General features: G+C 44.4%; 6 protein-coding genes, 1 long non-coding RNA gene and 1 pseudogene across 11 annotated transcripts; 4 read left to right on the top strand and 4 right to left on the bottom strand.

Moving 5' to 3' along the window:
- Positions 1-20,831: 20,831 nt before the first annotated feature.
- LOC119050434 (60S ribosomal protein L36-like) lies at positions 20,832-21,944 on the top strand (annotated as a pseudogene).
- An 8,503-nt stretch (positions 21,945-30,447) lies between these two features.
- KIF3C (kinesin family member 3C) lies at positions 30,448-79,440 on the bottom strand. 3 transcript variants are annotated; one of them, XM_053667081.1, is made up of 9 exons: positions 79,423-79,440; positions 65,585-67,674; positions 49,040-49,141; positions 48,252-48,374; positions 47,024-47,142; positions 46,448-46,564; positions 33,336-33,444; positions 32,994-33,166; positions 30,448-32,812 (listed from the first exon to the last, which is right to left on the bottom strand). In XM_053667081.1, exons 2-9 carry the CDS (start codon positions 67,112-67,114, stop codon positions 32,716-32,718), a joined length of 2,370 nt encoding a protein of 789 aa, XP_053523056.1. In that variant the 5' UTR covers positions 67,115-67,674; positions 79,423-79,440; the 3' UTR covers positions 30,448-32,715. The 3 variants fall into 3 exon arrangements, with proteins under 3 accessions (XP_053523056.1, XP_053523057.1, XP_037002612.2); XM_053667082.1 differs by lacking the exon at positions 79,423-79,440 and having other exon boundaries at positions 65,585-67,435; positions 67,593-67,912; XM_037146717.2 differs by lacking the exon at positions 79,423-79,440 and adding an exon at positions 67,869-67,900.
- Positions 79,441-98,002: 18,562 nt separating this feature from the next.
- Positions 98,003-104,259, bottom strand: LOC128627692 (uncharacterized). 2 transcript variants are annotated; one of them, XR_008391980.1, is made up of 4 exons: positions 103,902-104,259; positions 103,239-103,491; positions 101,400-101,483; positions 98,003-99,460 (listed from the first exon to the last, which is right to left on the bottom strand). It is a non-coding gene; the product is annotated as an uncharacterized LOC128627692 (long non-coding RNA). The 2 variants fall into 2 exon arrangements; XR_008391979.1 differs by lacking the exon at positions 103,902-104,259 and having other exon boundaries at positions 103,239-103,814.
- A 26-nt stretch (positions 104,260-104,285) lies between these two features.
- RAB10 (RAB10, member RAS oncogene family) lies at positions 104,286-163,560 on the top strand. The gene is made up of 6 exons (XM_037146716.2): positions 104,286-104,949; positions 147,803-147,863; positions 153,788-153,926; positions 157,166-157,255; positions 158,354-158,455; positions 160,994-163,560. Exons 1-6 carry the CDS (start codon positions 104,823-104,825, stop codon positions 161,075-161,077), a joined length of 603 nt encoding a protein of 200 aa, XP_037002611.1. The 5' UTR covers positions 104,286-104,822; the 3' UTR covers positions 161,078-163,560.
- Positions 163,561-183,949: 20,389 nt separating this feature from the next.
- GAREM2 (GRB2 associated regulator of MAPK1 subtype 2) lies at positions 183,950-197,539 on the top strand. 2 transcript variants are annotated; one of them, XM_037146770.2, is made up of 6 exons: positions 183,950-184,195; positions 187,049-187,189; positions 191,560-191,690; positions 192,461-193,489; positions 194,395-194,564; positions 195,104-197,539. In XM_037146770.2, the coding sequence occupies exons 1-6, from the start codon at positions 184,084-184,086 to the stop codon at positions 196,128-196,130; spliced, it is 2,610 nt and encodes an 869-aa protein (XP_037002665.2). In that variant the 5' UTR covers positions 183,950-184,083; the 3' UTR covers positions 196,131-197,539. The 2 variants fall into 2 exon arrangements, with proteins under 2 accessions (XP_037002665.2, XP_037002666.2); XM_037146771.2 differs by lacking the exon at positions 183,950-184,195 and having other exon boundaries at positions 187,062-187,211.
- Positions 197,540-198,629: 1,090 nt separating this feature from the next.
- HADHA (hydroxyacyl-CoA dehydrogenase trifunctional multienzyme complex subunit alpha) lies at positions 198,630-235,734 on the bottom strand. The gene is made up of 20 exons (XM_037146712.2): positions 235,573-235,734; positions 228,777-228,818; positions 228,613-228,683; positions 225,986-226,119; positions 223,721-223,859; positions 222,422-222,541; positions 221,120-221,222; positions 217,033-217,155; positions 216,482-216,600; positions 214,307-214,363; positions 212,508-212,617; positions 209,357-209,491; positions 207,032-207,203; positions 203,729-203,815; positions 202,115-202,255; positions 201,627-201,695; positions 200,685-200,880; positions 199,869-199,983; positions 199,221-199,366; positions 198,630-199,134 (listed from the first exon to the last, which is right to left on the bottom strand). Exons 1-20 carry the CDS (start codon positions 235,640-235,642, stop codon positions 198,989-198,991), a joined length of 2,295 nt encoding a protein of 764 aa, XP_037002607.1. The 5' UTR covers positions 235,643-235,734; the 3' UTR covers positions 198,630-198,988.
- Positions 235,735-235,960: 226 nt separating this feature from the next.
- On the top strand, positions 235,961-272,018 carry HADHB (hydroxyacyl-CoA dehydrogenase trifunctional multienzyme complex subunit beta). The gene is made up of 16 exons (XM_037146713.2): positions 235,961-236,046; positions 239,017-239,091; positions 239,201-239,245; positions 243,957-244,056; positions 247,723-247,767; positions 251,314-251,413; positions 254,819-254,906; positions 255,899-256,086; positions 256,398-256,578; positions 257,594-257,715; positions 261,612-261,691; positions 261,771-261,818; positions 267,536-267,623; positions 267,975-268,049; positions 268,775-268,939; positions 271,453-272,018. Exons 2-16 carry the CDS (start codon positions 239,025-239,027, stop codon positions 271,486-271,488), a joined length of 1,428 nt encoding a protein of 475 aa, XP_037002608.1. The 5' UTR covers positions 235,961-236,046; positions 239,017-239,024; the 3' UTR covers positions 271,489-272,018.
- A 4,317-nt stretch (positions 272,019-276,335) lies between these two features.
- Positions 276,336-286,461, bottom strand: ADGRF3 (adhesion G protein-coupled receptor F3). Its single transcript, XM_053666811.1, has 14 exons — positions 286,378-286,461; positions 285,353-285,410; positions 284,841-284,981; positions 284,208-284,384; positions 283,520-283,759; positions 282,635-282,844; positions 281,801-281,944; positions 281,437-281,633; positions 280,850-281,029; positions 278,612-279,994; positions 278,135-278,176; positions 277,990-278,052; positions 277,475-277,533; positions 276,336-276,439 (listed from the first exon to the last, which is right to left on the bottom strand). The coding sequence occupies exons 1-14, from the start codon at positions 286,459-286,461 to the stop codon at positions 276,418-276,420; spliced, it is 3,000 nt and encodes a 999-aa protein (XP_053522786.1). The 3' UTR covers positions 276,336-276,417.
- Positions 286,462-287,429: the final 968 nt, after the last annotated feature.

Consider the following 287,429-nt stretch of genomic DNA (forward strand, 5'->3'; position numbering starts at 1 on the left):
GTTTCAGAAGTTCATGGACTCCCTAAAATTATGGACACTATTTTATGTGTGTTAATCGTTAAAGTTTTTTGAGAAGAGGATTCAAAACTTTCCCTCAATTTTTCAAAAGGGGCCTGTTAACACTAAAAAGAAAAGTCTTAATAGAGAGTTTGGGGGGCCACCTAATATTTCTCTTGAAGTAATTGTCACAAATTCCTTTAGTATCTCATAGCATTATCCATCTCTCTCTAATGAGTAGGGTTATAGTCAGTTCAAGAAACCCCTCTCCATTTCCAGCTGTTGACTGGGGCTTGCCATCAGCCCTGTTCCCTGGACAGTCCACCTCATCTTGTCTTCATACCCTGCTAGGCCAGCTACTCCCACTGTCTTACATTCATGCACTCTACAGTGATATTTTGGTCATAGCCTGACCACATATCTAACAGTGGTTCCATATGATTTTAGTGGAGCTGAAACATTTCTATCACCTAGTGACATGGTAGTTTTCCTAATACCGTAGCACCATGCATTGCTCAAGTGTTTGTGGTGATGCTGGCGTAAGCAAACCTACTGCACGGGCAGTCTTATAGAAGTATAACACAATTATGTATGGTACCTAATACTTGATAATGATAAGAAAAGAATGATACTTACTGGTTTATGTATTTATTACACTATACTTTTTATCATTAATTTAGTGTACTCTTTCTATTAAGGAAGAAAAAAGTTTGCCCTGGCCAGTGAGGCTCAGTTGGTTGGAATGTTGTCCAGTACACCAAAAGGTTGGGGGTTCGATTTTCTGTCAGGGCACATATGTTGTTGTGGGTTCAATCCCCTGTTGGGTCACATGTGGGAGGCAATGGATTGATGTTTCTCACATCAATGTTTTTCTCCCTCTCCTTCCCTTCCTCTTCCTCTCTGGCTAAGATCAATAAACATTTTTTTTTTCAGTTTGCTGTAAACAGTATGCCCTGTTACACTGGCAGCAGCCTCGTACATCTCATGATTACTGCCTATTGATTGCATCATTTTCTCTTGTGCATGATTTAATTTCATGTAGTTTTGTACAATGACATCCTACATAGACTCAGAACCTAGGAGCAATAGGCTACACCACATAGCCTAGGTGTGTAGTAGACTTGTACCAACTAGGTTTGTGTGTGTCTGTAATGTTCACTTAACGATGAAATCACCTAATAATGCATTTCTCAGAATGATTCCGTGACCTTAAGTGGCAAATAACTACATTTCTGGAACTCTATCCTGATTTTAATTTCTTTTTTTTAAGAGTCTGATTTTCATCCTTACCTGAGGACACGATTATTGATTTTAGAGCAAGGGGAAGGTAGGGAGAGAAACATCCATGTGAGAAGGAAACACTCACCAGTTGCCTCTCACATGTGCTGACTGGGGACTGAACCTGTCACCAAAGCATGTGCCCTGACTGGGAATCAAACCATGACTCTTCAATTTACCAGACAACACTCCAACCAACTGAGTGGCCAGGGCCTCAATTTTAATCTCAAGGGTAGGGACTATGGTATTGCAGTTTCTAGTTTTTTGTTTTGTTTTTTTTTAAATATGCATGTTTTTTTTTTAAGATTTTATTTATTTATCTTTAGAGGAGAAGGGAAGGAGAGAAACATCAATGTATGGTTGCCTTTCGTGCATCCCCTGCTGGGAACTGGCCTGCAGGGAACTGGCCTGCAGGGCACTGGCCTGCAACTCCGGTATGTGCCCTGACTGGGAATCGAACCTCGATTGTCTATTTCGCAGGCCTGTGCTCAATCCACTGAGTTACACCAACCAGGTCTAGTTTTTAAGTTTCCACAGATCTGGATACTTTATTGTTATTAAATTATAATTCCCCAGAGAGTATTTTTGTTCCAGTGTTTATTAATTCAATTTGTTATGCTTATTTGCATCTCGTGCATCATTCCCACTATAGTTTTAAATGTCCCTAAACGTTCTGTCTCTACTGCTATTCTATTCAAGCCCATCCTTCAAAGGATGCCAGATCTTTCTTAAAATCCCACTTACCCCTACTATGACACCCTCCATAGTTCCTAATTAAGTCAGACTTTCTTAGCCCTACTTCTACTTTAGCCTCCTCATTTGGTTAATAACACTGATCTGAGCATCATATAAAAATTAGTGCCCACCAAGTACAGTCTCACCTTGCCTGTCTTCAGCTGCAAAGTTTACCCATAAACTTGCTAGTACAACCTCCTCCTTACCGTAGGTTAATCTCCCTTGAGTTCACTACCTGCCACACTGTATACAAGACCCCATCCCCTCTTGCCTTTTTTAAAAAATTGCTCCTTAAGCTATCCCTATTTTTTCATTATTTTCTAATTCTGACTCCCCTCCCCCCCACAAGCATTCTCAAGATCCTTCCAGCTTAAATAAAGAAATCTCTTTACCATACTACCCTACCAAATTATTTTTCTCCTGTCTTTGCTCATAAATATCTTGAAAGTGTAACCTATACTTACAGTCTGCATTTGCACAGTGTCTACCCACTCTTCTGCCCTTCTTTTTTTTTAAGGTTTTTATTTATTTACTTTTAGAGAGAGGGGAAGGGAAAGAGAAAGGGAGAGAAATATCAATATGTGGTTGCCTCTCATGCACCCCCGACTGGGGACCTGGCCCGCAACCCAGTCCTGTGCCCTGACTGGGAATCGAACCAACAACCCTTTGTTTTGCAGGCTGGCATTCAATCCCTTGAGCCACACCAGCCTAGGTTCTTCTGCCCTTCTAAGTGTAACAGTACTTTCCTCTACATTAAGAAATAGCAGCACTGACTAAGAAAAAGAATCTGTGTTTGGATAGCAGAAGCGGGAGGCAGTGAGTATCGTTGGCACTCCAGGTCAGCTGCAGTGGTGGAGTCCGTATTTTGTCTGTTTAGAAGCTTCTCTTAGAAACAGAAGCCCACAAGAACCTAGAAGACCTGCACTGAGCACTTATACAAGTAAGTGATGCCAGGGATACAAAAAGGGGACTGTAGAGGACACTGCCATTCACTTGCCCTGTGCCTCCTTGGGACTGAAGAATTCAGTCCCCCAGCTGGTGTGAGTGTTCCCTGGAAGCTTCCTCAGCTGAATAGAGACATTCCGCCCAAAGTCACTTCTCAAGACAGCTGGTATTCAATGACTGGTTGAGGCAAGGTGTTAAAGGCCTGGCCACCCCATCCCAACTCAGCACAGCCCAGCTTCAGAGCTCCCACGGAATTGAGTGCAGCATTTGCCAAAACTGCATCAGAGCCTGACTCCTCCTTCGCCCGATTCTACTGCCTCCACTTCCCCGCAGGTGTGGATCCTGAGGGCACTCTAATAAACTTCCTGCGTGCTAACCTCCAGCTCACAGCCCGCTTCCTGGAGCCCTGCTCTGCAACAGTGCTGGCGTATACATATAAAAATTCTAGAAGGGTACACAAGAAGTCATTAAAAGGGATCTGAGAGTATGAGACTGGTGGTTGGGGATTATGGGAAGAAGATTTTTGTTTATTTTTTAATAAGAAATATTAATCATGATTGTTAGTAAGAGCTAACAGTTTTTAAAGAGAGGGGGTTATTTTACTCCTTTTCTTCCTAGATTCGCTCTGCTGCCACTTGGGAAGCAATCTAAAATTTATTGAATGAAATTGATTTATCCAATGGGGAAAAGTACGCTTACGCTATAGCACCCTGCTAAAACATCACACTATACCCCAGAAATAAAATGAACAAATACAGACAATTCACAAGAGGAAATTCATAAGATAATAAACATTTAAAAACAATACCTACTTCATGAGAATCAGTGAAATCTAAATTAAAATATAATTAACCACTAAAAGAATTTATTTAAGCCCTGGCTGGCATAGCTCAGTGGATTGAGCACGGGCCTGCGAACCACACAATTGCGGTTCGATTCCCAGTCAGGGCACATGCCTGGGTTGCAGGCCGGTTCCCTGCAGGTCAGTTCCCAGCAGGGGATGCACGAAAGGCAACCACACATTGCTGTTTCTCTCCTCCTCTCCTTCCCTTCCTCTCTCAAAGATAAATAAATAAAATAAAATAAAATAAAAAGAATTTATTTAAGAATCCTAATTAAACATGTTGGTATAAAGATTAAAAAGTTTTGCCCTGGCTGGTGTGGCTCAATGGACTGAGCACCAGCCTGTGAACTGACAGGTCGCTGGTTCGATTTCTGGTCAGGACACAAGCCTGGGTAGTGTGCAAGGTCCCCAGTTGGGAGCACGTGACAGACAAGGGATCAACGTTTTTTCCATTTCTTTCTGCCTCCCTTCCCCATCGGTAAAAAAAAAGAAGAAAAATAGCATCTGCTCCGATCTTTATTTTCTTCCTACTACTAACTGTGAGCTTAGATTGTTCTTCCTTTTCTAGTACTTTTTTTTAAAGATTTTACTTATTTTTAGAGAGAGAGGGGAAGAGAGGGAGAAACAGAGGGAGGGAAACATCATCGTGAGAAAGAAACAGGGATCACTTGCTTCTTGCATGTGCCCACAACCCAGGCTGTGCCCTGACCCGGAATCAAATCTGCAACCTTTTGCTTTATGGGACAATGCTCAACCAACTGCACCATGCTGGTCAGGGCTCTAATTCTTTCAGGTATAAAGTCAGGTTGTCTATTTGAGAGATTCCTTTTTTCTTAATGTGGGAGTTTATTGCTATAAACTTCTCTCTTAGAACTGCTTTGCTGTATCTCATAGGCCTTGATATGCTGTATTTGTATTTTCATTTATCTCAAGATATATTTTGATTTCTCATTGATTTCCTTGACCCATTGGTTGTTCAGGAACATGTTGTTTAATCTCTGCATATTTGTAAATTGTCCAATTTTTTGTAATCGATTTCTGTTATTATATCATCATAACTAAAAAAGATGCTTGATAGGATTTCAAAATTCTTAAATTTATTAAGGCTTGTGTGGCCTAGCATAGGAGCTATCCTAGAGAATATTCCATGTGTGCTTGAGAAGAATGTGTGATCTGATGCTATTGGGTGGAAGGTTCTGTAAACGTCTTTTAAGTCTATGTGGCCTAAGTGTCACTTAAGTCCAATGTTTCTTTATTGATTTTCTGTCTAGGTGATCTATCTATTGTTGCAAGTAGGATAGTGAAGTCCCCTACTATTATTGTATTGGTGTCTGTTTCTCCCTTCATACCTATTAATATTTGCTTCATATATTTGGGAACTTCTATGTTGAGTACATAAATATTTACAAATGTTGTATTCTCTTGATGAATTGATCCCTTTATCATTATATAATGACCTATTTGTCTCTTGTTACAGTCTGTGGCTTAAAGTCTACTTTGTGTGATGTAGGTATAGCTACTCCTACTTTCTTTTGGTTTCCATTTTCATGGAATATCTTTTTCCATCTCTCTACTTTCAGTCTACGTGTGCCCTTAAAGCTAAAGTGAGTTTCTTTGTTTGTTTGTTTGTTTGTTTGTTTGTTTTCTATTCAGCCACTCTGTATCTTTGGATTAGAGAAGAGGGAAAACATTTTTTGTAAGTTACTTCTATTCATATATTAAAAAGATACTCAAGTACTCTTTATGTTTATGCTATGTTTCAGTTTGGGGCTAGATCAGGTAAATAATGCAGATAGTAATCAGAATGTATTACCATTAACTTAAATAAATACCCCAGTTTAATTAAATGGATTAATTTAGTGTACTTTAACCATGAACCAAATACTGAGGACCAGAAAGGAATGCAAGACTACAAAGAGGGAGAATACGTTCATTATTATATTTGTAGTGCCCAGAATAGCAGGTCAGTTTCTTCAAAGGAAGAAACTGACACTTCCTTGTCAGAGGAAGTGCTCAATACATTTTTATTGCATTAAGAAATAGATAAATAAGACATAATCCCTACTCCCGACTAGCTCATATTAAAGTAAGAAAGAGCTATTAAGAAAGTAAATGCCATGCAATCATAAACGTGTGCGCAAGATCCTGAAGTGACCTAGAGGAAAGGTGATAAACCCTGTGGGGATTAGTGCTGGGAGGGTGTCTGGCGAAGCGCCAGGGAGGAGCCTTTTAGATTAAGGTTTAGAATGACAGCCAATGTAGAAAGTGGTCGAGCAGGGAGAATAAATGAAATTAGAAGCAGGGATCAGCTAGGAGGGCTTCACAGTATGTCCTCAAGTTTTAGTTCCGGGCTCCTAACCTGGAGTCCAGGCAAGGGTTCCGTTAGCTTAGACAAAATAACATTTTAATTTTTCACTAACTTTAAACTGATTGGTCACCTATGACTGTCACTAACAGAAATCACAAATATTTTTATATTATATTGCAGTTAAGATGTCTGGAACTAGTCGTACATTGATCACAACTCCACAATTTCAGTATTTCAGACCTGCCACCAGGTCTTGTTATTTGGTGCATTAATAATGAAGCACACGTATCGCTATGTCACAGATTCATGTTTTAATAAGCTGATTGCTCTATCTCAATATAAATGTCTTTGCAACCTCATGTATTTTATTACACATGGAAATATTTTGAGAAGGGATCCACAGCCTTCAACAAACTGACAAAGGAATTCATAGCAAAAACACACAAAAAAAAACCAAAAAACAAATAAGCAAACACAAAACAGGTGGTAGGGTGGTTAAGAACCTTCCTCAGACTGAGATCAGGAAATGAAATCCTGGTTTCAGCACATGGCATGTGATTTCAGACAAACTTAAAAATATCTTTCTTGGCCTCCATTTTCTCATGTGAAAAACAGGTGTGACACTGATAGTATCTTCATAAGTTTGTTGTAAAGATAACAAATACACATAAAGAACTTAAAATAATGTCAGGTATACAATCAATATTTACTAAGTCATAATATTATAACCTATCTAGACCTTGGTTTCTGAAGAAAATCCAACAAATAATCTCCTAGATCCAGCATCCCTTGAAAAATCTAATCTATTTGTGAAGATTTTCCTAAATGCTAATTAAGGCAACAGCCAAAGAGATCTCCTTTTCTCTACTTCGGAGGATCACTGAAAATGTCAGCATGAGGTTCTCCTTTTCTCCAAAGAACTAACAAGGCAACTTCCTAAGAATTAAGGCCAGTTTAGACTTGACGGACCCCTCTCTCCTGGAAAATATCCTATTCCAGGTCCATTAATGCATGAATCTGGATGCTACTGACAGGCAGGAACTAGCTCACTTCATGGCCAGAAAGGGAAAACCAGAGCCGACTTAAGCTGGACTGGACTGCAGGCGGTCAGAGACTCGGAGATGTAGGAAGCAGGAAGGAAAGCAAAGGAATTGGAGGCCAGCCAGGAGCAAGCCCGGGAGTTGCGGGCTGCGTGCTCCTTGGTTACCACTGGCTTTGTCCAGCCAGATGTCCTCAGCATCTCCTTGGTTTTCTGCCTGAGGAATCTGACTATTCATTCTGAAGTTGTCTTAAATTCCACTTACCCAAACCCTCCTCAGAGACCAAATACATTTAAAAAATGTTCACCCTAGCAAGAGATTTTTACATTGATGAGGATACAACCTTGACCTAAAATAATTTAAGTTCAAGTCCCAATTTAGTTATTTACTACCTGGGTGAACTGAAGCAATTTATTTAGATTGTCTAATTTTCAGTTTCCTCATCTACCAAAAATTGGGAAAATGTACTCAACGAAAATTCACTGAGCCCACCATGTGATGGGCTCGGATTTGGGTGTTGAGAAGACAGAAGTAAACCAGATAGGAAAGGCCCTGCCGTCCTGGAGCTTTAGTCAAGAGGAGAGAGGAGAGAAACAAATAGACAGTATCAGATGTTGATAAATGCTTGAAAGACAATAAAACACGTTGATGTGTAAGAGAGTGACCAAGTGGGAGCATCTTTAGAGCCTCTCTGAGAATTTGACATGCAAGCTGAAACAGAAGACAAAAAAGACAAGAAGGAACTAGCCCCGTGAAGACAGGGGTGTGGAGCATTCTGATGAAAGGGAATGGGAATTTCAGAGGCCCTCAGGCCGAGGAAAGAGTTTGGTGTTAGTGGAATATGAAGAGGAATGGGGGGGTGGGATCCAGGAAGAGGTGGGACAGGAGAGCAGGACTGGGGGGTGGAGCCAGGTGTGGGACATTGGAGGGAAGCACAGAATGTGTGAAATAGTCGTTGCGCAGGACAGGGAGCGAACAGACTGGGGAAGGGTAGTGGGACTGCTTGGCAACGCTGAGACTCTTTTTGAGATGTGTGGTCATGAATTTAAACTAGAACTGGTTGGCATAGTGGATGTTGTGCTGAGGAGGATTACATAAAATGAAAGGCAGTTTTCAGGACATAGTAGAGGATCAGAAAAGGTAAATAGCTGTCATAAAAGGGAGGAAACAAAGATGAGGAAAACTAAAAAAAAAAACCACACACACATTTATTTTTGTCTCATTTACCATCCATTAGAGAGGTAAATAATATACAGTGAATTCTGATCTTCGGTTTAAGACTAAGATTTTCTTCTAAATTAAGTCTTTTTGCAACTGGATATTTTAAACCTGAGTGTTTTTGCATGCCAAATACAAAACACTGTGATTTTTAGTCTTACAGTCTTAATAAACTGGAAGTAAATTTATTTGGTCGGTCCCTTGTAGAACCACTTCCTTATATTTCAAATACAGGAACATAGCTCATCTTGGTATATACACAAAATTTGCTTCTCTTTATCTTTTTGAGTGTTCAGACAAAAGAAAGATTCCTCCTGGTAACCTTCTGAGATGTTTTCAAATGTTAACTCACCACGCTTGGTACCTGAGAACAACTCTGCAGCGGGGATCCACATCCATCGACTTTCAATATAAACTCCCCGCAGTGCTGACATGGAGATAATCACACCGGAGATTTCCTGTAATTTTATCTCACCAACGAGATCTTTTTTTGACAAACCCCTTTGTTCAGACTTCTTAAAGTTTAGAAGCCCTGATGTGGAAAAAGCCCTGATACTGATAAGCAGAAACGCTGAATGAACCACTTTTGAACAGAACAGGATCTGGAGTTGGAGGGGGAGCTTGGGGGCAGTGGCTAGGAGACAGGTAGGTTGCTGAGAAGGGAAAATGTCAACACAATGGATAGGAACCTAATGAGAAGTCCAGCAAAGAATAATAAGCGAGCTCGCCCGCTAGGAGACAGGGGGCATTGGAGAGGAATCTGAGAGCAAGCAAAATGTGGCATTCTAGGCTTGCAGTCTGACAGCAGGCTGTGAGAACTCCAGCTCTCATACAGCTGGAGAAGTTGAAAAGAACAAGCTCTCTGAGAGCCTCACTTCTGTGTTCTACAAATTTCTCCCTTAGGTGGTAGTATCTCCCAGAAGCACCATCTACTCCAATGTTCTTGGTTCCTCAAAGAAACCTTCTCCTACACACCCCCCACCCTCATTCCGCATGTGTTTACAAGGTGGAGAAAAAGAGGTCTGAGGTTGCAGCAAACGTGGCTGGCTTCTGACATACCCACTCAGCACTTCGTGTTCCTGCGTATGCTGAGGCTCCTTCCTGCATGCCGCTGGGACCCTCTGACAGGAGTTTTCCCTAATCACTAGATCTGTCTTGACTCATGAACAGGGTAGACCAGAAAAGCCAAGGTCTTAATGCCCCCTAGGAGCAACTGTCAAACAAGGATTGACTGCAGTTGGTATAGAAATATATATATTTCAGGGACTTCCGCCAAGATGGAGGCATAGGTGGATGTGCCATGCCTTCTCACACAACCAAGATTAGAGAAAACTAAATATTAGCAACAGAAAACACAGCCAGAACACGGAAAATTGAACTTTTCGGAAGTCCGTTAACAACAAATTCTTCAGCCTGACCGGTAAGGGGCGAAACCAGCGGCTGGCAGAGCAGGGTTGCACAGGAGGACTCGGCCAGACACACTCAGGCCCGCGGAATCCAGGCGCAGGGTCAGACCTAGTGAGCGACCCAGCGAGCAACCAGGCGAGCGACCGTGGGGGAGGCAGCTGGGCCCGGGGCTGTGTGTTGACTGAGGTCGCGCATTTGTGCGCGGGTGGACAGGCGAGGGAGTGGGCGGTTGGACCGGGCCGGCAGGTCCCCACGGCAAGCGGCAGTGGAGGGCGCCGCCATTTCCCTGCTCTGACCCCACCTCCACATACAGCGTCATAACCCAGCGACTCTGAGTGGCCCGGCCCCGGTGAACCACCTAAGGCGCTAATCCTCACCCAGCTATGAGAAACAGCAGAGGGGGTCGCCATTTCCCCACTCTGACCACGCCCCCACATACAACGTCACAACCCAGCGACCTGGGAATCCAAGGCGTCACACTTAAAGGGCCCGAACAGACCAAGAACGGCGCAGGAGGATCTCAGGGCCCCAGAGCCAATAGATCTAAGCGATGAAGAAATAGCAAAACTCACAGACGCACAGTTTAAAACATTGGTGATCAGGATCCTCACAGAACTGGTTGATTATAGCCACAAATTAGACAAATATATGAAGGCGAAACTAATTGAAATGAATGGAATTGCACAGGACACCAATAGCAATGAAAAGGAAACTGGGACTCAAATCAATGGAGTGGACCAGAAGAAAGCAAATAATGGCCAAACAGAAAAGAGTCAAGAAGCAAGAATTCAAAGAAATGAGGAGAGTCTTAGGAACCTCCAGGACATCTTTAAACGCTCCAACATCCGAATTATAGGGGTACCAGAAGGGGAAAGGCACAGCCACCAGTGGAAAACTTATTTGAACAAATAATAAAGGAGAATTTCCCCAATCTGGCAAAGGAAATAGACTTCCAGGAAATCCAGGAAGCTCAGAGAGTCCCAAAGAAGTTGGACCCAAGAAGGAACACACCAAGGCACATCGTAATTACATTAGCCAAGATGAAAATGAAGGAGAGAATCCTAGAAGCAGCAAGAGCTAAGGGGACAGTCACCTACAAAGGAGTCCCCATCAGACTGTCAGGGGATTTCTCAAAAGAGACCTTACAGGCAAGAAGGGGCTGGAAAGAGGTATTCCAAGTCATGAAATCTAAAGACCTACAACCAAGATTGCTCTATCCAGCAAAACTTTCATTTAGAACGGAAGGACAGATAAGGTGCTTCTCAGATAAGATCAAATTCAAGGAGTTCATCATCACCAAGTCCTTATTATATGAAATGTTAAAGGGACTTATCTAAGAAAAAGAAGTTAAAGAAACATGAACAGTGAAAGGACAACAAACTCACAGTTATTAACAACCACACCTAAAAGGAAAGCAAACTAAAAGGACAGCTAGATCAGGAGTGGAAACATAGAAATGAAGATCTCAAGGAGGGTTAGCAACAGGGAGTGGGAGGAGGAGAAGGGGGGAGAAGGTACAGAAAATAAGTAGCATAGACAGTAGATAGAAAATAGATGGGGGGCAAGAATAGCATGGGAAATATAGAATCTAAAGGACTTGAGACACATGGTCATAAACTAAAGGGGGGTAATGGTGGGGATGAGGGGTAGGGTGGAGGGGAATAAAGGGGGAATAGAAAAACTGTAACAGCATAATCAATAAAAAAAAAGACAAAAAAAAAAGAATTATTTGGCCAAAGTGTCAGTGCCACCTAAATATTTCACAAACCACCTTTGACATCTTTGATCAGTTACAGTATATTCTCCATACACTGTATATATCTTTTTTAAAAATATTTCCATTGTCTTTTTGGCTTTCTTAAAATAATAAAGCATAATACACCAAAAAAAAAAGAAATATATATATTTCAGTAGCTTATTGCTATAAAACGAACTACTCCCAAACCAGTGGCCTAAGACAATTTGTTATGTCTAATGATTCTGTGGGTGGGCTGGGTGGTTCCTCTTCTGGTTCTGCCTGCAGAACTATATTCGACTGCAGAGTTAACTGGGCTGAAAGGTCCAAGCTGGCATCACTTACATGGCTTGCAATTTACCTTGGCTGCTGGTTTGAGACGCTTTGGTATTCCTCCACATTGGCCCTCTTTCCTTTACTGGGCTAGACCAGCTTCCGTACTCAGTCGACTTATCAGCATATGAAGAGGCCAAAGGCAGAAGGTGCAAGGTGTCTCAAGGCCCAGTCTCTGAAGCTGGCACAATATCACTTATGCCATTTTTATTAGTCAAAGCAAATCACAAAATCATCTCAGATTCAAAGGGCAATGGCTATAGACCATGGTGTTCCTAGGAACAAAATAGATAGGTAGACAATAAGGGTATTGCTTGACTTTTATACTAAAAAAAAAAAAAAAAAGATCAAGAATGAATGAAAGACACAGACACACTCTAGGGTGAGCCCCCTTCTGCCACCAGTCACACTCTTTTATAATTCTCCTTGAGAACCCATGCCTTCCTAATTGCCAATAGGTTACATCATTTAAAGAACTTTATCTCGCTTTGGCTGGTATGGCTCAGTGGGTTGGGCATCATCCAGAAAACCAAAAGGTCGCTGGTTCGATTCCTGGGCAGGGCATATGCTTGGGTTGTGGCCAGGTCCCTGGTTGGAGACAAGTGGGAGGCAACTGATGGGCATTTCTCTCCATCTCTTTCTCCCTCTCTTCCCTTCTCTCTAAAAGTAAATAAGTGAAATCTTTTAAAAATAAATGAAATAGCCCCATCTTAGTCAACTGAACTGAGAGATCTTCCTGCTGGCCTGCTGGCCTTGAAGAAGCAAGCTGCTAAAAAGCAAACAGCCTCTGAGAGAGAAGACCATGTACCAAGAGCAGCCAGTCCCTTTGTCCTATGACAGCAAGGAACCGAGTTCGACCAGTAATCATGTCAACTTGGAAGAGCACACCAAACTCCAGAGAGGAGCTCCATCCAGAAGGGAGTTCCGGAAAGTGACATAGCCCAGGTGACACCTTGATTACTGCCTTGTGAAACCTCAAGTGGACGGTCCAGCTAAGCCATGCCTGAACTTCTGGCCCATGGAAAATGTAAGAAAATAAAATAGATTTTGTTTTAAGCTGCTAAGTTTGCTGTAATTTGTTATGCGGCCATATACAGCTACCATGAGTGAGTAGAAAGCTGAGGTCGGCCCCTAGGATGGAAAAATCACAGCCCTCCCCCAGTTTTCAGACCTGAGCCAGCTCTCACCCCATCAATTGAAAGAGATGCCGAGTCCCCTTGAGGAAGGAACCCAAAATGCTGTGATAAGCCCATACAGTTGCAACTCCCTGAATCCTCTCACAAAAGGATTTATGGCCATTTACCAGAAAAACTGAACAACGAGGGAAAGAGCATCCAGATTTCTCAAGACCTCTGAGTTGACAGTGATACCAAGTGACTCAAAACACCTGCCTGGCTCCCTATGGGAGGAGCCACTGGATTGGAGCACTTGGCTCTCAGGCGAAGGCTCAGTAACCTCAAGGATGGAGGCCCGATCCTCCTCAGAGATGGAGGCAAGCAACCAAGACCAGAGAAAAGGTTGACTGAGGACGAGGAGGATCCAGAATGAATAGCAGAAGAGAGAAATGATAAATATCTTTACAGCCGAGAGTGAGCAATCATTCGCAACAGGACTGAGCCTGGTTCTACCTCAATTAGTTTTTATTTTTGATATTGTCACTGGCTCCCACCTTGAAGAGTGACTGCCAAAGGGACTTCGTGTGGGATACAGGTAGATCGCAGAGGAACAAAGTGCATTGGCAACCTGCACCTGGGCACGGGCCTCTCCCCGCCCTGCTGCCTCTTCCCACCAACACCTGCAGCCTGGTGCCTGCTGGCTTTCTCTGGCCACAGGTGTGTATTTAGCCCACACTTGCGGCCAGCTGAGATTGCCAGGGTGTTAGTGCACTCAGCTCTCAAGTAGGAACTGAAAGGACTCCCTGCTTCTCTGGGGACAGCTCTGGAGCAGGTTCTGCACAGTCTCCCAGAGGTCCCTATGGGACTGAGCCCTGTGTCGTTTGTTAATGCCTCTGCCCAGCCTCTCCTCTGTGTTTCCTTCCTCATTTCCAAGACTTAAAGTCTTAGGGAAGAGCTTTTATTCTGGGAGTTAAAAAGTTTGAATTCAAGCCCCCATAGCTATAAAATCTAGGGGGAAACAAAAAGAGTATTACCTGCTGATATAGTAGCTGTTCCTCATGAGAACTGGGTGAGAAAAGGAAAATCAAAATGCTTTGTTAACTTCAACATGCCATGTAAGTTTAAGATGTCACTAACACTACATTATTAATAATAATTGTAATTGATCGACGCACAACTATTTCCCCTCCTGTAAATTTTAATGCCAAAGAAATACTCTCTAATAGTAATATTTGTAGTTTCTGTGTTGCTTAAGGAAGTGGTTTTAAGAGAAAGAGTGTACGAGTATTGTGAGGCCCTGCAAATTAGCCAAAAGAGGGTCATCTATTCTCCTATAAAATAGTTCAGCCCTGCTCTGACCAGTGTGGCTCAGTGGATTGGGCATCCTTCCCGCAGACCAAACCATCACTGGTTCAATTCCCAGTCAGGGCATGTGCCTGGGTTGTGGGTTCAGTCCCCAGTTGGGGCACAGGAGAGGCAACTGATTGATGGCTCCCTCTCTTTCTCTCTCCATTCCCCTCTCTCTAAAAATTAATAAATACAATCTTTAAAAAAATAAGATAAAATAAAATCATTCGGCTCTGCTCGGGTATTTCAGTTTTCCACTGAGACTCCTTTCAGAGGGGAGCCGTGAACATGGTACATCATAGGCCCAAGAGTCAGGGACAAGGAGCCTCTGGTCCTGCTCTGCGAGGTTCTCCAAGGAGCTTTCCCTCCCTTAGGGACAGTGTCCTAGCTACACCCACGTGTGGAGGTTCCCTAGGGGTCCTGCTTGCCTGCTGAGTTCAGTCCTGGTAAAAAAAGAAAGGCAGACCCTGAGGGGGCCCACCTTTCTGGCCCTCCGTGAGTCCAGGGTTCCAGTGCCCTGGGGCTCCAGCAGAGCCCTGGCCACTTCTGTCTCATCTTTCAGGCTGGCCTTCAGCAGGAGGCCCTGGAAATAACCTGCAGGGTAGCTCCTGGGCAGAGCCATCAGCAAGGGCGCCTCTTGCCACCCTGGCTTCAAACCGTGGGTAACACAGTGTCTTTGGGAAGCAGGACTCAGTCTAGGAAAAGCATCAGTGGCTCAGCATTTTCCTCTAGTTTGTGTCTGTGAGTGGTGTGGTGATCACGTTTACTGACATGTTTAAAGAATGCAAGAAAAAAGCACAAATATTTGGTGAGTGCTTATGAAACAGTAGCTACTATGCTCCGCGGTGTTTCTCTCTCAGCTTATTATTAAAAATTCCAAACACATGCAGAAATATAAATAATAGTATAATGAGATCCCATTTATCCATCACTCACTTTCAACACACCCTTTCCCTTCCTTCCTTCCTTCCTTCCTTCCTTCCTTCCTTCCTTCCTTCCTTCCTTCCTTCCTTCCTTCCTTCCTTCCTTCCTTCTTTCCTTCCTTCCTTCCTTCCTTCCTTCCTTCCTTCCTTCCTTCCTTCCTTCCTTCCTTCCTTCCTTCCTTCCTTCCTTCCTTCTTCCTTCCTTTCTTTCTTTCTTTCTTTCTTTCTTTCTTTCTTTCTTTCTTTCTTTCTTTCTTTCTTTCTTTCTTTCTTTCTTTCTTTCTTTCTTTCTTTCTTTCGAGTGGGGAAGCAGGGAAGGAAGAGAGGGAGAGAAACACCAGTGTGAGAGAGAAACATCAATCTATGGGTTGCCTCTCGTACACACCCCTACTAGGGACAGAACCCACAACCCACAACCCAAGCACGTACCCTTACCAGCAATTGAACCAGTGACTTTTTGCTTTGTGGGACAACACCCAACCGAGCCGCACCGGTCAGGGCCCCAAATTGTTTCGAAGCGAATTCTAGATATAACTTCATCCAGAAGTAATATTCCACTATGTATCTCCAAAAGATAAGTACTCTTTTACAATACAACCACAAATCATTAGCACACCATAAAAATTAACGATACTCCTTAATATCAAAAAGCCAGCTACTATGCAAATTTCTCTGTGTTTGTGTGTATATATATTAATTTTGAACTGATCCAGTCACCTCTCTTCACTATTTTTGAACCCTTCACTGCCCTTTTTCCTCCCTGTGCTTCACACGTGTTGCCTCCTGTGCCCACATTGCCCTCTCTTGCCTAACGAGCGAGACGCGGCCTTCCAGATCTGTTCAGAGAGCGCCTGCTCCGGCAGTCCTCCCCTTGTGACACTCAGCGGTTGGCCCTCACCGCAGCACGGGCACCTGCCCTGTGTACGCACGCCTGTCTCTCCTCCGGACTGGGAGCTCCTCGAAGACACGCGTTTTGTTCTCCTAGTCTTTGTAACCGTGGTAACAGGCACGGAGCCTGGCCCGTGGCATTTGCTTCAAGGCAGCCTGTTATTTCTAGAGAGGGATTCCCAAGACCTCGCCATTAGTCTTGGTGTTGATCTAACCTTTTCTAAAGTTCAATGTCTTTTGCAATGGGTTTTTCTTTTTTTGCTCCTTGATCTGGGTTGGGGGTTGACCTGTGTTTTTAACTTGAAAGTTTTCAGAAACCATTGGAGTCAGGATTTTCTTTTTTAAGATTCCAGGATTGATATACAGTCATCCCCCCTTATCTGTGGGGGATACATTCCAAGACCCCAGTGGATGCCTGAAACCAAGAAGAGAGCCTAACCCTGTGTATACAATGTGTTTTCCTGTATATACACACACAACTTTTCACTCAAAGGGAGTTCTTTGTATATCCAAATTGCAGCGTCTCTAATCCTGTGCTTTGGGACCATTATTAAGGAAAATAGCCCTGGCTGGTGTAGCTCAGTGGATTGAGTGTGGGCCTGCGAACCAAAGGGTCGCAGGTTCGATTCCCAGTCAGGGCACATGCCTGGGTTGCAGGCCAGGTCCCCAGTAGGGAACACATGAGAGGCAACCACACACTGATGTTTCTCTTCCACTCTTTCTCCTTCCCGTCCCCTCTCTATAAAAATAAATAAATAAAATATTTTTGGAAAAATAAGGGTTGCCTGAACACAAACACCGCAATAGGGTGACCTATCAGATGACCAACAGAGATGCTACACTGGACAAAAAGATGATTCACAGCCCTGGTTGGTGTAGCTCAGTGGACTGAGCGCAGGCCTGCGAACCAAAAGATCGTGGTTCAATTCCCTGTCCTGTCACATGCTTGGGTTACAGGCCAGTTCCCAGCAGGGGCCAGTTCCCAGCAGGAAATGCACCAGAAGCAACCATACATTGATATTTCTCTCCTTCTCTCCTTCCCTTCCCTTCTAAAGGTAAATAAATAAAATAAAAATATATTTAAAAAAAAGATGATTCACATCTCAGGCCTGACAGCACGAGATGACATGGCATTCCATCATGCTCCTTGGAACGCCATGTCATTTAAAACTGATGAATTGCTTATTTCTCGAACTTCCATGCAATATTTTTGCACTGTGGTTGACTGTGAGTAACTGAAACCACAATAAGCAGAACCGTCGATAAGGGGGCACGACTGTACGGCAGAAAGACTGAGGGAAGAGAAAGCCACCTTGTCCATCAGCAGCCTGCTCTGGGATTAATGCAGTAGTAGCCGTACAGAATCTAAAAGAAAAGCATATTATCCTTGCCCTCTAATTGCATGCAATCTAAAACCTTCTGGTTCTCTGAGAAGGGCCTTGCAACACTCTCACAGTTTCCAAATTATAATTAATAACAGTTGGAACCACAGTTTTCAAGTGTTTCTTTAACCTCAGGACCCCTTCAGGTTTATCTAGCCTGCAACGTGTTACTCATCTCACGGCTCCCGGGAGCGGCGGTGAGCAGAGAGCAGGAGCCCAGTTCTCTGGGGCTCTCTGCCGACTCTCCCACTCGGCCCCCGAGGCACAGAACCCAGCGCATCGGATCAGTCTATCCACACTCAATAACTGTTTGTCGAGTGCCTACTACGTGTTTGGTCTTCACAGCACTATGCTGAACCAGACAGATGGACTTCCATTTACTTGGATTTACATTCTGGGGGGGACGAGGGAGAAAAGCAGTAGTCATTGCAAGCAGGTGGTTCTCAAACTTGCATTTTCATCAGAATCACCTGGAGGGTCTGTTAAACTACAGATCTGTGTGTCCCACCCCCCCATGTCTGTTTCAGTAGGTCTAGAGGAGGGTCTGAGAATATACAGTTCTAACTACATTCCCTGGCGATGCTCGAGCTGCTGGTCCCAGGACCATGCTGAGAACCAGTAATGGCGACAGTGAAGTAAATCAGTCACCTTCAGATAATGGCCAGTGCTGGGCTTCTAGAAAACAAAGAAGGGTAATGGAGTCAAAGTTACCTGAGTGAGCAGCCACTTCATTTTTTAATTTACCATATTAGTATTTTTTAAAATCTTCCCCTGAAGTCCTGGCTGGTTCAGCAGGTGGAGTGTCGCACTGTGAACTAAAAGGTCTCCGGTTCGATTCCCAGTCAGGGCACGTGCCTGGATTGCAGGCCAGGTCCCCAGTAGGGGGAGCATGAGAGGCAACCACACACCGATGTTTCTCTCTCACTCTTTCTCCTTCCCTTCCCCTCTCTCTAAAAATAAATTTAAAAAATATTTTTAAAAATCCTCACCCAAGCATACATTCACTGATTTTAGAGAGAGAGGACAGGAGGGACAGAGAGAGAAAAAAACATCAGTGTGAGAAACATCTATCAGTTGCCTCTCATACCTGCCTGAACTGGGGATTGAACCTGCAACCTTTTGGTCTGTGGTCCGATCTATGCTCCAACCAACTGAGCTAGTTGGCCAGGGATAGCAGCCACTTGGCCAGGGATAGCAGCCATTTTAGACTGAGTGACCTGGGAAAGCCTAACTGGGAGGATAACATTTGATTTCAGACAGGAATGATCAAAAACAGCGAGTCACCTAAAAGCCCGGGGGATGGGCATTCCAAGAAAAGGACTTAGCAAGTGCAAAGGCCCTGAGCAGGGAACAAGCACAGCCTATCAAGGAACAAAATAAGATGTTAAAAGTGCCAGTGTAACTGAACAGCATTTTGAAGGGAAAAAAGTGATACAAGACTGTCACAGAATCAGTCGGTAAACAGATCATGTAGGTGTCCTGTAGGCCAATAAAAAAATGTTCAAGGTCAGCTTTTAAAGGGCAATGCAATGCCATTGGAGGGTTTTAAGCAGGGGACTCTTACGTAATCGTATTTTAATACATTTTAAATATAATGCCTTTGCTATGAAATATCTCTTTGGCTGTTGGGTGGAGAATGTACCATGAGGGGCAGGAGGGAAGGAGCAGGAAAAGACAGAAGCCAGGAGGCCGAGGTGCTGGCAGCAGCCTGGGCCAGGCATGGTGGGGGAGGGGAAGTAGCAGTGCAAAGGGTGATAATGGCAAGCTATGCAGGGGTGAGGACTTGTTGATGGGGTGACACTTGGTATAATGCCTTGCCACTTGTGAGTCTTCAGCAAATAAGGCATTAAATAAGTGAATGAATGAAGCTCCCTTCCTGTCTGAAGTGATGTGATTATAATCCACAATTCACCGATGAAACCAAGAATGCTGTCAATGATCATTCCAAAACTGGATTCCATTTTTCAGTTGGTAGTGGGTTTTGCATAGGTGTGTGAGTTGAATTTTAGCTCTCCTTTTTAAATATTTCACTGCCATGCTACCCCCTCTTTCTCAGAATTGTTTTCCATTTGGAAAGCAAATTGAGTGGGGAGGAGCCGGGAGCTCCCAAATCCCCCTGGGAGATGTAAGCAGCTGGTCCCAGGGCTCTGGTTGCTGGGAGAGGCTGGGAGTGAGGAATGACTCTTCCCTGTTGCACTAAGGGCCAAAATCCATTTATTCCTTTCCGTTGTTTTCGTTGAACTGTTTTATCATGCTTCTTACTGCATCCCATCCTGTTGGAACAAAATGCCATCAAAATATGGCTTTGATTTGACCAGGGGAAAGGGCCACGAGCACTGTGAGTTGTCCGTAGTGTGACACACGACAGCCCAGATCTCTGCAGGAACAAGCCTCGCTATCATACCGTTCCACCAACGCCGCTTATTAGGTCCGGAAGAGAACGTCCGAGGCACAAGTCACTCCTCAAGTTCTGGCCAAAGCTTTAGAATTCCTTGGCTCTCCATTGTTTTAGCATCAAGTTTCAAAAGTTAAACACACGATTGTAAAAGCAGAAAACCTGTTTTTCTTTGCAGAGTTGACACTGGAATTCTTGCACCAGTCAGAAGGATTCGAGGGTCCCCTCTAACTTCCGTGAGCTTCCAGGTCCCAGCAGGGCCAGAGAGCGCTGCCTGAGCGCAAAGCGCTTCCTGCCGCGTCCCTGCGCACCTCCCACCACGCAGTGCCGTTGGGCCCCTCCTTTCTGAACACGCACTGCGTTTTCCAGATGGCATCCCTGGGCGGCCCTCTCACGTCCTTATCTCTTTTCTGCAAACCCATTTCCTCTCTCTCCCTCTCTCACATGTATTTTAACCAGCCAAATACAAAACCAGCTCAACTGCAGAAATGAAGTTGGTTGTTTGTATGTTTAAATATTATTTTATGTTCTTCAGTCTTCATTTGAAATGTAGATAGGTAAACTATATTATCATATTTTCTCAAAAATAAAAGTATTCTGTTTTTTTTTTTTTTACTACATTTTCCCACCCTGTGGGCCTCTGGCCCTGGAAGAGAGAGGGACAGAGGTGGGGAGCAAAGGCAGAGGGGAGAAAGGAAGGCCACATGCACTTAAATTTCTTTCTGTGACAGCAGTTTCATTGCTTCATCTTTAAATGGAGATGCCTTTCATCAGCGACACTCCAGGGCTGGCACTGGCGTGGGAAAGGGGAAGGCACAGACTGGACCTCACATGTGACCATTTGCTACAATTTTTAAAAAATGACTCTCTGTGTGGACATGGGGGACTCCAGAAACTGTCATCTTATCCTCCGCAGGGACCCAGTGCATGGCTGCGGAAGGATGCACGTGTTCAAAAGCATCTTTGAAAGAGAGGCCAGCTACACAGAACACATTCTGCACGGTACCTGATGTGTATGTAGCACAGGTGTGTACACCTGTGTGTGTGCACATCTGAGTGCATGCACATGCATGGGCATGCACATGCCCCTGCATCTCAGCAGCAACACTCTGCAAATGCTTGGCCTTCCATGAGCACTGCCTGTGCACAGGCACAGTCCCAGGGTGGGCTGGGCAACTCTTCACTACCCATCCTTAATAAGCCCCTGAAATACATAAATCAATGTATTTAAATTATTTATGTACCTATTGTTCAATTTCCTGCATGTGTGTGCATATGTTTATCTATTTACTTCAAATTTTCTGACTTGGCATGTATTAATCTTATAAATAAAAAAAGCATTACATTAAAAATGTTTCTATCATTGTACTTGCCCACGTAGGGTCTCTATCAGGAGGAGAGACGTCTTTGGGGAGGGAGTTGGGCAGTGAAGTGGTACCAAGGGGAGGGCAGAAAAGGCAGGGTGAGGGACCTGAGGGGGAAGTGCAAGGTCGCATTCTGCCTTAATCACTGAGATGAAACCTCTGCCCTACCCCTGCGGGGACTGAGATAGGTTTACTACGAAGCTGAAGCCGCCGAAGATTAACCCCCAAGGTGCCCTGCATGCAGGACCCAGTGAAGGGCCTGGACAATGTATTCATATGGTCATAGGCTTATAAAATTCTACAAGGAGCAGCCACTGAGGAGTAGCAGCCCTGGCTCTGTGCTACTCCATGGCCCTGGACCTTAACAAGGGCCACACGGTGACCAAGAACGTGAGCAAGCTGAGGCACAGTCCCCCTGCCACAGGTACCTCAGCGAACACTCTGAGTTTGTGTGGGACAGGATCTGAGAGGCGTGTGGCTTTGCCGTGCACCGTGGAGCTGCTCAAGGTCTCTAAGGACAAGAGGGCCCTGAAATTCATCAAGAAAAGGGTGGGGACACATATCCTTGCCAAGAAGAAGAGAGAAGAGCTGAGTAATGTCCTTGGAGCCATGAGGAAAGCAGAAGCCAAGAAGGATGGAGCCCCATCCCCTCTGCGTGTAATAAAACCTATTCAGGAAAAAAAAATCTAAAAGAAAGATAGCGTCACCGCAATCACTTAAGACCACTGTCTCTTTCCACTCCTACTTCCCTCACACCCTTGTGGCATGGCTGCAGGCATTTTCTGAGATCCAGCTAAAGGGACATTGAGTTGGGGACATATGTAGTAGGATCTATTTACATGGTTCCCAGTCACTTGCATGTATAGATAAGTTATTGCTAAGATGACCTAGTGTAGGAATGAAGGGATACTCCTGCCAGCAATACTCCTGTCACAGACTCTGCTAACTCATCTACTCTGGTGGGAAAATGTGAAGGTGCAAGGTCAGAGGTCATAAATTAATAACCAAGAGTCTTCCAGCACCTGACACCAGTCATCAGCAGGTAGTGAGGGAGAGACAAGGTCTGAAATTTTCAGAGCCAAAAGCTAGTCTGGAAAATCCATCCAGTTACCAGACACAGAAGACAATATACACGGAGTATTTGTTTTTCATCAATGCCTGATCAAAATGGAAGTGATCTCCCATCAGGAATGTACATGATTTGGTGCATATAGTCATAAACACACATAATTTTGCCCCTTCTTGATGGAAATTGTACAAAGGAGAATTTATCAGAAATCTTGTGTTTACAGGCACCATCTTGTAAGCAGTCCTCAAAGAGTTGGTATGTATGTTCTATGTTTTCTGCATCCTCACAAATACTGACATATGAAGATCATATAAGAAATGTATAGCCCTGACCGGCGTGGCTCAGTCGGTTGAGTGTCATCCCACAAAGCCAAAGGGCCCTAGTTCAATCCCAGTCAGGGTACATGCCTGGGTTGCGGGCCAGGCACCCAGCTGGCGGCATGAGAAGAGCAACCAATAGAAGTTTCTCTCTTTCTTTTCCCTTATCTCTAAAAACGAATAAATAAAATCTTTATTAAAAATGCATAATAAGCCATTATGATTAAGACACTGTCAATAACTGGTTAATAAGCATTATTATGTCAAATAGTATTTAAGATTACGTACTGCACACACAAAAATTTAACCAGAATTCTAAAAATTTATGTGACGTTACCAATAATGACTTGAAGCGAAAGAAACTTTTCTAAACTCTTTTTTTTAAAAAATATTTTCTTTATTTATTTTTCGAGAGAGGGGAAGGGAAGGAGAAAGAGTGGGAGAGAAACATCAATGTGTGGTTGCCTCTCATGCGTCCCCTGCTGGGAACTGGCCTGCAACCCAGGCATATGCCCTGACTGGGAATCGAACCGCGATACTCTGGTTCGCAGGCCCGCGCTCAATCCACTGAGCTACGCCAGCCAGGGCTCTAAACTCTTAATAATAAAAAAGTTTTAAGTCAATCACATTACAAGAAGGATTGAATTATTTTTCTATTTTTTGGCTGGAAAATATTACAAAACCGTTGTCACTTGTAGAGGTTTCTGAAAAGTATACAGTCGGAAATTACAGGGCAGAAAGTTTCAGAGAGGTTTGTCAGGCATCTAAATAATACAAATATTATAATATGTTATAAATTCTGTGATGCGGTATTTGTTAGATTTTTTTAATGTTTTAAATTAAAACTTTGGGGGGGGTTAGAGAGTGGGGAAAGGAGAGAGAAAGAGAGAGCGAGAAACATGTACTGGTTGCCCAGGTCAAGGCTTTTTGTCAGCTTTTAAATTGTGTAATTTGCTGTGATCGATTTTCTCATTCGAAACAACCACTCACTTTTATGCCTAATTTTGTTTAATAATTCCATTCTTTTTCTTAGCAAGAGCCCTCCTTTCTCTCCCCCAAATGGTATAAGGCCCAAGTCCTGCAGACCCTGGCCCTGTGGCCGCTGGCGGACACTCCTGGGCTCTGCAGAGGCCATTATGAAGGGCCCAAAGGGAGCATTCACAGGGCTCACCTTCTGAACAGAAGCAGGACCATACCTGCGGTTTACCACAGTAAAACCCCTGCTTATTAGCCAGCCAGAATAAAGACAGATTCCCCCTTGAAGGCAGGTAGACAGAGTTCTAGCCAATGGGATTACGCGACTTCCAGATTCTTGTAAAGGAGCGGGGCACACTTCTACTCCTTTTCTCCCTTTGCGCTGACGGGAGTACAGATGTGCTGATGGGCATCTGGGCCGTGTGAACAGGGACGGCACTCGGAAGACTTTGAAATAACAGTATGGTAGGAGCGTCAGTCTCTAACTCCACGGGGCACCGGTAGCAGCCCCCAAAGCAGCCCTGGTCCACTTATACCCATATTGGTATGGGAGAGAGCAATAAAACTTCTATCCAGATCAACTCCCAATTCTTTCGGATCTCCGTTAGGCAGCTGATCTTACATTCTAACTGATACCATCATGATAATAATAACTCTTTGCATGTACAGGGCTCTTCATTCTTTGTAAAATTCTATAGTCTCTCTCTCTTTTTTAAAAAGATTTTATTCATTTACTTTTGACCTTTTCTATGAGGAACCTGAGGCCAGGGATCTGAAAGCCTTATCTAGGGGTGTACAGGAGAGGGTCCCTAACACGGCCAGCTCCCTGCGAGGACAAGCGACTTTTTGATTGGTTAAGTCCCCAGAGCAGGGGCAGTTCACATCCTTTCTTTTTTTATCCTCCTGCACTTTTCTAAATTTGCTCAGCACACAGAGAAGATTATAAAATAGGAGAGGATTCCTGCTTCAAATGTAATGCGTCTCCCTCCTCTCTTCCCCTTTCTCCCTCCCTTTCCTAGTAATTCAGAAGCCATTAGGCATAGCTGTGCAGAGCAGGGGCCTGGCAGAGGTCAGTGCCCTTTTGAGCAGGGCACCTGTGCAGGCTGGCGGCCCCATGTGGGTCAAGACATCAGCCATGTACTGGGGAACTGGGCAAGTAAGTGAATGCATGGAAGTTAGTGAGAGCCAAGCTTCTCAGCTGTCAGAGAAAGGGGATGTAATATGAAAACAGGGACACCGGGATGAACCCTGAGATTTTGGGTTGGAACTGGAGGAAGCAGTATGAACTCGTGGTTAGAAAGGTAGAGGGAACAGGAACTTGTATAAAGGACACATGGACAACAACTAAGGGGGGTGGAAATGGGAGGGAGGTGGGGAGTATGGGGGGTGGGCTGGAATGGGAGTAAAAGACAGAAAACTGTACTTGAACAACAATTAAATTTTTAAAATTATATAAAAAATAAAATAAAAAGAAAGAGGGAAAGTACATATACTTATAAAGTGTGTATGAATGAACACGTATGTGCACACTATACATATTCATTCTAAGCTCCATCCAATGAGAGAGCCTGGGAGTAGAGGCAGCCATTAGCAATAAGCACACCACTGACTGCTACAAGGAACCAGGACTCCCTGGGTGGGCCTGTAACATCTTTTTGTGCCATAAAGTGAGGAAGTGCTCAGAGAACAATGGGAACATTTCAAAAGGACTCAGAAGCCAGCTTGAAGGCACAGCCACTAACCAAATCTGGGATATTTGAGAATCAATAATAATATGGGGTTCCATCGTGTAATGGTCAGCACTCTGGACTCTGAGAATCAATAATAATAATAATAATAATAATAATAATAATAATAATATAACCCATTGAATCAAATAGGAATCTATGAGTTTACACTAATGTAAACAAACAAGTTGAAGAGAAAGCAGTTTCTCACAAGTTAATATCAACTAATAAATGTAGAAGAAATAATAAAATTAAAAGCCACCATTCAGCAATCATATAGCAGTAATTAACTCAAGCAGGAAACATTAATAAATATTCAAGCCGGCGGCTGAAATAAGAGTGGATATTTACATAGTTTCATGGTATCCTCTCCCACCCACAATGAAACCTGGCAGGCACCACCTTAATAAATAATCAAAGTCCACACAACCGGTAATGGGACAAAGCGATGTCATCGTGCTCCATGGGAACAGGGATACAGTATTGATGGGACACAGTGAGGAGACACAGAGCCACTTCTGTGCACCGCCTGACTCTAGCCACGAGGAGACTTCAGAGAAGGCTGAATCGAGGGACAGTCCACAAATTAACTGCCCGGTAATATTAATGAATGTCAAGGACACAAAGGTCAAGAATGGGCTGAGGAATTCTTCTAGACAGAAGACTAGAGAGACACGACAACTAAGCACAACACACAAACCTGGGTTGGGTCCTTTTGCTATAAATGTCATTTTTTGGGACAGTTGGCAAAACTTGAACAGGATCTCTTGGCCTATGGGAGCTCTTAGTACAATTATAGTACCTCTTCTGTGAATTTAAGATTATTTCAAAATTAAAGTAAACACACAACAAAAAACCTCAGCAGTGTGTCTGACTAGTAAATCCTTATGCCTTCCAGGCCCATCTTTGCCTGACAACCATTTGTGTGGCTTTGGGAAATCACTTTCCTTTTTCTGGGTTATCTTTTCCTTATTTCAAGTGGGAGCTTTGGATGTGGCAGAATAATCCCTCTGGTTTTCTAGCCCAAGCAAGTTAGCCCCCTGTGCCCTCCCTCCATCCAGTTGTGAAGAAGGGGCAGGTGCTAAGCACAGGGGTCCCCGGGACTCCGTGCCCTCAGCGGCTTTGCACCCTCTGCCCCTGCCATCCTTGAGCACAGTCCTGGGATCTCCACAGGCAGGTGGTCCCAGTGCTGGTGAATGTTGAAGAGGAGGCCCACTGGAATCATGACCCAGAATCCTAAGCAGCTGGAACCAAGATTCTCAGATGTTAGAGAGTGGTTCATCCGAATCACCTAGAGGTGCTTATTTCAAACGCAGATTCCTGGCAAGCCCTCCAACACTGGCTTAAAAGTCTGGCACTGTTATAAGTCCCTAAGTGGACAGACCAAGCTGTCTCAGAAGCACAAATCCCAACAGGAACTTGGAGCTCCTTGTGTCTCTACCCCATTAACCTTTATAGGCTGTGCTTGTTGCCTCAGGGTTGAAATGTGAGTGCTGCTCCCAGAACAGGCCCGACTCAATCTTTCCCACAAAGTTTGCATTTGTTTCCCCTCTCCTGGCATCCTCTTCCACCAGATATGGGCATGGTCCCCTTCCTTACCTCCTCCAGGAATTTGCTCACCTTCCTAGTCTGGGCCTTAAAACTGCCACCTCCCCCCTCCCATAGTCCGTGGAACTCCCTGTCTCCCTTCTCTGCTTCATCTTTCTTGTCCACACTTACTGCCATCTGATACGCAATATGTTTTTCTTGTGTAACATCTTTCTCCTCCCCCAAGAACGTAAGCACTGTGAGGATACGGACTTCTGTTGTTCTGTGCACTGATGCAACTCCAGCACTTGAAACAATACTTGGAATATGTGCACAGCAGGTGCGAAATAATTTTTGCTCGGTGAAAGAATGTACTTCCAGAAGGTGCATTTGATCTACACAGGAAGAAGAAAGAGGAAGAAGAGAGATGGGTGATGTCTAAATCAGGAAAGCAAAAAATCAATTCCCAGAAATCCCGGAACTTCCAGCCAAGATGGGAGCATAGGTAAACACACTGTGCCTCCTTGCACAACCAAAAGAAGGACAACAACAAATTTAAAAATAAAAACAACCAGAACTGACAGAAAATTGAACTCTATGGATGTCTGCCAACCAAGGAGTGAAAGAAGAAATATCCATCCAGACAGGTAGGAGGGGCGGAGATGGGGCTGTAGGACAGAGAGGACTCTCAGCAGAGCGGCGGCTGGCAGACCCAGCGAGGCACCGGATTGTGGACCGGACAGTCCCACACTTGTGTGCAGATGAACTGGGATGAACAACTGGGGAGCAAGACAGACTGTGCAACTCAGGGTCACAGCACGGGAAAATAAAGCCTCAAAACCTCTGACTGAAAAAACCTGTGAGGGTCGTGGTGTCAGGAGAAACTCCTAGCCTCACAGGAGAGTTAGTTGGAGAAACCCACAGAGTCCTAGAATGTACACAACCCACCCACACGGGAATCAGCACCAGCAGGACCCAGTTTGTTTGTGGGTAGTGGGGGAAGTGACTGAAAGCCAGCCTGGAGGGAGTCTGGGGGTGTGCAGGGCAGAGGGGAATAAAGGAGGGAAAATGGGACAACCGTATTAGCATAATCAATAAAATATATTAAAGAAAAAAAGAGATCCCTAGCCAACTTTCATTTACATCTCCTTAGCCAAAACCATGCACACGGCCACCCACTGCTGCAAGGGAGTCTGGAAAGATGAGTATTTCTAGTTGTGTGCACCTCCCCCCTTAAACAACATTACTTTATAAGTAAGACAGAAGGGAAAAATGAATATTGGAAAGGCAACATGCAGTGTCCACCACCTGGATCTATCCTGATGAGGTAGCAGTGCTGGGAACACTGTCTGAGGGTGATGACGCTGATGCAGGTGAACTGCTGTAAGAAAAGTGGCTGGAATAAGGGTACGAGCTATCCTGGGTGTGGATATACTGGGCATAGACGTCTGTTTGGTTGACTGTCCAGCTCACACTCCCTACACCCTGCCACCCTCATCATCTTTTTTTAAAATTGATTTTAGAGAGAGGGAGAGGGAGACAGAAACATTGATTTGTTGTTCCACTTATTTATGCATTCATTGGTTGATTCTTGCATGTGCCCTGACCAAAGATTGAATCTGCAACCTTGGTGTATTGGGACAATTCTCTCAGCAACTGAGCTAACTGGCCAAGGCCCCTTGCCATCTCTGAGAAATATCTTTATTTGCACCCCTGCCCAGATATATACATGGTTACAGCAGTAGGACTCTTGGAGGCCTTATTCATATTTCATGTTCCCACCACCTGACCCAAACCATTGAATCAGAATCACATGACCATGAATTTGGCACTAAGATGGAGATTCTAAGTCTCTCTGGATGACTGGATCATGTAAACAGAGAGCTGCTGGCAGGCATGTCGTCTGTGTCATGAACTGGAGCAGCTGAGGAAAGAACATGCACGCCACACAGAAAGAAGTGTGGCAAGACAGAGGGGCTCTTTGTGGTGTCTGAGTCCCTGGTAGTGGGCATTCCTGAGTCCTGGTTCTGTTCTTACCCTTGGGGTCCAGTGTATGCTTCTCGTTCTTCTTTTGTTCGGGCGAGCTTAAGCAAACCTTTAGTCATGGCTAAAGAATTCTAACAGACACACCCCGGCTCTAGGCATCTAAAAACAGAAGGAAGTATGTCTGGAGGTCAGGTACCCAGTGTTGGAGGAAGAAGTGAAACATAGCAGCTTCTTTATCAACAGCCCACAAAGGATGGGGCTAGGGGAGAGTTCTTCTGGCCGTTTGCCGAGGTCTAGGAAGCCACTCTTGTCAGCCCCACAAGTGAGCCCACTGCTACTGGGAGGAGTGAGTGCTTTTGAAATGGCCTCTAGGTCAAGGGTCTGAAAATTTGGTTTTACTGCCAAGCCCTCTGCCCATCTGTCCCCGGCTCCCACTTCTTGTAAAACATGTAGGGTGCTATCAGTTTTCCTGAGGTACAGCTGGGCTGGCCAGATAACCCGGCACAGGGCAGAAGGCAGTATGGGTTGTAGAGTCTGGAACTCCACATTCATTACTAATCTTTAGCCAAGGCACAGGCATACCTACTTTTACTGTGTTTTATTGTGCTTCCTAGGTGTTGTATTTTTTTTACCCAAAGGCGAGACCCTCTGTGAGCAAAAAGATTACAATGCGCTTTATTTCAGTCACCTGGAACTGCACCTGCACTATCTCTGAAGTATGCCTACAGTTAATTTTCCCGAATCTCACCCATAAACCAATGGCAGTAACTCCCACCTGGGAAGACAAAATGAGCCTGCGTGTGTAGATCCCCGAACACAACAAAGGGCAAATCCCTCAGACAGCAGAGCCATTCCCGCCCTGGCACCCAGTTGGAAGACAGGGCTGGTGTCTGGCATGGAGGCGGGGAGCCCCTCCTGGAAAACCACCGGCGCCAAAACAATGGTTCACTGCTGGGTGTTGTGCATCAGCCTCGGCTCCGTGCTCTCCCAGGAGTCATTGGCTTTGTGTTGGTTTTTTAGCAGAAGCTACTTTTCATTTCCTACAAGACCTCCCCCGCTATAGGGGGCCAATTGCTAGAACCCAGGGAGAGGGAAATAGAGACCCCCTGGAAAGAGATGAAAGGGGAAGCTAGATTTCAAGTTACTTTAATTCAACACCCACCACGTGGTTTAGACCCATTATTGGCTGTTTTAGCCTCTCTTGGCTGACAAATGGAGGTGCAGACGGGCAGAGCTGCCAAACGCTATTGACGGCTCATCCGGACAGCATCTAGGCAGTTCTAAAATCTGCTAACAGCTCCGAATTAGCTGGGCAGAGACGGCTACCAGAACACGAGCAGCTGCTGTCATAGCTGGCACAGACTTCATTCACACTGGAGCCTGGGACCTGCCCCTCAGCCCTGCTGGGCAGACGGGTCCCTTCATTAAGCAGCCGAGGAGCTGGTAACTGCCCCTTAGGCTCCCCATGCTACTGACCCCACACTGGAAAAACAAGGAAGAGAGAGAAGGGAGAAAATGAAAGAGGGAGTAAAAGTAGTAAGAAACAAAGGGAAGAGAAGGCAGGCAACCAACCGTGTGACGATACTCATTCCTTTATTATCGACTGTGTTAATCTGAACAGGGCCGGGGCCTGCAGGCTGCTGGCAGCACAGAGCTGCAGGTGCATTTCAGCTCAACACACAGGCCTCATCCTAAGCCAAGAAGACAGGGGGCAATGTTTTACATATATATATTTATATATTACATATGTAATATAAGGGCCACCGCATTGTTAGCTGCTGTCCTAAGTAAAGACCATAGCAACAGACGTGGAAATTTGGTCCAATTGAGGCCCTTACTTTGTTAACCAAATGTCTGCTACATCAAAAGGAAAAGGAGAGAGAGAGAAACAGAGAGACTGAGATCCAGCCACCCCAGTAGCCCTGTTCCCAGCATATCTTACACTGAGTGTAGAGTGTCCCCTGTGGATTAAACACACAGACACGCACATACACACACACATACACGAAACCGCAGGCGGGAGCTCCTTCTCTGACCACACCTCGGGCCCAGCTCTCAGACCAGGGGTGGTGAAGTTGGGTGGATTGTGCTGTAAGACTGTGACAGTCACGTGACCAGACATTGCAGAGTTAATGTGTCCAAGTGGTGAAGGGGGGGGGGGGTGACACGTGCTGTTTCATCCACAAACGTGAAAGAGGTCACTGGGAGAGGCTGCTCAATGCAGGCCTGGATGTCCCCGGGCCACCTGGGGCATTTCTACATATGACTTTGTCCCAGCCTCAGCAGGATCTAGTATCTAAATTCTGAGTCTCAAATAATCCCTTGGGCTCTGATAGAAAACGTTATTTCCTTGATGGACAGCAGCAAACAACAACTGAGTTGCCCGACCATCTAGTCTAGTAATTACAGCAGAAATGACAGCATCATTGATTTAAACCCAACCATAGCTTGGTCCTCAGGGCAGAACTGGAAAGGTGTAAAAGGGTTAATTTCCTAATGGAAAGAGAATAATTGCCAGCACCCAACATCAAATTTCAGGCAAAGCAGTCAGTTTTATGCTTTCATCCCAGTGACCAACTTCCTCATATCCTAGGAACTGGAGACTCCCACTACAAGGGCATTTTAAAATCCTGAACCAATGGTGTTCTCTGATGATTACTTCTTTACCCCTCCACCAAAATGCACACTGAAAAAGTAAGTCAATGAAAATTAATCTCTTTTCTTTTTTTGGTAGAAATTTACTTATCACTTAAGATACCTGGAGACATCTCGGGATGCCACAAAGGGAGATGAAGAGTACTTCCCTGGGGCCCAGTTTGCACAATGCTGAAGAAGTTAGTTTTCAACAAAATAGTGCCCAACAAATGTGATTCAGAAACGGGGGGAACAGGTAAAGTTGGCCGATTGCGCCTGGGTCTCCATCTCCTGCGCTTACATGAGGGGGAAGCAACAGGTTCCCATGCCTTTGCTGAGCCAGGGGGACAAGGACATCGATTCCCCGGCACTATGAACTGGGATCGGGGCGGCTGCGGGGAAGACATCTGAAGCAGGCAGGAGCAGCATCTCAGACTCAGGGAGTAGGCTGGACCACTCGCCCACTAAAGTTACTTCTAGGAGGCGCACAGAAACGAAGGGCACTGGAGGGACTTCTCCTGATGGCTGTCACGTTGTCTCACGACTTCCACTTCCTGCAGGTCCTGAGGAAGAGGCAACTGGTCGGTTGGCAAGTCCCACCCCAGGCTTGGGAAAGTGGGCAGGAAGCAGAGATCCGAAGCCATGGATTCTTGGCAAAGCTGAAGGGGGGCTGTGTGGGTGAGGTCTTTTAAGTCCTTGAAAAGGAGCCGGAGAAGCCGACCAGGGTTGTCTGAGGCCCAGAAAGTGCTGGGAGCACTGTCGGGACATCTCCTGTCCTCCGGGGACGCCCAGAATTTTTCTAGTCCCAGAAAGTGCTTCGGAGCTGCTCACATCAGCACAGGAGGAGATGGAGGATGTGGAGACAGGTCGAAGAAGTCCTCTCTTCTCAGGCACTGGCCACCCTCCTTTCTGGGGGCAGCTGACAGCGAGGAGCTTGAAGTCTGACTGGGGATCTCCAGTCAGCAGGAAAGGAGGCTACGCAGTCACTGGGCAGGCTCAGCCGAGGGCCTCTCCCCCACACTAACTGAGCTCCGCGAATAAATAACATTAATTAAATAAAGGAGGCTAAGAAGAGCGAGCAGAGGCACGGTCTGCCAGCTCGCACCCCCTCACACACACGAACACGCACATGCGCACACACACGCGCACCAAGCGGCGGATGAGATGATCCAGAGCTGGCTTCCCATCCCGGGAGTCGGCCAGACCGGCAGCCAGACTGAAGGTTGTCACTCGTGGTCTAGCACTGTCACAGGGCGTAGAGCAGCGGAGGCCAGTGAGGCATGTGTGGTGGTGGAGGGTGGAGGCCGCTGAGGACTCTGGCACCTGCGCGGGGTGGGGACGAGGTGGGTGATAGGGAAAGCTGGGAACTTGCAGGAAAGCGAGCACTGAGGACTGGCCACCCCCACGCCCTGTTGCTGTGGAAACGCCTCTGCCACCGCCCGCCTCCCATCCTGAGCCCCGCCCCCACCCTGAGCCCCGCCCTCTCTGACCCCACGGTACTGACCAGGATCGGGACTTCCGGACTTTCGAGGTGGAAGGTCTTTCTAAAAAGCTGTCCAGCCGCATGAGCCTCTCCATGTGCAGAGCTCGGGGATCTTGTTCTTGGTCGTGAGAAAATTCCATTTCAAAGACAGCGGGAGGGGACACATCCAACTCCAAAAACATTATGTTTTCAGCCTGTGGTAGGAGGATCATGCCAGACCTGAGTACTGGTCCAGTACCTTCCAGGCCCTCAGTAAATATTGGGGGGAGCAGGGACGATAAGGTAGGGAGAGGAAGCAAAGGCTGTAAGCATCCCCCCCCTTGGGATCTCTCCCCTCCCCACTTCCACTGCCCAGCTTCTTACCCTGTACCTGGGGTGGGACCCCATTGCCATGGCAACCCGAGCATACTGGCTGATAGGCCTCTTGTAGCCCACTGCGGACGTGGGCCGCTTCTTCATTTGGCTGTTATTGCTGCGGGGAAGAGGCTGCGTTAGGATGGGCTTCCTTCAGACACAAAGGGGAGATGCTATCCTGAGGAAGTCAGTATTACTTGTGTAGACAGGAGGCCCTGAAGACTGCAGGCTCTGGAATTTTCTCTTTGCTCTAACACAAGCTGACAACTCAAACTAATAGAAGGAGGCACACGTTTCTTCAATTATTTTCCCAGTAGAAAAGGGATGACTGAGGATTGGAATGAAAAAAGCAAATTCAATCTTACTTTAGTTTTCAGATTCATGTACTAATTTCACATACCACACAAAACCACTGATGGTTAGTGGTTCTGCTTTTCATTTTCCTCCACAGGACTTAGCACAACGAGATGACTAAAAACTCAGGATTGAAATGCAAGGGTCCCGAAATAACCAAAACGATCTCGGAAAAGAGCAAGATGGAGGACTCACATTCCCCAGTTTGAAAACTCACGACAAAGCCGGAGGGGCAGCAAGGCCGTGTGCTTCCGGCACATGGACAGAGAAGTCTATCAGTGGACTAGAACCGAGAGTCTAGAACAAACTGCCATATTCCCCGGAACTGATTGTAAGGGCACCAAGACCATTTAATGGAGAAAAAAAAAACAGTCTCTTCACCAAAAGACAGAGGGACAGGTGGACATGCGCAGGCAAAAAAAATAAAACTGAAACCCTACCTTGCACCAAATATAAAAATTAAGCCCAAATGGATCATAGATGTAAATGTAAAGCTCTATCTTACAAAACTCTGAATAAAACATAGTAGTACAAAGAACACACAGGAAGGACCCATGGACATGGACAACGGTCAGGGGACTGACTACAGAAATGGGGGCGGACTGGGTGGAGGCAGATGAAGGGGGAAAAAGTGGGATAACTGTAACAGCATAAAAAATAAAATATTTTTTAAATTAAACACAGTAGTAAAATTTTATGATCTTAGATTATGTAATGGTTTCTTAGCTATAACATCAAAAGCTCAAGCAACTAAAGAAAAAGATAAATAGGACTTCATGAAAACTAAAAACTTTTGTGCTTCAAAGGACATCATAAAGAAAGTGAAAAGATAATCTACAAAATGAGAGAAAATATTTGCAAATCACATATCTGATAAGGGACTTTTATTCAGAATCTACAGATAACTTTTACAAATCAACAACAAAAAAGACAAATGACCCAATTTAAAAAAGGACAAAGCGCTGGCCAGTGTGGCTTGGTGGGTTGGGCGTGTCCAGCAAACTGAAAGATTGCCCCTTTGATCCCCGGTAGGGTTACATTCCCAGGCTGGGCGGGGGTCGGTCCCAGTCGGGTACCTGCAAGAGGCAACTGATCAATGTGTCTGTCTCACATCGATATTTCTCTCCATTGCTGTCTCCCTCTCTTCCCCTCTCTCTGGAATCAGTAAAAGAAACAAATAAATAAAAACGAACAAAAAATTTGAATAGCCATTTCTCCAAAGAAGATATACAGTGGCCAATAAGCACATAAAAAGATGCTGAACATCATTAGTCATTAGAAAGATGCAAATCAGAACCACTTCACACCCACTAAAATGACTGTAATCAAAGAAGACGTACAATAATACACGCTGGTGAGGATGTAGAGAAATTGGAACCCTCATTGTTAGGAGGAATGTAAAATGGTGCAGCTGCGTTGGAAAACAGTTTGGCAGTTACTCAAAAAGTTAAACATAGCCCTGGCTGCCATGGCTCAGTGGATTGAACACGGTTCTGCAAACCACAGGGTCACCGGTTCCATTCCCACGCAGGGCATGTGCCTGGGTACGTGTGAGAGGCAACCACGCATTGATATTTCTCTCCCTCTCTTTCTCCCTCTCTTCCCTCTCTCTCAAAATGAATGAATAAAATCGTTTAAAAAGAAAGTTAAACACAGAGTGACCATAAAAACCAGCACTTCCACTTCTAGGTATTTATTCAAAAGAATTTATAACATGTCCCCACACAAAATCTGTACACAAGTATTCACAGCAGCATTATTCATGATAGCCAAAACCCAAATGCCCAGCAACCGATGAATGAGAAAACAAACACAGCATACTCACAGGGTGGAGTGTTACTCAGCAGTACAAAGGGGTGAAGTACTGGAACAGCTGCCATATGAATGAACCTTGAAGACGCTGTGCTAAGTGAGAGAATCCAGACACCAAAGACTACGTATTGTATGATTCCATTTATATAAAATGTCCATAACACGCAAATCCATACAGACAGAAAGCATACTGGAGGTTGCCCAGGGCTGGGGCACTGGGAGAACGAGGAGTGACTGGGGAGTGACTGCCAGTGGGGACAGGTTTCCTTTTGGAGTGATTATGAGTGATTTTAAAAATTATCTTTATGCCTTTCTACAATATCTAAATGTTTTACAATGAATATGTATAACTTTATACCTAATGAATTATTTCAAACATTAAGAAAAGTATAGAAAGTTATATATATATCTGTATGTCTACCATCCAGTTTTGTCAAATCTTTTTTTGAAAATTGATTTGAGAGAGAAACATTGATTTATTGTCCTACTTATTTATGCACTCATTGGCTTATTCTCTCATGTGCCCTGACCGAAGATCGAGTCTGCAGCCTTGGTGAACTGGGATGACACTCTAACCAACTGAGCCACCCGGCCAAGACTCAACTTTGTCAAATCTTAACATTTTGTTATACTTACACCAAATGAAAACTGGGACAACTAACTGTAATAGAATAACAATAAAATACTTTTTAAAAAAGAAATAAAATATAGACATAGTTTTGTTTTCTTCCCCAGAGTTAATCATTCTTCTTGAGTTTGGTGCTTATCAATGTCATGCAAGTTTTTTTGTAACACTTTATTTGTTTTTAGAGAGCTAGGAAGGGAGGGAGAAAGAGAGGGAAAGAAACGTTAATGTGCAAAAGATACATCAACCAGAGGACTTCCGCCAAGATGGAGGCATAGGTGGATGTGCCGTGCCTTCTCACACAACCAAGATTAGAGAAAACTAAATATTAGCAACAGAAAACACAGCCAGAACACAGAAAATTGAACTTTTCGGAAGTCCGTTAACAACAAATTCTTCAGCCTGACCGGTAAGGGGCGAAACCAGCGGCTGGCGGAGCAGGGTTGCACAGGAAAACTCGGTCAGACGGGCTCAGGTGCGGAATCCAGGCGCAGGGTTGGACCCAGTGAGCAACCGCGGGAGCAACCAGGCGAGCGACCGCGGGGGAGACAGCCGGGCCGGGGCTGCGTGTTAACTGAGGTCGCGCATTTGTGCGCGGGTGGACAGGCGAGGGAGTGGGCGATTGGACCGGGCCGGCAGGTCCCCACGGCAAGTGGCAGTGGAGGGCGCCGCCATTTCCCTGCTCTGACCCCACCTCCACATACAGCGTCATAACCCAGCGACTCTGAGCGGCCCGGCCCAGGTGAACCACCTAAGGCACTGCTCCTCCGCACCCAGCTGTGAGAAATGGCAGAGGGGGTCGCCATTTCCCCGCTCGGGCCACGCCCCCACATACAGCGTCACAACCCAGCAACCTGGGAATCCAAGGCACCACTTCTTAAAGGGCCCGAACAGACCAAGAATGGCGCAGGAGGATCTCAGAGCCCCAGAAATAAATCTAAGCGATGAAGAAATAGCAAATCTCACAGACGCACAGTTTAAAACATTGGTTATCAAGATCCTCACAGAACTGGTTGATTATACGGACAAATTAGACAAATATATGAAGGCGAAACTAATTGAAATGAATGGAATTGCACAGGACACCAATAGCAATGAAAAGGAAACTGGGACTCAAATCAATGGAGTGGACCAGAAGAAAGCAAATTATGGCCAAACAGAAAAGAGTCAAGAAGCAAGAATTCAAAGAAATGAGGAGAGTCTTAGGAACCTCCAGGACATCTTTAAACGCTCCAACATCCGAATTATAGGGGTACCAGAAGGGGGAAAGGCACAGCCACCAGTGGAAAACTTATTTGAACAAATAATAAAGGAGAATTTCCCCAATCTGGCAAAGGAAATAGACTTCCAGGAAATCCAGGAAGCTCAGAGAGTCCCAAAGAAGTTGGACCCAAGAAGGAACACACCAAGGCACATCGTAATTACATTAGCCAAGATAAAAATGAAGGAGAGAATCCTAGAAGCAGCAAGAGCTAAGGGGACAGTCACCTACAAAGGAGTCCCCATCAGACTGTCAGCTGATTTCTCAAAAGAGACCTTACAGGCAAGAAGGGGCTGGAAAGAGGTATTCCAAGTCATGAAATCTAAAGACCTACAACCAAGATTGCTCTATCCAGCAAAACTTTCATTTAAAATGGAAGGACAGATAAGGTGCTTCTCAGATAAGATCAAATTCAAGGAGTTCATCATCACCAAGCCCTTATTATATGAAATGTTAAAGGGACTTATCTAAGAAAAAGAAGTTAAAGAAACATGAACAGTGAAAGGACAACAAACTCACAGTTATTAACAACCACACCTAAAACGAAAGCAAACTAAAAGGACAGCTAGATCAGGAGTGGAAACATAGAAATGAAGATCTCAAGGAGGGTTAGCAACAGGGGAGTGGGAGGAGGAGAAGGGGGGAGAAGGTACAGAAAATAAGTAGCATAGACAGTAGATAGAAAATAGATGGGGGGGGCAAGAATAGCATGGGAAATATAGAATCTAAAGGACTTGAGACACATGGTCATAAACTAAAGGGGGGGTGATGGTGGGGATGGGGGGTAGGGTGGAGGGGAATAAAGGGGGAATAGAACAACTGTAACAGCATAATCAATAAAAAATTAAAAAAAAAAAAAGATGACACTCAAAAAAAAAAAAAAGATACATCAACCAATTGCTTTTCTCACACTTCCAACTGGGGACCTGGCCTGCAACCCGGCATGTGCCCTGACTGGGAATTGAAACTGTGACCTTTTGGTTTCCAGGCCAGCACTCAGTCCGCTGAGCCACACCAGCCAGGACTAGATTACTAAAGTTTAACTATATATTGAGTGTTTTAAGGTTTTAATACAGCAACATACATACACACATATATACATCACATGTATATACACACACATATATATATATAATATATATATTCTCTTCTTGATGGATATCTAGGTTGATTCCCCCCTCCCCCCATTAAACACAGTGCTGTTGTGAACATTCTGTACAGGTATCTTTAAGTACATACTCAACAGTTACCCCGGAGTACATACCCAGGAAAGGAAGGTCGGTTGTGTGGTATGTGCATTTCGACTTTACTAGATATTGCCAAAGGGCTTTTCAAAGTGGTTCCCACTGCCAGTGAGAGTTTCCACTGCCCAGTATCCTGGCCAACTCATGGTATGTCAGCCTTTTCACTTCCAGCAATTTGATGTGTGACATGTTATTTTTATTATTAAAAACAAACAACAAAAAAAGATAGAATAAAAAAGTTATTTCCTTTAAGAAAAGAAATAATCCAGGTTTGGGAGGAAGACAGCCCGGGCGCGAATGCCGACCCTGAGAGCCCTGTGACCTGGGGAAGGGGCGCCCCTCCCGCCTCAGCTGCCTCAGCCCAGTCCTCCAGAATGGCCTGGAGGAGATAGCATAAACACCAGGCACACCACCGCTGCGGGGGTGATTTATTCGCAATGCCACTTGCTCATTTCAAGCAGGGATACAAATGAGCAATAAAAGATGCCAAAAGGCAGACAGTTAGGAGACAGAAGAGGAGATGAAACAGGCCAGTGATTCAGACAGGACGCTCTGTCCTTGACGAGCAGAACAGGCCGTGCAGGGGCCTGGGGGACCAGGCCTGCCTTCTGCAGGGGAGAGAATCAAGAACATTCTTGTAGTTTGTTTTATCAAGGGTAAAAAAGAGTGCTGGGCCCACTTGGGGTCCCTGCTGACTCCTCTTTACAGGTGAAGACAGGAAAGGATGAGGCTGTGGAAGCCCCACCTCTTGGGCCCGGGAGGCTGTATTGTGGAGAAGGCCACCTCCGAGACAGCTGAGGGCAGGGGGAGGTTTAGGAGAATAGTTAACTTATTGTTTATGAGGGGAGCCAACATATCCCATTTGAATTTGACAACAACCTCCTGAGGTATGGACAGAGCAGGATACCATGCTGCCTTTTGTGTTCAAGGTCATCCAATTAGGAAGAGATTTGGAACTGAACCTTTGCAGATACTCTTTTTAGGGTGCTGTCCTGTCTCTGAGGAGGACGTGCGAACCGGCCTGGGGCTGAAGTGCGTCTTGAGGGCCACAGGCTCTGGGAACAAGACAGAAGGACAGGGCTGGGCGAGTAGAGCAGTGGATCAGTGTGAACTGGCAGCCTGACCCAACAAAGATGCCAGGGCTATTCTGGGTGGCATGGGGGGAGGGGAGGGGAGTCTGTAATTGGAACAGCACACTCCCCATCTACTCCCTCTTCTGCCCCAGGCCTACTTTCTGAGACCGAATTCTCAGTAGTGAGCAGGCTGTGGCTGAGAGCCCGGGGAGGAGGCCTGGCTGCATGTATCTGCCCCTCCCTACAGCGACCTCGAGCAACAGTCAGCGTGCACTTAGTAGGCCCTAAGAGCTCTCCTGGGACTCTCCCTCCAGATGGCTGCTATCACTGTTTGGTTTGTTTTTTTCCCCTTAATATTAAAAAGTCACTCTTGGCTCCAGCTCGGGGGGCTGACTCCCTTCTCATAACCAGCTCTGTCCAATCACCCCCTTTCCTCTCCTGTTCTGAAAACAGGGCACCCAGCGGCCCAGAGTGTGTTTTCCTCCCAGGTCCTGCACGTGCACCTGCCTCAGCACCTCAGACCTTTCCCCCTGCACCCAGGTTCCCCCACCCCCCATCAGCCATCCCCTTGCAGCGCTCCCCTCCCTGCAGGTCTGAACACTCACCCTTCTCATTTCCCTTCACGACACTGCCCCTCCTCCCGCCCAGGGCAGCTGATGTGCCTCCCAGCTTCTCACAGGCCCATGAATAAATCTAGGGACCAAGTTACTGAGGTCAAATTTGTCTCTATAATGAAACCAGTGAAACTTTCTATCCGGATTCTATTTACAGCCAGGAATGCTCTCTCGTTAAACTTGGAGGTAGCCTGAATAGAAAATTAAAAGGAAAAACAAAAAACAACAAGCTAAACTGCCTTTCTAGGGCACTTTTAAGGATGAAGGCCGACTGGTTTCTCTGGCGTCCCCATAATTGTCATATTGGTTTACCGGTGTGATGCGACCACTTATCAATCACCTCTTCTGTGCCAGGTGTAGGCTCGGAGTCTCACACACACAGCCTCAACCCAAACAGTCCTGCGGGATACACATGTTACCCCAACTTTACAGATGAAGAAACTTGGGTTCAGAGAGGTTGGGAAACCTTCTCAAGGCCAGCAGTAAGGGGCAGAGCAGGGACCAGAATTCAGGGTGTTCTAAATCCAAATTCCAGTCTCTTTCGATCACTCCATGATGCCGGTGAAAGGCACCCGGGGCGGCCGGGCCGCACAGCCAAAGGGCTGGCATTGCAGATAGGATGCTGGGAGCTACATGTAAACCGTGGGCTACAGAACCTTAGAAGATAACTTCGTGTACACACAATTAAAAGTAAAAAGTCATACTTGAAAAATAATTATTGCTAGAGCAGGTGAAAAAATATTTTTTCAAAGTAACATGAAGGCAAAATTGTTCATGATTACGGAAGGCACCTCACCCACCTGAAGTTACCCTGCACCAGCAAGAGGCCACATAGAGATGGAGAGAAAACAGAGAAAGGGAGGGACTTCCAAAATCGGTGGGTATGGGTGTGTTTAGAGCTGCTTGGCAACAGCCCCTTGTTTTAGCAACAGGCCGGGGAGAGTGTGGGGGGCAGACACTTGCTGCTAGAGGAGAAATACACTTTTCCAACAAGAGTTCTCTAAAGGGACAGCGTGACAACAGGTACTAACTTCAAGGCCCTGACTAGTTAAATGTGCTTTGGGAAGAAAGTTTCTCAGCCCTGATTAAGTTATACTGCCAATGGTGGGACCCGAGGCTGAGGGCAGGCACCTCCCCTTCCGGGGAGGCAGCTAGTTCTGCTGCTTGACCCCACGGTTCCCCCACCCACAGGGGGAAGCCGCACCCAACGATGGCCCCACCCCCAGGCTTCCTCTGTGACAGGAGGGAATGGGGCAAATGATCTCAGAGACCGGGCCAGCCTCTCTTGCACCATGAAGCTACCCTCTGGCTCTCTGAGCTGAGTCAGAGCCGCAATGGGAATTCCAACTGTGAGAGAACTGTTTTCACTTTATTTTAACTACCAACTGCTACTTTTAAAAAAGTAATTAAAATTTTTGTTTCATATAAAATCTTCCTAGGTCTATTTTTTCTTGTGCATTTTTTTGGTGATTTTAATAGAAGCTCTGAGATAAATATTATTTATTGTGGTTGTCAGTCACAGCAAATGGTCAGTCACATTAAAAAAGAAAAAATGCACAGCAGTGAGTCACAACTGCATGGAGCTGATCACCTGGTGTTTGTTCATAAGTCTTTTGGGAGTAATTTATATATTAGAGTGTTTTTCTTAGAGAAATCTATAATAACTGTTTATACCACTTGTGTTTGAGTGTGGTAGAGAACACTGATACGTCCGAACTGCCTTAATACCTTTACCCTTACCAGCTCTATTTGATACTTTCTGTACAGAATACATGCTCTGTGTGTATTCTGAGCAGGTCCAAACATATAAAATAGCATGGTCAAGTTGTGAATATACTTAATCATGATTTTTAAAAACTTATAAATATATTTCTATCTTTACATGTCCAACATGAAATGTTTAGGGGGCACAGTCCTTTGGGACGCAGCTAGAAGTACCACGAACACAGACCCGCAAACGCAGGCTGGGAGCAACTCCGGACAATACCCGAAACCTGATTCTTCCCAAGGAGTCACAGAGGAGAAAACACTACAGAGGGAGCTAAAGTAAGAAGCGTTTGAGGAGTAAAGAGAGTTTTCTGGTTTTCCCGTGGCAAAGAAAACACTCCCTGCCTCTTTCCTTGTGTTACCTTCCTCCAGCAAGAAGGACGGTGGCGGGGTCAGAGGAGAGGAAGGGTGGTGGGGAGGGGCACTGCAGACGCGCATCCGTGTCTGGTCCGACCTGTTGCCGGTGGGTTCTCTGAGATGCACGTACAAGCATAGGTTCACCTCTAAAGCAGAAGGGAGGGGCTGGAGAAGGCAACCGTCACACCATGAACAAAGATATCTGTCCATTTTGGGTCTAGTCTACCTATTATTTAAAATGTGCTATTTTAAGATAGCTGTTTTACTTTAAAAAATCTGTGAATAGTTTTTCAGCGTACGCAAACCATTTTACTTTTGCAAAAAAGGAAGTTATTTAAAAGGTTATTTAACTTAAAAGTTATTTGAGTTCTTTACAAGAGAGTAAGCTTTAAAAAAAAACAGAAATAAAGAATGGAAATTTTTAATCATCAAGCAGAAAGCTCAGCTTCAGGAAAAGCACCCGTCATGCTTTCAAGTTGGGACTGTGTGCCTGAGGTGGCCAAGCCAAAACCACAGGGGCCACATTTTGAGAAGCGAATAAACTCTGAAGCACGAAACTACAAAACTCAAATCATGATCCCTTCTCAGCTCCAGAATAAAGGACTAAAGAGGCATGATAAATGCAATGCGTCACCTCAAGTGGGTGGGCAGGGAGGCGGGGGACAGGCACCGCCACGCAGGGTATTACTGGTTCTGGCGAAAGCGGAATATTGCCCACATAATACAGCAGTGCTGTCAATACACATTTCCAGAATTTGATGATTGTACTGTGGTTATGTAAGATAATGTCCCCATTGTTAGGAAACACAAGTAAGGGGCCAGGACATCTTCAACTTAATCTCAAATGGTGGGGTTGGGGGGATGGGGAATTAAAGCAAGAGGTGGCAAAATATGAATCAGTGAATTTTTCATGAAGGGTATATGCAAATGCTTGGTATTATTCTCGAAATTCTTATTTTTCAAAATAAAAACTTTAAAAACGCATGCCTTCTCAGATTCTCTCTCACTCCATATCCAACCAATATAAAGAAATTCCGGGACTTCCGCCAAGATGGAGGTTTAAGGTGGATGTGCCATGCCTCCTCACACAACCAAGTTTAGGGACAACTAAATATTAGCATCAGAAAACACAACCAGAACACGGAAAACTGAACTTTTCGGAAGTCCGCTAACAACAAATTCTTCGGCCCGACCGGTAAGGGGCGAAACCAGCGTCGGGTGAGGAGTTACAAAGGAGGGCTCGATCGACCCGGGTGCGGAATCCAGACACGCGAATCCAGTCACACGGGTTCCAAACCCAGGATTGGACCTAGTGAGCGACCGAGCGGCCCACCGGGTGAGCGACTACGGAGGAGTCAGTGGGGAGGCGCTGGCAGCGAGTTGACTGTGGTTGCCTGGTTGCGAGCGGGCGAGGGAGTGAGCGCTTGGACCCACGGCGGCGCCATTTCCCGCTCTGACCACGCCCCCACATACAGCGTCACAACCCAGCGACCTGGGAATCCAAGGTGCCGCTCCTCCCACTTAAAGGGCCAGAACAGACCAAAAATGTCGCAGGGAGACCTCAAAGCCCCAGAGATAAATCTAAGTGACGAAGAAATAGCAAATCTCTCAGACGCACAGTTTAAAACACTGGTCATCAGCTTCCTCACAGATCTGGTGGACTATAGCCACAAATTAGAGAAACATATGAAGGCTAAATTAAGGGAAATGAATGGAATTCCACAGGAAAACCATAGAGATGAAAAAAAAACTGGGACTCAAATCAATGGAGTGGACCAGAAGGAAGAAGAAAAAAATCATCAAACAGAAAGGAATGAAGAAATAAGAATTCAGAAAAATGAGGAGAAGCTTAGGAACCTCCAGGACATCTATAAACGCTCCAATATCCGAATTATAGGGGTACCAGAAGGGGGAAAGACACAACCACCAGTGGAAAAACTATTTGAACAAATAATAAAAGAAAATTTCCCCAATCTGGCAAAGGAAATAGACTTCCAAGAAATCCAAGAAGCCCAGAGAGTACCAAAAAGTTGGACTCAAGAAGAAACACACCAAGGCATATCATAATTACATTAGCCAAAATTAAAATGAAGGAAAGAATCCTGGAAGCAGCAAGAGCTAAGGGGACAATCACCTACAAAGGAGTCCCCATCAGGCTGTCAGCAGATTTCTCAAAAGAGACCTTACAGGCAAGAAGGGGCTGGAAAGAAATATTCCAAGTCATGAAATCTAAAGACCTACAACCAAGATTGCTCTATCCAGCAAAACTTTCATTTAGAAGGGAAGGACAGATAAGGTGCTTCTCAGATAAGACCAAATTCAAGGAGTTCATCATCACCAAGCCCTTATTATATGAAATGTTAAAGGGACTTATCGAAGAAAAAGAAGTTAAAGAAACATGAACACTGAAAGGACAACAAACTCACAGTTATTAACAACCACACCTAAAACGAAAGCAAACTAAAAGGACAGCTAGATCAGGAGTGGAAACATAGAAATGAAGATCTCAAGTAGGGTTAGCAACAGGGGAGTGGGAGGAGGAGACGGGGGGAGAAGGTACAGAAAACAAGTAGCATAGACAGTAGATAGAAAATAGATGGGGGGGCAAGAATAGTATGGGAAATATAGAACCTAAAGGACTTGAGACACATGGACATAAACTAAAGGGGGGTAATGGTGGGGTTGGGGGGGCAGGGTGGAGGGGAATGAAGGGGGAATAGAACAACTGTAACAGCATAATCAATTAAAAAAAAATAAATAAATTTATTTAAAAAAAAAAAAAAAAAAAAAAAAAAGAAATTCCTCCACCTGGAAACTTGAAGCTATAAGGAACGTTTCTAAGCAGAAGCCTCACTAGCATTTCCTTCCAGCAGAGGGCGCTAGAGTAGTAATTTTAAAACTACTTGGCTTCCTTGCTGGAAGCCTCACCTGGAAGCTTTAAAAAAAAATTGGTCTTGAGATCCTCCGAAAATCCTTTAAATTAGACTCTTTGAAGCCCAACTTACAGGTGATTCTAGCTTCAGCCAGGGTGGAGAATCTCTGCTGTAGATGCTGCATTACTGTGGGCTCCACTTAGATTGGATAGGTGGATTTTAAGTCCAAAGTGACACCATTGAAAAGTCTTCTGCTCGTGAACTTGCCACTTACAAACGTGCTTGGTGTCACCGTGGGTAGGACCAGCCTTTCAGAAGGTAGATGAAGCAGGCATCTGATGCCCAGTGAGAAGCTATAGACCTACACAGCTAGCTTCCCACCTCAGTTTTGGGGAGATTCTTACCCTATCCTGCCATGAATATTTCTAGGATTGAGAGAGCAAAGAATCTCTGGAAAAGTGCATTGGTATTCAGCCTCCTAAATGCCTTTATATACAGATTTTCAATTAAGGGACCATGGTCCAGCTGAGTGAGGAGGCAGTCACTCTGTTGGGTTTGAATGTGTGGCTTTGTTCTTCATGGCCACCAGTAGAGGGAGCTGCACACCCAGCCAACGGACGCAAACAGTACCTAAGGGCTGGGATGTGGAAACAGGTGGAAATGCTGAATCACAGAGCTGGGTGAGGCTTTAAAGATGAGACACACCTCTATCTCCTGATCTACTTACTTCTCTGTATTCCCCACCAGACTTGGGTGCTGACCGTGTTTCATTGACCTTCTGTCTGCAGAGTCCCCCACAGTGCCCAACAAACAGTAATGCAAATGCTAACTATTGTTGCTGCTCTTGGCACCAGACGAATGAATATTCATTAGACTGGCCAAATGTTGGCCTTCGCTGGGATTGCCAAGGGGCTGCAGTGCCCTTCCTCCCCACTTCAGGCTCCTTGTGGGGTATTTTCTGCACCCCAGGCCACCGAGAGAGACACTTTGTTTTCATCAGAACACCCCTCCTCCATGAAGACCCCTATGTTAGGTCCTGAGACTCCACCTTCCAACCCTGTTCCCCTGACCCCTCCCTGGTCCATAAAAGCCTTGGTCTGCCCACAGGCCCCTGGCCCAGGTGACTGGGTGCGGGACTTACACTCCGGCTGGTACCAGTGGCTGGAACTTCCACTGCTCCTCCTCACAGTCCAGGAAAAGCCGGTTCATGATCTTGTTCTTCTCCTCAGGGGGGATGAAGTTCTCGATAATTAGGTACCTGGAGTGGGAATGAGGCAGAGACAGGGAATTGGGGAGAGAGGCCCCACAGGAATATGTGAAGTCAAAGGATCAGAAGGAAAAAGCAAAGAGGCAGATGGAACACAGATGGAAAAAAACAAAGTTGGGGGAGGGGATCCCAATAGAAATAACAGACTTGAAAATCACTTCTTCTAATGCAAAGACTGGGCTCGGGGCTGCAGGGGTTCCTTTAGGCCAGCCCCCAGCATGCACTTCGGGGCATTGGTCAAAAGCAGACTGAGGAGGGAGGGAGGAAACAGGAGGTAGAAGAAACTCTAGACCCTTTCCCTCATCCCTCCACAAGTTAACCCGAAGGCCCACGAACTCCTGGGTGGCAGCTGGAATGAGGCCTTCAGGAAGGAGAAGATCGAGTTAGGGAGAAGCCTGGGGCCCGAGGGACAGCCATGAGGACCAAGGAGGGGAAGAGCAGGGAGCCTACTTGAGCTTGAGTTCCCGAGTCTGCTCATTCTGTGCCTCCTCCAGGTCCTGCCGCACACGGATGTACTCGTCATGCTGGTCCTGGATCTCCGCCTTCACCGCCTGCAGCTTGGCGTAGAGCTGAATGGGGACAGGTGCAGCTCAGAGGCCACCCAGCTCGGGCCCTGAGGGCCGTAGGCTCAAGGTCCACCAGCTCAGCCCGGGACGAAGCCAGCACGGGGTCTGAATCTCCATCCCGCTACCCCACCACGAGGCAGGACAGCTTATTCAAAGGCTGTTCTGGCCCTCCTCCACTGTGGTCTGTTCCCCGCCCCTCCCAGCTGCTGTCGGCAGTGTGGAATGTTCAAACTCGAAGAGACTCTGGGGACCTTTTGGTCCAACACCCTCTTTTTATAGGGTGAGGAACCTCAGGCACAGGTTTGTTCAAGGTTACACATGACTCGGTAATAGAAGAGCCAGAATCGGCGCCCAAGTACAGGGCTGCTAGTCCAGGGCTCAGGGAGAGGATGGACTTGGAGGCTGAACCCACCCCACTCCTGCCTCTGCAGCAGCTCTCCAAAGTGGGGGTGTGGGGGGCAGCACCCACCCTGCTGTCCCACTCCTAACCACAGGGGTGTGTCCCTGGAAACTGCCACTGTGACTAGGCCTCTGTCTGGCCCACCCTGGGGCAGCCCCTAAGAGCTCTCCAGGTTCTTCCCAGAATCCAGGCTGAAACTTGCTGCTTCCTGCCCTTGACCCTCATGTACACACCTTTCCCTGGCCATGGACTTTGCAGGCCTCCGGTGGCCAGATATTCTCATCCCTCCATATGCCCTCCTCAAGGGTCCCGTGTTTCCTTCCTGGAGCCCCACCAGGCTCAAGTCTCCTCAGGCTTCCTCGCCATTCCCCTGGCCCTGCTCCAGGCTGGGCCATCTGAACTATGACTCACTGCTGTGAAGGGGGAAGTTACCCAGGACCACGGGGACGACAACCTTGGAGACAGGAAGTGATGGTGTGGCATTCCCAGCCTAACAGGCCCGGGGTGGAAGTCCAGGAGCAAAGGCTCCGCCCCACCCCAGCAGACCCTTGCCTTCCCCGCACCTCGCCCCAGCAGCCCAGGCAATGTGACTGGGGTTCAGCAGTTCGAGGCAAGTGGGAAGAGGCCCTGAAACACACCCCTGGGCAGGTGACTGTCTTGGGCAGAGGCTGCCAGGCCTCACACCTCGCCCCATGCTGCTGTGGCATCTCACCTTCTTGAGCTTCTTGGTTTTGACCTCCACCTCCTGCTGCAGGGACGTGTAGGTGCCCCGGAGCTCCATGGTCTCCTCATCTCGGAGCATCATCTCCTGCTGCATCTCCCGCTCACGGCGTTTCTAGGCCGGTGCAGGGCACAGGGGCTCAGAGCCGCAGCCCACGGCGGGGAGGCCGAGGGAGCTCAGGGACGGGCTCGCTCGGCCTCTCACGGGGCCTGGCTTCGCTGCGGCTGCAGCCGCCAGGAGGGAGGAGGGGGCGTCCCATGGCCTCCACCTGTCGTTCCCACCCCGTCCTCAGTGGAGCCTCCCTGAGCTTTCTTCTCAGCTCACACAGCCGTGCCTCTGCCAGGCATGGCTCATGTGGACGGAGACCCCAGCCCTAGCCGCTGGCACATTCCAGAGGTGCCACCTACACACAGGGGTGTCCATCATGTGGTCTCCCCAGGCAGTATTACAGAGGACTGGTGAGACCAAACTGGTTGTAATGACTCAGGACAGCCATAAGCTGGCAAAGAACTCGCGCCCTTGTGGGAGGCCCTGGAATTCCTACCGGGTGCAGCGGAGGCCGACGTGGTAGAGAGCCCCACTTTCTCTCACCCACCAGCTAGCGGGACCCCTACCAGAGACAGGCCCCGGGCTGGCAGGCCCATGGAACCCAGGGCTGCACATCTTAGGGTCTCAGCACTGTCCCAGGGATCCTGACTCTCTGAGGGCTTTCGGCCCAGTGCCCCTCGGACGTGACCTTCAGGCCATGTGCCCCCAGGGACCTGAAGCCCCAGCCCTACCTGCTCAGCAATCTCCTGCCTCTTCAGTTCCAACATCTTTTGCTGCTCGTTGGTGTGATCCATGATGTTCCTGCCCCCGATGAGCAGCTTGCTCTCCATGGCCTGGGGACACAGAGAGGTTTGGAGACAGGTTATTTGAAGCGCCTCAGGGTCCCCAAGTTGAGGTGTTACTTCCCTGATGGGGGCTCCACAAGAATGAGATTTTACCTCCAGCCTCTTGGGCCCCAGCACAAGGCTCTTACTGTTGGCAGGGCCACTGGGTGAGAAAAAGACAAGGGGGTCCCTCGGGGAAGGTAGGGCACCCGGTCTCTTTGCTTCGGATCCAGATGGAAGGCGGTTCACCAAGCCTGGAAGGGTGTGCAGATGGCGACCTAACCCTGACAGTCAGCACCCAGCTGGCGTCCGGGCCAGGGAGCCTGGAGGGAGTCGCCGGGCAGCCCAGCCTTCGGCTAACTGTTGCCGGAATCAGGAAGGGGGCCTCCACATGAGCACCGGGAGAGTCGAACTGTGGGCTGATGTGGAAAGCAGAGGAAAAGCCAAGAGGAGAAGACTCTGCGACACCAAGAGGCACACGGGGCCCCAGCAGCACACAAGCTTTGGAGAGGGCCCAACAGACTCGGGTTCCACCCACTGACCACAAAGCCTTGGCCCAGGGACCCCCTTCAGTTCTCACATCTGAAACGTTGGACCTGACTGTGAACCGGGGTGCCTAGCAAACATTTGCTGAGCAGTATTTGCCAGGGACTGAACTAGGCCCTTAACAGACATTATCTCTGCCCTCACCCTAAGAGAGAGGCACTGTTACCCTCTTTAACGAAGGAAGGAATTGGAGGAACTAGCCTGAGGGCATGCAGGTAGTTGGCAAACCCGCTGTCCCCGGGCTCTGTGGAAGCTCCTAGCCTGTGTTCACCCCAGACATTCCCTAGATACCTGCTGCATCAGAAGCTTCAATGATTACAGACTTGTGTGTAAGCTGTGTGCATCATGACTACACCAAATGCATTTACACTGCCGCTCCTCACAGGGGGTGCTGCTCCAGGGCACCCCAGCTGTCCTCCGAATTCATCCCAGGCCTCCTGGGAGGGCGAAATCACCTTGAGCCACCAGGAGAAATTGGCTGCCTCTGCAGTGGAATTTTTCCCAGTGGAACCTGCTGACCTGCCCTAAGGCTCTCAAAGCAGGGACCCCTGTGCCACCCGTGAAAGCCTCATCACTAGGGACAGAGGAGAACAGGGGTTAAAGGTTGCTTTGGGGAGGTCAGAAGGTGGAGTATGTGAAGGTGCCAGAGGGCACTGAGTAAAACTGGGTCAGTCAGAGCAGCCCCAGGACCCCTTGGAGGCCAAGGAGAGAGCTGCTGCAGAGAAGGGCGCCCTCCAGTGTCCCCCTGTCCTCACTGCCATGCCACAGCCACCTGCCACACCTACCTCCCCCCACCAACCCTGACCTTGCTCGGGTTAAAATGTCTAACAGTTCACCCCACCACACACCACAGACCTGAACTCATCCTTGACTCTTCCTTTCCCCTCAAGATTGGCACTTGCACCACCCTTAAGTGAGAAACTCCTTACACTTTGTGTGCTGGGCGCCTTACCTACCGCACCCTGGTGCCCACCCCACATCTCACGCACCCCCGGCCACTGGTTAAATCCCATCAAGTCTGTCTTCCTGGTGTGGCTCACACCACTCCAACCTTTTCATCTGCATGATACCTGCTGACTTAATGAGACCCTCGGGACTCACCTAAATCAGTCGTGATCTCCTCACTGCCTCAGTTTCCCCTTCCATCCATCTTTACATGACACTCAGAAGGATCCACCAAAAATGCAACTCTGAGCGTGCCGCCTCTCCTGCAAACTGTTTAAGGGGCCCCGCTCCTTACAGGATAACCCCCCAAGTCTGCGGCAGTTACAGGCCCTGGGCTGCCCCAGCCTCCCCTCCCCCATGGTGCACCCTCCCCTCCCTCCACTGTGTGCCCTGCACTCCAGCTCCACCACGGGAACCCCAGCGCCCCGTGCGCTCTTCCTTTTCACAACACTGGCCTTCTCTTCCCACCCCACGTGCACCTGGAGAGCCGCTCCTTCTCCTGCAAGACACAGCTTGAGCTTTTCTCTGACTCCCTCCCACCTGCACATCTCCTCCTCTGGGCCTCCTCAACAACCAGGACACTTCCTGAGTGTTCCGCCACGACGCCCCGTCATTGGTTCACACTCTGCCTCCCCTGTGAGCTTCTTCAGGGCAGGAATCATGTCTGACTCGGGTCTCAGTGTCAGGGCTCAGCACAGCGCTAGGCACATAGCAAGTGCTCATCCACGTCTGATGAACTAAAAATAATCCTTGGGGCTGACCCAGATGGGGGTGCTGGGTCCCTTCTCTGGGCTCCCTCATCCCAACGTTTCCTCCTTCAAGGGACCGACCCACACTCACTGTTGCACGACGAAAGGGAGAGCAGCAGGGTCTGGGCACCTGGGACACCTGGTGGGAGGCGCAGGCTGGGTGTGACGAGGGAGAAGGAGAAAAGCCAGCAGCTCTCTCGTACACGAGGAAGCCACCTAGTGCTCTGGGCCACGGATGATGGTCCCTCTTAACTATAGGGAATGGAATCTTGAGGGACCACCGCACTCTGGGACATACTTGTCCACTCCAACCCTGAGTCCCTGCACTTTCCTTGGCATTTTATGTAACTCCTGTTCTTCACCCTTTGCTACCTAATAAAAACACACCAGTTCTCTAACTGGGTTACGTATGAGAATCACCAGGGAGCCTTTAAAACTCCCAAACGCCAGGCCCAACTCATCACCCTGGGCCTCTCCACTCCTGGCTGTGAGAACTGCCAGGCCAGGCACTCTAGAGAAGACCCAAGAAAGGAAGACACAGGCAATGACAGGAGATGTCCTGTTTTTCCCGCCTGATTTAAAGACTGGGGACAAGAGCGGAGTGAGAAGCACAGGACAAGGAACCAAGAAAAAGAAAGCCATTGTTTTCTTGGTACCTACAACATGCTGGGTTTTTCACATCCAATTCTGTTAACAACCCATTAAGCAGTGGGTCTCAAACTTCTATGTTTATTAGAGTCATCTTTCAAAAGGCTAGCGCCCAGGCTATAGCCCGCTGCCAGGTAAACTGGAACGGGGATGGGGGTAGGTGGTGAGGTCCAAGCATCGGTGATTCTGAAAGATTCCCAGGTGACTTCAGTGCACAGTCAAAGCTGAGAATTGCTGCCTCTGGAGGTCTCCTGAATCAGCATCACTTGGGAGCTTGTTAAAATGCAGAATATCAGGCCCTACCAGACCCAGTGAATCAGAAACTGCCTTGTAACGAGATCCTAGGTAACTTGAGGGGTCATATTATTAGCACCATCATTCTTCCAATGAGAGCTCCTACCTAACCAATGAGGTTGAGTAAATCATCCAAGGTCACATCATGGCCATTAAATATAAATGGAGAATCCAGACCCAGGCTGGCCTGGCTCCAAAGCCCATGCTCTTTCTACTGCAGACAATGTGTTCAGTGCTTCGGGAAGCAGAAAAGCAGAACTTGCTGGGGCCTGGGGTGGAGCAGGGGTGGGGGGGCACGTTTCCAGCAAGAGAAGATCATATCTGACTAATCTCCAAGGTCATCACAGTACACGGAGAAGCCAGGGGCTAGACCTTTAGAGGTTAAAGTGCTTCTGGCAAAGCTCTTTGTTAGAGGTTATTCAAAGTCACAGGGCATGTGAGGAGCCAGAGAAAGGGAAGTACTTTCTCATAACAGAAAAGTGGATTAGCCAAAGGAAACAGAAATGAACAGGCCTCCGTGGAGATGGAAAACAGCTCAAATGTTAAATGCTGGGGCTGATATCCGTTTGAAAGCGTGTGCTGGTCAAACACCCAACCTCAGAGACGCGCCCAAATCCTCCTGAAGGTGGTCAGGCACAGGAGGACTTCTCGGCTGTGTGAGTCGACACAGACGGGAGAGGGGCTTCAGTGTAGTCCGACACTTGGGGACACCTACTCCTAGCTCCACTCCTTAAATGATAGCTATGAGTGATTGGTTATAAGCCAAAAGGGGTGGGAGCATTGAGGAGAGAGTCCAGGTCTGTTGTTCCCTCAAGACACCGGCTTAATACGCTGCCACAGCTGAAAAAGCCAACAGCGTCTGGCCGGCCACCATCATGAAGGCTGTTTAGAAACAAAACAGAAATCATTCTACCCTAACAGAAAACCATGATATGTAGCCGAATCTGGAGTCCTGCACACGGGCCTCTCCCTGCATCTCTGGGGACACGAAGGAGGGAGAAGATCCAGAGTGAGGCAGCTAAAACCAGAGAAGAGCTATTCTAAGAGACCTTAAAAAATAGGCCTCTTTTCCACTCTGCAAAGACAAAGGAAGGTTAAGAGAATAGGCCTGGAAACTCTACAGTCAAAACAGGTGTGAAAAGCGAAGACCCAGACTTTTCCAATCAGTCCTGCAGCAGAGTACGAGCTTCTGTCCTAGGTTTTGGGGTGAATAAAGAAAAGTTCTATCCTGTACAGAAGGTAATAAGTTTATGGGACCTGATATCTCAGGAGCATGGAATTCAATACATAATAGTTTAGTGAGGAATTCTAGGGACATGTTTTTAACCTTTTATTGTTTTCCTCTCCTTTCAGAAAAAAAATTGCACTAACATCAAAACGATCATTGAAATAATGAAAAGAGACTTCATATTTCCTTACCTAGCTAATTAGCTTCCATTATTTCCCCTGTTTTTTCTAGATTTTCTATATGCATGCATCATTTTTTCATATCTATAGACATGGTATAAATAGAAGCTTATGTCCTGCTATTTACACTTTATCGAATATCTCAGGCATTGTCTGTTCCTCCCATAATGTTTACAAGTTTAATGACTGCATACTATTTAGAGTGGATAACTTATGGTATATTTAATTCCATTATACGATTATTATTGGTTGTTTATAATATTTTCTGTAAACACCTTTGTGCATATAATATTTTGCTTTTTTAGATGACTTTCTTGGCAGAAAATTTCAAGAGTGGATAAAGAGTTACAAACATTCTGGGTATCTTAGAAGATACTGTCCAGTAACCTTTCTAGTGGTTTATGCCACTTGAACAACTGCCAACAATGATAATGGAACCGCTTTTATTAGAATATCATATGCATGAAGTGTTCTTGTTATTTTTAAAATCATCCATAATAACACATTTAAAATTGAGCTTCTCCATTTATTTTATATTCCCCATACCTTTGAGGTCTTGTGGAAGTCTGACCTCCCCTTTCACAAAAATTCCCTTTTATACTTTGGGGGTGATTTTTCAGTGAGGCAGTAGACCTCTGATTCAAAACCATTGTTTCTTCCACCTCCCCCTTCTCTAGCTACCCACACATAGTCCCACACTCTCCTGAGTCAGAATTCTGCCTGACAACGTCCAAATGGGCTCGAGAACTGGGCAGCCAACCCATTTGGACGTTAGGAGGCAGAGGCAGAATCTGAGCTGCTAAGCAGGCCCCGAACTTGATGCAGCAGCCAAGATGACCAGGCCCCCAAGTCCCAATGGTCCTCTTACCCCCATCCCCATGACACGGTTCCCAGGGCTGGGCTGTGTGGGTTCTTGCTAATCCATCTTCATTAGGGTCCACCTTCATTATGGACCTTCTTCTTGGATCTAGAACACTTTGGAGTCTTTCCAGCTGAGCCTGGCTACACGAAGAGGGTTCCTGGATGCTGCCTGACCGCCCGTTATCACCCCATCCTGCCTGTCTGTTGTCCCCGTGCTCCCCTCCTGCCCCGCCAGAACCCAGCACAGACGTGGTCTGAATGACCACTGAATTTGCCTTTTCGGTTACTTGCCAAGTCCTGCCCACCTGCCCAGCCCACGTTATCAGCCAGGCCTGCCAAACAGACCCTGCATTGTGCTAGAAGAGGGGCTGGCCCTGGCACAAGTCTGTGGGTGGGCCTCAGTCCAGGTGCAAGGTCTCGGCCCTCTAGCCCCTAGTCTCAACTCATGATGCTGGCTTTACCCCCACGCTCTGAAATATGTCATGCACAAGCTTCAGTTCTTTGCTTTGAAATGGGGTTTTGTTTTTGTTTTTTGCTTTTGCTTTTTATTTTTCCCATCTCTCTAAGGATACCATCGCCTCCTTTTCTTCAAGGGTTCTCTGCCCTTAACTATTACCTATGGAGGGCAGGGAGGGACAGGAGTGCCTCAAACACCCAGGCCCACTTCAGGCTGGGGGTACTAAGCAGAAGGCCAGGAATATGGGGTTTCTAGTCCCTAGAAAAGGTCCTCTGGAGCTCTGAGCTGCACTGAGCTTTGTGCTCTCTCTCAGAGCAAAGACGTACAGGTGGGTGGAGCCTGTGGACGGGACTAGGTTTGGCTCTTCAATAAGTTCAATATACCTGAAAGGCCTGCAGAGGCTGTGGGGTGGGAGAGACAGGCTGCGAGGGCCAGGACACCATGGTCTGATTCTGGAGAAAGGGATACAAATCACAGGGTACCTAAGGTGAAAAACATCCACCCCAACCCCCTTGGCTTTACACATGAGGAAACTGAGGCTCAGAGATGGAGTCCTCTAAGCCTGGAGTTCATTCATAATCAAGGAATCTTTAACAGCATGTGCTCCTTTATTGACTATGTACTTTCTAGATAATTTCTTAATTTGATTAGTCTTGATTCTAGGTGTTAGAGGCAGGTCGGCTGCTATGACAACAGCCGAGATCACCATAGGGACCATGTCCACGTGCAGACAGAGCTTGGGATATTCAGAGGCCCACCTTTTCCTATTTCAGGAGCAACCGGAGTATATATAAAATCAGAAGGTAGAGAAAGAAGGCCCCAGTACTCATTAAGTGCTGATGTAGAAACCAGAACACAGACAGCCAGGCCCAGCCAGCCACTCTGCTGAGAAGATACCATCAAGTATAATTTTACAAGGACAGAGAAGCCACACAAGCTTTGCCCTGCCACTGCCAGCTATCCTATGACATTTTGCAGGAGACTGGACTCTCAGATGCAACTTGCCATGTGCTGGAGCTGGGCTAGGTGACTTTTACATTAATCATCCTGTTTAATCGTCCCAAGAACCTTGTGAGATAACGAGTATGATCCCCACTTGACATAAAAGAAAACTCAGGCTCAGACAGGTGGAGTGACTTGCTCAAGGTCACGGTGCCAGTAAACAGCAGAAGTGACATTTGAACAGCAGCCTCCTAATTTCAAGTCCAGTGTGCTTTTCCCTCTTCCACAGGTTTCAGCAGGAAGGCACCTTGGAGAGAAGCAGCATTTGGTGTTTGCACCTCTGCCAACTAAGGTCCCACCAGGAAAGCTCGAAGCCCCTTTGCTTTCTCTTCCAGGCAGGGCTGCTAAGGAGGCTTCTGCCTGTGTGAGGCCCTTCCACCACGTGCCTGGGGGGAGGCCACCAGTGTCATCAGCACCCCTCAGAGAAGCTGAAACCTGGAATGCTCATTCGAAGGGCCACCTCACAAGTTCCATGCTGAAATGACACAAAGAGCGCTGGGCAAAGCAGCCTGAGTCCTGGTCACACCCTGCCACCCTGTCTGCTACAAAATCTAAGGCTTCAGCCTCTGGACTTCAGTTTTCTCATCTGTACTGTGGGGAGAATCCCCACTGCCTTGCAGGCTTTGGGTGAGAATGGTGAGCTGGGTAACAGTTGTGAACATGCTTGGTAAATGATAAAGTAATCAAATATCAGTGGCTACTTGCTGTTTCAGTATCTGATTGACAATTACCCACCAGTTATCACAAAGAGCAAAACAAAACAATGAGCACAACAGCCTTTTAGGAAACTCAGCTACTCTACCATCACAGTCCTATTTCTCCTTTGGTGACTCCCTGGATGTAGATCTTGAGAAGCCAGCGGTAAGGGAAGAAGATTAAAGAGGCAATGGTGAAGGGAAGAATAGCATTACTTTTGGTGATTCTCTTACACAAATCAGGAAACTAAGCCTGAGTTTCCTGCCTTGGGCCTCCTTCAACAACTCAAAATACAACATCGATGACTGGCCTTTTGAATGGCAGGATTATCTCATCAAGAAGAGAGAACAATTGGATATCAGCAAATATACGGGTTGCAGAGGGAGGTAAGCTGGACTCTACTCCAGCTTCATACTAGACGGGCAGAGTATGGATGCCCGGAGTGCCTCAGTCCACCTTGGAGAAGAGCAGGAAGCAAAAAGCCAGCCCATCTACTTCATGGAGAAAGCATGAGCACCTCAGCTCTGATCCTGACCTTCATCTCTCTCCCCTAATCCCCTCGCTTTGCAGTGTTCTAGAGCGTTTCTGTTCAGCATCAGAGATGCAAGTCCAGCCAGACGTTACAAGGTCAGAACTGGACGAGACATAAGGATCCAGAAAGTGCGGACTCAGCATTTTACAGGGTCCAGAGGGCTTAGGTGGGTAGTCCTGGGTCATACAGCCTCCGGCTCCCAGGCAAAACTTGGTTATTCCTCCAGGCCTCAATGCTCCTCATTCAGACGTTTGTCTAATCCTGGGTTCCTGACTCACTGCTTCTAAGATGAATTGGCAAATGGTATGGAAAGCAAGGAAACATCTCTTGATTATTTTTCTCAGTCCCTGGGAGGGGCACTGACTTGTCCAAGGTCACAGAATTACCAATAACTGGGCATCAATGAGTATCATTATTGGCCCTGGTTCTCCCTCAATTATTCATCACCTTTAAGCCAATCTTCTAATCAGGTATTAACACATTTATTTTTAAATTTTTTTTACTAATTTATTGATTTTTAGAGAAAGAGAGGAAGAGAGAGAGAGAGAAACATCAATTTTTTTCTCCACTTAGTTGTGCATTCCTTGGTTGATGGTCACCTGTGCCAACACATTTGTTCCTATAAGTTTTCTCCCTTAAAAATTTTAGATTAGGCCCTGGCTGGTGTAGCTCAGTGGATTGAGTGCGGGCCTGTGAGCCGGAGTATCCCGGTTCGATTCCCGGCGGGGGCGCATGCCTGGGTTGCAGGCCAGTTTCCAACGGGGGACACACAAGAGGCAGCCATGCATTGTTTCTCTCCCTCTCTCCTTCCCTTCCCCTCTAAAGATGGATGAATACAATCTTTAAAAAAATTTAGATTAGTTATTATTTAATTAACAAAGTAATTTATGCTTGCTGTAAAAAAAAAGAAAGCAATAAAGGTTAAAAAAGGCATAAGTAAAAAATAAAAGTACCCCTGGCTATTGAAATCCTTAGAGATAACCACTGGTAGTGAGTTCTCATGATTCTTTCTAGAAACCTGAATTTAAACACAAAGTTTACTCTACTGATCCATGTTCTTGGCCCTGGGTACTCAGAAAGATTTGTTGATTACAGGAGCAGTGCTCAGCAGAGGTCAGAGGCTGGGGTTTGCATCATACGGAAAGACAGGTGCGTTGAGCACCTCGGCAGACAAGAGCTCCCGCTGGGGCTTATTAGCCAGGCATGTGGCGTAAATGCTTCCTTTCTGAGCTGGCATTACCGTGTGGAGGTTAAGATCAGGGGCTTTGAAGTCAGGCAGACACAGGCTCCTATTCTGGCCTTAACACTTCCTAGGCCTGTGACTGTGGGTTGTCTCTTCCTCAACGTGCCTCAGTGTCCTCATCTGTCATGTGGAGATCAAAATAGTACTACTTCATGGTACTATTGTGAGGACTGAATAAAGCAATGCACAGAACAGAGCAGGGTGCTTGGCATTCAGCATGCACTTCAGAGATGGTAGCTAGCATTATTATTACCACTGTTAATATTATTCTGCTGGCCCACCTCGAGGAGAAAGCCTCAGTTACCTAGTGCTACTGAAATGATTCAACCCAGGGCCTGGTCCTCCTCCGCTGAGTACACCTGGTGGAAAGGGAAACAACTAGAGAGTAACTCTTCAGCCTGCCCAGCAGTTAATGCCAGATATGACTCCAGATATTAAAAATTCTAGATACACCAAGCACAAGTGCAGGTGCCCTAATGCTATGAGCACAGGTTCTGCGCAGGGCTGCAGGATCTGTGAGAAGGGGAGTCATTTTCCTACCCACCCAGACAGGCTACCTGGTCCAGCAGCTCTCAGAAGTGCCCCAGACTGGCCAGGCGCAGCAGGCTGGCAGGGGTGGCCTTCTTTAGTTGAATCCAGGCCCTTCCTCCCAGTCCTCAGTGCCCAATGAGAACATTATTACAGCCGCTTCATCTAATCTTGTGCTGTCTGGGGGCTGAAAATGACTGAGGGCAATATGATAACACACTCCTGCAGCCAACACACACCAAGAGAAAACCAACGCTGGACCAAAAGGCCTGTGGAGCCTCCACATAACGTGAAGCCCAGAACCTTCATGGAAATGTATTAGTTTTATATACTTCTTGCCAGTCAAATCTTTACAAAATGCCCCCAGCTTAAGACAATTCTGTTAACTGATCACACTGCCAGCAATAGGGAGGAGTGTAAGTCACTGCTTCCATCCATGCCAAGAGGCCATGGACTTTGACCTAGACCCCAGACCCAGCTTGGCGCATTGGTGGTCACTTGTTGTCACAAGGCTTTTCTCAAGGATTATGGATGACTCAGATGGACTACGGGTGCACACAACCCCTTGATCACTCAGCCCCATAAACCTCAGTGTCTGGCATAGGGCTGGTGTCCTTGGGGACATGAAAATAGGACAAGACCAGCTTTGGGAAATCCGATGCTCCCTATATTACTGAGGAGTCTCTGGAAACTGGGTACAGTCCTATTTGGAGGCTAACATCAAGATCAGGACGGTGGGCTGGAGTATTTAACGCTCCCTTCCACAGTACGCTCTCTCCCAAACGGGGTTTCTTCTCCCTGGAAACCTTACTGTGTGCCCTTTTCCCCTCTCTCTCCTTTCTCCCTGACTCTATGACTCCACCCCTCTCTCCCCTCTTCACTGGCTCCCTCTATTTCTTTTCTGTCTTTCCCCTCATTTCCCTCTCTTCTCCACATTGTCTTTCTCGAACTGGCCATACAGAAAGCCGAAAATGTATCTTTTATTATTGGTTGAATTACATACATTAAAATTTAAGCCCTCCAATTTTAATTTTCAAAAATATAAAACGTTATATGTTTTACTCTAGAAAATGTTACTTAACAACTGCGGACCTGGAGGAGGAGGGAACCCTGACGATCAGCAGTTCGTCTGAAGGCTTTTCTGGCACGTGAAGCCCTTCGGCGCGCCCGCGACGTTCAGTTCCTCCCTGAGCCCTGACAGGGATGGGAGTCCACTGCCTATAGAGACAGCCCAGTTCTAACTGTTAAGAAGTCTCCTTTTTTAAACTCAGATTTTGTTTATTTTGAGAGGGTAAGGAGGGAGAAAAAGAGGGGGAGAAACATCGACTGGTTGCCTCTAGCGTGTCCCCAACTGGGGACCTGGCCCACAACCTGGACCATGTGCCCTGTCTGGGAATCAAACCAGTGACCTTTCGGTTTGCAGACCAGTGCTCAATCCACTGAGCCACACCAGCCAAGAATAAAAGTTCTCCTTTATACTGAGCTGAATCTACTCCCATAATTCTCTGATTACCAGGACAACCTGGGATAAAAACAGTACGATCAGCAGAAGGGCAGCGAGGCACATGCTAGATTCAAAGGACAGGGGCAGACGAGCTGCCTGTGAGGGTTCCTGGTGGAGCAGCTCACCGGGGCAGGGAGACTGAAGAGATATATTGCAGTCAGACTCTGGCGAGCCTTGGATGCCAGGCTAAAATGTGGGAAGGTGGCCAAGTGAAAACGTCCTTTAGGCAGTTAGAAATGACACTAATAAACAGTCATTACTTACTGAACACTTATATGCCAGGAACTATGCAAAGTGCTTTAATGCCAGTTATCTAATTTGATCTCCCAACAGCACTATCACATAAGTACTAGTATTAGCCCATTTTATAGATGAAGAAACTGAGCTCTCAGAACCAGTGAGTCACTACATCCAGGCCTGCCTGACTCTGAATACACCATTCTACAAAATAAGGTCAGCAGAGAGACCAGAACAGGAGACCTCAATTTGAGTCATTTCCATATAGGGAGAGAAGGTTAAGAACAGAGGGCCGTAGGTCTCATTCAAGCCCTCTTCTTGTAAAGATGAGCTCCCAATCTCTGTTTCCAGTCTTGCACTTGATCCTGAACTCCACGGATACATTGTCAGCTGCCCACTGGATTTTGTCACCTTAAATTCAACACGTCCACACCAGCTTCTTGTCACCACCTTCCCAGCAACCAGTTTCCGATTTTATATTCCTAACTCCTTAAGCATAATAGAGGATCGAATCTTGTGTCAAACCAAGTTGGGCTTAACTGGAAGTGCAAACCATGCAAACCCTGAGGCAGGCCTTGGACCAGCTGCTGAACCGTAATGGGTTGCAGTTTTCTCATCTATGAAATGGAAACAGTAACAAGATCTTTCTGGGAAGGCAGGCGCTTGTGTAGACTAAAGAGACAGTCTGTATATAACATAGAGCACAGTGCTGAGCACCTAGCAAGTGTTAGGTAAATGGGGTTATTATTGTTATTGCTGCTGTTCCTCAGGTTTAAAACTCCCTCTTTCACACATACCTAACTCATACTGACAGGTGGGAGGAAGGAGAGGGACCCACAAGGAGATAATGAAAAACCAACTTGGCTGGTGCTCCTGGCAGTGAGCTCGTCCCTCTGACTCCCGGGGCTTCAGGATCTCCCTTCCACACCCACCACGGAGAGCTGGGCTGTAGCCCAGGATCCCCTGCTCTTCTCCCTCCAGACCTCCTTCTGGGGATCAACGAGCAATGTTTTTTCCCCTCTCCCGCTCCCTTTAGTTAGAGCCCGCATTTCGTGTCGTCTGCAGCCCTTGTCTACCCCAAACACCCTCCTTTCCCTTAAAGTATCTAAAGTCAAAGTTTTAGAAATCTACTAGTCCAAGCCCTCAAAATATGGAGTTTAAAATTAAGTCATTTAAAAAAACATTCTTGCATAATTAAATTTGAGTGAAGTACGCCTTCTCCCAACCAATCTGCACGCATTCACCGGTCTTCGTTGCTGTTCGTGCACTGTGCAGACCTCTGGGTTCTCGCTGTGCAGAGCCAGTCTCAGCGTGGGTCTGTCTGGGCCTTTACCCGTCCCTCCCCCACAGGCCCAGCAGGTTATCCAGCCCCTCTGTGAGTATGGGTGGCTAACGATTAAAGATAAACAGGGCACTGGTCGAGATCACAAACCCTCACACATCTGCACTCCCTAACCTCCCCTGAGGCCCACGGTAAAGATGAAAGGAGACTCTAAGGAGATAGGGATGGTGTTTGTATAGGGGAGGGGAGAACAAAGGGAAAGGGGAGCCTGGAGGTGGCAGGCAGGAAAAGCAGGTGAGACAGAAGAGGCAGACGTTAGATGAGTCAAAGAGAGTGAATGAGGGCACTGGGTCGCATCAGCTCAGGCTTAGCTGCCCCCAGAGGGTAGTGTGAACTAAAAAGAGAAAAAGGGGAGACGAGAAGGGGAGTTGATGCCATCACTCAGAAAGTGGGAACCCGAGTGTGTTGCAGATGGTCGGCAAAAGCTCAGCTCGTTTCCAGGAAGGACCCAAGCTCTCACCTTCTGATCTGCTGTTGCCTCTGCCTCCTCAATCTTTCTTGCCTGGCTCTGCTCCCAGGGCAGCAGGGCGACAGCAAGCCGCCAGGATGGCAGAGGAAGGAAGGAGCTAACAACAAAGATGTCAGTCTTGGAGACCACTGGACCCCTGCTTGGCAGACAGAAGCCACCGTGGCTGCTAATACCCTCCATTTATTTGGTGCTCTCAGCATATTTCAAATGCCCCCACACGAATGATCTCACTCAGTCTTCAGCACAGCCTTGCGAGATAGGCAGGCTGGGATTATCTCCAACGTGTTCCTCCCTTCTTTACCCTGTGGATCTCTCAAGAGCCCTCAAATTGTTTCCTCCATAGAAACATCCAACTTAGGGGCTATAAAGAGGTCCTCGTCAGGGCTCCATTCTGGGCTTGCTTGCTGCTGTCTGTCCTGGGCTGGGTCTAATGAGAAGTCACAGGATACGGAATCCTTCCACTTCTGGAATTTCCCAGGCACCCCTCCCCCTTTGCTTACATCTGAAAGCCTGGCACACAGTGACCAGTTCACCCACTCCCCAGTGAGCTATGTCAGATTTCTCCTCATGAGGCGAGTGGAAACCTCGGGCCTAGAGAGGCAAAAGCCTTTGCCCTGAGTCACAGAGTGAGCAAACATGGCGGGTTCCATGATGACTTGGAAAGAACACAGGTCCAGGAAAATCAGAAAGCCTGGGTTCCGATCCTGGCTCCGCCCCTTATCAGTCAGTCACCAAACAGCCACTTAACATTTCCAGCCTTGGTTTTCATTAACTGTCAAATGAAAATACTCCTCACCTCTTGGAGTTGCTGGGAGGATTGTAAGAGATCAAGATGTCAAAGTGTAATATAAAATGAATTACTCTGATTATCAAGTAGCATAGGTAACATCAGGCCTGTGACGTAACAGAAAGAGGCTGGGCCAAACACAGAGTCCAGGCTCTCCTGAACTCACCAGTGTGGCCTGGGCGAGTCCTGGCCTCCGTTTTCCAAGGCCCCTGCCAGCTGTAAGATGTGGTTCTGAGGGCACTGCCTCTGGTGCAAGAATTCTTGTGTCTGCCCCCTGATCTCTTGGCTGTCCTGTTAACTGGGCCCCACATTGCCTTACATCAGAGACTCTTACTGAGGGAGCCAGTCAGTTGCCAACAGTGGGAGATCCCACTGGAGCCTTTGCTCCATACCCTCTTCCCATTTCCTCAGGGCTGAAGTGAGCTTCTATACTCTCTTAGCCTCAGTTGCTCCCCAGTCTTAAGGATAGGGTGGGGGCGGGGAGAGCAAGGAGTGTGGCAGGGGGTTGTTCTTGCTAGAGAAATCAAGGACAGAGTGCCCCTGTAAGATTTCCCAGTGGAGAGCACCAGTCGGCCTGGATTCCCCTCCTCCTGGGGAGAACTGAATCTAGCTGACCCGCCTTTAACATCCTGCTCCTCCCGGGATGGCCCCAAATGTGCCAGACCACGATCCTTCCTTTGAGTAAGCAGCTCAGCACAACCCCTGCTGAGCTCACAGAGGTGAAATAAATACACTAAATGTGCAGGGCGCGAGTCCCTGCAGCAGCAGCACATCCCCACAACACAGACAATGGCATCCAGCTTATCAGTCACCCTTCTGGAGGCTACAGCTCTCCCCTTCTAGGCTGGGCTTCCTTGCTTCCAGCCCACACTGCTGAGAAGGAATGAGAAATAGCACTGTTTTTTCTCCCCAGGAAGTGATCAGCTCATGGGTCCCTGTGCCCTTCCTCCAACCCCCAGTACTGAGGGCTCCAGGGACCAAAAAATGCCAGGCTCACTGAGTTATGGCATCTGCAGTGCTAAAATGTAGCAGGTCTGTGGCTGGCCAGGCAGGAACCTCTGTAGTTTAGCCCCCGCCTTAGGTCTGGAGGCTGCCATGAAGGGGAACAGCTCAGGAAGCATACTGAGGCCTGGTAACTCCCAGGAAACGGGGAATTGGCTCTTATTAAGATGAGGCCTTGGTGTAGGGCCAGTTGGTTTGCTTCTCAAATTAATACAGGTCAAAGAATTACCAGGTTGGAAAAGCCTCAGAAATCACCCAGGCTGACCCTCTATTTTATAAAAAGAGAAACTGAGGCTTGAGGACACGAGGACGTCACTTGCACAGAGCCTCTCAGAGCCACAGAATAGCTTGGCCTAGAGTCCGGGGCTACAGTGTAGAGCCCAGAGCTCTTTCCACTCTGTGCCATCCCCCAAGTCTCCTTCCTAATGATACTGTGTAATGGGGCCTGCCCCGTGTGGACCCATGGAGCTCATTCATAAGGAGCAGAATCCATTCATGGTCCTGCCTTGCCATCCAAGAACTGGAAGAGCTTGAGGCCCAAGAGTTCTCACTAAGCTCTGCCACTTCATGGAATGGTACCTTAGTTAGGCCCCTTCTCTGAGCCTTAGTTCCTCGATGACAAAATGGGGATTTAAGAACCATTTCCCCAGATGGCTACTGCAAGGATCAAATGAGATCATGTGTGTGAGGCATTTAATAAACTGTGAAGCGCTATTCAAATGTCAGAGACTGTTAAAATGGGGTGAGTTTTGAAGGTGCCGTAGAGGAAGGAGGTCAAAGGTGAGGGGCCATGCAAAAGTGAGAACCCATGACCAAATGAGTCCGAGGACCTGCCTGGCCATGCCATGGACTTTGGGGCCACCAGCAGACTGACATGCAGCTGGTCAGACCACACCAAACTCATTAGCTTGAGAGACTGCCTCCCTGCTTTGGGGTGTGTGTGTGTGTGTGTGTGTGTGTGTGTGTGCATGTGTGTGTGTGTGTGTGTGTGTGTGTTGTGTATGTCTGCCCTCCTAGAGGCTCTTGCCAGGCTACCCTAGAATTTGCCTGGCTTTTCCAGGGCAGCATTTGGCAGGAGGGCACTGTAGGTGCTGGGGAAGGACACCTTGCTTCAGGCCAGCTCACAGTCCCACAAAGAAAAGCCTGCCAGCCCAGATTCCTCTGGGGGTGTCTGGATGCGCCTGCTTCCTCTGGGGCCCTTACCTTGTACTTGGCTGCAAGCAACTCTGTGGCCTGCTGCTCACGCCGCAGATCTTCCAGCATCTTCTCCTTCTCTTCCAGCAGCTTCTGCTTCTCCTCGCTCACCAGACTGCGGTCATCCTGGATGGCTGCCTTCTCCTCCTCCAGCCGCTCCTTCTGCTCCTGCAGGTAATTCTCCATGTTCTTGTCCAAGGCCGACTCCAGGATGGGCTGGGGTGGACGGTGGTTGTTGTTGTTGTCATCCTCCTCTTCGGCCACCCAGGCCTCGATCACTGGCCCCTCAGGGTACCCGGCGGGGGCTGACACAGCCTTCTTCCTGCGGCTGCTCTTCCTCCGGAGCCGCTTCCCCAGCATCCCCTTCTTCTCCAGCTGGGCCTTCAGGCGGGCGATCTCCTCCTGGAATTCCCGCAGCAGTGTGTCCTTAGGGTCCTCGTTCACCCGGGGCTTGTTCTTGATGTTTTTGGCCCGGTTGGCAAAGCGCAAGGTAGAGAGGCTCTCATCATAGCTGTGAGAAGCTGGCCCCAGAGTAGCCACCATAATGGTCTTGGCATTCCCCCCGAGAGAGTCCTGGAGCAGCCGGGTCAGCTTGGAGTCCCGGTAGGGAATATGGGTGCTTCTGTTGCCTGCCAGAGCAGCGATCACATTACCCAGGGCAGACAGCGAGAGGTTGATTTTGGAGGCTTCCTTGGGCCTTTCTCCACCACCACCACCACCGCCACCACTGCCTGTGGACTGTGTGGCAGCCCCTCCAGCTGTGTTGGGGCTCGCCTTATTCTGCCTCTCGCTACCAGCCAGGTCCACCAGGTTGAGCTTGCCCACACGGATGTGGTCTTGGCCATCGGAGCCACGCTCACTGCACTCCACGGTGATGACGAAGATGGCATGGGAGCGGGAGCTGACCTCATTCATGTGTGTGCTGCCCACTGCCCGGGTCTGGTTCCCTAGGTTCATCACGTGCTCAATCTCCTTGACATTCTTGGTGACAAAAGAGGAGAGGTCCTTGATGTAGACACCTGTCTCTGGGTTTTCCTTCAGCTCCAGCCTCTTGCCGGGCTCCTTGGAGAGCAGGTCTCGAATCTCCTCCTGGTAGATCTCCAGGTAGGAGGCCCGGACCAGGTACTGCTGGTTCTGGGAGCGAGAGATGTGGGTGAAGATGTGCTCAAAGGCGTTAGGGATGACCCCACGCAGCTCGGGCTCCACCCAGGTCCCTTGCATGGTGTAGGTCTTGCCAGTGCCTGTCTGGCCATAGGCAAACACGGTGCCATTGAAACCCTGAAGCACCGAGTCTACCAGGGGCCTCACGGTTTCATCATACAAGTCTGCCTGCTTGGAGCTGGCATCATACACGGCATCAAAGGTGAAGGTCTTGGGCAGCTCCCCCAAGGCAGCGCGGGGGTTCCGCAAGGTCACTTGGCCCAGTTTCACGTCCATGGTTAGGATTTGCTCGTGACCAGCAGCCTCCTCTTTCCGGCTGAGGGGGCGGCAGCGGGCCACCACCTTCAGGGCCTCGCTGGCCTTGGTTTTACTGGCCATCTTGCTCCTGTCCTCCCTGCCCCACAGCCCCCACCGTAGCCTAGGCGGTCCTGCAGTCCTCCCTAGGTAGGAATCAGCGGGGCCAGCCCAGCCCCCAGGCGCCGCTCTTCAATCCCGCATGCAGCCTCCTAGGGTGGGGATGCTGGGAGGTGGCCCACCGCTGCTGCAGTCCGGGGCCTCCTCCGCCCTCTGGTCCTCGCTGCTCCGAGTGGGTACGGAAAATTAAGCAGAATCGCCAGACAGCCGCGGGAGCCGTGCCGGCTGAACAGCAGTGCCCGGAGCCCGCCCCATGCTGGGGCAGAAGAGCCTGGCCGTAAACAGCTATGGCAACAATGAGATAAAGGAAGAGGAAAATGGGATGGGGTGGGCGGCAGAGCTGTCTTCTCCACCTCCTCCTCCTCCTCCCCTAGGGATCCATGGCGGGGCAGCAGGTCCTGGGCGGCCGCGGGTCTCGGCCCTTCTGAGGGCAGAGGCTCACCTAGAGTCCTCCTCCCCAGCTGGGGGATCATTCATTGCAGCCAGCGCTGCTGCTGATGCTTCTGCCTCCGCCTTCCCGGCCGCTGCCAGAGAATGAGAGAAAAACAGAAGGGGATGGGGCGGAGCAGCTGCGAGACTGCTATCACCGCGGCGCTGCGGCCCCAGCCAAGCCTGGCTGGGGTGGGGCAATGGGCGGGGCCGCGGGGCGGTAGACGGGAGCCCGGCGCGGCCAGTGCGGCCAGTGCGCGGGGGACAGGGATGCACCGCCAAGCCGCACCTTGCAGACCCCTCCAGAATGACAGGCTCCAGTTGCGGACTCAGGTCTTGCACCCACAGGGCGGCGCAGCGCAGCCAACACCCTCGTCACTCCACTGGGCCTGGGCATGCTGGGAGTTGTAGTCCCGCCTTTGTTAACCCGGATCTGGCAGGTTGCTGCTGCCGTCTTCAGTCCAGGAGGCCCCGCCCTCGCTGGCATGCAACCCTCAGAGTGACTGCTGAAGTTTCCGCCAACTTGATGGGCTACCCACACCTGTTTCCTTCACAGCCACTGTCCTCCGTCTCTCCAATGCTCCCGCCCCTCTGTCTGCAGGTATATGTCACCCATCCCCTTCAGGGTGGTCTCCACGTACCCTAATTCCTAGTCCTCTCCTCTCCCTACTCTGGTGTATTTCTTCTTTGCTCTTCTCTTCTCATGGATCCACCTTCCAACTGACTTTCTCCTCACCTCCTGTCTGCACAAGCACCCCTTTATCTCCATCAGCCTTCTATATTGTAGAAAAGGCTCTCCATCTTCTTCCCTAACTTCCCGGCCTTGCCTCCAGCTACTCTCCTACGGAGAGTCTGTTACAGATATTCATTCCTTCAAACTGCGCTTGCTAAACCCCAGGCGCCATTCTAGGAGCTGGACCTTCCTGTCCTCAAGGAGCTCACTTTCTAGGAACCGCGTTTTGTTTCCTTAACTGGCTGTGCTGCGTTGCATCTTTGTTCCTTTGCCCAGAGGACGCTGTCACCCTTCTGTACTTGGTGCCCTGCCACTTGGGCAGTTTAAGCACCTCCTCTGTGAAGCCTTCACCGACCAATGTCTTTTCCATAGCAGAGACACATAATTTGCATAAAACAAAACTTGGATTCCAGTTCTAGTTCAGACCTCCATCCAACTGTGTGACTCTGAGCAGTCACTTACCTTGCCTCAGCCTTAGTTTTCTGTTTTAAAAAATCGGAAAGGGCAATAAATAATATATGCTTCTGGAAGTAGTTGTGAGCCTCAAGTGAAAAAATGAATCATAAAACATTGCACCAATGAGAAGACTTATTTTTAAGCAAGCCCTTAATGATGCACATGGCCTTGGATTGCCTGATAGTTCCTGCTTCCCTGAACGTCCTGGATAGGCCAGGCCAGGTCAGTGTTTCTCTTTGAGGTCACCATATTCTTTTCCTCTAGCATACAATTCAAGTGTTCCTTAAGTCCAAGGACCAAACCAGTATCCAACCCATGTTCCACTCTGCAGAAGGGAGGTGAATCTGTGGACGGGGCCCTGGTTGTCCTCACCCTTTATGTGAGAGGGAGGAGGTGCTGTTATCTTCACAGACACCAGAGGAGTCTGTCCAAACATTCTCAATCATGTTATCCTCTAGAGGGCCTATCCATTTAGTTCTTCCACTCCACAGAAAGTGTCTTCTTAATTGTTCCCCATCTTCAAGTCCCTGGGGCCTGAATGCCAGCCCAACTGGAAGCCAAGGCTTAGCTCAGCTCTGTAATTCCTTGGCCTTCCTCAGCTCTCTCTTGATCAAGCTCAACTGCTTGTGATTAACTTGGCTTCTGGACCAGTTAGCGGGTGGAGTTTGGGCTTTGTAGACTAACCTGTCTTGGCCAGGGTAACCTGATTTCTGGATGGGCAATTTAGCTCTTGATGTATTTTCTTGTTGCACTTGGCTTTGGTTTTTGGACCACCTTTTCTCTGCTTTGACTAACCCGCCTGACTCTACAGTGAGGGATTAAATGGACCCCAGCCCTGTTCTCTCCACCAATGCCACCACCTGGCAGGGCACTTGCTCAGATCCTCCCATCTGGGAGGGACACTGGATTCCCATTTCTTACAAGATGTGTAACCCTGGGTAAATCATTAAACTTCTGAACAGCTACTTTCTCAGTGGGAAAAGGAGAATAAGAATGCTTTGCAGACTCATGGGGTTCACATGAGTATTAAGTGAGATAATGTATGTGAAAACCCCCAGGGCATAAAAGACATTCAAGAAATTGTAGTTTTCCTTCCTTTTGTCCTTGCATTTGGGTTGTTCACATTATTTGTCTCCCTTTTCAGCATTGTCTTCAGCCATACTTCCTCCCTATATCCTCTTAAACATTCAAGTTTCCATCCATTCTGGTTTGCTTAAGGTCCTCCAAACACATGGTTGATTTTCATGTCTTCATACCTTTGCTCATGCTGCTCCTTGGCTGGAAATGCCCTTCTAACTTTGTTCCTGTCTACGGAGCTTCACCTTTTACTAATTCCACAACTCAATCTTATATGGCTTCTGCTCCTATGGCTCAACAGAGATTTCCCTTACCAAGGACATCAGTGAACTCCATGGCCCATTCTAGTGGGCCCCTTTTAATGGGAGCCTTTGAGTCTCATTGCGCCTGTACTTTTCTGGGTTTCTTTGTACATCTACTAGGAGTTCGGTTGCTCAATTTCAGTCTCCCTAACTGGTTAATGTCACTCCACCCCTACATTAAATGTTGGCGTTTACTAAGGCTAGGTCCTAAGCCCTATTTTTCTTCAAATGCCACCATCTGGCAATCACTATAACTTATGGTTCCAATTATTGTCTAAATGATTCCTATATTTATATCTCCAATCCAGACTTCTCTGGGTTCCAAATTTTATATCCAATTCTCTAATGGACGTGGCCACTTGGATAGCTCTTGTCTATATGAAATTCTACTTGTTCAACTGAATTCATCACCTTCCCATCCAAACCTGGTCCTCTAGGAATGGTCCTTAGCTCTGTAAAGGACTCTTTCCCCACTTTCAGTATATCCATTCAAACACCAAATCTATCGGCCTCTCCTCCACTTTCAATATCATGATCCAAGCCACTATCTTCTCTGGCCTGAGCTCCCACAATAGGTCTTCCCAGGTGTGCTCTTGTCTCCACCCATCTATTCTCTATAATCTTTTAATAGTACATGATTGATTGCATCACTCCATGCTTAAGACCTTTTGATGCTTCTCACTGTTCTTAAGGTAAAGTCCAAATCATTAATGTAGCCCCCAAGGCCCTACATGATCTGGTACCTGCCCTTGTCTCCTTGTTCTTTGGGCTCTCGCTACAACAGCCTTCTGTAGCTCCCTTCCAGCTTCCTAACAAAGGGCCCTTCCACATTCTGTTTCTGCTGCAGACGACATTTATCCGAACCATCTTTGCCTAGACACCTGCTCTTCATCCTCCAGCTCTCAGCTTGAATGTCACTTCCTAAGGGCACCTTTTTTGTTTTTTCCACCTAATTTATGTCCCTTTGTCCTATGTTCTCATGGTTCCCTCTATTTCTTTCATAGAAGTTAGCATAATTATAATTAAGTTGATATTCACCCACATTCTTCATTGTTCTTTGAAGACATTCAGTTTTGTAGACTAGCCACAATGACTAGTCCAGTTCCTGGCAAATAATATGTGCTCAATCACTATTTTTATAAATAAATGAAATAAAAGCCCCTTGCGAACATCACTTCTTCTGGGAACCCTTCTTTGACTCCCGTGAGTCTACCTGCTAACTAACTTTCCTTTCTTCACGATCCTATTGCTCATTGTTTAAGTAGTCTTACAGTACTCCTCACAGTGGACCTGTACTATGGTTACCTGAGAATGTCTCTCTCTCCATAATGTATAGCCTCCTGAAGACAGGAGTCTCATTTATCTAGCAGAGCACCAAATGCACTTTAGGTAATCAATATCAGTTGCTAAGCAAATGAATGAATGTTCCAAGACCTTCCAGGCAAGAAAATGGGAAGGTAAAATAAAGAAGTAACTAACAAATTCTTGCACAATATTTGTACAGTGCTTTACAGTTAATAGCGTATTATCATGTATTCACTTGATTTTCACATCAACCCCAGGAAAAGGGAAATATTAATATTCCCTCATTGTAAAGAGGACTCCAAGCTTCAGGCTAATTAAACAACTGAGGAAGGAAACCCAGCCACCAAGTGGCATAGTCAATCTTGACCCCAACCCTGCCACCATTCAGGGGGTCTTTCCCCTAAATCATGGGGAGAGCTCACCATGGAGAGGGCAGAACAGTTGCTTCTGAGTCCTGGTTTGAATGAGTTTCACTGGAGTCCAGACTCATCTTTGGCTTGGAAGGAGTAAGAAGCTTCCTCTGCTGTTTTTACTTTGACAATGACATTTTTTCCCGGGGACTTCTACAACAGCCCCTTCTTCCAGTATGTTCCCAGCAACAGTCAGGGTGTGATTACACCAAGAAGACAAAGTTAGCTCCTTAGTGATCCTGGGGCCTGCAAATTTTCAGGTGCAAGTAATTCAGCATTGGGATTTACCTTGTAAAACCAAGTTCTGCCAGCAGGGGGAGACATGAGTACGTAACAGAATCACGGGACGAGATCCAAGCTTCTGGGCTCTCTCAATCACTGTGACATTATCCAATTCAAGAAACCCCCAGTCGTGCCCAAGTCTACATTACTAATAGCTCCTCTTTTCCCCCAACAGCTTATCTCCCCCTTTCTTTGCTGTAAAATTTTTGCTGAATGGGATTTGAGTCAACTCCCCATCTCCTCCCTGAAAAAATCTGAGTATCAGACACGCACTGTCCTAGGTAGCTTTACTGAGCACCTAACAGGTGGGTACAGATGTTTTTGTAACCTTCACATTAACTCATGTGGTAGCACTGAAACTCAAGCCTAATGGCTCCAACTCCAAAGCCTGTGTTCTTTCCACCACTCTATATGGGCCCCAAGGGTTAGCTTTCCATCTGTCCCCTAGCTGGACTAACCACCTTCTTTAAACACTTCCCTGCTTCTAGCCTCAAGGGTCTCTTCCCTTCTTTACTTCCCTTGGCAATTAGCATTTGCTTTTTTTTTTTTAAATGGCATTATCATATCCACCTGTGAAATATTGTCTCCCCAATTGGATTTCTTCTTTGCTGTACATAAGTTTCTCATTGCAAAGTAATTTAAAAACGTGTTTTGATGAGCTTTTACTGTACTATATATAGACTTGAGTATCCTAATATTTTTAAATATTGTACACATTATTGACTCCACTTTCTCTTAATTCTACATGCAGTCCATCAACAGATAGTATTTGGGTCCTGTCTACAAAAATCTATCAGTCCTGACTCCAAAACACTGTGTGCCACCACCACGGCCACCCGAGTCCTTGCCCCCTTTGCCTCTCGCCTGGGCATCAGGTAGCATTTTAACAAGAATCCCTGCTTCCACACACCCCCACTCTCCCTCCTCCACAGGACAGCCAGTCTTCCTTCTAAACTATAAATCAAATGCCGCTTCCTGCTTTCCACCTTCCATGGCCTTCTCATCTCTCTCCATATAAAATCCAAAGTCCTTCTCCAGGGCTTCTAGTCCTTCCACGATCGGGTCCCTGGTCACTTCTCCCATTTCATGTCTTCGCACACTCCCCTCCCTTCACTCTGCTGCAAGAACACTGGCCTCCTTGTTCTTCAGTCCTGCCAAACACATTCCGGTGCAGGGCCTGTGCACCGGCTCTTTCCTCTGCCTGTGGGCTTTTTCTCCCAGGGCTGCACCTGGGTTCTCTCCCTCCCTTCATTCAGCATGTTTTCAAATGTCAGTTCCTCAGAGAGCCTTCTTGACCACACCTCCTAAAATATCTCTTCATCACTCTCTTACTCTTACTATCCTTACTCTGCTTTATTTATTCATAGCACTTGCCAGAGTGCGACATTCTAGGTGTTTCTATATTTGTTTATGGATCATCTGTCCATTAGAATGCAAGCACCAAGACTGAATGTTATTCTGTATCCCAGCGCCTGGAAACAGGACCAGTTCATCATAAGCCCCCAGGAAACATTTGTTTAGTGAGCAAATGAATGAATGAACTTAGCAAGAGCCTTCACAATCACAGTTTTGAACAGATGCTTCAACTTAGGTTGAACCATATAAAATCACCATTTTGTAGGTTTAAAATGGTTGAGCACTGGCAAGTTCACATAGTTCAGTCAAATAAAACACACACTCATGAAGTTGCCTTACATAAATATACAACTTAAAGAATTATTATAAAACAACATCCCTGTAGGGGGGTGGGGGAAAGTAGAAGGGGGAATAAATGGTGGCAGAAGACTTGACTTGGGGTGGTAAACACACAATACAGCATACAGATGATGTGTTGTAGAATTGTATACCTGAAACCTGTATAATTTTTAACCAATGTTACCCCAATAAATTCAATTAAAAAGTCCCTGTGCCAACCACCCAGGCCAAAAATAGGACGTTGGCAGGACCCCCGAAGTCCCCTGTGGACCCTGTACAGTCAGGGTCCCCCTCCTTCCTCTCTAAGGTGGCTGCCCTCCTGGCTTTTGTGTAATCACTCGCTTGCTGTTTTTCTTTTTTTACCATCTAAAGAATATGGTTTTGTTTTGCCTCTTTTCGAGCTTTGCATAAACTCGACCAGTGTGTGTTCTTTCGTATCTGGCTTTGTCCTGGTTTCCTGTATTTGAGAGATTCATCCATGTTGTAGTGTCTGCTGTGTGTAATGTTGCTAATATGTGTTACTTTGTTGTGTAACTATGCCGCCTATCATACTCTTTATTTTTTAATTTATTGATTTTATAGAGAGGAGGGAGCAGAGGAGGGGCAGATATCGATTTGTTGTTCCACTTATTTATGCAATTCATTGGGTGCTTCTTGCATGTGCCCTGATGAGGGGTTGAACCCCCAAAGTTGGTGTATCTGGACCATGCTCTAACCAACTGAGCTACATGGCCTGGGCCTCTTATTGTGGTTTTAATTTGGATTTTCCTGATGACAAATAAATTGATCACCTTTTCATATACTCATTGGCATTTCAATGTCCATCTCTTGAGAACTGCCCCTTCAAGTCCCTTGCTCCTCTTTCTACTGAGTTGCCTGCCTTTTTCTTATGGTTTTAAAAAAAGAGTTCTTTTTTCTTTTGGCTTTGAGCCTCTTCTCTGTGGCTTGACATTTCATTCTTTTCATGGAGCCCTTTTATAATCAGGATTCCTTAATTTTAATGTAGACATACCCATCAGTCTTTTTCTTTGATTGGCACTTTTGCTTTTTTGCTTTAAAAAACTGTTCCTCTACCCCAGAGTCACAAAGATATTCTACATTTTCTAAAAGCTTTGTTGTTTTCAATGGCCACCTAATTTTACGATTTGTTTCGAATCATAATGTGTTTCAGATCATCCTCCCATTGTTGCCCATTTAGGCCGACCCTGTTTGTTGTTTTTAACCGACCGAAATCGTCATGGAAATGGCTCCCATTCCTCTCCTCAGTCTCATCCAACCCCTCTGGGCCTGGGGAGAAGGAAGTGGAGGGTAAGGTGGGGTGGGGAGTAACTGCTAACCTGGCCCGTGAACATTCTAGATTTGCTCTGTTCCTTGAATTCCAGATGGTGTCTCCCACTGCCTGCCCAGCCTCCTCTTTGGAATGCTCCCATCATCACCTACTTGAGAGGTGGCTCCAACAGCTGAGGGGCCCAAAAGTCGGGAGACCTGGGCTGAGACCCAACTCTGGCCACCCAGGCATTTGATGACTTCAACAGGAAGAGTGCCAGAATCTCCGGCTCATGTGCACAGGTCAAGGCACCAAGTCCAGCATCTTTGGACTGCCCGTCTGGTGCCCTTTCCTATGATTCACTGCCGCCAGTCAGCGGTCAGGCCAAGGTCCTGGCTTCTGCATCCTGGAATGTTGCAGGGGCGGTTTCCTGGTGTGATTCACCAACAGCAAGAATGTTTCAGTTCAACACAGAGACTAACTTGGGGAAGGGGACTCAGGTGTCCTCAGTCAGGAAGCTTCCTCAGAGCCTCCCAGTCCCCAGAGATCTCTGCCTTCTGAGCTCACAGTGTCTCTCTTTCTGAGGGTCATTATGTTGCCCCCAAGAGGGTGTTCACTCCATCTTCTCTGCTGTTATTTTTCCCAGGTGGTCCTCTTTCTCCAGCTGTGAGCAGCTGCAGGTCTGTGACACGCACAAATGCCTGTCCCTTGCGCCAACCCAGTGGCTGGACATGGATAACACTCGGGAGCTGTGCGAGTGAGGCAGCCGATGAGGTCTGTGGAGTGTGCAGGCATTAGCAAGCCTGCTTTGTAGTTAGAATGCCACTTGGAGGAAGGATTCCAAACTGACCCAAAATTCGGACCTGTGGCCTATTGGTTGACCACTGTCGGAGAGGAGTGACAAAGGAGCCTGGGCAAACTCCCACAGCCCAGGTAAGTAGATTTTCAAAACCCAAGCCTGTCTTACTGGGAGTCTCAAGTATCCTCTGAAATAGCTCTCCCCACAGGTCATGCTAACTGGGAGGGAAGTTCATCTCCTAAGAAGACCCTGTCTGTACCCTCTACTGGGTTAGAATCTAAAGAGAACAGCAGCTGATATGCTGGGAGCAGAGTGGCTCCAGGAGCTCGACCCCCTCCCAGCTGGAGTCAGGAAACCTGAGCTCAGGCCTGGCCCGGCCACAGTGGGCCCCGTGACACTGGGCCTCCTGGTGACTTCATCCCCTGAGCCTGTGCCCTTATAGGCCCAGCAAAGGGCAGCCCTGCCCAGGCACTGCACAGAGATGCTGTCAGAAGAAATGACACATTATATATAAAAGTATTTTGAAAAGCTTAAGGTATTACGGGGACATGAAGGGTTGTTAGAAGAGCGCTGAGAGATGAAAGAGGCAGGCCTCTGACACTTCTCAGTGCGATTTGCTGGGTAGCAGGAACAGCCCTTACTGTTCAGTACACTTGATAATTCACAGAGAGTTTCTAGGCTCTTTATCTCACCTGAGCCTCACATTAACCCAGCGAGGCAGGCAGGGTGGGGATTATTTTCCTTGACCATTGATCAGGTGAAGACAGCGAGGCTTAGAGGCCATGGTTCTCCCACGATTCTACGGTCATAGACCTAGAACTAAAATCCCCCTATGTAGCTCTCTGTGCTCCTTTGATGGGCCCATTATGGTGCTCCCTCTGTTTCAGTTGCTGTAATCCCACGGGGCAATTTCCCCCAAGACCTGTGTGGACACAGCCTAGCAGATCCCAGAACCCCCGTGTGACTGGATGGGGTGGGGCAGGAAGGGGAGAAGAGTAAAAGGGGGTGTGGTTATCTCATGAGTCATGTAAAGTTATTAAAAGGCCTTAAGCAGAGAAATACTATGATCAGAGCTATATATTTTAAAAATTACTTTCCTTCTCCACTTCTTCCTTCTTTTCCTACTCCTTTTTTCTTCTCCCTTATTCTTTCTCCTTTTTATTCTTCACTTACTTTGTATAATTTCCTAGGAAAGAAAGAAAAGAACACAGGAACCCTTGGGTGTTCAGCCAGGTGAGCCCTAACTGGCTGGTTCCTTGCATGTGTAGGATGCCAGGGTCCTGCTCAGAGATTCCCCTCTTCAGGGGGGCAGTCCTGGGGGCTTCGTGCTCCGGGAGCAAGGCCAGGAGTCAGTGAAGGAGTGCGATGTAGCAGGAATGCGCACTGGACTGCGTGCCTCCCGAAAGGCTGGAGCCAGGCCTTTGGGTCGCTCTTTGGCCCCCTGGGAAGGGCCCTGCCTCAACCACCGCCTGAAATGGCCCAGAACCTGGGGTTTCAGTATGTGCCCTTCTCCAGGGGGTGCTTGCCATCCAGAGTGGCCAGGTGACTGCTGTGCGCATCCTGGGGTGCCCCCTCCAGGCTGACTGACCCTTTCCTTAGCCTACTGGCTTAACTTCCTTCCTATCTGTCTGTGCCCCACATAGATCACCTGCCTGGCAGATAGATCCCAGGTCAGAGTCCTTGGAGAGGACGTAAACAGAAAAGCTAGCACATGAGCCTGTGTGTAAGCATGTGTGCATGTGTGTGCATGCATGTGCAAGCATGCACAAGTGTATGGCATCCTGGGAGGAGAAAGTACACACTGTCTCTATAGAAAACTTCCCAATTGGTTTTGCTCAATATCATATTTCCAGTACCGGGAAAGTACTTGGTACCTAAGAACATTTCTTTGAACAATAAATGAATGAAATAAGACTAGAACTGGAGCATGTCTGTGGCCTGGATATAGCAACCAGAAAATCCTTGGCAACCTCACTAGCACATTTCCAAGGCCGGGTGCTGATGGTCGAGGAAAGCGGAGGAGGTGAGCAAGGGAGCACGGGCAGCTTTTTAAAGAGTCTGGAGTGGAGGAAGGGAGGCCACAGGGCAGTGAGAGGGGTGGGGATGGGAGAACCTGTTTGAGTGGAAGGGAGAGTCCTGTGGAGAATATTACTGGCCACAGGCTTTCTTGCTCAGCATGGCCTGTTTTAGATGTTGACCTTGCTGCCTTTCCTTCCCATACTAAAACCGGTCTTTTCTCTTGCTTTCCTTGAACATAGATCTTACAGACCAGGATCACTGTGTTGGTCGTCCTGGGCATTTTTGACAGCCTTTCCAGGGGTGTTCTGCTTGACTACTTTCACAGTGGCCTTGCCTCCCTCTGGCATTTCCACAGCACTCCAGCTTCCGCCAGATGTGCCCTCCCTTCAAGGAAGCAGAAGACCCTGGTTTGCAGATGCAATGGAAAGGCCACCTGCACCCCAGAGATATAGACCAGGGAGCTTTGTCTTTGATGTTCAAGTTCCTCGCTTGAGGTAGCTCCAGGTACAGACCTGCAGGTTGGATATTCCCATCTGAACAAATCAAAATGTAACCTCACTCACCCTTTAATACCCTCAGCCAGCTCCTTCTCTCTCCACTACCCTGTCTCTGTCATCATTACCAGTACTAGGAATTACATTTCTGTCCAGCCCGCCTTCTCCCAGGATGCACCTCTTACCTCTCCATCCCTTTCTATTCCTGTTCTCTCTGCTCTGCTCCAAACCTTCCTTACCTTAAGCCTCCATCTCTGCATCAGCTTCCTTCCCACCTCTCTGATTCCAAAGTCTCTCTTCTGCATCCCATTCTGCGGACCTCCACATTATTTATTTTCTTTCCCATTTTTCAAAATTATGTATTATATATTTATTCATAAGAACATACAAATGCATGTGCATAATTTAGAGGGAATGTATATGGGGGGCTATAGCCATTCTCCATGTTAATAAGCAGAACACTGCCAGGACCCATTATTTTCTTTAAATGTCCCCTTTAAGTTGGCTCCCCATGCCTAGTCTGATCTCCCCAGCATGTCTTCAAGGCAGGCCCCACCCGGCTGGCCCCACCATGCTGGATCCTCTCCCAAACTGCCTTCACTCTAGGAATTACACTTAGTCTAAGGGCACTGGATCAAACACATAAACCTATTTCTGGTCCCCTCTCTGTCGTTGACTAGCTATCTGAATTGAATTACATTGTCTGACTTTCTGAATCAGTGAGAACTCTTGTAGTAGCAAGTAACAGAAACCAAATTAAAACTGGCTCAAATCAAGAAGGAAATGTAATGGCTCACCTCTCTGAAAAATCCTAGGAAAAGTCTGGCTTCAGGTACAGCTAGATCTGAAGACCCAAATAATGTCCCTTGGCTCTGCTTTCCTCTGTGTTGGCTTTATTCTCTCCCCAATTGTTCCAGCAGAGGTTCTGGATGTCTCACTCACTGGTCTGGATCACATGCTCATCCCTGAACTAGTGTGGCTAGTAATGGGCTAGGTATGCTCACCTTGGACTCAAGGGTGAAGCCGGAACCCTGGTTGGTCTGATAGTGGAGTGAGATACTTTCCCAAGAAAAACCAGGGTTCTGGCTGCTGAGGTTGGGAGGGTGGGCTGCTGAGCAAGCAAAATCAACGGTACTCTCCAGCTCTCACTTCCCTTGTGAGTGGGAATCTGTTCTGCCAAAGGGTGGGAAGGTTAAAAAAAATCAGGGCTATGAAGATATTTTGAAAACTTTAAAGTTCAATGAAACGGGAGTGATTTTGAAGATGATTTGTTTGCCTTTTCCTCACACTGTTCACCTGTCCAGATGCCCCGTGACTGCCTATTCAAGGCCTGCTTTTCATTTCCCAGGCCCATGAGAACTGGACCTTTTCCAGCACCTAGTGCCTCTTGAGTGCCTGTGGATCTATCTCCTCAGCATTTAGCTGTCCCACGTCACTGAGCCATTACTTAGATGTGATCTTTCATTGTCTTGGTTATTTGTTATTTAGGAATATTACAGTGAATTGGACAGTTCTCTACTCCTTATAAGGCACAAGATATAGTGAACACGTTTTAAGTATGCAACATATTCCTTTTGGTTGATTTATTTTCCTTCTGGTTGTTTAATAGTTTACCTAGCCAGGTTGGAAAGGTTTCTACTCGTATCATGGTTAACAACTAGAGCCGGCAAATCTCCAGTTGACATCTGGTCTCATGATACATACTTGTTCTAAAGTTCTGGTGTAACTATGGGCACCTTTCCCAGGTTCCTTGTCCTGGCTTTTGTCTCTTCCTTGGGGAGATGCCAACTCACCACTTACTTCTCCAGAGCTACTCCCTTTGTAACCAGAGCCAACAGAGATTCTTGCTCTGCCATTTCCTGGAACTCTTCCACTGGCCCCAATTTCTACTTTAAGGATATATTTTTCTTGTCCAAATAACTGGAAGGAAGGCAGAACTTGAATATGAACTTCATGTTCCAGAAGAGACCCTCTTCCATCTCTGATAGCTGGTGGGTAGTTCCTGGTAGCCCAGTGGGAGGACCCCCACCTCAACCATTTAACACCCTTAGCAAGCATACAAGACACACACAAAGTGTGAGGAGGGCGTAGAGACAAAGAGCATAAACCCGAAGAGCCTCTTTCTTCCAGAGGGATGCCCTTCACTCCGGCAGGCCACGGGGAAGATACGTGGGGACCCTGGGATTTCCCTTTCATTTTCTTGTGTCTTCAGAAGCCGCCCCTGGCAGCTTGGTAATGTGAACCTAGGGTTTAGATAGGTGGGGCGCAGCTTCCCATCCAGGTTTACCCAGTTTTCCCAGGCAGAAGAGTGTGCTGAGGCTGCAGGCAACAGAGGAAGCCCAAGACAGAGGAAGGACAGGGCGTTGCTTTCTCAACTTCTTGAGAACAAAGTTGTGTAGCAAGGCAAGCTGGAGCATGCTCAGCATTTCTCCTTCCTGACTTGGGTTTCACCTCAGCCCCAGTTCAGAGGCAACCCTCTTGGCTCAGAGGGCTGTGGGATCCAAGAGGAGGAAGCCTGTACAATCCCTCTTCTAGTGGGGGCGGGGGGGGGTAGGGTGGAGTTTTAAAGTAAGCTGCTAACAAAGGCTGAGTCAGTGATATTGCTCCAACTCTAGATCTGCCTCCTCTTGTCCCTCTATGCTACCCACCCTGCCCTCCAGTCACACCAAATTTCTTGCCATCCCTGACTACGACAGGCGTGGCTGCTGTGTATGGCTTCATGGGTAGTGCACTGCACAATTCCTGGAGGTGCCATTCTCACAAAGGAGGGAACAGCAGCTCCAAGAATCATGCACAGTTGTACCAGGCAGCCCTGAGCCAAGACCTTTTATGACTTTCTCCCTTTCCATATAGTGTACGCTCTGCCAAGAATGCCCTTGTTTGAAGGACACAGGGACGAGCACTAAGGGGGGTGGAAATGGGAGGGGGTGGGGAGCACAGGGCGGGGGAGGCTGGGATGGGAGAAATAGACAGAAAACTGTACTTGAAAAATAACTAAATAAAATTTTAAAAAAAGAATGCCCTTGTTTGCCTTTATTACCACCATCTCTTCACCTAGTGAATCATCTAACAGCTTTTAAATGTTGCTCAAATAATGTTGATGAACACAAATGTAACAACTGAATGCTTTTGGAAATGCTCAGAGCCATTGGAAAGAAACACCTTAACACCAGAGTCTCAGCTGGCACACTGCAGCTCCTTCCATCTGATAGTTTTATTATGCCGGTGGGTTTTTATAAAGGGCAACGTAAAGGAAATCCATCAACTGGCTAACATGAAAAAGACCTAATAGCAAGTGCTGGTGAGGATGAGGGGCAACTAGAACTCTCATGCAATGCTAGTGGCACTGTAAACTGGAGTAAGGACTTTGGAAGCTATTTGCTGACAGCTACTAAAGCAGAAGAGATGCCTAGTCTATGATTCAGCAGTTCCCCTCCTAGAAATACAAACATGTCATACACACACAAAATGACCAAACATCACCATAGCAGCACTATTCATGGTAGCCCCAAGCTGGAAACAAGCCAAATGCCATCAACAGCAGAATAAATGAATGATGTGGCATATTTGTAAAATGAAATGTTACACAGCAAGGAAAATAAATGAATTACTGCTTCCCAATAACAATAAAATGGACAAATTTGACAAACAATGCTAAGTTAAACAAGCCAAACATAAAAGAGTTCACACTACATGATTTTATTTATATAAAGTTGAAAAACAGGTACTAGTGTGTTAGAAATTAGAACAGTGGTTACCCTGGGATGGCAGGAAATGATTGGAAAGGAACATGGAGTCTCAGGGGTACTAGTGATACACTATTTATTAATATGGAAGGTGGTTATACATGTGTGTTTATTTTGTGAAAATTTACTGAGCTGTACACTCAGGATCTGTACACTTTTATGTATGTATGCTATGCTTCAATAATAAAGATTATTTAAGAGAATAAAAGCAATGTGTACTTCTGGCCACAATAAAGTAATAGAATCTAGATTTATCCTCTGCTTTAATCATCTCGAACGATGTGTATGAGTTTTAAGATGCTGGATAACAGGCAACTCAGGACAGTGATCCCAGAGGGATGGGAAACAAATGAGATGAATCTTACAAGTGTCTCAGCTCACTGGCTGGAGAGAGTTTCCAGGCTCCAGCACAGAGGGAGAGGGAGAGAGAGAAAGTTCTTGGAGCTTTGCCAAGGAGTCTTCGAATTTTTGTCTGGGTACCAATCAGTACCTATCTGTTAAGGAGTGGGTGACGTTGGGGAAAGAAACATCTTTAAAGCACTGAAAGAAAACTGCCAGCCAAACAAGAACAAAGTATCTTTCAGAAATGAAGGTGATGCCCTGCCTGGTGTGGCTCGTGGGTTGGGCACTGGCCTGTGAACCAGAAGGTTGCTGGTTGGATTCCTAGTCAGAGCACATGCCTGTGTTGCCAGGTCCTGGTTGGGGGCGTGTAAGAAGCAACCAATCCAGATGTTTCTCTCACACACTGAGGTTTGCCTCCCTCTCTTTCACCCAATCTTCCCCTTTCTCTAGAAATGAATAAAGAAAATATTTTTTAAAACGAAGATGAAACAGACTTTTTCAGAAATATAAAAGTGACACTCTTTCTCTGGGTGTGATAGATTAAGACTCTACAGCATGACTCTTGCCTGCAGAAAACAATGATAAAACCAGAATTTAGTGCAGAAGGAACTACCTAAAGATACTGAAGAAAGAACAGAATCAGACAGTTTCCCCACCTCTTTGACCAACCTCACTGACTCATGAATGGAGCAGAAACAAAGCAGCCTGGCAAAAGGTAAACAGACCGCAGCTGGTGCAGGGAGAAGAACGTGACCTGGAGCTGAGAGACTGAGCTCTGCGGAAAACTGCTGGTCTTTGAGACTTTTAGCCCAGGGCTAAGTGAATCCCATGTTTCACAACAAAGGCAGACAGGAGTTCACTAGGAAAAACACAGTTTTTCTGGTCTAGAAAACCAAAACAAAAGAAGCCAGGAAAACTGTGAAGACTGAAGGGAGTGGAAACTCGGAGAGGAGAGCTCCAAACCCTGTGTACCCGTATCTCCGACTGATGCTTGAACCACACATGCACGGAAGAGAATCAGAGTGGTTCAGCTAAAGACAAGTGATGTGAGCCCAGAACAAAGATGCTGCATAAGAAACAAGATTCGCTATTGCAGCCTAGCCAAGAATGTTACCTGTAAAATCAAAGGATATAATAGTCACTGGTGAAAAACAACCAGAAGAGATTTAATTTAAGGAATTGATTTATGCAATTCTGGAGGCTTGATAAGTCTGCCGGGCAGGATGGCAGGCTGGAGGCCCCTGGGAGAGTCACAGTTTGAGTCTAAAGGTAGTTTTCTGGCAGAATTTCTTCTTATTCAGGAGAGGCTGGCCCTTGTTCTGTTCAGGCCTTCAATTTATTGAACGAGATACACTCACTTTAGAGAGGGTAATCTGCTGTACTTGAAGTTCACGGATTTAAAAGTTAATCTTATCCAAAACACACCTTCACAGAAACATCCAGAATAATGTTTGGGGAAATGTCTAGGCACTGTGATCCAGCCAAACTGGCCAACCAGAAGTGATCATCACAATAACAGTATCTAGAATATCCACAAATGAGCATCCATAACACTCCTGAAATTAACAATCCAAAATAACTTGCAAAGGAAGAACCAGGAAAAAACACATATTCTCAAGAGAAAGATCAATCAAACACAACTCAGAGATGAACCAGATGTTGGAATTAACAGACAAGGATTTCAAAGCAGCTATTACAATTACCAAAAATAAATTAAAATAAGACTTGTTTTCAATGCATGCAAATTTCAGCAGAGAAATTGGAAGTCTCATCAGAGAAATAGAAACAATAAAAAGGAACCAAGTAGCAATCCCAAAGATAAGTGATATAATTTCTGAAATAAAGAATTTACTGCATGGACTTAAGTTAACAACTGAATGGACAAGAGAGAGGAAAGTGCCCGTGAACTTGGAGATAGATCAATTAAAGTTTTCCAATGTGAATAACAAAGTAAAAAAGAACACATGCAATCAAACACATGTTTACCCAAGAGAAAGTGGGGAAAGTGTCTTACAGAAACATGTACATGAAGGTTTGTAGGAATTTTATTCAAAATAGTCCAAACCCAGAAACAGTCCAAAATATCCATTATTGATGAATAAATGAACAGTTGGTGGCATTCTCATGTAATGAACTACTACATAGAAACAGCCCAAAATATCCATTACTGATGAATGAACGAACAACTGGTATTATATCCATTTAGTGGAATACTACTCAGCAATGAAAAGGAGCAGCCCACTACTGATACATGCCCAAAAGGAATGACCTACAAGCATTATGTTAAGAGAAAGAAGCCAGACATTAAGACTAATAATGTATGGTTCCATTTATTATATAAAATTCTGGAAAGGGATTTCTGCAACAGGGATAGAAAGTAAATCTGTAGATGCCAAGAATCAGAGTTGGGGCCGTGAGCGAAATTTTTGGTGTAACAGAAATTCTCTGTATCATGATTGTGGTGGTGGCAGCATCTGTCAAAACTCATTGCATCGAACACTTAAAGTTGGTAAACTGTATTGTGTGTGATATACACCTCAATAAAGCTGACCCAAACCCAAAATAAACAAAAGGCTCACTTTACACGTGCAGACTAACTGCTTGCCTCCCCTCTGCCCCCAGCATGCATATTAGTTTGCAGTCCCTGACTAGCCTGACTAGTCGTTTATGTTCTCAAAGCTTTTCATATTCTTTATTTAATGTGTTGTACTAGCTGAGATTTGGAAACATGAGGATTAAAAAAAATTTTAATTTATTTACTTTTAGAGAGAGGGGAAAGGAGGGAGAAAGAGAGGGAGAGAAGCAGCAATGTGTGGTTGCTTCTCCTGCACCTGCTACTGGCAACCTGGCCCACAACCCAGGCTTGTGCCCTGACTGGGAATCAAACCAGTAACATTTTGGTTCACAGGCCGGTGCTCAATCCACTGAGCCACACAAGCCAGGGCCAGGAAACATGAGAATTTGACTTTCAGAATTTATCTTCTAGAATCCCAAGAGGAAGCAGAAATCACACACCTTGTTAAGATGTAGAGAGGAGTAGGGGAGTGTAACGCAAGGCCAGAGCTGCCACTAGCTTCTGCAAATTAGGGAAAGTGTCCCCTTCCTCAAGTTAAAAACATTTTTAGTATATTTTTTACACAACCTGCACTGTGACATGTGCTGGCTGAACTCCTGGGCTTGACTCCAGGGCCCTAGCATGGAGCATGCCTGGCTGGACTCACACCGTTGCTCTCACACACAGCCCATTGCTGCTTCCCCCTTCCCCAGCCTCCTACCTGAACTATGTCAAGTTTAGAGTTGGGGGAGGGTGAATGTTAGAAGTTGGGCTTCTGAGAGGAACAGGTGGTGAGAAAAGAGACCTCAAGTCCACCACGGCACATTGAGACAGGCCTGGCTGTGCACTGGCTGCGAGTGTGTGCAAACCTTTGCTCTCCAGGCTGTGTGCGGCTGTGTATGCAGGGCGGGGTTTAAGTAGATGGTGCTGCTCCAGCCGGGAGGCCTAGAATGTCTACAACTGCCTGCCTGCTTTCATTCAAGTTAGGACACAAGTATATCTGGCTGTGTATGTTGCCTCCTTCAATGTGGTGCCTTTGTGCAAGGCACAGTCTGAACCATGAACCTGGTGGCCCTGGGTGAGGATCCCTAAAGCCTTTCTTCTTCTTCTTCCTAGGGAGAAACTCCTACCAGTCACCTGAGAAGAAGCAAGAGAGGGAGATGTCAAATCTTTCTTTCCATACCTCCCCAAATGCCAGTTATATCAGGAATGCCTCAGGTCTCCATGGCAACTTTTCCACACAGTACCAGGAGGACCTGGGATGGGGGGGGTGGAGAAAAGGGAGGGTGGGCCTTTATCTATACATCACATCTGGTTTTTAAAGACAACCTAAGGACAATTACCTCACCAAATACTTTTTCCTCCCTGCCTTTACTGTCAAGGTAAATCTTTGCTCTTCAAATCTAATCTTAAATAGCAAAGAAACTAGAAGATACACACCACCAAATTATTATCAGCGATGTCTTTATGGGGGGGCTTTAAATGCCCTTCATGTCTGTATTTTCTAAAGCTTTTATACTTGTTATTACTTTAAAAAATAACCTCAGTCTCAGTACTGCCCCCTCAGGGATGTCTTCCCTGAACACCTCTCTCTCCAGTATGACTTAGGAATCCCTCTACTGTACACACAGCACCCTGCACTTTCCTCTCTCTTAGCGCATAGGAGAAGCACAGGAATCATTAATGTGAACTGCAGTGGAGGGCAGGGACCATGACTTAATCATTTCTGAATTCCCAGCCCCTAGCAAAATGCTTGGGGCCCAGTAAGAGATGGAAAAGTGTCTGTTGAATGAACAAGTGGGTGAGGTTATCAAGTCATGGCCTAACAAACAAGGCTGGGACCAGGGACTAGAGCTACGGTGGTGAGGGAGTCAGTGGGTCTTAAATCTTAGTCACTGAAACACATCATCTTAGGGTCTGGGTCAAACTAGACCAGAAATTTGATGCTGAATCCTTTGAAATTGGGCTAAAGCTTCTTTAAGTCTGCCTCGTGAAGATGAGGGGGATGTTCACAGAGCCTGGGATACAGTGAGCCTGCAGAAAGGAATTCAGTAACCCTGGGTGTGAAGTACCACAATTTGAAATTATCTATTGACTTGTTTGCTTTTCTGTTATGTGTCACCTCTCATTGGCTTGTGCACTCCATGAGGACAGGGTTCTTATCTGGCTTGTATCAAAAGGGGCTGAACCAATGCCTGGCACATAGATGGCACTCATTAAATATTTGTTGAATTAATGTTGAATGAATAAACTCATTCTAAACCAAACCCATGAAAGAGAGACCAGATGCAGCATTATTCATTCATCCAGCAAAATATAATTGACAATAGGCCCGAAGAAACCCTGGTCAGCAAATTTTTGCTCTGTGGGAAGGCGCACTTCAGAAGCCACAAGTAGATCTGAGAATTGTTTGGTAAATACAGAATTGGACTAAGGGGACTTGGAAGATCTTAAGAGACTGTGTCACTGAGCTGTGGCACCCTGATGAGTCACACTTTCTCACACGGGAACAGATGTCCCTTGCCAAACAGGATCCTGCCCTGCCCGGTGCTGCCATCTTTTCCTGTCACTGTGGGAGAAACACTAACAGTCTGTCTTCACTTATTCTCCCTTCTCCGTGCTCCCTATTGGTCAGAATGCCTCAGTCCTTTAGGTTTGAGGTCAGTCACAGTGTCCATGATTACACAGTGGCCTTTATTGGTTACATTTTCCACTGTGGCTTCCCAATGAGATTTTGGGCACATTTTCATATACCCTGCTAAAGAGACGCAATTCTAGACCTCAGATCAAAAGCTTCCACTATCTGAGTGGCAGCATCACTCAGTGTCACTGTACCTCAGTTTCCCTGTCTCTAGAAGGTGAAATACTGCACCTTTCCCATGCGTCCCACAGGGCTGTGAGCCAAAGATACTGAAGACTATGAGTATGAGTGGCTCAGAGATTGAGCTCTGACCCTTATAATAAAGTTTTATTCCAGATTTGCCACTAATGAGTTACATGACATTAAGTAAGTCATTTTGTGGGATACTTAGCCCAACATTTGGTTCTTAATAAGCCTTCAGGAAATGTTTGTTATTGGTACAGCTCTATGACCGTGAAATGAACTGAAACACCTCCCCACTTTCTCAAAGAGGATGCTTGGGGAAAAAGAGTCTGTTGCTTTTCAAGTGGCTGTTGTGTTTTTGTTTTGTTGAATGCTGTGTATAAATTGAGATCATGGCTTGATGGTTTGGGGGAAAAGGACATTTCAGAAGTTGTATAGTAGGAGGGATGAAGAGAAGAGACCTGGCAGTATGGTAGCAAGGGAGAAAACCTTTGGAGGAAGAACAGGTCTAGCTAGTTGAATGGAGGGACCTAATTAAGTATCGTTTTGTGGTGTGTGATGTAATCCTCTTCTCCATCTTCTCATGAAGCCCTCAGTAAAATCTCATTAGTCGTAAGTACTGCTGCATTTGAAGGTACTGGGGGGGATGCAAACAAAGTGCTCAGTCTGGCCTTGATGGGCACAGGGAGTGAGCCTAAATGCCAATCATCTTCTGGTTAAAAATAAGAGAGTGAATTATGTGACCATAAGGGCTCTCCCAGCCCTAGTGGTAAAAGATAGACTATTGCCAGGAAATTCTGATCCAGTAGGTTGGGGCGGGCCTTGGGAACTCCCATTTAAAAAGATTTCTCTGGATGATTATAATGCACATCAACAGGCTGACATAACTGTATACATATTCATTATACTTTATAGTCAGATGTTTAATCACCCACAGAAAAATCCTCCTTCTCATCAATCTCCAGTATGCAACATTTGCTGACAAAGCAACCAGGCTGTGCTCAGTGAATGTAAACTCACATTAATATTGTTCTAAGTAAAACATGTTTACAAAAATATTGTTGTGTTAGTGGGGGAAAGAATACAACAAGCAGTAGCATATGCAAAAGAAAGAAGTTGAACCCCTAACTCACACCATATTAAAAATGAACTCAAAATGGATTATAGAACTAAAAGTAATAGCTAAAACCATAAAACTCTTAGAAGACAATACAGGAGTAAATCTTCTTGACCAGGGATTAGGCACTGGTGGTTCAGATATGATACCAAAAGCACAAGTGAGAGAAAGATAAAAAAAGAAGGTAAACTGGACTCTTTCAAAATTTAAAACATTTGTGCTTGAGTGGATATCAAGAAAGTGAAAAGAAACCCCACGGGATGGGAGAAAATATTTGCAAATCATGTATCTGTATCCAGAATATGTAAATAACACTTACTAATTAAAAACACAACCCAGTTCAAAAACTGTGCAAAAAATTTGACTATACATTTCTCCAAAGAAGGTATGCAAGTGGCAATAAGCACATGAAAAGATGTTCACCATTAGGAAAATACAAATTAAAACCACTAGGGTAGCTAAAATAAAAATGACAGACAATAACATGTGTCACTGAGAATGTGGAGAAACTAAAACTTTGAAACATTGCTAGCAGGAATTGAAGCTAGTGTAGCCACTTTGGAAAATAGTTTGAAAGTTCCTCGAATAGTTAAACATGAAGTTAAGATATGGCTCAGCAATTCCATTCTTAGGTATGCACCCAAGAAAACTGAAACACGTGTCCACACAAAAACTTGTACCTGAGTGTTCACAGCAGCATAATTGATAATGACGAAATTAGAAACAACATAAATGTACACCATTGGTTAATATATAAACAAAATGTGGTATATCCATAGAATGAAATATTATTTATTCATAAAAGGAATAAAGTACTGATTTAGGCTACAACATGCAAAACCTTGAGAACATTATGCTAGGTGAATGAAGAGCCAGGCACAAAAGGCCACATGTTATATGATCCCATTTGTATAAAATGTCCAGAATAGGCTACAGAAAGTAGATTAGTGGTTGTTAGTGGTTTTAGGGGTTAAAGGAAGGTAGGGAAATGGAGTTTGAAGAGTGATGGTAATGGATACAGTTTTTTTGGGGGGGCATGAAAATGTTCTGAAATGTGATGGTGGTATTAGTTGCACAATTCTGTGAATATACAAAAACCATTAGATTGGCCCTGGCTCTTGTGGCTTAGTAGATTGAGCACCAGCCTGAGAACCAAGGGGTCGGTGGTTTGATTCCCAGTCAGGGCACATGCCTGGGTTGTGGGCCAGGTCCCCAGTGGGGGCATGTGAGAGACAACCACACATTGATGTTTCTCTCCCCCCCTTTCGTCTAAAAATAAATAACTAAAATCTTTTTTTAAATGTGTAAAATATAAAATTTGAAAATCTCATTAAAATACACTTTAATAAGTGAATTTTAGATATGTGAATTATATCTTCAATAAAGCTGTTATAAAAATAATGTGGTATACACAATATGATAATATAAAAATTGTTATATAAAATAGGACATTCTAGATTATGCATTGCTCAACCAATAACACACACTGTATTAGTCAGGACTTCTTTTGCAAGGGACAGACATTCAGCTTAAAGTGGTTTAAGGAAAGAACAAAGTGTGTTGGCTCACACAGCCAAAATCGCAGGGGTTGTTGGTTTTAGGCATAGCTAAATCTGGAGGCCCAAATGATGTAATTCCACCCCTTTCTTCCCATTCCTCAGCTCTGCTCTCCACTGTCTTGGCTTGTTTCTCAGGCAGACTCTTCCCAGGAGGTGAGAAGATGGCCACCAGTGTCTATGGGCTCACAGCCTTTCAACTGAGCAGGGAAGGACAATGCCTTTCCCAACAAAAAGTCGGATTAGACTTTGACTGTCATGGCCTAGGTTATGTGTGTTGCCATGGGCATGTGATTGGTCTGGCATTACGGTAAGGGACAAACTATAGTGAGTTATTGTTGATGCTATAAATTTCCAAATTGGATTATTTAAAGCAAGTGACCTTTGGGTGTTTTGAAAAAAGAAGGTGAATACTTGGAACCAATATCAATTCTGTTAGAACGAATGGATCAAACTCTTAATTTACAAAAATGGATTGCATCTAGACATGTGGCTACTGAGTACCTACCTGAAATGCAATGAGCACTTATGTTGAAATGATAATACCTTGGATATATTGGATTATATAAAGTATATTATTAAAATTAATTTCATCCGCCCAAAAATAGATGGCAAAAGTTGACAGATAGGGATCATGCTTAACATTTTGCATTTTTAGTTTTGCAAGGCACTAGAGAAGTCTTTCCTGTGATCCTTGTGAACAAAAACTGGATAACTGAGGGAGGTGGAATTGTGGTTCACTGACTGGCCATTTCCAAGGGGGACTGACTGAGGGGTCAACACAGTGGATCTTGGTGGGCCACAGAGATCTGCTCTGAGTTCTGACCTGGTTGACCTGTTTACTAGCTATAGATACAGATATAGAAATCATATGGAGTGAGGGTACAGGATCAAGAGCAGTTAATATGCTGGGTGACAGAGGCAAGATAAAAATAATTTTCATTTTGGACAATTTCAAACATTCACAGATGTGAACATTATAGTATGAGAAACCCTATGAGCTAGTCATTCAGCTTCACCAATTTTCAACTCACAACCTCCCTTCTTTCTTCTATACACCCCTAACTTCCCCTCCCTCATTTTATTTTGAAGCAAATCTCAGACATCCTACTTGCTAAAAACAAAACCATTATCACACTAAAAAGAAACTCCAGTAATTCCTTAATGTCATCAAATATCCATTGTTTATATATCCAATTGTCTCATAAATATAATTTTTATGTAAATATAAGTTTATTTGTTTAAATCAGGATCCAAACAAAATCTACACATTGCAATTGGTTGCTATATCATTAAGTTTCTTGTATTCTATAAACTGTACTTCTGTCATTTTTTCTTCAACAATTTATCTATTAAAGAACCAAAATAGTAACCATGATAACAAAGTGACATTTAGTGGAGATAAATAGATGTCATACTAAAGTTAGATCTTATAAAACCAGCTGTCACAGTACAAAGTGACATCTAGAAGACACCTGCAGTTTGTGAATAAAAGTCTAGGATTTCTAGTTGGCCACAAACCTAAAGGAGCAACATTAGGACATAGTTGCCGAAGTCCTAATACATACTTAGGTTACATTAACTCCAGAACATATGCACTCCATGAGAAGTGGTGGTCCTTTCTACCATACCAGGTCAAGCCATGCCAGGAGTATTGTCCTGACTGCGGCTCCCAATCCGACTTTTCCTAGGGAATGAAAAGCTGGCATGCTTAGACGAAGCCCTGATCCTGGTAAGAGAGTTGTCACACCCTTCCCTTGGCTAGGGAGCGAAAAGGAGAGAAGGGAGGAGCTAGCTGTTTATTTGGGTGCAGGAGACTCTCGGCAGTGGATATGCACAAAAAATGCTTCTGGGAGAAGGGACCCTGGAATGTTCACATTCAGGAGTTTTGAAAGCTCAAGAAAGGGAAGAAGAAGCTAATAAGTTAGTGAAAGAATACACAGAAATTATCAGGTGCAACTGTGTGGTGGTGGCCAGGGGGACAAATTCAGAGTTAGGACAGTGTAGTGTGGTCTAGGCTGGCAGATGATCAGAAAACAACTGGCCCATGTGGGAGTCAATGGGGAAGGAGGTGTGAAGGCCCAGAATCAAAACTGAGGCAGCCCTTGGTCTCAGGCCTGAAAGCTTTGATATCAGTCCAATTTGAGCAGGAGCTAATCCCAAGTCAAGGTGAAGGGAGCTGATGGGTGTTGTGTGCCTACTGAGTGCTATCCATGCACTGTTTTGTCTGACCCTCACAACTAACCTGCCAAGTAGATATGTTATTCCTATTTTGCAGAAGATAAAAACTGAGGCTCAAAGAAGTTAGTTATTTCCCCAAGGTCACACACACCTAAGTGGGAGGACCAGGATTCAGGGCAGGCCGGCCTAGAGGCCTGAGAGATGGAGCTGGCATTGGGGAGAAAGCTAACCTTTGTTTCTTGGCAACGGGGTCACTTCTGTGTCCTTCAGTCCTGTAGGTATGCACCAACACCTGGGGCATGTCTTGTCAGAACTTACTTTAGCTTCATGTCTAGACCAAGAAAAACATGTGATAAGAGGACCTATGAGAGTTTCTCCACAGAAACACAGATGAAAAATTGGCCTCCATATTGCCCCAGGCCTGGTCCCTTCTGGGCTTGAGTCTAGAGACTACTGCACAGGAAGGTGGGCAGCATCTTTATATTTTCTTCTGCTTTTCTCCGAAACCAAATCCCAGAGTCACTAGAGAAGGAAGATTTTCCTTGGCAGATGGTAAGAGACACTGGTGTTCAGCTCATCCTTCTACCCAGGGATGGATTCCAGGGCCCTGTCTCTATCTCCAACAGCACGGAGGTGGTCTTCCAGCTCCCCTCAGAGTTCAAGTTTCAAGCTTGAGATTGCTGCTTTGAATGACAAGGGCAGTGCAAGGGTGGGAACCCAGGCAAGAGTAAGGGAGCAAAAAGCCACCCACTGAGGAGGATGCTGGGACAGGGCAGGGCTGGGCTGGCCCAACAACAGGTTCAGCCCAGCCCTGAAAGGGCAAGTCAGATCTGGCTCAGCAGTGGGGGCTGGGTTGGGGAGTGGTGCTGACTCAGGGCCTGGCAAGTCAGGTGACAGCACAGGGACAGCTGTTGCCTGGGTGTTTTTAGAAAACTTTGGCTGCCAAAGACTCTTATGGGCTGCTTCTGCACCTACTCAGAAGCAGACAGAGAAAATAAGGGCATCTTTAGGTTAAGCTCTAAGCATGGGAAATTAATATCTGGCCGTACTCTATTGATCCTTACTGTAACGTGCCTGGAAAATAGGAGCAGAAATTAGTCAGGAGGCCTCGGCATCCCCTTTGAACCCTCTGAAAATCACTGACTGTTCCTCTTAGGTCTTTTTAGGCAGCTTGGAAAGGAATCCAGTGTAGAGGTTAAAAGAGCAGGCGCTGGAGTCAGGAAGGCCTGGAATCCAAACCCAACCTTATCACTTATTGTATGACTTTGATCAAGATTGCCAACTTTAAATAAAACAAAATACATTTTTAGTTATGGAAATTTTCAAATATGAGCAAATTAGACACAGTGGTATAATAAATCTCCATATGCCTATCATGCAGCTTGTATAATTGTCAACCCATGGCCAATCTTGTTTCTTCTACATCCTACTCATCTCTCCTCCCTCCAATTATTTTGAAGGAGATCCAAGGCATCATCTCATTCCACCCCTCTTAACTTCTTTAAACTCTTGTTTCCTCATCTGAAAATGGGGATTATATTGTAGTAGTCCCTGCCTTAAAGCATTAATGTGAGGGCATGTATCTAAAGGGCCAGCATAACACATGAACTCAATAAATGACAACTTGTGTTATTAGATAAAAATATAAAAATAAGGCCCTGGCTGGTGTGGCTCAGTGGATTGAGTGCCAGCCCTCGAACCAAAGGGTCATTGGTTTGAATCCCAGTCAAGGCACATACCTGGGTTGCAGGCCAGGCCCTCACCTCATCCCCTCCCTGGGGTGCATGACAGGCAAACACACATTGATGTTTCTCTTCTTCCTCCCTCCTTCCCTTCCCCTCTGTCTAAAAATGAATAGAAATTTTACAAATAGGAAAGGTCTCTGCTGCCCTCCCATCTCTCTGCCTGTGATCCTCTTTCCTCCTGGTGACCCTTCCATCTAGAATCTGAGGACTCCCTCCGATCATCAAGACAGGGCTAGGATGACCACCCAGCTCTCCAGGCCTCAGGATGGGCTGGGAGCACAGGATGCCTGAGTTCTAGGGAGGGGCTAGAGAGGGGTAGTGGAGACATGGGAAAGAGGGATCAAATGTACAGCAGTCTTGGGAGACAGACTGGGGGCAGATGGGGGCCGAGACTGAGCAGAGTGTGACAGGTCCAAGTGGCAAGGTCAGCAGAAAATGAGAAAGTGGACACAGTGGGAATGTCAGGCGAAGCTGGAATCACCCTAAGAGTTCCACCAGAAATAAGTTTGTCAGTCAGACACCTTGGATGCAACACAAACCAACTTTGGCAAATAGATGCAGGAAGTAAATGTATTGCAAGGCTATTGGGAAACTCTCAGAATTACTGGGAAGACTGGATAACTAGGGTTAAGAATTAGGGGGGCAGAGATAGGATACCGATGCAGTCTGTTGAGACCAAACAATGAGGCCATCACTGGAAACCAAAGAGATTCTACTGCCTGAAGCGCAACGGTGGCCAGCACTGGACCTGGGATGCCATCCAGCTCTGGGGATTATGTTATTAAATATAATATAACCTATCGTATTATATTATACACAGGTGTCCTGGAAACCACGTGCTGCTGCTGTACCCTACTGCCTTCTCAGTACGTGTCTCCTCCTTTGGGTCATTTGCCCCTGTGTCAAGGTTTAGGGCTGGTGCATCAGACGGGTAGGGCCTTAGCTAATGTCCCCACAGCCTCGATGTGTGTTTGGGGTACAGTAGGAGGTGAGAGATGAGAAGGGGACTGTAGTGAGAGGAGGGCTCTGAATACTGAAAACTGGTGGTGGAGAGTGTCCTGTTAAAGGAAGGGCATTCAAGAGCAGCCACAGATCTGGAAAATGCCCCTTATCCAAGGAAGTGAGTGAATATGGGTGAAAGGTAGGAGACTGGCCCTGGTGGGAACAAGACAAAGAAACAGGATCTCCATTTGGCTGTCAGGGACACCAGTGTCCTGAGGCAGGACAAAAGGCAGTGGAACTCTGGATGTATGTGTTACAAGGGTCTGGCTTCCTTTTGGGAGAATTTTGGACAATAGAGATGGCTGCACTCAGGTATTATCTTGGCAGTGTCTAAATCAATTGCATGGAGCATGATGGCTTTTGACACCCTGAGCTACTACCCTATCTCTGGCTGCAGGAAGGAGGTGGGGCTGCCTGCAAATAACTGTGTGTTTAGTCCGAAGAGCTGGAACCAGTCAGGGTTGGGCAAGGACTGACAGGTGGCAGCTGAGAGCTGAGCACCAAGCTTCGTGAACAGATAATTCCAGGAACTCTGAGCTTCCATGATCAAATCAATGTAATCAAACAAACTTTTAACTTTGCATAACTCTTGTTATGTCATGTGGCAATTGGGCATAAAAACAAAGAGCTAGATTCTGTATTCTTTTTATCACACCAAATCAAGTGTTTTTTCCTCACTTTTCTATTATTCTGACATATATAAGGAGTATCAATGTCAATTTCCTCTACTGCCATGTAGTATTCAATCCCTTCCTCACTTTTGTTTAAAAATGTAGATATGGAAGGCAGAGAGAGCACTGAGTTAATCATCCTTATTTTGTAGCACACTAAGCACTGACATTTTTAATCTGTGTGAGGTCCTGCTCATTTCATCTCATTTCCTATTTTTCCCTTCTTCCCTCTCCATAGGTTCCCACTCTAATGTGTTTGAGGCACTTTATTAAATATGTATGAAACCTCATAAAGAGTAGTTTGTATGTTTTTAATTTACAGGAATGACATTGTACTATAAATCACTGTTTCCCTTGTTTCGGTTCTTCATGTTGCTGTATGAGCAGTGTGTTATTAGCATAATACTGTTACACAGCATTTTATAGCATGTGGGGTGGGCCATGGACAGATGCCACAGGCTCATTTCTCTGGACAACAGAGTTATCTTACGTGGTGGACGGCAAACTCTTGAATGCTGACCCAGACCCTCCCCAAGCCTAATCCTGCGGAAACTTAGTCCCGACTCTGAGCTCATTAGACAAATTTCTTCCCTCTCAATGGTCTGTACTAATCATTAGAATTTGGCTTGTTTCTGTGAGGAACTAGAAAAGCCGTTCTTTGCTTTGCTTGTTTGCTAATTTACTAGAGAACTCAAGTGACAACAACCTTGACTTATGTCTGTGTTCTCCTATTAGCTGATTTTCAAACCCAAGCCAACCCTTTGTGATCTAGAGATAATGCAATATGCATCCACAACATTTTATTTACTTATTTCCCTAGCAACAGATGCTTAGATTGATTTCAACATCTAGCTGCCACAACCAAAGCCATGATGGACCTATATGAGAATTTCTCTTGGACACACCCAGGAGTGCTGTTGTTGGGCCACAGGCATGCACATCATTTATTGGATATTGGCTGACTGCTTTCCAGAGTGGCTGGAGCAGACTCCTACCAGCCATGCAGGAGAGCTCTTGTCTTTCTACATCCTCACCAACGTCTTTCTAATTTTTGACATTCTCATGGGCAGAAAAAATTACCTTGTTGTTGTTTTAATTTGAATTTCTCTGAATACAAGTGAATTTAAACATTTACTTATATTTTTCTCATATTTCTGTGAATTGCCATTCCTTTCCTTTGTCTACTTTAAATTTGCATATGTAAAATATAATTTTATCGTAATTTATTGAAAAGCTCTAGTAACTTAAAGAATGATTGCAATGCAAACTTCACCTTTCAATCAGGTGTTAAATCACCTCAGTGTTAGAGAGTATTCCAATTGGCCCTTATTTCTATTACCTGCTAGTGTTAGCCTGATCCAAGCATTTCCACAGGGTTGTGTTCTCAATTCTAGCACAGCGTTTAATTATAAATACCATATTCCAATAAGGTCATATGCAACCTGAATGGTGGTGTTGATAGTTATCTGTGAGTTGACTATGTGAAGAGACTTAACTCAGAGAAGTTTAGAAGAAAATATCAATGCTATCTTCAAACAGCTGAAGAGTTGTCACATGAATGTGGAAAAAGGTTTGTTCTGTGTGTTGCTTTAAAGGACAGAATTAAAGCAAATGGGTGATGTTAATAGGGAAGCACACTTACACACAGTACGTGAACAACATTTTGTTAGAAATACCAAGTCCTGCAGTCAGTCCTCTTGGCATCAGCAAGCTCACCAGCAGTCTTCACACAGAGGGTGGACAGGCCACTAGTCAGTTAGAGCATTTCCACGTGGAGCAGGAAGTTGGTTTAGATGGCTTCCAAGATCACCTCTAATGCAGATGCAGTTCAATCTAATTACCATTTATTGAGCCTCCATTACATGCAAGACATTAGGCTAGATATTATAAGAGTTAAAACAGTAGTTCCTTAGATGATTTACATCTTATAGGGGGAAGAGAATCAATGTTTCAGAAACTGTTAGTCCCACTGCCAGGTTCTTTGCATGAAATATTCTTATTTTCACAATAGCTTGCTTTGGTAGCTACTGATAACCTCACTTTTCAGATGAGGCAACTGAAGTTTGAATCATTAGTAATTGTCTAAGATGATCAATTAAAATAATAGAACAGGGATTCAAGATAGAACAGGAATTCAACTGTGACTCCATTAAATCATGCCATGACTATGAATTTATGTCATAAATGTAGCTTCACATGTCTTGGCTTCACACAGGGTTAAAGTACCTTCCTCATCATTGTCTTCTTAAGTCTGATGGGTCTTTCTCTAGGATACAGTGTTCTAGAGAGATAGCTAAAGCTGAATTAATTTCTGTTCTATTTGAGTTCCAAGTTTCTCCTTGAGCATCCCTCTTTCCTCACTTTGGCAGTACTCTCCCAATCCTCAAATAGAAAGTTTCCTCAGTTCTTGTGGCAGTGATAGCATTTCTGAACATTAATTAGTGGCCAAAGACCACATATCATTTAGTCCTCACCCAATCCTATGGTAATTTCTATTGTTTTCACTTTACCGAATAGGAGACAGGTGTAGAGAGAGGTTACGTAACTTACTCAAGGTCTCTTTGTTTAACAAGTGACAGATATGTAACCCTAGGTTTAGCCAACTCAAGGCCTATGTTTTTAATCACTGTTCTGCACCAATTGCTCCGACACAGGCGAATCAGGATTCATCTGATAGAGCTGATAATACAAAGTTGTTAGTGTGTTGTGAGAGGTTCTGCTGTCTTTAGCTATTGAATTTCTTTCTTTTGGTCTCATTACTCCTTTTGATGATACATCGAATCTTCGCAGCTCAAGTCAGTTCCAGTTCTCCCAGTTTTAATCTTTAATTTCTCCATCTTCTGACCTATTCCTGTTCTTAGCTTAACTTTCTTTGGGACGATTTTCTTCCAGGACGGCTTGTGGCTTTGATCATTTATAAGTATTCTCCCCTGTAATTTTTCTGCTTTTTTGTTCCTTGTGATGCAATTCATCACTCTTAATAATAATAGTAATCACTGTATTTGCATAGTGTTTTATGCTACATAAAGCACATTAATTTGCATGATCTTGTTTAATGTTTGAATTAATCTCAAGAAGTGCTATGTCTTTATGACATAAGAGAAAATATGCTTAGTGAGGTTCAATGAATCATCTATTGTCACAGAGCTAGACAGTGACTGAGCAGGTTTGTGAGTCTATATTATCTGCCTCCAAGCTCAGTGTCCATTCCACTATATCTAATTTCTCTGTTAGCCTCAATAGTTTTTTTTTATTCATAGAAATAAACTCTATCGTAGAGTCAGGTGATTTCTTCATATATTTTCTAAAACAAACAAACAAATAAATAAAAATATTGCTCCAAAGGTTTTATCTTTCCATCACTTTTGAATTTTCATTTTCCCCAACATTTTGAAAATTTCTACCAATTAGTATTGCTTTCCAAGAAACGAAAAGTGAACCTCTCCCTGAGTTTCACTTTCTTATTCCTTCAATAAACCTGTTTGGTTTTCTCATATATTCAAGACAACTCTGCAAAGTGATATATACTATAGTTACAGCCCTCAAGGAGAATCCAACTTGAGAAAATAAGATAGGTACATAAGTACCTTTCATAAAATGTAGAAATTGTGTCATAAGAAATGTCTAGCTCTAGTCTGGTATGTACTACTTGTGAATGGAGCCACTACAGGTGGCTCAATTGGTTGGAACATTGTCCCATGCATCAAAAGGTTGTGGGTTTGAGTCCCAGTGAGGGCACATACTTAGGTTGGGGGTTTGATCCCTGGTTGGATGTATACCGAAGGCAACCAATTGATGTTTCGCTCTCACATTGTGGCTTCCGTATATCTCTCTCTCACTTTGCCCCCCACTCTAAAATCAATAAACATATCCTTGGGTGAGGACTTTTAAAAAATGTCTAAATAAAGAGCTATAGAAAAATATCCACATGGCTATTCACCAAAATGCTAAGTGTGGTTATCTCTGGGGGTAGAAGTTTTTTCTTTTTTTCAATTTATTTTTTTATTTCAGTATAGTTGGTATAGAATCTTATATTGACTATACTAGTTTCAGGTGTACAATATAGTGATTCAACATCTCTATTTATTTGTTTAAAAATTATTCATTTTGAGAGAGAGAGAGAGACATCAATTTGTTATTCCACTTATTTATGCATTCATTGGTTGATTCTTGTACGTGCCAGGGATCAAACCAGCAACCTTGGCCTGTTGGGATGATTTCTAACCAATTGAGCTACCTGTCCAGGGCTTGACATTTTTATACCTTACTGATCACCCACTAATTCTAGTAGTCATCTGTCACCATGTAAATTTATCACAATGTTATCGACTATACAAGTATTCCCCTTCCACCCCTACCCTCTCCCTCCTGGTAAATCCCTTTGGTTGGGGATAGGAGTTTTATTCATTACATTTTTTTTTGTTTTGCTTATTGGCAGGTTCTAAGTGTCTAAAAATAAATATGTACTACTTGTGAAATAGAAGGGGGAAACATAATTCATTTTTAAAAGTGCTACGGGAGTTCAAAAAAGAAGTTCCTTCTCGCAAAAGTGTTGGGCAAGACAGGCTATAGCGAGGACATTTAGGCTGAAGGCTGAAGAGATGTAGCTGGGGTGAGAAGAGAGTGCATTTTGCATGGACAGAGCCACATTCAACTGTGCATGAAATCAAGAAGATACACAGTAACTATGGGAAAGAGGACTTGTCTGGAGACTAGTGTGTGGAAGCTAGTATAGGAAATAAAGCTCATTGCTAGGGCCTGGAACCCCTTAACTGCTGAATGAGGAGGCCAGCACTTCAGAGCTGAGGCATCCCTGGAGAAGACTAAGATAAACATATCCAGTGAGCTGAGAAAGGCTCAGGAGGCTGATAATTCTCTCTAATAGGAGGTAGGACTAAATCAAGATATGCAGGCAGAACAGAATATTGGCAGGCTATAGTGATAAGAATAGTTGTAACCTCTTAGCAATCAGTAGTTAGTATCTCATGAAAGTCCTTGGGAGAAGACAGGAAATATGGACACAGTAAATAGTATATAAACAATCAAAGTCCCTGAGACTGGAGGGATAGTTTTTACTGCAAGGTGATGACATAGCAGTGGGGCTACCATTCAAGAAAGGGATCACCCCATTCTTAAGAAGAACAGAGACAGCAAAAAATGGAGAGATTAAAGAGAAAGAAATCAGATCCAGAGACTGGAAAGTATACACAGGCAGAGGGCTAAAGATTATCCTGAGTCAATACCTTTGAGGCAGAGATTTCTTATAAGGCAGGTCCTAAGAGTTGAAGCTGAAGACTGGAACTATGAGCTGGCGAGCTGTGTCTTTTCTAGAAAAATATAGAAATAATACCTTAATTAATGATGTAAACATATAAATATACCTACTAATTTTCTTTCTTGGCTTTGCAAATATTTGGACTAGATTTCTTTATGGAACTATTTTGAAAGAGGCATAAACCCTAAGCTAGTACTAAATTGGAATTTTCTTTCACTTAGTTGCAACCTTTATCACCTACTACTTCACAATTCCAGGTTTACCTTGTAGACCTACATAGACCACTATTTTATTCCTTTTTTTCCCCTAGAGTCAGGGGTCTCCCATGGCTGATCACTTGAACTGCCTTTGGTGGAAGGCAACAGGTAGATATAGCTTGATGCTTAGGCCTCATTCCAGCAAAACCTTTAATTAACTTTTGGGAAGCCAAACATTAACGACTGACCAAGCCTCTCAAGTCTCATTTTCATGCAATATGGTGTCCTGTGGAGGTTTTCTTCTCCTTCCCCTAGCCCATGTAGCAGTGTCGGCTCTGCAACTAACAGCATGATCTCAGGCAAGTCCCTAGCCTCTCTGAGCTTTGGACTCATCTGTAAATTACATGCAAGTTGGATTATGATTTAAAAGTTATGACAGCCCTACAATTCTAAGATCCTGACCCAATCAATAATAAATAAAACTTGTTAATAAGTGTAATTAATTCTTTTAAAAAACATTTATTTATTTACTTTTAGAGAGAGGGGAAGGGAGAGAGAAAGAGAAGGTGAGAAACATTGATTAGTTGCCTCTTGCATGTCCCCAACTGGGGACCTGGATGGCAACCCAGGCAAGTGCTCTGACTGGGAATCGAACCCATGACCTTTTAGTTTGCAGGCAGACACCCAACCACTGAGCCACACCAGCCAGAGAAATAAGTGTAACTAATTCTTAAAGGTTCAGAATATGGAGTCCATGGAGAAAAGGCTCTAATTGATAAAAACTGCTGGAAGCAACTGGGGTCAAGGATAGTTGGTTTATATATATTTTTTAAGTTTTTCATTTTTAGCTGCCCATTACCCCCCAAATTTATGTAGGGAAATTAATTAGGCTCTCTACACTTAAAAATCATAATTCTAAAATGCTTTACAACACTGAGGCTTGAGTTAATATAATTTTTTTTAATCCTCACCTAAGGATATATTTATTGTTTTTAGAGAAAGGAAGGAACGAAGGCAGACAGGGAAGAGTGAAGAGAGATAGAGGGAGGGGGAGTGGAGGGGGAAACCACCCTGATTGGGGACGAACCCACAGATTAGGTATTTCTCCCTGACCAAGGATGGAACCCGAAATCTTTTAGTGTACAGCAGAATGCTCTAACCAACTGAGCCACCCCACCAGCGCAACAGAACTTACTCTGAAAGGAAGACTCAAGCTAATACAAGATATTTCTGAGGTGCTCAGTGTTGACTCTGAATTGATAATAAACCTGTGAAGCACTGACCATAGCTCATTTTGTGATTTCGATAGCTAGCCTGTTTTAGAATTGCTGGTATTACCAGAAGACATTCCCTGAACTGAAAGAAAGAATAAGGGTGAAGTGGCAAGACTAAAAGGAGTGAGCAAAGAAACAAACTGAGGAGGGAGACGTACTAGAAAAGAGAAGCATCTTCAGTAATGAAGCTTTAGGGGTTGTTGTGAAGGAAGCACGTAAAACAAGTCTAAAACAGGCGACTAAATTATGATTACCCTAACTGCCTGAAAGACTAATTTTAATTACCTATCAAACACAAGAACATTTTGTGGTGGAGTATAAAAATGTAATTTTTACTTCTCTCTCAATCCGTTTGTTTTCAGACGTCTCACGGTTTTCTCTTGTTCAACAACTCCGTCATCCTAGGAGAGCTTTGGAGGGACGAAGCCCACTGACAACGGTAGAGCAGAAAGAAAGAAGAGGAAAGGGGGAGGTATGAGTAAGACTAATGGGAAGAGTGGAGGGGATACGAAGAGAAAATGCAAGAGGAGGCAACCGCCGGTTGGAGTTGGTTTCATTATCCTTCAGTTCTGGGCATCGGTGGTTCGACCTTGGGGGGAAGAGAGAGGACCTGTCTTCTCTGTACCGCGCGCCTGGGCTCTCCGTATTCCAAAGCCCGGTGCGGATTCTCAACGTGGAGCACCGCACCGAAGATTCTACCAGGTAGGTAGGTTCTGCCCGACCCAGGTGCTCCTCAGCCTTCCTTTCCTCGCCCTGGAAGGCATATTACATCATGCCAGCCAGAGCAGCGTGGCCAGTTTTTCCATTTCAAATCTCTTGAACGCCAACTCTTGCTCCTTAAGACGGGATTTAGCTCGAATGTTTCCCCTGTCTGGACTAGCCCACAAGGGACGCACTCCGATATGCATCTCATTTTATCAAGGAGGCTATTAAATGACCCAGGGAGCTGTTTTTTCTCTCTCGATTACGAGATTTAGCTACACAAGAACACAGGGCTACCTAAGCCTGTCGCTGCGTCAAGACCCGCTCTACACACACCGCCCGGAATCTTCATTGAATCGAAGAGGGCGTCCCTGGGAGGGAAAAAGGGGGCTTGAGGGTCTACTCCAGCATGCCGCGCTTGCGCAGTCACCAGGCAGCGCCACCCCCGCGGGGCGTGTCCGTAATGCCGGCGCCCTATCTGCCGGCCACAAGGAGCGCGCCCGCTGCCTCGCCCTCTCTCTCCCTCTCTTGGCCCAAACCCTTTCTTTTCTTGGTCCGGCTTTAGAGTGAAGCCCGCAGATCCGACACTCCTCCCCGCGCCCCAGCAAGCGTCCACACCTTTAGCGCGCATGCGTAGATGTGGACCGCAGGCGGGGGCGCGAGGGAAGGGCGGGTGTACGTCTTTGCGTGCGTCTCAGGCAGCGCGCACGCCGGCGTGAGAGGGCACGGGGGAAAAGGTGGCTCTGGCCCGGGCGGCTCGGCTTCCTGTGGCTATGTAGCTGATCCCGTCTGTTTGGGGTCCTCCTGCCGTCGCCGCGTCGTAACGCGGAGTTTCTGCTCGGGAAAGAGTCTGGCCTCGCGCTCGCCGCGCTCTCTCGACGGCACAGCTGGCTCGCTCGCCCGTGGGAGCGTCCCGGCCGAGCAGCCCTGAGGGGGGAGGGGAGGCCATTTTGTCCCGACCGACTCCCCGGAACCGGGCAGAGCGGCTGGGAGAGGCTGCGGAGCCGCGGTCGCCGCCCTCGGAGGCACCGGACGCCACCACCGTCGGTGCTTCCTCGGCGAGGCCGTTCGTAGGTCGCCCGCGCCCTCTCGAGTCCTCCTTTTTCCCACGCTTCCCCAGTCCTCCGGCCTGAGAACGCCCGGGTGAGGAGTTGGCCACAGTGAGAAGGACCGATCCCTTGGGGCCGCCGGCGGCGAGCGCCTGAGCCGCTCCTCCCAATGGCGAAGAAGACGTACGACCTGCTTTTCAAGCTGCTCCTGATCGGGGACTCGGGAGTGGGGAAGACCTGCGTCCTTTTTCGTTTTTCGGATGATGCCTTCAATACCACCTTTATTTCCACCATAGGTAAGACCTGGGGGAGGATGGTATATGGTCTCTTTAGCTGCAAACCGTTTCTTTTACTCCAGACATCTTGCTTCCCGTAATATACGCCTTTGTTTCAGTGATTCCGATTCTAGGCGACAGACCCAAGTTGCTGTTTGAATCGGCATTTAGCTTACTGGGGCGGGGTCTTCCCATGCTTTCTATATGGTCTTTCGCTTTCGAGTCTCCCACTCTGCTCAGTGCCTGTTGTTAACAAAATATGCAAAGAATTCCATTTCTTTAAACGAGTGGACTGTTTTTTTCCATATTTGTGTGGCTTTACTAGATGTCGATATTTGTAAGGAATTAATTTCAGTGGTTGCGATTGAAGCAGTGGTAGTTATTGGTTAAAGGCCTGATTTATACTTCGGGGTGAAGAGAAGATTCCATATGGACATAACTTGGAGTAAACTTGAGGGTTTGTGTGAGGAATAATTAAAGCACATTAGAAGGGGAAAGTGAGTTGGGCCGCGTTGACTAATCCATTGATGTATCAAACAATCGGAGGCTCCTCGTGCCTGGGGTGGGACTCCGTGGCATGTTTGCCTCAACTGTGCTTTCTGAGACATCCACAGAAAAGGGAGTCTAAAGGGAGATGATCAGTGTTTCTTTTTACCTCCAATCCGAAAGGTAGTCGTTTTCCTTCTATTTTACTTTGCTCTTGAGTTCATAGGAAAATGTTTTGCCAGTCATAGCTCTAGGAGTTCAGTACTTCCACCTTGTGTTTCAGAATTCCTTAGTATGGAGGTAAGAGCTAAAGATTGACCTTTTCATCGGTTTCCTGTTGAGGAAAAGAAAAGGGAAGGCTCTAGGAAAGCCCCTTTTGTCTCTGGGAAAGTTGGTGGCATTAACGCAAATTGTGTCAAGTGACTTGTGTGTGAAACCCATCCCCGGTAAATACCTTGAAGGACACATGGTTGTCTGTCATTTACTTGGAGGCCAGCACTCAGTCCAATGAGACTTATTTTTTAAAGTGTAACTAGTTATATATTTAGATGATTTTTAGAAGTAACTGCAGTCTTCTTTGGACTCTGAAAATTGTTTAAATTAAATTAACCTGATTTCAAACAGTTTGTATTGTAGCATTACTGAAATTGTAGATTTGGATTTCTTGTGACATGAATTAGCTACTTAATTCAGTCTCATAAAACAAATTGTACTGAAGTTGAATTGGGCAAAGGATCGTTTTAAATAGATTTTTATTTTACTCCCCCCTTTTCTGGAAGGAGAGTCATCCTAATCGTTGTTGCCTGAGTATTATACTGTTCTCTTGACCTATCATAAATGTGGTGGAACTAGAACTTGTTTCTGCCTGTGGGTTAGCACTTCCTACCACGAAGTTTGCTTTTAATTCCACTTTTAAGCTGTTAGCTGGGTGGATCTGGTGGTTAGATCGATCAGCAAATATTTATTGAGCACCTAATGCTAGGCGCTGTTCTAGGCACCGATGATAAGATGATAAGTGGTGACTATAATAGACTCCTGTAGGAGCATTCTAGTGAAGACCATCACAGTGGAGTGTGGAAAGTGCTACCGTAGGGGTAAGCCATGGGGAGGAGGCGTGATTAGCGTGCATGGTGGGAAGTCTGTGTTGGCATGCGTGGAGATGATCTCTGAAATGAAGCCTGAAGGAAAGATAGGAATAAGAACCAAAGAGGTGGGATAGGGCCTTTCTGGGAAAGGGAGCATAAAATAAACCTGTATAAAAGATGAGGGACTTAATTCATGTTGGCCAACTTTAACCTGCCATTGAGAAGGGTGGGGTGGAGAGCAGGAAGCAAAGCATTAACTTTTTCCCACTTTTTTTTTGTAATGAATACATGCTCAACTAAAACACAGTCCTTTAAGATAATAATGTAATGTTATTTTTGGGTAGTTCTTCTACTTGGGAGAATGTGTGGTGATTTTGGATAAAGCCTACTGGGTTGGAATCCTGGTTCTGCACATAGTAGTTGTGGTACTTTGACAAGTAACTTAACCTGTCTGCTTCAGTTTCTTCTTCAGTGTTAATGATAGTGTGTAGTTACCACACAGGGTAGTTGAGAGGATTTTGTGGGTCAGTGAGAGAAGGGCACCTAGCACGGTGGCAGGCATACTGTAGGGGCACGATGCATTATGAACTAAATATAGAATATGTGACCCTTCTGCTGCTCAAGGGTGGCCAAACAAGTTACATTATGGATTGAGCGTTCTGCACACAGTGGCCACCCAAATATTTCAAAGTGATTTGTTGAATAAGTTCTCTTTAGATTCTGAGACTTTCATGTTTTGATATAAATATTCGATAGGTTAGATTTTTTTGTCACATGGTGTGTTGAACAATGTAAGCTGAGAAATGAGTAAATACATAAGTATAAAATTCTGAGTGCAGTTCCAACACATGTATTAGCTCTGTGAACGTTTAGAAGTCTACTATTGTCTTTAATTAGTGCTTTCCAAAAGAAATATAATGTGAGGTGCAAACATATTTTTTAGTAGCCACATTAAAAAATAAAAAGAATTTAATAATATATTCTTATTTTATTCAAAATATTTTATGTAATGAAGATTAAAAATGGTTGATATTTTATATATTTTTCCAGTGTGTGTGTTATACATACAGTATATTTCGATTTAGGCACATTTTAAGTGCTCGATTATGTGGCTGTTGGCAACCATAAAAGACAGTGCAGGTCTGGATAGTTTAAACTAGCCAGTTGTCTAATGTGCAGATGACTAGAAATTCTTTGAATGCATACTGCTTTTAGGATGTATTAAACTTTATCTGTTGGCTAAGATTGTTCTTTTTTATGTTTTCTTTATAACTTTTATTTCTTCAAAGATTTTATTTATTTACTTTTAGAAGGAGGGGAAGGAAAGGGAGAAAGGGAGAGAAACATCCATGTGTGAGAGAAACATCAACAGTTTGCCTCTTACACACCCCCAGCTGGGCACCTGGCCCACAACCCAGGCATGTGCTGCGACTGGGAATCCAACCTACAACCTTTTGGTTCACAGGCCGGCGCTCAGTCCACTGAGCCATACCAACCAAGGCTATTTTGCTTTTTTAAAAAATTATAAAGCATTCTCTAATTATAAATGGTAGTAAAATTTGAGTTGTCACTTGATTGTTCAAACCTCCTGAGATTTTAATACAAGCAAATGGAGTTGAAGGGATAGAGAATGAGAGGGAAACATCCGTCTGTTGGTTGACTCTCCTGCAAGCCCCAGTACATGCATGCCCTGACCAGGAGTTGAACCGGCAACCTTTAACTTTGCAGGAGGATGCTCAGCCAACTGTACTATACTGGTCAGGGCCAGAGATCTTTGTCCTTTTGTTGTCATTGTTGATGATAGATGCTAAGCACCTAGAAGGGTCCCCGCATTTCATGGATGCACTATAGATAATGAAAGCAGGCAGACAGAGACAGTACAACCAGGATTCTCTCTGGGGCTCATTTTATTTTAATATTTTCCTGTTTACCTATTTTCTGAGCATTATATTATATATGTGATATAGCTTAGGAGCAGACTTAAGAATAACAGCTCTTTAGGTAATAGAGTAATTTTAGAGTAAAATTCAAAGATTGAGAAATATTTGATAAAGAGAGTTACTGGCTTTAGATAAGCAAGTTTCAGTGGTTGATTTGGCCACAACTTTCTTGTCAGGAATGCATAACTAGTGATAATGGTAACTATGTGCACTTGTCCCAAAGCAGAAATTTTGAGTTGTTTAACCGAATGTGTTACCTTTTGGTATTGTTAATCCTTCCACTCCTAGACTTGCTATTACTTTTCCCATAGGGGAATATCTTTCATTGGGAAATGGAGTCTCTGGGCTCTGTGTAAGAAACTAAATTGGTAAAGGCTCTTGCCCCTAGGAAAGGTATAATGAAAGCATCCTTTTTTGTTATCTGAATGTTTTTATTAAGCTTTGGACACGTAGGATGGTTCCACTAACCCGCATTTAAGAACTGGTTGACTAAGTTGAACTGAGCCCATTTTATATGGAGAGGCTGCGTTTTAGAGAAATGAGCAAAACCTTTGTCATATTAAATGTCTGTGCCTTGTTGTAATACTCAGGCAGCAAGTGGCTCATGCTACAGGAATGTCAGAGTAATTTCTTTGATTCAAACACATATTTTTAGGTTTGATTAAAAACTGTCCAGGCAGTTTCCCAAAGAAGATATACAAACGGCCAGTAAGAACTTGAAAAGATGTTCATCATCACTAATCATTAGAGAAATGTAAGCCAAAAACACTATGAGATGTTACTTCATACCCATTAGGATGATTTACTTATCAAAAATGAATTTGTCATACTGCTCAAGTTCCTGCTTTCAGTTCTTTTGTGGTATATACCTAGAAGTGTAATTGCTAGATCATGTAATTGCTGTTTTCATTTGTTTGGAGAAACCATCATATTGTTCTCCACAGTGGCTGCACTATTGGGCATTGCTATTAGCCCTGCACCTGGATTTTGGTGCCTTCCCATCATCACTGTCACTTGCTATTGTTTGTTGAGCAGTAGCAGTCACAGTAGCCAACATGTTGGAAAAACCCACATGTTCAAGTGATTAATGTATATACAAAATGTACTATATACATATAATAAAATATTATTCAGCCTTTAAAAGGATTTGTTTCCCTCAAATAGATAAATATTGGGAATTAATAAAGTAGTTTGAATTATAAGAAAAGGGATTTGAGAAGATGATTAGAATAAAATTTTGGTGAAGAAAACTCAACTGAAGGGAATCTGAAATGAGAAATTTTCTTCGATGACAGTACCATATATTTTGGGTTACAAACAAAAGTGATTGCTTGATATTTATTCTTTTATCCCAGAGATTAATTAAAAATGTCATTTTTGAGCAAAACAGCAGCAACTGGTGATGGAACATTAAGTTTCCAGTCTGACCCAGAAACAGAGCATCCAAGGTTGTAAAATGTTAGAAAATGGAAATACCATTGTTCTGGAGACTGAAAAAATACAATGTATCAAAATCGGAACAGAGGACAGTATTGATTTGTTTCTTTCATAGCAGTAGCAGTGCTTATACACTTTTTAATTGAAATTTTTATTTTTTAAGTGTATTTCATTGAATATGCTGGTAGAGTTTTCCGGCTTTTCCCTCCTTCGGCCCACTCTGCCTGGTACCCCCATTCTTTCCAGCAACCCCACCCTAGTTCATATGTGTGGGTCGTGCATGTAAGTTCTTTGGCTTCTCCATTTCCTACACTATTCTTAACCTCCCCCTGTCTTTTTGTACTTATACCAATTACGCTTTTTTTAAAAATTATTTATTTTTCTTTAGAAGGGAAGGGAAGGAGAGAGGGAGAGAAATGTCAGTGTATGGCTGCTTCCCATGGGGCCCCTGCTGGGAACTGGCCTGCAACCCAGGCATGTGCCCTGACTGGGAATCGAACCGCAATCCTTTGGTTTGCAGGCCTGTGCTCAGTGCACTGAGCTACACTAGACAGGGCTAATTATGCCTTTAAAAAAAATTTTTTTAAAGATTTTATTTATTTATTTTTAGGAAGGAGAAAAAAAGGACAAGAAACATCAGTGTGTGGTTGCCTTTTGCATGCCTTCTACTGGGGACCTGCCCTGGAACCCAGGCTTGTGCTACCCTAAACTGGGAATGCTTCTTAATCCCTGTACCTTTTCCCCCAATCTTCCCCCCCCCATTGATAACCCCTTCAGATAATCTCCATATATATGATTCTGTTCCTGTTCCAGTTGTTTGCTTAGTTTTTGTTTCTGTTTTTGTGATTGGGTTGTTGATAGTGGTGAGTTTATTGTCATTTTAATGTTCATAGTATTGGTATTTTCTTAAATAATTCCCTTTAGTATTTCATATAACAAGGGTTTGATGATGATGAATTTCTTTATCTTTACCTTGTTTGGGAAGCACTTTATCAGTCCTTTGATTCTAAATGATAGCTTTGTCGGACAGAGTAATCTTGGTTGTAGGTCCTTGCTTTTTATCACTTTACTTCTTTCTAGTCCCTTCTTGCCTGCAAAGTTTCTTTGGAGAAATCAGCTGACAGTCTTACGGGAACTCCTGTGTAGGTAACTGTCTCCTTTTCTCTTGCTTCTTTTAAGGTTCTCTCTTTATCTTTGGCCTTTGACATTTTAATTATGATATGTCTTGGTGTGATCCTCTCTGTGTTCATCTTGTTTGGGACTCTCTGAGCTTCCTGGACTTGTATGCCTATTCCTGTCACCAAATTAGGGAAGTTTTCGTCCATTATTTTTTCAAATAAATTTTCAGTTTCTTTCTCTTCTTCCAGCATTGCTATGATTTGAATGTTGGTACTTTTGAAGTTGTCCTCGAGGCTCCTTAGCCTATCCTTGTTTTTTTTTTTTTTAATTCTTTTTTCTTTTTTCCTGTTCTGATTGTTTTTTTTTTCTTCCTTATGTTCCAAATCATGGATTTGATTTCTTGGCTTTATCTACCTCACTGTTGATTCCCTATAATTTTTTCTTTATTCCACTTAGTGTAACCTTTATTTCTGCCTAGGTCTTTTTTATGCTGTTGAAGTACCCAGTGAGTTCCTTGAGCATCCCGATAACTAGTGTTTTGAACTCTGCATCTGATAGATTGCTTATGTCCATTTTGTTTAGTTCCTTTTCTGGAGTTTTGTTCTGTTCTTTCATTTGAGCCATATTTCTTTATCTCCTCACTTTGGCAGCCTCCCTGTGTTTGTTCGTGTATTAGGTAGAGTTTTTTTGACTCACTGCATTCGTAGCATGGTCAATTGCAGAAAAGCTCACTGGTGCCCTGGCTGGTATGATTCAGTGGATTGAGTGCCAACCTTCGAACCAAAGGGTCTCTGGATCGATTCCCATTCAGGGCACATGCCTGGGTTGCAGGCCAGGACCCTTGTAGGGGGCATGGGAGAGGCAACCACATATTGATATTTCTCTCCTTTTCTTTCTCCCTCCCTCCTCATCTCTAAAAATAAATACATAAAATCTTTTTAAAAAGAGAGAGAAAGAAAAGCTCACTGGTAAGTTGGATGGGGCTGAGCCTTAGGTAATCACCATGGTAGGTCAGCCCTTGTGAACCAAGTTGATGGAATCTCTGATATAGTGTTGCCACTCTGGCTTTGTGTAGATAGGGCTGAGGGGGTGACAGTACCACTGCCTGGCCTCTGGAGTTTTGTCCAGGAGGAAGCTGTCCCCTGGCACTCACCCTGATGCCAGATACTTCAATTTCTCCCCATATGCGTGGTGCGCTTCAAGCTGGAGCCCATAAGGAATGAGTCTGCATAAGTCTAAAGTCCTTTGTGGGCCCATGCCTGAGAATCCTGCGGTTTCTTCTGCTCCAGCCCCCACTGGTTTTTACAACCAGAAGTAAATGCAGACTTATCTTCCTGGCAGTGGAACCCTGGCTAGGTGGTCTGTGATCCCTGACTCCCCAAGGTATCCCTCCCAATTTTTCCACTACATGCGGGTTGGGGCTCCCCTTCTGCATATCTCCCCTCCTACTGGTCTGAATGAATGTGTCTTCTCTAATTTCTTGTTTGTTGGGCTTCCATATAGCTTGATTTTCTGATGATTCTGGGTGATAGTTATTTTGTAAGTTAGTTGTAATTTTTTGCTGTGGTTGTGCAAGGAGCTGGACCATGTTTACCTACGCCGCCATCTTGACTGGAAGTCAAGTTGCATGTTTATTTTTATATAAAACCACCGGACTCTTGCCAGAGTGGCTGTACTGTTTTACATTCTTGCCAGCAGTGTGTGATCTAATTTTTCTGTATCCTCAGCAGCATTTGGTGGTGGTACTATTTTGTATTTTAGCTATTCTGGTAAGTTTGTAGTGACAATATCATTGTGGTTTTAATTAGCATTGCCATGATGGCCAGAGGCCTTGGGAAATCTTTTTGTGCCTTTATTTGATCTTTGTGTATGTTCTGGTGAAATGTTTGAGTCAGTTGCCCATTTTTCTAATTGGATTGTTTGTTTTCACTGTTGGGTTTGAGAGGTTTTTTACTGTTGAGTTTTGAGAGTTCTTTATACATTTTAGATACTAATTCATTTTTGGATGTATGGTTTGCACAGTCTGTATCTTGTCCTTTCTTCTTCACATGGGTTGTCATAGAGTAAAATTTAACATTTTTGATGGTCTGATTTATTAATTTTTCATTTTATGGATCATGCTTTTAGAACTCATGTCTTAGAACTCCCTCTGGTCCTAGACCCTGAAGATTTTTTAATGCTTATTCTAGAAGTTTTATAGTTTTACATTTTACATGTGGGCCTATGGTCTCTTGTATATGGCAGGGTTTTTTGTTGTTGTTTGTTTGTTTTTTAATCTCGTATATCTAATGAGATGATGCAGATGTTCTGAAGGCTTCAGAAATTCTGTATGGCCGTATAGGTGTAAAAGTTGACTTTCATGGTTGGCTCTTTTATAACCATTTATATTGTGCTTCGAAAGTTTTTTAAATTAACTTTTATCAATGATATGTATACATTTGAAATCAAATATTACTAGAAAATTAAGGTAATCACCCTGGCTGGTGTGGCTCAGTGGACTGATCACCTGCCTGCAAAACTGAAGGGTTGATGGTTTGATTCCCAGATTGGGCACATGCCTAAGTTGTGGGCAAGTCCCTGATTGGGGGCATACAGGAGGTAACCAACTGATGTTTCTCTTCCTCTCTTTCTACCTCCCTCTGCTCTCCCTAAAAATAAATAAACAAGTAAAATCTTTTTAAAAAGTTGTGATAACTAAAAAAGGCAATCTCTGGCCCTGTCCCCTCTCCATCTCTAGTGCTGCCCTTTCGAGGCATCCTGTAGCTCCTTGTTCTGTTATATACCTATAGAAACATTACATGTTTAATACATGTAATATTAAATCGATAACTCAAGAATGGCTGTGTAAGTGTATCATCTGTATTTCCAAATGATACACTTACACAGCCATTCTTGAGTTATCGATTTAATATTACATGAAAATTTTAACCTTTTGTAATTTCATTCCACTCATTATCTCAATTTTTTGTTAAGTTGATATCCAGTGGTTACATCGATATGCACATGTAAATATGCCCTGTCAGGCCAAAGAGTCTATTATAACTGTATTTCCCTTTCTCTGAAATTAAAAATTCTTTCTCTGGTTGGGTGGCTCAGTTAGTTGAAGCATCATCCTCGCACAACAAAAGATTGCAAGTTTGGTTTCAGATCAGGGCACATACCTAGGTTGTGGGTTCAATCCGAGTCAGGTGCAGATGGGATGCAACCATCAGTGTTTTCCCTCCCTTCCTCCCTTTCTCTAAAATCAATAAAAACACATCCTTGGGTAAGGATTAAATAAGTTTTTTTTTAATTCCCTTTATTTGATTAATTTCCTTTTACCCCTTGTAAGATCCTCCAATATCCTCTCAAAATGATTTTCTACACAGTCAAACCATCAGAGATCATCTTTTTTTTTTATAACCCTCCTCCTGGACAAATCTAGACCTTTTCTCCTTCCCGTTTCAGTAATGGATAGGTTATTAAACTAGGCTTGTTGCATAGCTACTGCCTTGGGAATTCCATTAGCCTCTGTCTTGTGTGTGATAACTGTTTTTAGTTTACTGCCTTGGAGACTATCATTCTCTAGTAGCTTCTTTGCAAAAGGGATGCATGGCAGAGGGAAATTTTCTTTTTTAAAGATTTTTAAAATTTATCTTTAGAGAGAGGGGAAGGGAAGGAGAAAGATGGGTGGAGAAACATTGATGTGTGAGAGATAACATGGTTGCCTCTCACATGCAACCCAGATATGTGCCCTGACTCAGAATCGAACCGGAGACCTTTGAACCAGAAACCTTTCAGTTTGCAAGCCGGGACTCAGTCCACCTGAGCCATACCACCCAGGGCAGGTCTTTCACCTTTTGAAGTTACTTGCAAACCTCCCCTCCTCCCCCCATAATTTTCTTCTTTTTATTTTGTTTTTGATTGGGTGTTGTCCTTTCTGGATTGTTGGTGTAATTTCCTGTTTCGCAGCTTGATTAATTCATTCTACTTTCTGGAAGTTTTCTTTGATTTTAAATTTTCTATTGAAGGTTTTATTTCAGCTGTCATATTTTAAAATCTCTAGTAACGTTTTCTTGTCTTTTATTACATAAAATATGTTTTTTTAAAGCATCCTGTTCTTGTTTCATGAATATATTATACTTTCTTAAAGGATAGCCTGACATTTTCTTGTATTTCTGTGTTTTTCCTTCAAGTTTTCAATGGTGCTCTCTGTTTGTTTTTAACCTGTATTTTAGAGGCCTTCCGATAATTGGTGATTTCATTGTGTGCAATCATAAAAAATAATGGGTTATTAAAAAGATGTTTGCAAGCTCTGTGAGCATGACAAGGCTTTTCAATCTCCTTTAAAGTGTATCTATTTCAGATTTTCTAGAGAATAAGCCTTTAGACTACTGCTAGTTCTTGGAATGTTGTTATGTAAACCTTTAGTTGGGCCCTCGCTTTCTGCCTGGTACCTGATACCTCCTATTGCTAAATGTTTCCAGGGTTCTGAGACATGAATTGGCTTGTTCCTCATTGGTATCTTCCTTGGATTGTTGAGCTGCTTTTGTCTTCATCTTTTGTTGTTAGTTACAATATCTATTCATTAAAATCAAGGTAGAACTTATTTCTATTTCTTGTATTTCTTACTGTTTTTGTGAAATGACTTTGAAAAGAAGGGGTAACAGAGGCCTTTCTCCATTATGTTACCTAGAATTTGAAGTAATTTTTGACCCCCAATGATTTCGACTTTTTAATTCATCCAGTAATTATGAATGAATATTTTGCAACTCTTTGTATAATATTCAGTTTATCCTCAAAATATTGATATTTTTGTTACTTAGAATAGTCAAATGAATGTAGTAAGGCATTGGAGTAGTTCCACTGTTCAGAAAAGTGTCATTTAAGGAAACAGATTTAATTTAGATATGTGATTAGTTATTGGTTGACTTAGTATTTTTGCTTCTTGAGTGAAGTGTAACTGTAGTATTAAGTTTCAGTTCTATGTTCTCGGTGTATATTATTTTATAGGATCCTGAACAGGTGATTCAGCAAATTCATAATCTGTCAGAAGATTGCAGTAGGTCGAACACAGTATAGCACTTGCCATTGAATGATAAGGTATCTCACACTTGACTTTTTGACTGGTTCGAAACCTAGTGTGAACACTTAAAAAAAAGAGGAGTGTTGTTATTTTACCTCTTTGTATATTCTTAGTCTTGCGAAAAATGTCTTTGCCTTCCTTAGATTAGGTGTTAATGGATAAATGCGAATTTTTTTTAAAGATTCAGTAGTGTCTTTTTGCATTTTTTTTGTGTGTGGACATATACTTAGCATAATAAAAATGGGTGAGAGTGCTACGGAAGATGAAGTAATTGTTCAAATGTAAGCTCTTTGCCTGAGTGAATAATAGTTCTAAAAACTTTTTTCGAAAAACTTCAGATCTACAGAAAAGATACTTATTACAATGAATCCTTTTATATCCTTTCTCTAGATTAACCAATTGTCAGTATGTTGCTATTTGCTTTTATGTCTCTTAAGGAAGTTTATTTTGGCCCTGGTTGGAGTTGCTCAGTGGACTGAATGCCCACCTGGGAAGGGAACTCAATCTGTGAAAGGTCACAGATTACGATTCTCAGTCAGGGCACAGGTCTGGGTTGCAGGCGACGTCCCCACTTGGGGGCATGTGAGAGGCAGCCGATGGATGTATCTCACACATTGCTGGTTTTTTCCTTCTCATTCTCCTCCTTCCCCCTCTCTAAAAGTAAACAATTTTTTTTAAAAAAAAAGTCTTGCATGTGATATGGTGCCTGATTCAAAATAAATTAAAGATCTTTATTTCAAGAGGAGCATAGTTATTAAAAAGAATAATATAGGAAATTAAGCTATAAGCCTTTGCATTGCTGTTCATTAAATTTTTTTTTTTGAGGTTTTACAATGTGTCACAACCACAGTCTTGAGTACCTGGGATGCAGCAGTGAGTAGTTGCTTTTAAGACACCTTATTTTTCTGTTTTGCTTTATCTTATTTAGTCATAATTGCTATACTTCAAGAAATGTTGAATTTTAAACAACTAGCTAATAACATTACAGTTATCTAGAGAGTAATCTTCCATCAGTCTCTGAATACATTCAGACCAAAGCAAATCATATATTCACAAGTCCCCTAAATTAAAGTGTTTTCTTAGTGCCTTACTGACTTTGATACTTAACACCCATTTCATTAAGTCCAAAGCAGTTGAGAAGCAGCAGACTTTGCTGTTATGCAAGTAATATGTCCAGCCAGTGGAAGTTCAACCAGATAGGCATTTAGGGAGGAGACCTAAAAACCAAACTGAAGTTTAAAGATTGTATTAATTATTATGCCTACAGTTACAAATTTGTGAATTGACAATTATGCGATCAATGAGAAGAAATTCTTTTATCTTCAGTAGTCTCTGTCAGGGTAGAAAGTTTGATAGTTTGTCTATAAGATGCTGGATAAGTGACTTATTTTAAAATAGCAAAACTAACTTCTTGTATTAATATTTTAAAAATTGGGATACATCGATGGAAAAGTGAAGCCTGAGGGTGAATATACAAACAAAATATGAGCCTGGGTAAAGTAAACTTAAGACGTACTCACCAATTCCAAAGTATTAATATTGTTGTGGGGACCCTTTGAAATGTGAGTGAACCAGTTTTGGGGATAAGCATAAGGATTTTTTTAATATTGAATGATACCTCAAAAGAAATAATCTCTTTATTTTAATTGGATTCAAAAGGGTCTGCACAAATGTGTAAATGTCAGGGCCATTAATAGCACTTTAGTGAAACTGGCTTATTCCTAACCTTGAAGATGGACTTCCAGGAGGTCAGCTGTCCTCTTAACTTAATGTGCCTCCCTTAAGAATAGTGGTCTTTTTAGGTCATAAGTCAGGAGGGTTTTGAGTTTGCACTTCTCTGTATAATAAAGAATACTAATTAAAATATTCAGTAGCAATATCTTATATAACATAGGTAATTATAAATTAAGCAACATGTGGACTATTTATTTTGTTGTGGCGATTTGTGACTCATGGTTAATGTGCGCTTAAAGGAATAAAAATAATTTCAGTGTTAACCTGATAAACTCCATTGTAATCGATTTTTAACTATTCCTAATATGACTTTACCTCTTTAATTTTTCTCCAGTTTCTCTTCTGAAAAGTTTTCTTTATTCAGATGTTTTCATGTGTAAGTGCCACAGATTACAAAACTTTTTTTTTTAACACAGCATTTTATTTTAAACTTAGCTCTCAGCACATGTTTTCTTGAGCTGATTTCAACCTTTTTCTAGGTTATGCATTTTAGGAGGCACTGTTTAGGACATTGGTGATGAGGGAGTGTGTGTGTGTGTGTGTGTGTGTGTGTGTGTGTGTGTGTGTGTGTGTGTGTCAGTGCTCTTAAATGTGCCCTAGGTTGTAGTCTCCCTACTTAGTGGTGATCTCCAACTCCAGCAGTGATTTGGGTAACATGCCCATCCTTGGCATTCTGTCTATCCTTGGAATGAATACTTTAACCACATAAAAATGTTATTGCCAAATGGACTGTTTCTTCAAATATTTTTCCTTTTTTCCTGATTTTCTATTGGGTTTTAGAAAATTTACTGAGTTTAGAATTGTTCAGTTCAATGAGAATTTTTTAGGGAACTGTATTCTTAAATGCAGTTTGTTTTATCATGTGCTCTTAGATGAGTATATTTGTTGGCTGATGGAAATGAAGAGCTGGAAAGAAAGAATTGGACATTTTAAATATTAATTTTAAGGAAAGCATTATAGCTAACTTAATTTTAAAAGTAAATAATTCAGAATTTTTGTTAATTTGATCTTGGCTCTTTAAAACACTTCTTCCTGGCCCTGGCTGGTGTAGCTCAGTGGATTGAGCACAGTCCTGCAAACCACACGATCGCGGTTCGATTCCCAGTCAGGGCACATGCCTGGGTTGCAGGTCAGTTCCCTGCAGGCCAGTTCCCAGCAGGGGACGCACAAAAGGCAACTATACATTGATGTTTCTCTCCCTCTCTCCTTCCCTTCCCCTCTAAAGATAAATAAATAAAATGTTTAAAAAAAAACAACAACACTTCTTCCTGAAAGCAGTGGTGTTCTGAATTTGTTTGGTATTGCGTGGTTACATATATATACATATACATGTGTACACACACACATTTTATTTATTCGTTTTTTAATTTTAATTTTAATTTTTTGGTAGATTTTGAAATAGACCACAGAATAGTTTTCAGCTTTTCTTGTCTTCCTTGCTGTTTCTCAGTTACATTTTCTCATTGAACCGTGGTCTGGTTCAGTGAATGATTGGCTTTTAGGCGGTATTTGGCCTTCCTCAACCATTGTGAAATTTGGATAATGTGTGATTGGTGGGTTGGTTTTCTTTAAAGATGGTAAAAAAATGACCCATATTTTGAAATGTACATTGCTTGTGAAAGCATTAGTTCCAAAGCATCGGTTTCTTTTTTTTAAGATTTTATTTATCTTCAGAGAGGAAAGGAAGGAGAGAAGGAAAGAAACATCAGTGTATGGCTTCCTCTCGTGAGTCCCCTGCTGGGAACTGGCCTGCAACCTAGGCATGTGCCCTGACTGGGAATTGAACCTCAATTGTGTGGTTCGCAGGCCTGCGCTCAATCCACTGAGCCACACCAGCCAGGGCTAAAGCGTGGGTTTCTTAACAGCAGTACTAGGCTAGCATGGCCAGGAAACTTGCTGGAAATGCAAGTTCTCATGTCCTAGTCTGAGCTGTTGAATAAGAAACTCCTTGGGTAGGGCTCTCAGCCTCCTGTGTTTTTGACAGAGCCCTCCAGATGATTTTGCTATAAGTTCAAGTTTGAGAATCAAGGCTGTACTATTAAATAAATACATCATAGAAATAGTTGTATTTCACTTTTTTTCTTACCCGATAATGTATCCTGGAGACCATCCTTATCAATGTTAGATAGTTTATTCATTTTTTAACTGTTGTATAGTGTTCCAGTTTATGACATTTTGGCTCTGAAGCGTTGTGTTTAGAAACTATGTGGTGCCAACTGTGAAGGGCTTTGTGTGATCTGGCAGTAAGCTTGTACTTTGTCCTATATATCATGTGGTGACTGGAAGGATTAGATATGTGCCCCTGGCTGGGTGAGTTGGTGCCATTAACTCAGAATATGGGAGTAGGAGAGTAGGTCTCGTAGGCATGATAGTAAGTTTCTGAGTTGGAATATGTGGCTGTTGGATATCTAGGTTAATATGTACGGTAGATACTTGTGTTCCTCTGGAAGGTAAGAAGTGGATATAGTTTGGGGAAATAAAAGCAATTGAAGTCATGGTGACTTCAATGAGTATGGAGTAAAAAGAGAAAACCTCCAAAAACTGTAAGGAATACCAGTACCATTTAAGTGTATACAGGATAGGAATCCAGCAGGCAAATTAAGAAGTAATGTCCAGAGTGGTAAGGGGAATGGTGTAGTGAAAAGAACATAAATTAATGTGTGTGTTGCCACTATTTGACTTCAGGAAAGTTTTAAAATCTCTTTGAACTTCTCTTTAGACAGGGGGCAATATGCCTGCCTTGCAAAATTGATTGTAATAAATGGAATGTGTGGCAGTTAGTGCAGGGTGTGGACCATAATAGGCATTTACCCAGATATTTGTTAAGACCCAAAACCTTGGAGTTATCCCTAACACCTCTCTCACATCCCTCATGAGCAGGTTCTTTTGACTCAGCATTCTGAATCTCCCTACTTCTTGCTATATATCTACTGTAGTATCCTGGTCCATGATATCATCATGTTGCCTGGACTCTTGTAGAAACTTAAGTGGTCTCCCTGCATCTTTTCTTTACAGTCCCTTCTTGACAAGACAATTACAATTAACATGTAATTGGTATGAGTGATATATCAAATGCTTTATAAATCCTCAAATATTTGAAAGAACAAAAGTCATTTAATTTTTTTAGTGTACTCCAAATCATAGACTGTCTGACACAGCTTTGTGTATATGTAATATAGTTTCTTGCGCACAGTGGGTGCTTTATAAAAGTTGGTTGATGTTGCAACTTGAAATACTAATTGCTGAATCTTTGCTTTACCAATTAGTTTGCAAATCTGTATTTCCTAGTCATTAACAGTGCACTACTTATTTAGGATCCCTAACAAACTTGAAATGGGGAAGCAGTATATTTGTTTGATGAATGTATTCATTTATTTATTCAACATATATGTGATTACCCATTGTGCTAGATCTTGGGAGTATGGCACTGAACTGAATGACATTCTTCCCTTAGAGAATTTATCTCCTAGTGGGAAAGACAGACATGTCAAACACAAGCATACACAACATACTAGAGTATAACTCACTTGTAACATTTAGTAGCATGGACAAAGTACACAGTATGTTATTCAAATAATGTTAGGGTTTCTTTTTTTTTAAATCAGGATGCAAAATTTGAGAAAGCATATGCCAAATACTCCAAGAGTTTATTGGGGTAAAGACCATACTTTAAGATGATCGTTAAAGATGATCATTAAATTATTACTAAAAAATAAATTTAAAATAGAGCTACCATATAATCCAGCAATACTACTTCTGGTATATATCGCAAAGAATTGAAAGCAGGGTCTCAGACAATATATTTGCACACTGTGTTCATAGCAGCACAGTCATTACAACAGCTAGAGGTGGAAGGAAGCCAAGTGTTCATTAGTGGTTATCAGGAGCTGGGGGAATGGGCCAAAGGAGGGTTGTTATTTAATACATACAGAATTTTAGTTCTGCAAAATGAGAAAGTTCTGGAGGGCTGTTGAACAACAGTGCAAACATACTTTACTGAACATACTACATTACTGAACTGTACGCTTACAAATGGTTAAGATTGTAAATTCTGTGGGGTTTTTTTTAAACCACACACAAAGATTATCATAACTAGGTTGCAGTTGCATAACATACATAGTTCAGGCCATACCAACATGGTCATGTCCTAAGCCCTCTTAACAGTTAGCATGGCCCTGGCTGGTGTGGCTCAGTTGATTGGGCGTTGTCCCACAAAGTGAAAGATCACCAGTTTGATTCCTGGTCAAGGCACAGGCCTAGGTTGCAGATTCAGTCCCCAAACTGGGTGTGTACAAGAGGCAGCGGATCCATGTTTCTCACATCGATGTTTCTCTCCCTTCCCCTCTCTCTAAAAAAATAGATTAAATAGAAGAACACTTTAAAAAATTAGAACAGGAGGTAGAAACAGATAACTCGTGCCAGTGGTTTTCAAAATCTTCCTTTATTACAGAAGGTTTTTTTTTTTTTTAATTTAGAATTTAAAGTACAAGTATATGGAGGGAGAAAGAGAAGGAAATAACTGATTGAGCATCTGCTCTGTGCCTGGCACTGTGTGAAGTGCATATATATATATATATATATATATATATATATATATATATATATATAAAATTTCAGTTCATTCTCATAGTAATCCTCTCAGGAAATTGTATATATATCCTCATTTTGCTAATGAGAAAGTTAAGGGTTATGAACATTAGGTGACTGAGCCAAGAAGGTCCACAGCTAGTGGTGGTGAAGTCAGAATTGTTGATCCATATCTGTTGGGCTCCAAAGCCTATATTCTTTCCAGTACTTTATACCAGAGAGTCTGGAAATGCAGACTTCTTAAAAAGTGAAAAACTAAAACAGTAGTGCTGGTCAAACCTAAAATACTGGTATAGGGGCTATTGGGCTGCCATATTGTGGCATAAAAAACTTTATTGAAAAATATCTTATACCTGAGTGATTTCTTTGGATACATAATCTTGAGGATGGTTATAAACAGACTTCTTTATGTACAAAGAAGTTGATTTGATATTCATATTTTTAGGTTGAAAAAGCTGATATTTAGCTGAGATTTTTTTCATTTATCACTTAATGATAATAAACAGCCATTTCTTTCACATCAGACACCATACCCCTTTAAACGGAACGCACTGAAACCACAGAATCTCTAATCACCAACAGTTTACGATTCTAGGAGCTTTCAGAAAAGTGGTGGAGTTGGGGGTTCTGTATGTGACATTTTCTTTGGTTTAGAATATTTTTATCCTGTGGTAAATGACTATAGTAAGTGCCCTTATTCCTGTGTCAGGAAAGTGATTTCTAATACTGGGTGCATCTGTTCTTATTTGAATTGTATTTATTTAAAACTTAATTTTAAAAAGTAATTACTATTAGTTTAAAAAATATAGTATTAGATTGTATAAGACAGAAAGGATAAGTTCTTTTTGTCTTGGACTCTGGTGTCCCTCCTTTGCTCCAAATCCTCAATATTAATTTTGGTGACAATACCTCTTTTTAAAGATTTTATTTTTCTTTTCAGAGAGAGGGGAAGGGAAGGAGAAAGAGAGGAAGAGATACATCCGTGTGTGGTTGCCTCTTGTGTGCACCTGCCCCGCAACCTAGGCATGTTCCCTGACTGGGAATCGAGCCAGTGACCCTTTGGTTCACAGGCCGGCACTCACTCGATCCACTGAGCCACACCAGCCAGGCCCAATACTTCTTTTAAGTACATTTATGTATTAGGAAGTAACAGCCCCTCACCTCCCAAATGAAACCCCCCAGACTGGTTAAACAACAACAAAAAGTTTGAAGATGTGCCAGCCTTTTACATTTAGCTAATTAAGTGGCTTAGCAACCCCACGAAGAACCCAGATTATTTTTCCATCCTGTGTCTTAGTCAGTTGTTTGTCCTCAGGGTAGTCTTCCTCATGGTGTGGAGACAGTCACAGCAGTTTCTTTTCCCCTTCCAGCTTTTTGTTTTGAAAAACTTTCAAACCTACTGAAAATTTGGAAGAATAGTGCAGTTATTCTTACCCTTATATACCTTCATGTCGATTTTCTAATTATTAACATTTTGTTGCATTTGTGCACATGCTTTGTTTATATTCCTCATGTTTGCTTGATCATCTGAAGATTTTTAAGTAAGCTGCAGATACCACAATGGTGGGTTCGTAAATACTCCAGTATGTATCTCCTCAAAACAAGAATCAAAATAGGAATGTTCTCTTATACAACTACAACATCATACTTTTACTCAGGGAATTTAATATTAGTCAATAATATTGTATGCTTTATAGTTTTTATTTAAACTTAACTTTTTTTGCCTTTTTGGGGGGGTGGTTGGCAGTGGAGGTATCCAGAGTCCAGTTCAGAATTATCCATTGGATTTAGTTGTCCTTTTTACTTTCCTTAATCTAGGACAAATCATATTATGACATTGACATTTTTTAATGAGTCTAAATATTTTGTTAATAAAGTTCCCTATATTTGGGATTCAAATTAAGCTTTTTGGCAAAATACTACCTAGGGGATGTCTTCCTCAGTGCCTCACATCAGGAAATGCATAATGTTACTTTATCCCATGTTATACTGGAGATAATAACTTTGAACCCTTGGGTAAGATATAGTTGGCCACATTTCTCCATTGAAAGTACTTTCCCCTTTTGTAATTATAATAAGTAATAGGGTGTTTTGAGACTGTGTTTCTGTCTTATTCTACAATAACATTTTGCTTGGTGGTTTGATCCATGAATGAATCAGTTATTATTACATTTCATGCTGCAAAAAAGCAGTGTTTATCATTTTCAATCCTTTTTTTTAAGATCTTAAAAACTCTGACCAGAAGCCCTTTTCTGTTCAGTGTACTTTTTTACATTTTAGTAGCCGCAATTGTGTTAATGTGGACATGTTTAAACAAGTGTTTTCTTGACTTTTTACTTGCACAGCATAATAGCCTTCCTTGATCTACTCTCTCCAGTTGTTTTGTATTTTAAACCAATTTCAAAGACTTCTAATGAAAATAATAATTTCATATTTGAAAAGTTAAACAGTACTAGTATATGACTTATAATGGAGTATCCTGTACCACTCTTTCCCTTAATGAATTCCCCTGCCCTGTGACAACCCTTTTAACTCTTAGTTAATTCTCCTGGTATTTACCACTCTATTCTAAATAATATGATTATACTGTTACTTATCAATTTTAGACATTATGTGTTGATTTCCTATTTTGGAGTATAAGACTTTGAGCCCAAAATACATTGGCTTCATACTCCTTGCTGCTACTCTGTCTTGTACGAGGTGAATATTCTAGAGATGTAGGTCTGTTGTTTTATTTACTGTATATGTTTCCTTAGTCCTGATACTCCTTAGTAGGCTCTGTAATAATGCTTTTCTTTTTTAGTGTTCTGATTATGATTTCCTGATTTATTGTTTCCTCAGTCTGAGTAATGGAACAGCTATTTATTTTGTCTTCTGGCATATTCTGTACTTAATTATCTGCATAAATAATTTTATGTATTGCCTGGCTGGTGTAGCTCAGTGGATTGAGCGCCGGTCCGGGAACCAAACAACCACAGTTTGATTCCCAGTCAGGGCACATGCCTGGGTTGCAGGCCAGTTCCCAGCAGGGGACACACAAGAGGCAACCATACATTGATATTTCTCTCCCTCTCCTCTTCCCCTCTAAAGACAAATAAAGTCTTTTAAAAAATAATTTTATGTATTGGCATATATATAAGTACTTTGTTACTTCCACTTTTATGTATACCTTTCTGTATCTGCATGGTAGTCATGTTAATTTTTTGTCAGAAATAATGTTTTTAATGCACTTATAAGTATAAGCATAATACTTACTATCTAGTACTTATTACCTACGACTTATTAATACTAATTACCCACTTTTCCATTTTGACATTTGTTGGTATTCAGTTTTTGAGTGAATACTAAGAATCTGAAGTAAATTAGTTCATTTTAGTACCTCAGGAAGAGTGGTTCATTTTTTTCAGAAATAAATAATTATCCTGGAATTGTAAGATTCCAAGGACATTGATCTGGGTACTGTAATACATAAATTTGAAGCATATGACTCTTGCTGGGCATGTAATACTTTTGCAGTCCGCGTAAGTTGTATTTTAGGGCTGATAAATTGGAGATTGCAGACATTTTCATTTGGTACTTCCTGTTTGCAAAAACTTTTTTTAGTATATTTTGTTGATTATGCTATTACAATTTCATTTTTTTTCTCCCCTTTGTTCTCCTCCACCCAATACCCCCATTCCCTCCAGCATTCCCCTCCCTTAGTTCATGTCCATTGATGGTACATGTAAGTTCTTTAGCTTCTCCATTTCCTATGCTATTCTTAACCTCCCCCAGTTTATTTTGTACCTATCATTTATGCTTCTTATTCCCTGTACCTTTTCCCCCATTCTCCCCCTTCCTCCTGTCTACTGATAACTCCATGTGATCTCCATTTCTGTGATTCTGTTCTTGTTCTAGTTGTTTGTTTAGCTTTTGTTTTTGTTTTTTAGAATCGGTTGTTGGTAGTTGTGAGTTTGTTGTCATTTTACTTTTCATATTTTTTATCTTTTTTCTTAGATAAGTCCCTTTAACATTTCATATAATAAGGGCTTGGCGATGATGAACTCCTTTAACTTGACCTCATCTGAGAAGCACTTTATCTGCCCTTCCATTCTATTTTCAGTAACAACAATTTATCAGAGACTTTAAAACCCAAAGATGCTTTGAGCATTTCATTTTGTTGAATTCTTTAATTAATACTTCCAACTGATTTTTAAAATGCAAAGAAAATTTAGAAGATTCATTTATAAAAATTACCATTGTAGGACACTTAGGTAGATCTACGAAGAACTACAAAGTAGTTGTTTCCCCTCCCCTCCCCCCCTCCTCTTCTCCATTTTTAGACAGAGGAGAAGAGAGGGAGAGAAACATTAATGTGAGGTTGCCTCTTACACGCCCCACTGGGGACTTGGCCTGCAACCCAGGCATGCGCCCGTGGAACCAGCGACCCTTTAGTTTTCGGGCCAGGGCTCAGTCCCCTGAGCCCTACCAGCCGGGGCCAAACTAATTTTTTACAGGCTCAAACATTTCTGAAATGATTGATGACATGTATTAATAGAGAAATCACAAGCTGCTTTTCTTGTGTCTGTGTGTGTGTGTGATCATCATCAAGTAGATCACAAATTTTATAGTTAAGTCACTATGAATTTCTAAATTTTAGCAGTAACTTATTTTTCCATTGCTAAAATATTGTAGCCTTTTTGTGTGCAGTTATGAATGTGTATTCCACAGCTATTCCAAGTAGATATTTTTGTTTTATAGGGTTTAGGGTTTTTTGTTTTTTAGCTTAACGGGATCATTGTTTTTACCATGGCACTGTACACCACTGGAATTTTTATTCTCATTATCACTAAAAGAAAAATGTGTCTTTAGTGTTACATATTTTTAATTCAGAATAATATTCACGGTAATATCAGATGCTTCACCTTAAACAGAATAAACTTTCCAAAGTGTTATGTTGATTCCCATGAATTGGATGAAAGAGTCCTTGCCATCAGTGGAATGATGGTTTTTCTGTTTGAAACATGATACTGATACACTTGTATCTATGATCTCTTTGTATTCTTCTATTAATGAATCTGACAGATTAATACTTATTTTTTCCTTTTTTTAAGTGGACAGGAAACCATGGAATTGAAATCATGAAAAAATATTTTATAATACTTATTTGATTATCACAATGTTTTTAAAGACATCTTTTGCAGCTATATGTGTTGTTTTCTTCTTCAACCACACAGTATTACAGTAATTGCTGCCTTTGAATTAAATGGTGGTGTTTTTTCAGATTTGTTTTCTTCATGTCATTGTTTTCTCTTTAAATATAAACTTTCTGAGTGAATTATCTAAAGGGCTTATTGCACAACATATATATTAGTTATAGATATACATGCTAAAATAAATGATAAAATGTAGCAAATGCATTTATATACTCTCTGTATATCTTTTTTAAAAGATTTTATTTATTTATTTTTAAAGAGAGGGGAAGTGAAGGAGACAGAGAGGGAGAGAAACATCCATCAGTAGCCTCTCGTATGTGCCCTAACTGGGAACTGACCCACAACCCTGACATATTCCCTCACCAGGAATCGAACTGGTGACCTTTACTTTGCAGGATGGCATCCATTCAACTTAGCCACAGAAGTCAGGGCTTTATGTATATTCTGAAAGGACTGCTTATGCACATTTTATCTATATACACTCCTATAATTTTCCATGTTTCCTCTTTATCCCACTTACTGAGAGGTAACCTGATGACTTCTTGGATCTTGTTGAGGCAGCAGCTTTAAACATTCTCCCTAGCATCTGTTAAGACCAGAAGGAGATGGCTGCCTTTTATTATATTTGATAATCAGCTAGATGTGCTAGAAGGGGAAATGTCAGTTATTTTGCATTTGTAGAGGGGTGGGAAATAGAGACAGGTTATCACTGGCCCTCTTTTTAGATTTAATCATATGTTAAAAACTGGTAACTGTTTTCACCACACATTTATCTTATAACAGCATAAGACCTTGGCAGAAGTGTGTAGTACCAACTAAAGGTCTACCAAGCCCTCTCCACTTGTTTTAAAGCGATTGTGTTAAAAGTTTAAAATCTGAGGCAGAGACAGTAAATGTGGACAGGATGTTGGAAAACATGGTAAATGAAGACTGTTCTACTTAGACAAACTCAGTGACCATACTTGCAGCAGTTTGATGGGGTGATAAATATTCATCAAATAAAGAAAAACACCAAACCAGAATAAGTCTCTAGTTAGATCATTGTTGTGAATAGAAAATACATTGTGAAATCAAAATAAATGGAGGTTTTTTACTCTTTTCCTATTTCAGGGTCTGGGGAGATAGCACAGGAGATGCTGTCCTAAGGAACTGACATTTATGCTGATATCTGAGATGTTATTATAAGTTAAGTAGGAGAAAAAAGAGAGGAAGAACATTCCAGACAGAGGAAATAGTCACAAAAAGGTCCTTGGTGAGAGTAAAGAAGGTTATCAAGTTCAAAGACCTGAAAGAAGGTCTGTGTTGCAGATGTGAGTCAGGTAGGGAGAACAGAAGCAGAGGTGTTGAAGAACAGGTGTTGGCCAGATCACGTAGAGTGCGGTTGTCCTTGTTAAGGGGTTTGAATTTGACTGAAGATTTGAGCAGGGATGTGACATTTAAATTCTTAAAAGATGGCTGGCACAGATAATGTGCAGAGTGGATTGTAGTTGGAATTTCCAGTTAAAGACTTACAGAAGATGTATTTAAACTCTTATATGTACATTGAGTGGTTTAATCTTTAAGGAGCATGAGAGACTATGTGTAAAAGAACCTATCAGTGACTGTGAGCCTTTAATTTTTTCTGGAGATGATCTTTTAGTGACAAGTATATTAGAATATTGAGCAAAGAGGGTTCTATCAAAGTTAATTTGTTTTGTGAGCTTGAGCAAGCCATTTAACCTCTAAGCCTCTTTCTGTTTGTAAACTGAGCATGTTAGAGAAATGTGTGTTTAATGTAATAGTGTTTAATCTCTTAACTCTTGTTAACATATGGGCTGAATCTTGCTGAGTCATTTTCCTCAGACTATGTAGGCAAGGTTTAATTAAAGCCAGCTAAGCAAACTTAATGACATCTCATACCTCTTCTGTAGAAGTCAGAGAAAAGAAAGAGTTGTTTTATGTATGTGCTGTTGTTTAAAGTTTTTTTTTTTTTCCCAGAGCAATTAGTATATTAGTTCATGTAGGTTCCTTCTTGAGAGAAAATATCCGGGACTACTGATTATCCTCCCTGCATTAAAAAGTTTTTGTTTTCTTGATTGATTCTAGAAAGAGAGGAAGAAAGGGAGGGAAGCAGCAATGTGAGAGAGAGACATTGATCAGTTGCCTCCTGCACATGCTCCAACTGGGGACCACACCTACAACCCAGGCATCTGCCCTGATAGGGAATTGAACTGGAAACCTTTCAGTTTGCAGGACGACACCCAGACACCTGAGCCACACTGGCCAGGGTGTGGCCCTCCTTCCACTTTAATGGAAATTTGAAATTAAGAATATCTGATTTGCCTTATGCCTCACTATAATCTCATATATTAAAAACGTTTTTCATCTGATAATACAATCTCATTACATACTATAGCTTCTTTTCCTTCTAAACAGCATTAAGGTAGGGATTTTTATGCCCAAAAAGTTGACTTTTTTTTCCTCACAAAATTCGCTTTAGTAGAGGCGGCCTTAATTTCTACAGCAGAACCATGGTGGAAGCTGGTGGACCTGCCACCAGTAGAGGCCCCTACCTGGTTCATCAGTAGAGTTGGATCTTTGCCTCTGTAGTCAAAAAAGATAATCCTAACTCTCCCAGGAATAATGCTGGATTGCAGTGTTCCTCAGGACTTACAGATTTGTTTTCTATCATTTAAATTTTTTGAAGCATACCTCGAAGATATTAGTGCCTTAAATAGCAAGGCATTTAAAAACTTAGCTGTTCAGATAGTTTTGGTGATAGCGGTTTTGGTGCGGGGACTCAGTACTTCTGTGTGTGTGTGTGTCAGTCTTAGTTTATCTCTTCTCTGCATTATCACCCACGTTTTCTACCGAAGCTCCTCGATTGTAGGGATCAGGCTCCCTGGACACATTGTATGGCATGTAAATCCTGGAAAAGTTCCTGTACTCTGTACCACCGTGAACTCACACGAGAGAGAAAAAAACAAAGTTTAATTTCACTTAAGAATGTCCTCAATGGAACAGAAAGAACTTTTAATTTTAATAAATCTTTACTCTTGAGTGAACATCTTTTTTTCCTGTGTGACTAAATGGGAAGTAACTATAAAATATTTCTACCTCATTATGAGACAGTGATGATTATCTTGTGAAATTGAATTGGCCACCTTTAAAAAAATTATTTATTTTAGGAGGGGGGTAAAGATAGAGATAAACAATTATTTGTTGTTCCACTTATTTATGCATTCATTGGTTCTTGTATGTGCCCTGATGGGGGATTGAACTTGCAACCTTGACATATTGGGATGACGCTCTAACCAAGTGAGCTACCTGGCCAGGGGTTGAATCGGGCACCTTTTTCATGGACCATCATTTATTCTTGGAAGAACAACCGGTATACTGTCGTTATTCAAAACTTGAGTATTTGGCAGATGGCGCTTTCCCAAGTGAATGAAATGATATTTGTTGCCAGTGAAATAATTTATGCTTTTAAATGAAAAATTAAAATTCTGGAAAACTTTCATTTTCCTCCTTGAGCTTGACAGCTTTCTAATAAGAGATTCCCCTGATGCGGTCCATAGTAATACTTATCTTTCTTTTCATATTGTGTAATAAGATGTGTCAGCATAAGGAAGAACTATGTAGTGAACCAGTATTTTTTCAAATGACCAATACATGATGTTATAAAATCATGTGTGGATAAAAAGACCCACTTAAAGTGTAAACTAACATGAATTCAATGTAGTAGAATATGAAAATTCATCGATACGGTTTCAGAGTCCATATTACAACTAATTTTTAAGAAAGTATCACTTTTTTTTTTCCCTAAAGATTTTATTTATTTATCTTTAGAGGGGAAGGAAGGAGAGAGGGAGAGAAACATCAATGTGTGGTTGCCTCTCATGTGTCCCCCACTGGTAACTGGCCTGCAACCCAGGCGTGTGCCCTGACTGGGAATTGAACCACGATCCTTTGGTTCGCAGTCCTGTGCTCAATCCACTGAGCTATGCCAGCCAGGCCAAGAAAGTATCACTTCTGTACTGTTGAAGAAGAATATTTAGAATTATCTAACTAGGCTCTTAAAATGCTCATCCCTTTGCAGCTACATATCTATGCAATAGACTTTCTTCATATATGTACTTTTTATTTTTCATGTGTTTCAACCAAAGCAGCGTCTTGCAACGGATTGAATGCAGAAGCAGATAATAAAATTCAATTGTCTATTAAGCTGAACATTAAAGTTACAAAACTATAAAATCCAGGCCACTCTTTTTACTGTTTTATTTTTGTTTAGGAAAAAAAGTCTTTTTATTTTTTTATTTTTTATTATTTTTAGAGAGGAAGGCAGGGAGAAAGAGAGGTAAAGAAACATCAGTGTGTGGGTTACCTCTTACATGTCCCCAGGGTTAAGGCCCTGGCCTGCCCTGGGGCAACCCAGGCATGTGCCCTGACTGGAAATCAAACCCACAACCCTTTGGTTCGCAGGCTGTCACTCAATCAATTAAGCCACATCAGCCAGGGCTGGAAAATATTATTTTAAATAAAAAGTTATTTATAAGTCTATTATTTTAAAATAAATTAATACTTAAATTTTTCTTAGTTCTGATTTTAATATGGTAAATATAAATTGATATAATATAGCCCACATAAACAAAAACTTCTTTGGATCCTCAGTAATTTTAGGAGTATAAAGGGGTCCTCAGACTGGTGGACCCCTCTTCCATTGCTTCTGTGGTCCCTACTGACTTGGTTCATAATCTAGTAGCAGAGACTGACACAAATGAAAAGTGAAATGATAGAATAATTTATGAAATAATGGTACTAGAAAAGTCACTTAAAGGAAATCCATTTCAAACAATGAACATTTTCCTAACAAATAATGGAAAACAAACAAATGTTGGGAACTTGCAAAGAAATTAAGTTAAAACTTATGAGAGCAAGTTTTATCTTGTATTTGACAAAGTTTAGATTATAATTTTAATTCTTGGGTACCATTTAGCACTGAGAGAAAGACTCTAGTGTGGAAGGGGTGGCATACTTTTTCTGACAAAATTGTATAAATAAGATCCTTTAACCTTACTTTTGACTTTTATGGTGTGAATATAAAGAGTCATTAAAATATATTTAAAAGTCTTAATTTTTAAAAGACTCTTAATTTTGTGTTCATATAATTTTAAGTCCACTTGTGCTGTCATTCTTATCTATTTCTGTTCCTGCATTTATTCTTCATTTGTCGGTGGCTTAGCAGTTCTCCCCTATCATTTTTCACTGCATCTTTTACAGGATTTGCAGTCTCTTTTTGTGGTTAAGTTTCCACTGTGTTATTGGAACTATTTGGTGAGAGACATACCAACAGTATTCAAATTCCACTACTCTGCTGGAATGAAATGGTTTTGTGCTTTGGCTGGTGTCCTAAATGGGTCAGTGCAGGTTTAACTTGTTTATCAGATGTTTTGTCGTCTGATACATAAGCCAGAGAAAAGATTGCTTGACAGGGTTTTTGTTGTTGCCTTTGTTTTTTTAGACAAAGGAAAACCTGAGCTGGAAGCTAGAAGTAAAGAGGTGGTAAAGGTTTGTGGAAGTAAATCAGCAGGAATTTAAAGTAGCTGTGTTTTATCTAATATAGAGTAAACAGATGCCATGCAAAGTATTCTGATATAAAAGTGTCATGACCAGATGACAAGTTGTTGTGAGAGTGGGGAGTAAGCATAATAGATTAATAACTTTGAAACGGTTAATCAACACGCCCTAGATTCTGAAGGTGAGGGGGCTTTTTGAGATAGTATATAAATTCATTTTGTAACAATTTAGAAAAAGTTTAATTTTGTGACAAGTTATATAAAGTTTTTATGTCCATAAAGGGGAAGGGGAAAGCTAACAAAGGGTTTGGAGATAGGTGAGCAAATTCAGGGAAAATTCAGAAGAGGGTTACTGACCTGAGAGTCATACTGCTGCCTGGGATACAGTTTGGTATGGCTCAAGGAGCCATGATCAGGAGAATAAGGTAAGGGCAGGCCAAAAGGAGGATGGACGGCAGTTTGTCTCACTCGTGGTAAAGCATTAGACTGGGAGGAGGCTGAAACTGAGTAGCTAGATTAGTATTCAAAACCAATTTAATAGTTTAAGTGACAGCTTCTAATGTACATAGGCTTCTACACATGGTCTCATTCAATCCTCACAACATATTGGAAATGGAAATGATAACTCCTGCTGTAGTTGGGGGAACCAGAGGTAGGTCTAGAGAGGTTAAAACTTCACCCACTGCAACACAGCTAGTATGTGGCAGAGTCAGAGACCATGTTTGCCTGCATCCTCTTAATTACTGTGCTCCGTACTGCCTTTCTTAATTCCTAAAGTGCATTCACACTTTATTGGTGTATTTTCTTATTGGTGTGTAGTGTATAACTTAACAGAGCATCAAAATATGACTGAAGTAGCTTTGTAGGGATCCAGATTGTTACTTTAGGCAGGGTTATTTTGATGCTCGGGTACCAGATAATTTAAGAAGATTCTGGAGAACCACCATCTTCTGGAAGGTGCCTCCAAAGTTTGGGGTAGTGGAAATTAAAAGCAGCAATATAGTATTTTATCACAGAATGTACTTGCTCAGTTGTTGGACCTAGAAGTTTCTCCTTCCTTTTTTCAGAAAAGTGTCAAAGGAGCATATAAAGAGAACTCAGGAATAAAGGAAATGGAGGAAATTCATTAGGGATTCAAGATATTAACTACAATATATCAAATTTAAAACTACCTCTGGAGACTGGTCTGATGGTAGTGGGTTATCAGAACTCAAAGTTAGTGTCACTAAAGTTGGAATACACCCCCCCCACACACACACACACTCAGTTTGACTGGCTTTAAAAAAATTACCACTGGAAGTATATGATTCCAATGAAATCTTATGACTTTTGTGAAACAAAGCAAATCTCATTAATTTCTGCTATACTAATTTTGAATTCAAAATTATTAAGACATAGTAGTTGTGATTATTTTACTTTATCATCAGAGCTTTTGATTTTTCAGATTATCTCATGAGATACAAATATAAATATTTTTAAAGATTTTATTTATTTATTTATTTATTTAGAGGGAAGGGAGGGAGAAAGAGGGGGAGAGAAACATTGATGTGCAAGGAATACATCAATCAGTTGCCTCTCATGCACCCCAGGCCCATTGGATCAAAAGAGAGGTGATTAAGTAATTTCCCAGGGTACATAACTCATAAGTAATAAAGCCAGGATTCAAACTGGGGCGTTTGTTATCAGAGCTCATCGTGTTCAACAAGCTCTATGATTGGGAATAAATTCCTGTCTGAATATTTCTGGGTTTGGGCTTGCTATTCTGTACAGTAGGACCAAAGATGCTCTGCAAAAGGCAAGATCAAATTATTTTGAACATACTCCTAAAGAGATTATGAATCGCTTAATCTTCAGACATTAAAGCTGTCGAGAACTTCCACTTCTAGATATTAGAGTAACTGGTCCTATGCTATAGGCCCAGGGCTATGTTTATGGCCCTCTGGCCATAAACAGCTAGGTACCTGAACAAAATGTATGAAACCACTGTGTTTTAGGTATTTGGTAACAGGCAGGGCAGGATTGCAGTCCCAGAGAGAAGGGAAACAAATTGAACCCTGCCATCTCCCTGACTTTCTGTCTGAAACTAGATTCCAGTGCATGATCTAAACAAAGCAAGGCAGTCCTGTTGGAGATAGAAATCAAAGTCTGGGGAAACTGTGAAGGCTGGAATTTGCAGGGTTAATTACCACAGAAGATGGAGTTATACAGACAGATTTAGAAATCTGCAGAGGAGTTTCTTTGAGTCTTTGGCTGGATATTAAGCGCGTGGGACTCCATGGGCTAGGTAGGGAACAGAACAACTGCCAGAGAAGAGGTGAAAGTATTGGGATTTACATGAGTTAGAGACATTCTAGTTCTGACCAGCTAGAGTGGAGAGATCTCCTTGAATGTCAGGACCATGTGGGAGAGATCCCCAAAATGGCATTTCTATATGAGGAGGGCTAAAGTAACTTTAGAGAAAGGCTACTCCAGCCGCCCCCCCGCCGCCAAACTGTGCTGGAAAAAAAGGGGGGGGGCCTCTAAGGGATTAAGCTCATTCTCAACTAATTTAGCTGCCCACCTGAACAAAACTCAACATTTTAAAAATTCATACATTAGAAACAAAAATGCCCTAGCCATTGTGGCTTGGTTGGGTGCCATCCCACAGACCAAAGGTTGCAGGTTCATTTCCTGGTAAGGGCATGTGTCTGTGTTGTAGGTTCAGTCCCCATTCTGGGGGCACATGCAAAAGGCAACTGGTTGATGTTTCTCTCTCACATCAGTGTTTCTTTTCCTCTCTTTCTTTCTCCCCCTTTCTCTGGAATCAATAAAAGAAAAAAACCTAAACACACACACACACAAATAAATTCATACATTGACAAAATATACAAAGTGTTTATCTAATCCAAAATAACTAGACATAAAGCAAAAATAGAAAAATGTAACCCTTAACCAGGAGAGAAATCAGTTGATGGAAACAGACTCAGAAATGACAGTTGATAAATTTAGAAGGCAGATGTTGCATTTAAAGAAAAGCATGAACACGAGAGAAATACAAGATATGAAAAACACTCATTAGAACTTCTAGAATTGAAAAATACAATATCTGAAATGGAAAACTCAGCTGACCAGGTTAATGGCAGATTAGACAAGGCAGAAGAAAAGGTCAGCAAAAGAGTAACAGAAACCATCCAAATGAAGCACCGTGGGGAGAATTCTAGGCTGGGGGGGAGGGGAAGAGCCTCATCGATATGTGGGACATTGTCAAGTAGTCTAATATACTGCATTTGGAGTCCAGGACTGGGGGCTGAGGGTTGGGGAGCTGTGTATGCAGAAGAAATAGTTAAAGAAACAATGGCAGAAAAACTTCTAGTACGATGAAAACAATAGTGCCATAGACCTAACAAACCAGGTGGGATACACTGAGGCATATCTTAATTCAACCAGTTATGAAAAGAAATCCTAAGAGAAGCCAGAGGGGGAAAAGACCACATTTTATATTTATATATTTTAACATTATATATGTACATATACACACATACTGTAGAGGGACAAAAGTAAGAACATTTGTTGACTTTTCATGAAAAACAGTGTAAGCCAATAAATGAACCTAACTTATAAATGAGTAACAAGCACACTGAGGAGGAAGAAAGGGATAATCAAAATAAACAAAAAAAATGTTTTGATTAACTACTGTAAGATTAAAAGGTAAAAAGAATTGTATACAGGTATTGTAGTTAGCAAATCTAGTTTCTCATATGCCCATGGGTTGGCAAGTTTGAAACTACCTTATATAGGTAGCAGGTCCTCAGATTACTTGGTTTTGTGTAATGTTGTTTCATTACAACCTTGATGAGAAACAAAAATGCCTGGTCAGGGCCACTGTACTGTGTGGACCTTGCACAGCCTTCCAACGTCCATATGAGTGTCCTCCCAGCCCTTTGGTTTCCCAGGTGCATTGACATGTCTAAATTGTCCCTGTGTGAGTGGGTGTGGCTATTTGTGTGTCAAAGTCTCGGTTTCAAGAACCTGTTGACCACATTAAGAGAAGACTTCCTGTATAGTAGGATTGAATGTATTTTAGATAATAAGGCCAGGTTTCTAATTGTTAAAGGAGAGAGTTACAGGTAATGAAACGAAGAAGTGTAGATGAACTGTGTGGTGTCAGATTGGAATCAGAGGTGTCAGTATGGACTCGTGGTTTTATATATACATACAAATAGTTATGGAATTGTAGATTGTGTATATGCATGGGTTAGTATACATAAATGCGAGGAGGGGGCCCCCAAAACAATTTATTTATTTAAAAAATTGTGAATGTATTCTTACATGTTTAAACTTTACTCACCTTCAAAATACTCTCCACTTGATGCAATACACTTACTGAGATGTTTTTTTCACTGCTCAAAACCACTTTTGAACTCACCAGTTTTAATGCCTTTTAGTGCTTCTGTCGTTTTTCTTTTCACCTCTTCCACATCGACAAAATGTTTCCTTCTGAGGACTTTTTTCATCTGGGAAAACAAAAAAAGTTGCTGGGGTAAGATTGAGTGAATAGGGAGGGTGGAACATGGGAGTGTTATACTGTTTTTGGTCAAAAATGCCAAAAATTCAGCACAGTGTGGGCAGGTGTGCTAGTAAATCACCCATCATGAAATGGGCAAATGCATTTAGAGTCTTTTTTTTTTTTTTGCATTGAGAGTCTTAAAAAAAATTAATTGAAGTGGAAGACAGCCTCTCACAACAATGCCAGCTGGTACACAGATAGAAGTGGGTTCCTAGAATATTCACCTAGCAGGGGAAGCCTGTACTGCAAGGGGCCTGCCCTTCAGAAGATAACCATGTTTTGGGGGGGGATCCCCCTCATATGTTTTCCTCACTTTCTTTTCTGGGAAGGACTCAAAGCAGTTGACACTCAAAGTAGCAATGAGCATACCTAGTACCTAGACCTCAGACTCTACAAATCTTCATTAAAAGGAACTAGGGCTTTTCTAAGAACTGAACTGGTTGATTCCCAGAGCTGGAGTAGGAGAAATGCAGCATGTTCCTGGAACATTGTTGGTGCCAGAAAACAAAGAGTGCTTAGAAAAGGTGTGGTGTTGTACCACTGTTGCCTTCTTCTTCTCGATAAACGATTGTGTAAGTGTTAGCACTAGGAGAAATAAATAAAAAGTAGGCATGCACTTTGTGCTATATTTGCAAGTTTTCTGTACAACCTTTTTTTTTTTAAGCTTCTTAAATTTATATTTCTCCCAAAAGTATAAAGGGGGGGGGGAGAAACAGTGCAAGCCAGAATACAATAGCATAACATATTTAAAGTTCTGAAAGGAAAAAACTATCAAATCAGAATTCAATCCTAATGAAAATATCTTTCAAAAATGAAGGCAAAATAAAGACATTTTCCAAACAAAAGCAGAGAAAATTTCTTGCTGGCAGTCTTGCACAGTATTAAAAATATTAAAGAAAGTTTTTTAGGCCAAAGAAAATCATTCCAGATGGAAACTCAGATCTAAACAGAGGATTGAAGAAGATAAGAAATGGTAAAAATGTGGGGAAATAAATGTTTTTTAAATTTAAATATATTTCCAGGACAATTTATTTAAAGCAAAAAGTTTTAATGTTCTATAGGATATGTAATATTTAGAAGTAAATATTGTATAACATGTATACAATGTACTTCTACATGTATAACATGTAGAAACATAGGCACATGTAGAAGTACAAGATTTCTAAAAGCCAAATAGTGGAAGGGAGAAAATGGAAGTATACTACTCTAAGGATCTGATATTAATACCAAAAGCAGTATGAAATTGTTTGAAGGTAGATGGTGCTATTAAAGATGCATATTATAGCCCTGGCTGGTGTGGCTCAGTGGATTGAGTGCTGGCCTGTGAACCAAAGTGTTGCTGGTTCAAAGCCTGGTCAAGGTGGTATGTGCCTGGGTTGCAGGCCAGGTCCCCAGTAGGGGACGTTGAAGAGGCAACCACACATTAATGCTTCCCTCTCTCCCTTCCCCTCTCTTTAAAAATAAATAAAATCTAAAAAAGTGAAAATACAAATAAATTTTAAAAAGATGTATATTCTAAACCCTATCAAAACACTTAATTGGTATATATAATAAGCTACTAATCATCAAAATGCTCAAGTGACTGTGTTAATACTAGGCAAAGTAGATTTCAGAGCAAGGGCTATGTCTTTTCAGGAGTGAAGATTCTTTTGAAAATGAGAAATGTGTCCATTTATCATATTTATGTACGTAATACCAGAAGTCAACCAATGACTGCACAAGTGGGTGAAACTTATTAATAAATTAATGTTTTTCTCCTCTGTGTGTCTCACTTCCTCTCTCTCTAAAAAACAATAAATAAAAATAATAATAAAAACAAAGTTGTAGCCAGTACAATAAAACAAGAAAGAAATAAGTCATAGATAGGTTTGAAAGGAGGATATAATGAAAGTGCTTTTTTACAGACCACCTGATTATACACATAGAAAACTGTAAACAACCCCTTACCCTTTCCTCCAGAATTAATAAGTTAACATAGCAGGGTTTCAGGATATAAGCTTAATACACAGTAATATACAATATTCTATATAAAAGTATGCCATAGCATCCCAAAAATGAAAATGAAGTAGGGATAAGTTTAATAAAATACGTGCAAGACCTAGGCACTGAAAACGACAAAGTACTACTGAGAGAATTGAATTTGAAAACCCAAATAAACAGAGAACTCTTTCATGTTCATGGATTGGAATGGCACACATCACTGTATTCAAACTTGTACCTATGTTTCTTAAACATGCCAAACATATTTCCACCTCAGAGCCTTTGCACTGAACTGTTTTCTCCACCTGGAACACCCTCACCGGATATTCACATGACTTGTTCTGTTCCAGACCTCCTGAGGTCTTGCTCAGAGGCCGGCCAAGAGAGACATTCCTTGATTTCCGCGTGTAAAGTAGTTCCCCCTTTCATTCTTCTTTATAGCGTTATCACAGCTAATACTAACATTTTAATTTTATTTTGTCTTACCTTTCTGGAATGAAAATTTCCCCAACCTGAAGGACTTTGTTTACTGCTTCAGTGCCAAGTGTGTATTGAATGTGGCTTATTCTGCTGGGACACACATCACTAGAATGTTAAGTAGCTCATAGACTGTGTATGGGCCTGACACAAATATCTCCCCCTTTTTATTACAAAATCTTTTATCACAAAATCATAAGCATGTAATTCTGTAACATAACCATATCATACCCAAGCACACTATATGACATTTTAGGTGAAATGTTCAAATTAAAACTATAAATTATTAAACCCATTTTATTGTCCTACCAACCACACTCAAGGAAGCCTTACTTTTGCTGGACCCTCCCTGTTTTACACACACACACACACACTAGAAATGCTTGTGTTATTTATTACATGTTACAGTGTAGTTGGGAAACATTGAACTTAGCTTTGGTTCTGTCAGTTTTGCAATTTCCAGAACTTCTCCAATCTCACAGATTTCAAAAATTAAAATCAGTGGAGTTATGCAACAAAAGAAAAATAGATAATTTTAACTGGGCTTCTTCAAAATTAAAAACTCTGCACTGAAGGGTATTAAAGTGAAAGTACAGTCTACAGAATGAAGAATATATCTGCAAATAGTATATCTGACAAGGGTCCAGTATCCATAATAACAAAGAACTTTTACCACTTAACAACAAAGACAACTTGATTTTAAAATGGACAAGGGACTTTGAACAGAGATTTCACCAAAAAATATATGCAAATGTTGAACAGGTGCATGAATTGATGTGCAACATCATTGATCATTAGTGAAATGAAAATCAAAACTGCAGTGAGGTACCACTTTATGCCCACTCACTAGTATGGCTTAAAATAAAATTTAAGAAAAACAAAATAAGTATTGGTGAGGATGTAGAAACATTTAAATTTCACACATTGCTAATGGGAATGTAAAACAGGGCAGCTGCCGTAGAAAATGTCAGTTCCCCAAAGAAAGTTAATCTCAGCTCTGCCTGGGTAGCTCAGCTGGTTAGACCCCATCTTACATGACAAGTTCGTGGGTTCGATCCCTGGTCAGGGCACATACAAGAATCAACCAATGAGTGCTTAAATGGCACAACAAATCAATGTTTTCTTCTCTCTCTTCCTCTCTCTAAAATTAATAAATTACCCATAGAGTTACCACATGACCCGGAATATATACCCCAAAGACTTGTAAATAGATACTTGTATAAATAAAAGTATGTCCATAGCAACACAGAGGCCAAAAGGTAAAAACAGCTCAAATACCCATCAATAGATGGATGAACAAATTATGGTGTATGAAGTAGAATATTGTTCAGTCATAAAAAGAATTGAAGTACTGATGCATGCTACACTGTGGATGGACCTTGAAAACATCGTGCTAAGTGAAACAAGCCAGACACAAAAAAGGTCAAATGTTGTATGCTTTTATTTACATGAAATATCCAGAATAGGCAAATCTGTAGAGGCAATGCACACCGGTGGTTTCCAGGGAGCTGCAGGAGAGGATAATGGAAAGCAACTGCTAAATGGGTATGGAATTTCCTTTTGAGGTGATGAAAATGTTTGGAACTAGATAGAGGTGTTGGCTGTACACATTATGAATGTACTGAATTGTACACTTTTGAATGGTAAACTTTATGTAATTTTTCCCTCAGTAGAAAATAAGTAAATGAAAATGGCGTTATGGCCTTGGCCAGCATGGCTCAGTTGGTTGCGTGTCATCCTGAAAACGGAAAGGTCACTGGTTGGAGTCCCAGTCAGGGCACATGCTTGAGCTGCAGGTTCAGTCCCTACTTGGGGTGCCTTTGGAAGGCAACCAGTTGATGTTTTTCTGACATCAATGTTTCTCTCTCTCCCTCCTTCCCTTCTCTAAAAATTAAAAAATAACTTTAAAATTTTAAAAAGTCCTTTCAAAATGGAATTATGTAATAACTTAATGTAGATTAAGAGCATGCATGGTCTGAAGTTAAACAGACATGGAGTTGAGTCCTGGGTCTGCCACCTGTTAAGTCTGTGATCTTAAGTAAATTGCCCTAAATTTTCTCCCCTATAAAATAGATGTATTGATGCTTTCTCAGAGGCTTTTTGTAACTGTTAAATGAGATGGCATGTGTGATGCTTGAAACACTTAGTAGTTATCCAGTAAATGTTACTAGTTTTTTTATATATTTTTTGCTACTACTGATTTTTTATTCTTCCTTTGTAGAATAGATATAGTATTGGGTTGGGTACAAAGTCCATATTCTTTTTTCCGTAAAATAAAGGTCACATTTTTTTCATTTTCACCAATAACTTGATTGATTTGGAGGTTTTGAGTATGTTGGCTCTTCTGTGTGGCATGACGTTGATTATTCTGAATTAATGTCTCAGTTTGATTGCTGTGAACTTCAACTATTGTACCCAGCTGTGGAACATTGTCCATCAAGAAATCTCCAGCATGAAACTTCACAAACCACTTTTTGACACATTCAGTCAGTCACAGCATCTTTCCCATACACTGCACAAGTCTTTTCTTGTGCATTTCACTTGCATTTTTACTTTTCTTGAAATAATAAAGTATAGTATGACAAAAATGTGCGTTTTCTCCCATCTTCATTATTAAAATGGCTACACAAAAATTCACCAATTTTGATGTTTTTTTAATTTTTTAAAAATTTTATTTATTCTTGGAAGGGAAGAAGGAGAGAAACGTCAATGTACGAGAGAAACAGTCAGTTGTCTCTTTGCACACTCCACTGGCCCACAACCCAGGCACATGCTCTGACTGGGAATTAAACAGGCAACCCTTCAATTTGCAGGTTGGTACTCAGTCCACTGGGCCACACCAGCCAGGGCTGATAAGTTTTTTTTTTTTTTTAATGCACACTAATATGACAGCTGTCACAATATAGTCTAACAAAATTGTTTTGAATAAAGTTGAAGACAGCTAAGTGCTTCTAGAGCCATCTTACAGGAAAAAAAACCTAAATGAACTTTCTGACCAACCCAAATAGTATGGGGCTAAGATTGTTTTGAGAATTTAATGAGTTAATCCATAAAGTACACTTACAATGTGCCAGGCACATTGTAAATTCTGAGTGTTTACTAAGTATACTATATAATATGAAAGGATTTTTAGAGGGAACTTTTTTGCATTCTCCATTTTCACATCTGCATCCAGATAAACTAATGCCCACATTGGAAAATGGACTTTTCAAAATTTGTTCTAATAATGACAGAGTTACTAGCTAGGTCTACAACCTTGTCTCTTAAATTTCAGACTAAGCTACATTCAAAAGATCATAGGTTGTGATTCTTCTTCTTTTCCCGGTCTGGTAAAAACATTTATTTTTCACTTGTTAAAGACCACAGATATGATCATGTACTATATAAGTTGTTAAATTTTCCTTGTATGGAGTTTGTTATACAGGCTGTTTCTGCTTGCATCAGTTCCTCTGTTTTGACATGTCATCAGAAGTCAAGCCTTGGAAAAATGACATTTGTAGTGCCCAGAAATTGCAGTTGCTCCTCTTGCCACTGGATGGTGCTTCTTCAGTATCATTAAAGCAAATGTTTGGGCTGGTACCATTTATTACTTTCCTGAGCCACTGAAACTGATGAATGAGTTAGACCTGCAGTGAGTTGAAATACTTGTTTGAGCTGGGTCCCAGGAGTTTGTACCAAAAAAAAAGTGGGATTTCCTCTATTGTGTTTTTTTTACTGTTGGGACTCTTACAGATGTCCCCCAATTTCTCCCCCTTTCCTTTGCCCTCTTCCATCCGGCCCCCCACCCCAGCCTTCACCACATTGTGGGCTCTGTCTCTGTGGCTCTGCATATATGTTCTTTGGCTAATCTCTTCCAGTCCCTGCTGTCACCCTCCCCTCTGTGATCTTTCAGTCTGTTCATGTCTCCATGCCTCTGGTCTTTGTTCATCAGTTTATTTTGTTCATTGGATTCCACATATATATGGCATGATATGGTATTTGTCTTTATCTGGCTGGCTTATTTCACTTAGCATAATAATCTCCAGGTTATTAATAATCAACGCTGTTGTAAAGGGCAAGAGACATACAAATGGCCAATAGACATGAAAAAATGCTCAGTGTCACTAGTTGTCAGACATGCAAGTTAAAAATTGCAATAAGATATCACCTCATACCGGCAGAATGGCTGTTAACGAATCAACAAACAAGTGTTGGTGAGCATGTGGAAAAAAGGGATACCTAGTATACTGCTGGTGGGAATGCAGACTGGTGCAGCCACTGTGGAAAACAGTATGGACTTTCTGCAAAAAATTAAAAATGGAACTGCCATTTGACCAAGTGGTTCCACTTCTGGGAATATGTTCTAAGAATCCTGAAACACGATTAGAAAGAATATATGCACCCATATGTTCATAGCAGCATTTTTTACAACAGCCCAGATCTGGAAACAGCCCAAATGTCCAACAGTAGATGAGTGGATTAAAAAGCCATGGTACATTTATGTAGTGGAATACTATAAAACTATAAAAAGGAAGGAACTGGGTTTTTGTTTGGTCGCTTGATTGCTTTTGTTTGTTTGTTTTTAGAGAATGGGAAAGGGAGAGAAACACCGATGCGTGGTTGCCTCTTACACGTCCCCTAGTGGGGACCTGGCCTGCAACCCAGGCATGTGCCCTAGACTGGGAATTGAACCAGGACCCTTTGGTTCACAGACCCATGCTCAATCCACTGATCTACAATACAGCCAGCCAGGGCAGAACTGTATTGTATTTTTTATAAGCAAAATCTACAAGATCATTGTTTGGATCAACACTGTGATTTCCCTGGTCTGTGGTAATTTAGCAAATAATAATGTTGCAGGAGAATCTGATTATTTCCCAACTGGCACAACCTTAGAGGTGCTAGGTTTTTTAATATATATAGCTTCCCTTGACAGCTGAATTATTGATTTTGCTCTAATCTTTTACATTTTATCAAAACCTTTTTTGCTATACCTTAAATATAAGTTTTTCCAGACATAGGTGTGTTTATTTTGGGGCATGTGGTTGGACCAAAAAATTCCTTTGGTTTTAAGTCAAATAAAATACATTCTTGATTATCACCAATAACTTTATTGAACATTTTACCGTTTTGTTCCAGCACTGCTATGATTTGAATGTTGGTACTTTTGAAGTTGTCCCCGAGGCTCCTTAGCCTATCCTTGTTTTTGGTTGTTTTTTGGGGGGGGGGATTGTTTTTTTCTTGTTGCTGTTCTGATTGAAGATTTTTTTCTTCCTTATGTTCCGAATCATAGATTCGATTCTTGGCTTCATCACTCCACTGTTAATTTCCTATACATTTTTCTTCACTTGGTGTAACCTTATTTCTGCCTAGGTCTTCTTTATGCTGTTGAAGTACCCAGTGAGTTCCTTGAGCATCTTGATAAACTAGTGTTTTGAACTCTGCATCTGATAGATTGCTTATATCCATTTTGTTTAGTTCCTTTTCTTGAGTTTTGTCCTGTTCCTTCATTTGGGCCATATTTCTTTGTCTCCTCACTTTCACAGCCTCCTTGTGTTTGTTTCTGTGTATTAGGTAGAGCTACTTTGACTCACTGGTGCCCTGGCTGGTGTGGCTTAGTGATTTGAGTGCCAGCCTATGAACCAGAGGGTCTCTGGTTTGATTCCCAGTCAGGGCACATGCCTGGGTTGCAGGCCAGGCCCCCATATGGGGCGTGTGAGAGGCAAACACACACTGATGTTTTTCTCCCTGCTTTCTCCCTCCTTCCTTGTTTCTCTAAAAATAAATAAATATGTTTTTTTAAAAAGGGAGATTAGGGAGTATTGACAGACAATGGACATGTGGTGGGGGACATGGGAAGCGTTGCAGTTTAGGGCAGGGCAGCTCAGGGAAGGCACCATAGTGGAGAAGACTGTTTCAGCTTGGGGCAACCATGTATGCAAAGACCTTGAGGTGAAAGTCTGCTGGTTCTGTGTGTGGAACAACAAGGACACCAACACAGATAGCTAGATGAGGGTAAGATACAAGAAAGGACCAGAACAGGGTGGAAAGGGGCGGGTAGACAGAAAGCGTAGGGCTTTCTGGACTATTTTAAGCACTTTTGCTAGTCTTCATGAAAGATGGTATTTGGAGGTAGCCAGTAAGCAGTTGGATATCTCAAGTTTGAAGTTCGGGGGAGAGGTCAGGGCTGTGATAAAATTTGAGAGTTATCAGTGTGTATGTGGAATTTAAAGCCATGAAATTTCGGAAGATCAAGGGAATGAGTGAAGATGGAAGAGTTCATTGCAATTTTTAGGAAAGGTCAGAGTTGAGAAACTAGTAATGAAGGTTGAAGAGTGGCCAGATAGGTAAACATACGAGGAGAGTTTTTGTGCAGACAAGAATGAGGAATTGCTTCAACTACTGCTAATTAGTTTGAGGACAGACAACGGTGAGATCATCAGAGCAGAGGGAACCTCAATTAGGTGCCTTTGTCTAAAACAGCCTAAATTCTTAGAAGTTTTCCAGTTGTACCTGGTTTCCATCCCAGAGGCTTTAGAGTTTTCAGACTGTGTCCTAATTTAACCTTTCTTCAGGAAAATTTTCTGAAATAGTATTTGTTGTCATGTTTGTCATTGCGATCAATTAACAGATTGTATGCTTAACTGGAATATTTTTGCTCAGAGTTGGTCTTGACCATCAGACCATTTCAGGATGATTTTCTTAATAGTTACTAGAGAAATAAAAATAAAGACTGTCAAAGTAAGAAACATCCAAACCAGTAAAGAATTTTTACAAGAGTTTGTTTGAGCCAAAACCCATGACAAAGCAAGATCTCAAATGATTCAGAAAATAACAGTTTTTGTAGTTTCTCTTATGCTTTTGAGATTAAGAACCAAATTTAAGGAAGATTATGAAGGTGGGAGAAAGCAAGGTGGGGATTGGATTACTGGGTAGTCAAGATTATGTACTCTCTGGAAGGGTGGTAATGTACTCTCTGGAAGGGTGGTGATGCTTTAGAGAGGGGTCTGAAAAGAGGCACTGCAAAGGTGTTTAGTCTAGGTGGACAGAGCTATGGGCAGGGCTTTCTTAGGCAAAGATAAGCCTTTTATTGTTAAAGAAGTTACAAGCCTTTGGCATGATGACCCACCATGACCTGCCCAGTTAGGAATTGATGACCAGATCACCCTGTGAGGTTCCTTTCACCATAGAACTCTTCTCCACAAAGACTGGTATTTATAAAAGCTAAACCAATTGCAGGCATAGGATGAGGCTATAGACATTGTAAACTGAGGTTTGTAAATGTCAGGCAAGTGCTCCCCAACCCTCCTTTTTTTGTTGGGTATGGGAAGCATAATGGGACCAAGCTAAGATTTTTCTTTCTCATAGTTTCCCTTTGCTCTGTAGGCTAGGAAGATTGTATTTTTTCCTACTGGGAAACCTTTCGTTCCTTTGCATTAAATATTTTAAATTGTACTTTTTTATTTTCTAACTGTAAGAACTAACTCTATATAGCTATTTCTTCTACCATCTTGGATCTTTTATTATCATTCAGGTTTAAAATTTGACACATTTGCTCGGAATTGACTACTTAGTGAATATTCAGGACCAAAAGATACACACATTTTAAAAAAATGTGTTTTTATTCCAGTTAATTTTAGTATACTACAGTTCAGATACAATTTTTACCTATTTTTTTCTATGTTGTAGGAATAGACTTTAAGATCAAAACAGTTGAATTACAAGGAAAGAAGATCAAGCTACAGATATGGTAAGTGATGCTAATTTATTCACTTTATGTAGTAGAATGCCAAGCCTGAAGGTCTTATCACTTGTTTGGATTCTGTGAGACTTCTCTTTCTAAAGCACCAGCAATCAGGTGACCTCCTTTCAGAAAGTGAGGTATGGAAATTATTGCCATGGACTTTGGAGGCCATGAGATCTTGCTGAGTGTTTTATCTTTTCCACTTACTATATGAATTTGGGCAAGTTACATACCCACTGTGAGCCACTTATATCTTCATATGGAAAATGGAGATAATACCACATATCTCAAAAGATTGTTATAAGGATTTCATGAAATAATCTGTGTAAAGTCTCTAGTACATACTTTGCTCACACTCTAGAAAAAGGTTTTTTGTTTTTTTGGTTTTTTTTTTTACATTACTAACTTTTAGAGAAAGGAAAGGAAAGTGAGAGAAGCATTGATTTGTTGTTCTACTTATTTATGCATTCATCAGATGATTCCTGTGTGTGCTCTCACCGGGAATTGAACCCACAACCTTGATGTATCGGGATGATGCTCTAACCAACTGAGATACCCTGCCGAGACATAAAAAATCAATGTAATTCTTTTGATGCTCTGATAAGCTTAAGCTAAAATATTTGTTTTCTTTAATGTGTTTGTAACTTCTTATAGGCATTATTTCTATTAGTTTGTATAGAGTTTGCCCCTATAGAACTACAATAAAATTCTTTGTTTGTATCAAGTATGAATCATAGACTTTAAAATTAAATTAGTAATTTTTAATGCATATATTCAGATTCTTGTTTCAACATGAAAAGTTTCTGTTCTATGAATTTTAGGTTTGGAAACTTTCTTCAGTTTTGTTTTATTTGTCTTTTTTCTTTTATATTTACTACATATAGCAGTAATTTATTATGAAATGTTCATCTAGTTTCTGTCGAAGCACAATTCATGTCTCATTAATGTCTTTCTTTATTCGAATGATCTTCCTTTCTTGCTTTCTCTCTAGGAGTCTTTAGTCTCTGTTGCACGAGGGTGGAGATGGGTCTCACCCTGGCCATGGCACACATCTGTAGGACTAAAATTAGCTTGTTTGGCTGATAGAAATGTTTCTCCCGCTTTTAAAATCCCAGATCTCTAGAAAGTTTTACCACAGTATCTTCTGCAGTCTACATTTTCCATGGAGTAGCCGTTCCTGCCAGGAAAACAGCTACAATGAGTTACTTCAAGTCAGCCTTTCCCTTTTCTCCTCCCTCTCCCCTCCCTTCTCTTCCCTTCCTTCCTTCCTTTTGAGGGGGTGTGTCAGAAATGCTTGTCATAGTCACCAAAAATCATTAGCGTCCCATTATAGAAGGATTACCTGTTTATCTTTGTCAGGTACCAGAGACTTGGGAGTTATCCTTCCTTCTTCTCATTCCCTTAACCCCAACATCTAATTTAGCAAGCCTCCAAAATGTGTCTAGAATTCATACACAGTTTGCCCTCTCCACTAGTACCTACCTCAGTGGAAGGCATCATTACATTACTTCTTCAAATTATCCTGTGCCTTCTTCCGGTAATTTTTCTGCAGAATGGCCAGTATAACCTTTTTCAAGTATAAATCTAGTCATGATTTTCATTCCTTCCCCTATTTATAACTGTTTTGACTTTCCATTGCATTTCAAATAAAAGTGCAAATTTCAAATCCAAATTTCTTACCAAAGTTCACAGAGTGGGCCCCTGCCCACATTTCTGACCTCCTTTGTGTACATCATTTCTGCCTGCAACTGATCTCCTTTCAATTCCATGAACAAGGCTTGTGCTTTTCCAATTTAGGACTTTGGTGCATGCCCTGGAGACCACCCTCAACCCCCTAACCTTGCACTTCTTCCAGCACTAGCTAGACTGAGCATTCTGAAATACCACTCTATTCCAGAGACTTCCTGTTTCAACAAGAATGCAATTTGAAAACTCCGGGTTCTGGCTCCTGCCCCTCCTGACTTCATCTCTCACCAACTCTGCTCCGGTCACTGTGGCCATTTTGTTCCTCTCGTGAGCATGCTGGGCACGGTCCCATTTTGGGGCCTTTGTACATCAACTGTTTCTTCTACTTGAAATGGTTTTCATCAGATCTTTGCCCTGCTGTCTTCTCTCAGTTAGATCTTTAGTGTTGTTCTCAGAGAGAGGACTTGGTGATAACTAGCTAAAGTAGCCTGGTTCTCCCAGCACTGTCCGGTTTATCCTAGTTTATCTTCGTCATAGTTTATTTTTGAATGTAAGCTTTTAAAAAAAAGATTGTATGTATTTATCTTTAGAGAGTGGAGAAGGGGAGAGAGAAAAGGAGGGAGAGAGACGTGGATGTGTGGGAAAAACATCAGTTGGCTGGGAATCGAACTGGTGACCTTTGGGTTTTCATGACTACATGACAACCCCCTGAGCCACACCAATTAGGGCAGAATGTAAGCTTTTTGAGGGTGGTATCCCATCTGTCTTAGTTCGTGGTTCTACAACCACCACCTAGAACAGAGCCTGGCAAATGTAGATGCTCAGTAAGTATTTGTTGACAGAATGACTTTGGTTAATTTCTGTTCATATTTCTCACCTTAAGCATCAGCTTTATAAAGAGGACCACCCTGATCATTCTATCTAGATTATTTCCTTCCTTATCGTATTCTTCATCATGCCACCCTGGTTACCTTGTTGGCATTTGTCACAATTTGGGATTGTATATTTATTTGTTTATCCCTGTCCCCACAGGATTGTCAACTCCATAGGTAGACAGGAGGCAGTTTAAATTGACATCATTTTGGATGTAGAGGCATTGCATATCTATGGGAAAATCCAGATCTTGTTAAAATAAAACTGGGTCTGAGGAATTTAACATCCTGACTTAAATATGGGGTCTTTGACTTACAAAACAGATTGATAATGTTTCTGGCCTGTCCCGGTGTCGTTGGTGCCCAGACTAAAAATAACTGTCATAATAGCAGCTAGAGGACACAGCTTCCTTGACTCTATGGGACTAATAATTAAGAAAATAAGCTATTTTGTTGCTAGGAATATATCACTCCTTTTATAATATGTCAGTTGGGAAAATATTCTCTCAACTGTATCTACTTACATAACAAGAATTCTGTCATCGTTGGTTTATAATTTCAGAAACCTGGTTATTATATATAGGCTTAGAAGGAAGCGAAATTTAATGGAAGAGGAACATCAAGTGCAGAGTTTTGTCAACAGACTTAAAAACCTTATATGATGAGATAAAAACATTGTCACTGTAATTTAACATGTGCTTTTGCTTATTGAAATCAACCTGCTGTTCTTAGACCTGGGTGTATGTGTGTGGGCAAACCTAAAAATAAACTTGACCGATGAAAAAGCAGCTGTGACTATTTTTAATCCTGGGCAAAGGGTCACCAATTAGCCTAGAAGTAGTGGGACAAGGGCTCTGTTCTGGTTTGAAGTACATTGTTGATTGCCTTAACAATTGGTATGAGCTGGTATAATGAGATTCCAGGACAAGGATACTTTGAGATCAGTGAGCCAAAGGAGCCAGATCATGTTGTGGGTAGATACAGTGATGTTGAAAAAATGTAAAAGTATTGTATAGATGAAAATAGGATATAGAAAACTTAAAAAAATCTTAACAGGGAGAGCATATCAAGAGGGAAGATAACTGGGTGTAAACTTTTTTGGAAGATAGAGGAGACAAAAATCAAAGAACAGATGGAGTATCTCATGAATCAAAAGAGAAATTTACTTTGAACTTATATAGTAATTACCTTTCTTTTCGGGTGGCCATTAATATTGCAATATTTCAGGATCTTTTTTTTAAAGATTTTATTTATTTATCTTTAGAGGGGAAGGGAAGGAGAGAGGGAGAGAAATATCAATGTGTGGTTGCCTCTCATGTGTCCTCTGCTGGGAACTGGCCTGCAACCCAGGCATGTGCCCTGACTGGGAAATGAACCACAATCCTTTGATTTGCAGGCCTGCACTCAATCCACTGAGCTACAACCAGCCAGGGCTATTTCAGTATCTTTTATATTGGTATTTCATAACTAACCAGTGTTATAATATAAACCTCTTCTCCAGGTGCTGTTGATTTAGACTTAGTTGCTCCTTATTTTTAGAGAGAGGGGAAGGGAGAGAAAGAGGAAGGGGAACTTCAGTGTGCCAGAGAAATATTGATTAGTCACCTTTCACACACCCCAAACTGGGGACCTGGCTGCAACTGAGGCATGTGCCATAACCAGGAATCTAACCTGGGACTTTTGTCTTTGCAGGATGATACACAGCCAACTGAGCCACACTAGTCAGGGCAGACTTAGTTGCTTTTGCAGTGTGTTCTTTCTGGGTGGAGAATTTTAGTAATGGATTTGACACTGAAACATGCATATAATTTGCTAATTGTGTAAGGTGAATGAATGGGGAAAAAGGAAGCACATGATAGCTAGACAGTGTTGGGGTTGGTGTTCATAGTGTTAGTGTTAGATCTCTCTACATTGTTATTACTTATAACAAAAACTGAATTGCATGGCTTCTCCATTTCCTTTACTATTCTTAACACCCCCATCTATTTTGTACCTACCAGTTATGCTTCTTAATCCCTGCATCTTTCCCCCATACTTTCCCCTCCCAGCTGATAAATCTTCAGATGATCTCCACGTCTCTGATTCTGTTCCTGTTCTGCTTGTTTGCTTAGTTTGTATTTTCAGATTCAGTTGTTGATAGTTGTGAGTTTGTTACCATTTTAATGTTAATAATTTTGATCTTTTTCTTAAATAAGTCCCTTTAACATTTCAAGTAATAATGGCTTCCTAATGATGAACTCCTTCAGCTTCTGGGAGCTCTTTATTTGCCCTTTGATTCCAAATGATAGCTTTGCTGGATAAAGTTATCCAGGTTTTTTTAAGTCCTTGCTTTTCATGACTTTGAATACTTCTTGCCAGTCCATTCTAGCCTTCAGAGTTTCTTTTGAGAAATCAGCTGACAGTCTTGTGGGAACTCCTTTGTAGGTAACTCTCTGTTTTTCTCTTGCTGCTTTTAACATTCTCTGTTTATCTTTAACTTTTGGCACTTTAATTATGATGTGTTTTGGTGTGGTCTTCTTTGGGTCCATGAATAAAATCTTCAAAACATGTTTGTGCTGATGAGAATGATCTATAAAAGGAAGAAAGTGGTGATGCAGACAGGAGGGAAAAATTAAAGGAGCAAATTATGTGTCTTAAACCATTGGCTTTGAAAGTATTGAAAAATACTGTTTACATGTTTTTGTCTTATAAACAAGATTATTTTTACAATGATTCTAATGATTCTAAAGGTAGATGTGGTTATACTTTGGTGTAGTTCTTTAATGTTCTAAAATTTCTACATGCTTTTACATTACATTGTAGAGCTAGACCACTTAAAAATGGAACTCCAAGAGTTTTTATCACATTTACTGGTATTCATTTTAACATAACTTCAGGAGATTTTTTTTGGTTACTTTTTATTGTTTTCCCTTTCAGTTTTTCCATTCAGTATAGGTAGGTCATTAATTTGCTTTGACTAAAAAGTTTTATATAGCCCTGGCTGGTGTGGCTCAGTGGATTAAGTGCGGGCCTGTGAAGCAAAGGGTCACTGGTTCGATTCCCAGTCAGGGCACATGCCTGGGTTGCAGGCCAGGTCCCCAGTAGGAGACACATGAGAGGCAACCACACATTGATGTTTCTCTCTCACTCTTCTTCCCTTCTCCTCTCTCTCTCTAAAAACAAATAAATATTTTTAAAAGTTTTATATAGACATGTGTATTTATGAATAATCATAATGGTTTACCAATTAATTAAGTTAGTGGTGGCTCTATTTTGCATGTTTGACATAGAGTGGATTTTAATCTGTATTCTAACAAATTATTTTATAGTTTCGCCTTTTATCTAGAATATAGTAATATCAAAATGTTCACAAATTTTCATTGTTTATTTCAGGGATACGGCAGGCCAGGAGCGATTTCACACCATCACAACCTCCTACTACAGAGGAGCAATGGGTATCATGCTAGTATATGACATCACCAATGGCAAAAGTTTTGAAAACATCAGCAAATGGCTTAGAAACATAGATGAGGTGAGACCCAGAAATTGCATAAACCCTTTATGTGCTTGGTTGGGGAGAAAAAGTGTTCTACCTGATCTTTAGGATATAATGTAGTATTATGGAACATTTCTACTTTTTAAATTTTTAATATTATTTTTACCTTTTTCTTAAATTTGGGGGCAGGTCTATCTAGAACTTCATTCAAGGCAATTACTAGGTTACCCAAAAACTCTCTGTAGCCACCCTGTAAGATGGCCCCAAATAGAAGCTACTGTTGGTTTTACACTCCTTTTGTTATGCAAAGTATTTTAAATGCTGTATCATCTCCTTCCCCTATTCCCCAACCATGGGCTGTGGGGACTTTGGGGTCCCCTTGCTTCGCACCCCATTACAACAGGAATTTACCTAAGAATGCAAGGGTGGTTTAACGTATCCAAAAATCGGTGTAATTCACCTATTAATAACAGAAAAACCATGTGATCGTATCAAAAGAGGTAGGGAAAACACGACAAAATTTAATGCCTTTTCATGATAAAAAACACTCAACAAACTAGAAATAGAAGAGAACTCTTTTAGCATAATAAAGGACATCTGTGAAAATCTCACAGGCAACACCATACCTGCTCCTGTACAACCAAGAACATGATAAGGACACCTGTTCTGGTCACTGCTCTTCAGCACCGTGCTAGAGATTCTAGCAGACAAAGAAAAGGGGGCACTGAGGCTGTGAAGTTAAAGTCTGTTTTAAAGTGATCTTGTATGTAGAAAATCCTGAGGAATCCATGCACATACAATAAAAATAAGCTATCAGTGTTACCAAACCCACCCAGTATGGGGTGGGGGTGGTCCTGCTGCTCACCACCTACCAGACAAATGTCCAGAGATGGAGTTGGGTGGAGAAGAAAGGAATCTTTTATTTAATGGAAAGTTTCTGCCAAAAATACCTGGGGTAAGGGGAAAGAAAAAGTCAGAGCATGACAACAAAAGTAGTCTCGTTACAACTTTTGTATAGGTTCAAGAACGGAAAGTAACACAAGAATTAAAACCTGTTCACAGTGCTGACTGTTACCAACAAGGTCTTTGGAAATAATGGCAAGTTTCTGCCTCAAAGTTCATTCCCTCCAAGAACCCAAAGAAAAATCACCTGTGACCCTCTGCCAGCGCAGTTCAAGGTCACACCAGGAACCTCTTTTCCCACACAGAAGTATCATAGACATGGGTGGCTTAGCTGGTCTCTGTTCACTGTCCAGATTCAGGCATCTTTCAGAGTCTGTGCCCCCAGGCCTCCGCCCTAGGCCTGCACTGGCCATCATTGGCAGGCCCACTGGTGACCAATGAATGACATGCCCCCTGCCTGAGGAAGGGGAAAGAACCAACAGTCTTTTTGCTTCCCAGCACACTCAGCTTCCAAAGTCCTCTCCCAGAATCCCATGCATACTGAAAGCTAGTGGGAGTGTCCAGCCTTCCAACCAGAGAGGGCCAATATCGGCCATGTTTGCCTTTGCTCTTCTTCCAGCCGCCATGTTTAACAGGGGGGCCAAGTCTCCAGATACACATGCACAGCTCAGATCCCTCTCCCATTTCCGGGAGTGAGGGGTGTCCCCAGTTACCTTAGCCCCACCAGCAAGCAAGGTCTGTAAGGTTGCAGGGAGCAAGATCAGTATACAAGAGCAGTTGTATTTCTATACACTAGGACTGAATAATTCAAAGATGAAACTAAGAATATAATTCCATTTACCAAAGCATCAAAAAAAAGTGAAAACTTAACCAAAGAAGGAAGATTTGTATACTGAAACTGTAAAATGTTGAATTTAAAGATGATCTAAATAATTGTGAAGACATCCCATGCTTATCAGTAAGAAGATTTCATATTGTACAGAACGCAGCACTGCCCAACGTGATCTGCAGATTCAGTGAATCCCAGTCACCTGTTTTTGGTGGAAATTGAAAAGCTCATTCTAAAATTCATATGGTAATGCAAATGACCCTGAATAGCCAAACAGTCTTGAAATGGGGAATGACATTTAAGCTGAGACCTGAAGAGACGAGTCGAAGTCATCCAGATAAAGAAGGGGGCTGGTGGAAAGAGTGTGATGGATTCAAATTGATGATCAATCAAAACTCAAAGTACTCTTGGTATCCAGAGAACATAACTACCTTGGCTGTGGGGATATTCAGGGACAGGTGCATTGGGCCAAAAACATATATATGATTTGCAGCTATTTTTCTCTTTCCATGGGTTGTTTTTTCACTTTGATAATATTATGATTGACTCACTGAAGTTTTTAATTTTGATGAAGTATATATATTTTTCTTTTTGTTGCTTATGCTTTTGGTGTTATATCCAAGAAATCATTGTCAAATACAATGTCATAAAACTTTTCATATTTTCTAAGAGTTTTATATTTAGGTCTGATTCATTTTGAGTTCATTTTTATATATGATGTAAGTTAAGGGTACAACTTCATTCTTCTACATGTTGCTATGTAGTATTCTCAACACCATTTGTTGAAGATTATCCTTTCCCATTGAATAGTCTTGACAAAAATCATTTAACTGTATATACGAGTTTAGTTCTGTGCTCTCTGTTTCAGTCATCTGTATGTCTATCTTTATGCCAGTAGCACAGTTTTGATGACTTTAGCTTTGTAGTAAGTTTTGAAATCAAGAAATAAGTATAAATCTTCCAACCTTGTACTTATTTTTCAAGATGGTTTTGACTATTCAGGGTTTCTTGAGATTCCATATGAATTTTCAGGGTGGATTTTTCTATTTGTGCAAAAGATTTCATTAGGATTTTGGTGGAGCAAATATTTGTTTTTAACCGATTCTTCTGCATGGATTCTTTTCCCCCAGCAGTGTAGCTTTTTGAGACTTTAAGGGCCCTGTAGAATTTTTAATTAATGCTTCTGTAGGGTAATGCCCATGATCTAAAATCATGATCCATCTTGGGTTTAGATTATGTACAAGGGATTCCGGCTTCAGCTCTCTTGCTTTTGCCTTTCCCGTCTCTTGGTGAGAACATGTGTAACAGTAATCAGGCAGCCTCATACAGTGGGAAAATAATGTTTGACAGGGGTATGTCTCCGTTGTGATTTTTCCCTAGGTAATTTAAGAATTTGTGTAAGTTTTTAGCGTGGGATGATTTGGGGGTAATTCCTTTAAAACTTTCGGACTCTTGATACCATATATTGAGGAAAAGTCATTTGGGGGGAGTAGTAAGCCATAACTCATGGAATTGTGTAAATAAAGTTTTTGTTCCATTTTAGCATGCCAATGAAGATGTGGAAAGAATGTTACTAGGAAACAAGTGTGATATGGATGATAAAAGAGTTGTACCTAAAGGAAAAGGAGAACAGGTAAAGAGTTCCGGATCGGCCCTGGCTTGGGTAGCTCAGTTGGTTAAAGCGTAGCCCTGACAGACCAAGGTTGCTGGTTCAATCCCTGGTCAGGGCACATACAAGAATCAACCAATGGGTGCATAAATAAGTGGAACAACAAATTGATGTTTCTCTCTCCCCTTTCCTAAAACCCAATAACTAAAAAAAAAGCTCCAAATAAAACTAATGTGCTGCCCTTTCTTCGTGAAGATGGCATTGCATGGGATTGTTTTTACAGTAGTGAAAATGGAAGGCCCTGGGCTGTTCACGTGGGTTTTTAAATGCTGTTGGAAGGAGTAGCTTATGAGTGAACTTACTTCAATTTGTATTCAACAGTTACAGATTAAATCTGTGACTACCATTTTTAGCTTTAGTTAAGCTACAGAGGGGAAAATAAAAGTTACTGATTGTCAAATTTTAAAATTTAAGACATTAAAAAAATGTATTAGTTATTGATTCCATAGACAGACAACCAGTTGCCTCTGACAAGCAGAAACTGGATACTGCCTAAGTCACTTTGACTTCTCTCAGGTTTCCCCCTGGAGTAAAATAAAATACAGTTGACCCTTGAACAGTGTGCTGGCACTTCACCCCTGTCTGACTTTAGACTCCCCAAAACCTTGACTACAGTTGTCCCTCGGTGTCTGCAGGGAATTGGTTGCAGGGCCCTCTGTGAATCCCCAAATCCAAAGACACACAAGTCTCTTACATCAAATGACATAGGATAATGCACACAGCGGGCCCCTGTGTCTGCAGGGGCAAAACCCAGGCATCCGAAGGGCCAAATGTGTATTTACTGGAAAAAATCCGCTCACTTCAGACCCATGTTGTTCCAGGTTCCACTTGTTTTAGAATACCCGAAGTAAGCACTTAGAAGATTTCTTTTATTGTTTTTGTTTGTTTATTTTTAAAGAGCTTGACTGTGTGAACGTGGATCCATTGAAATAAACTGTTTTATATAAGCCACTCGGAACTATTGCCTTTATCGTAATATTACTGTTGCCTCTAAGATGCTAACGTTATCAGTTGGCAACCTGTACTTGATAATTTTGTGATGACATTTTGCTTCTATTTTAGATTGCAAAGGAGCATGGGATTAGATTTTTTGAGACTAGTGCAAAAGCAAATATAAACATCGAAAAGGCCTTTCTCACATTAGCTGAAGATATCCTTCGAAAGGTAAGTTCCTGTTTTTATTTACTGTTAAGGCGCTTAGTTTCATAGTTGAACACCTGGTCTTTTCTAAAGTACTAGATTTACATACAAAACTTGGGTTTGGGTGACATTGTTTTGAAACATATAACTACCACCAGTATCTAATCCTCAGAAGTGAATTGAGGAGCTGGGAGAATAGAGGGCCTGCAGAAGCATGTAGGATCCAGTCAGTAGTAGTTACTGTCACGCGCTGCACACTTACTCTCTGGTTTCTTCGTTCCTGCTCTTTTTTGCCCAGCTTTTTGTCTGGTCCATTGTGTTGTGGCTTTTATGTTTACTTTTGGATTCATTTCTCTTACACATCCTTTGCATTTCCATAGGTCATTTTTTAAAATTTAAGAGGTGAATGTATTCTGTAGTTACTGCTACAGAAACACACTTCTTCTGTATAGTCATTCTCATGTGCCAATAAAGGGTGTGTATATATTATACACAGAATAAACAGAGTAGATCCACCCCCAAATTTTATTTAGCAGATCATTTCAATCTGTAATGTAAAAAGGATAATAAAAATTAGGTTGAGCCCTGGCTGGTGTAGCTCAGTGGATTGAGCACGGGCTGTGAACCAAAGGGTCGTGGTTCGATTCCCAGTCAGGGCACGTGCCTGGGTTGTGGGCCAGGTCCCCAGTGGGCGCCCTGTGAGAGGCAACCACACACTGATGTTTCTCTCCCTCTCTTTCTCCTTCCCTTCCCCTCTCTCTGAAAATTAAAAAAAAAAAAGTAAAATATTTTTTAAAAATTAAAAAAAAAATTAGGTTGAAAATGTGACCTCGGGGAATTCATTTTGCCTCCAGGTTAATTTCTGTGTTTCATTTGTAAACCCCAAAACTTACCATGCAAGTAACTTGTGGCAAAATTGGGAGATCTGATTTTCATATTTTCCCTCAAATGGGTAGATTTGGTTATGAGTTCTGAATTCTCTGTTCAGTCTGTTGTAATTTATATGCAAGTAAAATTAGAGAAAATCTGGCACAAATCTTAAAAAGAGAAACACTGTATAAGAGAAAATTTCATTGCTTCTGGTAACCTTTCAGCTTTTATTTTTCAAAAACCAAACCCAAAGATTTAAAAGAAATATATGTATACACGTGCACACAATGTAAACTGTAATAGAGGTAGAATATCAAATAAAAATCTAGTAAGATCTCGTAGAAACCAAGCAACTTAATTTTCAGAATGAAATGGTATCTGTTAACTATGATTGAGTGTTCAAACTGGATAAAACAGACCTCAGTTAGTGCTGTTCAGAGTGACTATAAAAAAAGCCTGTACCCTTCCTCATCTGCCAACATCCTGCATAATAAGTCTGATGGCTGTGACATAGTGAGCAATAAAAAGCAAGTTAGGATATAATTGTGTAGTGTGATCTTATTTTTTAAATTATTCCAACACACGTTTAGCATCACAATGTAATTGCACGGTCACGCCTCATTTGGTTATGTTCAGCAAACGAATACCTGGAAGGGTGTGAGCTCTCACATCAAGCGCACTCCAGTGCAGCCGTGGCAGTAAGAGGAGGGCGATGCAGGACAGGCTCCTGAATTGGTGGAAACCATTTGTATTTCAGAGATTGGTGGGTCGCAGTGAAAAATTATTTTGGTATTTACAGAACTTGTCACAAACTTGTTGAAATACCCTTGTCTCTGTTCTTTCTTTTTCTGGATATGTTGGTCTTCTTTATTGTTTTTTATTTCTGCCCATACTATGTCCCTTGCTCTTATCAGTCTTTGCATTTTTTTTAAAAATAGTGCTACATTGTCATTGTGTGATCTGCGTCCCATTGAGGTAGATCTTCCTTGCTTTCCTATTAAAAGTTAAAAAGTATGGATGCATCAGTGAATAAAGATCTCTCTCAGTGTAGCGTCTTTCCCATGTAGGCAGGTCCAGATATGAGGTAGCATTTTTTTCATACACTTTTCAGTCTGGTAACCTGAGTTAAAACATCAAACATAAACTTGCTTAACATCAGGTGTGAAACACAGTGGTGGTTTTTGACTAGCAACATTTGTGTGCATTACTTTTTCTCTTGAGTTGATAAAAGAAGAATCTTTTTTGTAATGCAAACTTCAGTCTCAAAAGGCAAGTAAACTACACAGAAAAGGGCTGTTTTACTTTTCTGAAGTTAGACATGACCTAACATTAATTTTATGCATATGCTTGATAATGCTTTTTAAGTACTAAGTACTCAGGGGTCAGGGACTAGGCGATAACAGATTTCTCTGCAAAAGTGTTAGGGGCAGGGGCGATTTCAGAAGTTTTTCCACGATTTCAGAGGAGTGCCGGGAGGCCTCTAGACATTTCACAGCTTGGAGAAAGCAGGCAAAACGAGTATCAAGAACAAAGCTTCCAAATCTTTACTTTGCACGGGGGAGAAAACTTGTCTCATGACTGTAATTGCATTCTGTTACATAAATGAACATTTATGACAGTATTTCTGTTCAATCTTGATTTATCTGTGGCAGTGTTTTTTCATGGGTTACTTTCCTCGTGTGTTTGTTCCAGACCCCCGTAAAAGAGCCCAACAGTGAAAATGTAGATATCAGCAGTGGAGGCGGCGTGACGGGCTGGAAGAGCAAATGCTGCTGAGGTCCTCCTGTTCCATCAGTTGCCATCCACCACCCTGTTTTCTCTTGCTGCAAAATAAACCACTCTGTCCATTTTTAACTCTAAATAGATATTTTTGTTCCTCATCTTAACTATCCACTTCACCTATTTTATTTGTTTTCATCTGTGACTGCTTGCTGACTTTATAATTTTCTTTAAACAAAAAAAAAAGTGTATAGAAAAATCATGTCTGTGACTTCATTTTTAAATGTACTTAAATGTACTTGCTCAGCTCACCACTGCATTTCCATTGTATTATAGTCCAGTTCTTATCAACATTAAAACTTATAGCAATCATTTCAACTCTATTCTGCAAATTGTATAAGAATAAAAGTTAGAATTAACAATTTTATTTTGTACAACAGTGGAATTTTCTGTCATGGAGAATGTGCTTGAGTCCCTTTAATCTATAGACATGTAATAGTGAAAAAAACAAACAAAAGCCAGGAAAACACTCATTTTCGCCTTGAATATGTAAATGGGATTAATTTTGTCCTGTGCCTTATGTGGAAAGGAACTTTGGTTTTTCCCTTTTTTTTTTTTTTTTGTTTGGTTTTGTTTTGATGGAAGCATGTGCAGGAGACATCCAAACATAAACTTTATCATTAAAATGTTTATAGTTAGCTTGGCTGTAATTTTCCAAGTAGTTGAGGACAAAGGATAGCGCAGAAGTGACAGCTCTGGTTTGCTGAGACTCATTTTAAGTGGCCTTAATGTTTTAAAACTATTCCTGCCACTGGTTCTTGTTCTTGGCCACTTTCTCCTTGTGTGTGTGTTTTTTTGTTGTTTTTTTTTTGGTCTTCCTGCATGCTGCTTTATTTGCTTTTCCCTCCCCACCACCTCGTGGTATGAGTTATTTTTAAATGGAAGGGGCAAACTGGTAGGTTTGTCGAATTTAACATAAAGAACTGATTTAACTTGCTAAGTAAACTGAAAGAAAATTCTAACTGTCTACTATTCAAATGTCAGTTACTTGTGTCTTCCCCTCATTTTGCCTCTACCCTAAAATCTCCGCCCCAGATCCCTTCATCTGCTGTTTGACTTCATGCTCCTCTTCTCCTTCCCTCTTCGTTCCCTTAGCCATTGCGTTTATGAAATGGAGGAGTCATTGCATGCACTAGTGTTTGGAGGGTGTCGTGGTTTGTCTTTCTGATTAGGTATATAGCCTATTCACTTTCCTAGAGTAAATCTTGAACCTGAAGTTGGGTAGCCTCTGTTTTGGCACCTCCCCTAGCAGTTTGGTAGCCCAGTAAAGGTTGTTGGAAAAAAGGGGGGAAAGAGGAGTCAAATTTAACATGTTTGCCAAATATATTGAGATTTGGCCTTCGAAGAACACTTTTTCAGTGTTAGTTCTCTTTACCTTAAGATTTAGAAATACCTTAGTGTATTATTAATTTTAAGTCCTCTCACATCCCTTTGGAGAACTTGTATTAATTACCATGGATTCAGAAAAAGGACAACAAAAGGCTTTTCATGTAAGATAAGATCTCTAGCCATCTCAACCCTGTCCTTTTTTTTTTTTTCCACTTCATTTTTCTAGTTTTGCTTCATTGCTTATGATTAGGGTAGGGTAGTTAAGTTTGCTACGCTGCTAGCATCCTAAGATGATACCTTTGTTGAAATAATTGTGAATAGCATGATTCATTTCTAGCAGAGGCTGAGTTTAGGACAGCAGCTTCCTTTGAAAAGTCTTTCTGTGTTGTGGACAGCATTTTAATGCCCTCTTGGCTCACATAAACAAGTAGGGACGTATCTGCTACGAATGCCCGCGAGTTTTTTCAGATGGTGCCCTAAAGGCAGTGTATATGCCTCACTGGTGGTCGTTCCTAGCTTTTTCCCCCCCTCACTTGACTTTATCATTGTTTACTACTAGTAAAAGCAGCATTGCCAAATAATCCCTAATTTTCCACTAAAAAAATAATGAAATGATGTTAGGCTTCTTGAAAAGTTTTAAGGTTAAACCTATGTTGTTAATTAATTTTGGTGTGTTTGTTGCTTCCCCTTATCTGGAATGTGACAGGTTTTTTTATTTTTAATCTTGACTCATTCAATTCAGTCAGTGACTTAAGGTTTGAGAGCTAAGCACTGAGATTTTTTGGGTAACAGACTGACAGTTTTGTTCGCATAATTATAATCGGCATTGTACATAGAAAGGATATGGCTACCTTTTGTTAAATCTGCACTTTCTAAATATCAAAAAAAGGGAAATGGAGTATAAATCAATTTTTGTATAACCTGTTTGAAACATGAGTTTTATTTGCTTAATATTAGGGCTTTGCCCCTTTTTCTGTCTCTTGGGATCCTGTGTAGAAGCTGTTCTTTCTCATTAAATACCAAACAGTTAAGTCCATTCTCTGGTACTAGCTACAAATTCGGTTTCATATTCTACTTAACAATTTAAATAAACTGAAATATTTCTAGATGGTCTACTTCTGTTCATATAAAAACAAAACTTGATTTCCAACTGTGTGGCTTGGTTTTTATTTATTTGTGGAGTTGAAAATGGAGGATTACTTCGGAAAATAATGCAGAATGAGCATTAGAGGGCAGAAAAAGGAAATAACTTTCTCAACTTCAGAAAAACTGGGAAGGCAATTTCAAGAACTGTCTTTGGTAAGAAATTACATTAAAAAATAGACATCTCTAGGACAGTAAAGCAGAATCATCCTGGTGTCAAAAGACAGACCACAACCCCTAGTCACTTGCCAGCTCGCCACACTGGAATGTACCAGAGGCCAACCACGACTGGAGTCGGTTACCCGTGGCATGGAGGCAGGCGGGCCGGACTGCAGGCTGAACCCTTTTTACAGTGACTCTTAGCTGAAGAACGAGGTATTTCCTACCTTTTTCTGTGAAGCATAATATGAAACATCTTTTTCATATAGAATATTGTGGAAGGAAATACTTAATCCTGTGTTAAGGCCGTATTAGTAAGTGAAGATTGATCGACAGGCTTCTCTCTGCTGGAAGGGCGGCATAGAGAGGTTTCCTCATACTGTTTGTAAGAATCACCTGGGGTATTTCTAATGCTTCCCCATTCACTCCCCACCCACGTGCTTCTGCTTTGTTGTGTGGGCAAGGCCTGCTTTTGTGATTGGTACAGGAAGGTAGAAGATGGTCTGTACTCTGAAATACATACTCTAGAGGCAAAAGCAATTAATAATCAACTGTGCATATACAAGGGTCAGATAGTTGTGATCCACATTTTTTAAGTGGTATATTAACAGAAGAGCAAGTCCAGTTGAAATAATTGAAAGAAGAAAGAGCAAGAATAGTGGGGGTGGCTCTTGGAGGAGGCATGTGAATGGGTTCTTAGAAAGTGTAGATTGGTTGGCTAAGGCAAGAGGAGGGTTGAAGGGCCCATGAGCAGGTCAGAAACAAACTTACATGAGAAGCCGTCTAACTGGACAGTGTGATAGGCAGTTGGGAGACCTGATGGGCCGCCTAGACAGCAGTGTGAAGAAAACAAGTCTTGGTAGGTGGGAGGAGAAACAGGTTCTAGGGATTATGTGAAGGGGAAGGTCCTGCGTAGGACAAGCCTGCTGGGTGCTGTGGCCCTCAGGTTCTTCGGGTTATGTCGTCAACACCTGGTGACTGACCCAGCATACAAAGTCAGATTCAGGTTGCACAGCCAGTTGGTGCTGGAGCCGGGTTCTGAAACCCAGCCTGACACCAGTGGACCTTCACTCAGTTTCTCAGGATACGGTCCTGTGCTTTGGCCGTCGTGAATGTAAGTGTGATAAACGTGCCAGAGCCACCGGCAAGACAGAATGGTAGAATGTAATGGAACCATTTAGCTTAACTTAGGTACCTTCTAACAGTAATGCCCTTGAAAAGTCTTTAGCTCAATATACTACTCTTGCTTTATTTAAACCTTATTACCTCTCACCGCCTGTCTAATTCTGTGTGTACTCCTCTGTCACACCACCTTTTGGCTGAAAGGAACAAAGGCAGTTGATTTTCACAATTGTCTTAATTGGCTCTCTGAGGATAAACTTTGAGAGGGTCTTTTTGAATGAGTAACAGTGGTGAAATAACTCAAAAGTATAGGGGAGGGGAAAGAAGGCAGCTGCATATAGTTTATGCCAGCTTCCCAGACGGATTTGCAACTGTTAAAATAAAGACCAACGGTGTGGTATAACTCAGTAGAAGATCAAGAAGAGTCATGGGGGGCAGGTGAGGACTCCAGGCTTTTCTGGGACACGTGAGTTTAGGTCCGAGATTTCTGGCATTGAGAGAGGAGTGGTGATGTGTTCCTATTGCAGCCAGTTAGAGCATTAACAGGTGGTAAGGACAGAAAATCTCTAGCATAAAATTTACAAATTTCTACCATAAGGGTCATTTACAAAGTGAAAATGTCTTTCATAAATTCATAAAAATACAAAAAATGGCTCATATGCCTCTCATTTTTTTTAATTTCAGTAAAAATGCAAGAGTAAATTGTAAATTGATGGTGATGTTTCTACAGGGAGCTTTAAAAAGTCAAGGTTTGTAGCTTTATGATGATTTTACTTGATATAGACAGTACTGCTTCTGAAAGAAAGGGTAACTAACATTCTTACTAGATTGTGAAATGGCCTCAATTCGTCTTTTGACTGGAGCTAGAGAGTGGTCAGTCCAAGATTAACTGCCCAGATGAGCGCTCGAAGTGCAGGGCTTCAGCACTAAAGGGGAAGGGGCCATTTGCTTTAGACGCCAGAAGTGCAGGAAGCAGAGCTGATGTCACTAGAACAATGACAGGACTCAAAGGAGGGGCCATTTCTTCATTACAGAGTGAGAAACATCGACTCATTGCTCCACCCATTTATACCTCCATTGGCTGACTCTTGTATGTGCCCTGACGGGGCATGGGACCCATGACTTTGGGACATCCAGATGATGCTCTAACCAACTGAGCTACCCTGGTAGGGCAACTGTGCCTCTTATGAAGGGCCTGAAGGATCCCATTAAGGCCTCCTAATATTCACATCGTCAAACAATTTAGGTCTGGAAGATCCTGAAGGTGGATGGATGCTGGAGTGCAATTACCTGGACAAAGAGACTGAGTGGCATCTCCTCCAGACAAGCTGGCCGTGGTCAGAGGCCGATTTGAAGTCATCTATGGGGTAGGGGGCTGCTGCTCCTGCCTTTGTTTATGGTGTCCACATTCCTGCATCTGTGAGAGTAATGGGCCGTGAGCTAGTCACTTCTCCCTCTTAGCGCAGGCTAAGCTCTGTTTTCCTAGGATAGGTTGACTTTTCCAGTTTAAATTCTGGGTCACTTGTGGGAGGTTACATGCATAGTTTTGTGCTTGTCTTACTTCTAATCACTCAGCCTTGGGGCTCTTCCCCTCCCGGTCATCTGACGGTCATCTGAGGTCAGTTTTCTTCCATTATCTTCTGTCTTCCCCTTGGCATTCCCACTGTCTGGTTCTGGTACTTGCACCTCTCTTCTGGGCCACTGCATTATTTCCTAACAGATCAGCTAGTCCGTCTTGCACAGATGAAAGTGTTCATCTTCTGAACACCTCATTTCCTGCTCTAGAACCTACAGCAAGGATCTGTCAGGGATCCAACAGTTGAGGACCTTCTCCAGCCCCCAGCCCATTGTGACAGCCTTAACTTTCAACAAAGTGCTACACAACCCACTCAGACACTTGCATGCCTCAAAACGGGTCCGGCAACAGAGGCGCTTCTCCCACCCCTTTGCTGTATTAACACTCCTCTGCAACAGTTTTCGTTCTTTAGCTGCACATGGTAAAAACTTAACTTTGACTCATTTAAACAGTGGAGAACATTTATTAAGAGGATATTTAAATTGGATTTTTATAAGAAGGTGGTAGTGGCATGGTTTTTCATTTTGCACAAATCCATAAAAATAGCAGCTAGGATAGCAAAACTAGTTGACAGGGTAGTCCCCACAAACCCCAAAACACAAGCGGGTAGGGACAAACCTCTGACCCACAGGAGCTGCATAATACCAGCCTTTGTGCAGAAGAACACAGGGCAGTAAAGGGGCCTGTGATGTGTGAGAACTCCAAAATACCCAGCAGGAACTTGAAGGCTGTGCAAGCCAATTTGAGAGCAGTGGCTGAACCTCCAACAGCAAGCGAACATGGGATCCACTTTACGCTCTATGAAGACTTTGACAGTCTGGGCCCTTTTACCACTAAATGAAATCAGCTTTTATGCATTTGGAGGGAAGTAAGGGAGGTGACATGAAGGTGAGAGGAAGCATTACAGGATAGTGAAGACTGTGCTCTTTCAAGGGTGGTTTTACTTAAGGGACATGAAAAGAGACATCTCAAAGTTGATCACAGGAACTGGACAGGGCTTGCTTGAGGCGAAGATAAACGTTTTGCTAGAGAAATTATATACCTGGGGTATGACTGCCCACCATGACCTGTGTGGTTAGAGGCCTGCTCAGTTTGATCAGATCGCCCTGTGAGGTTCCTTTCCATAGACGCCCTTTTTGTCCGCACTTCCCTGAACAGACCCTACCGCTGGTAACTGAAGAGTGATGGGGGCAGAATAAGCTATAGCGGCATATCAATTATTTTGAGCTGAAGGTATCTGAGTCCCCAAAATTCCTCATCTGCCTAAAAGCATACCCCCCCAAAGAACTCATTTGTCATAAAACAAATGGAGCAACTCCTGTCTCTTCTTGGAGAGATTTGTACCACACCCAAAAACACTGCCTTCTGTGTTTTTGTACTAAGTACTGAAAAGTATTTCTCTCCTGTCTATTCTCCTAAGGGTCCAGTTATCTTTCCCAAAAGTCATTTATTTTAAATGCCCTTTCTGCCCCAACCCCTCTTAAGGAGCCATCTGTTCTCTGCCCTTCCCCATTCCCTGGTAAGGTGGTATATAAGCCCCCAATTCTAGGACATGCATTCGTCTGTGAACTCCCAGATTCATAGTTAATAAAAATCTCCCTTCTGCTGATCTGTTTCTTGTCAGCTTAACTTGCAAGGTTCCAAACACTACTCCTAAGAGAGTAGAGAGCGTTTTCCTCCCTATAGTAAACAAGGTGATGGTTCTCTACAGAGAAGTATTCCAACAACAACAACAAAAAAGAAGTAGCCCTGGCTGGTGTGGCTTAGTGGGTTGAGCACCAGCCTCCCAACTGAAAGATTGCTGGTTCGATTCCCAGTCAGGACACATCCCTGGATTGTGGGCCAGGTCCCCAGTTGGGGGTGTGCAAGAGGCAACTGCTTGATATTTCTCTCACACATCATTGTTTCTCTCCTTTCTCCTTCCCTCTTCTCTCTCTAAAAATAAATAATTTTTTTTAAAAAAGTAAATAGGTAAATAAATAAGAAAAGATAGAATTCTATCATTTTGCAACCTCTAATGAAGTCAGTCAGGGGTCTTGGGATGATCCGTGCCTGCTAACATCACAAAGAGACCCGACGAAGTAAAGACATTTAGACGGGTGCACCTTAGGGCTGCAAGCACAGGACTTCCTCTGAGGAGACCACGCCCCGAAGTGTCAAAGCCCAGAGCACACCTCTGTTCCACATCCAGCTACCGACTTACAGGAAATCTGAGGACAGAGGAACATATCAGACTGCATCAACTAGGAAAAAAAAAACCCAGAAAACAGACTGATAAATTTTGCAGGATAATTGACTCACTGTTTTCAACACTGAAATTTTAGTGGGGAGAGAAAGAGAATGTAAATAAGCAAAAGACTAAAAGAAAAAAAAGGCAAAACCAAACCATTATGTGTTCAGAAAAATACAGAGGTGATATACTATAAAGAAAATTAGGGAGATGATTACCTTCAGAGTCAGGAGAGGGACATTTTTGGCAGGGAGGGAGGAGTTATAAATAGGAGAGTTATGAAGGGTCTCTCAGGGACACAATCCTGTCTGCTGACATGGATGCTGTTTACAGAGGAGTTTGCCTTGTGACAATTCATAATCTGCACATTTGTTTTATGTGGGGTTTAAATCTTGTATTATATTTAAGCATAAAAGGCTCAGGAGCACAGAAACACTCGCAGAGGCTGTGCGGCCAAGACCAAAGCCCAAAACCAGGCTTAGAAAATGGGTCCGCTGAGGCCCTGCAGTCCCTGCCACTGAGCATCACGCCCCAAGAATTGTCCCTGTTACCTCTGGAAACATAGCTGCCACCAATGCAAAATCCTGGCTAATGAGGCTGATGCTGTGTCGCCTCCGCTTCTTTGTTTCAGTAGTTTCTGCTGCAAAGTCTGGGGTGGTTTGATTGGGTGAAGCCCAGAATAGGTGCCCACGTTCCATATGCCAGGGAAGTGGGGGAAAGAGGATCTTGTCTTCAGATTCAGTAGTGGGGGGTGAGCTCTGACGCTGCAGTGGAGGAGTCAGGTGCTGGTTGGACAAAAAGAATGACAAATGTCCCCTTCGCTCATAATGCTCAAATGTAACTGCATATAAGAATCACCTGAGGTGACTTCCAGTCAAGATGGCGGTGTAGGTGACTGGTACTTGCATCCTCCCACAACCATATCAAGATTACAGCTAAATTACACAACAGCCATCATTCAGAACTGCCTGAAATCTGGATGAATGGAAGTCCTACAACTATGGATTTAAAGAAGCCACATGGAGACTCATAGGAGGGGCACAGAGCCGAAGGGGCTGGTCCCCCACCCATGTATGACAGATAAAAACCAGGAGGGATATCTTAGCTTGGAGGTGCCCCCTGAGGAGTGAGGGGTCCTAGCCCCACACCAGGGCCCCAAGTCCAGGGTTCCAGCGCCAGGAAGAAAAGTGTTCATAACTTCTGGATGCAAAAACTAATGGGAATAGAGGCTGAGTGAGATGAAGGCTTCTAGAGTCCCAGGCATTTTCCCTTAAAGGGCCTGTGCTCGAACCAACTCAGACTCCCTCCTGGTGAGCTCCACCACTGGGGCAGCAGCTTGAAAGGCACCAGAGACATACAGGGAGGAGCCGAAGTGTCTGGCATTAGGATGAGAACTGGGGAGAGCTGGGGAGCTTTCTCCCAAACAGAAGTGTTGGCATGGGCCATTGTTTCTTTGATGAACCCTCCCCCAAGAGAGGGCAGGCGGGTGCCATATCTGAATCTCCATCAACCTGGCTATCACTGTTTGCTCTGTCCTGGTGATTCCCTGAGACCCCACCCCACCAAACTTTTGAGACCACCCAATCTGTTTTCAGTGCCTTTCCATATGAATGGCTTATCTGGGCTCATACTTCAGAATTTCCTAAAATCTCTGAAACAGGCAGCATGTGGCCTCACCATGCCCCATACCTCTTGCTAAGAGGCCCCAAGCCTGAGTTAGCAGCAGCTGGCCATGGTTTGCACCTTGGGCCCAGCAAAGGTAGCAGGCAGCTGCAAATCACTTTGTAACTCAAACCGGGAGGCCCTGGGCAGAACACAAGCAACAGCTGACCTTGCCCTGCACCTCCCATCCCAGGAGGCCCCAGAGCCAGCACACCCAGTGGACAGCATCAGACCACATTGAAACACCACAAAACCACCTCCACAGTGATACACGCAAGGGGCAGACTCAGCAGGCACCAGAGCCCTGCTGAAGTACGTCCTGCTCTGTGGGGTGGGCCCTGCACAACTGGTCCTCCACAGTGTTGGTGGTGCGGTCAGTTCCTACAGTGGATCAGCCTGGGGGTAAACCCCCTCCCACTGACATGCCAACAGCAATGAAGGCTGCACTACAACAGGAGGGGGTGCATAGCCCAATGGGGTGGGGACGCAATTGGAGTGACAAGCTTAGGTGATCAGGGAAGCTGTGCCACTGGACCTTACAGGACACTTACTACATTAGGCCACACTACCAAGCCTGGGAGATGTAGCAGCTCTACCTAATACATAGGAACAAACACAAAGAGGCTGCCAAAATGAGGAGACAAAAAAAGAAACATGGACCAAAGGAAGAACACCTCAAAGGAAAAGAACCTCTAGAAAAAGAGCTAAACAAAATAGAGGCAAGCAATCTACTAGATGCAGAGTTCAAAACACTTGGTATATTATAAGGATGCTCAATGAACTTAGGGGAAGAGTAGATGAACTTAGAATTTCAACAGCATCAAAAAGGACACCGGAAAAAAAAGAACCAGATAGGAAGGACACAATAACTGAAAGAATAATTTGCAGAGAGTAGAGTAGATGAAGCTGAGAATCATATCAGTAATTTGGAATATAAGGAAGGAAAAAAAAAGCACCAAGCAGAATAGCAAAAAGAAAAATAAATCCCAAAACAATGAAGATAGTATAAGTGGCCTCTGGACAACCTGAACAGGACCAGCATTTGCATCATGGGAGTGCCAGAAGGAGAAGAGGAAGAGCAATTAATTGAAAACCTATTTAAAAAAAAATAATTACAGAAAACCTTCCCAACCTGGTGAAGGAAATAGACATACAAGTGCAGGAAGCACAGACAATCCCAAACCAGATGAACCCAAAGAGGTGACACCAAGGCTCATCATAATTAAAATGCAAAAAGTTAAAGACGAAGAGAGTGTTAAACGCAGCAAGGGGTGCTGGCCGGGTGGCTCTTCTGTTTTGAGCATCGTCCTGATGCACCAGGGTTGCAGGTCCCGTCCCCAGTCAGTGCACGTACAAGAGTCAACCAATGAGCACACAAATGGGTGAAACGACAGTGTTTCTCTGTGTGTGTTTCTCTCTCACATACATACACAATCAATAAATTTAAAAATAATGTTTTAAAAAATCAGCAAGAGAAACGCAGTTAGTTACCTGCAGGGGAGTTCCCATAAGATCATCGGCTGTCTCTCTACACAAACTTTGCAGGCCAGAAGGGACTGACGAGACGTAATCAAAGTGATGAAAAGCAAGGACCTACAACCTCGATCACTCTCTCCAGCAAAGCTATCATTTAGAATCAAAGGCGAATAAAGTACTTCCCAGGTAAGGTAAAGCTAAAGGAGTTCCTCATCACCAAACCAGTATTATATGAAATGTTAGAGGGTCTTCTTTAAGAAGAAGAAAAACATACAAAATATGAACAGAAAAATGGCAATAAACACATATCTGTTAATAAATGAATCTAAAAAGAATGATGAAGCAGAACAGCAACAGACTCATAAATACAAGAGGACATTGTGAGAGTTGCCAGATGAGAGAGGGGAGGGTGGGAGAATAGGTGGAAAGGTGACGGGATTAAGACATACAAGTTGGTTGTTACAGAATAGTCGTGGGGATGTAGAGTGCAGCTTGAGAAATATAGTCAATGATATTCTAATAACTATTTATGGTATTAGACAAGTACTGGGATGATCACTTAGTAAGCTGTATAACATCTAATCACTGGGGTGTACACCTGAAACTAATATAATGTATGTTAACTATAATTGAAAAATTAAAAAAATTTTTTTTAAAAAAAGGAATCACTTGGGAAGCACTTTTAAAACTATCAGTGCCAAGATTGTAACCCGGCCCAACTAACACGGAATCTCTAGGGTGAGATTGCCACGTCAGTAGCTTTTTGCTTCCTGTGTGATACCTGTTTGCAGCCAAGTTCATGAACCAATGCCTACACCCAGTGCCACTCAAAGTGCAGTCTTCAGATCAGCCACACTGGAATCAACAGGGTGCTTGTTAGAAATACAGAATCTCAGCACACACATGCACAGCCCTATTGAATTAGATTCTACAGTTAAACTTGAGAAGTGCTGTTGCATACTGTTCTTCCAAGGACATCCCAAGACCCACCAGCAAGAATATTCCCCACTCCTGAGCAGAGAAGTGACTGCTCCCTTCTCCATATGGATAGGAGCACATTTGACCTACCTTTGTGTTGGGCACCTATTGCAAACGTCTTCCCTTGTGGCTGTCTTCTGTTGACTCATCTACTTATCAGATTTGTACACTCTGGAGTGCAGGGCCTCTGCCTTGTCTGTTCTGTGTCTGTGCAGCACCCAGGGCATGGCTGCCCACGCTGCAGGAGCTCGGGACGCGGGGTAAGTGAGCCAGATACTTTTTTCTGCTTCCTTCAGTCCAGCACATTCAGCAGTGGGGGGTGCTGGCCTCCTTGCTCCCACCCTCACTTGCATGCACTCACATTTGTGATCACTTAGTAAGTTGTATAACGTCTTTCCAATTTGTATTCCAATTTAAAATCAGCTTCGAATATAACTAAAAGAACCTTAAAATTCAAGTCCAGGGCTATTCCTACCAACCACCTCCAGATACAGGATATATCGGTTGTGTCCTGTGGATCTCTGGTCCTGGGAGGTGGACTAGAAAGTCCTTGGAGACTCAGTCCAGTGCAAATATTCTCTGGTTCTGGGGTTCCCTTCTGCTGGACTAACTCACAATACTCTTAACTCTTGCAGGCGGGCAGGGCTGGGTATGAAGAAACTATAAATCAAACAGAGTCCATGAGCCACCTTGTGACCATTCTTCAGAACTGCATGTCTTCAGTGTGTCACCTCACACTTCCTCTGAGCCAATTAGCCTGAGATCCATCATGGAGAATTTATGCGGACCAGCCTGCGAACCAAAAAGGTCGCCAGACTTTGACTAAAGTCTTCACTAAATAAAATAATTCACAAAAATAAAAACAGTCAATGGTAATAAGTTCAAGAGAAGAGTGAAAAGATACAGGTCAAGGAATTGTCCCAGAAAGTAAAACACAAACCAACAAAAAAGAGAGATGGAAACGAGGAGGAATTGATAAGAAATGTAGAGGGCCAATCAATCCAAAGGCCAAATCCCCAGGATTAATTGGAGGTCCAGAAAAAGAAAATAGAGAGGAACGCAGAAGGAAGGTCATTATCGGAGAGAGAATCCAAGAAAACGTCCCCGAAGCGAGGCTTTGTCTCCAGATTGAAAGGCCCAGCGCGCGCGCACACACACGCGCGCGCGCGCGCACACACAGGAATGCCATCTGAATTTCAGAACGTCCGGGGTAAAAGATTAAAAAAATAAGAGTACCCACAGGGGAGAAAATAGGTCGCATACAAAGAATCACGAGCCTGAACAGTACAAATGTTCTTAAAGTAATCCAGAGCCCTAGGAAACAAGGGGGGATATCTTCAAAGTTCTGAGTGAAAAGAATTTTCCATGTAGAATCCTATTCTCATTCATATCACCTGTCAAATATGAACTGGGGTATTCACATACACGCTTCTCCCTCGCTCGCCTGCTCAGGAATCCACTAGAGGACCCACTCCAACAAAATGAAAAAGCACAGGGAGAAGGAGGGAGACCTGAGCCCCGGGAAACCAACACTGGGGGGCTGTGCAGCCGCCTGGGGAGGACCTGGAGGTCTGGTCCCCAGGAAAACACGTGCAGGAGGCTGTGCTGACGCCTGTTACACAGCTGAGGGACCACGTGCAAATAACAAGGCAAGCTTCCCATCAGTCAGGGAGAAGGCTATCCGAGAGCAGGGCTAAGACCGGCCTTGTCGACCCCCAGCCTCCCGCCCCCATCCCACCTGTTCCTGGCACAGAGCAGGTGCCCAGTAAGTAACGTTAAATAAGCGAGGGAACAAACAACAGTGGATCAAACTTCACGTAGGTGCTTAACGTAGGTGCTTCACGTTCGGCAATAAACCCGACCAGCTTCCTTTCCCCACTGCAGACACCTAGACATACAAGGTGAACATAAATTTAAATGCATTGTCAAGTTCTAAGAAACCAAGAACAACCAAAGGGACAAACAGGCCACCTAGAAATCGTGTTTTGGGGCTCTAATTTACAGACGCCCAGAGATGCGACACAACACACTCGTGACTCCGCAGCTGACAACATACCTGAGCTGGGCCCCCGGGGGGCTCTCCGTCAGCCAGGCTGTTCCCACTTTACCGCGGGTCCCCTGCCCTTGCCTGAGAGCTGGCGAAGCGAGGCGCAGGCACCGTGTGAGCGTAAAACCTCCCCTTCCGGGCAAGGGCCAATCCTCACACTCAATGAGACGCGGAAAGCACGGTAAAAACCCTCTGACTTCCCTCTGCACACTGGCTGCAGTAACTGTAGAGGGTGTTGTTACTCCTGGCAAATGTTTAGTGTTGGCAAAATCTAGTGGATAATTCTGAAAGAAAATGTTTTCTAGAGAAATGGCTGCAAACCCCACTTAGAACAGGGGGAATCTCTCTCCCCCTCCTCATCTTCGTCCCTCATAGTTGACATACAATATTTTACAGCACAGGGGGCACACCCAAGGCCTGAGGGCCCAATCCGGCCCTCCACCTTGTTTTACTCATGTGTAAATATGAATATATTACATATGCGTATCTTTCTACCTGCAGCCTCATTTCTGTGTAAGTCTCTTCAGCCCAGCAGGGGCATGCATTAAGAGCTCAAATGTGTTTTCCAAATTCAAAACCTGAAGTCCAAAGGCCCATTACCTCACACTGTGCCTGTATCTGGATTGAGAGTTTTTAGGGGAATAATGTTAAGTGAGTTCATCTGGGTGGGTCCTAATCCAATAAAAGCGGAGCCTTTACCAGATGGTCAGGTCACAGAGAAGCCTGGGAACAAGATGTGTTTCGTAGATGAAACACCTGGGAACGAGAAGTTTAAACACACTCACCTGCAAGACAAGGAAAGGGGCCTCAGGAAAAAACAATCCAGCCCACAATCTGATCTCAAAAGTTAAGCTTCCAGCCCTGGCTGGTGCTGCTCAGTAGATTGAACACCAGCCCGCAAACCAGAGGGTCACCAGTTTGATCCCCAGTCAGGGCATAGGCCTGGGTTGCAGGCCAGGTCCCCAGTAGGGGGTGCATGAGAGGCAACCACACACTGATGTTTCTCTCCCTCCCTTCCCCTCTCTCTAAAAATAAATAAATAAAATGTTTAAAATTTTTGAGTTTTCAGAACTGTAAGTAAAGCATGTTTTTATACCCACAACATAGCACTCCACTTTGACAGCACAAGCAAACTAATATTCCTCATCAGGGGCAATATAGATGTTTTCGGCAGAACTGCCGACATGGCAAATCCGTGGGATCAGGTCCTGGTCTAGTGCACAGGTGGCAAACACAAGGTCTGCAGGCCGAATCTGGCCCTTCACCTTGTTTTATCTGGCCCGGCACCTTGTTCCTACCCAGTGGCAGTGTTGAGCTCTCGCTGAACTGTTCTGGAGTAGTTACATTTATACAGTCCTCAAGTTACATTCAGCCCTTTGAGGGCAATCACAAGGCCAATGTGGCCCCCGGTGAAAATGAGTTTGACACCCCAGTTATAGGGGAAATCCCTTTTAAGGGCATAGTGCTTCACACAGGAGTAGGAGAAATGACGACAACGTGAAACTTGCTGAAATATCTCTAATACCAAAAATAAAAACACCCCCCTTTGGTTCCAGACCCCACTGCCCCCCACCTCCAGCTCCCGCCCATTTCTCTGCCCCCTTTTACGGCAAAACTCCCTGAAAGAGCCGTCTAGATACTCACCTCCAACCCTCCTCCTGCTCTCCCTCTTCTCTCCGTTAGAATCGGAGACGCACCAGGGCACCAGGGTGGCTCTCACCAAGGTCACAGTGGCACTAAACCCGAGACGCTGGCTCGATTAATCCCTCTCCTTCCTAAAACCCTCGCTCACCCGGCTTCCAGGCCACTGCATTCTGCCTGCCTCACTCGCCCTCCTCAGTCTGGCCGGTGTCCTCCCCTTCTTCACCTCTAGGTGTTGCTGTGTCTCGGGCTCTGTTATGGGGACACTCCACCTATATTCATGCCCTCGGGAACCTCCTCCTAGTTCATGTCTTTAGATGCCATGTGTCCCCATGACTCCCCAACTGGTTTAACTGTCCTAAAACAAACTCCTCACCAAAGGCTTCCCACAACCTTCCCCATCTCAGAAAGGGGGCAGTGTCTCCTTCCACGTGCTCTAACCACCCTCAGATCTCTCCCACACCTCACGTCCAGCTCATCAGCCAATCCCATTGGTTGAACGTTCAGCTGTACCCACAGCCCACAGCGTCTCACTGCCAGCCACACCTCTACCTCGCCCATCCGCCATCCACCGCCATCCACCTAAGTGATAACCCGAGAGCCCAGCCAGGTCTGCTTGCTGCCTCGCCCACAGGCTCCTCCCCACACAGCAGACAGCATGACCCCAAAAGCATTCAGATCACAGCAAGGTTCTTCTGAAAATACCTCAAAGGCTTCCTATCTCACTCAGAATAAAATCCAAAGTCCTTAACGCGTCCCCCTTTGCCCCCTCTTCCCATTCTGACCTCTGACAGGCATGCCCTGCCTCAGATCTTAGAGAAAGCGAACACTCCGACCCGTGAATATTGTCCAAGCGCTGTCTATTTCTCAGATTGGAAATGCAGAAGTTTTCAATGCGAACAAAGTCCAAAGTCCTTTCATGGATTGTCCTTTTGGGTTGCTTCTAAAAAGTCATTGGCCAACCTAGTTCACTTAGATTTTCTCTTATGTTATCTTCTACAAGTTCTGTAATTGTGTGTTTTACATTTAGATCTAGGTCCATTTAGAATGGATTTTGTGAAGGGTGTAAGGTGATTTTTTTTTAATGTGACCATCTTGTTACTATTCCAGCGCCATTTGTTGAAAGGCTATTTTTCTTTCACCCACTAAATCGCCTTTGCTCCTTTGTCAAAGATCAGCTGATTACCTGAAACTAATAAAATTATATTGAATTTAAACTGTAATTGAAAAATAAAATGTAAAAAAGATCAACTGTGGTTTTTTTCTGGGTTCTCTATTTTCTTCCACTGATCTGTTGGTTCCATTGCTCTGGGATTATGGGACAATCTCTCCCAGCAAACAAAGGGAAGTCTGTTAGACCCTCAGTTAATTCTCAATGATTTACACAAAGGACGTTGAACAGTTTTTACAGTTTTGCTTCATCATTTGCTGTCCCTTGGGTCCAGATGACACCAAGTCCATCTGAAATGTTTATTTAGGCAAATGTGGTTCTTACTGGCATGAGAGAACTAGCACAAACATCTCTCTTATGGGAGGCAGTTTGAATGAAGTCATTTTTGAGGGATTCTGAAAGTTGTCAGGTTATGAAAATAAACAGTACCATTTAAATGCAAGAGATGAAAAGGATCATGAAGCTTCAGTTTAAAAAATGTCTTAGTGCTTGCGAAGCTTAATTAGAAGAGAATTTACAAAATTAAAAATATGAAATAATTAAAAGAATAAAACATGTCGATCATTTATTACTTTTTTTCTTTCTTAAAAAAACAACAACAAACCAAAGGACTGCGGTTCAATTCCCAGTCAGGGCACATGCCTGGGGCAAGGCCCCAGTAGAGGGCGCTCGAGGGGCAACAACACATCAATGCTTCTCTCCCTGTTTCTCCCTCCCCCTCTCTAAAAATAGATAAATAAATAAAATCCTTAAAAAAAATAAAATAAAAATAGGTAAGACTGGTTACCAATAAAATCATTCCAAGAGAGTAAAAAAAAAAAAACCTAAGATGTGACTTAAAAAAAGACTTTATTCATTTTTAGAGAGAGGAAAGGAGGGAGAAGAAGAGGGAGAGAAACATCAACGTGTGGTTGTGTGTGGCACGCCCCCTACTGGGGACCTGGCCTGCAACCCAGGTGTGTGCCCTGACGGGAATCAAACTGGAGACCTTTTATGGTTCTCAGGCCAGCGCTCAATCCACTGAGCTACACCAGCCAGGGCTTATTACTTTTTTCTTAAGTTTAAAATACTGCTGAGAGTCAAATGTTTTACTTGTTTTAGATAAACATGCATTATTTACTTGAAAATAAAGCATATCCATTAAAAAAATACCCAACTTGTAAGAGGCATGATTTGATTTGCTGTGTTCAGCACTATCGACCATAATTCTAGCTTCCTGAAATAAATATTTCATGAGTTATTTATTTTTAGAAAGGTGCATTTCAGGAATAATCTGTAGTTGAGGATTCGATTTCAATTCCTCTTTATCCCCATAACATTCTCTTTTTTTTTTTTCATAAAATATAAACATGCAAAAAAAATCCCCTTAAATAGGGTCCTTTCTATATTTCTTTGCATAATAAACTACATTAGGTAAATTACAAAAGTCAATCAAATTATATTTATTTCCTACTTTGCACCATTTTAAGACATTTTATAATTCTCACCACAGAAATAAAGAAAGAGAATATCAGACAAACTGTTCTTCATTGTAGAGAACTGAGGAAAAAGAAAACCAACGCATGTGACTGACTTTGGTGAGGGCCGAACGTGAACAATTAAACTGATTTAAAAAAAAAAACCTTCATCTGAGCACATGCTTATTGATTTTAGAGAGAGGGGAAGGGAAGGAGAGAGAGGAACAGAAACATTGATTAGTTGTTTCTCCCACACACCCCAGCTGGGGACTGAACTGGAAACCTAGGCAGGTGCCCTGCCCTGCAATCAACCTGCAACCTTTTGCTTTGCAGGACTAGGAGTCACGTTAGGGCTGTGTATCTCTTTAAGGACATTGTCTTTTGGGGTTAAGGTACCCCACAAATATATGCAGAGGTACTACACACAGCACCAAACACAATATATTGGAGAGGGAATAAATGGATCTGTGTTACACATTTTCTACATTTAATATGAAGCAGTACAACATTAACTCTATATAGACTGAAAATTTAAGAATGAATAATGTAATTCCTCTAGTAATGCCCCAAAAGGGGGGAAAGAAGTATTTCACTAAAAAACCAATGGAAAAATAAAATAGACTTTTTTTAAAAAAGATCCAAGGAAGACACAGATGACCAACAGATAAATGAAAAGATGCTCCACATCACTAGTTATAAGAAAAATGACAATTGAAACCACAAGGAGATACCACCTCACACGTGTTAGAATGGCCATTATCAGTAAGACAAGAAAAGGGAGCCCTTGCACACGGCTGGTGGGAATGCAAATGGGTGCAACCACTGTGGAAAACAGTATGGAGGTTCCTCAGAAAATTAAGAATACTCTGGCTGGCATGGCTCAGTTGGTTGGAGCATCATCCAGTAACCAAAAGGTTGCAGGTTTGATTCTTGGTCGGGGCACATACCAAGGTTGCAGGTTCAGTCCCTGGTCCGGTTGCATGTGATCCCTGGTCCAGGAGTATACAGGAGGCAACCAATCGATGTTTCTCTCTCACATCAATGTTTCTCTCTCTCCTTTCCCCACTCTCTAAAAAAGCAATAAGACAAAAATGTCCTCAAGCCCTTGCTGGTGTGGCTCAGTGGAGTGAGTGCTGGTCCATGAACTGAATGGTCACTGGTTCGATTCCCAGTCAGGGCACAGGCCTGGGTTGCGGGCCAGGTCCCCAGCTGGGAGTGTGTGAGAGGCAACTGATCTCTCACACATCCTTCTCTTCCCCCCTCTTTAAAATAAATAAATAAAATATTTTTAAAAAACAGATATCCCAGAAGAAACTGAAGAAACAAAAATGTATGGCCTGGGGGTAAATTCAGCATAAAATAAATATTTATAAAGTAAAAAAAAAAAGAATAGTCACCATATGACCCAGAAACCCCTCTTCTGAGTACTGTCTACCTGAAAAATAGGAAAACATTTACTCATAAAGATACACGTATCCATATGTTCACTGCAGCCTTATTCACAATAGCCAAGACGTGGAAACAAACTAATTGTCCTTCAGCAGCTGACTGGATAAAGAAGATATGTCACATGTATACAGTGGAACACTACTCAGCCACAAAAGGATAAAGTGCAGCTGTTTGCGACAACGTGGATGGGTCTTGAGAGTATCGTGCTAAGTGAAATAAGACAGAAAAGAGACAAGAGCTGTATGATTTCATTCATATTTGGAATATAAAATAAGAAGCAACAAATGAACAAACAAAACAAGCAACTAATTCAGTGATATGGACAACAGACTCTGGTGGTTACCAGGAGGGGCGGGGAACCAGTGAAGAGGGCGAAGGGAGCCAAATATTTGGTGACGAGCTGGTGGAAGGAGACTAGTCTGGGTGGCGAGCACACTGTGGATGTCATCTTATAAAGCTGCACACCTGAAATTTATGTAATGTTATTAACCAATGTTACACCAAGGCATTTAATAAAGAATAAATGCTAAAACTTCACGCAAGGTACCAGACAGAAGAACCAGGGAACAACAGCAACAAAAGCAATGAACAGAAAACAATAAACTAGTAGGCACAGGAAGGAACTTTCTCAACTGGAAGGAGCTCATCTATAAACACCCTACAGGTAAGCCAGTTATGTTTCCTTCCTCTCTGGCAGGGCACTTGATCCATTCCAAAGTCAAAAGCTGGCCTGAAGCGAACTTGTACTTCCCATAATCTACATTCTGCTTCTGGCTTACCTTCCTGGTACATTACATCAATATATTAATTGTAAAGTTTACTGTATAGTATTGAACCACGGAATTTATTTTATGTTGTGCTTATGTGAACTCCTTGGTGAAGGTTCATTTTCCTTGGATAATGTGTAGTTATATATGACCTCTTTTTAAATGTACAGATATTTTGCTACAAAATTGGTGCAGTTTTTTTAATGGTTTTTACACTTCTCTTTAATTCCCACCTAAGCCTCTGGGTAATACTATAAATATTGTTTAAAAATGCGTCAGCCTAGGCTACACAATCTGAATGTTATTTTAACTTACAGTTTTAAAAATATATATATTTAACTACAAGGACAGTTTAGGGGTCAGTTACTTTTTACTTTAGCACACCCATTTGTAGAGATTGCTTTTAAACTGTCACCTGCCAGCAGATTTTCATGAATGTGTACTTTAAAAAGAACATGCCAGGATTTTGTCTTTCTGTTGGCTCAACGTTCATTTTGATGGTAAAGCAAGTCAACCATGAGATGCACAATACAAACTGTTGGTCCTTTACCGGAGGCAGCTGTTTTCCAAAGCGCAATGCTGATGAGCATGTTGACATACTTGCTATTTATTAATCTGTAAATAGATAATAATGTTGGCATGTTCTTTTCTGTCTATTAACAGTCTTGCTTCTTAGCAATATTTGAATGTTTTATAAAAGCAGTTCATGTTACTTTTCTGGTCTTTTCATGGCATATGAGCAAATAAACTATTTACTGTCCTGTAAAAAAAGTGAAAAATAAATAAATAGATAAAGAGATAAATAAATAAATAAATAAATAAATAAATAAATAAATAAATACAGCGAAAGGCTGAAGACTTTCCTTCTAAGATCAGGAACAAGGCGAGGACGTCACTGTCACCTCTCCGGGTCAACACAGGACTGGGGGTCTGTGCCGGTGTAGCAGTTTGGCACAAAATAAAAATCGTCCAGATAGGAGAGGATCAAGTAAAATTGTTTTTTATTCAAACATGCTCCCAAGGATTCTACAAAAACAGCCATGAAAACGAATCCTTCAGCCTCAGAAGTGTCCCCGTGTGGCCACCCTGCTCAAGAGAGAGACTTCAGGGAAAAGACAGTGACTTTAAGTTAGACCCTGTTTCATTCACTGGCTTCTTTCCACCTTCTCATCCTCCCACTTCGGACCCTCTATTCCCTTCTAGTCCCGTTTATTTTCTTCTCTTCTACGCATGTCCCTAGGGTACCTATTTCCACTCCCACCCCCACCGACCCAAGTGAGCCTCGGCCCCGTGCCCACCCGGGTCACCCCAGGTCACACCTCCGTGGGGCCGGAGGCGGAGAAAGCCTGCCTGCAGCTGTTCGGCCTCCCGCGCCGGGTGCGCCGGCCAGGCCCGGGTTTGGAGTTAGCTCCGGCCCGGAGGGACCTGCCTTCGGATCACGGCTCTGCTTCTTTCTTGCGGTGTGATCTTGGAGCAAAGCATTTCCACTCTTGGAGTCTCCGATTCTCTCTTTTGCGAAAGACGGCGATCGCAGGATGATTGGAACCGTCTCCTTTGGCCGAGAAGTTGCGTTCATCTTACCTGGCGCCACTTCTCTCGGGGCTCAGGCCACAGGCGCGGTGGCCGGGGGAGGGACGTCAGTCTTCTGGGAAAAGGGGACTTCGCGTGTCTGTACTGGGGAGTCTCGCTAGGCCACCGAGGCGGGGGACTAGTCCATGGAGCCCTTGCGGCTTCCTGACCGCCGCAGAGCCGTCGCTGCGGGCGCGTCCGGCGACAGCCTGCACCGGCCCGGGTCGCCCGCAGAGGCGCCGCAGGCACGTGCAGGGGGAAGGCGGCCCTGAGGCCAGGTGACCCGGCCAGGGCCACCGCAGCCTCTGGGAAGGGCTTCTCGGGAGGAGCCCCGGAGCCCAAGACAAGAAGGGCTGGAAGGAGGAGGTGAGTAGAACAGAAAAGGAAGAGCAAATTAAGAGAAGGGACCGCCGGAGAGGGGAGGCCACCCGGGTGACCCCTGCACCCCAGTCTCCTCATTCACCGAGTGGGAGCCGCTGGCTCACAGGACTTGCGGAGACTCGGAAAGGGGTCTACGGTGGGGGCCGAGGCGGCGGCGACGACCAGAGAAGGCAGCAGGATGTGTAGTCAAAACTAAATTCGGGTCCCCGCGGCCACTTGTCGTCGCTGGAGCCTCAGTCTGCTGGTCAGTAAACGGGGTTTAATGCGGTGGCCTCGCCCAGCTGTGTGAAGCTGGAGGTGATAAGTGTCCCAGGGGCAGCGACCGCTGCTGGGGTCCAGTGGCTGAATTCAGGGCTGGAGCCCTGGGAAGCGGAGCAGGATCGGGCGCGGGTGCGCGGCGCCCCCCGGAGGCCGCGGCACCGCGAAAGAGCAGGGGCGCCGCTCGCGGCCCGGCGGGGAGAAGCAGCCCCGGACCGCGCCGCTGGGCGGGGAGACCGACCCCATCCCCGCCCCCGCACACGCCGCCTCGCGTGTGGGATTTCTCCCCAGACTCGCGCCTCCGACTCTCGGTCCCCGGTTGTCACCTGGACGCTCGCGGAGGGGCGGGCGGCTGGGGCCCCGCGGAGAGGCGGGACTTGGCGGCGGCGGCGGCGGGCCGGGGGTGGGGCGAGGGGCGGGGGCCGGCGCCCCGCGGGCAGTCGGGCCACGTGACGCCCGCTGCCCGGCCGGGCGGCCAGGCGGGGAGCACCGCGGCGGCCCCAGGAGGTGGCAGCGGGCGCCGGAGCCCGGGCCGCGCGGGACTGGCCGTCGGGGGCCCGGGACGGCGGCCCGGGAGGCGCCCATGCCATGGACAAGCTGGCGGCCGGCCTGGCCGGCCTGCGCTGGAGCATGGTCGCCTTCCCGCTGGACCTCATCGTCAGCCGCTGCCGCCTGCCAACGCTCGCCTGCCTCGGGCCAGGTACTGGGGGGGCCGGGAAGGGCGACCCGGGTCCGCAGGGGAACCGGAAAGTCTCCAGGCAGGTGCCGGCCGGGCGGTAGGAGCGGCCCCCGCACGCCCCCGCTCTGCAACGTGCGCTGCGCAGCTCCGGGCGCATCTCCACCGGAGACCAGGGGCCCACTAGCCGAGGCTCTGCCTCGTCCGGCGCCCCGCGGACGGCTCTGGGACAGAAACTAGGACACGGCCTGGGACGGGCCTGGGACACAGTGGGCCGGCCCAGCTGGAACTTGAGCACGGCCGAGCCACCGCGCCCGCCCCGTCGGTGCGCCCCTTTCCTAGCCGCCCTCAGACCCCCGCCTGGGCCGCGCCCCCGCAGTCCCTTTGTCTCCCACCTCCCACCTCAAACCTCCGGCATCCCTGGGGCTTGTCTTCCCACCGCCGCCGCCCCCCAGCCCCTCTCGGCCCCTCTCGGGACCCTTCTCGTATCCTCCCTTCGCGTCTCCAGAGCACCTCTGGGACCGGGGTGAGCAGGCCACCTAGAGAAGAGGCCCTAATGAGCGAGCCCTCCCTCTGGGCGTGTCCTGGAGCCCCTAGCCCTGCCCCCAACATCTTGCCCCACATCTTGGGGCGCTAGGGCCTAGGCTGCGCTGAGCATGGAACCTCGCCTAGGGGCCCGAGAGGGGACACCTGGAGGCTACAAGCAGCGAGAGGACTGTTTGCGGGGAGGGGGGGGAGGGGATGCTTGGCTGGGGGAGGGGCAGGAGCCGGGGCTGGCAGCCAGTCCGGGGGTTTTGTGTGTGAGAAGAATAGGGGTTTGGCCCGCGTTGGCACACTCGCTTCCCTGAATGCTAATGGGGCCCGGGCCATAGTCTCCTCTCCTTTCCGCGGGGGCGACAGCCCCTCCTCCGACCCGCGGCGGCTCGGAGTGGGCACAGTGAGCGGCAGTGACCATACCCGGGCGGTCGGACAGGGGTGCCCAGCATACCAACGTCTTGTTCCCGGGATCATCAGCACGTGATCCTGAGACGGTGCTTGTCGGCAGCAAGGGTGTATGTCCGCGTGTGAATGGGATTTGCCGGCCTCTTCCCACACATCCTCCTTGGCATCCCTCTCTCTTCTGGGGAGGGTCCTTTCTGAGCTCCTCCGTATGGCCGGGCCTCCTTTGGGCTCCCTTGATAACTCTGGCATCCTGACTTGCCTCCTACTGTGCACACCTGATACAAATGGTTAGTGTGTTATCTTCGCACTGGGCTGCAGGCTTCATGAGCGGGGCATCCTGCGGAACAAAGATTGTGGCAGGGCTGACCCCCTGAACGAATGAATGAATGAGTGAGCGAGCCAATGAGCAACTGGTGGGATGGCCCAGCTGTCTGTGACAATGGTGTCTGTGGCTGTTGTCCTCGTGAGTGTAAATATGAGGTCGAAAGTGTGTCTTGAAGTCTGGAAGGTCCCTGTGTGCCTTATGCATTTAGAAGGGGCCTCTAAGTGGGACCACAGGATTGAGTTGTGCCACTGGAGTGACAAGTCCCTGCCACTGTGGGCCAGATGGCTGTGCTGACTCAACTGTTACCATGACCCATGGCTGTGGGTGTGCAGAAGGGTGGGCTGGGGCTTCAAGAGGAGGTTGCAGAGTAGCAGAGCTTCCTCTGCCCCAGGAGGCAGGCCCAGATCCCCCAAAACACACACGGTGGGAGAGCCAGGTCTCCCCACAGCCCTGAGCACATACCCCACGCCCCCTTCATGGGGCACCTAGTCATGAGAGCAACCAATGCCCATTGGGTTGAATGGCAGATGGTTGGTAAGTTGTGTCTGAGGGGGCTGGGAAGGAGCCATCCCCACCCCCACCCTGCCCACCAGCTGCAGCCAGGAGACAGCTCCACCAGCTTCCTGGAAGCTGGGCCAGCCCCTCCTGCTCCCCTGGAAACCGTTGCTGGGGTTGGAGCCTCCAGGGGCCCAGAGCCCCCTCAGCACCTCTGCCCCTGTGCCTCTTCCCCCAGAATCAGCCCCCTCTCCACTTCTAAATCCACCCCCTTCTCCGGCAGTCATCACTGCGTTCCAGACACTGGGAGCACAAAGGGCCTAGAAAGAGCTTCTCCTCCGAGGTCCCCTGAAAGCAGGGGAGCCCTGTGGCACAGGGGGAAAGGGGCTGCCGTAAGACGCCTAGGAATCAGCTCCTGGAAGCCCTGCCACTGTCCTGGTCCAAGTGACTGGCTCTGGGGGAGCCCTCTCAGCTGGGCCCTACAACAGACTGCCCCACCGAGGCTCTCTCCAGTCCCCTGACCAGACCCTCCTGCCTGGCCTCGCCACTGGCTTGGGGGCGTAGAATTCTGCTGCTGTGAGTGCTAGTGGTTCTGAGGCCCACCTGAAGTGTCTGCTGCTCAGTAACATCTCCCTTACTCACCCCACCCTCACTCAGCTAGTCTGCTGCTGTCGTCTGCGAGCCCGGCCATCCTCTGCTCAGTGCCTCACACTTGTCCTGTATTCTTTGTTCGAATGTTTTTCCACTTCCCTTTGGGTATAAGGGGTCCTGAGGCTGGGGTCCAGCCTCATCTGCTGGGAGGCCCTGGCCCCAGCACAGGGCCTGGAACAGCAGGCAGTCTAGTCAAATGATGAATGAAGAACAGAGGCTGGGCTGGTTGCTAGGGCCTCATCAGGAGCCTGGGCCCTGAGAGAGGGGCTTGACTCTGCCCCAAGGCCACAGCTGGCAGCCTGTCTGTCCCTACAGCATTGCCAACCTGGACAGGGATCATGGGGGGCTGTCCCCGGGGAAGGTCGTGGTGAGAAGGTACGCAGGTCATCCTGCCTGTTCTTTCTGCCCCCCTAATGTTTTCTCTTTTCCTTTCCTCCCTCTTCCCTCCTTCTCTCCCTTCCCAGGGGAGTACGCCGAGGGCGTCAGTGAACGAGACATCCTGCTCATTCATTCCTGCCGCCAGTGGACGACGGTGACAGCCCACACACTGGAGGAAGGCCACTATGTCATCGGGCCCAAGATTGACATCCCCCTGCAGTATCCAGGTGTGCCAGCCAGGGACAGGAGGTGCAAAGCTGGTGGGGGCAGTAGGCTGGCGGGTAGCGGGGAGGGGAGGCCTGGGGGAAGCTGTAGGATGAGGGAGGGTGGCAGGGTGGCAGCTAAGGGAGGGTTGGGGTTAGGGGTGCGGGTGGGGTTAGGGGTAGGGCTGGGGTTCGGGCCCAGTGGTTCTCATACTCCTGTGTGCAGCCCCCAGTTTTTGGTTGCAAAGCTTTGATTCACATTCTATTTTAAACTGATTAAAAAAATACCCACAGTCTTAAACTGTTACAAATCCAACCTCGAGCTGCCCCATTAACCCGTTTTTAGACAGCCCTCAAAGAGAACACCCCCCGCCACCGGCTGCTGGGCACCGTGTGACCCAAACACTCAGGACAGAGAGGTGCCCAGGCTGGTCATCTGGCTGCACGTGTTGGCGCTCACCTTTTGTTATTATTATTTTCGTTTATTGAATTTATTGGGGTGACGTTGGTTAAAGCTTTAATCTGGTTTTCCCTGATTTTAGTATTAAACTCGTTTTCATCGATTGACTTTATAACTGAGTGTTAAACTTTCAGACTTTTGAATAAGATCGTGTGGGTGAACTCCCCCTTCGCTCTGTGACATGTGGTGTAGGATTTTGTTTGAAGAAAGAATTATGCTGCTAAAAAAAGAAAGTACGGCCCTTCCATTGAGCTCACAAGGAAACAGGCCCCAGGAACTTCAGTAACTCGCTCAGTTCTGTGTTTTAACTGCCACCCCCACCTCCTCCCACCACCAAAGGTTGGGGCCCGTTGTGCCCGGAAGGCTCACAGTCCCTCCCTCGCAAGCGCCACTGTCCCCCCTCTGGTCCTGCCCCGGTCTCCCCTGAGCCCGCAGAACAGGGCTGAGCTGTCAGAAGCTTCTGCTCTTCAGGACACCCCACTGAAGAGGTTGGGAGGCGCCCTCAGTTGTCTTTCTGCCCCGGGACGGGGCTCTGTTCTGGGCCTGAAGTCCTCCAGGGGGCCTGCTGGAGCTAGAACTCCTAGCCTGGGAGAGGTCCCAGATCGTCTTCTTGGGATAAAAAAGGCAAGGATAATCCTCACTGACTGAAATGTGACTTAAGGGACTGTGCCATTTTAGTTGGTCATTAAAAATCTGGGAAACCAAGGCACGGAGCCTTCTAGGAAGCTGTGAGTCCGGGGGGCTCCTAGCACTTGCTCCCCGAGCGCGCGTGCACCGGGGGTCGCGGGGTGACAGCTGGCAGCAGGGATGCTGCCGCCGCTGCGTCCTGGGGCGGACGGGTCCGCCCGGGTGGGGGAGGGGAGGTCGAGGCCCCCTAGGAGGGGGAGGGGCGGGGCGGCTGGTGGGTTAACGAGGAAGCTGAGTGCACAGCTTGGAACTGGTTCTTCTTAATGAATTAATAATTGTGTGGATGGGCAGGGGCGGCCAGCTTCGGACCTCGGAGACAGCCGCGACGAAGGCGGGGAAGGGGAGGAGGGCGGAGGGGCCAGGTCTTCAGGCCGTGCACCGCCCAGGGGATGGGGACGCTCTGCTCCCCCGAGACAGGCCCGCGCCGGCCGGGCCGAGGCCAGGCTGCTTCCGCAGCGTCTGCCGAGGGCCCGTCGGAGCCCGGGCAGACGCACCCTGGGAGCTAAGTAGCTTGCTTCCATTTTACAGATGGGAAAACAGAAGCCCAGCGAGATTCGGTGATTTGCCCAAGGTCATACGGCTGGTTGGTGGCAGAGCCGGAATGCATCCTGGCCTGTGCCGACCCCACACTCTGTGCCTGTACCGACCGTTCTTTGTGGAGCATCTGCCGTGGGTCAGGTGCTGGGAGGAGGGTGGTAGGCGAGACTCTTCCAGGCTGGAAGGGACCCTCAGGCCAGCGCGGTTGTGTTCCGGGAAAGAAGGGCAGGGAAGGAGGGGCAGGCTCGGGTCGGGCAGGTCCCTAGAGTCGCGGGGACCTCGGGTCTCACGTAGGGGAAGGCAGGAGAGGAAGCTGCCCCTGGAGGGGTTGCAAGGGGAGGAAAAGGCTTCCAAGGGCCGGAGCATCACTCCCGGGAGGTCTCCCTTCCTTCCTCCGGGCAGTAATGACCGGTGCTGGGCCCCAGGCTGCGGCGGAGGGGGTGGTGCTGGCTACCATGGTTACATCGATCTTTCCTGCCACATCCTCCCCTGGCTCCAGCCCTGATTTGGCTCCTGCTCTCCCCACAGGGGGGCAGCGGGCATTTCTCCCTGCTTGGCTGCTTGTGGTTGGGGGTTTGTGTGTGGATACGGGGGAGGAGGTTGGGTGGGGGCGGGGCACCACTTGCTGTTGGGTGGCAGAGACCCTGATTCCTGCCCCTTGACTCCAGATCTGGGCTCCTTGCCCGGTCCTCTCCCTAGTTTATCCCTCCGCCCGCCAGGGCTGTGGCACCTTCAGCCTCTTCCCTCCCGGGTCTCAGGCTGGTTAGAACAAGGCCTGGGCCTCTCCTCCCGGCCCTGTGCTGGGCATTTCCCCTTCTTTTTCTTGGTTTTCATGTCTCTTCCTGCTCCTAGATGTCGATGCCGCAGGCCCTGCCCTTGGCCCTCCGCTCCTCATACCCTGCACTGGGGGGAAGGCTGGATCTCAGTCACCATTTCTCTTTGGGTTTGGGGGCTCCAGGAACCCCTGGCACTATGTGCAGAATGGCCAGTGTTCATGCTAGGAGCACACGGGGCGTTTTTCTGGGAAGAGAGTCCCCAAAGGGTTAAGACCCTCTCTTCATCTTCTCTGAGCCATCCCACCTGCCTCTGGCGGGCTGGTGACCTTCAGTCTGTGCTTCCAGCCAGGCTGCCCCAGCCCCTGCCCCACAGCCTGTTTCTTCCGGGCTCCATTTTTGCTTAATAGCTCTGCTGGCTCTGTTTTGGATCAGGCCGGTAGCCGGAGTCCCTTCCTTCCCACCGGCTCCTCGTGAGTCACCTCAGGCTGATGAGCCTCCCTCCACGGGCTTCTTGGCACAGCCCAGGGGGCTGTCCACGTCACCCCCTGTCATCACTCTCCTGAAGTCCTGCCCTCCAGCGGCTCCCCATTGTGGGCAGGTTGTGTGCTCTTGTGATTCCGTGTTTTGCTCACTCTCTTCCTTGTGGACTGGTGTTTTGTGAAACTCTTTTTATGCTTAAGGTCCCTTCAAACTGCCAGGCAGCTTTCCCCCAATCCAGTGGTCCTCTAGCTCTCTTGTCATGAGTCTGTTGTAACACTTGTCACATCCTGCCATCACTGGGCACTCCCTGTCACATCTACTATATCTGGAGGTCTTGGAGAGCTGGCTGTGTTTTACGCAGATTTGCAGCCTCGGTCGGGCTAGCCCAGTGTCTGGCACAGAGTGGGCGGGTGCTCCATAAACGTCTGTGGAGTGAACAAATGAATGTACTGTGACTGAAGCAACCACCAGGAAGGGCACAGAAGCTGAAGCGTCACCTCGTCTTCTCTTAGCCTGTCGTCCCCTCACTCTTCCTGTGTCAGGCCTGAGACGAAGCTGTCTGTCCAGACGTCAGGGCGACGCACAGCCTGTCCCCGTGCTTGTGTGGCGGGCACGTAGAGTGTGTGTGGCCAGTGGGGTGAGACAGTGACTCAAGGGTGTCAGCCTTGTGGATCATCACCATTCTTTAAAGTCTGAGTCTGCTGGAGGCGTCTGCCAAGCCAGCCAAATTGCCAGCCCAATCACCAGCCCTAGACTGGGGGTAGGAAGGCCTCATCTGCAGGAGGCTTTGCCGGGCTCCGATGAGAGGCCTCTGGGACAGTTGAGCTGGGTGTTGGACAAGGGCAGGTTCTGGGAACAGAGCTGGGGGCAGAGCGGCTCTCCTTGGGCCTCCAAGGCCTGGGGCTGGGCCCCGGTCCGCCCAGTGTATTGGTATGCATCAGCAACCCAAGGTAGATGCACAGCATGCCAGGTCCACATGGAGCCCGGTGCCATCTGTCCCAACCTCCTCAGGTGAGGACTCAGAGTCCCAGAGAGGGGAAGGGTCATAGCAAGTCAGAGTGGGGCTGGGACCAAGCTAGGAGCCAGCATCCCCATTGCCACAGTGATGCTCTGTTAGAGGCCGGCTCTGTGTCCAAGTATTTGGGCTCCAGTTTGCACTTGGGCATCCCTGGGAAGATAGTCACCAGCCTCATCGCACACCCACAGCTTTCCACAGGGATAGAGCCGTTCTCTAGTCGTTAGGGATCTGTGCTCCCTTCCTGCTGAAGCTTGAACTAGCTAACCAGCTCCTTCCACCCCATGCTGGTGCAAACCTGCCCTTCTGTCCTTCTGAGTTCCAGAGCCGCTGATTGAGGTGAGGGGAGCAGCAAGTAGGGACCACAAGGCCTTTTGGGATGCAGGCCAGGATCCCAGCAAGCAGGCTCACCCTAGCAGCCGCATTTCCTCCCGTGCAGGGAAGTTCAAGCTCCTGGAACAGGCCCGGGATGTGCGGGAGCCAGTGAGGTACTTCAGCAGCGTGGAGGAGGTGGCCAGTGTCTTCCCCGACCGCATCTTTGTGATGGAAGCCATCACCTTCAGTGTCAAGGTCAGTCTTTCTGGTACTAGGCATGGTGTCCCCAGGCTGCCCCTTCCCTTCAGAGCAATTCTGACCCTGGCTGGCTCTACCTTAGAGTCCAGGAGGCAGCAGGGATCACATTGTGACTTCTGACAGCCCCTCGAGGGCCTTTGGCAAAATCGGGCCATGACAAATGAGCGGGGTGTTTTGACCCAGTGGGGTCGAAGAACTTCCTTCGAAAGGTGGTGAAGCAGGAGGAAGAGTGTGGAGGGTCCTGCCCTGCCTTAGAGACCTTCAGGGAAGGCTGTCCTCGTTATCCACTGGTAGGGGTGACGGGGTGGAGGTGGGGGGAACAAAATGTAGACAGTTCTCCTCTGTGTACAGTAGCTCTTTACAGACTCTTCGTATCCAGCAGTTTACTTCTCAGTAGCCTTTGTGAATGGAGTATTATTATCATCCAGATTATAAAGATAATGATAAAAGTTGTCATTTATTATTTTCAAAGTATGTCGCTATACATGTAGCCTATTTAACCCTTAGAGCAACTCTTCCAAGTGTTACTACATAACTAAGGCCCCAGAGGTGACTCACTGAAGGCTGCGCAGCCACTACGCAGCCTGTCCAGGATCCAGCGTGGGTTCCTGACCCTGCCTGTCCCCCTCACGCCCCCTGGTCAAGTGCTCTGGATCTGGTCCCAGCTTTGGGAAGACCCCGAGCCTGCCCTCCTGGGTCCTGGAAGTTCTCACAGGGTGGCTTTCCCTGGCACCGTGGCTAAGCCTCGCCATTTCTGGGATCCCCAGGTGGTGTCGGGAGAGTTCAGCGAGGACAGTGAGGTGTACAACTTCACGCTGCACGCAGGCGATGAGCTCACTCTCATGGGCCAGGCAGAGATCCTGTGCGCCAAGACCACCAAGGAGCGCTCGCGCTTCACCACCCTGCTGCGCAAGCTGGGCCGGGCTGGCGCCTTGGCCGGAGTGGGAGGACCGGGGGGTGCAGGGGCCGCCGGCGGGGGCGCCCGGCCCATCAAAGGCAAGATGCCCTGCCTCATCTGCATGAACCACCGCACCAACGAGAGTCTGAGCCTGCCCTTCCAGTGCCAGGGCCGCTTCAGCACGCGCAGCCCGCTGGAGCTACAGATGCAGGAGGGCGAGCACACGGTGCGCGCCATCATCGAGCGTGTGCGGCTCCCCGTGAACGTGCTGGTACCCAGCCGGCCGCCACGCAACCCCTACGACCTGCACCCGGTGCGGGAGGGCCACTGCTACAAGCTGGTCAGCATCATCTCCAAGACTGTGGTGCTGGGGCTGGCGCTGCGCCGCGAGGGCCCGGCGCCCCTGCACTTCCTGCTGCTCACCGACACGCCGCGCTTTGCGCTGCCACAGGGCCTGCTGGCGGGGGACCCGCGTGTCGAGCGCTTGGTGCGCGACAGCGCCTCCTACTGCCGCGAGCGCTTCGACCCCGACGAGTACTCCACCGCGGTGCGCGAGGCACCCGCCGAGCTGGCCGAGGACTGCGCCAGCCCGCGCCGCGCGCGCCTCTGCCTGCCCGCGCCCCAGCGTGCCCACGCACTCGCCCGCGCCCCCAGCCCTCCCGGTGACTGCGACCAGGAGGAGTACGTGAGCCCAGACTGGGCTGGCGCACCCGACCCCGCAGCCTCACCCGCCGAGATCCCTTACGAGGAGCTGTGGGCGCACCAGGCAGCCGAGGGCCTCGCCGAGGGCCGGACCCGGCAGCCCCCGGGGCCCGACCTCATCTCCTTCGGGGCCCCGGGGCCCCCACGCCTGGAGCCCGAGACGCAGCCACCTCCCGTGCCTCCCAAATCCGAGGCGGTGAGTGTACTCGGTTGAGGGGGGAAGGGTACAGGGCAAGGCGCTGAACTCTGTCCTCCACAGAGGGACCAGCCAGGACGCTCCGTTTGGGCCTGAAAAGTGAATTTTCCAGGGCCCTCAACCCTTGGAGTGTGTGACAGAGGGTGGCCAATATGTAGGGGAAAGGGTCGCAAGAGCAGTGTAGTTTGGGATGCCAGGGACGGTGGCGTTGGGAATGGTAGGACAGGAATGCCAGTAGGTTCCAAGCTACAGAAAACTTGCGATGAGTCTAGAACAACGATACCCAGAAGGTTCCACAAAACAGCCTTTGAAATTATCTAGGGAGAAGAAGGGTCTATGGGGAACCAAGTTGAGAAAATGTGAGTAGGCCTCTGCCCTCCACTCCGCTTCCCTTCCAGTTAAGAGCCCTGGCACCTCACGGGCCCTGCGAAGTCCCGCACTGAGGACGCCTGTTCATTTGTGTTCAGTGCAGTTTCCCAGCCACACTGTCCACAGTTTGTGGACAGCACCCACCGACACCCCAGGGCGTCCACTTTGAGTATCCGACCTGTAAGGAAGGGATCCAGATGGCAGCTACTGTAGTTTGGCCCCCTCCTCGTGTGCTTTCCCTCTTTCCCCCTTTTTTTTTTTTGAATGGTTGTTTTTGAACCCACTTTTCTCTATTCTTTTCTTATATTCATGAAGGATTCCCAAGGCAGTAGGAGACTGCGTGTTGTGGGCTCCTGATGGGTGAGACAGGCTGGAGAGAGAAGGGGTGGAGGGCAGCTGAGTGAGGAGGTGGGGTGGAAGGTGAGGCAGCCTCTTTGCAAAGGGGGGGCAAAACGTCCGTCCGGGTTGCTGGGAGGGGGTTGATGAGGAGTGTCAGCTGCCTGGGGACCGACGGAGCCATGGCCCTCTGTTTGCAGGTGAAGGAGGAGTGCCGCCTGCTCAATGCCCCGCCTGTGCCTCCCCGGGGTGGCAGTGGCAGTGGCCAGCTCTCTGGCAGCCCCCCAGTGCCCCCACGCTTCCCCAAGCTACAGCCTGTCCATTCGCCCAACTCCAGTCTCTCCTACTACTCCTCTGGCCTCCAGGATGGGTGAGCCCCTTCCTTCTCCTAGTCCTGGGTCCTCGCATGGTGGGTGGAGGCTGGGGAGAGCAGGGAGGGAGTCAGTGCTGAGGAAGAGACTCTGGCTTGGGGGTTCAGGGGGTGCAAGTCGCTGAGCAGTCCTGAGAGGGAGGGCACTGGGTTTGGGAGCCCAAGGCCCTGTGACTTCCTCTGCACTGTCCTGCTTCAGTTTGCTTCTTTCCTGAATGCGAGGACTGGATGGGAATGCTGCTCCAGTCTTTCCAGACTGGAACTCTGCCACAGGATGATGTGTTCCTTGCTGTCTAAAGTTTTTTTGTGTAATTCAGTTTCGTTTACTTTTTCCTGGGGCTGGGGATGCCTGAAGAAAGAAGTGAGCAACCCCAGAGAGTTTCAGGCCTGAGGGTTGGGGGACGGGCCAGGTCGCAGGGATCAGGGTGGCAGCCTCTGTGAGCTGGCAGAGCGGTGGTTTGCAGTGTCACGTGTGACCCGGCACAATTCCCTCCTGCTCTGTCCTCCCTGTCCATGTGTGTCTGTCTCTCTGCCCACAGGACGGGTTCCCGCAGTGGCAGTGGCTCTCCGTCACCAGATGCCTACTCCCTCTATTGCTACCCATGCACCTGGGCAGACTGCAAAGTGGGCGAGCCCTCCAGCCGACCACCCTCGGGGCCCCTGCCCTCCACCACGCAGCCCAGCCAGGCCTCGAGGTCCCCTGCAGAGCCCCCGAGCAGTCGAGCGGCCTCCCTCCTGGGGGCCGACCCCTCTGTCAAGACCTACCACGGCTGCCCGCCACTCTTCAAGCCCTCTCAGCCCCAGAAACGCTTTGCTCCATTTGGAGCTCTCAACCCCTTTTCCGGGCCTGCCTACCCCTCGGGCCCTTCAGCGGCCCCCTCTTCTGGGCCCACAACCACTTCGGGGGCCGTGGCTACCTGCAGCCCTGTGTATTCCCCAGGCCCAGGGTCGCCAGGCCAGGCCTATTCAGCTGCTTCCACCTCCTCAGGTCCCACCTCCTCTTCCTCTTCCTCTGAGTGGCAGGAACCAGCCCTGGAGCCCTTTGATCCCTTTGAGCTGGGGCAGGGTGGTTCTCCAGAGCCTGAGGTGCTGCGCTGCCAGGAGCCCAGAGCTGTGGGGGTACCTGGATCTGGACCCCGCCTCTCACCACTTGGACCCCCCAAGGTTTTAGAGCCTGAAGGTTTAATACTGCGACAGGCGTCTGCTCCACTGTCACCAGTGGCCCTGAAGGGGCCCAAGGCAGGTGGAGCACGACTCCTCCTCAACCAAGGGCGCCTAGAGGGGCCTCCTGCCAGTCCCCGGGACGGGACCACGGGCTGGGGAGGCCGGGATGCTTCCTGGCAGCCCCCCGCTGACCTGTCTGCGCTTTCCCTGGAGGAGGTCTCTCGCAGCCTGCGTTTCATCGGACTCTCAGAGGATGTGGTGAGCTTCTTCGCCAGAGAACGCATCGACGGCAGCATCTTTGTGCAGCTCAGTGAGGACATCTTGGCAGACGACTTCCACCTCACCAAGCTTCAGGTCAAGAAGATCATGCAGTTCATCAAAGGCTGGCGGCCCAAGATCTGACCTTCCCAGCTCGTAGCTGCACAACCGGAATGGTGGCAGAGAAGCCCTGGGGCCAACCGTGGGGCTGCAGGGTGCAAGCCCGGGGGCCGGTCTGCCTGTGGGGAGAATCTTTGCTGAGACTGAGGATGCTAGGTAGCTAGCTGTCTGTGAGTCTAGGGGAGACACACTTGGAAATGGGGTGCTCTGGGGCCGCACCCCTGCACGGGAACGGCCTGCCTTCGAGCGTGCAGAGTAGTGGGGAGAGGACGGGAGGGCCCAGGTGCACCTGGACCTGGTTAGGCATTTGCTGCAGTTCCCACCGTGGGGTCACAAGGTGGCCTTCGTGGTGACCTAACACCCTCCCACGCCCTGCCGCAGAGCTTCACAGACAGCGCGCACTTCTTGTTTGTAGGTTCAGGTTAGAGAAAAGGGAAGCTGGTCCGTAATTTAAGCACAAATTCCCCAAGTGCCCTCTCTCCTCTGAGCTCTGGGGGCTTCTGGCCTAAGCTGCCCCAGGGTTGGGGTGCCAATTTTAGGACCTCTGCTCTACGGTGGGTAGGTCCCTGGCCCTGGGCACAAGTGTATCAAGTACAAGCCCGTGCCATGGCAGCTCGAGGCTCCACCTCTGGGTCCCGGCTCGTGGGTGATGACTTGGCAAGAGCACAGCTCTGCGTTTGAGGTACTTACCTAGTCAGGGAGGCACATGCTCCCCTCATGTCCTGGGTTTTCCCTGGTCTCAGTGCAACAGGCCCCCCTCCATCCTGCAGGGTCGGACCAATCTGCCAAGACCCTGACTCCGTGGAAGAGCAGGTGGATTTGAGGCAGCTGCTCCTTGATCCTAGAGGCAAGTGGCTTTCAACCACGCCCACTTGCCCCTGGCTTCTGTCCCCACCCCTCGACTCTGGCACACACCTGGTGTCCTTCCTTGGTTTCCTGTCACTGGTGTACAGGGGGCTGGTGGGAAGGAGAAAGCACAGTGGCTTGGGAAAACCTGCCTCTTCTCCCCTGGAGCTCGGCCTTCCTGCACCTGCTCACGTGCCTCAGGGCAGGTCTTGGTGTCCTGCGTCTCAAGCACGGTCACCTGCTTTGCACCCAGAGCAGGTTGGCCACTGTGTACAACTCCCGGCCCCCTTCACCTGCCCAGGATCGCACCGATCCTCACGCTCACTAGTGCCAGGCAGCAGAGGTACCAGTCTTCTCTTCCGCCTTACCTAGCCAACCTAAATATTTATTTCCACTTTCTGTCTCAAGTGTAGCAAAGCCATGCTGGCGCTTGTGCCTCGAGCAGGCAGCCTCAGTTCTGAGGGAAGGGGTGTCGGGAAATAGAGCACAGAAACCGACATGGAGACTTGGCTTCCTTGCCCGTCGCTGAATGAACCCTCCAGGGCTAGTGAAATAAATGCTAGACTGCTGAAGGGTAGTCAGGTGGAGTTCTGGCTGTCAGCTGCTTTCTTTTGGAGGGACAACGGATATGCCTCCAGCAGGAGGGGACTCTGGAACATGTGTGCACGCAGCCCATTCATGTGTCTCCAGAGGCAGCTGGCAGTCCCTGCCTGAGAACCTTCCAGTTCCCCACTACTGTTTCAACGGGATTCACACCTACAGAATGCTGCTGCGTGGAAAGACCCAACTTCAAAGCTCCACACCCCCAGCCAGGGCCCAAGTTCAACTCCCTGCACTGGCTGAACGCCTGCCTTAGGCTCTCAGACCCCCACATTTAGAAGCCTGTTAATGGCCATGGTGAGGGATCGGTTCTCTACCAGAGCCTGGCTTCCTAGCTGCCAACCATCAGTGTTCAGTAGAACCAGAGTTAAAGGTGCTTGTCTGCCAGTCCAACAGCAGAACTGGGCCGGGCAGTACCCGAGGTGCTTGCAGCTGGTCCAGAGGCTGGAGGAAAGTCGAGACGGCACAGTGACGGGACTCGGATTACGGTTCTGCACACACTCATCACAGATCCTTCTGCAGACAGAGTTAAGAGTCCCAATGCTGCTTAGCCGCACCGGGCTCAGCTTCTGCCGGAACACGTTTAGGAGCGCTGCACACCGAGGGCAGGGGCAGTGGGGTGGCGGCGGGCTGACTTGGCAGCCCTTGTGGGCTCCCCCGCGCTGCCTCTGGTCGCTGCAGGCCTTCTCCATGCTCAGGGGCCGGATGTACTGACCAGGGAAACGTTCTCCCTGGTTAAACTGTAAAACTGCAACAAGGAGGTGCCGTGCTGGGAAAGGAGTCTGCTTTCTGTCCTGGTCCTCCGCACCTGTCTTTCCGGGGCTCTGGTTAGCCAGGGCCGCTTCCCTGCTGTACGCAGAAGCCCAGCCAAAGCAGTTCAATACAGTCAGGTCTAAAAGGCTTACGCCTTGTAAAGTACCACCTCCGATCATCACAGTCTGTCTCTCCCTTCAGGTGCTGCTTAGAATTCTCAACACTTCTTATCCCAAACACACAGGGGTATTTATCCTAGTTCACTCCTTGAAGGAGGGTTTAAACCAGAGGCACAAAGAAGAAAAAGGAACAAGCAGGCAGGGAGGCTGATAAATAAGTTTGGTTTTTATTGTTGCCCTGTGTTTGGCCAAGGGCATAATTGCCGTCACCGCTGTTGGCCACCACCGGCCTCCAGGCAGGCGTGCTGCCACTCTGGGTCTTGGGACTTACAGATTCACAAGGACAGTGGGTTCCACCTCCCGACATGAAGTGCAAACACAGCCAGACTTCACCAGGAGGGCGGGACAGTCACAGCTGAAGGCACTTTAATCAAGGCACAGACCCAGTGTCAGAGTTTGCTTTCCTTGAGGTTACCAAAAATCTAGATGCCACTCTGCTGGGCAACCAGCGCTGCCAGGAGCCGGGGTTAGTAGGTGGGGGGCGAGCAGGGCGTGAGGGCCTGCTCACTGGTAAAATTTCTTGTTAGGGCTGTTGGCATGATCAACTAGCAGCTGGCATGGGGTGAACTGTTTTCCGTAGGCGGCCTCATACTTCCTGAGCTGGTCCACTACCTTCTGAGCGCCAAACAGGTCCACAAAGCGGAAGGGCCCTGAGGGAGAGACAGGACACGGGTGAAGCGGGCGGCAACACGAGCTCCAGGACAGAGCGAGCTGCCTCCCAACCTGCAAGACCAACCTCCAAGGCAGGGGGGGAAGCCGAGCCCAAAGACTGCTCCGATATCTCCCTCTGCGGGGGTGGCCAGGATCCCTTCCTGCAGGCACAGGACAGCCTCGTTCACGAACCTGGTCACCAGGCGGTACTGGATGTCTTCATCAGAGGACCTGTCCACAGGGAGAGATGTTCAGGGGCAGGAAGAGCAGGAGGGGAGGGTCGCAGGAGCCACACATGAAAGGGCCACCCCATCCCCGGGAAGAAGACTGCAGACTGCAGCGCAGAGCTGCTGGCCCTGATTAGCCAGAAACCGAGCACCCAGGACAGGGCCTGCCACAGAGTAGGTAACTCGTATCCCTTGACATCAGCCATGGTCAATTACAAATGACGAGAAAGGGATTGGAGCCTGAAGGGCCTGGGGTAGCTGTCCCTCGAGTTGCTCTCTGGAACCTTCAGTGGGAGGGCTGGAGCAGGGTCTCCCTAAGGTTTGGCTGCCACTCCCGCGATGATGGCAGAGAACGAGATGGCACACGGAAGGCCCAAGTGCACAGTGCCAGCATCGGGAGTGCTCTGGGTCAGGCCCAGCGATCATAACCAGGGTGGGAGGGGGGCCGAGAAGCTCTGGGCTGATGAGAAATGTTTCCATGCCATAAGCTACTCCAACTGACTTACACATCAGACTTAGGAGGCACCTGTAGACTTGCCAAAACACTATCCATGTCAGAATTCAAGTTCTTACTCTTCACACCCTCCTGGTAGACATAAAAGCCCTTCCCAGACTTGCGACCTAGAAGCAGGAAAGGTAGAGTTAAACACTCGGGGCCTGGGCCTGAGAAGTATCTTTGTTGCCAGTTGGCCACACAGCTTCTTCCTCTCCTCTGTGTTCCTGAATTTGTATTTCTAGCTAACCCTAGGGACCTAGTGTTTGTCAGAAAAGTTCACAGACAGGGAAAAAGATCTTATTTCTTGAAAATACGTGTGTGTGTGGACAGGAAAGGCCAGTGGGTGAGTTTTATCATCCAGATGTGCAACCCCAGGCCGTAGGATGCCCAGGTTCTTGCTCCTATTCTGCTGCTACTTTGCCAAAAGAGAGAGCCGCCTCCCTCTGGTGGGCCTCAGCCATGTACTCGCTGTGCAGAGGTTTTACTTTCTGCACACGGGTAGCCAGACAACACGGTAAAAGCCAGATGCAAGCCTGCCAGTGCAGGAGCAGACGTACGAGAGGCCATAGGCAGGAGGAAAATGCCTGTCAATCTGGCGTAACCTGGGCAGGTAGTGGTGGATCTTCAGGAGGCCAGAGTTCCGCCTTCTGTCCACAATCTGCAGGCCCAGGCTAAGGAGAGTGGTCACGAAATCATTTTTGAAACCCCCTATGATAGCAGGCTCCATGTTTAGCAAACACACGGGCCTCCTATAACTCCGGTCTCAAAAAACTGCTCGGAACTTTGAGAGTAATGGTGCTGGCTATGTTTCTTTGAGGATACTCACCCAGGAAGCCCTTGGACACCATCTGTTTCAGCAGTTCTGGGCTTCCACCTCCGAATCTCTCCCCAAAGGCTTTGCCTAGATCTTCTGCTACGTGTTTTGCTACATCCACGCCAACTTCATCCACCAGTGTGGCAGCACCAACAGGAAAGCCAAAGCCTGTGGTCAGGGAATCCAGCTTCTTAGGGCTCACTCCTTCCTGAATGGGAAGGGAAGCAGGGCCTCAGGGGAAGGCCATCTCTGACCCTGCCGAGGGCCCCCTGTGCCCGCCTTCGGAAACAGCCTTGGGCAGCACCCACGTCTCTTCTGGGTACCACCTGGCCAGACCTGGCACTGTTGCACTTAGGGAAACGTAAGACGTGCAGGAGTCACAAGGGCAAAGTCTGAGCCTTCCCTAACCTGTAGCCTTTAAGGAAGGCTTGAGATGAACAAATATTTCATTTCCCCATTGCCTGCAATTCTGAATCTCAGTAGCAACACGATTCTACAGCAGACAGGGCTGGCTTCCACGCCTGGGAGAAGAGGCACTACCGAGGAGCAGTGCTGCAGAGCCCCGGATCCCCGTGTCTACGGCTCCGGTGCATGGCCTGCATGGCCGCCGGAGGGGCTGGCTTGCACAGAGGCAGATGTAGCACCAGTCAGGCCAGGTGGGCCCTGTTCTGGAAGCTCCCTGCCTCAAAGAGGGTGCAGAAACAGCACAGGAGAGCATGTTGGGAGGCCTTTGGCCTCATGCAGCAGAGGAAGCTAAGGGAGCAGAGTTAAAATTCTGCCGCCTACCCACGACTTCCCACCACTTGAAGAAAGGGAGGGCACAAACGGGCCTTGTTGGAGAAGAGCCGGGAGCTAGTGCACCTGGAGACCGCTTGCTCCTCGTCCTGACATTACCAGTGTGGAGGACCCGTCTAAGGAGTGGAAGGCGCCTCACATTCCAAGAGCAGTACTGACCTGGAGAATTCGGAGGACTTCAGACATCATGGGTGCGAGACACCTCGTAGTATAGAAGCCAGGCCCATCCTGAAGGGAGAGAACAGGAACTTGGTGGCCCCTCTGCTGTGGGTACTGCCTGAGTCTGAAAGCAGCTTCCCTTCCCCAGATCTCATTTCTAGTTCAACATGACTACAACCAATCGGAATCCTTAAATGAAACTGCGTGGGAAGCCATAGCCAGGGCAGCCTGGCTTGAATCCCAGACACAGCACATGGTTTCATAGTCACCTGAAAGGTCTGGAACAGCTGCGGGAGCCCGCCACGTCCCTGACACTCCGCGCTCTGACCCCGACACAGTCAGCACCACTATCCAGGGTGTAGATGACCAGGGGGCCATCATATCCAAAGTTGGTGTGTCTGCCCCAGACGCATTATAAACAAGCCCAGAGGTAAAAGGAGTCTTCATAAAACTTTCCCGACCTGCCACTCCGTTACGCAGCCGCTCACCTTAACCACGATGATGACCTTCCCCTGTCTGAGGCCCACGGCTACGGCGGAAGCACTTGTGTCCTTGGATGTTTTCTCTGTTGTGATGATCTCCAGCAGCTGCATCTTGTCCACAGGAGAGAAGTAGTGCATGCCAATCACCTGGCAGGGGGAACAGGAAGCCACGAGACTGAGCGCCGAGGGGAAGCTCAGCAGCGTCCTTTCCCACTGGGAAAGCCACGGGGAGAGTGGCGGCTGGGATGCAGGGACACTGCTTGCTGCGGTCACATGGTTCGGCTCCACGGCTCTCTGACCCAGGTTCGGAGGGTCAGGGAGAGCTCACCGGACTCCTCTTCCATCTGCTCCCTGGGCTTTTCACTAAGGGCGACTGATCCTACCAACAACCGGCACAAAAATGACAGCTGAAGGCCAAATCGGACTTAGCAGGGAAGCGTGAAGGTCCCACTTACATTAATGAAGCTGACGGTTTAGGTGAGAGTCCAGCTTTTCGGGGGGAGAGTGGGGCAGGCGGAAAGCCGTCAGACCCTGGCAGGCTGAGACGGCTGGTCACCCTACTTGTGCCCCTCCGGCCTTCCTCGAATGAGAACGCTATAAGGCCAGCAGGCGATAAGTTACCCGGGACGCCTGCAGGCTGGATGGCAAAGTGTGATGCTCGCTCCACTCCACCGGGAAGAATGAGAGGCCGGCGTCCCAGGAACGGTGGCAGATGGCCTTTGCTGGTTTTCACTGCTGCGGAAGTGCTCTGAGTGATGAGAGCTGTCCACCTGCCTTTCTACTGCTTCTGTGCCCTCCCTGGTGTCACGCTGTCAGCTGCCACTTCTCCCTGGGACCTCTCCCTGCTGTCACTGAGCCTGCCTTTATACCGGGCCCTAACCTGCTGACTGCTAGGGAATGAGACTGCCTTGCATCCGCCAGCTCTTACAATAGGAATGAGGCAGCTTCTGTGTTTTTAGCACACGATTGTGTGTGAGCCTTTTCAAATCCTTCAAGTCTTCTACTCCCTGCCTACGTTGGGCTGGTTCTGGTCAGATGAGGCCACCTGGATCCTCCCGAGAGCTGAGCTGTGTTCTTTCTCTTTGAGTGTTTTTACTCTCCCTCGGTTACTCTGGCAGACAGGAGAAGCCCAGAGATACATTTCTAGGCCTCATTCCCAATCGCTGAAAGTGCATCCACACCCAGCCCCTCATGCCCTGGGTTGAAGGTCTAAGTTACCTCACAGGGGGAGACATCCCACCATGCACTCTGATCCTCCATTTCTGAGTCTGGAGACGAAGCCAAACCTGCCCTGGGCAGTCGCCTGAGTCTGCTATGGAGCCAAAGTGGTATTCTGGAACATCCCTTCTCAGGGCCTATCTTTCACTGTCTAATTGTGATAAAGGTAGGTTTCACAGTCTAAACCTGCATAGTAGTGCACAGTGGGGCTGCAAATCACTTATAAAGGGATCTTGAGTTGCGGGTCACTCGTTCCTGCATTGGACGCTGGTCGTGGTACTAGCTTCTGCTGCACCCAGTTTTGGCTGTCACCCCCATTCACTTCATAATCCACACTAATCCCTTCACCAGTGAGTCTGAAGCCATAAAGCCTTTCAGGGTGTTTCTCTCTTCAGAATTTACCTTCTCGGGTCTTTTGCTGACAGCAGCGATTTCATTGATTGGGAGAGCCGATGTGTTACTGGCAAAGATACAGTGCTCTGGAATCACCTGCGGAGGAAGAGCATTTAAGAATGTGTCAAGTAGGCCTGGGAGATGACTCGAGTCCAGAGAGGCTAAGGAGTGTCCCTGGGCCTGGCCCACGGCCTCAGCCAGAACCTCTCAGGAGGCAGACACCACGCGCCGACTTTTCCGATTACCGGGGCAGCCGTGTTGGGGAGCGTGCTGGCCTCGTCTTTTCCGTCCAGCCCTCTGGTTACGGTCCGTCATAAACCACCTCATCCTAATCTGGAGACTACACCCAACAGGTGGTACATAAGAGACCTTAGATAAACACTGAAAAGACGACCTTGAATCAAATCTCATTTATCTCAAGATCCATCATGGGCGCTGGCTGGCATGGCTCAGTGAATTGAGCACCAGATTGCAAAGCACAGGGTCACCAGTTTGATTCCCGGTCAGGACAAATGCCAAGGTTTTCCCAGACAGGTCCCCATTAGGGGGCGAGTGAAAGGCAACCACACGTTGGTTTCTCTCTCTTTCTCTCTCCCTTCCCCTCTCTAAAAATAAGTAAATAGAATCTTAAAAAATAAAAATCCACCATGGGTGTCAATCCCTCTTCTTGTTTGGATCTGCGCTCAAGTACAAGAGCTTACTACACGTCCACCTTGCACTTTGGAAGAGTAAGCCACGAAGAGCACGCCCATCTCATTTGCACTCCGGGCCCCTAGGAGGCAGTGCAGCACCGCAGTCAGGTCTCCAGGACTCGGTCTGTAAACTGTTAGCGCCCTCGGCCTGGAGAAGAGTCTCTGTGTAGCCCTTCCCATCACCCCAGCTCATTCTCGCCCACATTCAGAGGCCTGGGGCCGACACGGAGAGCACACTGTCACATGTGGGCCAATGCAGGGCAGGCAGGATCCTAACAGAGAGGGGAGTCAAGGTTCGAGATGCCTTTGACGCACTGGGAAGCTGAATGTAAAATAAGATCAATTATAGTGGGGATAAAGGTAAAGTACTGCATTAACATTTAAAAAGAAAAGCGGGGGGGGGGGGGGAGACTGGATAGGAACCTGATGAACAAGCCCTGAACCGGCAGTAAGCTTGTGATAAAGATCTCAGGACTTTGGTTAAATGACAGTATAGGTGAGCTGACCGCAGAGCTCAGCTGTGAGAAAGCTAACGCAGCCTCAAGCTACAATACCGCGGTGCAGGGTCCAAGGCTGGTGGTAAAGTTTTTTATCAAGAGCAAACCAATGTCTCCGAAGACAGCTGGCAACAGCTTTCCCCTCCCGTACGTGCCTGCCAGTCGCTCATCCAGAGGCAGAGTCTGTTTCCCCGGCCCCTGCCTCTGGGCTAGCCCGTGACATGCTTTTACCAATGGAACGCAGCAGAAGTGACCGTGCCGTTCCAGGCCCAGCCCTAAGCCCGGCAGCCTCTGCTACAGACCACGTGTGGCCAGGCCGCTAAGGGAGGACAGGCCACCGGAGGAAGGCCACCTGGAGGAGCATGCGTGCCCCGGCCAAGCTTTCAGCTGTATGTGAAACCAGAGTGAAGGGCCAGCTGCTGCTGCGAAGCCCTACCCAAACTGCAGAGCTGTAAACTGCTGTTATAGTGGTTTGTCACAGGGCAATAGAGCACTGGGATGTGATGAAGACACCAAGAGGGATGACTAGGACTGCGAGGGAGGGGTCTGGAGACAAGGATTATGAAGAATGTCAAAGGAGTGAGTTTAGTTCCGAGAAGAGGAAGAAGTTTTCAATCCTTAAGGTGTCATGTAAACGTAGCTCTAAGGTTTTTCTTAGGCAGAAAACACAGACGAGAAGATGAACTTAATGACCTAACGGTCTGTTCTGATGACCTTGATGACCTAACAAGACCTTACTCTTGTCTTCTCTGAATAACTTCGAATATCTCCTACCTTAGATGACTTCGCTGGCTTCACTAAGAAAGTAAAGGCACTTGACATATTACATAAGAAACTAAGACATACAGCACATTTTGGATTTTAGCCTTAGTAATAATCTTCCTTCCCAAAGCTGGCATCTCTTTTCTTCTTACTCTCCACTGAACATCAATGACTCCCTGAGAACCTCCCCTTCTCATCTCTCTGATCGCTGCCCCCTGTGCCTCCCCCTCTGCTTTGCTTCTCTTTCCCTTCAAGGCTCTACGCCATCTCTTTTCTCCCACAATAACCTTGTTTCCACTGGAACTGCTCTACTGATCTGTTCCTAGTCTGCACTTCTCTTGATCGGGTCTCTCTTCCCTTTTCCTTGACCACTGGCTTCCAACTTTCCTCCATTCTGATCCTCCCAAACCGAGGTTTACCAAAAACAGCTAATACTACCCAGTTGGCTGGTAGCTGCGCCTCTCTCCATTCTGGCCATGTCTGCTCCTGCCGCTCCTTGCAGTCTACCTGTCACTGGCTCAGCGGAGCCCTGGGGACATCATCTGCACGTCTAGACTGAAGTGCCACCCAGCAGAGAAGGAACGCAAATCCACCCAGCTTTTCTGAACTTCCTCGGCTACATCCAGCATCGCACTGTGTCTAAAGAAAAGGATTTGTGGAACCTGTGTCTCACGAGCTGCCTGTCTTCGGTCTTTGGAGCGGGGGCGGTCTTCACCCCGACAGGCAGCCCAAGAGCTCGGCCCGCCACTTACGGCTCCGAGTGCGCCACCGAGTCAGCGCCGTTCACACCGTGTCCTAGCCCACAGTCTTTCCCCGAGTGCAGGCCGGTCTGGGCCCGGCTCTGTCTCGTGCCTGCGTCACTGCCGCTTCTTTTCTGGACTCTACACCACAAGTACTCGTTTCGTTCACGTCACCCCATCTCCAGAACTGGCTAGAGCCTTTGGAACAGAGACCAAAGCAGCATTTCCATAAAACGGACATTTGAATCCTGCCTGGGGAAGTTGTTTCTCCCCTTTCCTTTGCCACTTAGACTTGAAGAAGTTTGGTTATGGCTCATGGCCGCCCCAAAGTAGCAAGACATCTGGCCATCCTCCACCAGGCCATTGTGTGTTTGGGTGATGTGGGAGACAGAAGCCAGCAGGCTCTGTGCTCAGGATTAGAGGCTATTTGATTTTCTTCCTGTAGGACTTAGAATTGACCTTTATAACGTAAGCAGTGCATATGAGCTCAGTGAAGACTCGGGTCTGGGAATGAACAGCCCTATAAAAAGAACCACAAGTTTCCAATAGCTCCTTTAACAACTTCGCCTCTGTGTCTTCCCTGTGACGCTAGGATTCAAGCACAACTGGCCCCTTACTTACCGCTTCTACTTCCTTTAGCACTTTGTGCTTAAGACTGAGGTCCTCAAAAACAGCTTCAATCACCATGTCGGCCTTTTCAAAACCCTGATAATCCAGCTGCCCAATCAAGTTGCTGAAAATGAAGTCTCTTTCAAATGATGTCAGAGCTTTCTTCTTCACCTTATCATTCAATCTAGAAAAAAACCACATTTCTGGTCAGAGGGGAAGAGCAGGAAGCTAACATTAATGGAGTGCCCGTGGCCCGGAGAGCATTGCCCGGTGTGAGGGGGCAATGGGGCAATGGAGGGGGCTCGCATGCAGAAGGGCTCGGGACACTCGAGGTCAAACGACCAGGTACCAGGTCAGCAGGGCACAAGGATTCACACCGGTAACTCGGGGCCCACATTCTTTCTACTACAGGATGCCTTGAACTTCCCAACTTACATAAACTGTATCATTCATAAAACAGTTAAATCTGCCAAGAGGAGTGATCATGAACACTTGAATGGCAAAACAAAAGAGCAGCTCTGGCAATTCTCCACCTACAGCAGGGGAAAGAGCCAATCCCTGTCCCAGCCCCCACGGACCTACACTTGCTTATACATTATTTTGTTATTCTGTAGTTATAATCTCCTAGAGGACAGAGACCAAGAACTATTTCTTATATTCTTGATCTGCTTCCCAGTCCATACCTAACAGCGTATTGTAGTGATCACATGAAATATTAGCTCCAGGTTCCTTCTTTCTCACCGAGGGCCAAGGAGGGCTCCTGCTACGCAGACACTTACCTGGTGATTTCTTACTGCCCAGGAAGACAGGCGTTCTCAGGTTTTCATCTGAGCACCTTTTCAGAATAAATGGCTGAGAGTTTTCCTCTGAATGAAGAATGAAGCTAAACCCATTCACTAATTTCCTTAACCAAAAGAAAAACTAAAACCACAAGATAGTTGCTTTTTAATGATAAAACTACTCTCTAATGGTGGGGGAAGGAGCAAGCTCAAAAAGCAAACATTTTTATTAAAATAAAATTCTTTAAAAAAAAGCCACAAGATTCAGAGAACTTCAAAGACGAATTCAAGCCTTAAAAGTATGGATTCGAAACTCCTGGTTTCCAACAACCATGTCAGTGGTCAGCAACCAAATATTTTGAACCAGAAGTTCAAAATATTATTAGTTGCTCTAAATTGAATGCCTGAAGAAACCAAATGTAGGTCCCTAGTCAGCAGTATGCTGAGGGACATTCACCGGAGCCTGATGTTTCTAAGGCACAAGGGACACCAGGGTACCCGGACCCAGAAGGGGCCGAGAGCAGGACGCTGTCTGACAGCAGCAAGGCCTCTGTGGGCGGCTGTGTGAAGTGCTGGTCGGGGACACTGGCAGTCTAGTCTCAGGCAATGCTGGCACCTAGCACACGCCCTTTCTTTCACTCCAACTCCTTGCAATCTTAAAATAATCTGCCAAAATGATTGAACCTGCCAGGTCCTGGAAAGCATGACAGTGATAACACATGAGCTTCTCTGCAGAAAAGGGGTAAAACCATGCTTAAGCCACACAGTCCACTTAAGAAACAAAAAATGCCCACTCAGCTCAAAGTCACACGCAGGATGGTCCAAGTGCAGCCAGCTAGTCTACCACTGGGGAGCAGAGAACTGAGGCAAGACCCATGCCCAGTTTGGTGAAGCCGCTGCTCCCCACTTCCCCTCTGCAAAATAGGCAGAGAGAGAGAGAGAGAGAGTGAGAGTGTGTGTGTGTGTGTGTGTGTGTGTGTGTGTGTGTGTGGTGGGGGTAGGGGACAGGCGGGCAGGAGGGAGAATAATTTTTATTCTTCGTTAATTCAGAAGTAGGATGGACACAGTCTTGTAGAGCCTCAGACACTGTGGACCAAGCCAGTCACCTGCTTCTCTACAGCAACACCAGTCAACCAACACGAGCTCAGGAGCCCTGGCCCCGGTCCCGACTTCCACCTGCGGTCACCACACGCTTCCTGACACCCTCAGCTCTCTCCACAGGGACAGCCCTGCTGCTTCAGGGTTCCCTAGCCACGCAGCCACTTACGTGGGAATGTCAAAACTCACAAACACCACGAGTTCTAGCCTGACGTCCAAGCCCAAAGTAAATGGCATTTCTGAAATATCTAAAAGTTTTTTCTTCTGCACTCAATGATGCTAATGGTTTCTAATACCTGTTCCAACACAAAGTGAAGGAAGGCACTAGTGTTTCCAAAACACAAAGGAAACTTAACTATGGAGTATCTTGTTTTCACTGCGTTCAGGAAAAAGGAATCAGTGATGGGAAAATGCCCCTGAAACCGCTCTAACTCACGGCAAAGGCAGAAGGCGGTCTTACCCTTTGAACACCTGTTGCTGCCCTCGGCTCAGCCCGCCTAGCGTAGCATCTTTAAGCATAGTCTTTATGCCTTTGTCCACGGAGACTTGGGCGATGCCAGCCCCCATCAGCCCTGCGCCAAGAATGGACAGGTGCCTGAAAGACAAGGACAGAACGACTCTCAGCAAACAACCTGTAGTCATTTCGGTGCAAGCAGGGGCTGCCCTGGTTGTTATCTAATAAACCAACTGAAGCAGGCACAACAATAAGGCGTTTCGAATAATTTTTATCTGTAAGGATGCACCTTTAATAAATGATTGATTTTCCCTAAGTGAAATGCAAAAATCTATTAGGTCTACAAGAATGGGCCTACCCATTAGAATTGTATGCCTGAAACCTGTATGTAATTTTATTAACTAATGTCATCCCAATAAATACAATAAGAAAAAGAACTGGTCTATTGAAGATCAAATTATACTGCTCTTCATTCATGCCTGAGATCACTGAAAACTTGGTTTACGCCTAGGTCGACGTCAGTATTTTTGTTTTCCAGAGAAAAGCCCACTGTATGCAGTGACGTGCCCAAGACTAGCTGCTCTTCTTCCAGCCGCTTTGTTAGTGATTTTGCCATTTCCCAGTCATCGTTCTTTTCTCCTGGAATCTGGGCCTTCATCGCCTCTTACTTGGATTAGTCCCAGTGTGTCGGAGGCGCCTCTGCTTCCAGACCTCACCGTTCCCTCCAACACCTGCACACATGCACAGGCTCCTCCAGTTCTGAATTCCTCTTGAACTTGTCCGGACCACTTACTTGGTTTACTCTACAGCATTTTGAAATGGCTTCATGACCATTATTTTTGTCTCTTCAATTACATTCTAAGTTTTTGGAGGCTAGAGCTCATACCTGGTTACTTTCAGTTTTCCGTAGGTTCCGGAACAACATGGCCAGTCCCACAGTAACTAAGTAAGTTTTCTTTTCCCACAACTTCCTTCATAACAGAAGACCGAGTTTACAGTACATTAGACCTAGAGTTATAATGCAGGATAAAACTTCATTCCTAACAATTCTGATTATAATTTTAAAATATCATATCCATGACCCAAAAGGAAACCTAATTTCAAGTACTGGGAGCATCTTTCAAATGTAGTTTTAAAATAATAAAAATATTTATATGGTGAGTGTTAAATAATTGGAGAACGATGAGAAAATAGGGTGGAGAAATATAAAGAATAGAGCTGAAAAAGGACTGATACATTTACTGCTTCAAAATTTAAAATTTGTTTAATAAATGATTCCGCCACTGGGAAAGCAGAGAGGGGGACCCCCTTTTCCAATGTTTTTTATTGAATTTTCAACTCAAACCTATTCTGCCTTGGGTATGTTATAATCCATGCTTCATTTTTTTTTTTAAGATTTTATTTATTTATCTTTAGAGGGGAAGGGGGAAGGATAGAGGGAGAGAAACATCAATGTATGGTTGCCTTTTGTGCATCCCCTGCTGGGAACTGGCCTGCAGGGAACCGGCCTGCAACCCAGGCATGTGCCCTGACTGGGAATCGAACTGCGATCGTGTGGTTTGCAGGCCCGTGATTCTTCATTTTTAAATGATATTACCTTTTCCTTCATTTCTCCAGTTAGGTCGACACGTAGATCATATTTTTCTACCCATTTAGTTCTGAGTTTTAAATTTTGATTCAGGTGATTTTGTTTTCTTATCTGCAAATGCTTGTTTTAAGGATATTTAATTCAAGTCTGGAAGTGTTCTAAGTTTTCTTCTTGTGGATGTTTTTTTGGGGGAGAATTTTCACAAGCTTAAGTATTTTGATTCTCATGTTTTTCTTCCCATATGAATTTTACATGGCCGTTGCCTTTTTGGTATATCTGGCACACAACACCACCTTGTCCAGGTGCGCATACTTCTTAGCGTTACACGCAGACAGGAACAGGAGTCTGGAGTGGCTAATCAGGTCTGTAAGTCGAAGAGTACCCTCTTCTACCGCAAAGTGCAGTCTCTCCCTCTCATATAACAGAAATCAGTAGCATTAGCTGCCCTCTGTTTGTGCTGTGCATGGGGAATGGGTGGCCCCATCATCCTCGTCCATCTGTTTGGTTTCTGCAGGACCCGTGAGCAGATGCAGATTGAAGCAGCCGCCGTCAGCACGGAAGGAACCGACCTTGCCCATGGAACGCAAGACACCGCCAGTGCCACGTGAGCCAGACGCACCCAGATGGTGCTGGCCCCGCATGTGCCAGAGCAGTTACGGCTGCAGTTCACGGTCTGTCTGGAAACCTGCCCTCTCATCCATCTCATCCAGATTTCTTGCCCATTTTACCTTCTATTTTGAATTGAAATCTCCTTAAAGGTGAGGGGACAGAGATGGTGGTAACATTAGCTGCTTTTCTTAAATCCCTCACTGTAATTCATCTAGACGAGTATTTCTCAACCTTGGCACTACTGACATTTCAGACTGAATAATTCTTCGTTGTGGGGGGCTGACCTTTGGCAGCATCCCTGGCCCCTAGCTACGATTTGCCAGTGGCATCCCTCCCTCTCCACCTGTGACAACCAAAACATTTCCAGACATTGTCAGATGTCCCCTGGGGAGCAACACCACCCAGGTTGAGAACCACTGAGCAAGATGGTGAGTTCAAGGCATTATTAAATTTAAAATGCTAAAGAGCTCGTTAGGAAGCGCAGCATTGAAAGGCTTGCTAAAGAGAATACGTATGAAACAGGCAAGTAGAATCTCAGATGCTTAGGTTGTAAGCAAAAAGGACAAGCTTTAGCAATTAGAATAAGGCTTTATGTTCTTTAATGGGGCAGATGTGTGAGTTCCCAGAAATGGTATCTAAAGTCACAGGGAGAGACAAGATCATCCAACGGGGTACAGTGTGTGTGTTTGGAGGGGCACCTAAACCAGACTCCTAGGAAACATCAGTGGCAAGACAAGGAAGCCTCCACAGGACCTATCAGAGAGGGCTGGAGAAAACTCAACAGGGGCCTAACTTTGACAGCCAAGAAGTTCCTGGGAGGAATGGGCACCTAATGTGCTCAGGACAGGAGTTTATGGCAAGTTTGAAGATTTAAGCCTAGCTCTGTAGACCTTCAAAGACAGCTGCAAGCTTAGCATATCATGAAACCCACAAGGGCTTCCTAGGTAGAGTTTAACTTACTTGACCTCCTTCTGCGGAGCTCCAAATTTATTCTTCTTGCACAAGACCTGACCATGATACAATCCTATCAAGGCCTTTGATTCTTTGGTCATTGCGAGCTGGGCAAAATTCTGAAACGTGAAAAAGACATAAGAAAAGGTAGAACCTCAGTCTCGGTTTCTCTGGGAAGCAGAGGTGATATGTGCGAGGCACCTGTGCTGCAGAGTCTGTCTCCCAGGATGTCCCCCCCCACTCACCTGCAGCGCTTCCTGACCACTGCTTTGACAAGGTTTCGGATATGGCTGCACTCCCATTCTCTACACTAGCGCAGCGGTAACCCCTCCCATGGAACGGGGGTGTCAGAACCCAAATGGATCTTCAGGGTCCTCTTGACCCACCCCTCCTTTTCAAAATCAGGAAGGGGAGGCCCAGAGAAGTTAAGTGACCTTGCTCAGAGTGGTGCTGCCTCAGAGTGGCAAAGAGGGAAGGTGAACCTGAGCAGTATGATGTCCAACTCCAGTTCTCTTCCCACTGGCCTCCAGCAGGTGGCCCCCGTGGCCTCGGCCACTTTGAAGAGCATCTTGCCACTTATGGAGAACAAGTCTCAACGGGGGGTGGGTGGGGAGCATGAGACTAAGAGCCTGAGTTTGACAGTGCTGGGTTTGAGTCCTGGCTCTGACATTTCCCGGCTGTGAGGCTTTCTTCAGCCTCATAAAACAGAAAAACAAGGCCTATTTTACAGTGCAGTGGGGACTAAATGAGAACACCAGTAAAATGACTGGGGTCTCTGTCAGCTATTGTCATCAGTGATAACACTAGAAATTATTAGTATAATTACATGGTTTCAGATAGTATTTCAAAGAGGGAATCCCTCTACTAAAGTTGCTATTAGGTCCTAATAAAGCATTAAACAATGTTCTACAGAATTAATGCTTTACCAATCTTGATTTAGTAGGCTTTATTCAATAAACCAGTGATTTTCAAAAAGATAAAAAATAAAGAAAAAAACAGCAATTTTCAAATTGTGGGTAGAAATCCATCAGCAGTCATGAACTTAGTGGGCTGTGCCAAGCAGAAGAGACAGGAAACACTGAGTATAATGCTCCCAATTTTGATTCATAAAATAGGCTTCAGTTTCCCTGTACATACGACCATGTACAGCTGGTTACGATAGGAAAGAAGGAACAGAAAGTGCACGGCAATAAGCAATAAAGTACACGACATGCTTTCTCTGGAACTTGTCCTTAGCTGTTTGCACACCTTCTGTCCTGTCACCAGAGTATTCACCCTTCAGTGATTGCTTAAAACTTAAAAACAACCCAAACCACTTAAATTGCCACATCACCAACTCAGAAAGTGGAAGGAGTGAGGCTGGTTCCTGTGTCCCTTCTCTTCTTTTTTTAGTGGGCACAAAATATCTCCTGTCACTTTCTAATTCACCAAAGAGAGGCTGGGCTTCAAAGTTTATCTCTCGGCCCTAACAAGTACGGATCGGATTGATCTATCGTTTTCACTTTACCACAAGAGCAGCCTGACCATAGAATAAAATGTCCACGCTTCATGCCGGAAGGATTATAACTCTGCCCCTGCTCTCCCTAGTTGTATTCACTGCCTTCATCATTGAGGGCAAGTTCAAACACCTGGGACCACCATTGCTCTCTTGCAGCAACTTGCCTGCTGAAATCTATCAAAAGAAATGATAGCCACTGGAGAAAAAGTTTCACTAGGCTTCGGATACTTTTTGTTGTTTTCAGTTTTGTACAGTTTTAGATCTTTGGTTTTCTTGTATCTAATAACAAAAAAATAGAAAAGAACTTTACCTGAGATTCAGCGAGATAGCCAGCCTCTTTCCCTTGCTCAAGTCCAGTTTTTACCACCTAAAAAAAATATACAAAATATTTGTGCATTGTTGGAGTGGATTGGTAAGATGTACAAGAATGCTGAATAAAATCGCTAGCATTATTTTTGAAAGACTAGATTGGAGTGAGGAAAGGGAGAGGATTTAGTGCCTGGTGGTTCCTCAAGGTCAACTTAATTCTCTGTCTCTGAGGCTAGAGCCAAGCCCATTGAAAAATGGAAGAAAATAAATGGAATAAAAAGTCAGAATAGGAAAACAAAGAGGTTCTACAGCTTGAACTCCACCTCCTCATCCACCTCTGAACTCTATTTTCTATCAGAGGAAGAGCTGTTGCCGCCCTTCCCAAGCCTGCTTGCACTGCTCGCTCGGTCTCCCGCCCGTTCTCTACCAGCGGCCTGATCCCCAAAGCTTCCCTTTCAGGCCTCTTCTCCCTCTCTGCTCTCTTCCCCCGACACCTCGCCCAGCTCACCACATTAATCATGAACTCTACGAAACTGGATTTAACATTCGGGGTAAGGTCTATCCTAAGTACAAAGGCAAACAGAACAGATGAAGAAATGACCCTGTACTCAATCACTGTACCTTATGGGAATGACAAATTAAAACAAGCATACAGACCTACATCCTTAACTGACATCTCCGTCTGTACTACTGATGCTTGAATTTTTTCAAACACCTACACTCAGCACTTCTCAAACTTAACTCATGTCTGTCTTTGGTGAGTCTCTCACTATTTTTTTTACTGTTATATCTCAGGGTCTTAGTCGAACTTCAAGTCTGGGTTACCAAGGTAGCTTTCTAATTCATGGCTCTACTTTGTTTCTCTCTAATCCATTTTTACTCACTATCATGAATATGGTTCTCTGTGGTCTACAAAGAACCAAGGTCAAATTTCTTAATTCATTATTGACTGACCTTCTAAAATCTAGCTTTGGTCTGTTGTTCTGCGGACATTCCAATGTCCTACAAAAACTGACCTTGAAGAGCCTACTGTCTTCCACCTCCTGTAACTCTGCTCACAACGCCCGCGCTGCCTGGAGTCACTCTCCCTCCACCTCCTCTCTACCCATTTTTCAGGGCACAGGCCAAACCCCGCTCTCCCTGATCTCTTCGGCCCACAGGGACGGTTTCCTCCTCTGTGCACTCGGCAGTCTTCCTCCGTCCCAATTATCTGGAGAAACTCCTATGCTGCACTGCCATCTGTCTCACCACGTACACGTGTCTCATCTCCCCAGCCCAGACGGGGAAATGAATGGAGATAGGGGATCGCATTTCATATTTATTTACTTTGGTGTCTCCTGCTTAAAATATATCTGTTGATTAACCCATTCTCCAATTCTGATGTCTTTAGTTATATGCTCTTTTTTTTAAAAAAAGGAAAAGTTATCCTGTATTTTTTTAATATTTTATTTATTTTTAGAGAGAGGGGATAGGAAGGAGAAAGAGAAGGAGAGAAACATCAATGTGTGGTTGCCTCTTATGTGTCCCCTGCAGGGACCTGGCCTGCAACCCAGGCATGTGCCCTGACTGGGAATTTAACCAGAGACCCTTTGGTTCACAGGCCTGTGCTCAATCCACTGAGCTACACCAGCCAGGTAGTTATATGCTCTCTTAATCTTAGACTTTCCAGATCGAAGAGTTCTGTTTCAAAGTCTACCTTTAGAAAAAAGTTTCTTCAACCCTACGATCACATCACCTGTTCTCTTTGTTCTGTTCAGAACTTCTCAACAACATTGCAGCTTTTTTGTAATTATGGTAATGAGGAAGTTCATGAGACACTGGAGCGACCGACAAGGTTTTGACAAAGCACAGATAGAATACAGCCACCAATTTTTGTTTCAACTACCTTTCTATAAAGGCTCAGTATTTCACTGGCCTTGTCATACTGACATAAGTTCCATCCTGGTTTATAAGTGACAGTTTTAAACTCATCAACTAATGACTAAGATGTATCATCCCCGAATACATCAGTTTATATGCATCTCTATAGCTTGGTGTAGTCTTCACTTATTTTTGGCAGGTACTTTAACAGCAGAATGAGGAACTGCCATACACGGTCCAGAGTGGCAATGAAGAGCACTGAGCTGTACAAAGGGAGAAAACACACAGAACCTGAGAGTGGGGAAAGAAGACTCACGTCGATTATTTTCAGAGGTGCGGGATAAAGGCCTTTGGTCTGCTTTCGTACTTGTTCTTCCACCTTTTTATAAACTTGTTCCCTGACAAATGGAATATTCATGGCGTACGATGTCAATCCTGTAAGGTAAAATGCTTTTAGACACTTGATGGCAATGAGCAGATTCCTTGTTAGTTTGTCCTGTAAACTCCATAAAAATGCAGTTCTAAGCTATCTGAAAGAACTGCTCTTCACTCTGATATACAAAATCTACATTTCAATCTAAGCACTCTTTTAAACACAGAGTCATTAGTTGATAAATTCTAAAGCTAGGTCTTGTACTCTTCTTCTTTTGTACTAATGTCAGAAATTTTCTAAAGAAGTTTTTAAATAGTGTTTTTCACCAGGCAGGGTAAGGATCAGGACCTGACCCAGAGCGGCGCTGCTGTGCCCCTTAAGGCTGACCTCGTGCTTCTAGTAAATATCCACTTACCTCTTCCTCAGTTAAAATTTATAGCAAAGTCAACTCCTTGCAGAGAAGCACTGCCTTGTTTTTTAACAACAGTACTCACTTTCCATCAATCCCTTGTTTCTCTTTAAAGAGACTTTCTTATCAGCTAGTCCTTTGGCAAAAGTAACTGCAACTTCTTCTAGGTATTCAACTGTCCGTTCCTCTGGAGGTTTGATTCCTGGTCCTGTAAAAATGAACAATAGACTGGGATGCAAACCGGCTTAGATCAGTCCCAGGGAGGCAAACGCCCACCCCACGGGCCAAAGCCAGAGGCACTAGTCCTGGCTTTCAGCACAGCTTTCTGTGTCAGTCAGGCCAGAGATGGGGAGGGGGAGGAGTCATGGACTACAACTTCCAGCTGGGGACAGAGCAGGTGAGGACTCTCTGTACTCAGGCCACCACAAACTTACACTAGCAACCCATAACAGGAAGACACCTGACACCCCCTGCAAATACCTGGAAATTAACACTTATAAATCACATGTGGGTCAAAGAAGAAATCACACACACACACACAAATATCAGAAAATATTTGACATTCAGGAAAGTGAAATCATAACATTAAAATATTCAGATAAAGAAGGCAATGCTAAGAGGGAAATTTATAGCTTTAAATGTTTATGTTAAAAAGAAGGCCTAAAATCAATGCTGTGAGGTTCCACCTTAAGAAACTAGAAAAAGAGTAAATTAAATCCAAAGCAAGCAGAAAGAAAGAATGATAGCCAAAACCAATAAAATAGCAAACAAACACACCAGAAAAAAATGCCAATGAAACTAAAAGCTGGTTTTTAAAGAATAACGACAAAGTTAATACATTTCTACCCAGACTCATCAGGAAGAGAGAAAACATGTATTATCAAGGTCGGGAATGAAAGAGGAAACATCATTCCAAAGTATAAAGATAGTAAAAGAATAATTTTGAAGCATTAAGAAAAACTTGATTGCAATAACTTTGGTAAGTTAAATCAAACAGACAAAAATCACTGAAAAACAGACAGCCACAGCTCGCTCAAGAAATGGAAAACCCAAACAGCCCTGTATCTAGTAAGGAAACTGAATTTATAGATGAAAACCTTCCAAAAGAAAACTCTAAGTCTGTGACTTCACTAGTGAATTCTATAAAGGATTGAAGGAAGAAATAATACCAATTCTACACAAAGTCGAGGGGAGGGGAGGGGAGGGGGGAAAAGAGAAGAGTTTCTAACTCATTTAATGAAACCAGCATCACTCTAATAAGATTATCGGGCAGAAATATCACAAGAAAACTATCACCGAGGCCATTCCCTCTCATAACCAGACATAAAAATCCTTTACAACATTTTAGCTGATCCAGCCAACAATTTAGTACATCATGACTAACTGGATTTTATTTCAGGAATGCAAAGCTAGTTCAATAGTCAAATATCAGGGTAACTGACATTGTCAACAGACTAAAAAAAACCTGCTGTGGCTGGTGTAGCTCAGTGGATTAAGCACAGGCCTGTGAACCAAAAGGATTACGGTTTGATTCCCAGTCAGGGCACATGCCTGGGTTGCAGGCCAGGCCCCAGCAGGGGACACATGAGAGGCAACCATACATTGATGTTTCTCTCCCTCTCTCCTTCCCTTCCCCTCTAAAGATAAATAAATAAAATCTTTAAAAAAAAAAAAAACCCACACAATCATCTCAATAAAAGCAGAAACACCATTTGACAAAATTGAACATCTATTCTCAGCAAAATATAAATAGAAGGGAACCCCACAATCTGATAAAGGGCACACAAGAAAGAGCTGCACAGCTAACACCACACACCCCGCAGGGCAAATGCTCCCCCTAACGCCAGGGCAAGTTCACTGCAGCCGCCTTCCCACTCCAATCTCGTGCCACACTAAAGGTCTTAGCCACGTGCGGTTGGCCAAGAAAAGGAAATGAACATCCGGATGGGGAAGGAAGGAGTCAAAATGCCTTTGTTTGTAGGCAACACGATTATTTATGTAGCGAGTCCTTAGGAATCTACAGAAAAAGCTAATAGAACTAGTAAATTTAGCAAAATCACAGAAAACAAGGTCTACATATAAAAATCATTATATTTATATAGTAGTAATTAATAATGAGACATTAAAGTAAAAAAGTAAAGTATAAAATACTTAGGTATAACTTTAACAGAGTGTGTGCAAGATCTGTTCAAGGAAAAGCCCGTAACGCCGCGACGAGGAACTGAGGATGACTCAGACGGAGAGCTACCCACGTTCCCAACGAAGAAGCTCCGCACTTGACAGATGCCAGTTCTCCCTGTCTGACACGCTAATCCAACGCAGCGTCAGTCGGGGTCTGAGCAGGGGTTTTTACAGGCAGGGCTACGAGGACTATGAAGTTTGTATGTGAATGTAAAGAGACTAGTACAGGCGAAGTAATTTTGAAAGAAGAGAACCAAGTTAGAGAGGGTCGCACTACCTGATTTCGAGCATTATTAAAACAACACGGTAATTAAGACAGCATGGTACTGGCTTGAGTGAAGACATACGGGTGACTGGAAAAAGGAAATCCAGACACAGATTCAAACACAGAGGGTCAACTGATTTCAACCAAGGTGTCAAGGCAGCTCAATGGGGAAAGAAGAGTCTTCCCAACAAATTGTGTTAGGACACTTGGATATTCTTATGCCAACAAATAAACAAACAAACAAACAAACAAAAACCACCCTGAATCTTTACCTCATACTATATACAAAAAATTAACTCGAAAGAGATCGCAGAGCAAAACGTAAGAGCTAACCTACAAAACTTCGGGAAGGAAACACAGGAGAAAATCTCTGTGATCTTGTAAGAAAAAGATCTCCCAGATGCAACACCGACAGCATGGTCCGCACATAAGGACCTTGGACTTCACTGAGATTCAAGAATTTCTGCTCTGAGATAAGGAACGGCAAGCCAGAGACAGGGAGAAAATATTTGAAAGTCACAAATCTCATAAAGGACTTGTATTCTGATATATAAAGAACTCTGAAAACTCCATAAAATGAAACAAAACCAAACCCGATCAGACAAAATGGGTAAAACATTTGGACACTTCCACCAGAAGATACACAGAAGCAAATAAACACAAGAAAGAAACGCAGTATCTTTGGTGATTAGGAATGTACAAACTAAAACCACAATGAGACAGCGCTAAACTCCTATTCAAATGTGTAGAATTAAAAAAGACTAACCATGCAAAGCGGTTGGTAACTGTAACAGAACCCATGTTGCCAGCCCTCAAATGATGCTGGCAGGAGTGCAAAATGGCATGACCACTTTGGGAAAACAGTTCGACAATTTCTTAAAAGCTAAACACACACCTAGCATATGGTCTGGCCAATCTACTCTTTGATATTTGTCAAACAGAAATGAAATACAGGTCCACATTCAGAACAGCCCTAAATTGGAAACAACTCGCTGTCCATCATTTGGTGAATGGATATACAGATCATGGTGTGTCTACACAACGGAATAACCCTCATCGGTAAGAAGGGACAAACTGCTGATACACACAACAACATGGATGAGTATCAAAAACATTACACTAAGTGAAAGACTCACAAAGACTACATACTAAAATGTTCTATTATGCAATCGTGGTTGTGTTTATACAGTTACACACAGTTGTCTAAGTTCAAATTGTACTTCAAGAGTAGTAAATTTATTATTACGCAAATAACATCTCCATAATGCTGATTTTTAAGAAATAAAAGGGTGATGAACACACAATCTAGAACAGTGACTTCCTTGGGTGAGGGGAGGCATAGAAATTATATGTGGGGAAGTAGTACATCAGTAGGTGACAATTACAGTTAATATACTCAGGTTGTCTCATGAGTTTATTGCATTATTAAAATAGAAACAAAAAGGAAGGTAGGTTATCATGGATAATGATACAGGTAATTTAATAACCAAAAATAATGACAATTCAATTCTGTACTCCTGATGTCCAAATTATAAATAAAGTAAAATAGAAACTGGGGTGATGTTGAAATGATTTAGTATTACAATTTTTAGGAAACTTCGCTCTTTAGAATGATGACTCTTTCCTTAAGAGTCTGAGTTTCAGTCTAACCAATACTCAAGATATTAACTCCTTAAGAAAACAAATAAGTTTGTAAGAGTCAACTCTAAGGCATGCCCACACTTACCCAGCGGTTCCACTAATTGGTCAACCAGTCCCATTCTTTTTGCTCTGTCTGCACGGATGTTCCTACCAGTCAGCATCATGTCAAAAGCAGCAGGTATGCTCACCTAACATGCAAGCAAGGGTCAGGGCACAGAAGAAAAAAGTATCAGCAATGATGACAGTTTACAAATCATTCACCTGAGCAAAATAAATACTCAAGTGAAAAAAGGTGAACCAAATTTTTGTGCTATTTATCACATTTAGGTAACTCCTGGGATTAGAAATCTTCAGCTGAAGCAAAAATGTCTTTATATCTGGTCTTTTAATTCAATATGCAAGACTTCTAATACAGTTAATAAAATGGAGAAATAACTTTGTGTATCCTACAATTGTGTATAGATGGCATTCTAAGTGTCTTCTTTATCACCTATGTACCATCTCAAATTCCTTGATGGGAACTAGTAGAGACTGAGAAACCTGAGAGTTTTGACAACATCTTTGAAGGGATTTTAGGCTTAACAAAAATTGAACTCAGCCAAGTGTTTCTTATATAGATACTAGAAGAATGGCTCCTAGCAACATTCAAATACCAGCTACAATAAAACAAAACTCAGCAGTACTGGCTACATGCACACCACCTTCATCATTCTTTGGATAAATCTTCTCGACAATTCCCATAAAGGGATGTACACTATTTATTATCAGGGAATTAATACATAAAACCTTCTTCCTATTTTTCTGTGCCCACCACGTAGCAACTGCCCTCCAAAGGGTGTTTCTGCTGAGGGCGTTTTCACCAAGGAATCTGTACTGCCAGAAGCTGTGAGGTCTGGCGAGCTCTGAGGTTTGATATTAAGATTGCTCTGCTGCCTCCAGGCCTGGCTGTCCGTCCCCTCTCCTTAAGGATTCAGGACTCTAAGGGCCTCTTTTGGTTCTGCAGAACACGACGAGATCATCCAAATCAGGCAAAAGGTCTGCCCCCTCTGTTCACTATGAATGACCCATGGATGTGCAAAACAGATTAAACTGCAAGCACCACTGGAGAGGCAAGACGTGTATCTTACTTATCTCTATCCTTCTTCGGGGCCTAACAAAGAACCTTGATGAATAATTATAATCAAGAAATTGAAAAAAATAAATTAAAAGTAGAATTAAAAAATACCAGAAACGGAAATCTGTTATCGATCCTAAATATTAATATTTTCTTTGGTTTCTAAATTCTACAGTAAATACACATATTTATGCCTTTTACAGTAACAAAAATAGATCTAAAGGGGCACATAAGTACCAAGGTTCTACAGTTCACAGGCTGGTTTAAACTCACCAATTTGGGCAGTCGCTGTGTGCCGCCCGCTCCTGGTAAGAGTCCCAACAAGACTTCAGGGACCCCCAGTGCTGTTTTTCTGTCTTTGGTTGCTATTCTGTATTGGCATGAAATAGCAAGCTTCAAACAAAATAAAAGGAAATTAGAACGTTAGAAAATGTAACTTTATAACATGTTAGGATCTGTGAGGGTTTAAAATTTACTTAAAAGGAGATTTTATTTATTTATTTCTAGAGTGAGGAGAAGGGAGGGAGAAAGAGGAGAGAAACATTCCTGTGAGAGAGAAACACCAACTGGTTGCCTCAGGTACTGACCCTGCAACCCAAGCACGTGCCCTGACCAGCTCTCTACCTGCAACCTTTCGCCTTGTGGACAATGGCCAGCCGACTTGAGCCACAGCAGTCAGGGCTAAAGACGACCTCTTCAGAGCAGGAACGTGCCCACAGAATAAACTGCAATTCCTCAGGCTGGCATTTGGCACTTTCCACAATTTACCTTCCCAGCTTTATTTCATACCTTTCCCTTAATTTATCAACCTCTTTCTGGGTTACAGATTTCCTGAAAATTCTGCTGAAAGCTATGGAAGCTTTCAGTGGAAAAATACACACACAACTGTGTACATAACGCAGGTTAGGAAGCCCTGTACCCTAGAGACTCTCCTTCTCAATTAAGCAGCTGACTTACGGCATCCTAGTAGGCTTCACTTATCCTTGCATTTGCCCACACCTCGCCATAGGTGGAATGGTCCAGGCAATCAAATTCTGCTGATCGCTGAGGGCCAGGCACAGGTTCCCCTAATTAATTATGGTAAAAGAGTCCAGCATAGAGCCCAGCATGAGACAGATGCTTGATGAATGTCATTTTCTTTTCCCTTTCTTTTTTCCTACCTGTCCTAGTCTAGTAAGCATCTCTTCTGTCAAATCTTTTATTATTTGCCATCTCTGCTGCTATGGAGCACTCGAGTGTATATTAGGCTTTGTGTGTCTCAACCAGGCTTAAGCAGCTCAAGAGCACACATCACACTTCTGAATCTCTGCCCTGAAAACTTGAACCGGGTTTTCAGAATCAAAAGGGACCTAAGAGATCTAATAAAGATCTTCTATTTATAAATGAAAGCGTCACACTTTGGTTCAGATGCTCTGCGCCACAAGAACAAGGATTAAAACAGACCCAGAAGTTTACTAACTAAAAAGAAAGCTGATTCTCTGAGAACTTTCCTCCGGCAAAACAGTGCCTGAAGTTTCCCAGCTAGAGCACCCTCCCCATGAGCCGAACGGTGAGTCTGTAAGAAGCGCGTACCTCGAGGCCTCCTCCCAAGCAGGATCCACTGATGGCTGCCACAATCGGCTTCGTCGACTTCTCGAGTTTCTCAAACATTTTCTGACCTTCCTGTGACAGTTCTCTTACCTCTTCAGGGGTCTTGCAAGAAGCTATCATGCTGCAGTGAGCATGGAAGCGAGAGCAGAAAAAAACCGGAGATGAAACTGTAGCCCGCTTTGTCGAAGACCTCATGCACCACACCCCCACCTTCCCCCACACTGATACGCGGCGGTGCATCTTCAAACACCAGGGAGTTTGAGAAAGGCTCTACCTGGGCACTAGTATCAGTGACACAGTCGCTCCCTACAGAGTGTTAAGTTTCTGGATCCAGAAAACATGAAACAGAATGTGTTGCACAATTTTATTTTCATTCCCATGAACAAGACATCATTAACTTTTGAAGCTCCGAACAGGAGAAAATCATCTTCTAGTAAATATTTCCACTATCAGATTAAAGATTTTCTATCAGGTGGGTTTCAGATTAAACAGCAATCAACATCACAGAAAAAGAAAGCTCTCAAATTGATTAGAGGGATCTAAAAATCTTAAATAGATCCCCTAATGACCAAAAAGATCTGCTACGATAATGTAATCAATGTCCTTTAATTTCAGTTTGCCTCATTTCCCACTTTGTTTCTGAACACATTTAAGCTGTGACCTTTGTACTTGTGCCCAGACACAACTAGTTTTCTGTCATTTTGCGTCCTGGGCATTGCTCAGCCAGCCTCGTGGAAGCTGCAGTGTCTCCTTATGGATGTGGCTACAGTACCTCAGTGTCACTAGGTTCAGATAACTGGGCTACAAAACAAGTATTTGATACAGATAATTTTCTTCTAAAAATTAAACATTGAATAGAATACTTGTAAATTTCTAGTTACATAAATGAAAAAGGGCACACAATGCACAACAAGGTTTAAAGATATACAAGCACTTTAAGTACAAATTATTAAGCCTATAATATTAGTTTCCATTGCCTAAAGTACAAAGAATAACAAATACCCATATTTTGGCAAAATTAACTGCTAAAATTTTAACCCATTAAACTAAAACTAGTGTAGCATTTCTCCTTCTTATATATGCTTTAAAGAGTTGTAAACAAGTTTTAGAGTCACACAATCACTTAATGAGAGAAAGAAACTACTAGCCGCATCAGTCAAGTCCCCTTTGACACACTCCTCAGGGCCTACGGGCTCCTCATTTGCCAGGAACAGCACGCTCACGCCTGTGTGCACCTCCAGGGCAACTACCTGCCTATGCCCGCAGATATTACAGAGAAGTGTTTCATGTGTGGTTTAAAGACCTTCACATAAAGTATACACTGTGTGAGTCACTCTGTAGCTTGTTTTTTTAAAAAAACTTAACATCTAGTAATATGCTATGGATCCAGTTAATTCCTTTGAACTATTTTGTAGAATTCTGTTCCATGTTTTTCTTGTCCTTTCCCCTAATGACAAACATTTAGCTTGTTTCAAATTCTAGTTTAAACTACACAGGACTGAACACCCTTGTACATGGGTCCTTAAACACAAAGGGGAGGATTTCTCCAGCAAACATACCCAGAAGAGGTATCATCAGACTTTACGATACGTGCATTTGCATTTTTACTAAATGCTGCTGAACTGCTCTCCAAAGTGGCTGTGCCGATAGGCATTCCTACTGGTAATGTTAGAGGAAACTGGCAGTTATTTTAAAACACAGCACAGCACCCAGGAAATGATTTGTTTATGGCTTTTTTTCCTTTGTTTCTTGCCTCTGCGGGCCAGAGATAACAATTGCCCTTGTGCTACAGGTAACGTTTCGCGTCTTGCTTCTGTAAGGTGCTTCTTGCTTTCGTGCCAGAAGTAACAGTCTAAGTGACAGACTGCCCCTCACCCTAAATAAGCAATTGTTTCCTGCTGATCGGGGCCCAGAATTTGGAGACTGCCTCCTCTAGGTCTGCATGCGTAATAAAGGTTCCACTTCCCATCCTCCAGTGTTTGGTCTGAGTCTTTCCCGTAACAGTAATATATTAACTTTCTCATTTCCCCAAGTCCTTGCTAACACATTTTCAAACTTTTAAGTGGTATCTCATTGTTAGTTTAATCTTATAGTATTTTTATATTCTACTCAAACAGGAGTTTGAGCTGCTGTCAAATTCTTTAAGGAAAGTCCTATCTAGTCTTACATGGCTTAAGCAACCAGCCCCACCTGTCCTGCCTCCCCCCACCCCTCCCGGGCTTTTAAATCAACGTCATTAAAACTTACTTGATGTCAGCACCTGCAATGAAGCAGCCTGGCTTTGATGAGATGAGGACAGCACTTCTGACTTGATCATTTGCCCAGATTTCATTCATTACTTCTAGGAACTCCGACTGCAGTTCTTTATTAAGTGTGTTTACCTGTTGAAGAGAAATACGTATCAATCTAAGGGTTTAAATTAGAAGAACCAGATGTGTAGGCCACCATCAGCTGCTATTTTGATTGTAGGAAATATGTTTATCCATCAGAAAGATATTGTTAGAAGAAAGAGAGGCAGGAGGAAAAAATCAAATACCCAGTGACTTTTCTGTTCGGGCAGTTTTGATGAGCTATAAGCAACCCCATCCTTAAAAACAGGTCTACTCAAAGGAGGAACCCCGGGTCACGTTCCTAAGAGTTTATAGGTTACAAGTAAGTCTACAAATATTGACTGGCATGGAAAAAATTTATATAACATTAAGGGAAAAAATTTAAAATCAGGTATATAGTGTGATCTTAATTTCATAAACACTTTGTTCAAAGTGAATTAAATGTTAAAAAGCAGTTGTTTATGGGTTTGAAACAGAAGGGATTTTTTTTCTTCACAGTTTTAAAACTCCCCACCATAACTATGTGTTGTTGCAGCCACTGGTCAGCAGGCGCCAAGATCTACTCTGGAGGGGACCGTCTGCTTTCCTCGGTTTGTGGCAGTTGTTGGTTGCTTCCACCCAGGTCCTCCCATTTCATCTAGGCCCCTGGCGACAAGATTTCTGGAATACAAAATCTTTACAGAACTTTAGATGGGGCTTTCATGAGCTCCTACAATAAAGCTCTTCTTGGCAGACTAGATTAATGCTATACACTTTGCTGAAGTTGCCAAAAACAAATGAAGCTCCACTTTGAACAGAACTTGACCTCCAATATGTGAACTCCACTGAGTCATTCATGTCCCTCAGGAAGCTTAACAACCACAGTTAGCCCAGCTAACCTATGAATAGTAACTCACGCCAGGCAGGTAATGAAGAAACCAGGTCAAATAATCTCACAGTTAAGATGGTCAGTTTTGCTGGGACTCAAATCAATGGAGTGGACCAGAAGGAAGAAAGGAACAACCAAACAGAAAAGAATGAAGAAACAAGAATTCAAAAAAATGAGGAGAGGCTTAGGAACCGCCAGGACATCTTTAAATGTTCCAACATCCGAATTATAGGGGTACGAGAAGGGGAAGAGGAGGAGCAACAAGTGGAAAACTTAGTTGAACAAATAATAGAGGAGAACTTCCCCAATCTGGCAAAGGAAATAGACTTCCAGGAAGTCCAGGAAGCTCAGAGAGTCCCAAAGAAGGTGGACCCAAGGAGGAACACACCAAGGCAAATCGTTATTACATTACCAAGATTAAAATGAAGGAGAGAATCCTAGAAGCAGCAAGAGGGAAGGGGACAGTCACCTACAAAGGAGTTCCCATCAGACTGTCAGCTGATTTCTCAAAAGAGACCTTACAGGCAAGAAGGGGCTGGAAAGAAGTATTCCAGCCCTGGCTGGTGTAGCTAAGTGGATTGAGCGTGGGCCTGCGAACCAGACAATTGCGGTTCGAATCCCGGTCAGGGCACATACCGGGTTGCAGGCCAGTTCCCTGCAGGCCAGTTCCCAGCAGGGGACACATAAAAGGCAACCATACATTGATGTTTCTCTCCCTCTCTCCTTCCCTTCCCCTCTAAAGATAAATAAATAAAATCTTAAAGAAAAAAAAGAAGTATTCCAAGTCATGAAATGCAAGGACCTAGATCCAAGATTGGTCTCTCCAGCAAAGCTTTCATTTAGAATAGAAGGGCAGATAAGGCGCTTCTCAGATAAGGTCAAGTTCAAGGAGTTCATCATCACCAAGCCCTTATTATATGAAATGTTAAAGGGACTTATCTAAGAAAAAGAAGATAAAAAATAGGAACAGTAAAAAGACAGCAAACTCAGTTATTAACAACCACACGTAAGACAAAAGCAAACTAAGCAAACAACTATAACAAAAACAGAACCACAGAAAAGGAGATCACATGGAGGGTTAGCAATAGGAGAGCGGGAGGCGGAGAGAAGGGGAAGAGGTACAGAGAATAAGTAGGTAGATGGTAGGTAGAAAATAGACAGGGGAAGGGCAAGAATAGTATGGGAAACATGGAAGCTCAAGAACTTGTGACACATGGACATGAACTAAAGGGGGGGAAATGTGGGTGGGAGGGGTGTGCAGGGTGTAAGGGAATGAAAGGGGGAAATGGGACAACTGTAACAGCATAATCAATAAAGTATATTTTTTAAAAAGATGGTCAGTTTTGATTCTCATAGACAAAAACCGTACTGATTCTTATTAAATAAGTCAACTCTTATCTAATAAATCATCATTCTACACTGCAGCAGAAGGCTAGTTTTATTAATTATTGATGTTAATCTGCCACCTGAAATCAACTAGAAAGCATTCTTAAACAAGGACCTCTGCTTCAGAAAACTCCATTCCTGTGGCAACCTGTCAAACTAATTTAACTGTCAGAGCTGCAAATCCCTATGGTAAGGTTACTGCCAGATTGGTGGGTTTCTCCCTTTTCCATTCAGGACCGCGTTCACAGATGTAGTTAGTAGAAACAACTGCAGCAAGTTGAAGTAGGTACCTTTGAATTGGGTGAGTTAATTCGGATGACTGCCACATCCCCTTTGACTCCATAGTTAATATGGGTTCTGGCTAAAAACAGAAAGAAAATTTATTGGTAAACGTTTGTATTGCTATGTAAATCTAAAAAGCAATGTAAGCATGTTAATAAGAAATTAAACTTACTCAGCAAAGCAGATGACCTTGTAAAGTTGCGACAAATATAACCTGTAAGAAAAAAAGATTTCAAACTTAATTATTTCACAAAGCAGTATTTCTGGAGTACTTTTTCTATGTAACAGAAAAGCAAAATCAGAACTGTGTTCTAGGACGTACTGTGACCACTGTCATATCTTTGCTTGTTTCAATTACCAGGTCAGTGATTATTTGGATACCAAACATGGGAGAACAACGGCTCCTCAAAGATGTACATGTCCCTAGAAAGAGAGTATGTGAGGTCACACGGCAAAGGGGAATTGAGGTTGCTCATAAGGTCAACTTAAGTGCAGGATGATCACCCCGGGTTATGCAGGTGGGCCCGATGTGACCACAAATGGAAAGAGAGAGGCAAAGAGCACCAGAGAGATGGCAGCACAAGAAGGACTTGGCCTCATTTTGCTGGCTTTGAAGAAGTTGAGAAATGCAGGCAGCGTGTAGAAAAGGCAAGGAAGTAGATTCTTTTACAGCATTCAGAGGGAACACAGTCCTGCCAACACCTTTGATTTTAGCCCAGCGAGACTTATTTCTGAGACTCATTTCTGACATCAGTAACTGCAAGAGACTAAATTAGTGTCTGTATTGTTTCAGACACTGAATTTGAGGGAATTTGTTACGGCACTGATAGGAAATGTATACACTAAGAAACAAATTATCTACAAAGTAATCCATAATGGCAGTTCCGAATATATTCCAAATGTATCTCAACCAGGTTCTTCAGCCACATCCTCTTGCATTTTACGGAGAGATGGAGTTTCCAGTGCTACTGAAAGTAAAATCAAGGGGCACTAGGGACTAATAAAACAGTCCACATCACACTTTGTTATTTTAAGCATTTCTAATGAGAAAAGTCTATGCTCGCCACCAAAGACACTTTGTCATCTGGGGATAAGGAGGACCAGCCACTCTTCTTCCTCTTTCCCAGCCACTTCACCACTTAAGGCTCTCCAGCATGCCACTGCTGAGATGACCTTTTGAGCAAAAACCATCACAAGAAGTCCCATCCGAGGGTCCTTCAATCTGGACTCTGGGTAGAAGGAAGGAACGCCGGGGAACTCTAAAGACTCCGAGTTAGTTCTGAGCATTACCCGACCTCCCTTCTAGCACTACAGGCTCGCCTTGGCTGTGCTCTCATCTGAGCGCCTTGCTGGAGGCTGTAACCAAGCTGCTCTGGAGGCCAGCAGAGAGTTAACACCCCTTCATTACAACTTCCCATCTTTTTAAAAAAATATACTTTATTGATTATGCTATGACAGTTGTCCCATTTCCTCCCCTTCATTCCCCTACACACTGCACACCCCCTCTCACCCGCATTCTCTCCCTTTAGTTCATGTCCATGTGCCATAAGTTCTTTAGCTTCTACATTTCCCGTACTTCAAATCTTTAAAAAAAACACCCTGCTCTTTCTTCCCTTGCCTTTCACATTTATGGTCCACCTCAAACCCTATCTCTTATGTACCTCTTTAACATCTACTCCTCCCTACACATACCTTCCAAATCTTGTCTAATCATCATAGGAAAAAGTTTTCTCTTTCTCTGAATCTAAAAATAAAACAAATTGTCCCTTAATAACTGACAACTGTAATAGCAGTACACATGAAACACCTGTGCTCAGGAAAAGGCGTGAGTTTGAAAGTAGTATCAAATGTGGTGAAGAACTAGTACTTAAATAATAACTAGTGTATCTTCTCTAACTATACCGGCTTTCCCCAAATATTATTTAACTTTGATTACCGGCACTAAAACTTTATTTCTAATTTTCATTAAAATATACTGCATTTGGGCTACATTAGGGGCTATATAGTCTTGGAATCCACAAACATAATTAAGGAGAGTGTGGAATGTCTCCTAACTTAGGAGTGCTATTATTTCTTTTTTTAATTAAAATCCCTACAACCTTTCCACCAGCCTGTGACTGCCTGTCTCTCTCTGTGCCTGCTCTCTCATTCTCTAAATCCCTCCCTTTAGGTGGCATGTCAAACCCAGAGTCTAATAAGACTCTGCATTAGCATGCAATGCTAATCAAGGACAACGGACAATAAAATCAAATGATTTTTGGTCACTTTATGTTATGGTGGTATTCTAAATACGATTTCAGAAATCGACTCGACCAAAAGTACTGTCTACATGACTTAGGAACGAACTCTAGAACCACACCCAGTTCCCGAGTTGGAATGTCTACATCTGCCCAGGAGGCAGGGACCCCTCAGGGGCGGAACACAGTCGCACAGGGCCAAACTGTTACACATGAGACAGCTATTTAACATATCCAGCGGGTCTGGGATTCCCAGAGCAGCACTGAAAAGTGATTCCAGAACTATGTGGGGTATGAGAATCAGCCAGGGAGGCTCAAATATACTCACAAATTCCTGGGTGACAGATAACCCAGGATCACAAAATCAGAATTTACGGGGACTGAGTCTCAGCATCTGCATTTTTAAAACAGGTTAACTGAAGTAGACAGCAGACACGTGGGCCCATGGAAACTACCGATCAGAACCCACTGCCAGGGGAGTGGATTAGGAGAGGGCCATAAATAGTAGCCCACTATTTATGAATAGAATCTTCAATAGAATCTTGCTGGTTTGAAAGGCAAAGCAACACATTATTTAAAAGGAAAAAGAAAACCATGTAAATGGCACCAGAACCACAATGATGTGCTGTGTGGTTCTTCTGCATTTCTCCTTTAAGCAATCCAAGTCTGGGGCAAAGATGAGGGCCCTGAAAGTCAGACTTGTGCTCAACTGTCAACTTTATCATTTACTAGCTGACTAACCATGCGCAACTCTTTTAGTGCATTTCAGAAATACAAGTTATGTAACGATTGTAAAGTACCTGGAAGTCACAGTGCTACACCAAAGTAAACTGAGAGAAGCAGCCAGCCATTTCCTCAATCCCCTGTGCCTCTACTTCACTAATGACGTGCTTCCCTTCTTTGCTTTTCCATCATTTGAAATCTGTATCATCTGTATTTATCGCTCTTCCTTCTTTATATTTGTATCATGGCTCCAACCTTTCCCACAAAGCCTTATTCTGAGATTCTGTCTACAATGATCTTTCCCTTCTCTGGGAAAAATTTTATCTTTATTATCTACTGTTTTGTTTTCTAATCACTGCATCTGTAGCAGGTGTTTCTCTTCCTGAACTGTCATCTTTTCCAACCTCACCTCACAGTCATTCTTCCTTCAACAACAAAACCTTTACTGTGCCCTACCAAGTGCCACACACTGTAGGCATTGAGAATAAGCAAAGACGACAACCCCTGCTTTGTGGAGCTTGCATTCTATGGCAGCAGGTGAAATGATATCTGGGAAGAACTAGTTCCTACTCAGTAGAGATAAATAAGAGGTGAAAATAAGCCTGGCATAAAAAGGAGTTTGCTGATGAAGTAGAAATTTCAGTAGGAGGGGAGTCAAGGAATAGGCAAGTCTAGCTCCAACAGGGTAAAGTCGATTCAAGTGGGGAATGGATTGACTGGAAATGCAGAGTGGGAGGGGCGGGTGAAAAGGCAGATTAAAAAATGTAAGTATGGACCTGGCTGGTGTAGCTCAGTGGATTGAGCACAGGCCTGCGAACCAGAGAATCGCGGTTTGATTCCCAGTCAGGGCACATGCCTGGGTTGCAAGCCAGTTCCCTGCAGGCCAGTTCCCAGTAGGGGGCGCATGAAAGGCAACCATACATTGATGTTTCTCCCTCTCTCCTTTCCCTCTAAAGATATATAAATAAATAAAATCTTTAAAAAAAAAAGTAAATATGTATGTTAAAAGATAAATACCTAAAAAGAAAAGAAAATAGAGCTGGTGAGAGGGCCTGGGCATGGGTTGCTATTTGAAAGACCAGATATTTGAGAAAACAGGTTGGTGCTCATTAGCTTATATTTTAAACCATTTTAAACTCATCCACTAACCTAACTTCACTGCCTGCACACCCTTAGCACATACACAATACCTCCTCTAAATCAACTTTAAAAAAACAGCTTCACATCTAGAGACAACTGAGACAAAAAAACAAAAGAAAAATCAGTACATGTAAAAAACATATCTGGAAAAGAATTCCAAAACACGGCCAAGTTGTAGTACAAGTCAGTTCTGCCTTTGGAATCTAGCCTTACGTACTACCTAACCCATAGAGTTTACCATATTTTTTGGACTATAAGATGCACTTATTTCCAAATCTGGGAGGAAGGGGGGGTGTGTCTTATAGTCGGAATGTAGCTTACCTGGCTCACTGTGTGTGTGTGGGGGGTGGAGCTGGGCCACGGGTTATTAAATATTTCACCACATTTTTTGCTTCAAAAATTTTTTCCCTATTTTCCTCCTCTAAAACCTAGGTGTGTCTTATGGACTGGTGCGACTATAAGACGTACGGTATGTTAGAGCAGCTGGGTGAACTTTAGCCTATATTTCTCATGCCAGCAACAGAGAGAGAAACCTTTGTCCCACTTTTTAACAATTTTAACAATGTAACTCAAGAAGATATGTTCAAGAGTTAAGACTACAGCAGTAGAGAAAGTTAGATTATGCTGACACAAATTTCAAATATGCAAATGTTCCCTTGGTTGATACAACAACAGTTTTCCTCAACAAAGAGACAGGATCAAGAACATAAGAGAATTAACGAAGTGAGGGTTATGCCCTCTAAAGCATTTGCCTCTAATCCATTTCCTGTGAAAACATTTTACCACTTGTTACAATTCACTCTCTAAACATTTGTCTGAAATTTATAAATTGCTATTAAAAGCAGCAATATCTATAATGAGCCATAGTTTCTTATTGGTGAAAACATAATGAATGCAAAAATGTGTGTGTATATATTTGTGTGTTAAAAAATAGAAAAACTAAGCTTGTAGCTTTTAATTACCCATGTAAAATGTAAAAATTCCTTTAAAATTTTTTCAGATACATAAATTCATAGTTCCTCAGGGCGGGAAGTTAGTAATAGCTAACATTTACTGAGCACTTTAAAAAAAACAGCTTCACATCTAGAGTGACTCCTTTAATGCTCACAAGGTGAGATTATTCTCCATTTCACAAGTGAGAATGAAGACAGAAATTAATGGCCCAAGATCATCAAAAAGTAAAAGACAGAGCCAGACTGAAATCCAGACTCTTCTGTCAGGGAATTTCTCCTTTGAAAGTAAATTCATAGTCTCCATCATTCATTTTACAGTTGAAGAAAATAAAACCCAGTGACAGTAAGGTGTCTGCCCAGTCAGCAGTTAATGAGTAGAAATCACATAACCTGATTATCCACTTAGCTGCTAATCCATGAGAAGTACCTTAAAACCAATGCAAGTGCAAATTCAAAAATATACATTTGATTTTTCTGAAGTGTTAAATCATAAATGTGGAAAACAGAAAACAAAATGAAACTGTAAGGTAACATGACCAAATTCTAACAGTAGCTATGTAAAAAGTAAGAGATGGGTGATTCTTTTTTCTTAATCCCTTTTCCCAATGTTTACATTTCGGTTTTATTTAACATTATGATTGGCACGAGAGCACATGCGTGTGCGCACACACACATCAGTCCTGTAGCAGAATAAAAACAGTGGTTGAAATAAAACAGAAAAAGATTCAATTATTTAAAATTAAGCTCTTAGCCCTGGCTGGTGTGGCTCAGTGGACTGAGTGTCCACCTGTTAACCAAGGGTTGCAGGTTTGATTCCCAGTCAGGGCACAAGCCTGGGTTGTACACCAGGTCCCCAGTAGGGGGAGTGTGAGAAGCAACAAGACGGTGTTTCTCTCCTTTTCTCCCTCCCCTCTCTAAAATAAATAAATAAAATCTTTAAAAAATATAAAATTAAGCTCTTAAAGTAAAGGCAGACTCCAGCCAGCTGTCTAAAGATCAGTATACTACCCCTGAAGTTTGGGAGGAGGAAAGCATATTACAAATTAAGCTTCTAATTAAGTAATCGGTATTAAGAATATCATACACTAAAAAGTCACTTTTCACCTGATAGATTTGAGATGAGAAGAAAATACCTGAATTTCAATAATCAGCCACTTTCATCCTTTCACCGCCAGTTTGGAGAAAGATGGTATAGCTGATGCAAGCTGCTTATCATTAGAAACAAGATTAAAAAGAGTTCTTAAAATTAGCTAATATTTTATTCCATTAGATACACGTATTTGAGTATTTTTTAAAAATGTTTTTTCTAGCAAATTGCAGAACCTCCCCGTGAAATTCAACAGATTGGGATTATTGGCACTGCACAGTTGAGCTCCTTATTAAAATATGGTTTTTAAAAAAACGGTTCTAAGAGAAAGGAGCTGGCAGTGGCAGTCATTTGCAAGGCTGGTTAATTCCATCCAAGAAGCTTTTAGGAGAGCTCTGGTTACGGGCAAGTTGCCGTGGAGGCATAAAGATGTGATAGACTGGGGCGTCCGAGTCCTGGAACTCCCGATCTCATAGGGGCAGACAGGTTCAAGGCCATCATTAAAGAACATCAGAGAAACGTGAGCCCAGAAATGCAACAGAGAGATCTGCGGAAAGTGCCAGAGCGGGGTGGACAGGACTCAGAAACATTAGGGGTTACGAATCCTTAAGTCGATGAAGGACTCGGAGTCATGAGAGAGGAAGTGACAGTCATTTCCCAAGGACACAAGAGACCCGGACGCAGGGCAGCATCTCTCCCCTGCTAAGCCAGGACTGGGGCCCCAGGCGGGGACTGGGAAACGGCGGAGAGTGGGAGACGCGGGTTCGAGGCCGCCACTCTCCGCAGGCGTCTTGTCCGGGGTGCAGGGGCACCCTCAGCCGGTCTCACCTGGGCAGCGAAGCGTCCTGGAGGCATTCGAGAGGCGTCTGAGGCTGCCAATTGCCCGAGAGGCCACCATCTTGGGGAGAAGAGGACGAAAGTGGAAAGAGTTCAAGTGCGGGGGGCCGAGCTGAACACTTTTCTTCCCGCAGCTTGGCCCCGAGGAGGCGTCCGACGCACTGCCTGACTAAAACCGCGATGCTAAATTGCCGGCGGCCCCTTAAACCTGCCCTTCATTTCTGGCTTACGGAGCGTAAAGGACTCTTTCTCCGCTGGAAGGAAGGGGGCCCATCGAGAAGGCGGCCCAGTGCCGGGTTTTTCAGTCAGGCGTCCGACGGACAGCCCAAAGGCCCGGGGCGTCCCGGAGCGCGCCGGCGGGGTGAGGACCTTCCTAGGCAGGACCCGCCTCTTGGTCCGTTCTCGTTCTGTCACTCCTGTCCGAACCTTGCCAGCAAGCGGGAGCGGGAGCTGTCGCAGACGCAGGTGAGACCGGAGGCGCGCTCGGCTTTCTGCCTGGCCTCTTCTCCTCCGCGAGATGCACAGTTTTTCCGAGCCTGCTGCTCCATTGCCTGCGGCCACCTCCCCCGCCCCGGGGAGTGGGGCTCCAGCCAGCGGAAGAAAGCTCCTCCGCCCGCCGAGGGCTCCAGGACCAAATCGATTAGTGCGGGGAACGGGACCTGGCATTCTGTCTGTAGCTCCCAGCAGCGGTGTCACCTGTGTTTTAATTTTCCACCGCATGTGAACGAACTCCTTGCTGTGTGTGTGTCGGCTCACAGCGCTGGGCTTTGCTTGCAGCGGCTGTGGAGGCTCAGAACAGGCCCCGCGGGTTTACCCGGATTCTTGCTGCCAAGGGTGGGACTGGCTCCTTAAGTGACCTTTCGGGATTCGATTTTGGAAGGAGACATCCCCCCCCCCCCCATCCTCTTCGGAGGACCGTATCCAACGCTTCAGAGGGTTTTCCAACCCAGAAGGGACCTGGTCGTGTATTTATCTGATCGTTCATCCCCTTCATTTTATCGCTGAGGAAACCCAAGCCCCAGAATCACAAAGAGTGATTTTACCCATGGCCGCAGGTGGCAGAAACAGGACTAGAGCCTTGGTCTACTAATTTCTAGACAAGGACTCTATGATTGCACAATAGCTATTTTTGTTCGGGAAAGATGGGCTTGAGTCCTCAAATTCGCTGATTGATTCCCGAAGCAAGTAGCGTTGAGGGCACTCTCATGGCATCTCATTTAATCCGCACAGTCCTAGAATTATTGTTATTTGGACTTTCTAGATGAAATTTGGGAGGCTCCGGGAGTTTATGTAAATTTTTGGTAGGTGGCAGGCAGCGGCAGAATTCAGACATAAATCTGCATTTCACTGTTCAGCACATTTGAAAGTTCCACACCAGAGGGAGCAAGAAGGGGCAGGGGGAATCGGCAGGGAAGTTGAGGCTGAAATGAGTGTGGAAAAAAGAGATTTGTCTTTAAAACTCAGGTCAAATAGAGAGCTCTCCATCACTCTGAGCACTTTAGGCAAAAATGGGATGACCAGTGATTATTTAATTTTCCAGAAAGGATTCTTGGTGACCTCCAAAAGCCCTCTAATTTATAAGATTTTTGTAGCACTTAGGATTCAGATCAGTGGTGGCAGCCTTTTTCTGTAAAGAGCCAGAGAGTAAGTAGCTTAGGTTTTGCAAACCCACATTGACTTCTTGTCATAAATTGCTTTATCTTGCCCTAGGCTCTTAAGAGATGCAACAACTGTTATCAGTTAGAGGCCCATGTGTTACAGTTGGCTCTTGACTTTTTTGTTCCCTGTATTTGCAATAAATAGTGAACTCCGTCAAGGCAGAAATGTTGTTTCTCACTATGGTTTATATAGAGGGAAACCAAGTACACCACCCACTAATACTAATAGCAAACACATGTATGCCCCTTACTATATCAGGTATTATTCTAAATGTTTTCTCTCTATATATATTAATTTAGTTATTACAACAACCCTACAGGGTAAGTACTGGAATTATCTACTCTTACAGATGCATTTTGCAAAGGAATTATGTTAATTCTAAAACAGAGAAAGGTTAAGTGATTCGTTTAAGGTCATACAACTAGGGTGGAGCCAGGATTTGGATTTAGATGGGATGACTTTAGAGTCTGTGCTCTTGAGCATTACATTGTGTCTTAATGATGATATCTTAATCCTGAGCTGTCGGGGCCAGCCCATCTTGTCTTTACTTGCTGAGCCCCTTCTTTCTTTCCCTTGTTCCCAGGTGGCTGAACTTCATTCAGCTTTCCATGGCTCCACACTCAGTAGAGCCTTACACTACAGTTTCCATGCCCCCCAAATCCTTGGGTCTGTGTCCTAAAGTTTAGAGCGAATGACGAGGGTCAGCCCTCCCATAGGGTAGTTTGCCTATTACTTTTTTTTTTTGAAATCTCTCCCAATTTTTTATTAATTATTGATGGAACGTATATTCTGTGTAACTTGTTTTTTCAGAAACTACGGAAAAGTCTAAAGAAAAATACATCTATAATTCCACCACTCAGATGACAATTACTAACATTTTGATAAGCATTTTTTGATCATGTTTAAATGTAGATTTTAAATAAAACTGGAGCTCTACTGTATGTAAAAAAATGAAACACTCATAAAAATTCTTAAGTCAGAAGAATATAAAATGAAAGTCCCTCTTTATCCCTTCCACGTATAGACTCTTGGCTTAATGGACTTTCTTTTCTGTCTGTGTCATAGGGAGTCTTACTATACAAACTGTTTTGCAGCTTATTTCTTCACTTACTATACGTATCCTGGATACCTTTCCATGTCAGTATGTACATACATGTGTATCATTATGTTTCACTTTACTTTCAAACTGCTTTACAGGCTTTAATGGTGTGCTTAGTAGGGCTCATATTTTCATTATTTTGAGACAATATCAAGCTTATAAAAAAGTACCAAGTGTAGTACATGAACTTTTTGCTTACAGCAGTTGAGAGTAAGTTGCTGACATTGCACCATCCTTAAATACTTTAGTGTGTATTCCCTTGAAATGCAAACATCCCTCAAGGCATTCTGTATGATTACAATACAAATTTAAAAATCAGGAAGTTAATATTGGTGGCTTCTGCCTCTTACTACTGTGGATCTGTGTGCAAGTTGCCAATCCCTGTGTGCCTCAGTTTTCTCATCCCTTAACAGAGGTGTAATAATCATGCCGACTTCACAGGTCATTGTTAGGACTAGAGTTAATGCTTAGAGTAATGATTTGTGTACTATGAAAGCTCTATCAGTGTAGTTATAAGAATATTAGAGGAAGGGTAGTTGGTAATAGGTTAAATTTTGCAGCAGTAGCCGAGGACTAGTAAATCTGTAGTAGCCATGGGTGAGGTTATCAGAGATCATGGATTACAATATAGCTGTAAATGACTCGAATAACCCAGGATGTGTGTTTGTCCTTTTCAGATTTCATTATGACTTCCATCTTGACTTACACTTTTAAAAACCTTCCCAGCACATCACAATGGGCCTTCAGATTTTGTAAGTTGAGTTTGTTCTTTTCTTTTTTAACATTAGGTTTGGATTTGTAAGCATCTTACACAGACATTGAATTGTATTTTTTTGGTAAACACTTTATTTTGTCTTTCAGCTATAAGACCTCTGAGCTGTTCCTCCCAGCTACGAGCAGCACCAGGTACTTTAACTTGTAAAATAAACATCTCTGATTTATTTATTTATTTGTTTGTTTAAAAAATTTTTAATGTATTGATTTGAGAGAGAGAGGAAAACATCACTTTGTTGTTTATCTGTGCATTCATTGCTTGATTCTTTTTTTTTTTTTTTAAAGATTTTATTTATTTATCTTTAGAGAGGAAGGGAAGGAGAGGAGAGAAATATCAATGTATGGTTGCCTCTTGTGCATCCCCTGCTGGGAACTAGCCTGTAACCTAGGCATGTGCCCTGACTGGGAATCGAACCGTGATCGTGTGGTTCACAGGCCCACGCTCAATCCACTGAGCTACACTAGCCAGGGTCATTGTTTGATTCTTGTGTGTGCCCTGACTGGGGCCGAAAGGGCAATCTTGGCATATACAGACGGCACTCCAACTGAGTTACCTGGCCAGGGCCCCAAACATTTCCAATTTGAATGTTAGATTCTAGATTTGTAAATTCTGAATGAAACCCAAAACTAGTTTGCTAGATTTCTCTCTTTTATGAGAAACATGAATATCACTGTTGCTCTTAAATTAGAATAATGTAAGGCCAATCAGTAATGATGATGCATGGTGTGGGGTTGGGTTCGAGGACGTTGACAGGAGGCCGTGCTCTGGGGTTTGGAGGTGGATGGAGTTATGGAGGTTCCCTGAACCTTGCTGGTCAGTTTATTCATCCATTGGCTATCAGTCCTGGAGATGATTAGCTAACACTTTTGAGACTGTTATCGATCACGGGTTGACATTTTAAATCTGCAGTTAGTGATAGGCTTCTCTGTTAATGGCTATCTTGTCCTATATACAAGAGGATGCATTCTTAAAATAGGGACAGCTGGGAAACTAGGTAATACAAGAAGGTGGTTGGGTCAGTGTGGAATGAAAAAGTAAGGAAATTTGTCGATTTTTACATGGCCATTTAGACACTAGGTAAACCCAGTGAGTTAGACATCTTCACTGTTGAAAACGTATTTTGCAGAACCTACTGTAGGTGTGTGTCTTCATTGGCCAAGGCTAAAAACACCCTAACAAATTTATACTGTCCTCTCCTTGCCAGGTCTGTATCAAGCTGTTGCTTCTGGCTTTGGTTTTATCAGGGATGATAACGCAGTAGGAAAAGCACCTCACCAGGGCTCAGAAGGCCCCTGCTCTGTTTCAGGCCTTCTTTTTTCCAGGCAGCGGGGCCTCGAGCTGGTCACTTTACTTCCTTGTGTTTTAGTTTCTTTGTCTAAAAAAAACACAGTAATTCTAGTTTTGTTGGAATTGCCCGAGTCTCCTTATTTTTAAATTAGTGACTGCTTGTTCAAAATATGAACAAAATAATCTAAATAGAATAGAACTAATGTTCCATTTCCTTTGAATCCAGTTACCAAAGTCCATCCTCAGCTTTCAGACAGACTGGCTCACCGAAGGCATTTGTAAACCACAGTTGTGGGGCAGCAGAAACCCTGGTTCTTCCTCATGGCATCCTTTCAGTGTCAGCTAGTTGGTGTTTCTCTCTGCGCTTCTGCTTCTGTGCTTAGATTCCTAAGAGAGAGTCCAAGGGGCACAGCTTATCACTTCTAGGTGGATGACGTCAGTTACTGATTAACTACTCTGCAGATTGACATTTGGTGGTCCATCACTTGTCCTGACTCCATTCAGCTTTGGCTGTGGACGTAGGGACACAGCGTGTGTGGCTGCTTCTGGCGGGGACTGTAGCAGGGCAATACCCTTTAGAGGGGGCTGTGGGTGAGCAGGCATTTCAAAATATGTCTTTCCTTTTTTTGTCTGTACAAAGCTGCACATATGTCATGGCTGTCCCACCTGCACCTCACTTTTCTTTGGAGCTTCAGTTTTGCATCTCTAGCTACCTGTCAAGCGGACATGTCCTCTTGTATGTCTCTTCATCTCCTTAAAAATAGCATGTTTAATTAAACATGAGATCATCTTTCTTCAGTGTAGAGTAGCTAGATTTTCTTTGTCTCTAAGATTTCTTTACAATCCTGTTTCCCTTTTTTTTTTCTTTCTATGTCTGATTGGTCATCAAGATACCTTCCATTCTAAAATCTCTTGTGTTACCTCTTCCTTTTCATTCACATTGATACTATATTTCTTTATTGAAAAGCAAGAGTATTAAGCTATGTAAAGAATTAACAACATCAGTTATTTTGCTTCTATTATTAAGGAACGGCTTATTTATCAAATTGGTTGCTCAGTATGATATTGATATAATAGATTGTTAATCACTTAATAAAAAGAAACAGTTTTATTAATAGCATACATACCCTCATCATTGAGTATAATCTGTGTATTTACCTTAAATATTATTTGCAAATTCATAAATGTTAGTTTCTTAGTCTTTTTTAAAATATATTTTATTGATTATGCCATTACAGTTGTCCCATTTCCCCCCTTTATTCCCCTCCACCCTGCACACCCCCTTCCCCCACCATTCCCCCCATTTAGTTTATGTCCATGTGTCACAAGTTCTTTAGCTTCTACATTTCCCACACTACTCTTGCCCACCCCCTGTCTATTTTCTCCCCACTGTCTATGCTACTTATTTTCTGTACCTTCTCCCCCCTTCTCCTCCTCCCACTCCCCTGTTGATAACCTTCCATGCGATCTCCATTTCTGTGGCTCTGCTCCTGTTTAAGGTGTCCACTTTGGGTTTTTTGTTGTTGTTGTTTTAAGATTTTATTTATTTATCTTTAGAGGGGAAGGGAAGGAGAGAGGGAGAGAAATATCAGTGTATGGTTGCCTCTCCTGAGTCCCCTCCTGGGAACTGGCCTGCAACCCAGGCATGTACCCTGACTGGGAATTAAACCTCGATCCTTTGGTTTGCAGGCCCGCACTTAATCTACTGAGCTACACCAGCCAGGGCAGTTTGTTTTGTTTTAGGTGTGGTTGTTAATAACTATGAGTTTGCTGTTCTTTCACTGTTCATATTTTTTTAACTTCTTTTTCTTAGATAAGTCCCTTTAACATTTCATATAATAAGGGCTTGGTGATGACCAACTCCTTGAACTTGATCTTATCTGAGAAGCACTTTATCTGCCCTTCCATTCTAAATGAAACCTTTGCTGATAGAGCAATATTGGTTGTAGGTCTTTGGATTTCATGACTTGGAATACTTCTTTTCAGCCCCTTCTTGCCTGCCTGGAAGTTCTCTTTTGAAAAATCCGCTGACAGTCTGATGGGAACTCCTTTGTAGGTGACTGTCCCCCTATCTCTTGCTGCTTCTAGAATTCTCTCTTTCATTTTAATCTTGGCTAATGTAATTATGATGGGCCTTGGTGTGTTCCTTCCTGGGTCCAGCTTCTTTGGGACTCTCTGAGCTTCCTGGACTTCCTGGAAGTCTATTTCCTTTGCCAGATTGGGGAAATTTTCCATTATTTGTTCAAATAAGTTTTCTACTTGTTGCTCTTCCTCTTCCCCTTCTGGTACCCCTGTAATTCAGATGTTGGAATATTTCAAGATGTCCTGGCGGTTCCTAAGCCTATCTTCATTTTTTTGAATTCTCATTTCTTCATTCTTTTCTGTTTAGTTGTTTCTTTCTTCCTTCTGGTCCACTGCACTGATTTGAGTCCCACTTTTCTTCCCATCACTATTGGTTCCCTGTGCATTTTGCTTCATTTCACTTAGTGTAGCCTTCATTTGTTCCTCTAATTTGAGATTAAAATCAACCAGTTCTGTGAGCATCCTGATCACCAGTGTTTTGAACTGCACATCTGATAGGTTGGCTATCTCTTGGTCGCTTAGAAGTATTGGCTCTGGGGCTTTGATTTGTTCTTCTGTTTGAGCCATTTTTGTTCAGGTCACGCCTGTTACATATGAGTGGTGGAGCCTTAGGTGTTCACCAGGGTGGGGCAACCTAGTTGCTGGGTTGTGATGCTGTATGTGGGGGCGGGGTCAGAGAGGGAGCAATGGTGCTTGCTCTGCTCTCTCTTGGATTTCAGTCCCCTCTGCCACTTTCCTCAAGCAAATCGGGCCCTTCTGGTGCTGGTTCCTGGGTGGGTGGGCTTGTGTACATTCTAGGAACCTATGGGTCTCTCCAGTGAACTCCCCTGTGAGGCTGGGAGTCTCTCCTGGCACCTTTTGAATCAGTGCTTTTAGGCTTTATTTTCCATTGCTGAGGCCCAGGGTTGCTTTGTCTGTTTTGCTGCCTGTTTTCACCTAGTTTATCTGAGTACGAATGTGCGACCATGGACAGCCAACCACCTTGCATGCTCTGCTCGTTTCCTCCCCGAGCCTGGGGTCTGCTAGCCCTGCGCTGCCTGCCTTTCCGGGTCTGGCTGCCACTGCCTTTTGCTGCTGTGATCCCTCTGATCCCTCTCTGCCAGCCGCCAACTCCTCCCCTCTTAACAGTCTGGGTGAATGGTTGTCAGACTTCCATACATTTCAGTTTTCTATCTGTTCTGGGTGTGTTTCTGTTTCTAAATCTTTGCTGTCCTTAATTTTGGGTGTGTGAGGAGGCACAGTGTTTCCTCCTATGCCTCCATCTTGGCCAGGAGAGTTTCTTAGTCTTCACTCACTCACACACACACACACACACACACACACACACAAACACAACCACACACATATATAGAAGTGGTTTGGTGAATGGCATTGAATAATATAATTCTTCGTAGAATGTTTATCTTTAGAAATGTAAAAGGTCATCTGACTTTGTATATGTTAACTAATAGTTCTTTGAACTTTTTATTAAAGCTGCCCAGCCTAAATCGAAGAAAACCTTGGCAAAACCCAATCTGAGAAACATCGTGGTGGTTGATGGTGTTCGCATTCCATTTTTGCTGTCAGGCACTTCGTACGTATAAAATGATTATTCCCCCTCCCACTTTGTTGATGCATTATTGACACATAAAAACTGTGTCAATTTAGGCTGTGATTTTTTCTTTTTTTTAGGCTATGTATTTTTAAAAGATATACAATGTACATTGTGTGATTATCACCACAATCAAGTTAATTAACATGTCCCTCACCTCACAGTCTATTTATTTCTTCTTTTAAGGCATTGTTAAAAATGGTCTTTGTAAATGTAGGTGATATCATGGTTAATGGACTAATTAATATATATATATATAACATTTTCAGAAATTAATACAGAATAAGTCAAGGCAGTGGTGAAATAATATGGCAAATTTATTTTTTATCTTTTAACAAGCCTGTATAACTGGCTTGTTATACTGGTAGCTGAGCTAGCTCTGCTTTGCAAACCTAATGTGGGTCCCGATAGCTTGCTTCCAGCAGAGATATTCTTTCCTGTCTGGAGGTAAGTACATTGTTTTTGTGCCTCTTCAGAAATTGGAATACCAAGGACATGGGCCCATGGGCATTCTGAAGGGCCACTAATCCACTGCTTTGGCTTCTTGGAAATGATCAGAATTAGAGTTGATAGGCTGGTCCAAACCCTGACATAGCACAACCCCCAAAATATATTAACAGAACCAGAACGATGCTAGACCAGCCCGAAAATTCCCTAGAACCAAATTGCAGTTCTTCTTAGATTTTTCTGTGCCCAAGTGAAGCTTAGTCTGGCCAAAGCTGATTACAGATTTTGGTAATGAACTTAAAAACACACTGGGGATAGTTAGGCATCTGCTAAGAATAAGGAGACGTATTTTTATGTACTAATATGGAAAGATGTTAAAGATATGTTAAGTGTAAAACAGCAAGTAGCGTGTATAATACCATTAATTGTGGAAGATGTACACCCACGTGCATGCATGTAGAGATACATCCACAGACAGTAAACATTGATTTTTAAACTGATGACTTAGTTTCTAGAGAGTATTTTCTTATAGAAGCAATGCTACAAGAAAATGGTGGCACAGTTTCTCTGACCGTCTTTTCTCAATATAATAACCCATTTGACAGTGTTTCTATAATCACCTATAGTGACACAACAGTAGTAAGGGAAAGAGTCTGAAACTTTAGTGGCAGGAAAGTGAGGAGATGGGATCCTCTTGGTACTAAGCAGTAAAAGGAAAGTTTGATCAAGAGAAAGTTCTTGGCTAGGAAGACATTTTTTTGAAAGGGCCGTTTGTATACTGTGTAGATGTTTATAGTGACTGTTTTACTAGCTGTTAAAAATATGAACATGCTCAGCTAAATTATTTATTTAAACATTATTTTTTGGTAATTAGTATTTGCAGAAAGGTTGATTCGTGATATTCAGCACATTAGTATAGACTTTGTTCCATTCATTTTTTATTGTTAGGTTGTAGTTTAATTCAGAATCCTGATTGAAAAAAAGAAAGTTTATGAACAATTTAGTAGTAGAGAGAATAGATAAACTTTGAGTAATATAAGAAATGATAGTTAATAGGGAAGGAAGAATAAAAATTTTAAGACAGTGTTCATATAAACAATAAAAGTGACTAAAATAATATACAGGGGAAAATTTATAAAGAAGTCAAATAGTTTAGGTATATTATTGGTGTTATAATTGAGATCACAAAAAACTCTACTAGAAGATCATTTTCTAGATGGAAAAATCATTTTCTAGATGGAAGATCATTTTTCTGTTCAATTTGAAGAAACTTTGCTCTTAACTGGAGTGATACTTGTTAGAACAGGTACTTTAACAGGTGAGGCATTTAGGAAATACTCCTAAGAATAGACTCCAGGAGGGGGATGTGAGAGTCTGTCAGTCCTCCTGGGAGAGGGGTCCAGGAGAGTGAAGATAAAGACTGTAAGACAGTAATTTATGATTTAAAAAATGACACAACTTTCCCCCAAATTATATTGGTCTAAATTTGAGGGAATTGAAAAAAAAAATTGGAAAACTGGTGATTCTTTTGTGATTTGCAGTGAAAATAAAAACATTTTAGATTTTTAGGTTTTTAATTCCAGTAATTTAAAGAATTAATCTTCTAATTCAATCTAACGGTTAAATATTTGACCTAAAAGTAAAGGGGATTTAGATTTGGACATTTAAACAAACAAACAGAGTTTACACTTAGGTCTTGTTTTTCAATATAAGGAACTTGACTCCCTGGAGGGATGACTGCTAGGTTGGGCCAGAGGAAATGCAGGAGCAGCCTGGAACATTTCGTTGTGCCAGAACTTGAAGAAGTGGTTAAAAGAAAAAAGGATGGCTGCAGAAAAGGTCGAAAAGAACATAAGACCAACCTGAAGTAACTTCCAATGACTAAGCCTGGAACAGTTTGGTCAATCAAATAAATTATGATAGTATTGCATTATAAGCCAAAGAATAAAATAAATATCCATGAGTCCCATCTGACATAAATAAATGTTGTATAAATAAATAAATGAGAGGGAAAGATAAATCTTTCTTACAGAAGGATTTCAGTTAATAAATATAGAAGGAATAGGAAAATAAATGAATCTGCATTAGAACACCACAGTAATCATCGCTACCAGCAGAATCTATGAATTAACACTAAAATCGGTGGATAAGAAATGTTGAGAAGAAACAAGGTAGTAGCATAGCCTCTTCCTCTCTCTCCCAAAATATTTATTAATTACTGTGGTGATTTTAACATACGTTCACAAATTCTTTGTTACTTCTTCTACTAGGAAGTGAAGCTTAATTTCCCTCCCCTTGAGTGAGGACCAGACTAGTGACTCACTTCTAACAAATCGAGTAAAGAAAGGGAAAAACATTAATAGTAGAGAAAACTAGCAAAGCCCACCTTGGACAAATTAACATTGCCGTTAATAAGTCATATTGATAGTACGTACACTCTGATATGGAACAATAAGAGCACTTTACCTCTATGATATTCTTTTCCCAAATCCATAACCCTAATCTTCAAGTGTCAAGGTCATGAAAGACAAGGAAAGACTGAGAAACTCACAGATTGGAGGAGACTAAGGAGGCATGACAACAAAACGTGTGGATTGGATTCTGGAACAGAACATTTAAAGGGTATTAGTGGAAAAACTGGTGAGGTGCAGATAAAGTTTAGTAGCTTAGTGAATGTATTATGCCGATGTTAATTTCTTAGTTTTGACGATTGCCTCTTGGTCGTTTAAGATACTAGCATTTGAGGAAGAGGAGTAAAGGAACTCCATACTGTCTTTCCATTTCTTTCATAAAGCTCAAATTAGTTCAATACCAAACATTCCTTGAAATGTCCTAATATATCCTTCATGCCCCTGTAGGCATCACCGAAGATACAAATAATAAGTAAATACTATTTTAAACAGGAGAATTCAAAAGGTGGGATTTAAAGAATATTTGACGGATGTCATGCTGAACAGTAACATATTGGGCAGATTGCTTTTGATTCTTCACTCGGTCAGAGTTAAGCTTTACCAGATTTTTTGGGATGACAGATAGCAAGTCACACTGTATCTTCATTTGAAGAGCTGGACTGCTTCAGATAGTAAAGACATGCATTTGCAGCAGCATAGGTTAGAGGATGTCTTTAGGGATTTCAAATAGAATGGAAAAAAATTTAGTAAAATTCTAGGCTTTGGGTTTAAATTATTTACTTTCTTTCAGATATAAAGACCTGATGCCACATGATTTGGCTAGAGCAGCACTTTCGTAAGTAAATGCAGTTTCATTAAAAGCACTTTCCTTCAGCTTTCAGTTGAAATAGCATGTTTATTAATAGAATTTCCATATCTAGTATGTTTTAACTTTTATGTGATAAGAAAATACTTGTTAGCTTTTACAAGATTCATTTATTATTTTTATTTTTAAATTCTTTATTTATTTAATTTTAGAGAGAAGAGAAGGGAGGAAGAAAGAGAGGGAAGCATCAGTGTGTGAGAGAAACATTGATTGGTTGTTTCTCGCATGACCCTAACTGGGGGCGTGGCCCTCAACCCAGGCATGTGCTCTGACTGGGAATCAAACCAGGGACCTTTTCATTCATAGGGTGTTACTCAATTCACTGAGCCTCCCCAGCCAGGACTATTTATTCTTAATTTTAGCCACAGGTGCTACCCAAATTCAAGCAGCTAGTGAATGTAGGGCATTATCTCATTTATTTTCCACTGATGCTTTTTTTTTGCCTTTGTATCTTCAACCAGCCATAGGTTTTTTCTTAGTTTGAAACTTCGGTTGATCTTTCTGCCCATCTGTTTTGTTCTTCTGTTCCTGCCAGATTTAAAGAATCAATGAAAGCAGCCCTGTCTGGGTGGCTTAATTAGTTGGACCATTGATCTATATACCAGAAGGTTGTGAGTTCAATTCCTGATCAGGGCACACAAATACCTAGGTTGTGGGTTCCATTACCAGTGGGGACACATGCAGGAGGCAACTGATTAGTGTTTCTCTCTCATGTCGATGTCTCTCTCTCTCTTTCTCTCACTTTCTCAATCTCTTTCTCCCCCTTCCTCTCTCTCTAATATTAATAAATATATCCTGGGGTGAGGATTAACAAAAAGAAAGAAAAAATAAAAGCAACAGTTGTTATTCCATTTATTCTCCTTAATCTCACAGTAATCATTTCCATCCCCACTGCTCTACAGTAACTATACTTTGGAAGCTTTTCTTAGTAGCAGTGACTTTGTAATCACTAAATTCACCAGTCTTTTCTCAGGCATCAGTCTCTTTACATTCTGTCGCATTTCACATGCCACTTGAAATTGTCTTCCTTTGACTTCTCAATATTATGCCTTTATGACTTCCCTTCCAGCTCCTGACTGATTCTTCTCTACTTCAAAAAACAAAACAAAACTAGTATTCTTCTTATTTCTCTTTTTAAAGACATTTTGCAAGTTTCAGTCCTTAGATCTCCGAATATCTCTGTGTACATGTTTTTCTTAAATATCTCATTTATTTAATCTTTTTTTTATAACTTGAGGACTCACAGATCTCTAAATCTGACCTGTTTTCTTTGACACCTCCAGCTCACATATTAAAAAGAAAGTGATCTTTTCCTCAAAGCCAGTTTATTTTCCTGTTTCTGATTATAGTCCCAGGCTGGCAGTTGGCAGGTTTTTCCTCAACTTGTAATTAAAAAAAATGTGAAATGTGCAATAAAATTGAAAGAATAATGCAGTGAATTCCTAGGAGGAATACCCTTTACCTAGATTTCATCATTGGTGTCATTTTGCCGTACTTGCTGTATCTATAACGTACAGTTTGGAGCATTTGACAGTAAATGGTCAACATCTTAATACTTCAGCCCTAAATGCCTTGACTAGTGTGGCTTAGTGAGCTGGGCATCATCCAGCAAACCTTAAGTTCACCAGTTCGATTCTCGATTGGGACACATGCCTGGATTGCAGGCCAGGTCCCTGGTTGGGGGTGTGTGAGAGGATCGATGTTTGTGTCCTCTTTCTCCCTCCCTTCCTCTCTCTCTAAAAACAAATGAATAAATAAATAAATCTTTTAAAAAATACCTCTGCCCTAAACACTCTGGTGTTTATCACCAAAGAGTAAGGACCTTTTCTGCTATCCGTGATACCATTACCATAGCTAAAACAATAGCAGTGATTTCATGATAATGTTTAATATTGAGTTCATAGTCAAGTCCCTCTCAATTATTCCAAGAATGTCTTTTCTGTTAATAGTTTTTGTGAAACCAGGACCCAATCACCGTTCTTATTACTTATGGATATGCCTCTTTATTCTGTTTTAATTTAGAAAATGTCTTTCTCCTTCCACTCACTTCCCTATGACAATAATTTTTTGAAAGGTCCAGGCTTGCTATACAAAATATCCCTTATTCTTGATATTTTCTCATGATGATGTTGAACTTTCCTCCATGAATTTTCTATAAACTGGGAGTCAGATCTTGAGGCTTGATTGTATTCAGGTTAAATATTTTGGGGTTTTTGGTGATACATCACGGATAGAGCACACAGGTGTTGCATCAGGGGGCATGAGGCGTGACACTGCATCTAACCACATGAGCCGGGTGTTCATGCAGCCAGATTTTAAGTGAGGTATCACGTTCCCCTTTGCAGTTAATGAGTCATCTATAACAGGACAGTCACATCTTAGCACCATGTGACTATCCTGTTCCCTGGCAACCTCGAACCAAACGGTTTTAGCCTTTATTGATAGTTTTTGCCTGAATCAGTTATTATGGATTTGTGATATTTCTAATTCTGTTATTCCTCCTATATTTATTGGCTGGTATTTTTGTATAAAGAACAGTTTCTCTTTTTTTTATGATGAGGACTTAACAGATTTTTATTTATTTCTTATGTTATAGCCAAGATTAGTCATTATTCTTTTTGTAGCTCAGATTATCTCACATTTTAACTGCTGGAATTCCTTCAGTTGGCTCCTGTGCCCCTTTGTTTTTTTAGTATAATGTTATTCAGATTATCTCACATTTTAACTGCTGGAATTCCTTCAGTTGGCTCCTGTGCCCCTTTGTTTTTTTAGTATAATGTTATTTTTTTGAGGGATAATTTGCACATAATAAAGTGCACAAATTTTAAGGGCACTATGTGATGAGTTTTGACAAATCTGAACACCTGTATTCCTGTTTTTGATATGGTCCCAGAAGTCTTTGAGTGCTTTCCTGGTTCCAGCATAAGGAGATCAGTGAGGTTCACTTTGTACTTTCCCTGCCCTAGACCTGGTCTCAGTCATTTATTAAAATGTTCTGATTCCTTTAATGGGGAACAGCAGTGAGAACAAGTCTGAATTCAAGGTGTGCTCATTCCTATTCCTTCTAGTTTCTATCAGTGGAGAGAGAACTAGAAATATGTTTATATTTGCATTGATTACTTCAAATTTATATTTAACACACAAATGTTAACTTTAACATATCCGGAATTTTTACTTTTTTTTTGGTTTTATATTCGTCTCTTCTCTTTTTACTGAACGCTGTTTCCCACTGTTACGGTGTTTACTTATTTTATCCTATTCCAAATTTCTTTTGTTCTTTCTGTGTAACTTCTTATCGCCAACTGAGCATTACATGCTGACTTTCTAAATCACTCCTTCATTCATTTCTTCTTTGATAAGGTTCCAGCCACATGCTTGTCAAATTAAGGTAAAGATACAGGTTCTGCTCTTTTAAATTTAAGGCTTAATCTTTTGAAAGAAGCGCAGTGTTTTAAATGATCTGTTGCAGCACTGTGATGTGTTGACTGTTTCTTTGCTTTGGACTTCCACTCTCAGGGGTTTATTGCAACGGACCAGTGTCCCAAAGGAAACTATCGACTATATCATCTTTGGCACAGTTATACAGGAAGTGAAGACAAGCAATGTAGCCAGAGAGGTGAGTAAAACAAACTTTATATTGTTTAAAGAGATTGATAGGAGAATCAATTTGTATTTCAATTAATAGAATGCATTCTTTAAAAGCTATTAAAATCCAGCCCTTGCAGGTGTGGCTCAGTGGATTGAGCACCAGCTTGCAAACCAAAGGGTTGTGGGTTCAATTCCCAGTCAGGGCACATGCCTGGGTTGCGGGCCAGGTGCCCAGTAGGGGTTGCATGAGAGACAACTACATATTAATGTTTCTCTCCCTCCTCTTTCTCCCTCCCTTTAAAAATAGATAAATGAAATGTTTTCTAACAAGCTATTAAAATCCACTAACTAAAGTTATAACTGACTTGCAGTGTGATTTTATAACTTGAATAATGAATGATGTACACTATACTTTATACTAATGTAGTGTACATCATTTGGTTTATGGTATTCTTTTGCATATTAAACAATATTCATTATTATTCTTCAGTATATATTTATACTATGTAAAAATCAAATCAGTTATTTGAGCTGGTTGGGAAAATGTTAATTTGTCTATCTGTTTTCTTAAGGAAAGTCGAGATTATAGCAGAGTGAGGCTGATGTGATTTGTATAAATGTTAGAGCGTGGCTTCTAATTTACTTAAAATTTTAACATTTTGCAAAGAGCTTATTTCTTAACATGGACTTTGTGGGAGGTAGCCTTGCTTATTCATTTGTTTCCACCTCCTAAATGACACACGGGTCAACTTTTTAACACACTGTTTTATGGGAGTTCACTTTTGCCCTAGTTGGCATAACTCCACACAGTGCTCATTGGGTAACCAAGATAAGGACAGACCGTGGAACTTGTGTGATGTGTCTTACAGGCATTTCGTGGTGAATAGTACAAACACATCTCTTGGGCTTTGTTTTTGTTTGAAAGTATTATTTGGATAAGGTCGGCTTCACAGCACATTTTAGTGTGCCAAACGTTCTATTTCTAGTCTGTGCCTGCTATGATACTGTGTTCAGTACAGTGGTAAGGGCGGTTACTCCACCCTGTCAGCCGAGAGGAGGGAAAATGAGCAGGGCCGAAGTGTTGGTTCTGCCCCACCTTTTCACGTGTCAGTGGGTGTTCTAACTGTTGAGGGCCTGGTATCACTGCAGCCGTCAAAGTCAACTGTATATTGTTCAGGAGTCCGGAAAGAAGTAAGAACGGGAAGAGGTTTTCCCCCCCTCCTTTGATTTTTATGTTTTCCATGGGCCCTCACATTTTTTAAAAAAGCTTTTGTTTATTTTTAGGGAGAAGGGAAGGGAGTGAGAAAGGAGGAGAGAAACATCACTGTGCAAGAGAAATATCAGTCAGTTGCCTCTCACATGTCCCCAGCTAGGAACCTGGCCTACAACCCACGCATTTGTCCTGACTGGGAATTGAACCAGTGATCCTTTGGTCTGCAGGCCAGCACTCAATCCACTGAGCCACACCAGCCAGGGCTCTTTTAATTATTTTCCTAGAAGCTTTACACCCATATGCAGATCTCAGCTATTGATTGACGTGAGCTAGAGTCCCTTTCTCTGTCCTATCCTGACACCAGTTGTTTGTACTCCGGGTAATTTTTGCGGTGGCTGCAGGGAAAGATTCAGTTGTATAGATGTGTCACCTAAAAGCTGAATTACTTTCAGCGAGGGAATTTATTATCCGTGTTAATACAAAATTAATATGAAACCCTAAAAAACTCCTGGTGCTTAGTTCACAGGAGTCTGGCTTGACTGAAGCATATTTCCCCGCTCTCTCACTTTACCAAGAGGCGCCTTTCCCCCTTGCTCCTTGGTGTGCTATCTAGGGCCTAAGCTTGCTGTCAGAGCCGCTCCAACTTTAAATAGAAGAAGCGCGTGGACCAGGCTCACCAGTATCCACTTCTATTTAAAGCTCCTTCTGTCCTGAGAGTCAGCTGGGGCCAAGGGTGTTGTCACACAGGTTTGGAAGGACCTCATGAGCATTGGCTCTGGTGACCTGAGTGCCCTTTACACTTGCCCCACTGAGGAGCTCTCCCCACCCCCTGAAGATTCTGGATTGGTTTACATGGAGAAGCTGAGGTGTAGTTGGCAGCAGGGTAGTTTTTAGCAAAATCAGTTGGTCACTTAGTATCAGACCTACCTGGAAAGACCAGAGTCAGGTCATGTTGCATGTACAGAACTGTAACATATTTATATCTCTGTAGATTGTGGGAGTATGCAGAGAGCATAAATATAAAGGTGAAAATCAGTTAAGTAACATTGAACCTCTTTAATCTAGACTTTGGAAACGTTTATTTTACCAAATTATAGGAGAGTTTAGATTCTGAGGGTAGTGAAATAGTTTCAGGGAAAGGGCCCTAAACATTAATCCCCCTAATGTTAGAATTTCGTAGTAAACAGTGTTGATAGTGGTGGAGTGTAGGGAATTGAGAGTGTTATTTTTACAGGGAAGCTTTAATATTATAAAAATAAGTATTTTATTGTTGTACCTATGCTTTAATTCTTTACATGAACAATGGAGTCAGGGATTTGTTGGTTTATTGGCAACCTAATATCCCCAATAAATAGTGAGGTAAAATAATAGAGGTGTTCACTTCACATTTAACTTTCCTGTGCCATCATAATGGAGGCCAGTTTTGTAAGATTGATATGGGGTCTCAGTTTTTCTCAGTTCCCCTCAGATTGTTCTTTGAAGCCCCTTGTGTCATCCTGGCCAGCTCTCTCGTCCAGGCATTAACTAATCTAACCCTCAGTTGTCAGGGGCTCACTGGTGACTTGGGCATTTTTCCAAAGTTCTTCCATCCACCCGAACTGCTGCCTAGTTGGCGAGTTTCCCTGTTTGACTTCACGGTGGATCTGCAGAGTGCCACCTGAGGCTGCAGGCGGTGGCGGAGAGAGGCTGACTGTCGAGTAGAGAGGAGTATAAGTGGGCGGGGACGTAGGTGAGAACTGTTTCTGGGTGGTCGGTTCTTTGTACATTTTTTTTCATATCTGATGGCTTTTGCTGCTAAGGCTTTGAACTGTAGGAGCACAGATCATGAGGACCCCACCCTATGATATATTTTACCATTTCATCAAGTGTTTTTAACAGGTTTACTTTAGGTTTATTTCAACATTTAAATACATTAAAATCAAATTATGTATTGATATCTTCAAAGGCTCTGAGCAAAGCGTTGCTAGGCAATCAGAAGATATGTTGTAGGTTTGTATACCATAGTAAAAACTTGCTACCAAGAGTTTTATAGAGTGATTCTCGATTAATAGCTAGGTGAAAAATGAGTAAAACATTTCTGTGATGGCTTTGATTTTATCTTAAATATTACTGTGTAGAATATTAAACTCAAACCCTCTCCTGACTCAGCACACGGAAAAGTAGTGCTCAAAGCGTCCTTTACGTGTAACTTGGTCGTTTCATTCACTGTGTCTTCTGAAGGCTGCCCTCGGCGCGGGCTTCTCTGACAAGACCCCTGCTCACACTGTCACCATGGCCTGCATCTCTGCCAATCAAGCCATGACCACAGGTATGTTTTGGGGAAGCAGAAGGCGCATGGTAATTCTCTTTTGTCTTTGATTCCGTCGTTAAAAAATACTCTTAACAGAAGTAAGTGATAAACACAGATCTCTGAATTTGTGTTTTTTTAAAAATAAGGTAATATTTAAATCTTTGTATTATCAACTGGAGGAGTATGTTTCTAGGGAGGTGCTTCTGAATCTGAGGCGTGAATAGTGTGTGAGCTCCTAAGTTTTAACGCCAGGTGACACTGAAGTGATCCACGGAGATTGTGGCCTTCCTCTGCCCACCATCTCCAAGTGCTAAATCACTGCTTTAGATAGTACAGCTGTCTCTTCTCCTTTCTCTCCACAGCTCAGCAATTTTTATTATTAGTTACACATTCTCCTAACAAACTTGAGTAAAACTGTGGGACATTTTGCAGCATCCTTATTGTGAAAAGATAGGAAATCTGAGAGGTAGAGCAGTCATGTGTTCTCTCTGCAGCTTCAAGGCAAGGTGGGGCCACCTCCCCATGGGTGGCAGGAGGTGAAGCCAGGGGCAGTGGCTGGGGCTCTTCACCTACCCAGCATGGGCTCACTCCCAGTTCCAGCAATAACACACTTGCCAGTGACCATAAGGAGGGAGGGGGCTGATTTACATCTCAAAAGCCAGAATTTCTCTGGCTTATAGTAGAAATGTAAATTCTCTTTACAGTAAAAATATCTGAAAACTGAAGCTGGGAGCATAAAAAATATGCCAAAGGTTCTGGTTTAGAGTACGATTGTGGTTTGTGAGTTGGTCCACCAGGTATCCTCAGGTGTTTGTGTGGCCTGAATGGAACTTGTTTTTCTCTGGTACATTGGATGTATTTTTAGTCATTTAAAAAATCATCCTAATCCTTCTGGAAAGATAAAGACCCTTAATTACAGATGTTGTACCTTTTAAATAAAAAAGCTTAAACTATCAGTGGCCTTTTGATTTCTCAAAAAATGTTCATGTGCATTGACCTGTGTCCTATAGGTGTCGGCTTGATTGCCTCTGGCCAGTCTGATGTGGTCGTGGCAGGTGGAGTGGAGTTAATGTCCGACATCCCTATTCGTCATTCGAGGAAAATGAGGAAAATGATGCTTGATCTCAACAAGGCCAAGAGTCTGGGTCAGCGACTGTCTTTAATCTCTAAGTTCAGATTGAACTTCCTTACACCTGAGGTAAGACTGGTGGACTCTTGCATAAAGATTTGTGTTCCCAAAGCAGCTCACTGCAGAGACTTAGAATTAGGTAAGACAGCACAGGTTCACTTACGCTCTGATAGTTACAGGGCACAGTTAATTGTTTGGTTTAAAAAAAGGGTAATGGTTGGAAAATGTGAGTTTGTGAGCCCTCCTTAGAGATGCCCTGTTGCCATTGAGCTCTGCTTGTCTTGGTCTTGATTGATAGCAGATTTTAACTCCCCCAGATAACCCTAGTCCTGGTAGATCACCTGGAACAGTGTGCCTGATCCTGTACGGCTCCTTTCCAGCTCCCTGCGGTGGCGGAGTTCTCCACCAATGAGACCATGGGCCACTCTGCAGACCGACTGGCTGCCGCCTTTGCCGTTTCTCGGCTGGAGCAGGACGAGTATGCGCTGCGCTCGCATAGCCTGGCCAAGAAGGCGCAGGACGAAGGACTCCTTTCTGACGTTGTGCCCTTCAAAGTACCAGGTAAAAAAGTTTGCTCTCCTTTGTGAAGGGGATTTCATGATGTTTGTTAGGAAGGTCTGAGTTGCTCCTGAAACTCCAAGACCCCAAGTGACTTTTTGGCTCATCTGTTAGTTCTGTTTCCAAAATACTTAGCCTTTGTGCTTAAATGTGGACTCAAGTTTCAATTTATGGTATAACAGTAGGTGAACATTTTATTTATTTATTTTTAGAGAGAAGGGAAGGGAGGGAGAAAGAGAGGGAGAGAAACATCAGTAGGTTACCTCCAGCGTGTCCCCAACCCAGGAACCTGGCCTGCAACCCAGGCGTGTGCCTTGACTGGGAATCAAACCCGCAACCTTTTGCTTTGTGGGCTGATTCCCAACCCGCTGAGCCACACCAGTCAGGGCACAATAGGTAAATATTTTAAAGAGAGAAGTTTTTATATGAATTTCCTTTTATATTTTCCTGATATATTTTAGTTCTTATGTACATGCCTGTTTTTCTTCACTCATATGATTTCTGTATGCAATAGCCAAATGTGAATGAATATCTTAAGAAAATAGGGTGTCCCTTTTTTGTTAAATTATTTAGATTTTTTTCCAAATGTTTTAAGGGTATAGTTTAAAATTTGATAATATCATGATAACTATAAAGGACTTTATTTTTAGCTAATAGGTATGATTTACATTTCACTTGTTTTTGTAATTTTTATTTTTAAAGATTTTATTTCTTTACTTCTAGAGAGAGGGGAAGGGAGGGAGAAAGAGAGGGAGAGAAATATCAATGTGTGAGAGATACATTGATTGGTTGTCTCTTATATCCTTCAACTGCAGGGGACCTGCAGGGACCACTGCAGGGACCTGGCCTGCAACCCAGGCATGTGTCCTGACTAGAAATCAAATCTGTGACCTTTTGGTTCACAGGTTGGCGCTCAATCCACTGAGCTAGGGCTGTTCTCATTTGTAAAACATATTTCTGTAGAGAAGATACATAATGCTTGTTGTTCCTTAGAGTTAAAAAGTTCATATTTTTATAGGAAGAGATACAGTTACCAAAGATAATGGCATTCGTCCTTCCTCCCTGGAGCAGATGGGCAAGCTAAAACCTGCATTTGTCAAGCCCTATGGCACAGTGACAGCTGCAAATTCTTCTTTCCTGGTAACTATGTGTTTACTGGTGACTTTTATATTTTTGTACGCTCGATAGAAAACCCTGTTGTAGGCCTGTCTATTTGTAGTAAGAATAGAGACTTACAAATATATTAATTAAAATGATAATGTTAAAATAGAATGAGAGTTTTTCAGGCCCTAGAGTCATCTAGTCTGGCCACCATTCTGATACAAAAGGCTGTTGTCCTCAAATACTTAAGTAGTCAAAAGTTGTTGAGTGCCTATACTAGGCACTGGAGGAAAAAAAAAAGATTATTGTAATAGAGTGGGAAGCATTGTGATAGCCATAAGCGTAGGCTGTTAGAGAAAATACGTATTCGGGGAAGTCAAAAAGGCTTTTCAGAGGAGGTTAACACTTGAGCGGCAGATCTTGAGGGAAGAGTATAGCCATTTCAAGAAATGTGTAAAAGGCATTCTAGGCAAAAGGAATAGCAAATGCAAAGTCAAGGGGATCTGAGAGCAAAGGCATTTTTGGAACATAGGATATGAATATGGGGAGTCTTATAAGACATGGAAAATGAGCAAAAAGAGTGACAAGATGACTCTTCTAGCTCTGAGTGTTAGAAAATGATGCTTTTGACTTCCGGCTAAGATGGAGGCATAGGTGGAAATACTGTACCTTCTTGCGCAACCAAATTTTAGGACAACAAACATTTAGAAACAAAAACACAACCAAAACAGACAGAAAATTGAATGTACCGAAGTCTGACAACAACGAACCATTCATACGGACTGGTAAGAGGGGCAGAGTCGGTGGCTGGCGGAGAGGGGTCCTGGCAGGAAAAGGCAGTGGTTAGCGGACCTGGGCAGGCATGGGGACAAAACGAGCAGACCTAGTAAGGCTCACAAGGCGGCTGGCTGACCAAGAACACATAGTGTCGCCCAGATAAACCAGGCAAAAGAAAAAACAGACAGTGATACAGCCCGTGCAACCCAGGGCCCCAGTGACGGGAATTAAAGCCTAAAAGCACCAACTGGAAAAACTTTCGGGGGTCGAGGTGCCGGGAGAGGCTCCCAGCCTCACAGGAGTTTATTGGAGAGACAGACTCACAGGGTCCTACAATGTACACAAGCCCACACACTTGGGAACCAGCACCAGAAGGGCCCAATTTGCTTGTGGGAAGCGGCAGAAGGGACTGAAATTCAAGAGAGAGTGGAACAAATGCCATTGCTTTCTCTCTGACCTCCCCCCCAGTCACAACCCAGCAACTGGCTTGACCCGCCCCTCATACATAACAGGCATGAACAGACCAAAACATTATGGCTCAAGCAGAAGAACAGCTAAAAGCCCCAGAGCCAATACTTCTAAGCGACCAAGAGATAGCCAACCTATCAGATGCACAGTTCAAAACACTGGTGATCAGGATGCTCACAGAACTGGTTGATTTTAGTCACAAATTAGAGGAACAAATGAAGGTTACACTAAGTGAAATGAAGCAAAATGCATAGGGAACCAATAGTGATGGAAAGAAAACTGGGACTAAAATCAATCAAGTGGACCAGAAGGAAGAAAGAAACAGCCAAACAGAAAAGAATGAAGAAACAAGAATTCAACAAAATGAGGAGAGGCTTAGGAACTGCCAGGACATCTTTAAATGTTCCAACATCTGAATTATAGGGGTACCAGAAGGGGAAGAGGAAGAGCAACAAGTGGAAAACTTAGCTGAACAAATAATGAAGGAGAACTTCCCCAATCTGGCAAAGGAAATAGACTTCCAGGAAATCCAGGAAGCTCAGAGTCTCAAAGAAGGTGGACCCAAGGAGGAATACACCAAGGCACATCATAATTACATTAGCCAAGATTAAAATGAAGGAGAGAATCCTAGAAGCAGTAAGAGATAAGGGGACAGTCACCTACAAAGGAGTTCCCATTGGACTGTCATCTGATTTCTCAAAAGAGACCTTCCAGGCAAGAAGGGGCTGAAAAGAAGTATTCTAAGTCATGAAATCCAAAGACCTACAACCAAGATTGCTCTATCCAGCAAAGGTTTCATTTAGAATGGAAGGGCAGATAAAGTGCTTCTCAGATAAGGTCAAGTTCAAGGAGTTGATCATCACCAAGCCCTTATTATATGAAATGTTAAAGGGACTTATCTAAAAAAAAAGATAAAAAAATATGAACAGTGAAAGGACAGCAAACTCACAGTTATTAACAACCACACCTAAAACAAAAGCAAACTAAGTGGATAGGTAGATCAGGAGCAGGACCATAGAAATGGAGATCACATGGAGGGTTAGCAACAGGGGAGTAGGAGGAGGAGAAGGGGGGAGAAGGTACAGAGAACAAGTAGCATAGACGGTAGGTAGAAAATAGATAAGGGGAAGGGCAAGAATAGTATAGGAAATGTAGAAGCTAAAGAACTTGTGACACGTGGACATAAACTAAAGGGGAGGGGTTAGTAGGGGGAGGGGATGTGCAGGGTGGAGGGGAATGAAGGAGGGGAAATGGGACAACTGTAATGGCATAATCAATATCATATAATAAAAAAAAAGAAAATGATGCTTTTTATTCCCAAATCATTTTCCCCATCATGAAATAAATATACCCTCATCTTATGTTGTTATTTTACTTACTTGCAAGTAGCTTCATGTCCTTCCTTGTTTTTTGGCTCCTCCTCATTTAATCATTCCTATTCTCTTCTGCCTAAGAGATGTGGTTTCCCTTCTCCTACCACCTTGGGTGTAATCTTCTGAATATAGTCTACCTGGTCGGTATTTCTTTTATAACATATCTCCCCTCCCTGGACATAATGTCCAGAAACATAGGTAAATGCTTGACATATTTGGCCTGGGTAAGTGACTGTTCAGTGGCTGCTCTTGGTTGAGGGTAGGTACCTGGAGGAGCTCCAACAGATGATGCACCATCTTGTTAAGCCTAAGTGGTAAAGGACTGGTTAGATGGTCATTTCCAAAACCAAGTTGGGTGACAGGGCCATGTGGTGTGGGCCACACTTGCAGATCTGAATCCCCTTGATTATTTCTGGAGTGTGCAGGTTTATTTATTGAAAACCAAAAACACAAATTATCAGAGGCAATACATCACAGATATGTGGGTTTTGGAAATGTGTACTGCATCATATCCATTGCAGTTTTGCACAGTGGTATACCGACTAATGTAATGTCCATAAACCATGCATTGTGTATAGTAAGCTGTGTTTCCAGACTCTGTGGCCACCCTCCATATTTTTAACATGAAAATATGTTAAAATGTGGTAGAAATTGCTTTTATTTTACAAACTCTGCGGAGTAGTTTCTTTTGTGGAATTTTTGATTTTTTTTTCCAGCTCTTAAAGTCTCCGTAAAGGGCTTTTTTTTTCCAGTGGTACCTCTTTGTCCCCCAATTTCCCCATTATAAATTAGGAAAAAGCACATGGGTTGTGTCCAAAGAGGGAAGACTATGGTTCTAATGTTCTCAGCTGCCTACCTGTTTCTCTTCTCCCATTGGTTTGCTTTTGGAGACTATTAGTAGAAGAATATCACCTAGAAGCCATAGGCAGGAAGCAGCTAAAAAAATAAATAAATCACAGATCATTTTAATGCGTGAAATTACTGATATTCTGTGCTACAAGTAAACAACTTTTGCTTTAAGCTTATTACAAATGCATGTTTATAAATATGTATATACTTAATACCTATTCTCTTTGTCTGTTGTTGTGGTAATTGTGGTACTTGGAATATTTTCCAAATTGGGGTCAAACACGCTGTGGTGTGGATGTTTGAATTGGGATGTTTGATGGAGAAAACGAAGGGGTTTTGTCAGATAGAATCACCATATGACCGTAACGAGTTGGCAGGTTCAGGAACAGAACACAGAAGGAGATGGCTGTAGAAAGACCTCCAGACAGGCTGAAGAATTTAACATCATTGTTCTGCTTAACATTTCAGACCGATGGTGCCTCTGCAATGCTGATTATGGCAGAAGAAAAAGCTCTGGCCATGGGTTATAAGCCAAAGGCATATTTGAGGTAAAGTAAATGTTTAAATAAATTGCCTCTTGATTTCTTTATTTTATTACTGGAGCTAACCTCTCCATTTTTGACCTAGGGATTTTGTGTACGTGTCTCAGGATCCAAAGGATCAACTTTTACTCGGGTAGGTAGCAGTATATATATCCTTGGACTATAATCAAAAGTATTTATTATACAGATTTTAAAGTATATTAAGCCCTGAATTCATAATCGATTTGTGTGTTTTTTTTAAACAATAATAATCCTCTATGTCGGATATCATTTTATAGTTTTGTATTCTTTCCACTTATTCCTATAATTTCTACTTATACTTTTATATATAACTTTGTATTCTTTTTTATTAACACGTATTTTTCCATGTTGCTATACACTCTGTCACACGATCGTGAGAAGAGCCCTTTACAAAACCCTCCTCCTTTCAGACTACCTCCCCCTCCCTCACAAGACTGCACTGACTGGCCTCCATTATGTCCTTCAGACTAGCCATGCCATTTCCTGTGCTTTGCCCTTTGAACTCTGTTCTTCTAGCTTTTCACATTATTAGTTTGCCTTTCTCTTTTATTGTTTACTTGTTTATTGTCTGTTTCCCTGACTTTAGAATATAAACTGCATTAAGAGCAGAGGCCATGTATATTTAGCTCACTGTTGTCTCCCCACCATGTAATATTTGTGCAGTAGAGTCTGTGAATGAGAGGAGGGTGTTCTAAAGCTTGTGTAAACAGATCAATTTAAGAAGCTGAAGCTAACAAGAAGAGTCTCACAAACAATGGGAAGACAAAGAAACAATCCCCAAATGAAAGGAAAGGAGGAAGCCCCAGAAAGAATGCTAAATGAAATAGAGGCAAGTCTCAACTATCAGATATTGAGTTCAAAGCAATGGTATCAGGAAGTTCAATGAGCTCACAATGAGCTCCCAGAAACTACAGGGAAACTACAATGAATTCATTGCAAAGTATATCAACATGAAAAAGAAAATAGCAACTGTAAACAAGCGCCAAGAGGCAATGAAGAATACAATTTCTGAACTGAAGAACATAATAGAAGGAATCAAAAGCAAGATTGATGAAGCAGAAGATCAGAGTAGTGAGCTAGAGGACAAAGTAGAAAAAAACACCCAGAAAGAGCAAGAAAAAGAAAAGAGGCTCAGAAAGAATGAAGAGGGATTAAGAGAAATGCAAGACAATATGAAACATAATAATATTCATATAATAGGGATACCAGAAGGAGAAGAAGAAGAGCAAGGGATAGAAAACCTGTTTGAAAAAATAATGATGGAAAACTTCCCTAGTTTGATGAGAGAAAAAGTCACACAAATCCAGGATACACAGAGGGTCACAATCAAGAGGAACCCAAAGTAGACCACTTCAAGACATATCATAATTAAAATAGCAAAGTTTTGAGACAAAGAATCTTAAAGGCAACAAGGGAAAAACAGGATGTAACATACAAGGGAACCCCAATAAGGTTAGCTGCTGACTTATCAATGGAAATGCTCCAAGCAAGAAGAAATGGCGAGGAATGTTCCAAGTAATGAGAGCTAGAGGCCTGCAACCAAGACTACTTTACCCAGCAAGGCTTTCAATCAAGATAGAAGGCCAAATAAGGAGCTTTCCAGACAAAAGAAGTCTAAAAGAATACACCTCCACAAAACTAGCATTGCAGGAGATGCTAAAGGGCCTGCTTTAAGGAAAGGAAGGAAAAGGGGGGTGGTACACAGGTATGAAAATGACAGTGAATAAGTACTTATCAATAATAACCTTAAACATAAATGGATTAAATGCTCCAATCAAAAGACATGGAATACCTGAATGGATTAAAAAAGCATGACCCACACCTCAGGACAAAAGACCTACACAGACTGAAAGTGAAGGGCTGGAAACAAATTTTTCAAGCAAACAGATAGGAAAAAAAAGCCAGGGTAGCAATATTCATATCAGACAAAACAGACTTCAAAAAAGGGCCATAAAGAGAGACCCAGAAGGTCACTTCATGATACTCAGGGGAAGAATCCACCAAGAAGACATAAACATTGTAAATATATATGCACCCAACGTAGGAGCACCCAAATACATAAAGGAAATCTTATAGGACTCCAGGAAAGATATTGACAGCAACACAGTTATAGTAGGGGATTGTAACACCCCACTGTCAAAAATGGACAGATCTTCCAAACAAAATATCAACAAAGATATTGTGGCATTGAACAATGCCCTAGATGAAATGGACTTAACTGATATATATAGAGCCCTCCATCCCATAGAAGCTAAATATACACTCTTTTCAAATGCACATGGATCATATTCAAAGATAGACCACATGATAGCACACAAAACAAGCCTTGACAAATTCCAGAAAATTGAAATCATACCAAGCATTCTCTCCAACCAGAAGGGACTGAAACTAGAAACCAACCCCAAGGGAAAAAACCCAAAACACTCAAAATCATGGAGATTGAATAGCATGCTATTAAACAATGAATGGGTCAAAAATGAAATTAGGGAAGAAATCAAAAAGTTTCTGGAAACAAATGAAAATGAACTCAAAACAACCCAACACTTATGGGACAAAACAAACTTCATAGTGATACAGGCCTACCTAAAAAAGACAGAAACATTTCAAACAAACAACCTAACCCTAAATCTACAAGAACTCAAGGAACAACAACAAAGACAGCCCAGACCAAGTAGAAGGAAGGAAAAAACTAAGAGCAGAATTAAATGACATAGAGACTAAAACCACAATCCCAAGGATCAATTAATCCAGGAGCTGGTTTTTTGAAAAGATAAACAAAATCAACAAGCCTTTAAACAGGCTGATCAAGAAAAAAAGAGAGAGGACCCAAACAAACACAATTGGAAATGAAAGAGGAGAAATTACAACTGATACCACAGAAATACAAAGGATTATAAGAAATTACTGTGAAGAACTGTATGCCAAGAAATTTGAAAACCTAGGTGAAATGGACAAATTTCTAGAAAAATATAAACTTCCAAAACTCAGTGAAGAAGAAGCAGAAAGCCTGAACAGACCAGTAGCAGCAGATGAAATTGAAGCAGTAATCAAAAAACTCCTGATGCACAAAAGCCCTGGACCAGATGGTTTCACAGGAGAATTCTACAAAGCATTTAAGGAAGAGCTAACCCCTATCCTTCACAGACTATTCCAAAAAATCCAAAATGATGGAAGACTCCCAAATTCTTTTTATGAGGCCAGTATCATCCTAATCCCAAAACCAGATAAAGACACAACAAAGAAAGAAAACTTCAGGCCAATATCGCTGATGAGCATAGACTAAAATCCTAAACAAAATATTGGCAAACCACATCCAACAATACATTAAAAAGATCATACACCATGACCAACTGGGATTTATCGCAGGGATGCAAGGATGGTTCAGTATCCACAAATCAGTAAATATAATACATCACATAAAAGCAAAGACAAAAATCACATGATCATATCAATAGATGTGGGAAAAGCATTTGATAAGGTACAGCACCCAGTTATGATAAAAACACTCAGCAAAGTGGGAATAGAGGGAGCATTCCTCAACATAATAAAGGCCATATGTGAGAGACCTACAGCCAACATCATACTCAATGGGCAAAAACTAAAATCTTTTCCATGAAGATCAGGAACAAGACAAGGTTGTCCACTTTCCCCACTTCTAGTCAATATAGTATTGGAAATTTTAGCCACAGCGATCAGACAAGAAAAGGAAATAAAAGGCATCCAAATCGGAATGGAGGAAACAAAACTGTCATTGTTTGCAGATGACATGATAGTGTACATAGAAAATCCTGTAGACCACCAAAAAACTTCTCGACCTAATAAATGAATTTGGCAAAACAGCAGGATACAAAGTCAATATCCAGAAATCAAAGCTGTTTTGTATACCAACAATGAAAGAGCAGAAGTAGAAATCAGGAAAAAAATCCCATTCGATATAGCAAAAAGAAAAATAAAATACCTAGGAATAAAGCTAACCAAGGAGGTAAAAGACCTGTATGCAGAAAACTACACAAGATTGAAGAAAGAAATCAAGGAAGACACAAACAAATGAAACATATACCAAGTTCGTAGATCGGAAGAATTAACATCATCAAACTGTTCATACTACCCAAAGCAATTTACAGATTCGATACAATACCTATTAAAGTAGGAATGGCATATTTCACAGACATAGAACAAACACTCCAAAAATGTATATGGAACCATAAATAACCCCGAATAGCTGCTGCAATTTTGAGAAAGAAGAGCAAAGTAGGAGGGATCACAATACCTGATACCAAACTGTATTACAAGGCCACTGTAATCAAAACAGCCTGATACTGGCATAAAAAAACAGGCACATGGAACAGTGGAACAGAACAGAGAGCCCAGAAATAAACCCAAGTCTCTGTGGTCAATTAATATTCAACAAAGGGGGCAGCAACATGAAATGGAGTAAAAATAGTCTCTTCAACAAATGGTGTTGGGATAACTGGACAGCTATGTGCAAAAAAATGAAACTCAAGCACCAACTTACACCATACACAAAAATAAATTCAAGGTGAATAAAAGATTTAAATAGAAGCCATGACACCATTAAAGTCCTAGAGGAGAACATAGGCAGGAAAATCTCAGATATTTCACGCAGCAGTATTTTTACTGGTATGTCCCCTAGAGCAAGGGACATAAAGGAAAGAATAAACAAATGGGATCTCATCAAAATAAAAAGCTTCTGTGTGGCTAAAGAAAACTATTAAAATAAAAAGAACCAACTGTATGGGAAAACATATTTGCCAATGATACCTCAGACAAGGGTTTAATCTCCAAAATAGACAAAGAACTTACACAACTCCACTATAAGAAGACAAGCAACCCAATTAAAAAATGGGAAAAGGACTTGAACAGACACTTCTCCAAGGAGGACATATAGAGGATCCAGAGACACATGAAAAGATGCTCAATATCACTAGCTATCAGAGAGATGCAAATTAAAACCACAGTGAGATACCACTTTATACCAGTCAGAATGGCCATCATAAACAAAGCCACAAACAACAATTGTTGGAGAATTTGTGCAGAAAAGTGGACCCTAGTGCACTGTTGGTGGGATTGCAGACTGGTACGACTATGGAAAACAGAATGGAATTTTCTAGGGAAACTAAAAATGGATCTGCCTTTTGATCCAGCAATTCCACTACTAGGATTATATTCTAAGAACCTTGAAACACCAATCCAAAAGAATTTACACACGCCAATGTTCATAGCAGCACAATTTACAATAGCCAAGTGCTGGAAGTAACCTAGGTGCCCATCAGTAAATAAATGGATCTAAAAACTATGGCACATTTACACAATGGAATTCTATGCAGCAGAAAGAAAGAAGGAGCTCCTACCCTTTGCAACAGCATGGATGGAACTAGAAAGCATTATGCTAAGCAAAATAAGCCAGGCGGTGAAAGACATATACCATATGAACTTACCTTTAACAGGAACCTAAACAACAAAACAAACAAGCAAGCAAAATATAACCAAAGACACTGAAATAGAGAACAGTGGGACAGTGACCAGAGGGGAGAAGGGAGGGAATTTCAGGGGAAAAGGGGAAGTGTTTACAGGAAGAAGTATAAAGGACACATGGACAAAAACTAGGGGGGTGGAAATGGGAGGGAGGTGGGGAGCACTGGGGTGTGGGCTGGGATGGGTGTACAAGACAGAAAACTGTACTTGAACAACAATTAAATTTAAAAAAAAAAAAGAATAAAGCCTGTGTAAATCTCAGTTTGGGGAATGGGAATGTGCTCTTAGGCTAAAAGTTAAAGTTCTAACATACTACTTTTTTCTTCTTTCCAGACCAACATATGCTACTCCAAAAGTTCTAGAAAAGGCAGGATTAACAATGAATGATATTGATGCTTTTGAATTTCACGAAGCTTTCTCAGTAAGTCATGTTAAAGAGCTATGATAATAAAAAGTGTAGTCAGGTTTGTGGGAGGGCGCAAGGTGCAGTTGGCAATACGCATACAGTGGAAGCGGAGCTTCGTTGGTGAAGGGCTGACGCTGCTGGCGGGGTGCAGGGTGCAAATCCAGGGCCTCGTGGACAGTGGTAGAAACACGCCTTTCGAAGCTCTCACTTACATGCCCTTCGAAAGCACCAAGTTGTTTCTTTAGAAGATTTTCAGTGACGACTGATTTGAAAATTTGCTCAACTTTAAAGTTAGATAACTCGTGTAAAAGAAGGCCTCAAGAGACATTGATGACAAGGTCCTTATTGAATTATTTTCCCTTCTAGGGTCAGATTTTGGCTAATTTTAAAGCCATGGATTCTGATTGGTTTGCACAAAACTACATGGGTAGAAAAACCAAGGTAAGTTTCTGATTAAAAATAGGCTTGACTTTCCAGAGCACTTTAATATTTGGAGCTTAGTTACATGCCAGTAAAAATATGAAGTGGAAAGCTTCTCTTGTGAAGAATTCATGTTACATTAATGTTTCTTAATTGCGAAATTCTTTAGAAAAAATTATAAACAAAGTTTCAGGTTGTTTTTTGTTCTTATTCAAATGTTAGATAAAAAAGAAACAAAATACATACATAAATTTTGGCTCTGGCTGGTGTGGCTCAGTGGGTTGAGTGCGGGCCTGTGAACCAAAGGGTCGCTGGCTCCATTCCCTGTCAGGGCACATTCCCTGGCCCGCCTGGGTTGCAGGACAGGTCCCTGGTTGGGGTGTGTGAGAGGCAACCGATCGATGTAGCTCTTGCACACGCTGTTTTTCTCCTTCCGTTTCTTTCTCCCTCCCCCTCTCTAAAAGTAAATAAACAAAATCTAAAAAAAAATTGGGGGGCACTGAGGTAAAATCTATGAAGAAAGACATCCCATCAAAAAATAAAGGAAGGGAGGGAGAGAGGGAGGAAAATAAATGGACCCTTGGCTTTCAGAATTGACCTAGAATTTTCTTTTGCAGTAAAATAATTTGTGATGTGTCTTGTAGTTATTTCTCTAGTTCTGTTACTTCTTATTACTAAGGGCCTGGTCTGGTTCTTGTCTTGAGTAAACTCATCTTTATATTTGTGTCTGTTTCTATGTGAGCTAGGTTGGAGCTCCCCCCTTGGAGAAGTTTAACAACTGGGGTGGGTCGCTGTCCCTCGGACACCCTTTTGGAGCCACTGGCGTCCGGTTGGTCATGGCAGCTGCCAACAGATTACGGAAGGAAGGCGGCCAGTTTGGTTTGGTGGCTGCGTGTGCCGCTGGAGGGCAGGTATGTCACAGGAGCTTCTGGAAAGTCATGGTCTTGGAAAAAAACAAGCTCATCCAAGAATGTTTGATTTGGTTTATTTTGAAGCATTATCAGAACAATATTTCTGATGGCATGTAACCAAAAAAGAAGTAGCCAATTTTTTCAGGGGGAGGGGCAGGTACATCTTTAGTTTTGATAGTCCTTTGGAAAGAAGATGCTATTTAAATCCAAGCTATTTTTTCCCTAAAATAATGCTTACATTTTTGTTTATAAAAGTAGTATGTGCTGTTTATGGCAATTATGGAAAATATAAAAGTAATCAAGAAAACTTAGATCACCTATAATTCCCTCACTACTCATTATTCACACTTTGATTTGTTTTATTCTTTAAGAATAAATTTTTATTCATTTGTCTAGTCACTTATCTGTATGAAACTTACCTACAGAATCTCTCCAGGAGGTAAACTATTTCATTTACCTCTGGATAACTTACTGCTATTTAACTGAGGGAAATTATATTATTCTACAGATTTTTTTTTTTTTACCTGCTTTACTTGCGGTACAGGAAGGAACAATTTCCTACCTGCTATAGCATTTCATTCTGGGAACAGAATCCAAAAGGAAGGCTGGCTGTAATCTTTTTTTTTTTTTTAACCTTGATAAAAACATTTGATTTTTCCTTCAGATTTCAGAAACTTCCTGTGGCTAATCAAGATAAATAAATAAGATATGTAAAAGCATAAACATTTTACATTTTTAAGCTTCTATGGCATTTCTTCAGAGACTTTGAAGAAAAAAGGGGTCAGTTATTTATAGCTTGGAACATTTTAGACTTCACGATCAAAAGCATTTTTTTAACCTTTTTTACAGAAAGCCATTGTCGGTTAGAGCCAGAGCCTTCCCTCTTACCTTTGTGTCCCCGACTTAGACGGGGACGACAGCTGGTGCGCAGCGCTGCGTGCCGAGCCCAGCTCAGACGGGCCAGCGCTCTTCAGTTTGCAGCGTCCCTTCCCTGCTTTTTGGTCTCGCACCTGGAGTGGACATAACACAATACTAGATGCTTTGGGGGATGAACAAAGAGTAATACCTAGTACCTTTTAGAAGGTTCCAGTGTAGTGAGGAGAAGGATAATGCATCTTAGAAACCAGACTGCATCTGGCATTCTGGTTTGTGTGCATGTGTGTGTATTATATGCTACCTGATTGAGTGCTCATATCAAGAGCCAAACGAGATATGAGCATGACTAGATCAGAGGAGGAATCCACTACTGAATCTAGAGCAGGGTTTCTTAGCTTCGGCAGCATTAACATTTTGGGCCAGGTGGTTCTGTGTTGTGGGGGCTTATGCTCTGTGTTGTGAGATGTTCGGCATGGTCCCTACCCACTAAATACCAGTAGCAACACTCCCCTTCCCATACACACACAGTTGGGACAAGCAGAAGTATCTCCAGATGTTACTAAGTGTCCTCTGGGGAGGGTAAGGAGCAAAATCACCTCTAGTTGGAAAGCACCGATCCAGAGCAACCAGAAAGATTTGGGACATGAAGCCAATGCATTTTAAATAAAGCTGGAGAAGCAAGTTTCTGCCTGTCATGGGCCTTGCTTGGGTAACCCAAAGTCAGTCAGACCTTCGCATCCCTGTTCTTTTTGTTTCTTTGTCCCTGTATCAAGGTATTTAGTAATTTGTTTTGAGCTATAGTGTATACAATTGAGGACAGACACCATGTAGCAAGTTTCTTAATAAATATTTAAGGGTATTGCATTGAACCAAGTAGCAGGGTGTCAGTTAAGCTTAACTGGTTTGATCACAGTCCAAAAGATAGAATGACTGAATGTCAGATAGGATTTAGATTCATAAAAGTATAAATTTCTATGCTTGGTTTCAGCTAGGGAGGTAACCCGTGCACAGCACTGTGCAGAGTGCTGGAGAAGGGATTTCTCTACCCTCTTACCTTTGCGGGCCCTCAGATCACCTGCATCTGAGGAGAGCAGTGAAGAAGAGTCCCCTTGGAATCATCTGGACCTGGTTTCAGACCCTGGCCCTGTTGTTTATAGTGTTGTGGATTTGGATGAGTTACTTAACCTTTCAAAGCCTAGGCTTTCTAATCAAGAAATTGACTGTTGTTGGCATTCCTTATATCATGTTTATTTTTGTGCAGCTTAAAAAGCCCCCCATGGCATCTCATTCAGATAGCAACCACTTATGAAGCATCTGCCAGGAATCTAGCTCTGCTAGACAGACTGCGGTGTGCACACTGATGCATGTATGTGGATGTGGACAAATGTGCGTGCGTGTGTGTATCATACGCTACCTAATTGAGTGCTCACAGAAACACTGTGAAGTGGCTACCATGAGCTCCCCTCTGTAGATGGACTTGAGGATCATCAGAATGGCTTCCCCAAGATCACACAGCATTTGGATGGCAGAGCCAACACCAAACTCCAAAGCCTGTACTTTCCCCATTGTCCTCGGATGCCTCTGTACTGGCTGGACTCCTCGCTCACTGCTCTAACTGAACTTACTTTCCTTCACAGGGCCACGCAATGATAGTGGAAGCTTACCCGAAGTAATGGATCGAGGAGCGGTGGCCCGGAGTTTCTGTGCAACACTCGCACTAGGCAATGCCATTTCAATGCACTACTAAGTGACATCTGTAGTTCCTAGCACCTCTTAGGAAAACAAAATCTGTGGCCTTCTGTTAAATACTTTGCAATTAAGCCTTCCCAGTGTTCCGAGCTTTCCAGTAATCATGGCTTACTGCTCCTTCAGGGATTTCTTAGTCGCCAGAATCTCACACATGCTATATTTAAGCATTTGTTTTTGTTCTGTATTTTTATTAAAGACTAAACAAGCGGTTGCAATATGGGAAAGAGGTTAGCTGAAATTTGGAATCATCTTTGTAACATTTGCAAATTATATTCATTCCTATTTGTGACCTAAAGCTAAGTATTTTCTATAAAATGCAAACCAATGTGCCTAAATTAACTTAATTATGGAAAGATAATTCAGAATGTAAACATCACTGAAAACTTACAGTAAATGTCTAGATACATAAATACTGTGTTGGTTAACCTTAATAAAGTGGAGACGTATTAGAGAACTATTTGCCTTATTTTATTTTATTATTTTTGAGACAAAAGGTAGTTCTCTTGGCTTAGGGGCAAATTTTGCCTTTAAGTCTTCATTCGTCACTTCTAACCATTTTAGTCAGCCATGGGGCCGCTAGGAACAGAGGGGCCTGTTTTAGAATAACATCTTCCCTCCCCACCCCTCCATTGCTCAACTAACATAAATCTATTTTTTCTTAATTAAAAAAATATGTCTATTGATTTTAGAGAAAGAGGAAAGGAGAGAAAGAAAGAGGGAAACATCTGTTGGTTGCTTCCCATCTGCATTCTGACCAGGGATCGAGTGAACATATTTTCAGGTGAAGATTTAAAACAGCAACAACAACAAAACGTCCACATGCAGAGGAATGAGGTGGGACCTCTACTTTTCACTGTATACAAAAATTAACTCAGAATGAATCAAAGACCTAAATATAAGAGCTAAACTTATAAAACTCTTAAAAGAAAATGGGAAAAGCTACATGACATTGGATTTGGCACTGATTTCTTGGTTATGACACCAAAAACACAGGAAAGAAAAATAGATAAATTGGACTTCATCAAAATTAAAAACTGCATCAAAGGACAGAGTGAAAAGGCACCTTTGGAATGGGAGAAAAATATATGCAAATCATATATTCAGTAAGGGGTAAATATTCAGAATATTTAAAGAAATCCTACAATTCGACAACCAGAAATAAGACAACTCAATTTTAAAATGGGCAGAGTTCGAATAGACATTTCTCTAAAGAAGATATACAGTTGACCAATAAGCACATGAAAAGATGTTCAAAATCACTAATCAATAGGGAAATGCAAATCAAAACTATGATACTGCTTCCCACCTTTGTTGGTAGACATTATGATGCTTACTGTCAGAACACCTGCAGGTAGTAAGTGTTGGTGAGGATGTGGGGAAATTGGAACCCGTGCAGCCACTGTGGGAAACAGTATGTCATTTATTCAAAAAATTAACAGTAGAATTACCATGGGATCCAGCAATTCCATGTCTAGGTGTACTCATATGTCCAAAAGAATCGAAAGCAGGGTCTAAAGAGGTAGCTGTGTATCTGTTCATAGCGTTATTCACAGCAGCCTATATGTAGAAGCCACCCAAATGTCCGTCAGTACACAAACAAAATGTGCGTTCAGGGTGGGGCAGAAGTGGGTTTAGAGTTCATATGGAAAACAACACAATAATAGACATACAATAGAATGCTACTCAGCCTTACAAAAGAAGGCGATCGTGTCACAGTTACAACACAAATGAACCTTGAGGATGTTACGCAGACTGAAATAAGCCAGTTGCGCGCGCGCGCGCACACACACACACACAAATACTGTGTGAATCCACTTATATGAGGCGTCTAAAACAGCCGAGTTCACAGAGACTTAAAGTAGAAGGACGGTTGCCAGGGCCTGGACGAGCGGGAACGAGTTGTTTAGTGTCTGCAGAGCCCCCGTTTGGAAAGATGAAAAGAGGTCCGGAGCCTGACTGCATGACATTGTGTTTTAAAATGGTTAAAGTGATCAATTTTATGTGTGTTATACCGCCATTAAAAATAGGTTTTAGAAAAAAGGTAAGGGAAACGTTCAGAACAGAGGGTACCTGTGGGTGGGAGCGGTGGAATCGGGCAGGAGAGGCGCACCCGGCCTCAGTGGTGCTCAAGTTCTGTCGTGGTTCTGAGGTTGGTCATAGGTTCACCCAACTTTGCACAATTATATACTATTTCAAAACATTCCATATGTGTAAGAGTAATCCAAGTTATTTTCACTGGCGCAGTGTGTTTATTATAGATGCCTCCATTCTTAGATAAACTTAGATAATATTGAAGATCCCAGGTTAAGCATCTCTTTCATGTAAAACTTTAATTAGATCCTCTGCTCCACCAAATAACACACGTGGGAGTGGAGCATTTGTTTTCCCTCTTTGCCCCATCCCTGGCCCAGCTCTTTGCTTCTGATGGTCTGATTCTGAGTAAAACTTCATGTTCTTCCCATGGTCTGTGTAGTTCATTCATTCAGCAAAAATCTGTTGAGTGCCTGTTATGTGTCGAGTGCTATTCTAGACACTGAGGCTACAGCAACCAACAAAAGAGACAGAAATTCTTGCCCCCTTTGCTTCCATCTTTCCAGAGAGAAGAATCCTAGTTCTCAGCCCATCTTTTCCCCCCTACCCTTTCTTAGTTGTACTGATTCCTCCAAGCCTCTCAAATTCTGGTCTTTCTTGAAGGGTGAAAAGCAGTATCAAGGTCTCCCAGCCTGTCTCAAACTTTAATGGATGGCTCAGAGGTCCCTCTGCTTGTGTCCACCGTAGTTTATTTCAGACTTGAGCTGGTATATTCTGCTTTTTCGATGAAGAGGGATCACTGATTGAGAGTAAATGGGAGAATGTGGGAATAGAAGGACAAAAATAGTGGAAATACTATTCTGAAAACATTGTGAAGGAGAAGCAGCATTTAGACGTGTTGGCAATGTTTGTACCTACAACCAACTCAGCTAGGAGCGCTTTTCCCTTCCATACTTTATGGACCACCAGTGACCAAATGGAACTGATTCCCACAGCAAAGCTCCAAATAAGGGGCTCAGAGCTTTCTCGGGGACCCTAATGTAGCCCACACTCCCTACAAACCTAAATTCCAGAGGGCGTTTTGTTTCTTCGCTTGTCAAGTTTTTTTGTTTGTTTTTGTTTTGTTTTTTTAATTCTAGAGAGGAAGGAGGGGCAGAGAGAGAGAGATCAATGTGAGAGAACCATCTGCTTCCTCCCACAGGCACCCCTACCAGGGAATGAACCCACGACCTTTCGTTTATGGGAAGACACTCCAACCAACTGAGCCACACTGGCCAGGGCACAAGCTTCTATTTTTAAATATGCAAAATGTTCAACAGAACATTTTTCAAAATCATTTTATTATTTTTGAATATAAAAATGCATGCTTATTTGTAAAAGAATTAAATATTTATAGAGTGAGATGAAAAAAGCAAGATACCCACTATTAATAGTTTGATATCTTTTTTTTTCAATGCATATATATTGGACATGTGGCGCAAAATTGCCCAATATAATGCTGCTTTGGCCCCCTTTTGCTTTACACAGCTATATAGCCTAAACGTTTTCCACGTCAGGAGGTGGAGCTATCCATTGTTTCTAGTGACCACACAGCAGTCCTCTGTATTGATGCGCTGTGATCGGTGCCTCTCTTCTGAGGATGTGACCACTGGAACGCACATCCTTTGTGCGTTTGTCTGTTTCCTTGTCCACTTACTCCCTTAAGCCGTCTTTTCAGAAATGGAATCGCTGCTAAATCTCACAGTGACTCCCAGAGCCTCCTTTTTTAGTCCTTCCTTTCTTTTTGTGGTGAGAGCCAAGGGAACAAAGGCTTAATGTCATTTCACCCATAGATTCTAAAGTGCATTTTTTTTTTACCAGCAGAGCATGCACTGGGTGTGTGCAGTCATTTGAGAAGGAAAATGAGAACATAGTTCTACAAAGCATTCTCAGGAGTCTCTGCTGCTTCCAAAGTGCATTGTTTGAATTATTCTGAAAGTAATTTCATAATTGAAAAACATCAACACTGTAAATACTAATGAAGTGATAGTCACGTTGAGACATGTCTTGTTGCCAGGGAAACCAGCAAGGAAAGTCTCCCCTGTTTCAGGGCCTGCCTGCCCCCCCCCCACCCGTGGGGGCCGCAATGAGCCCTAGGCCTAGAAACATCCCAACCGCCCTGGTGACTCAGTACCTTCTGTTTGAGAGAACGATCAAATCTACTTAGAGAAATGTTCAGGCCGGTTTATAGAAAATTTAAATATTCACACAAATCATTAAGTGAACATATAGTGTTGATAAGAAAAACATTTTCAATAGTATGTGGTATTCATTTTTATTTCGACAGAAAAATGTCCCCATTCCATTTTATAAAAATATTCATGAAATTTGTAATTCACAAAGATTCACTTATCAAAATTGTTTCATTTATCTAGTTTAAAAGTTCTTTGGAATCCTGTCATTATCTATTGTGAGTTCTGTAAATTTATTCAGCTAGATGTCTTGGGGCCCGCTACAGGCTTTTCTTAAATCTTTATTCTCTATATCTAGCCTTAGCTGGATCCTGTCACTTTTAAATGTGTTTGTTGTCTTTTCTTCTTAATTTGTAGGAATCTGCAGTACCCTTCTCCTACTGTAAAATTTACAGCGCCTTCTTTCAAATGTGTTCATATCAGTGACTTTGTGTAGACACGCAAGTGTCTATGAAACAACTTTATGTTGATATGTTTAAATGCGAAAGAAAGGGGCTCATCAGCTTCACCTTTTCTTGAACTTTGACAATAAATTAACCAAATTCTGCCTTTCGCCTCTAATGTTTGGAAGATCAGAGTTCCTTTCTTCAGTTAAGCCATCCTTTCTTCATAACTGTAGAGAAGAAATAATGAGAAATCACGGAATAGTTAAAACCATGTTTATCAACTATACCTGTAACATAAACTGTTGGTGAGTTAAAAACTGGTTGAGACAGTTTTACTTGCAATTATTTTAAACTCCGATATCTTGATAATGTTGACAGCAAAGCCAGGTCCATTCATTAGCGGGCTTTAGCTAGTCTGTCCCGCTCTTCTTGCTGAGCTGGTTTAGGGGCGGGGGGAGGGGAGGGGACAGGTGGGTGTGGCTGATGGAGACAGAGCCTGGCTTTCAGGAGGGCTGAGCTCTGGGAGCGGGGAAGGGTTCAGGGCGCGGGGCTGAGGCCCATCCTGGTGGGTTCAAGGGCACACCCTGCACTCCCCGGGAGGGAACATGGGGTCTCTGTATGGTTCCCCTGAGAGAGAGCTGGTCCTGAAGCTCTAGGCCAGTAAAAGGAAAGCTTGCCCCACCTTCTCAGATCGCCCTTCCTCTGGACAACAAGCTCACCAATGCTAATTCTTTCAAAACAAGAATTTAAAAAAATTTTGCCCTGGCTGGTGGGGCTCAGTGGATTGGGCATCAGCCTGAGGACAGAAAGGTCACCGATTAGATTCCCAGTCACAGCACAGGCCTGGGTTGTGGGCCAGGTCCCCAGTAGGGGGCGCACAAGGGGCAACCACATGTGGATGTTTTCCTCTCTTTCTCCCTCCTTTCCCCTCTGTCTGAAAATAAGTAAGTAAAATCTTGAAGGAAAAGCAAACAAGGATTTTTCAGGGTAATTAAATATCTGATAGTGTGAAAAGGAATTTTCAGAGTGAACTGAGTCAAGGGCTGTTGGTGGTTACAGTCCCTCCAGCTTTCTGGGGAAGCAACAGCAGATGCTGTCGTATCTGCTCCCTCAGGCCTTCACCTTCCCAGCTCATGGAGACGCATCTACCGTAGCAAAGTCTGTTCCCCCGCTTTGGGCTGGGACAGGTATATAAAGAGGAGCTTTCTCTCAAGAGCTTTGCCAGGAGGCTGCTCACGCCACTCACACCGCTTCATCCTCACCTAGCAGCCTTTTCGCTTCTTCCTTTGCTGTGTTGCAGGTTGTGGGTTTCATTGGTGGCCTAGGGAGGGGTGAAAAGGCCCAGTTGCAGGGCGATCATTGCCCTCTCACCTTTGACGAGGTTATGTCCATTTTCACATTCTCGCCTGCCCTCCTTCGGGGACTGCAGGAAGGGGGCGCTTTGCTCTTAGCCACAGTGAGGCCCGCGCCTACTGATCCTATCCTTTCCTTTCAAATAGTAACGGGAGGCAGATGGTCAGATGGAGAAACCAGGGACAAAAGAGTCACCTGGAGTCCAGGTTGCAATTGGGAACTGGGGCACCTGATTCTGACTTTCCTGACCGGGCTGCTTTCTGCACTGTGGACAGCTGGAGCCTGGGGCGTGCTCACTCTAGAAAACAACCCCAATCTTCTCTCAGCCTCTGGTGGTGCCCATCTCCCCTGGGAAAGGCTGTGGGTCACCTGCTTCCGACTTGCTTTCGGGGGGGCAACGAAGGATTTGAAGGCAGTAACTCACCAGGGAAATGGTGGAGTTGGGGGGTTGTGTGCGGCAGAAGCGTCTGAGTAAAGCCTGTTGTACCTGCAGAGAGAAATGCCGGGTTATGGCAGCTGAAGCCCCTGGCTTTGGCTGTGAGTCTGTGGGACGAGGTGGGCAGACTCACTTTCTTGTCCATAAGGCAACCAAACCATAAGATGAAGACACCCTGAAAGGAGGGAGAAGGGGATAAGTGAGTCAAGGAGGAAGGAATCGACCGCAGTCCACTCACTCCCTTCCCTCTGCCTTTGCCTCTGTCCTCTTGTCTTACTCGGGTTTCTGTACAGTCAGCATCACTGGGGTACAGGACCCTTTTGGTGCTGTTCTTGCTGTTGCGGTTGCGAAGGGACTATCAAAGGGTTGGGTACTCCCTGGCTTCTCTGGCAAAACCAGGTATTATTTCACAGATATGAAAACCAAAGCTCGGAGGGATTTGTCCAGTTATCCAGCCAGTCACTGGAGGAACTGGGACCCAAACCTATGCCTTCCAAAATTCCTGAGCTATATTTCCTCTGCTCAACCGTGACAGCACCTTGAGAAGGGACTGGCAGTGACTTAGAACATCTGAAACGGCACAAAGCACAGCCACCTCGTCACCACCCACCTGGGAGGTGTTGAGAATCGTGAAGATGTAGTGAGGGACTGTGGAGTCATCCTCCAGCAGAGTGCCCAGGCCCAGCACCCAGGTGAGGCCGAAGATGGGTGTGAGGACGAGCAGGGCTTTGATCACCCCAAGAAGGTCTTGGCGCTTCTCCACCTGGGGTCCCTCTGACAGCGAAGGTCTCAGCAACTTCAGCATGGTCACGGCCAGTACCAGCCCATTCAGGCCCACGATGACCAGCACTGGCCCGGCAAAGGTGTAGAGCAACCCACCTTTCTCATCCAACCAGCATGCCCTCTCCCCCAGGTATTGCCCCCGAGGCAGGTAGAGGCCCAGGGCGACACCTGCAAACCCCATCGGGCACAGGTAGCCGAGAACCACCATGAGGGAGAGTACTCGGCGCTTGGACAGCTGATGGAAGACAAACAGCAACTGGTGGGCCAACATCAGGGCCTGAGCCAGCATCCAGAAAAAGGTAGCCAGGTAGAGGAAATGACAGAGGAAGGCAGCGGCCAGGCAGAGTGGACTTCCGGGCCCCGGAGGAAGCAGTGGGGCTCCCAGGAAGCAGGTGTCTGCGGCCAGCAGACAGAGCACCATGTTGAGTAGGGCAGCGTGGCGTAAGTAGGCAACTTTGTTCCGTACCACGACTCTCCACACCAGCCTGTACACGCCCAGGCACACGAGCAGCGCCAGAATGGAGGCCCCCAAGCCCACCTGACTCAGCAGATCCAGGGTGCGGTTCTCCGGAACAGTGTGTCGGGACATGAGGATGGAGAAGGCAGTGAGGTGCTGGCAGATGCACTGAGTGGCGGAGCCGGCATTGGCTGCCTGCACCCGGCACCCTTCCTCTGACCAGCCCCCATTGCCCTGGAAGAGATGGTGGTCCCAGAAGACACAGTGAAGGATACTATCTCTGTCCCCAAAGTCCATGATGACCTCTCCCTGGTTGAAGGCCTGGCCACCTGCCGTGATGGAGATGGCGAGGACCAGACCAGGAGTGGCATAGAGGGAGTCCCCCAGCCCTTGTCCATAGTTCGAGGGTAGGAGGTGGTCCAGCTTGCGCAGCACCAGGCCAGTCATGGTGATATTATTGTTACCAGTAACCAGGGGGGCCAGTGAGTGTCTTGGAATCAGTGCCCGCAGTGGCGGCTGAGTGGAGAAGGAGACTCTCCACTTAGCAGGGAGTGCGGGGCTGAGGAGCTGGGTCTGCATCTGCACGTTGGGCGAGCTGAAGGTGAAGGGGTGGTCTTGTGGGCGCAGGCGGCACGCCAGGGTCTCCACAGCCAGCAGGAAGTCTGAGCTCACCATGGGTGTCTGCACCTGGGCCGCAGTCCACAGAGAACTGCTGTCCATGTCTAGGACCTTGTCGGTGGTTTTCAGGAGAGCCTGTGGTGGCCAACAGAGAGGAATGCCAGCACCCTCAGCACTGAGCCTGGGCACTAGGGTGCATGGGCCCCCAAGCCTACCTTTCCTCATTCACTGCAAGACCCAAGGTTGGAGAATAGGGGGAAAAGAAGACAGGCCTCTGAAGGGGGAGTTTCTAGATGGGAAGAATGGGGTGCTGTTCAGCTAACCACTGGGGCCTCTTCGAGTATGTGGTCTCCTGAGGCTCATCCCCCCCTCCACCCGACAACCCTTCTTCCCCCTCCATCCCTCGGGGTCAGCCAGGCCCTGAGGAGGCCTTCTTCAATTTCTTGACCTCTACTGGTTTGAAAAGCAGGAATGGTGGGAGAGGGTACAATGTCCTGAACTAGAGAGCCACGCACATGTCTGTACACCAACACGCGACCCCTCTTTCCAGACATGAAGGGCCTGCAGTGTCCTAGCCCCAAGTTATTCTTTTGGCTGCAGCCTAAGGGTCACCAACTGGTGTCTGTATTGGGAGCTGGTTTAGGGGAGCCCAGTAAAGCCAGTTGTGTTCGAGTGTCTTCATGCAGATGCTTGCGTGTGCGTGGGTGTGTATAGGGAGAAGTCATGTCATATCTACATATCTGTGTGTGAACGTATGCCTCTAAACTCATGTCTGCACACACCGCCCTCAATCTCCCATGTGTTCTCAGCACCAAGCCTTCTACACATTCTGCGGCCTTAGACACTGGTGTCTAAGCAGAGAGATGGACCACGGGAGTGGTCTGTTGTCTGACAGCCCCTGGTGATGTCAGAGGGACAGAAGTGCCCAAAGGTGAAGAACTTCCAGCCTCCTCTACCCAGCTGGCACCTGCCGTGGCTCAGAGACTTTACCTTCAGGGCCCTGCGGTTAAGCTGTATTCCGGTGTCTGCCACCACCTTGGCCAGGTATGTCACGGTGCGCAGCAGTGCCAGCAAGTCGGAAGGCGAGCTCACCGCCACTGTCTGCTCCTGCAGCTCTGCCAGGCTCTGTGGCACCTGTTCAGCAGGGCAGCCCTGGCCTGCCCACAGCAGCTGAGATAGACCGGACGGCAGTGGGGCCCGTGAGGGGGAGTGAGTCCGCACCGGAGAGGGGCCGCCTCCCCCACACCCAACTCCTTCCTCCCCATAGCCACACCCCTCCCAGGGGATCAGGGAGCAGAGAGCAGAGTGAGCCATGTCGATGGAGCTGACACCAACGTTAGTGGCAGGGATCCTTGATAGACAAAGGATTGGGAATAGCGCCCTCACTGCCACCAGAGTCCTGGCCACTCTCAGGCCCCCACACCTACTTCCTGGCTCTGCTAGGGCTTCGATTCAGAGAAGCTGAGCAACTTCTGGGCTGAGCCTCAGGAGCAAAGGAGTCTAAGGCTGGGTCTCGAGCGAGGAAGGGGCAGGTCGTGGAGGGTGTAACCGGCGGGCAGCGGAGCCAGAAGCCCTACCTGGGCTCTCTGAAGCAAGGCGTGGAGCCTCGTGTCTGTGCAGCTGTTGTGGACGGGCCCCCAGACCCCATCGGGCCCACACGTCCTCCTCACCATGCCCGTCCTGTCCACGGGACATGGGGCCTGTGCCACATAGCCAGCCTTGGTGACATTCCAGGCAACAACCGTGGAGTCCTCAGGACAGGTAACGTCTCCATCTGAGGAATGACATCAGAAGCCACAGTCGAGCTGAGCCTTCCCTGGGGCAGAAGCCCAAAGCAGGCTCTGGAGCCTGGCCTTGGTGCCCAGGCAGGGGGATGTCCAGGGAGAGCTCCCGGGGCGAGCCGGTGAGAGGTCGGCCAGCTGGACCGTAAGCCCCACGTACCCTGGATGATGGTGACGGAGATGGGGACTCTGAGAGGGGTCAGTCCTGGGCTCTGCAGGTCACAAGTGTACGTGGTGTCAGCGGCAGGGCAATGCTGAATGGCCAGCACAAGGCACTGCTCACTTGGCTGGTTGAATAAGGAGGCTGAGGGTGAGACGGGAGAAGGGAGCTGTCGGTCACCAGGCCAGGAGCTGACCCTGAACCCAGCAGGCCCCGATTTGCTGGTTCTGTTTTTCTAGCAATTTCAGAAGTAGGTTAAGCAGTGGGCAAGAGCAGAGTACTGTGTGGGCATCAAATCACTGAAGACCCCCGAGGACCACGAACTAGCCCGGGGACAGTTTCCTCCTTTGTAAAATGGAACTATCACTAAATGAACCGTGTAAAAAGCATCCAGCAGGACGTCATCTACACCCATGTGGTTCTTACTGTATGGATAGAATTGGGATTGCTCTATCACAGAGAATTTCAGCTGGCGTGCCACAGGAATTTTTAATATATATGATACCTGACTAGTCGCAGACACTGACCTCTTTTCCCTTAGACTGTCAAATAAAAAATGACGACAGCCAACACTACAATAGCTGTCTGGTGTGAATGAATCAAAATTATACCCTTTTTTTTTCCAGATCACAAAAAAATTTTTTTTTGGTGTGCTGCATGAAGTTTATGTATGCCATGAGATGAAAAAGGTTGAAAATCACTGCTCTATTAGGTAAAAAACTGTGTTGGACTTGGACTTGGAACTCCCACGTTGAACTGCGCATCTGCTTCAACGAGTTGGAGAAGACAAGCTGCCCCCTCTCCTCTGCCCCAGACAGCCGGCCCCTTGCGTACCTTTGCCGCCCTCTCCAGGGCTCCAGGCAGCCTCGTAGCCCAGCAGTGTGTGGGGGATGCAGCAGCTCAGCTGGAAGCCAGGGGAGGCGGCACAGGAGAGGGAGAGCCGGTCTGGAAGTCGAGCGACATCCGCCACCTGCAGGGGCACCCTCACCACCTGGTACAGCTCCCATCTGAACCCCCGGGCCTCAAAGCAGCACAGGTACTCACCTGCAGACACAGGGCCTTCTTAGTCTAGGCTCTGCTTAACCACAGCAAGAGATGCCTGCCCCCAGAAGCATTTCTAAGAGGAAGAAGAGAACCAAAGAGGCTCCTGACCCTTATTTTTTAGCTTGTAGCCATGAATTCTGAAGTGAACCTGTCTCACCCTGATCATGTGGCTCAGTAGGTTGAGCACCGTCCTGCAAACTGAAAGGTCAAAGGTTTGATTCCTGGTCAGGGTACGTGCCTGTGTTGCGGACCCGGTCTCAGGTCAGGGTGCGGATGAGAGGCAACCAATAGACGTAGCTCTTGCACATCGACAATTATCTCCCTCTCTTTCTCCCTCCCTTCCCCTATCTCTAAAAATAAATAAAATATTAAAAGAAAAACAGATAAAGTGAACCTTTTCCCCTCCAACAGATGCCCTTCCTGCACCATCCCCTACCATTTCAACAGCTGGAAGAAAAGAACTTGTCTGTTCTCAGTTAAAATTGAGACCGTATTTTCAGCATTCTTCCTTTATAAATTTTCACATCAACAGGACTCTTAGCCTTTATTTCCCCAAAACAAATAAATAGAAGGATGAAAAGGGAAGGGAAAAGGAGAGAAGAAAGGAAGAAAGAAGGAGAAGGGGAGGAGGAAGTAGAAGGGAAGAGAGAGGAAGAGGGAAGGACAGCCCTCTACCTTCCCACTTGTGGGAAATGTTGAAGATGCTGAGGACAGTCTGGCCTTGGCTAGACGTCAGGGACACCTGTGTCCCTGGCTGCAGGAGGATGGGGCTCCCTGTGCGGCGCCGCAGGAACCAGCTCAGGTTGGTGGTCTCATGGCTCGTGAGGAGGGTCAAGTTCAGCGTGTCACCAGGCATCTGCAGCCCGGAGTTCAGGCTCAGGGTGGCCGGGACTGAAAGGAGGAAGGGGACAGGGGGTCACTGCAGCAGGAACTCATGGGCCCCCGTGCAGCTAAGCTGTGGCACTCCCCATCTTCAGACTCCTTCCCCTCCTCGCTCCCTCCCCACCTAGCATTTTTTATTTTATTTTCTCCCCGGAGGGGTGTGGCTGCTGCGGTCCAGCCTGGAAGACCCATCTGTCACTGGGAACCAAACAGGGAACCTTTTTGACCTATGACCTCCCCTCTCCCAGTGGGGAAACTTTCTCTCCTCGTCAGGGTGTCTTCAGAGCCCTGTTGCTCATTAGTCTCACTACTCAGGTCCCGAGCTGGGGGCCTGTGATCTGCTGTGATGGCATCTTCTCCCACCCAGAGGAGCCTCTGGGCTTGGGCCAGCTGGCAGAAACACAGGAGTCAGCCAGGAAAAAAAACACAGGGAAGGTTTCTTTCACTTGGGCCCAGTGGTTTCTGAGTTCTCCACTCTCCTCACCAGGTGGCAGCAACTGGCAGTACCCAGCTTCCGGGGAGCTGAAGACGAGACAGCTGCAGGGCCCGTGGTTGTAGGGGGAATGGCAAGACTTGTGGTGGGAGCAGACGCTGGCATTCCACTGGTATCCGGTCAGGCAATCACAGTGGGTAAACCCATTGGGCTTGGTGGTGCACCCTGTGATAGGGAAGGGGGTGAGAAGAGGGCAGGCTGCCTGGAAAGGCCACCTCCGCAGGACTGACCGCCACCGGATGCCTGAGAGGTCTGGGGCTGGGTGTCTGGAGCAATCCCAAAGTCGAGGGCACAGCTGGGACTGCCTCCTTGTCTAGAGTTCAAAGCAGCGGAGATCATGCCCTCCCAAAGGCGCCTGGGGTCGGGGTGAGAAGTCCAGGTTCCCTACCACCTGCCCCTTGGGCCCTCTGTTACAAGGTGGGGCCGTGGAGCAGGAGGGGAAGGGTCTGTCTGGTAGGAAAGTGAGGAAGGAGCTGGGCCATGCAGACCCTCCAGGAAATGGAGAGCACAACAGGCAAGCTGGCTGCAGGAGGGCTGGGAGGCCCACGTTCCCTTCGCTCTGAGCCCCCTTCCCATGCCATCGGCGCCCCAAGAGGCAGGACCCAGTGCAGTTCCCCCTACCTGTTGAGAGGCTGAGGCCAGTGAGAGTTCTTGGGGAAGAGGAAGCCGGGGTGGGGGGCAGAGTCAGGGGCCTGGAGAGTGCGGCCAGCCAGATCTCGCTGGAGACGTCCAGCTGCACGTGGACGGAGGCCAGGACCGATTCTACAGAAGAGGGGGCTGCTGGAGAGGAGGGGCCAGGAGGCGCAGTTCCCATGCCTAGCTGGTCACTGCCAGGAACCCGGAGCAGGCCCCCCTCCCGCGGCCCTTCCAGGCACAGCCAGGACTTGGGGACAGTTACTCCTCATCTAGCTGTGGCACACCCATTTTCTGTCACCCTCCCAACAACCCCCATGTCACAGACCAGGCTCTCAGGGACGGAGGAGTTTCCTGAGGCCTCACAGCTGGAGACCGGGCGGACAGGCCTGCCTGAGCAGCTCCTCTCCGTTCACCCACTGCCCTGCACGCGGCCTCCCCCCGCCTCTCTTCCCGCCCTGCTCCCTGCTCCCGCTCCTCCTCCTCCATCCACTCATCACCTGCTCCACTCGAGAGGTCCAGTTGCTGCCCAGATTCCCCTCCTGCTGGACTGGGCCCCTGGAACAGAGTACAGACCTCTGAGGAGAGGCCGGCCCCAGGTTTCTGTCTGGGACACCTTCTTCCCCAAGTAGCCCAGGGACCAGCCTGGCAAATCTGCTGGCATGACACAGTCTCTTGGAAGGGCCTCGTTTTAAATGTTTATTTTTATTTTTTGCCTGCAGTTAGTCAGGAGGGGAAAGTAGGCTTCTGGCAGCACTTTGCAGAGATGCAGCTCCAGGGACCCGCCAGAGCCTGAGCCCAGGAGCCAGGCACACCCCGGAGAGTCAACAAGCTTTGCTTAATTCCTTCCTGAGTTCCCTCGTCCCTGGGCCTCTGGGCTAATTGAAATGGCTGGGCCTGCTGCTCCAGGGGGAGGGGATGGGAGGGCTGGCCACAGCTGACTGGGGCCCAGAGGCTTGGGAACTTCTCTTCCCTCCGTAGGAGCTGCCACTGGGGTGAGCAGAGGCAGCGTCTCCTGCAGTCCCTGGTTCCCGGAAACTGTTCCTCACCAACTCCCCTGATGCTCAAAATTGTGCGTGTATGTGAATATCGAGCTGAAAACAGGGATACAGATCAGGATGTGGATGGAGACAGAGGCAGAGATGCTACGTGGGAGCAAACACGGATGAAAATGTACACCCGAGACTCGAGTCTTGGCTGCCTTTCCTCAGATTCTCTCCTCTCCTCTGTGCCAATGGTCCCCAAATCCGGGAAGTTTCTGTTTTCATGTTTAAATTGCAAGCTTGACTGGAAGTGCAGCCGGTGTCCCCGGAATTCCCAGGTACCCGAATGAAGAAACGAAGCTACCCCCACACTCTGGAATACAGACTGAACTCTCGGAGACCTTATAACAACCCAGCCTCTTTTTTTAAGTCCTTTCCCCTCCGCCTGTCATTGCATCCCACACCTTTACTGCCTCTCACACCAATGTCCTCACTGTTGCCTCTGCAGACCTTCCCGGGGTCCTCACCCCAGTGTTACTCACAGGCTGGGACGCTGGTGCCCCTGGGGACCCCACCAGGGGCAGAGTCATGGCCAGCAGGAGCACGGGGGTGGCTGAGCAGACCATGGCCGGTGAAGCAGTCCTGCAGAGCCTGCCCTCCGCGGCAGGATGCAAATTTCCTGGAGAGGAGCTGGGGCGGGGGGCAGGGCACAGGTGGGATGGGAGGAAGCAGTGGAAGGGAGCTGGGGGCCCAATTCACAGACGAAGTGCTGCCACCCCGGACCCAGACAATGGGTATCCAGATCACTGCGTGCCCACCTGGAGCCCACGTGCCCCGCTGAGAGGAGTCTGCCCAGATTCCCCCTGGGGTCTGGACTGAGGACTCAGCGAGCAGGAGAGGATTTAGGGGTCCAAGGTCACAACCAGCAGCAGTGTGTCAGTAAGTCAGGTTCAGTCACATCACCAAGGATCCAGAAAGATCTGGACTGTTCGGAGCTCCCAGGAAGCTGGATCATGGGTCACAGAGTCAAGGTTAGAAGACACAGACGTGAGAGCTGATGGCTCGTCTCAGATACTTTCCAGACAGAGACTCAAGTGTAACAAAAGATCTGGGGAAATACTAGGAGAAATTATCCTGTAATTTCACAAAAGAATTTTGAAGTGAAGAAGGCATTTCTGAACAAGACACAAAACCCAGAGGCCAGAAAGGAAATGAATTAGACATTCGAAAAAGACGTAACTTTGTGATGAGAAGAATGTTAGGGTAAAAAGGCAAAGGGCAGCCTGTTTGTAGCCGGATGGTTGCATAAGGGGCTATTCTTTTTATTTTTTAATTTTTCGGTTACAGTTGACATTCAATATTATATTAATTGCAGGTGTACAGCCTAACTGGCTAGACATTTACACAACTTATAAAGTGGTTACCCTGATAAATCTGGCACCCACCTGGCACCATTCATAGTTGGTACAATGTTGTTGGCTGTGTTCCCCGTGCTGTACTTTACGTCCATGTGTCTAGTCTGTAACTGCCACTTTGTACTCCTTCATATCTTCACCTTTATCACCCAGCCCTCGAAGCCCCTTCCCACCTGGTA

This window comes from Artibeus jamaicensis, unplaced genomic scaffold (assembly GCF_021234435.1).
Source record: "Artibeus jamaicensis isolate MK-2021 breed Jamaican fruit bat unplaced genomic scaffold, CSHL_Jam_final contig_465, whole genome shotgun sequence".
Classification (NCBI taxonomy): Eukaryota; Metazoa; Chordata; class Mammalia; order Chiroptera; family Phyllostomidae; genus Artibeus; species Artibeus jamaicensis.

Coding starts and splice junctions, on each gene's coding strand:
- KIF3C (XM_053667081.1), bottom strand. CDS start 67,114: ATGGCCAGTAAAACCAAGGCCAGCGAGGCCCTGAAGGTGGTGGCCCGC. Junction 49,142..65,584: donor TGCTTGCAGCCAAGTACAAG/GTAAGGGCCCCA, acceptor CTGTGTCCCCAG/GCCATGGAGAGCAAGCTGCT. Junction 47,143..48,251: donor AAACCAAGAAGCTCAAGAAG/GTGAGATGCCAC, acceptor GTCCCCATTCAG/CTCTACGCCAAGCTGCAGGC.
- RAB10 (XM_037146716.2), top strand. CDS start 104,823: ATGGCGAAGAAGACGTACGACCTGCTTTTCAAGCTGCTCCTGATCGGG. Junction 153,927..157,165: donor GGCTTAGAAACATAGATGAG/GTGAGACCCAGA, acceptor GTTCCATTTTAG/CATGCCAATGAAGATGTGGA. Junction 158,456..160,993: donor CTGAAGATATCCTTCGAAAG/GTAAGTTCCTGT, acceptor TGTTTGTTCCAG/ACCCCCGTAAAAGAGCCCAA.
- GAREM2 (XM_037146770.2), top strand. CDS start 184,084: ATGGACAAGCTGGCGGCCGGCCTGGCCGGCCTGCGCTGGAGCATGGTC. Junction 193,490..194,394: donor TGCCTCCCAAATCCGAGGCG/GTGAGTGTACTC, acceptor CTCTGTTTGCAG/GTGAAGGAGGAGTGCCGCCT. Junction 194,565..195,103: donor TCCTCTGGCCTCCAGGATGG/GTGAGCCCCTTC, acceptor CTCTGCCCACAG/GACGGGTTCCCGCAGTGGCA.
- HADHA (XM_037146712.2), bottom strand. CDS start 235,642: ATGGTGGCCTCTCGGGCAATTGGCAGCCTCAGACGCCTCTCGAATGCC. Junction 226,120..228,612: donor TTAACTCACCCAATTCAAAG/GTACCTACTTCA, acceptor TCTCTTCAACAG/GTAAACACACTTAATAAAGA. Junction 209,492..212,507: donor GCTCCGCAGAAGGAGGTCAA/GTAAGTTAAACT, acceptor CTTGTCTTTCAG/GCACCTGTCCATTCTTGGCG.
- HADHB (XM_037146713.2), top strand. CDS start 239,025: ATGACTTCCATCTTGACTTACACTTTTAAAAACCTTCCCAGCACATCA. Junction 239,092..239,200: donor ACAATGGGCCTTCAGATTTT/GTAAGTTGAGTT, acceptor TTTGTCTTTCAG/CTATAAGACCTCTGAGCTGT. Junction 256,579..257,593: donor TGTGCCCTTCAAAGTACCAG/GTAAAAAAGTTT, acceptor ATATTTTTATAG/GAAGAGATACAGTTACCAAA.
- ADGRF3 (XM_053666811.1), bottom strand. CDS start 286,461: ATGGTCTGCTCAGCCACCCCCGTGCTCCTGCTGGCCATGACTCTGCCC. Junction 285,411..286,377: donor GGGCACCAGCGTCCCAGCCT/GTGAGTAACACT, acceptor ACTCTGTTCCAG/GGGCCCAGTCCAGCAGGAGG. Junction 281,634..281,800: donor CTCCGTCACCATCATCCAGG/GTACGTGGGGCT, acceptor GTCATTCCTCAG/ATGGAGACGTTACCTGTCCT.